We start from the raw sequence: 261,898 nt of genomic DNA on the forward strand, positions 1-261,898 counted from the left end.
ATTAACCGTGACTACCAAATATTAGGGAGTTCACTAGAATAACTCATATGCTGCTTGTGGCCTAATATAACCTAATATAACTTTACAAAAAAGGGTATTTTATTGACCATTATTAAAATCAAATGAACCTTTTATCTTTTCCATCTAACAGTAGTTTAATTTTTAGTATAAAAATATCCATTGCATGAGACAAGATAGTTGATATTAGTTTAAAACTGGTCAAAGATTTTTTTTTTGATTTGAACTACTGGTTGTTGCGTAACATAATCATGGCTTCATCACGTTCTAGTATTTCATATTGAAACAAATTCTCACATTTCCGATACTTATAGGAACTACAGATATTTAAAACATTTTTGGCAAAAAATAATCTTACAGCAGTTATGAGACTAAGAATAAAAGAAACAAATTTATTTATGGTTTTAGGATAACAAATAAATAACATCAAATATTTTAACAATAAAGCAACGAGTTAATCTGGTATACAATATGCTTAAAAAGTTTATAAAGGTGTTGTTATTTTTATCAGGTAATATGTGACTTATGAAGAAAAGTTAAACATGAAAATATATATACCTAACCCTTGCTGTTTTTTTAAGAAATTTCTAATTTAATTTTCTGGCCACCCCATAAGTTCTAAAGAAAAATGTATAAAACAAAAAACTGCGTAAATTAAATTCTATACAACTTAATTTTCGAGATTGAATTTATATAACCAATAGGAACAAAGCTAGAGGGCATCAAAGTCACCAAATTAATTTGTTTGTTAGCATTTTCTTTTTGTAACCTTATCGCCCTGTGACTTTGTTTTTGTTGGTTGGTTATTGTAATTTCTAAAAAATTATCTTGTGTTAATCTTGAAAACCAAATTCCAAATTTCTCAAAAAAGCGGAAATGGATTTTTAAAGTTTTTCATAGACGACTAATAAAGAACAAAGACAGGCATGTATTTTAAAATTGACATAATAACCCAAGTATCAAAGAACAACTAATAATATTCGTAATGCGGGTAAGTCAGGTCTGTATTACGTATCTTATATTCGGCTTATCAAACTAAATTAGACGTACAATATCAGCATTTATCAATAACAATTCTAATTTTCAGAGAAGATTTAAGTTTGGTTTTTTTCTGAAAAATGTTTACATTTTCATTATTATATGGAACTCAACACAGATAATGGTTTCTAAGTTGATAAGCAGATTAATTAAATTATCGAATTCGAATCTCTTTTTAACGACCTTAGACTCATAGTTTTTACCTTCTCTTATTCTTAGCGTATAAAAGTAACGAGAGAGAGAGAACAATTATAATTTTCAATATGAAAATAAATCTCATACGAATTAGTCCTAAATACATAAACTTGTATTTTATACCTTGGAATATTATGTTTGTATCAAATGAATTTTATGTACATAGTACTGTACGTAGCATTGTACTATTTTGATTTACAAATTTATCTGTATTTGGATATTTTGGAGTCCAATACCTAATTAGGAAAATAAGCAATACCTTGTTTATAATCTGTGAGACTCTTTTTAAAATAAAACTATCAATTTTATAAGTAAAATCAATAATATTGGTGACAATATATGTCAATATCAAACTAATAAATGATAAATATATTTGTCTGGATTAAGATAATAATTTTAATAAAATATGTGCAGATAATAAACATATTGCATTATGTTTCTAAAAGAAGCGCACTAAATAAGACTTATAGCATGATAAAACTTAATAAAATTCGTAGAATAAACAATAATGACACACAGAAGCTTCCATAAAAAAACGAAAAATCATTATAAAATTCTCGTAATGGGTAATAAATAGCATTTCCCAAGTAGTAACCTTTCTAAGCTATTCCTATTTAATGTAAGCTCGCTAAATTAAAAACGTCACCTCTTACTGATTTTTTGACCCTTATTTTTAACCTTTTTTTTAAAATCGGACATGGCATTTTATAATTTAAAAATATGATGATCAAACCTCAATTTACTAACAATATAAACACAAATTCCCAAAAATGTTTGCAGGTTTTATTAACATTAGAATAAAATCGTTTGGGATTAAGTTGTCCAGAATATTTTTTGTGTCGTCTGTGAAACAGACTCATCACCACTTACACTCCAGAAGCTTGAGCTACCAATACACAGTATCACCGAGCAAGAAAAATTGAAGTTTGGATAGAAAAACCACTACATGGAAAGCATGTTGAGAGGTTTAAAAAAAGTATGTCGATATAGCCGCGTTGAACTACTGGTTGACTTTGGGACAGCTTCTCTTCGAAACTAAAGGGTTTCTTGTGGCTATCTAAGATCAAGTAATACCAACAAGAAATTATTAAAAGTCTGTCGTTGGTGACCCGCAGTGGGTGATCAGCAGCTAAGGTATTATATTATAACTATAAGCCGGAACCAGTTCTTCAAAATGAGCATCACAAATTCTATTGGGATCGCACTGTACTTACAGACAAAGAGTAAGCAACAATAGGTCTGACTTAATGCTAATTGATAAAATTTCTGGAAAATTAAGCCTTATTAATATAGTTATTCGTAATAATAACAACCTAAGTGCGAAACATAATAAAAAGATTGTTAAGTACAGGCATCTAGAACACCAGGTACGAAGACAATGGGAAATGAAAGATGTGCGAAAAATCCCAATTATTGTGTCAACAACAGGAATAATACCAAAGAGCCTGCTTGAAAACAGGAAACTGCTCAACCTTAAGGAAAGCATCAATAAGCTAATGTAGAAGTCGATGCTATTATCCACATCTCAAATCGCCAGAAAGTTCAGTGGAAACGCAGATAACATCAACTAGTTTAAGAAATATATTATGCAATTTAAGTTTAAGTAAATAAGTATTATTTGTAGATAAAAGTATAAAACAGAGTCCGATAATATGGAAACGACTCCATCAGAGTTTCATCCTTCTGATATCCGAGATATCTGGAATACGTGAATAATCCTTCTCTTCTCCAAATCATAGGTACTAACATTCACTTCATGGAGTATACATTTGCTGAATATTTTGATTCGCATTTAATGTACGGATTAGCAAGATGTAATGCTTTAAAAGCACAAAGATTTTACCCTGACAGATTCTCTAATAAACACCTGCCTAATTGAAAGACCTTCCAACGTATAGGTCAGCGGTTACGAGGAACTGGTAAGAAATTATTATATTTTTACTTTGAGTAGTAAAAACAATGAATTTTTGAGTAATAAGAACGCTTAGATTTTAGGTAGTTTCACTCCAAATATGAGCCGACATAGTAGAGATCTCTGAACTGTACGTACAGCTGAAGTTGAAGAAATTGTTTAAATGTTGTAGTTGAAAATTATATAGTTGAAATTATGAACATAGCTCGAGAATTTCATATTTCCAAATATACAGTAAATCCCATTTTTTAAAATCAACTGCTCCATCCATATCACCTGTAAAATATACACGATTTAAGCGCCAATGATTTCTCTGAAAGAATAGTATAATCTTGTACAAGGCTTTTAAGGAAGCTTAACCACGATCATAAATTTACTTCGTTAATATTATTTTCAGACGGAGTAGGATTCTAAAGAGATGGGCGGATTATCTCGCATAATCCTCACATTTGTGCAGATGAAAATCCTTATGCAATAAGGCAAACTCGGCACCAAGTACAATTTTACATTAATTTATGTGCACTGTTGATTAAACAATATTTAATAGATTAGAGAATTACATTGAGTTATCACCTAGGCTAATAGGCAAAAGTATTTACAATTTCTTATAGAGCAATTGTTTATTCTGCTGAAAGATCTTTCATTCTAAACACGCATGAATCTGCCGCCACCTTATTTTAATTAATTGGTTAGAGACCATCTAGATACAGTTTATCCAGACTAGTGAATAGGCTGATCAGGACCAGTTTCGCAGCCAACTAGGTCATTAGTTTTAAATCCCATGGATTTCTTCTTCTGCGGTGATTTAAAACGATGCGTCTTCGAAAGAAGGAAAAGGAAAGTGAAGGTGATCTTCGACAAAGAATTTTCCATCATTGCCAGGAAATGAAAGATAACATGAAAATGCTTTGGAGAGTGTAGGATTAGTGCGCCGAGCTCGAGAGTGTAACAGGGAAGACAGTATTCACTTTGAGCAATTTTTGTAATTAGTACTTAGTACATGGTTGTTGCACAGACTTATTAAGACTAGGGGCCACTCGAGCAAATCATGAACTGGTGGCGGGCCGACCGCCAGAAGTACAGGTAAATAAAGACAATAAAGAATTAATAATAATTTATTAAAATTGAAAAAGAATTTCTTAATTTGAAGCGTGGCACTGCATAGTGCTTACAATATTTTTTACATTTGGCTCAAATTTACTTGTAGCAACACGTAAAACTGCTTCCAAACTTTCATTTGCAAGGCGGTTCCGATTTTTTGTTTTATTATTATTTAGTATTGAAAAAGTTTGGTCACATATATAGATAAAACCAAATAAGCTGGCATATTTCAGAGCATTTATGTGCAACTCTTTGTACATATTTTTATCAATGCAGCGGTAAAAGTTCAGCGAGTCTTCTTCGTTGAATTTGTTGCGTAAATCTTGGTCGTTTTGAATGTCCATAATTTCTAACTGCATTGATTCTGGCGCATTTTCACTGAAAATGTGAAAGGATTGCTGAATATGTCCAACAGACATTTCACTTTTTTAAACTCCGAAAATATCTAGTTTTTCTACATAACTGAAATTAATCGCAGTTTTGTTGAAGTTTTCAGCCATTTTCTTATAATTTGGAAAATGATTGTAATTTCCAGAATTCAATTGTGATCTAAAAAGTGTCAGCTTGCATGGAAATAATGATACATGAGCGGAGAGCTGTGATATCAGTTGATTTTTACCTTAAAGCCAGTGTGTTCAAAGACATTCAAATAATTTGTAATGTCAACTAAAAAAGCCAAGTCAGAGTACTTTGAGTATATCAACTCCTTTGGTTTGACCTTTCAATGAACACATTCCTAATAACTCTTCAAAGACGTGAGTAATACGTCGTATGAGTATGAGAAGTTGAGCTGTGGAACTAATATCAGTAGATTTTGGAGTGCTTATTAAAAAAATTCAATGATCTTAGTTTTTTCAATTAATTGTTCAGCAAAATTACCTGACAAAGACATAATTCTAATAAAATATAATAAAATAATAATTCTAATCAAATAATATTAGTTTTTGGATGGTCTAGTCTAGTTTGGTACGATTCAGTTGAATTTTCTCAAACTTTTTTGCTGCTTCTGGACACATTTTGTTAGCGGCAGTTTCTAAGCATTCTTTTACAATATCGCCATCATTGAAGGGGCGACTTCGCTTTGCTATCATTCGAGAAATTTCATAACTAACTTCTGCAGCTGTTTATGAATCTTGAATGGGTTTTGTAAACATAGCTTGCTGACCAATAAGTTCCCGTTTTAAAGACAACATTTTTTGCTTTCTTAATTCGCCTGTAAACTTGGTAAAAGAAGGATGCTGCGTTTCATAGTGCCTTTTTACACTATATTCCTTTGTAATCGCAACAGAATTCTTATAAAGTTAACAAGCGACTTTGTTATTCGATTATACAAAGAAGTATTTCTCAGTCCCAATTTCTTGAAACAGCCGATTTTCATCTTTAACGTTTTTTACTAGGTCCTGGCTTGTCCATGTTGCATTCTAATTTTGGGGAGATTAACAGTGTGCACCTAAAAACAAACACAGTACCTACTTAAATTATCCATCCTTTTTTAATTTATTAAAATTAAAAAAGAATGGATCAGATCGGATTTTCAGAAATTTTAATATTTTAATACAGATTTTATATCTGAAATAATGACGCAGTTATTAGAGTTATTATGACAAAGTTAGAAAAATTCTCAAAAAATAGTAATTTATTTGTTTTATTTTAATATTTGGCCAATATTAAAGAGAAACACTTATTAAAAACAGAGTTTTACTTACGATTTTACAATTCAATTATACACGGTACTTGACGGGTTAACACTGCAACAGGAAATCTACGTTGATTGTGGAACAAAATATATAACGCCGTCTAGTCAAGTTAAAATCTACACTAGAACTCTTGCCTCCCCAGAATAATTAAAGTGCTCTCAATCACTTATTACTTCGCTTTGTATATTCGCTTTTTATTGTTTCTCATACTAAAAACCTTTCTCTACCGAGTAAATATTATACTAAAATCCGAAATATTTCCTCAGCAATAATTGTCAACCCATATCTCGCAAACTATCAACTTTTAGACTGAGATATGTATGAGTCAATTCACATATTTCATCTGTAGTATCTCTAGTTTCGAGAATTTTCAACTTGTCGCAGACACCCTGTGTACTTAAAGAACTTAATAATTAATGAGCTTATTCCGTCTTTACGTATAAATTGATAGCGACTTAGCGCAAAGTTAAAAAATAGCTTTACTCTGTTATATTTCAAAGTTATTATATTAGCTCTGTTGTAATGAATCTTAAGGGCAAAAATATGCTCTAATCATTGACCGACTCGAATATATGGACTATATGGCCGGATTTCTATAATTTCGAGGATACTGCGGCGTTCGCAATCCTCAGGTCCTCCTGCAGCTGCTTTGCCGCCATTCGCATTCGGTCGCTGCTGTTGCTGCTGCTGCTGCTACTACTAAACCCAACTCAACTGCCGCTAGTCGAAAACCAATCTCTACTCGTGTCGGTCCTGCATACAGTCACGGTCACCCGTCCGGTTCTTAAATCTACGGTAGAAATGTTTTTGTTCCAGTTTTGTGGCGACGCGCGATAGCTTTATGCGAACCTTTATGCAACTTAAATCAAGGTGGATATAAGTACTTTCACTCTTGTGTGTTATGTCTACTGTTACGTAAATTGATTCTTGCATATGCCGGATGTAAATTTACAACCGTAAACGCAGTAATAACTCACCAGTGCGCGAATTTGGGATTGTCATTACTATAAGTTTTAAAAATAAAAACACATTTCAGTGCCTAATTTTATTAATTTGCTTGGAAGTTACTTTATTAGCTGACAAGGACGACGAAACTTTTAAGGTAAACCAATTTAGAGCGCCAAATCCAAAATGCCGGTTATCTGTGATTACTCTATCGATCTGTCGATGTCATGCCCTGCGAAGGCTAAATAATTATAGAGAGGCGTTGACAGTCTGATACGCTATGCCTAGAAGCAAAATTAGTTTTTTTTCCATCATCCTTTTATTAAATAACAAAAATTATTATTATTTTTAAATAAAAAAAAATAATACTGCAATTATCCAACTGGAAGTAAGGCAAGGTCCTCAGGGTTGCTTCAACAGGCAACAAGGTCATCTATTTATTTTTTTTGTTAATGGAAATATTACCGTTTAAAGAAAATAAAGGTGTGGATAATGGCCTATAATTAAAAATACAAAGTTGTCAACTAGTTTTTTTTTCCATTTTCATGGAATATTGATAAATTGTATTTTTTTAGATGGGATTGACTAACAGCTGTGAGTTTTAACATGATGCCATTATTATTATTATTATGGCTTTGTATTATGGTTTATATAATACCTATGATTATTAATAAATAATCGGGAAAATAATAAATCTATTAAATTTGATATAAAAAATTTGATCATTTAAATAAAATTATTATTTATTAGTTTTTACAGGAACTTATATGTAAGGTAAGTAGAGGGTATAAATAATAATAACTAGGGGTATCCGCACTGATTAGAATTATAATTTTTTTAGAGTGATGATGAATGTAAATTTATAAACCTCGAAAATTTTGATAATATGATTTTATTTAAATTTTACTAGATTTTAGGTAATAGCACATAGATGTACTATTACTTATATATAAAGCAACTTTAAAAAAATTCCAAGGTACCCCTTTTATTAAAATAAAGCATGGTTCTGGATACTACTGATTTATTTAAATTTAGTTCTTTTACTACTTTACATTGCTTTTAACCTTATCTTTTTTAAATAAAAAGATAAAAATTAAAGAAATATAGCGTTTTAATATTTAAGATAATATTATTGTAAGTAAGTAATTTTGTGAAGAAAAGTGTTTGCTTATTTATTATAACTTGTACTCAAATAATTCTAAACGACATTTATTGGTTTCCAGGTATTTTTGTATTAACCTTCCTATATTGCGTACTGTATGGACTCAACCAGGGCGTTTCTTTATAGTAGGGTTAGTAGTACTTTGCTAATACATTTTTCAAGTACATTTACCTATAAACAATACAATTATTTTATAAAAAACGAATTTCATTATTAAAAAGAATTATATTGCCTTTATTTTATTTACACTCATTTTCAAAACAAAACAGGTACCCATTAAAGAAAAGTATCTTATTTGGTACAACTTCACTATGATAGTAAGCTTCTTGCAGTTCTTTCTCGACAAACAAACAACGCTTGCTGTAGTTAAAGGAAAATTAGTTACCTATATTTGTAAAATTAGGGATCATTTAAATTCTTTCTGTTAACTCTAATCATTTAAAAATTCATTTACTTGATAGTATATAGTCAAATAGGTTTATTGTATCATAAGATTTTGGCTGGGTCTATATGATATAAAAATTGTGCAATAAATTATTACATCCGGAAATATTGCCTGTTGTGAATAAAAAACTGGAACCTAAAAAGATTTAAACATTCATAAAATTTTCTGTGTATTTAATGATATATTATAGCACATTATACAAAATACATTATTTATAAGGCTCCCTGAATTTCATGGAGAGTTTGTGCTCTTATGTTTTGGACGTGCCTTGCATTTTAAATAAATCTAAGCCTTTTGAAATGTAAAGGCAAAGGAATAGCTGACCATATTTCAGTTAAAAATACTTCGCAGACCTTAATTACGTAAAATGTATTTCGAGATAAAACTGTGGGTTTGTATTAATATTAACTAAAAGTAGCGTCCCTAGTAAGTAGCGTAGATGGAGTTTGCAGATTTAGAACCAGGAAATCAAAAACTTCCTTTTTTGAAAAGGTGCCGACGTTTTGACATTTATTAACATTTTTTTCAATGTTGTTTACTGTGAAGAAGCTTTTTTGTCGATTGCATATATACTAATGGCAACAGAACAATATGTAATTATACTTTGAACAAACCTAACATAAATCACACATAATAGACAATAATTTTTTTGTACCTCACATCACTAACATATCACTTTTACGATATACATATATATTTACAAAAAAACTAACGCGGTCAAGAGCCACAGATGAATGAGTTGATGTAAGTATTAAAAAAAAAGTTATTGTCTATTATGTGTGATTTATGTTATGTTTGTTTAAAGTATAATTATATATGTACCCATCTACATATATTGTTCTGTTGCCATTAGTATATATGCAAAAACAGCCTTCAGTCGAAACGTCGGCACCTTTTCAAAAAAGGAACTTTTTAATTTCTTGGTCCTAAACCTGCGAACTCTATCTACGTTGGTATTAATGTAGGCTAATATATCTACTACATTTGTTATATGATACTATCATTGCCCAAAGTTATCTGCTTTATTACACAAATTTATCCTATACATGGCAATTCTTCTTGCTAGATGTTATCCGCCTGAAGGCGGTAGAGATCAAATGATGTTTTATAACATATTACACAATAAATATTGTTTGATTATTATCAGATTAACTTATGACACATATTGATTTCTAAAAATTATGACACGCAATTAATTATGTAGACATCAGAAATAGACCAATAAAAATGCGCAGAATCAACAACGTTACTGTAACGTAATTTGGCAATAATATTTGTTGACATAATGACAAAATTTATCCGTTCAAAGTCATGATCAGATATATTCAAAACCGATGATCCGTTTTGATTCGAGATACGGAGATCAGTGTTAGAAGGCCTAATATAGGCCAACAGGTTGGCATTAAAGAAAAAAAGATTTAAATAGCTTGAGATTTAATTGACCTCATATCTAACTTAATCCTTAAAAATAAACACAATTGAACTTGTCGCTAAACTAACATATTAAATATAAATTAAAATTGCAGATGATACTATACTATAATACATCACTTTAATGATTGAGAAACGCTTCTACTAAAAACTGAACGATGCATGTAAGGCGTTAAATCATATTTAAAAATGAAAATGAATCTGAAAAAAAATAAGTTTGATCATCAAGAAAGAAATTCTTATAATAGATAATACCTCCATAGAGCGAATAAAGAAATACAAATATCTGAAAAGCTGCATTACTAGATTGCTACATAATTGCAGAATATTATATAAGATGCTATGTATTTTAATACTTTTCTTTGCTGCGAAGGCCTGAATAAAAGTCGAATTAAATAAACTTGAGGTTTTTAAAAATTATGTCATTACATAATTTTATGTGATGACATATGACTTATGACTTATGTCGACACAATTAAATTTTCAAGAATCAATAAAATCTCCAAGGTTAAGTTATGTCTTAGAATCCGAGAAGAGGAGGAAATAACAAATACTTTTGGGTATCTAGTGAAAGTACCGAAATATATGCTATTCCAAATCATAATAGAGAAAAAAGATATGGAGAAAAATGGAGCTAAGGAATGATCTAAGAACATCTTAGATCAAGAACATAAGAGATTGGATGGTTCCCGTTAGGGACATTAGATGTGAAGAAAAATATTAATCAAATCGAGACATATTTACTTCAAAGACAATATGTTCTAATATTTACTCTTGCTATGATTTTAAGTGTTTATGATCGAAATAATTAAAAAACGTCCCTAAATGACTGAAACCAGAAAGTTCATAATTTCAAAATTATTACGGGAAAAGTGAAATCTCGCAAGAAAAGACCAGCAAAAGTCCTTAATGAAGACATAAAATATGCAAATCGAAGGAAAGTTTACTCTTTTTATTTTAAAAAAGAAATGCCTACCCTAAAAAAATGTTAATAAGGCTTGTGTATGATCACCATCTTTAAAAAGTTAAAGAAAAATGTTTTGAAAGTTTAAGAAAATTATGTTTGAATTTTGCCTGAAAAAAGAATAACCCAACAACGCTTTTACTCAAAAAATAAGGTTAAATATAGGTAATAAAGTGCCTTTAAAGGGAAGAGATAAGAGACTAATAATTGCACAAATTGGAAACGAGGAGAGATTTTTAAAGATGATGGTTTAGTTTGATAGGAGATTACCTTGAGATAAGAATTCGACTGATTTCGAAGACTATTTACGTGCAATGATAACATTTCTTTTGGCTGATCATTCACATAGGACATATTGTCGACTAGTTAACTACAAATGAAATATAGTATAAATCTAAATTGATAAAGAAATAATTACTCGTAAGCAAATTTACACATTTCGAGCAAATAATTTATTTCATTTACCGCCACATTATATTTGTTCATTATCATTTTATTATTACGTTATTATTATTATTTGAACAAATTAAGGAACTAACTCAAGAGAACTGGTGAAAAACAATCCAGTATGCCATTAGGCAGGGGGAGAAAATATCAGACAGCCAACTCTTTAATTATGATATCAAAAGGTAATGACAGTTCTTCAGATGGCGAAGAATATAACTTATTGTAATTTGTTTGTGTTAATGTATAATAATTTTGTGTATGTATATATTATAATAAATGTTTATTTTTCGTTTAAATAAAATTTATTTGGATTTTTATTCTTTTATAACTATCAAAGTCCTAAATTTTCCCAAGACTAAGTGATGCTACTTTTAAAGACAGAATGCCAATTTATAGCTAACTGTGAAAGTGGCATAAATGAATATTGTCTCATCCTGTAGCATACCCAATGAGTTTTTACTGCTCCATATATTTCTTAAATATATTATAAGCCCTTTTACGCTCATTATAAATTTAATAGTGCATTATTTATTACCATAATATTATCATTTAATCTAGGAATTTGTTGTTTGTCCTTCAAAAAAAAGTAATCAGTTCCGCGATATTTCTTCTTTCATTTAGAGTAGCTATCAAATGCAATACATTTTCTCCAAATGTATTTCGTTTTCCCTTATTATATATCTTATGTCGGCAATAATATGATACTTAAGAAAATGTCACCGATAGACAAGTTGTCGGTAAATATTCAAAATTATCATCTTTACAATTTCTATCTAAGACACCTTTTTTTTGTCTTTCTAATATAGTTTTATATATAGCTGGAAAAAAATTACATCTTCATTTTTATGTCTTAAAAAGACTTAAAAAACATGTTTTTACTTAAAAAGTTTTTTTCTGGCACGATGTTTTTTGTCTGATAAAGTAAAATAACATTTGGATTTTTATATATTGTACTTTTTACTTAACATTGATTAAAAACAATTATTGTATAATGTTGTCAGTTATTTAAATAGTTTGTGTTTTTAGATTCAGTGACCTTAATTCATGTTTTGAAGGATGACTCTTAGATGGCGGCATAGGTAGTCATTTTAATGAAACAGTTCTCGGACTGGCTACGGAATAATGGTCATTCAAAAGAAATACGTTCAATAAGTTATAATTTTCGGTACCGCTTTAAGTCGCGTTTTTTTTCTCTACAGGCAATCTGATAAATATAATGAATACAAAACTACTATGTTTACTTTTAGTTTCTTTTTATAAAATTTATGATTAAAACGTTATACTTATTATTAACTCGTTGTTAATCTCTTGAAAACGTTTATTTAGTGTAGAAGGAAACTTTAGTAATTAATTAATTATTAACTTTAAAGACTTCTAAAATTTGGCAAGATTTCATATCAGCCAAAATAAGCCCAGGCAACGAGCGTCCCAGCTTCTATAATCTGACAGTTAAAATCAGGCAGAACGATTAATTTTAACGTATACATTTTAATGAACCATAGAAACTTGTTTGCTGGTTTATCCATGAAAATTCTAAAAAATTAAGAAGGCTCTTTATGAGAAGCTGCGTATATAAAAATTTTGTATATGTACTTGATGCATACGTACCGGAGATGATTTAATTTAAAAACATCAACAATATTAAACAGGTTCTCATTTAGTTATGAAAAAATAAATATTTATGAAAATCTAGGGTCTTCTATAATTATAATGCATTTAAATGCAACCCTGTTAACGAATTTAAAAAAAGCAGTACATGAAAGATTGAAGTTCAAATTAGATACTGCGAGAGTCTAATTGCCCAATTTAACTATTTAATAAATCAACACCAAATTTAATTAGTGCCAGCCATACCGCAATAATATTCTCTTATCTGTTATAGGCGGAAATTACGTCAAGCTCTCTGTGATGTTGCGGAAACATAGAAAGTGCCAGATATTTGCAAACATGTAATATAAATGCAATGGATTTTATATATATATAAAATATGCTCGCTAATGATTCTCGGCAGAAACCGCATCGTTCTAGTATTCGAATAAAAAAATTTATAATGCATAATCATGAAATGAATATGGAAATTAGATAAATACTATTGTTTTTCCATTAGCAGGAAAAAATCACATTTTAACAACACAATTATTTTTTTTTTACTTCGTAATAATCATTTAATTAACACTATAGAATTGATATTCGCGTTTGCTTTTTATTTAAATAATAAAAAGGATTTAAACTTCTAGACTGTTGCATTTAATATTGATATTTACGTTTTACCTTATATTAATTTTTTCAAGCCAAAGCTACTACAATCAATTGATTATTACAATTTAATTACAATAAGTAAGATATATGTATATACTCGGTTCGGCATAAAATTTTTAATATTATTAATTTATTAGTTTTCGTGACTGTTTTTTTCACATCGAAATAACGGTTACATTACGGTCATGTATTTCAAGTTCATTCCAGGGTTCTATAAACTCAAACAGATTGATGGGCAAGTCTAGACTGATCAGCAAATCAAGGTCACTTTCAAAGTCATTAGTCAAGTCGTCCAAAACCGTAAAACTTTTGTGTCCAACATTTCTCTCAAAAGCACTTTTATTTATCTTGAATTAAATGTGGCCACTTCGTATTTTAATACTTACTATGTTTCGATATTTTAACTAATGGGCTATTAATTGCAAGAATAAAACATATTTTCTTTTATGGTTATATTAAGTGTAATTTTATTTCATATCTCATCCCCAATAAAAATTATCAGAGATACCAATAATAGAAACACTTAAATTGTTTAATTAATATTGTAAAATTATGCGTCAACAATATACGTTGAAAAATTTATAAACTTCCAACAAATTCCAAAGATATCCAGTATTTTCCGGAAAAGACTCTGACGGAAAAAGATTTGACGGAATATTGAAGAATCCTTTAATAACCGATCCTAATATAAAATGTGTTTTGGATTTGCCATCCGGCATATCATATGTTGGCCTTCGTCATATGCATATTGCGTTTGAATAAAATATTTTTATTTCTATTTCAGGGATCACTTTATGTATTCTGTATAAAAATGATAACTTATATGTATTTTTTTTACCTTTAAAGCTTATATTAAAAGACATACGAAAACATTCCTTTTATATGCAAATTTAATACATCAATGGCAATGTGCTAAAATTATATTTGTTTAACTAGAAATGTTTGCAACTGGCAACCATATACAAAAATAATATAATATAGAAGGGAAGAATATAGAGGAAAAAGTTATGTAAAGGTAATATTACGTGCCTAAATATAAGATGCTCGTTTAAATTTTGCTCGTTAACGAGATATGATGAAAATAATGAACGTGTCTTTTTACATTTTTTTCAGACATCATGTTAAACAACTGTGCTGATCTTCTCTAGACAACACATTTTTTAAGTGAATTTCATTGCATGTAATATAGAACTATATGACTTGTATTCACGTCACTAATAAATTTAAGATAACTTTTATAACAATTATATGATAATCTAAGCTTAGACCTAAAAATGGAGATGCTATAATATTATGGATTTTCAGTCATTTTGTATGGTGCAGAGAGTTGGATCTTAAACTCATAAATAAAAAAGAAAATATGTGGGAAATCGAGATCTACTGAAAGAAGAAGAATATCTTACCTTAAAAACTTACTGAGCATACTTAAACTAAGCACAAAATTAAGTGAAAGAGTAAATGTTGTATTATTATATCACGTTTATGATATATGAACCGATTTCAAATGAGGTACGGGTGTAACAAGTACTTCTTTACGAACTCTTTGAACGCGTTAATGATAATTTTCTTGTTTTGATGATTAAGATAGCATTTGGGGAGGCTTGGACAATACAAAGATGGTTAGTAAACGTTTCAAAGATCTAGGCTGCACTTATGTAGATAGGGACTCACGGTCAGGGCAATCTTCGACAGCAAAAACTTTGATTATTAGGCTTTGTTAAATCACGAGTACACAAAAAATACAACTACAATACCGTGCAGCAATATTTGACCAAATATGGTATTGTACAGCCTCGTTAATTTCCGTAACCTCCTGGTATAAGAACTTGCGATGCTGATAAGGGATACTGATTTAACGATGTGCCAATGACTAAAACTAAAAATAAAGTATGAAGAGGTTGTTTAATCAAATAGTTGTAACACAAATTTTGAAGGAAATTTTTTACAGTTTATTTTCTTCAGATTTATAAAAAATAAGAAAATAAAATAAACCGAAAATGTTAGCGAAGGCATAGCTCGATTAGAGAACTTTAAAAGGCAATGTCTAAGTTATTTGGGTTCTAAAGTTAATAAAATAAACAGTTATCATTTCAGTATTAATTCTATTTTTGACATCAATAATTTTCAACCCTTATTTCTTAATTTTCAATCCCAATTTCTTAATTGTTCTAAATGCACTAATATCAGAAGTCTTATCCTATCCAATAAGATCCCAGCTCATTTTTATTATATAATAAGTTGAATACTTTTAGGATATAACCTTTAATGAGATAAACCAATTGCGTCCTTATTTAAGAAGTATATATTATATTAAAAAAAAAATTTTATTACTATAAGGTTACAAAAAACTAGTTATTTATGCCCTCGATTCAGACCTCGATTTCCTCGTAAGATAAAAATAATATAAAATAAATAATTGGTATTAATTAATGGAATTTCTTTAAGGAAACAATTTTTATACCTCCTATGTCTCAATTATATCCTAAATAATTTACAAAATATGTTTTTTGTCTTTTAATGTTAATAGTAATTTCAGTTTGTAGTCCTAATTACGCATTTAAGTAAACAGCGACAAAGAAATCATTCTAAAATTAAATCCAGGCCAGTAAGAGAATTTAATAAATTTAATATTCGTCTATATTAATGTGGTTTTGTTTTTTAAAACATTTTATTTTGTGTGAATTTTCTTAAACTAGAAATTATTTGAAAAAAAGACTATAATGCATTTTATATTAAATTATAAAATCTATTAGTGAAGCTCTACCCATTAATAATTAGAACCATAAATGTCTACTACTACGTCTACTACATGACGTGGTTAAAGATATTTTCACATATTTTGAAATTTTGCGGCAGTGCTGTTCTAAATTTTGCTTTTTAAATTTATGCTTAATATCTTTTTCTAAACTTCTAGTAGATATTCAAGAATATCAATATTGTAAAGATACACATATTTATTAGCTTTTCCTTAAGATATTTTTTAACTAAATACGTTTAATCAGTATAATAAATATAAGAATATAAATAATAAATAAAAAGGTTAAAATACAAAATACAAAAAGATATAGTTAAAAGACCTCAACTTAAATTTATTTAATTTATTGTTAAACACCAGACGAACCACTTTCGATCTCTCTGTTTACCTTGAATAAGAAGAACGAAAAAGCCGCGTGCAGTAGACAGTTAATCAGCCGTTATTGAATATTAATTAAATGAATCTGAAAGAAGTTTCCGTAGTATGTAGTCAATACGCTCCACAACGGAAGGAATGTATTAAATATCAAATTAGATTGTTTTCTTTATAGGGTTTTTTTAATAACAATAAATGAAAATGAATTATAAATTTAATTTAACTATCGGTATAATAGTCTGATAATTACTTTAGTAACTACCCTTCCTTAAATCTTTATAATGTGACTTAAAAGACAATGCGGAACTTGTGAAAGAAGGCTACAATAAAAGCATAATAATCGATGTGAGCCACCTTAAATAAAACAGAATTGGAATTTTGCAAACCGATCAACCTTATATTGCGAGGTCGCTTAAAAGGTCGAACTCGAATAAATGTTCTTGACACAGTAAATCGTTTCCTTATTAGAATATTAAAATCTTCTAGATATATAAAATTCAACGCGTATCTAACATAATATTGATTTAAACTCATTGGATCCATTTACATTTTATTTTAAAATCCTTTCAAGAAAATCTTCTCCTTGCACTTAATGTAAATTTTCAAAAAACGTTTCCCTTCGGGGAAAAAAAAGCTCTGCATCCACGTCTTAAACCTTTAAGGTAAAATTTAAGCTTTAGTTTAATTTAAAAAACGGATAATTTTTTTAGTGGGATTTAAAATAAAATTCGTTTAAATACGAGATTTTCAGCAGATTGTTTGCCAAAAATGATTATTTAGATATTCGTTGCAGTTAGACTAAAAGAAACTAAAATTACGTATTATTTGTAAACTTGCGTTATTTACGAGATATGCAGATATTGTATTTGTGTACGGATTCTGTAATGGTAACGCTGCAGAAGAGTACATAAGTTTGCCACAACTTTTAATACATTCCGTGAGAAGGGTAAGTTGCCCTCAACAGATTTTCATGTTAAAAGAGTGTGTGCTAATAACGTGGTTCAGGAAAAAATATTCTAAACCTTGTAAGAGAAGATTCTACCACTAGCACTAGGCAAAGTTCCACTCAATTAGCGATACCACAGTCACGAGAATGGAGAACTATACAAATGAAAATTTATTTCCTTTCCATGTGCACGAGGTATAATAATTTAAAAAACATAACCACTTGCCTAGACTAGCAAATATCATGCAACAGGTGGGTAAAAAATAATGGAAGAAGTACAAGGTCCTTGAGAGTGGCAGGTTTTGATTACATTAAGATTTCAACGCTAATTTAATTTAAATAAACAGTAAAATAATAAAAAGCTAGTTAGGTATATGACATTTTTAATTTTTTTTTAATAATTCCAATTAAATGGCCTCCCCTTCTCTTAATACACTCTTGAAGTCTTTCGTGGAAATTCTCCATAACCCTATGCCACATATCAATGGAAATATTAGTAATATCTTCACTAGTTCTCGTTTTGAGCTCCTGAATGGTCCTTGGTTTAACAATGAATACTTTTTGTTGTAGCTATCTGAGCAAAAGGTAATTGCAAGCCGTTAGATCTGGCGATCTTGCAGGCCAGACGATCTTCTATTTGTCTAGAAATAATGCAAAAAGTTTAAGACTGCTTTTGTGGTATGTGAAGTAAAGCCATCTTGCAGAAATAATGATTGGTTATTCTGTGTTCAATCTGTTTAATTTCTGACTCAAAAAAATGATTATTCATATTGGTATAGTGCTCGGAATTGACTGTAACAGTGTTATCGATCTTTAAAAAAGTGGGGACGGAAGACTTCCGTGGATGATATTGCACACCATACCTTCCGGCTGTATAACAATTGTTTGTGGAGCTCCTGCGAATTTTCTGAACTCCACTAACAGCAATTCTGTTTGTTGGTGTAGCTGGATAAATAGAAGTGCGCCTTGTCAGATATCCACAAATTGTGATATATCGATCTCATTTTCAAGTTTCAGCAAACGGTAGACGATTTGGTTGTCTGTTGGTTTTAGTGCTTCGACTCTTTGAATTTTATATACGTTATCTTTGTGCAATATTCGAAGTAAATAAGGTTTCATAAGTTAGATGCCTGAGCTAATGCGATGGGAGATATCTTCTTTCTGAAATGTACGTAATTTTTAGGAAAAAAGCCAAAAAAACTCAATTTTGATGTATACGACATCTCACAATTAAAAGGCCTCTTTTGTGAACTGGATAAATCCGACCCTGGAGCTTTGCTTCTTTTTAAATGTCAAAAAGTGTAAATACCCAAAAGAAGTTTGTATAGAGAAATTTAAAAAAACGGCTAAGCCGTTTAAGAGCTACAGGATCAACAAGTTTTTGCCAGAATGCGAAAATCACCCTATATGTTGGTAATAAACCACATTTATTAATTTCAATATCCATTTCGTTATCCCTCACCTTACTCCACATAAGTATGTACATGGGAATCACTCTATATTTTTCTCTATTTTGTCAAGATTTAAAAGTAATCGGTAAATATGGAGAGTTCACCGAACCAATACAAACTTCAGAAGAAATTTATTTTTGTGGGTATGTATATATAAGGATAAACAAAAATCTTACGAAAATAAACACATTTGTATATATGACTGCTGGCGGAGCTTCGATTTATCAGAGTGGATAATCGAAAAATGTATGTTTATACTAATGGATACATAAGTATACTAAAATAGATCTCATGCACAGACAAACATTACTTAATATTATTTATGAATTAAAATTAAAGCATCTTAATTTGAGGGCCGATTTCTAATTAAATGCTGGCGTAATAATATATTATAATAATATCAAAAAAGATTCTGCGATATTAGGGAAAAAATTTACTTAATGATTGATTAATTATCATTTTAATTTATTTATTGATTTACGAATTTCATTTACCAACATCAATGATAATTGAGTTCTTCGATTTCAAGTTTAGCTAGCAATAAGAGGGCTGTTACGCATAAAGTTCTCCACTTAGGCACTCTGGTCTAATATATATCCCAGATATTTAAACCTGACGCGCGTGCTTGACACTCCTTGATGATGTATAATCTGGAGTTTCTTAATTCTTTCAACACCAAAGGCACTCCAAGCTATCCGCAATACTTGGGGCATAAAGATGTCGTCTTAAATTCGAGTATCCAGTTAAAAGATCGTTCATTACCTGAATCTTGCATCTTTTGAAGCGTAGTAGTAAAGTGAGGCAAAAGGACCCATCTAGTAGCGCAATGTCTTCGACCGGCTAAGTGTCTTATGCCAGGTACCTCCGTCAATCTCTGGAGGCTCTGTTGATTATAGAGATAGATTTCAGGTACTACCGACTATCGACAGTTTTACGGATCTCAGTCTATCAAGAAAGTCCGTTTCCTTAATAGCAGGATTATCTTCGTGTAGAGGCACCCAGACGAGCTCAATGCTGCAGCATTTCTTCACCAAAGATCTAAAACCTTTATACATCCAAATATAAGCTTGGCGTTCCCTTTTTTAGCCTTACTAGCATTAATGGCAGCTCTGCTGCTTTTAAAATGTTTTTTCCGCATTTTAACATAATTTCATCCTGAAAGACAGTGGCATGTTCCCCAAACGAGTTGGCCCTGCCGGTATATAGAGCCTTGCCACGAAACCCTACAGCAGCATTCTGAAGTAGTCTGTGTGCCAGATGGTTTCTCAGTTTGCAGGCTTATTAGTCCTGCCTACCATATCGGTCATGAAATCCCTATAGTTTGCTATTATATAATTGCTTTTTCATGAAAAGAGAGAACATTATTTTATGATCGGTGACCAAATCCCCGCATGACCAGTCTCGCCAGCCCGTAGTTCTCATAGAACATGTATCTTATACGCAGTCCTCATTGCCTCAAGCTACACCAAAAGATCAATGAAGGTCACAGTCTCAAGACTTCTTGTTAAGAAAACCGTTCACGTAGATCCCGTGATACTTAGACATGCCAGACATTAAACTGTATCTAGTTGCACTCGAATTTTTGTTTCCTTCATGCAGGTTCACCAAACAATAGCCCCATGTGTAAGACGAGGTTTGACGGTAGATGAGAAGAATCAATGAAGGATCTTAGAAAACAAACTATAAGTACTTCCAAAAACTCGTCTTTGATACTGGATATTCACCAATAGATTGTTTGTAGTGCAAACAAGGGCAATGAGAATGGTATAAGAAGTTCAATATAGAAAAGATTGCAGACGTTCATTCTATTCTATAGATTCAAACATTCTATTCTATAGAGTAATGAAACAATTATTTTTTTTAAGCAATTTTTATTTGGTGGAGGAGGTTTTACGTCATACTTTTCGAAACATTGACTCACTGGGATAAGTTTTATATAGTCTGTCACGGAAGTGCCGAAAATCGATCATTAAAAAAGCTCGCATAAAGGTTTGTCAAAATTATTTTTATAGCCAAGTTGTTCTCTTTAACCACACGAAGTTCGAGAGCCATCCATTAATTAGGTCGTGTACAGCACTGAATTTGTTTAATAACCTTAAACGTGTTTTGCGGAATATCAAACAAAGAATATGTCTTAAAATTAATTGCAAATGAAATTTTGAGTGCCGAAGCGCTAAAAAGATTGCGTAAGACTTATGGTATATTGACTTTATCAAAAATACTTGCATATGAGTGGTACAGTGCATTTTAAAGTGGTCAAGATGTAATGAAAGATTTTCTTGCCCCGGTTAGCCATTATGTTCAACTGAACTTAACATTGGTAAAGCAAAGAAATGGTGACTGCTTTTATTACATACCCCGGTCCATTTTTATTTAAACATGCAACCCGTTGTCGCTCGATTAATGTTAAAATATAAACTAGTATTTAATTATAGTTTGAATTGACTATTATCCGCATTAACCAAGTCTATATTCTCTGAAGTATCAAATGCGTCCTCGCTAAAGGCTTGTAATAACGAGCACTGAGGTTTATAGTAAAGTAGGATGGGATATGAAGGTGGATATCTTCAGTTTAATAGTATAATGGAATATGGGAGAAGCTTAAGCCAGTTCCACGATCCTGGGATATTCTAAATTGGGTAGGGAGGATCTTGCCATAGTCTTTTATGTTTCGTCATATTCCTTAATAGGTAGGACTTAATCAGATACAACACAATCAGCACGATAGATTTTAGCTTATATAATTCTAATTTTTAAAATACTATCTATGTAAACTTTAAAAGTTTAAGATTAATTAATGCTGAAATACAAAATAGAAAAAAAAATATATAATTTAAGACGTGCTTCAAGAGAATAGGAAGTCTGGGTGAGGCATTACCATATCTCACAAAAAGGTAGGGAAAAGGTGTTCAAAAAATGTTAAATTAAGGACAAATCATATGGAAAATCTTTATTAAAAAAAATCAATTTAAAATGAAAAATTTTATATCTAGTCCTAAAACAGATTTTTTCGTAATCAATTTAAGACATCAGATCACATCACATTTTTTAGCTGATCATTCAAAAAAAAAGAGAAAGGGTCATTATTCTGGGATCTATTTTAATGAAAATTGCCTTCACGTATTTTATGCGTGATCCATGTATTGTTTTGTTATAAAATATATTACGGGTTGACTAATATGACTGATACAGATCTTCTCAAAAATATCCTAAAAAATATATTTTATTCAGTAATTGAAAAAATATATAAAGAAGATCAGCTATTTTTTTTATTGCTATTTTTAATATTTGTAGCAATTTTTAAACTTTGTTTCTGATATTTATGCATAACTTAAATGGATAAGATTACAATTTTAGTTTCAGTATTTATTTAAAGGCATATTTGGTAAAAATACACCATTTTTATAAATAAATAATAAAAATATAAATAATAAATATAATAAAATATTAAATAAATAATAAAAATGGTGTAATAAAAAATTACATTTTATTTGTAAATTCCTAAGCTATGTTTAAGCTATGGTTATGTTTTTATTGAGATTCTAATTTTTTCAATTCATTTTTTATTCCCTGTCAAAAAATGTATTACATATGTAATGATGCAAGGATTTTTTTTTTATTTTCAATAAAATTCGCAAACCTTGTAAGACTGTTTTGATATTTCCAGCGTACAATGGTTAGTAATAAATATTATTATAAATATTAACGCATAACTTATGTTGACACGATATAAAATTCACTCGACTGTATTAATTTTTGGCTGTTGTTACTGAAAATGATACATTAATAAGAAAAGCACATATTGCCTTTATAGAAGCATCAATTTAAGACTGCTTAGTGCTTTTTCAATAGTATTTTACAGAAGTATTACTTTTATTAAACGTATAAGTAAAATTTTGTTATTTTGCTATTTATTTGAATGTTATCGAGAATATTACTAATATATTAGCATAGCATGCTCAAAAGTAGCTTGGAAAAAGTGCAACTAAATAAAGCATATAAGTCACGTTTCTGCTTGATCGATTTTGGATCTAGACTATTATTATACTTTTTCTATCTAAATATTTGTTTGTCTGAACTTCTTGAGCAAATCTTCCTCTTTACGTAGAAATTTAAAAAATTTAAAAATTTACAATTAGCTTCTTATATGCACTGGAGAGTTATCTTTATACAACCATTGCATTAAGTACCGTTTTTCTATAGAATTTTAAAACTTTAAAATATACCTTTTAATCTATTTTTATCTGATTTTCATATAGCAGCAAAAATCCTATTTTTACACTTAAATTGTTTATTTCTCTTTATTGTTTTTATAAACCGAAGCCGATCGTAAAACAAAATAAAATCATCTATTTTTGTCTTTTATTTATCTTTAAGGCTAGGATTATATGATATGTTTCATATGTACGAGTATATTTTTGTATAGTTCAAAGTTGTTTTTTCAACTTTAAGTTAAACCTATAATGTATCATACTCTGTGTTTCTAATAATTGGTGTTTTATAAATGTGCCGTATAAAACACCAATTATTAGAAAAATGTCATTTAGTATTGTGATTTTAATAGTTTGTAATACTCTAAAATAATTAACAATTTATTTTAGCTAATTAAATTTCACCTAGGGATAGAGTAATGTATGTACACAATAGTAGTTAGTTTAATTTTAATAGATATGAATATATATTTGCTACCAATAATAATTAATAGCAAATTAACAATTATGTTGAAACACACTTTAGTTTTTATAATTTAAAAGTAATTAATACATTAAAATTAATTCAGGAAGTATACACTACAGCATAACACTATAAAACAAATGTTTTTTTTATTCTTTGAATATCTATCCATCTGAGATTTCTTTATACCCGGTGCTTCAAACCTAGAACTTTTAAAAAAGTAATTTTATCCGATAATCCTCTGCCTCAAAAACCTTTACGTAGTATATTTTTGCATAAGCTGTTCTTAAATTCATTACATAAGTAATGCTTTATTTCTATCGTATAAGATAAAAGTTTGGAAGCTATAATAGTATGTGAAGCTAGAACTACATCTACAAGTATGTTTTTTTACTTAGTAGAACAAAATAGAAGCAAATAAAATATAAACCAATAAAAGCTCGAATTTTTTCTCTATTCTACACCACAATTTTGCTCACCTCAGTCCCAGCCCATAACAACCCTAAAAGTTATAAGACTTTCCTTGTTATGGGCATTTCTAATTTCATTATAGATATTTTAATTTATTTACATTTTTAGGCACAACTTAATAAAATTAAGTTTAGCGTGATAACGCTTTATGATTATAAACCTAATTTCTTTAAAATTATATACCGAACTACTTTAGTTACTAAGGCAAAACGTAAATACTGGAAGGAGCTTAATCAACTTAATCGAAAAATTGAAAAGTGCTCATATCTAGCACAAGAAATAAAATGAATATGGAAACAAATAAACATAATTATAGTCTTATTCATAATAACTATTCACAATGATAAAAAATAAATAAATAGCAACAATAATAATAAAATTCACGCAATAATGAAACAAACGGGAACTTCACTTAGCCAGCTTGCAATAAATTGAAGTTCCAGAGTGATTTAAAATATTGTAAGCACTCACTTTAATGCCTTCTATAGCTACTTACAATATTAATTATTAATTCTTGTACACTCATTTTGAATTAAACTCTCTTTGCATGAAAACTCCTTAGGGAGTACTTGCGGTATTATTTTAGGGGGATGCGACTATTCCCACCCTTCTCGTCTTTAGTCTCATGCATTTGTTATAACAGATACGTGTTTCTTCTTTTTTTCTTATTCGTGTTTTTCAAACTTCGCCGTTTTTTCATCATTGTTAAGGTCCTAATAATTTCAGCAAATTACTGGCAATTAAGCTTCACTTTTCAGTACAAGTTTCTTTGCAAAACTAATTTTATATTTTGCAGCTGTCCCATAAATTTTTCATATTTAAGCACTATTGGTTTTGGTTTTTCTTAGTCTGATTTTCCAAAAAAGCTATTACAAATGTTTTGTTCCCTAATCGTTTTAATTTTCTAATATTTTTTAATTTTTTTATTTAGTCTTCATCCCATTCTCCTGTCATTTTAATATACATTTTATGTACTGCAACATAAATACAAATATGTGTGTAACAAAAAAAATCATAACGTCATTTATAGTTAAGTACTTAACTAAGGTATGCTATTTTCCAAACGTGTAAACCGATTTAATCAATAAAATGCTTTTAAGATTTATAAAATTTTGTTTAAAAAAATTTCTATACATGACTGCACAGATTAATATTTCTAACTTTAAAAGTGTTAAGTTGTCGAATAATAATTACCTACTCATATCTTTAAACAACCGACGATCCTCACAACGATTATCCTCATAACACGCATTAGTAATTTAAAATACATTTTTATTATCACCTAACATTATCGAAAAAAGTAAATAATTTGAACCAAAGTTTGTGCCTAACGGTTGTTTGAAAAAACCATTTCAAGCCTAATCTAGAAGTAAATAGAAGCAATTTAAGTCGGGGCAAACAACGCCGAAAACTTCTTAATCGCTTAGGATCACGAACGATTTTATCAAGATAGCCGGATTTCTTTTATTAGTAATAAAATATAGATCCGTTTATTATTTATATTTGCTACCATTATGTATAAAGTATAAAGGTAATCTTGAATTTTTAAAACCAAAAGTTAAATAAAAAATATATATATCTATTACAGTGACAAGCTCATCTATATATTGTTCAAATAATCCATTTTAAGAAGTGATTCTACAGCAACATAATTTTTTTTAGTTGATATATTTTGAAGGCAAACGTCTAATAACCTCAAGACATTTTTTTGAAGTAGAATCAGTAGCCTTTATATATAGTTTTTATTACCTAATTATTTTGAAATAATAAAAAACAAAAACAAAATTATGTAAAACAATGTATTTAGAATCCCTTAATATTATGCACTTTTTTCTTGTAAAACAAATAAATTAATTATTTTTCTATAAGACGTTTTTTTAGCGATAAATCGTTATTTAAAAATAATGGAATATTCAATATGCAGAACACATCATACGTTAGCAAACGCCTGCATGTTTAAAAAATATACTGATCATCTAGACAGATTTAGTAGAAATGTTTCGATTGGAATAATAATGGAAAACAAAAGCCTGGTCGTCTAGACACCTAAATGAGTATTTGGCCATGAATTATTGTATATACAGGATACTTCAGCACACTTCTTGCATAAAGTATCCTTAAATATTTGCCTAAATTGAATACGCGCATGATGACTTACTGGGATATACATTCGATAATACTCGTATGGTCTAGTTATGTGCTCTTCTACATTATCGAACCCTAATTCTTACAACTCAAAATTCAAAAATCCTCCAAAATCGTAAATACATTTCTGTAAGCTCAAAAAAGTGGTCTCAGATAGACTGTATGGATGACAAATATTCTCACCTGAAAAAACCTACTGCAGACAAACCAGGATTTTAAGTAACGTTGTTATTTAAGCTTAATAAGCATAATCTACATTAATGTAATTCGAGTGATACTACAAAACTATTTAATTAATACTTAAGTGCAATCGAATAAAATAGTAAATACCATACGAATAAATCGAAGAATAAGCCATCGAAGTACATACTTGAGTAGTTGGTTTTATTTTATTTTTATTTTCTCTCTTTCGATATATCGCTAACTGACTCTTCAAACATTTAGGAACATGATAAGCTGCTAATTTTGTTATGATTCACACTTTGCTTTTTTAATTAGCGTAGTTTATTAAAGTTTTTTTGCTTTATCTATAAGCCAATAGTTTTACCGACACAGTATACATATATTTTTTCTTTTCTTACAAGTTACGAAAAAATTATTTATTTAAGTTTATATTAAAGTAAGATTTAAGTTCTTCATTTTTCCTCATACATATTTAAAAAAAACATTAATTAGATATTAGCTTTACCAAAACTTCTGTAATACTTGCTACCAAAATAAAAATAATAAATTTTAAGAGATTTTAAGTGCTACATGTTCAACAAATTAAGACATTGGTATGCAAATGAAGTACTTTTGCAGATAAATTTATTCCGAAACATGCCTGCCTCTGCGAATTCGAGCCAGAGTTATTTTAGTGGAATATGAGCGAAACTCCTAAAATATTTTATGTAAGTTATACGTCTGCATGTTATACGATAATATGAAATAAAAATTTAAATTGGGCAATACATATTTAAAATGTTTCTCGAATATCAATTTAAATATGCAAGCACTTATAATCAATATGGGAGCTAGTTAGATATTTTGACAATATTGCAAAATATGATAAACATGCTATTTTTGTTTAGGAATTATATAAGATGCCTCCTACAAACAAAAAAAAATATTAAAAATTTGTCTTTAACAAAAATAAATTTAGAGTGCCAAAATGCGTTGTTTCTTAATTATCATCACAATATAGCGTTCCTCTTCCTATCTTGTTCTTACTAAATATTTGACTATGTATATAAGGCATAAAGGCTAGCATTAGCACTATTCGGGTGATATAACCAAATTAATTAAGCCACTCAAAATTAATCTTTTTTTATGTTCTTTATGTAAAAAAAATGTTTTGCTATCACTTAATCTTTTAAAATATTTCGCGAAAATATATGCACTGACTGCACAAAAGAAAAAGCCAATTGCGAAGTCTTCTCACTGATTTTATCATTGGATTGAATATATGGTTCTAAAAAATATTTTATAATAAGGGCTTATAATCCAGGCTTTTACCCGAAAATAATGATATCTGTAAGAGTTTTACATTTTATTTGTTAACAAACTTTTTGAGTTTGAAGAGATGTTAAGAAAGAACAGAGGCTTTAATGACATTGAGCATTATTTTTTTAGCAGTGGGTGACTCTGTGGTAAACAGCCTTTAGTAAAAAAAAACAAAATTATTTAAATTTATTTAAATATTTTAATATAAAAATTAATTCGCACTGAATCTAAAGAATGAAGCTAAAAGTTCTCATTTTGAGCAACATATTTGAAAATAGCGCGAAAAGCAAATATAAAATTTTGTTCTCAAAATAGACCTTTTTGCATCACAGTTTTTTGTACAAAATTGAAAATACAAAAATTACTTACTTTGCTGTTTGCTTCACATGGTTCTGGCTTTAATGTTAGAACTTGAATTGAAGAGGGTTCTTTGATTTTTTAAGGCTTAGACTTCTTTTTGGTTATGCAATGCAGGCTTTTAAGTCCCATTACACTCTTCAGAGCATATTTTCACCTAAAAGTAAAAGTTCTCTTCAGTAGAAGGCTTTTATAATTTCAGAAAAATTTAAATGTTTCAAAAATTTATTTTATATGTCTATACGTATATGTATCTGATGGAAAAAGAATTAAATTGAGCAATTCCTATATTTATTTGAGATACCTATTCCACTTATAAAAATATCGCGTTCGATATACAGAGTGGTCCAGTTTAAACGTCATTAATTTTAATACGTGATAGAGAATTTAAAAAGAAATAAACTTTCATTATAAAATTTTTCTCAGAAATGTTTAATAACAAAGATACAGGGTGTTAAAGTTAAGAATAATTATTTGTTTATTTATCATAACTTTTAAATAATAAGCTCAATTTTAATTAAATTTTGCATGCAGGTTATCGTAAATAATTGTCAATTACTGATGAAGCCAGTTTTTAAAAAACTTGCCAGTGGTGTAACATATGGGGGTTCTTTTTTGCCCTAAATCTGCGAAGTAATAAAATTTTTTTTAATAAAAAGTCAACTGTTAGATTCTCCATTTAACTTGGAAAAAATAGTTACTCTTGCAAAATTATGATTTAAGGCACTGTTTTTAAAATATCTTAACTTAATTGTTCAGAAATACCTGCGAAAATGTTGCAAACTTTATAAAAAGAAAATCAGGCTTGAATTTGTAAAAAAGTTGAATATAAAAGATGATCAAAAGTTACCTTAAGTCATTATTTCAATTGACAGGTTTAATTTAAGATTCAAGCATAATTTTCTTTTTTTTTCAAAGCTTTTGCAGCATTTTAACTGGCGTTTCTGTACAATTAAACTAAGATATCTTAAAAACAGTGCCTTAAATCAAAATTTTGCAAAAGTAACTTTTTTTTCAAATTAAATGGAGAATCTAACAGTGGACTTAAAAAAAAATTCATCACCTTGCAGATTTGAGGCAAAAAAGGACCAAGTCCCTCCGTATGTTACGCCACTGGCAATTTTTTCAAAAAATTGGCTTTATCATTAACAATTCACTATAATAACCTGCATGCGAAATTTAATTAAAATTGAGCTGGTCGTTTAAAAGTTATGATAAATAAACAAATAATTATTTGTACCTTTAAGACCCTGTATCTTTGTTATTAAACATTTCTGAGAAAAATTTTATAATGAAAGTCTATTTCTTTTCAAATTCTCTATCACGTATTAAAATTAATGACGTTTTAACTGGACCTGGTATATCACAATTGGATGAAATATATCTCTACAATTTTTTTTTATAAAATTTTATATTTTAAAATATATTTTATATTGTAAAAATTTGTGCTAACAAAAATCATTCAAGTTGGTTTTATTTATTTTGTTATTTATATGCTTGGAATAATTATTTGCTTTTATATTCTTTTATTGTGTTTATTTTTTTATGAGTATTTCCGCATTGCAAATAGTTTAATTTTAATGTTTGATTCTCGATTGGTAGCTGCTGTGCGGAATATCTAATTACAAGATATTCGAATCTCTTATACCGAGATTTTAATAGTGACAATTGAAATTTAAACACCCTGTATTAATCAATTAGCCAAGCTTTTTACTTTTCTTGAGATAAACTTTTCTTTTTTGGAAATACAAGTGGCATTTAACATTCTTGTTCTGCAATAATCAATGCCTTATGAACGGTATTCATTTTCCACACATGGTTTTCGCTCTATTAGTATTTAAAATGTCTAATTAAATAGCAAAAATGTATGTTACCATTTTATATAATCACAATTTTTATAGGAGTTATAAGAGTTGGTAATTGATTTTTGGGCTGAATAATACCTACTCAAATAAGATTATTCCGTATGAATTATGTATTTCCATCCAAACATCAATCTAATCTTTTATTTACATAAGTACATATAAAAAAGAGAACAAACATACTTTCCTGTCACTTTTATCAAGGTTTTTTCCCATGTAGACATAAACAAGCTTTATTTTTAGACTTTTAATGAATAATAAAACCATCATCCTAACCTTTATGCCCTAAAGCACTGTTTAGGTTAAATGTCAGTTAGGATGTAATCTAACCCTGTTTATTTTCAAAAAAGGAATTAACTTCTTTTTTAGAACAAAAAAGAACTTTTAACGTATTTGTTAGCAGCAGAAATGTAAATTAAACGTATTTTATGTAGAAACAGTAAAGATTTTAAAAATGTAACATTTTTCATGGAAGTGCTTTTGGTAAAACTTTAAACTGTGGAATATTTTGATACTGACAAAAGCACACGTTTTAGCAATTCTAATTTAATTATTATTCTGCTGGAGAGTAAACAGGTGAATGACCACTGGCGATGGCAATAATTTATATTTGCTATATTTAACTAGCTTTTTATTATGGTATAAAGTCATACAGTAATTTTTCATAAGCATTTTACGATCTGTCTAAGTGAATAATCTCTAATCTGGCTTAAGATTGTGTACTAAACACAATTTGAATAATTTTTAAATTTAATTTAATCAATTATGGGATTCTAGTTACACAGGATGCTAAAGTGTTCAAATTTAAAAAAAATTCACGTAGAGCTTAACAGATCCTATTTTCCTAAATTTATGAAAGTTAGTTGTAATGACTTTAACGCATACACAAAAGTCTGGCAAATACGGGAATCGGGAATTGTTTAAATTTAATTAACATGCATAATTTCCATTAACGTACTTTGTGTAATGGTACTAAACTATTTATTTAACGATACACTTAAATGCAATAAATTTAAATTAAGTAACGAGTAAAATATACAGTGTGGTGACTTTAACTGGAATAAATTCAGTTAAAACTAATCAAAATTTATCTCGCAAAATTCCTGAGATCCGTCGATTTTTGTTTATTTTTTTTCACATTTCAAGATAGTTTTGTATTTTATCACCTACAGGGTGGGTCCAAATTAACCCCAACTTTTTTTTTTCAAATGGAAAGCCACTTTTTTTAAACTCTCATTGAAAAGAGCCCTTTTTCTTGATTAAATTGCCCTATTTACTTTTGTGATTATCAAAGGAGAAATACGAAAAAAAAATAAAAACCATTAAATTATTAAAAGTTGCGTTTAATGTATAAGATGCTCAAAATGAGCACCATTTACTTGTTGGCAAAGCCCAAGACGATAATAAAATTCGTTTCTGACATTTTCTAACACTTGTGTAGATATTTGTCGGATTTCTTGCCTAATACGTTCTATGAGTTCATCTAGGTTTCCTGGTTTGCTCATATAAATTTGACTTTTCAAATGTCCCCACAGAAAAAAATCAAGTGGGGTGAGATCGGGAAAACGTGCCGGCCACTCGATTGCACCCCTTCTACCAATCCATCTGTTTGGAAAATTGTCATCTAAATACTGGCGTACATTACGGGCATAATGTGGGGGAGCACCATCTTGTTGCATCCAGATTCTTTCATCATACAAATCTGGATCGAACTGACTCGGATATAAGGCACGTAAGACTGGAACTAGTTCATGTTTAAGAAATTCTAGATATCTTTCCCCAGTTAAAGTATCATTGAAGAATATGGGCCCTATAACTTGCCTGCCAATTATGCCAGCCCAAACATTAGTTTTCTGGGGATATTGTGTATTAGTTTCCCTTACCCAGTGTGGGTTCTCGTCAGACCAGTACCATATACAGTTCTGCTTATTAACATGGCCATTTAGGGTGAATGTAGCCTCATCAGAAAAAAGGATCCACTCCAAATATATGCGATTTTCGTCAATGGCGTTCATCATTAATTCACAGAACTGAACTCTGCGATCTGGATCGTCTGCCAATAACTGTTGAACGAGTTGCATTTTAAAGGGTCGTTTGTTTGCACTTTTTAAAATTTTTAGCACAGATTTATGATGAATAGAGTTTTCGCGAGCTACTCTTCTGGCTTCAGTTACCGGATTTTCTTCCATCACTAACAATACATTTATTTGGGTGTTTTCATCGATTTTAGAAGACCTTTGTCTTGAAACATCCCTCACGTGCCCAACCTCTCGAAATCTGCTTTCGATTTTACTAACCGTACCTTAGTTAATAGGCGGCAAATCTGGATATTTCTGCCTGAATAAGTGGACAACCTCTAGCTGAGTACGACTTCTATCCCCATAACCAATCATCATTAAGATTTCAATCTTGTGGGATTCTGATAAATAAGGCATTTTTTCAATATAAGTTAACTTATTTAACAACTGGTTGAAATTCACTTTAACAGTGACACTACAACAATGTCAGGAAATGTCTCGATACCAAAAAAAAAAACAAACACCCCAAAAATTTACCAACACAAAATATTTCGAGACTTTTAATAATTTAATGGTTTTTATTTTTTTTTTTTTCGTATTTCTCCTTTAGATAATTACAAAAGTAAGTAGGGCAATTTAATCAGAAAAAAGGCTCTTTTCACTGAGAGTTTAAAAAAAGTGGCTTTCCATTTGAAAAAAAAAGTTTGGGTTAATTTGGACCCCCCTGTATGTGATAAAATACAAAAACTATCTTGAAATGTGAAAAAAATTAAACGATACCAAAAAAAAAACAAACACCCCAAAAATTTACCAACACAAAATATTTTGAGACTTTTAATAATTTAATGGTTTTTTTTTTTTTTCGTATTTCTCCTTTAGATAATCACAAAAGTAAGTAGGGCAATTTAATCAGAAAAAAGGCTCTTTTCACTGAGAGTTTAAAAAAAGTGGCTTTCCATTTGAAAAAAAAAAGTTTGGGTTAATTTGGACCCCCCTGTAGGTGAAAAAATACAAAAACTATCTTGAAATGTGAAAAAAAATAAACAAAAATCGACGGGTCTCAGGAATTTTGCGAGATAAAATTCGATTAGTTTTAACTAAATTTATTCCAGTTAAAGTCACCACATTGTATAAGAGAGAACACGGAATAAGTACCACGAGATAGTGTGTTAAAATATGGGAATATGAGATACTCTGGTACCCAATTATTGTATCAGGTTAGAATAAACTCATTTGGGCCAGAGTAGTATGTGATAATAATTAAAGGTATCTCATGATACTTGACTTTTCGCATTCCTGCGCCAACCAAAGGGCAATTTAGCAGCTAAAAAGAGAAATATAATAATAAACTGATTTGTTTAAATTAAGAACTTCTAAAATGTAAATAGTCTATATTTTAGAAAGCTTGTCTCTTTCACGTTTCAAGTTTGTTAGAATTGTTTATTGTCATTTTTTAATATTTAAGTATTTTTCGAAGAATTAGAGCTTCCTTGGTATTAACTAAACTTTTTCAATAGCATACTCAAGATATAGAGGACTAGGCAACAACCGAACTCACTACAGTGATTGAGGTGAATATCTCAACATTCTTAAACAATTCGTTTATAATTGAAAGATAATTGTATTGAATCTGATGGTCAATATTTAATTTTTTCTTATGAACAATTTTAGGTTTCATTAATTTAACTTGGTCTGTGCGAATTTCCAATAATTAGAAATGTAACTAAAATCTAGAAATCTCACTAACCCCTCTGTAGCTACGAGTAATAGAGCACACCCATTCTTCATCTTCTAATAACTTATGACAGAAAGCTCTTCTTAAAGGAGCTTACTTAGCTCTATTTATTTAACAGTATTATCAGAAGTATAGCTTAGTATATAGGTTTTCGGAAAAAAGACGTTTTTCTTATTTGATTTTTAGTTCTTTAACTTAAAAATAATTTCGAGAATCTGCTCATCACCACTTTTATAATAAAAAAATCCATTGTTGGCACCAGATGTACAGTTAGTTATTTGTCCACTTTATACTTTGTAATCTCCATTAATTCATAATTCCTTCCATTAATTCTTAATTACTTTTGGGTTAGTCGTTTTTTTTCTCTATTATTAAGCAACTAGATATTAAACCCACTATTTCGTAAGGCAAAACCTATTGGGAAAATGTAGTTTTTAATAATAAAATAATTTGGTATTTTCTTCAAAATATACCTTATATATTCCCAATGGTAATTAGTAAAGCAATTTATATATTTTTTTACATAAAAATAGATATTTTGAAGAAATGAGCACGTCAAATAAAACATTAACTTGTTATTTGACTAAAAGAGGCTACATGAGGACTGCGTACAGGCTATACGTCCTCGGCGAACTACGTGCTGGCAAGAACGGTCACGCAAAAATTTGGTCACGGGCCATACAGGAATGTCCTCTCCTTCTGATGGGCAGTGACTGCATGGCTCCAGTAACTTTGGAGTGCGAGGGATTCGTGACGCACATTGCAGGCAGAGAGGAGTGGCAGCATTCCAACAGATCTGCATTACTAAATAGGGGGACCATCTGGTACACAGATGGCTCCAGAATGAATAACAGAGCTGGATCAGGGCTTTGTGGTGGGATCCCACATACCAGTAGGGCAAACTCGCTGGGGGAGCACGCCACTGTCTTCCAGGCCGAAGTATTCGCTATATTAAAATGCGGACAGAAAATCCTAAGCTGCGGACACCGCAATACAGTCGTATCAATATGCTCGGACAGCAGAGCTGCCATTAAGGCTATCACGGCCGCAAAGGTAAGCTCCAAGCTTGTACTAGAGTGCATAAAAGTCCTGAAAAAACTGGTACAGGTTGGCTGCAGGGTCCAGCTCTTCTGAATACCTGGCCACGCAGGCCATGCAGGTAATGAGGAAGCGGACTCTCTTGCCAGACTGGGATCCGCGAATGTGCCGATGGGGCCGGAACCCATAGTTGGTATCGCCAAATGCGTTGCGGTCGCGTCAATGAAGGGTCTGCTGGACAAGTGGACCCACCGAAGATGGACCGAGTCCCCTGGTAAGAGAGAGGCCAGAGCGCACATAGGTGGGCCCTCTGCCTGTCTCACCAAAAATCTACTACGCCTAAAAAGACGCGAAATTCGGCTAGTGACAGGTCTTTTAACCGGTCACTGGCACTTGAAGCCATCTCCATACTATCGGTATTGCGGACAACCCGGAATGCCGATGGTGATGTGAGGAAGATGAAACCGTTGACCATGTAGACGGGGAGTGCCCAGCACTCACGCGCGCCAGGTTCAAATACTTGGGTAACACTTTCAGTGTACCGAGTGACTTTAAGTCCTTCAGAGCAGAGAGCCTTATCGGTTTCTCTAAGGCCGTTGGGCTCTGGTAAACCCCGGTGAAGCATGACGGGTCCATCAGGAGACCTATATACACAACTGCCTTCTCCCAGGCAGCCCACTGTTTCGACAATTCAATTCAAGAGGCTACATTAACTAGAAAGTAATTTTAAAAAATTAATACATTTTTTACTTTTGTTGTGTTTTTACCAAATATTAGTTTTCACAGATTTTTATTCCTGAGTTTAAACCTAAAAATATTGGAATTATTATCTATTTCCTTTTTACAACATAAATTGAGCTTTAAATAATAAACAAACTGAAATAATTATAATAGAATCCAATCAATCTAAAAAGCATTTATATTAATGCCACATTAACATAATTATTAATTTAAACGCAAATGATATGAGAATTATTTACTGGTGATTGTTCGGTTAAATTTTTAATTAAATGTTTACAAGCAAATCCCAAAATTCGAATTAATTGAACTAGTTTTTCTGGCTGTTGAGTAGGATAACTTCATTTTCCCTTTATGTTTGTTTTTTATTATAAATACTCAAAAATGTTTTTTAAACCTTCTGCATCTTTATACAGGCTGTCCCCAAAAAAAAATCGACAGACTTCAAGGGGTGATAGGGAATTCCGGGAATAGCTTCTACGACATCTTATGAATGACCCATTATAACCTTGATAAGTTATCATGTGTTTGTTGTAATATTGTTTTCGTTACTTTGCTTCGCTTTGCTTTCGTTACTTTGGAAGCAAAGTAACGAAAACAATATTACAACAAACAAACTCTTCAGTAACGAAAACAAAATAATAAAACCTTACAATTTCTAACAGAATAAGGCATACCTAACTTTTTATAATTTTATTGTATTAAGGGATTATCTTAGAGTAATTAAAGAAATTCAAATACGTTCAATAGCCATCCTTATCTTCAAGCCTACTGGAGTCAACTTTGAACTCCCTAGGAATTTTCAGAAAATAAAGTTTCAGAAAATCTGTGAAGTGAAACCCAAATAGGTATAGGCCAAAATGAACCATTGAGTTATATATAGTGAAAGGTTTCTTAGCCGAACCATCTACGATAATGTAGCGTTTTTACCGTTCGATATTCTCGGCGTTTCCAATATTAATAAGTAAATATAAGTAAAATTGAAACATTTATATGATTTCTTTGTTTTATTGGTATTTTAAAGCAACTTTTTATCTTCTCATAACAAGTCGATTATAGTGTAAAGTTTTGTCAATTAAAAGAAGTGCTTAAGAAAAGTAAAACTTTCAGATAAAAGTTAAGCAAATAATATTAAAGGAGTGTAACTAGCACCACAGACAATGCGCTTTCTCATTTTTAAAGTTTAAAAATTAAGAAATATCAAGCAAATAAAATCTAGGAGATGAACGCCTATGTTTACACCCCGTCAAAATCTGTTTTAAATCTAAAACTACTGAAATCAATTTCAGTCAAATCTGCTAGGTATTAAAATATATAAAACTCAAGAAACACTCATTTAAAATCTCAACTAATCAATTAACACAAAACAAAAGAAATTAGAAACAACAACGGTATAGTTATATTAAAATTTTATTATCAAGTAGTGTGTCGTTTTCATCTTGAAGAGGGATTGTACTGTATTCCCGGACTTAATTATAATTTTAGAAATACGAGAAAATTGCACACAATCTATCTCGTATTTTTGTATTTATTAAGATGCGGATAGAAAAAGGTTTTCTCTTGAGTGTTCTGATAATAAAATACATTTGATATATCGAAAGATTGGTATTGTGGCGCTTCCATATGTCACCTTTCATAGGAGAAGAAAAAGACGAAATACAAAATGTACAGATTAAAGAGAGTAACAACAATAGGACAAAAATGTATGTCTATATACACATCTCTTTCGTTATCTCTAGCTTTAGTAATGTTAAGATATACTTAAGAGTATTTTGTAACTATTTAAGCGTTTTGTTACAGCTTTTTCTATAAGTCTCATTTTGCAGAGATCCTGCTGGAGCGAATATTGCATCTTCAAGTTAAACAATGTTTCTTTGTAAGAAATGCTTTTCCGATGCTGATGATTTTTTCAGTCTTAATGTTTTTGATAAGATTTTGACCTATTACTATATTGTACAATATAATTATTATAAAACGACCACGATACCATTACCCTCATAGTCACGAAGATCTTTTTCATAAGTAAAACTAAAGCCTTTTCTGGCATATAAACCGAAGCCAAACTGCCAGTTAATATAAAAATTTTCCTAAATCTATCTTTAAATAGGTCACGTGTAACTCACGTGTACCTTTGCGCCTGATAATGGACTGGCACAGAAATATTTTTGTAACTTCGAGGTTTCTTAGTTTCTCCAGTAATCCACACAGGAAGTTTATGGTTACCTGTCACGTTTCTGCATGGCAAAAATGTAATTTTCATTTTAGTTCTTTTATAGCCATGTGCAACTGTTTCACATTTATGCATAAACGATTTATCTGGAAGCAATTTTCAAAAAAAAGCAGACGTGTAGGTGAATAAATATCGGGCAATAGAAGCGCATTATGTGTACCACAACAATTTATTAATTGAATTATGGAACAGTTAGAATAACAAAAGCATTATTTAATTTGTTTATTTTATAAATGATTAATGGGGCATGTTTACTTATTGATATGGTAGTACAAGCTAATGTAACTAAACATTAGAATTAGCAAAAGCATAAATGGGTATACATGCTTTTTACCAATGATTTAAGATTTGTTTACGGAACTTTGATGGTCTCGAGTTTCGAAAGGTTTTTACACTAATCTGATTCCTATTGAAGAGTTTTTAGCAGTACTCAAATATCGGATCAAATTCTGCTACCCATTGTTCATTTAGGCTCTACACAATTTGGTGAAAATGTTTGACACACAACAATGCACGTGCGTATATTGCAAAAGCCGCTATAAAATTTTTGGAGCAATACAATATTCAGGTATGGCCTGCACAATGGCCTGACCTAAATATTCTCGAGCATGTTTGAAATATGTTAAAAAAGCGTGTTTTAAATCAGGGAAAACTATTCCAGACAAGGGAATAGTTGCTGAACGGTATGTAAAAGCTATGGTTACAAATTGAGCAAAACTACTTTGACAATTTAATTAGGAGCAGCCTAAACAGATGTTGACCTGTAATTAACAGGACGGGTCATCATACTATTACTACATAAATAAAGCATACTTTTCTATAAGCCTAATTGTTGAATTTAATTTTCTTTTTAAGTATTTTCTAGATGAAATGCTTTAAGTATTTACTTATATTTAAATTATAAATTAAAATACTCGTATACTACTGTACAAATTTTGAAGTGTTGGCTTAAACCTTGACAGTTTTGATGATATAACTTTTAAAATATGTGTAGGGTGTTGTTTGTTATACATTTATTCAAAAGCATTTTTATTTAAAGAAAATTCTATACTATAAAATTAATTATATTAAATTTATTTTTATGCGTTTTTTTTTATTTTTTTAATAATCTAAAATTTAAAGTCATCACTTCGTAATAATTTAGTAACATAAATATTGTTCAACCGTTTTCTGCCACTCAAACATTTACCTATTTCCATGAATATTTTAATTAAAATAATTGTTTTTGAAAATACTCTGGATAAAAAGTTGTATTTCATATATTTTTATTTGGATGAAAACAGTTTTTCCATAATTAATTAAAAATAAATTCACGAATAAAATATAAAACCTCAACCCACATATTCAATGTATTTTGGTTTAAAAATATTAAAAGCTTTACGATTGAGAGCTATGATCGATTTAGCCATATTTCTTAAATTAATTTTGGTACACCCTGTATAGGATTTTAAACCAATATGTTAAATATATAAGATAATAAAGAGAAGGTTTAAAAGTTTTTGTATTAATATACTTACAGTATATTTCAAATGGTAATATATTGGACGAACACAGACTTTAACTAAGAACAGTGATTCGAAAAAAGTCAATTCGATTAAGGATTTCAATAGTAAAAAGTCCATGACCAAGTGGATGATGGTCACCCAAAGGAAAACGTTGCATTTTGAATTTGACAAATTCATCTCATATAATAAGTAACCAATTTTTTTTCGATTAACATGCGGGATTAAATAAGGGTAGAATTTGTTGCTCAAAGGTATACAAAAAAGCAATAACAATCCAAATTATTCCATATATTTAATATGCAAGCGGCATTTTATTTCAAACTAAAATACAAATAAATTTGTACACAATATATGCTTGGATGAGAGTGAAGCGTGTTCCAAATATGCGGAAAAATGTTTCGAAAGGTGCCATAGAAAGAGAATACATAAAAAATGTTTTAATAGTATTACTATATTACAAATAACTTATATTCTGGATCAGACATTGGGAAATAGTAGAGTATTGGTTAAGACATCATTGTGGCAAAGTTGATAATAAACACATATTCAATTTTTCTTTACTTACATTTTATTTGTTTTCTTTTTTTTATTCATCTTGATCTTTAGTCCTATATATTATTAGTCAAAAAAGTTCCAGTATAAAAGAATGATTTCATCACAACATTTCAATTCTTTAGTAACCATATTAATACAATATCTGAAGGAAAGGACTGACTAAGCTAAGTTAAGTGTGCCTCTTGTTCATAACCTATTTATTTGAAAGTAGCTTACAATGAAAGGCCAGCCCTATCTCCGTTGGAATGTGTGGGCATCCCTTTGTCATGTTCTGTTGGCGCCCGACGGAAGTCCGACACTTATTTCCGGTCTTTCAGGGAACAGCTGCTGGGTAGTTATACACGAAAGTATTTTTTCACTATATGATCATATAGTGCTATTAAAAAAGCATTTTTACTTCATTTCATTATTTATTATTTTTTACATTAGTTAAAAATAACGTTGATTTACATCTTCTTAACATGAAAAGAACCTATACTAATAAATTTCCAAATGAGATATTTAATTAGCAAATAGCTGAGCGCTAATTAAAATCATTAATTAGCCTTAACCAAGCAATGAAAACAACGTAATTAGGCGTTCAACAATAAGTATTAATAAATAATTGATCAATTTGAATTAAATCGGTAAATGTCAAGTTTGTTTAATAATTATGTCATTTCATTTATTAGGTTTTTATATGATACAATATGGGTAAAATGGTGAAAATTCTCCAAATTAACTATTTAAGACGTTGAAAAAATGAAGGTATAAGTAACTTATATACAGGATGAGTCGCGTGGAACGCACCAAACTTTAGGTGAGAATTATACTCACTTGTATTATTGTTCTCATTTTTTTTTAAGTTATAGTTAATTAAAATGTTTTAAATAGTTTACTGCTGCTTATCACAAATGCTGGGAATGTTTGTCTCTCAGTGTTTTGTTTATTTTCGAGTTTTTACGATTAAAGTTGTATAAAATGCCTCACATCTATTCAAATTGGTGCTATTTTTCCATATTACGTTTAAACGAGTGTTTCCAGGACTATGAGTCGGTTGCGGTGATCTTATTAGTTGGCCTCCAACATCTCCAGTCCTTACACCACTGGACTATTATTAGTAGGGGTGTATAAAAAGAAAGTCGATTCTCAGGAGGCCCTAGAATTAGAAATGAGGCAGTGTTTTGTCAAAGAAAGACATGAATTACTTAGAAAAGTAACAAAGTAGAAGTAGTATGAGTTTAGACGTTAATGGGAAAATTGGGTACCAAAATTCTCTAGTAGCTATAAGCGACAATATTATCCATTGTGTCATTCCTAAAATATGAAAATCCTTTAAGTATATAAGTGTCTAATGTACATGCTGCTTAACATACATTTTAAATGGTTTCTAAAGAATTCACTCTTTAAGGTATGAGGTAAGGTATTAAAGAGGTTTGGTACTTAATACATTATCCTGATTTTTGCCCTATTTTTTTTTGATAAGGGAACCTCCATACAATCTCTCTTGATCCTAGTAGTATATCAAAACCTTAAAAACATATAACTGTCTTATATCAAAAATGTTAGCCTCTTTGTAAAGTAGTTCAGTTGGAAACCATTTATTTTTGTTGTAATTATTATTAGAGTAACATCTAAATTAGGCAAATGACAAGGTATATAAAAATGCCGTAAGATATGTTTAAGACAGAACGAAAATGCTTTCTTTTATTTAAGTCAGACTATAGCTAGTAGAGTGAGACTATGAGAAGCACTACGGTTTTCTTTTTAAGCTGTAACTTAGACTTGGTATTACAAGTTAATACATTGATTTCCATATCCATGATCTTCGTTGGCCAGACCAGTATGTATGTATATAGATTCGACATTTTTATGAGCACATATACTCGCTGCCAATAGAGAGAAGTTTCTGAGATCCCTGCAGTAATTTAGGCCGTAAATGTAACGAATAATTTGGTACCTGTTTTTATGCTAACATAGATACAGATTATTGTTAAAAATATATAAATAAGAAATGTTGAACAAAATCATTCTTACACATTTAGTTAATAGCCCAGAGCAGCAATCACAACTCTATGCTACAAAGCAAAAACCTCTCAGGCCTCTGAATATAACAAAATAAGACCGCATATAACGTATTTAAGTAAAGTAAGCAGTTTTTAGCACACACTTACAAACTATACTAGAGATGCTGCAATAAAGGAAAACTAACCCATCCATTTTCCTGAGGAAGCTGCCCCAGTGCGGAGACCCAGATTTGTTCCAAGTTAAATGCAAAGCTTCTCTTTCATCTCTTTTGCCTTTTTATTCTTTATGAGCCTTCTCTATTTACGAGGTTTATAGTACTTATGATGTTGCAGAGATATTGCAATTTTTTCCTTTTGCACTTCCTATAGATTCTCTACATCCTCCATTCTTCTAATTAAAAAATGTAATTCATGGAATATATAATCCACGTAGCGGTTACGTTTATCATATATTCTATGAAATATAATTTTAATATTCTGTGGTTGATTTACACCAAGACATTTCTACTAAAAACATACAGCATGAATGGCATTGATTAGTTCTGTCAATTGCATCTTTAATATTTTGATCAGCAATTGCAGTAGTTGTTTTATCAGTAAAACGCACATAAGTTCTAATACAATTTTTAAATATTTTAATTATATTATAGTAGTAAGGCTTAGCAATTATTGTATGATGTTTAAAAGCAATGCAATTTCTTAAAGAAGTGTAATTTCTTGAAATATTTTATATACTAATGACCTATTTCAAAAGCAAGGCCACCTGTCACAATAAATATTATTAACAATTGCTTTGTAAAGTATTCTTCTTTGGTATCAAATTATTCATTCATTTCAAAAATTTCTGAAAACAAATGGTCTATTTCTATATTCGTTTTCCTTCAAAACCTCGTGTAGATAGGATATTCTATATATCTTGTTTATCCTATATATTCTATGTAGAGTATTCTGAAATAACCACCCTGAAAAAGTGGATAAAACTGAAATAGCTGAAATAACTAAAGCGGCAATCACTGATTATCACGCCTAGGTGGTGTCAAGGCAATAATTTATATTTTGGGTATATAAAATATACAAATAATACAGAATAGATAATAAATTTATTTCACTAAAGTTGACGAATATTTGTTGTGTCTACAGCCATTTGACAATTTCTTTCTCTAATCATGGCCTCTTATTAACTATGATAGATTTAGTTATATCTAATTAAATAACCAAGTTCTAGTAATGTATTACGTTGCTAAAATGGATAAAAAATAAAAGTTTAAGATTCATGTCATTATCAAAAATCCTTACTTATACGTAGGAAGATTAAAAGATTTATGACCCTAACATTTCTTAATAGGATAATTATAATATCAATCATGGACGAGTAAAATATTATCAGTTGTAGGATTAACTAACATTTTTAAATATTTTCCATCGAAGGGAGTTAACAAAATAGCATATACGAACAGCCCATCCTTCAAACCTAGAGAGTCATTAATACTACTTTAGGTAATGGAGCTAAAAGATCTGGGAGACTGCAATCTTATATGGATTTTCTAGGCTTTAAGATATAATGATGCTCACAGAATTTCTCACTTCGCTAGACTTGCTTATAGAGGATCTACCGCGCCCTAATATTAAGCAGTTTGCATTGTACTTTTTTAAAATAAAACATTCTGTATATTCTTAACTCAAATAGGAAAGATTTTTATGCGGAGGTTAAAAAGTATAATAATTTAATTTTATTTATTTAGGATTTCTTTAGGTGTGTCATTTTATATTTTAATTTTAAAGTATCTTTATAGAAAAATATCTAGTGGGTTTCAATTAATTTTTTTAGCCGGCTATCTTGAAGTACTTTGTTTAACTAAGGACTAATCGACTTTGTGGGTTAATTAATTTTATCGTGAGAATTTGATCTTAGTAAAATAATATAAAAGCTTACCTAAGTCATTCTTAATATCATTAGTTTGATATCGATTTCTCATTAAATAAAACCAAAAAATAATTTGTATACTTGGTCATTAATCTACACAACCATGCAATGACATAAAACAAGCATTAAATTTTATTTGTTTCAGATCAGTTGAATGAATACTTTATATGTTTAAAATTTGATAGAAGGATACATTGACAAAAAAGCGAACTAGAAGGAGTGATATGAGTTTTTGATGTAATAAAGCAAATCTGGTAACACCATTACTTACTTTTGTAAAAATAAGATGCCACACACCGGAGAGTTTTTCAAAATCTTGATTGCGTAGCTTGGCGTATAAAATACTGATGTGTTATCATCCAACCATAAAAAGTGTCCATCAGTTGTAGACTTAGTTAGGTCATTTATGTATTTGTAAAAAGTCCATTCTTGAAGTAGAGTGGCTACTGGAACCAAAAAGAAATACCTACATATTATAATCCACATAAGGCCTATCAGAAGATATACCACCATAATGCACAGTTTGCTCTCGACTAGAGAAATATCTTTTAAACCATTTCAGTGCAATATGTTCAACACAAAAAGTTTTTACATTAGTATACTATAACTTACACAATCAAAAGTTTTGAGCAAGTCGCAGAATACCGCTAAAATCACCTCTCTCCTATTAATAGTCTGACAAAAACGCTCTAGCAAAAATATAAACGTAGCATCAGATGTGTTTTTACTTATTAAGAAACTATATAATACCAACATGAAGAACATATTTCCTAAGAAGAAATCTTAAAGCGGTATTTCTTAATCAGCCTTTCCACTTATTTAGATTATGTTAATAAATGGGAAATTAATTATGAAGTAATGACTGGAATTATCATTACTCTTATATAAGGGAATTTAAAAAGAAATCGTTATTGCGCTGAAAAGAGTGGCATTGGAAAGAGGTTTTCCCAGTAAATGAATTTTTAAGACATATGTAGGTGACTTTTTCTTTTTTATATTTTTTTTGGTTTCAATAATCTCTAAACTTTTTGAAACTATTCTTCTAAAAGGATTTAACGGTAATTCTGCCATTAAAATTTAAAAAAATTATGGAGTTATATGAATTCACAGTAACCAAAAACAAACATAATTTCAGAGATGGCTGCAGACATTTTATTTTCGAGAAACATCAAAAAATCTTTTGTTGACGTTTGTCGAACGTTTTGTTTAAAAGAAAATACTTATGATAACTCCTATAGATATACGATAAAATATTTACAAAAAAAACATCTTGAATACAATAATAATTAGTATATTCTAAACATAAATTGTCTCCCGTATAAAATTGATCAAAGTAAAGACTTGGGGGTTAAGGTGTATGTCCACCTTTAAGGGTGTGGCCGCTAACGAACTTCTACCCCAGCCAAACCGTCCCGCGCTAAATATCTTTGGCCAGTAATAATATAAATATTTTATTACTAAATATTATCAGCTATAGTTGATTAATATAAATGTGATATTATATAAACAGAAATAAATTTATTATTTTACTGGCATATATACAGTAATTATAAATTTATAATATTCATTAATAAATACTTAATTTAAATGACTTAGGTTATATATTCTATTTATATTAGCGCTTTAGTAAGTTTTTAATATTTAAATGTAAAAATAAAAGCTTTAATATATAGGAGGTTTTAAAAATGTTAATTGTTATATTATACTGGATTTTTTTTTAATTTTTGGTAGATCGTTAGCCGGTCTATTACGTATAGACAAGTGTTTTATGGTTTAATTTTTATAACGTATTTTTTTAGTATAGATATGAGACTAAACAATTTAAATATTTGTAAATATAAATTATTACAATAACTAGTATGTTCTACAGAAAAATATGCTTTAATTAATATGGTCATTTTTTTGCAGGTACGTTGCAGTAAATTTCGAAGAAGCCTAACCTTAAAACTAATAAGAGACTCATCAATTTGATTTATTTGGTAAGACGAGATGCCTTTTACAGTTTAACAATATATTAAGTGGAATGTATGTACATACATAACATAAAGTTTAAATTTCTAAATATAGTAATACTATTTTTATAAAAATAGACTTATTATAAAAACAGCATTAGACCAATATTTATTTAAGTTTTGAAATCTTGAAGGTATACCATTAAAATTGTTAAAACTACTTAATTTTTTAGCCTTAAAAGATAATAGTCTGAAAATGTTAATATTTTTGCTTCTTGTTTATTTTCATATATTGTGAATGAATTTGGAAGCTATACACCATGTTCAAACCTAAAATCTAATGCACTTAATTACACCTGCGCTAAAGTAATAGCAAATTTTATCTGATTTAAAGACAGTAAGCAGCTCCTAGCCTAGTCGGAGATTTTTGTTAAAAAATAACAAAGTTTGAATTTTTAAAAGTTCCTAGTGGAACCACATATTTAATATCGAAAATTTGCTTGAGTCTTAACAAAATAATCGTAAGAAAATCAAAAAATTCCTATTAACGATTAAACGAAAATACCGTTTATAAAAAAGCATCAGTTCAAGTCGAGTTTTAATGGCCTTTCAGTTATTATTCATTGGGCTTAATGGTATTAAAAGCAGCCCACATGTTGATATGATTCAACAGTTTTTCCTTGAGACTGGAATATATTGATTCAGTTATTAAAAGGACAAAGACTTGTATTATGCCGAGTTTTTAACGAAAAGCTTTTATATTTTGGTCAATACTTATTAATATTTCTCTGTAGACATAAATCAGAATTTAAAAATTAATATGTTTAAGCAAAATAAAGCCAGTTTAAAATAATAATAACAATAAATTACTGATAGGTAAATATATCAGCTAAGTAAACCTATACTCTATTTTATGTCAAAAAATATACAAAACTTTAAAACCTACTATGAAAATTAAATAAGTAAAAACGAACTATGATATTTACAAGACTGGCAAAGTGCCATTTTGGCGTTCAGGAAATTCTACATGTAGCAGAAGTTTAAGACATTCGTGGACAAAAGGTTAAGTTATTAAGTCAATGCATTGAAATTAACTATGAATGTAAATGAAAAATTAACTATGAAATTATACCTATTGATTTTTCATTCATTTATTAGCTTATAAGAATTAATTAAGAATTTAATGTCACTTTATTTGATCTGCCCTAGTGAAGATAGCAAAATGCCGGCTGGTGGGTTTGCGCCACTGGTTTATAAGGGCGGTAAAAACCAGAAACCTATGTTGTCCATAAGGTCAACAAAAGAATATATATCAAATATCCTAATTTTAATCCAGCTGTACTGTTAATTTAAATGAGTTTACAAGAATCTAATATTAAGACTTTTAAAACATTACTAAGTTATTAAATGTTATACATTGCCATATATTTGTATCTTTTTTTTATAAACCGTAATTTATTATTTCAGTAAATTTAGAAAAATGGACAAGGAAGAACAATTAAATACCTAAACGCACCCATTACGTATGATTTCTACCGCAGGTGATTACAATGGGTTTACAAGTGTGAATTCAATATATTTTATATGTTTTAAGAAGTTATCCGTTTTAGGATTGCCAATTAAATTACGTAATTGAGTCAAAAAAAAGAAACGTTATACGCAAAGAAGAAAAATATACATATTGGTAATTTGTGGGTGTATTAGTCAATTGTTAAAGCAAACTATTTGTTCCTTGCCAACGTTTCTTATCAACGAATTATAATTAATTCATCTTCAGGGCTCGGAGTCGAGGTTCTCTCTCGTCAAATTAAAAAAATGGATATAACAGTGATAAAAACGTAGACAACTTTAAAAGGTGGTTACGTAGAAATGGGATTACAAATAAAATGTGATAAAATATATAAAATGAAACAAACCGGTAGACCAGAGAAATTCACTACTCGGTGTGGTTAGAGGATAGAAACCCTTCAGTCGTATAGCGATACTTTGCTGATATGATTTTATGGTACGCAGACCCGAAAAGTAACTCAAATCGAATCGAAATCCACAATCGCTGAAAATTTGGTGTCGTTTAATTTTGTGGCTTAATTTTACCGTACAACACTTATAGGTAGTTAAACAGATCACTTGAATTTTATTGCTATTATAAAATACTTGGTAACTTTTCATGTTAATTGCTTAATTATATTATGATCATTTTAGAATTAGAATCTACATACATCTTAATAATTTATTTATAACATATATAATGTTCATTTAGTAAAACTGAATTTTTTTGAACGTAACAGTATTTGTCATCTCACAGCTCATTATTGAGTAGCAATAAATAAATGTTTACTGCCTAAAAAATCACTGCCATTTTATATCCTGGAAATCGAAAATAGTTTTTATTTATTTTTCGGTAGAACAAATTACCAATCACATGAAGATTTTTCATTAAAAAAATAATATTTTCATTAAACATTATATATTCAGACAAAAGCCAATTTTTGAACCTAGATATAAATAAAATCTATTAAATTTTATTCCGAATTACTGTAAAAACTGGATTTTTAAATGCTTTTGACAGGATTTAAGGGAATTCAGTTGAAATATTACTCAAATAGTTCGTCTTTGCTTTGCATGATTTTTGCTAGAAATTTTATTTGATTGATACAATTTTTCACTATATTAAAACCAGTTAAATGGCTGCGTATCGTCTTGACATAATTTCACAGATTGCAGTAACACTTTGTTTAAGCCTTTAATCCTATGCTGATACGTATCATTAGAGATGTATCATTAGCAAATTTAGTGCAGGTCCTACAATCTAATGAATAACAAAAAATAGAAGTAGTGTCAAAATTAAGCCCTTAGCTACTCCTACACTGATGTTGAATATCTTCTACTAAACTACACCCACCGGTACTGACTAGGATCTTTCGTCCATTTAAAAATTATATTGTCAAAACTAATACGTAGCTATGTATGCCTTTTTAATAAAGCTCATTCAGCATTAACTCTAGGTTTAGAGTATCAAAAGCACGTGACAAGTCAACAAAGCTTCCAGCTACAACTTTACCCAAGCCCAGTTTCTTATAAATAAAGGTTGCTAATGCAACTGCGGGCATTTTCGTTTATCTTCTTCGTTCTAAATCCATGCTAGTTGTTATCCAATATTTTAATTTAATTTTTATAGCATATTTTCAAATATTTTTAAATTTATATACTATAATTAATACTGGCCGGTAATTTTTAATTTTCTGTTTACAAAAATATTTCAATATTCTCATTATAGGCTTTCACCTATTTAAGATACTGGAACTACCTCGACTACTTTTAAATTTAATGAAGATACGGATTCAAGGATATATTTAATAATGTTTTAAGAGGTGTGGAAATTTCGTCCGCAACTGGTTTGAGCACATTTGTGGGAATGTTATCAATATTAACTCATTTTTCATTTTTCAGACAGTTTTTCCATTCCTTCATGTATATAATAACTTAAATGCAAATTTTTTTATCCCGTTACTAGAGAAAAACTGCCCAACTTGATTATCAACAGCACATTGGTCAATATTGGGCGATTTAGGTTTTTGGATGATTTTGGAAGTTTAATGAATTAGAGACCAAATTTAAGTCTTCAATAATTTTAGTTGCGATCCTATAGGTTTGAAATCTTGAGTTTAGTTGTGGGATGGGATCAAAGGAATAAAAACAAACCTCACTTTATGTACTGGCCAACGTTTCGCAATAATTTTATTGCTTCATCAGGGCCATAACAGTGTGATTTTGCTTGTCATAAAAAATCATGTTTACAGGACACACAGGTAACATAGAATATATAAAATATTATTTTTTTAACAAAAACGGTTTAAATTGATGGGTTGTATCACAGACAGTTGCTTTAAAATTGATTCTACGGTGTACAAAAAAAAAATTTTAAAATTGTAAATTGTACACCGTAGAATCAATTTTAAAGCAACTGTCTGTGATACAACCCATCAATTTAAACCGTTTTTGTTAAAAAAATAATATTTTATATATTCTATGTTACCTGTGTGTCCTGTAAACATGATTTTTTATGACAAGCAAAATCACACTGTTATGGCCCTGATGAAGCAATAAAATTATTGCGAAACGTTGGCCAGTACATAAAGTGACGTTTGTTTTTATTCCTTCGATCCCATCCCACAACTAAACTCAAGATACCAAATTTAAGACCATTAATTTTTAAAGGAATTTTAGTTTGGAAAGACTAGTTATTTAACTTTAAAAGAAGCTTGTTTACACGGTATAGTTTAAAGAGTTTAAATAGAATATAATATAAACTACTAATTAATAAGGTTAATATATTCTTTCAGCAAAGAAAAGGCATTGAAATAAGCTTTCTGGGTTTTTTAACAAAAAATATAATTAAACCGATTTAAGTTTATTTACGCACTAATACATCATATTTAAGAGGAGAATGTTTTACAGCAGATTGTAATTAAGGACGACCTTTATTCGAGCCTTGTGCAGAACGACTTCCTCAAAATAAAACAATAATTTCTCCTTGATTCGTGAAGTAATGTTTCTTGATGACCCTATAATAATTGCTGTTGGTTATATTTAATTTTAAATTAAACATTGCTATCATTTTAAACTGAAATTAATATTAAATTAGTTTTACTAGAGTGCGTCAGATTTTAATTTAAGCTAAAGCATAAAAAATAATAAAGACAAAATAAATCTGGAAATAAGCTCCTGTTTTTTTTTAAGCTAAAAATAAAAATTTTTCTTTAACTAAATATTTTTAATCAATATTTCATTAAAAATATTATAACACTTTTCTAATTTTAACCTATCAAAAATAACTTAATAAATTAAAATTTAGAAGTAAAAGACATATGAGTTTGATTAATAAAACCATATTGATTTTCTAATGCATTATGTCACATATGTAATTAGATTTTTATAAAAAAAACGCATGTATCTTATCTGTATTACCTACATTCTTTTTAAAATAATAAATGTTTCACTCAAAATATTCTAAAAATATGTCAAGCCAGAAAGCAACTTTTTCTATTAAATATTCAGACAAAAGGGATTCAGTATTCTTATGCTACCTGCATTTTTAATATAAACGTCCCTATTCAGGACGGAAAACATTGCCGAGTATTTCAAAAAGAAAATTTCTTGTTTTCTTCTAACATTCTTAAAAGAACAAAAAACTTTGGAAGCTATAGATTTTTATTTATTTTTGTAGCCATTAGGGTTAATTTTTCGTAAAATTGCAGTTTTAATAAAAGGAAAGCATTAAAGGACAAACAATAAAGGAAATATCGTAAAGAAATGAGAAGCATTTTAAAGAATACGTGGGTCGTTAAAGAAAAGAAACAAATCTATTTAATAAAAATGAAAATCAGATCGCTCATATGTAAAAGAGATTTAAAACATGTAGCTTATAGAACAGAATTGCACGTAATTTACTATTTTGATTATCCAGGTAAGTCTTAAATTTAGACAAATTGGCACGTGTACTAATTTAAATTGGTTTAATTAATTATTGTTGCACCTTTAGGACTTAGGACTCTACGACTCTATTATAAAATCGTTATCAAGCTATATTTTCTATTAAAGTAGGTCATTAAAGCTAAATTAAAATTAATAAATAAAAAAATATGTGCCTAATAAGGAAAACTGTATGTTGGTAATATTAAAAAAAGACCAAGGCCAATGCCGGTAGTTTTTTAATAAGAAAAACTATTAAGTTTCTGACATCCTAAGTCTACAATTTCACGATAACAGTGATTCTTACGGGTAAAGTCCTTAAAAAAAACTTCATTCTTGGCAAGTGGGGTAAGAATCGAAGCCATTTAAATTATGCACATTTAAAAAAATATTATTTGCTTCAAAATAAAATTATTGACGTTAATAACCATACTAGGTACACTGCTTGCTCTTACAAACCTGACTACATTATAAGGCAATAGTTAGGTTGCATGCTTATGAAAAAGTATCATATTGTAAATTAATAACTCAAATTAATAAATAATTTGTCCTCAAATACTTGTCAGTTTTGCTGCAAGTGCCATCCACTTAGCTAAGATATTCATATAACAATAAATTCATCCTAATAGATAGGTCATAATAGATAAAAATGTAAATCTTCTACTAAAAGAAGAAGAAATGAAAAATGTTTGTCAGGTATACGATTTGTACCAGACAGACTTCCTATGAGGGCTTTGAAAGAATATATATTTAATATGGGCTGACAGGAGTTAGATTCGGCAGTAAGGAAGGTTATGAATTGTGATTCGAAATTGAATATACCGATTTGAATAGGGAGCCTTTTGGGAAAGACGTCTAATTTTCTCCTTTTGTGGGATTTTCCAATAGCCGATATTTTATTAGGGAGCATAAGAGCTATAATAAAATATAGTAGAAAAAACAGTCAATATGAAAATTATACTTTTCAGTAAATTTATGCCTTTATAAGGAAAAATAATAATCGTAACCTACAAGGCACTTATATAATCAACACTCAATATATCAGGGCAAGTTCATACAGAAAACTACCATAAGACATAAAACATAAGACATAATAAAGTTATTAACAATGTGATAATTTTTAAAATAGCTTTTCCAGTTTTAAATTTTTAAATCATTTATTTGTAAGAAAAATTAAGTGACTTTGTAATATTAATATATATTTTAGTTTTGTGCTATTGGACTAACGCTCGTATCCATTTAAATTATGCATTCCTTAAGTTTTTTTTTCTTTTTTAAACTTAACTCCATCATTAGTACTAGTAATACTGAGTATATTGAGGTATGTATATACAGGAGGGCATGTGAAAATTTTAAAAATTAACCAGTTACTTTAATTTTCAGGGGGATATACTTAGAATAACTCCATTTCTTTGTCTGATAAACAAATATTTTTTTACTTCTAACATTTTTTTTTACTAACGAAATTAAAATAAGAGGTCCAATAATATATTTAAAATTCTACTGCATGGTTATTTTAAAGACAATTTAAACCCATTTAGAAAAAAACATCTCAACATATTGTGAAAAAATTAGAGTGTTAGAGTCATAGAGATTGAATTTATGTATAAATTTATCTTCCTAATATTAAAAGTATACAGGCTCCAGGTTATTTTTTTCTCTTTTTACATTTAAATCCGCAAACTAGCCGTATTATTCGTAAACTTTACTGGGCTGTCTTCGATGGAAATGTCTTATTATTAAACAACAATCAGTTTTAATAATTTGCTTATTAAAATGCGCTATATCCAAGACAAAAGATATACACATAATTTCACAAAAATTTAAATTTTATTACCATTACTTTTTTAGATAGGCACTGAGATAAAATGGTTGCATAACAACCGACGAATATCAAGAGATAAAAAATAGACTCTTTACATTAATTTATATAATGATCATTTATACTAGTGTCTTTTTATTAGGTCGTTATTATAATCTGGGTATATTTATTATAGTTATATTTTAAAAAATTTCGGGCATAAATAAGAAGTTTGAAGTAATTCAAATAATATCTAGTAAGAAATATCAAAGTATAATATCTATCAAGCAGTATCAATTAATATCCATCAAAATGTCTAAAAGATATGGCTCTGCAAAAGTTAAGGTTATGTATTAGTGTTTAAGTAGCCTGGAATAAATGGCCGTAAAAGGTTATAATATAAGAATTTTTTTTTAATCGTTGTTTACAAGGTTTCTGCTGATTTTCAAAAATTTTCGAGTTAATCTCTGGATAGGAATCTTGTAAAACTTTAAATATATTCTTTTACTTGCATTAACAAAATCAGAACATGAGACGCTGTTTTCAACTGGTCACATTGTTCACTGGATTTAACACAATGAATATTTTTAATAGGAGTTTTGTTAATTTTGGCTTACTCAATCTATTAGTAATGACAAGGAGTTATGAAGAATCTTTAGGTTAACGAAGGTCATTTTAAAAGATTACAAAAATTTAAGTTCATATCGTTGTTTTAAATAGGTTTCTCTTTGAATTAAGATAATGCAGTCCAAATACTCTCTATAAAACATAATTCTAATGTACTTAGCAATTATGCATGAAACTTATTACAAAAAAAGTGTTAGTCTCGTTTTTGGGCCGGTACATTGTAAAAACAATACTTAGAACTTACTATTTGTTGTAAGCTAGCTAAACACCCTTCAGTGTTCCACTATTACAAAAAAGACTTAGACTCTCTCGTCATACCTGTTAAAATTGTCCTTCTGTGCGATAAGTGTTCAGAATGACCGCTTTTTGGAGGTCAATGTAAATGTTTCTGTACAGTTCTTTTCTTAAATCCGGATTTAAGAGGCTTGCTTAAAGTGATTTCGGTATAAGACCTGTGAATGATAATATAAATATAGCATTCACTTCGACCCTATTTCCATGCTACATCAGTCGAATTTCAAAGCGTAGATCTGCATATCTTACCTTCTCCTAATACTTACTTAATATATTTTGTTATTTGTTATTTCGACCTCTAATAGAAGGACCTAGTTGATTTCCCTATCCACCACCACTATATCAGGTCTGTTATTTGTCACTTTTCTATCGGTGGTAATGAGCATGTCGTAATAGAGTTTAAAATTGTCATCCTCAAGTATCTTGGTGGCACTTTTTGCATATATCCGTGATAATTTTCTTATAGTTGTTAGTATGATTACTTAATCTTGAATTGCTATCACCCCTCTATTTCAGGACAGGGTTTGTCTTTGAGAGAGTCGTTTCTATGAGGTTGAATAAGACAATTATAGTGTCGACCATCTAACTCTTTCTAAGCCTATTCTTCCTTCTTGATAGTGTCGGATTTATCTTCAGACGAGGCGAGATTAAGAGGATATTAGTTTTTGTCTGATGCTGTAAAGACTTAAGGTTCGAGCTTAATTGTAGAAAAACGTCCTCCCTCTCTTTTCACCAATGTCATTGGAAGCATTGATGATTTTGAATCATGAAAGTTATGTTAGGTCAGAAGGATGCGTATGAGATACTTTTTTGCCATATACGGCCAATACGCATATAGTATTTATACATTTTGAATATTTTTGTATGGCATCGAACACTAAAAACTGAAATATAATTATTTAATTTAAAACAACAGAGAATAAGGTTTCTTTAACTAAAAGGCTACACTAAGAAAAACGTTATGCATATTTTAAACTATCGTGAAAATTGAATCCTAATTTAGACATAATTTTTCTAGGCCCTACATTTACTATTAGAGGCTATTATCATGTTAATCATGTGTAACGTAAAATCTAAAACATTGTGAAGAAGATCGCAAGTTTTTATTTTTTGTAGTAATTTATTTAGACCCATTCATCTTTCAAGTCTGTTACGCCTCTGATCAGTGATGGATGAGAAACTAAAGAAAATACGTGCTCCCTGCATTCCTTTCGAGTCTCAGGGCAGCCTCGACGCAGCATCTTAAATTAAATCACAGATGGTACCAGTTTCTAAGAATAAGCCCGTAAAACATGCATTCTATCATGTGGGCGTAGGACGATAGTTCTTTCAGTGGATACATGTTACGTTAGGCTAGACGTGAACTTTTATCCTTCAACTTGACTTTCAGTTTTATAGCGTCTCTAAATAAGACCTTCAAAACTAGTTGAAAATTTACATTTTTTGCCTTATTTATTTAAAATTGAGATTTTCTTTTCTATTTTCCAAGTTCCTGGTAATTTTTTTACTGAAAATATAAGCTTATGGTTTTTAACACACTTTTTCTGGTTTATACCGCTTTTTACCAAAATAAAAAAATTTCAAAAATAAAAATTATAAAACGCACATTAATATGGTTAAAATTTTACATTTTATTTAATAATGTTTGGTTTAATTTTCTTAATTAAAAAATATATATTAATTTAAGATAGTGAATAAAAGAAACTAAAAAGCTAAAGGGTTGACAGATAAAACCTAAGCTTCTATATAATGCAAATTTATATAAGTAAATTTTTGGGCTTAATTAAATAGAATAAGATAGCATTTAAGTATACAATCTTTTAACACGTTAATAAATATTTTTTTCTTATTCCTGCATATTATATAGATTAGATTCTTAAGAAAGTTAAAAGAAATAAAATTCCTCCAATTTAATGTACTCAATCTAATATATTCCGATTTAAGATCAATGGTCAGAAAAGAGTTAAATAGTAAAGCAATTCACTTCCAAAGGGAAAATATTATAAATACGTAATATATGTCTGCATCAATTCATTCTGTCTTTAAATCATTTTGAAAATTGTTTGCTCTTACAAAAAAAAATATAAAATTAAATAATGGACTTTTACAAGCAGTAGCCTCTTGAGCTGTTTTTAAAATATTTTAAAGTATGTTAAGTTTTTGATGAATAGCTTTATGAAGCTTTATGAATTGCTTAAAAATGCAAACCTAAGATAGGGAAGACAAGGTTTTGTAGTTCTTCTTGGATATCTGGAATTGCTTACTAAAAATCTTTTTCTTTTTTTTCAAAAGTCTTTGAAAATGAGTTTCAAAGAGAGTAAATTAAGTCATTTTTCCGATCTAGAGCCAGGCTCTTGGATACTAATTTTGACCGAAAATAGATTGATATAATCAATTCTGTGGATATGGCATTCAAGCTTATCATCTATGAGGATTTTTAGAAATTTACTAGTCTGGCAAGATCCTAGCTAAGATAGCTGTTATTTAAAATGATATTTGGGATATTATACTTAAAAATACTGACTCACTTTTAGTAGTATTTAATGTAAATAACTGCTAAAGACCGAAGAACAATTATAATCCTTTAGTTGGCATGTTTTCCATATGTACAAATAAAATATGTCAAAACCCAAAACCGAACTCTAAAGCACTCTTAATTAAATCAAATCAGCTGGTATCTATTAATAGTGTCAACCATAATCAGAATACAAATAGACAGGTTGACGTTAATCAAGCAATATTAAAAAAAAACCAGTCCAACAAAAGGGGATTTTCATCCTCAAGAATCTTTGTCACCAGAATCTCATGATTGACGCAATCAACAGCTCTTGATATAAATATTTTACTTGCTTAGTCGCTTCTATCGACTTTTTAGAAAATATATCATTACGAGAGCTACGCATCTCTTGGCTTGATAGAACATTGCATTAATAAAATAACAAGAGAATTACTTAAAATGCTCTCTGATTATTGATGTGGAGACCTAGAACTATGGACTATGTGACATTATTCTGCGGGGTCGCCCGAGCTGACATTTAAATGAAAAATAACATCAGTACAGAATAAATAAGAGTATGATAAGAAGAGCTACATATAAAGTGTGTCTTAACTGTCTGTAACTTGGGACCATTTATTTATTTATAGTGATCTTTGACAATCTTGTTATTACTTGACTCTGATTTATCTGATCTTGATCTGCAGTATCTGGTCTATGAAAAATAAAATTCATAAGTTTTATTACGAGTTATTTAGGTATATAGGCATTAGGATAACGCCAGTTCTCACTAATAATTTATAAATAATTTATGAAAGCTTATTTCTAGAGCTTATAATTGTTGGACAAATTACCATTTACCCCAACCATCAATACAACCCATCAACATTATATACCGGTAATAGGTCAAGAAGTTCTGACTCAACTGATTTTCGCAATAAGCTATATTTAAATGAGGATAAGGTATAGTCTCTGATGACGTGAAGGTTTTAAATGTTCACTTTAGCTCAACAATATCCCGAAAGTATCATAAACTACAACTTTGTGCAAAATTTTCAAGATTGTTGTATTTGATTAGTAATTTTTCGATATTTTTTCACGGGATTTTAAATTGTAAATAGAAGAAGTAACGTGGTCACGTACAGAAAATACATCGCTCAGAGTTTTAAAAATAATATGATATAAACGTTTACATGCATTTATATTCTGCAATCAGCAGCTTTCGAGAACATATTAGGAGATATCAATATCGTACTAGGCTAAACGATAAGTTAGTTAAGATTTTTGTAGCAAATCTTACTTTTTATGATTTTTAGTTTCTTAGAAGCTCTTTCATCAGAATCTGTGTTGGATTTTTTTCTTGTGTTTAGGAACTACCTATTTTTGTACCCAATGCTACAGCCAATTAACATTAATAATAGCCCACGTAAAATCGTATAACAAAATAAATTAAAAGCCTTTACGTACCGTACTAAATAGTTCATTTATCAAATATTTTTGCATTTGTATATCCGGAAAAAATAAATTGCAAGCAAAAAGCATTTTTGTTTTAAGTTTGGAAGGTCTATTAAATTTAATAGCAATGTCAATTAAAAAAAATCTGTTTCATTAAACTCAGCAAAACGTGCTCGTTCAGCTATAATCGTAATTTTTACAATTTACTTTTGCCAATAAACAGGTCATGTATTACATGATTTTTGACGAGTTCTACAAGCGTTAAAAAAGAGTTTTTTAATTAAAACGAGTTTGACATTTAATCGTGATATTGCAGCTATATATGAAATGTTCTAAATAATTAATTAGTCCCTGCAAAGTGGAATTTATCAATCTGAATCAAAATAATCCAACGGATGCTAATCTCACGTGCAGTACGATCCGATATAACTAACTGAATTTGCGAGTTAAATGAACATTTATAAAACAATGAGTTCGCGGCTGTCCTTTAACTGAACTATTTTAAATGACATTTTCAATTATTAATATGCAGGCTACGACATGCACAATTGCACGTAGCTTTGTCATATATATTTTTTTGTTAAATTGATTATCAACGGCGCTTCTACAGATTGACTGTTTTTAAAATTTTGTTTGTCATTTATGAAAATCTGTTTTACGATTATGTATACCAAATTTTTTTTTAAATGGCTTTGTGTCGAGCACATTTAGCCACAAATTCCAAGGGGAACAACGGTATTCATGTTATATGATGGCTCTTATCTTACAGCCACTCCAATGTAAAAATACAGAAAGCCCTATAGAAGTTTTTCTATAGTTGCATAATTATAATGGCACGACGCCAACAAAAGGCTGGGCCTATTGTTTTAGTTCTTAAAGTCTTTAAGAACATAGACATGAGAAACCTACTACTAGCTCTGTATCAAGCTTCGGGTTCTTGGATACCACGTGAAGTCAGGACAGATTAATAGATATAAAAAACAAAGTGTGTCTGAGCTATTCATTCTTACTCCCGCTAATTAATAATATTATTGAAGAATTTACAATGAATTGTATTGCTACGTTTAGAACGATTAATTAGTTCCTCCACAGTGGATTTTACGAATCTAAATCAAAATAATACGGCAGATGTTAATCTCGCGTGCACTTCAGCCTGAAATAACTAACTGAATTTGTGAGTTAAATGGACATTTATAAAACAATGAGTTTGTGTCTGTCCTTTAACTGGGCTATTTAAAATTAAATTTTCAATTATTGTCGTGCAGACCATGAGACGCTGAAATGCAAAACTCTTTGCTGTAATTATAAACCGTTAATTTAGATAATTAATTATCAAAGTTGATGTTAAAAAAACTATTTTAAAAATTTTGTTTACAATGATCCAAATCTTTCCCCCCATGACATTTAAAAATCATCAAATTTTACGCCGCATCTATGTTCTACAATATTTTTCGAAAAATCCAAACTTTTGCGTTTTTTCTTTGCAAATAGCTTCGTATTCATTCGAGAACTTATAACAGGAGAATTTTTAAAATTATTTAGGAGAACTTTTAAAATTATTTATATATTAGATCTATGTACATCTAATATATAATATGCATGTCTTAAAAGAAATTATAACCTCTTCAAAAGAGAAACAGCCAAAAAGTGTTAATAGAGTTATTACATATTAATTAACAAGGAAACTTCCTGTAGTTACTTAGTTTCTTAGTATGCGAGCCAAAAGGCCCTGGAGTCACAATTGTTAATTTATATTCATATATATATTGAACACAGCTTATACAAGAAGAACTTTGATAGGTTAAGTTATTTTTATACGATAATTATTTATACGCAGACCTTTTTTTTTGTGTTACAGATTGACTGCGCTTTACACTTTAACTTACTTTGCCCTAAAAATAAGCAAGGAAACTATTTTTTGTGTGTATTTGGTCAACCTGGATTAGAGAAGTCTCACCACCTGACAAATTTTAGAGTTCCGCGTATTGTGTTGAAGAAGAACATGCCCTGGATCTTCTTAGTATCCAATGGTCCTTTCAATGCTGCAGGACTAAAGATTAAAACTAGTATTCTAGATATTTCTAAAGTCTGATCGCTTGTTCTATCAGATTCCCTAATACGGGACCAGATTAATGTAGAATATCCTGCCCAAAGACAAGATGTCTTGTGCCTTGTTTCGAAAGAAAAGGGCATTTCTGGAAACTGATATGAATGATCGATGAAACGAACTGTATTTGAGGGCATTTTCTATAAGGGTCGACATATGGATAGGACTAATTCAAAGATAAGCCCAAGATTTTTTATTTTTCTTAAACGATGAATAGAGCGTGTGTGTAAAAAGGGCTTATGAGATTCGAGACTACACCGGCAGAGGCAATTCACGCTACAAAACTGTTGGTACAAAAACTAAAATCCTCTATATAAAGATCACTACTTGACGTAATAAACTCACACTAAACCTAAAGGGAATGAAGTGACAGAGGAAAATCCAAAGAGACTTTGCAGTTATTACCCACAGTTTACTGAACTCCACGCGAGATTGGATCTTCTAAGGACGATAGAGAATCTTTTAGCCACAATTACCGTCATATTACTGTAGAGTTTTTCCCGTTCGTTAGGTGTGAATTAAATCAATCGAAAATACTCAAATAGTTAACTAATGTATTTACACACTAACACTACGAAAACACGATCACTCACGACTACTAGAAATATTTATTTTTACTGTGTTTATTTACAACTATTTAAATCTCGCGCCAATATTTCGAACTTTACTTCACTGAATTGACAACTGGCTACTTTCGGCGGCCCTTATATACTCGGCAGAACGCTGTTCATGAAGCTTCTCGCTAACCTTTAAGATGTCGTGCGGTGTGACTTGTGTCATTCCGGAATGACGGTTTTGTTATTGTATAAACATAGTAATAATTGTTATAAAGTTGACATATGCATTTGATGTTAAGCCGTAATTATCCCAGAAATAATTTCTGGCAGTGTCGTATAAAATTTAATCTTGGATGTCCATATTACGTTCGTTGTTAGTTTGCAATTTACAAAATCTCGATTTTAAAATAAACTTTAAAGTATATTTTTATTGTATTTGAGAAATATTGGGTTAGCAATAAGGAAAAATAGTTTAATTAAAATATTTCAGTAACCAGTTATATCATTAATAATAGTAATACAAGATTTGTCCAAACATTTGTTGTTAAAACTAAGAGGTAAATAAATATCTGCTAATTTCTATAGAAATTTGAAATTTTAAGGCATGCCATCACAGTAAGTAAAATAAGAAATTTTTCAATAGCATAGTAAATCAACCTTATATATTTGTGGACGAGATTTGACTGGTTCATCAATTTTGATGATCATCAGGTTTCATCAATTTTGGCGTTTAAACCTCTTAAGAACTACATCTTTATTAAGCCAGAGAACAAACATGTTGGGACGTAAAAAACATGTGTAAATTTATATCTAGATATTAAACAAGCTAACCCCTAAATTAGTATTTTCAGTGCAACGTATACCTTAAAAATAAAGCTAATTGACACAATTACAAACATAACCAAGAACAAAGATTAGCAACGTCATAGAAGAAGAAAGGAAGGGAACACCGAACAGGGTCTTAAGGGAAGTAACTTGGAACTTCTTTGTTTAGAAACGCATTAAGTTTCCCACATGTGTGGCGGCCGTTGCGTGAGAATGCCTAGATTAGACGTTAGGCCTTTGTTGATGTGAGTCTGATGTCTATCTCGCGCCACACCGCGCCGCATGAATCAATACAATAACTGGCTGGCTGGGTTGCATGGGGAACCAGTATGTTTACTCATATTCAAAATGGTTGTTTATGATAATTCTGTCAGGTATTACTTGCTTTTAAAATATTATTGTAAGTACTTACATATATAAAAGTAAATATAAATTTGTGGAAAAAATAGTTCTATTTTTTATCTGAAAAATGTACTGTTGCTTATCAAATTGTAAAACTACAGCTATTATAGTTATTTCAGTTTAAAATAATATTAACTATTAGTGGAAACCAAGGCGTTGCCTGGGGGGATAGGGACGAAGGTAAGATAAGGGAAATTTTGGCAATTAAAAAACGGATATCATCAAAGTAGCTAACAACCTGTCAATTAACGATTTAGCTATTACCCTGTTATGTATTGGTCATTTCTTAAAGTAGTTTTTTACATCTTTCACGTCACAGTCTCAATATCTCTTATGTTCCAGACAAATTTTTAATTCATGATCTATGTATCAAGGTCAGAAGTCAAAGTCAAAATAAGCTATACTATTTTAACAAATAATTGTCATTAACGGGCCTAGAGTACATACTTACATATTATACTTTTTAAGACTTAAACATCACAGAAAAAACACAAAATGAAGTTACCTAAAAATATAATGGTACTTACACGCATTTATTTAATTATAAGAAAAATCTTTGGGTGCCATTGGTATAGGTATCCGTATATTCAAGCAAGCTAATTTGAATCAAGTTCAAGATATCCTAAATTCCAGTAGCTAGCACTGGTGGTGAAAATTAGATCAATAATATGAAAGCTATTTAGTTTAAGATATTTAACAAATTGGGTTGAGAGTTAGTTTTTAAAAGATACCAGAAATCTTAAAGACCTGAAAGTCGTTCTTGTGCCCAACTAAATTATAAATTCATCCACACAATATTTGACTTTACTCACGGGTGAGTTTGTTATATCTAAAACTTTACCAGCTTATCTAAATTTATATTAAACGAAGGTTAACTAGGACGTTCAAAATATGATTGAGCGCTACCGAATATTCAGTCAAAAGGCCGAGGGCGATATTCACACATCTCGTGAGAGTACTAAAATACGCATATATAAGGATCAAGATTCAATTTTTTTACAGAGCAATCGTTTCATGTAACATAGTGGCTCACCCAGTATAAGTGCCTCTAATTTATAAAGAAACACCTTTATTAAATTTTACTTCGTTTTACCCCCTTAGTATCGAAGTATAAAAGGATTAAATTTAAAAGTACTACCAGTTGCATACTAGTAGCATTTAAAAATAACGTTTTCTATCATAATTCTTTAAATGTTTTGTATTTATTATATGTGTATAGTCAATGGGTTGTATACATATAAATCCGACAGTTTTACAATTTATATACTTTGAAAATAAAGCTTTTAAAAATGGAATATTCAGAAGAAGAAAAGCTCGAAATTGTTGTTCTCATTTATTCATACAATAACAATATCGCAGAAGCCCGAAGTTAATATTACTAAACTAATTTAGAGCGACAAATGACATCCACTTATGCAATAAGACAAGTGGTTATACGGCAAATTAACGAAACAAAAAAATCTTACTAGAAAAACGAGAACCGTAATTGGAAGAATAATTGATTCTCCAATTAAAAATTAAAATTAATTAACTAAAATTGTTTGATATACTTTTTTACAGATTAAACATAGCAGTAATGGCTGTAATGACAGCAATTATTATATGCTTGTTAAATAATATTTATTATCAATTTTATTTTTATAAAATGTACTCTTTTCCTTCTTCATCCGTTGCTATTCATAGTATGAAAAAATCCAATTTATTACAAAAGCCATTTTATTTAATGCATTTCTCACATTTTTTAAAACAGTTTTAGTTACTTTGCGAAAAATGTTTCTATTTATATTATTTAAGTCATCCCGAACTCTGTCTTTTAATTGTTCCAGAATTGCAGGAGGTTCAAACTCGTATACTTCATTTTTAACATTATGTATATCCAAAGATAAAAATCGAGAGGTGTAATATCTGGAGACTTAGTTGGCCAATTTACAAGTCCGCGTTTGCGATATGACCAGTTAATATATGGTGATAAATAAATGGTCCCATAAGGTGATCTAAAAACAAATTACACCAATTAACTTAAAAATAGTTTTGTGAGACTAAATTTAAATAAATTTTAAAATGGTATGCTCCATTAGAAATGCTATATAATTATTGTAAATGTTATAGGGTTAATAATATATATAAATTATGTTTGTTTTAATATTTATATAGAAAATAAGTAATAAATTTGGATTGGTTAAAAAAAACTGAATATATAACCATGTTTACCGTGTTTGAATCAACATGCGTCTATATGAAACGCAGAATAAAATTTATCAGTGGGTTTGCTGTTTACTCATTACTTTTAACGCCCCGTTTGGTGTTTAAAAAATATAAAAACAATTTATACTAACGTTAAAAACTAGACAAAACTAGGCCACTAAAAAACCCAATTAATTACTTTTAAATATATAAAATCTGCAACAAGCCCGAACGTAGCCGTTGGCAAACGGCCCAATTTTCCGCAACAAACAATGTCAATGTCACCAGTAGTTGCATTGCATACAAAATCTGGCGCTCGACATCACGTCACAGTTTACAAAACAAAATAACTGATGACGAATTTTTTTTTGGTAATTAGTTTTGGTCAAACCCACCAGCAGAAATCAACCTTGATCGAAAAATCTCATTAATACTCAAGAATATTATAAGTGGGTTCAAATTCACTTTCTACCGCTTTATTTTGTTTGGAGTGGTACGAATACAATGGCAATAGATCTGCACTGAATTAGTTACAGCCTTGTCTCCATTTTAAAATGGCAAGCGATACCAAACCTATTGCCACAACTATTTTCTTTAAATTTATTTTCAGGGGAATATTTAGTTATGTAAGAGTAGTGTTCCGTTTAAATTAATTTATAATAAAAATCGAAGAATTTTATGTAATGCGTATATTTATAAAATTAATGAATAAGCGTTTTTGATTAAAACAATAAATTATTTCATTTGTAGTCAACTTATAACCGAAAAAAAAACTATTTGTTAATGCTTACACATTAAGTTGGAAATGGGTTCTATCGCATTCAGTCTTTGTTACAGTGTAAATATCGCGTTAAATAATAATTAATTTATCATTGTTCTATGCTTACAACACATTCATACTATGCGTATAATGTTTTGACCACGTACAATTTTTATTTGATTGTACAAGAGTTAAAGCTTGTATTAATATTTTATGTTTTCTCTTTGTATGTTTTACTGGCTTTATCTACAATTTGTTAACAGTAAAGCAAACTATATATTTATATATTATTTTTCTTCTGATTTGAAATAAAAAATTCTTAACATTTGTAGAATGAAGAAAAAAAGTTACGTCTTTAAATATTTCCAAAAGTGCCATATCGAAAATAATAATACAAAAATATGAGAATTGTAGTGATTGTGGATTTGGTAAATAATAGTAGACTAGTCTTTCATTTCAGATGATAGTAGGCATGCAAACATAAAATAAGATTTATGTACTGAGATAATCAATAATGCATTACAGGGGGTACCAGGAAAAAAAAAATTATTTCATGATAAATTAAGGGACATGGGTCTATTATCTATATCAGTCTTTCTTGTGTATGATCAAATTATTAGAGACTACTAACTATAGAGAAAGGAAATTCTAAAGTCTAATATTCAATCTAATATAAAGCAGGCTATTGTGTGGATTATATAAAAAAACCAATATACATATATATAATCCAATGTATACGATTACTTAAATGGACAAACATTTAGTGACTTCTTTGAATTCAATACTTTAAATTTTAACATGGTAAAAGATAAGAATTGTCTAAAAAACTCAAATAGAAAAGACTGCTTAATAGCAAACTACTAAAAATTCTTAAGACAAAATTTTAAAGATATATTTTCTTTTAGGATAGCTAAGTTGTACCAATATAAAAAGGATCACAAGATCTTGGGACAAGTTTTGGTTATTGAATATTTCTTTTAATTTGTCTGTAAGGTTCTTAAACTGGGGTAGATCACATATGCCTCATGTTCTTATCTCACAAATGCATTTGATTGTCATCATGACAGAGTATGCTTAGGACCTATATCTGTGAAAGAGTAAAATATGTTTTCTGTAATGACATTTGGAAATAGCCAAAATAGGTTGCCCTAAGTGTAGAAATGGATACGGAACTAGCCAAGTTCCCGATAAAAAAAAGTACATAATGATGGCTTAATAGTCATTTCCTCCACATGATATTGCCATGTCAAACCTTTATCCAGAATAACAACTAAGAAATTCACAGACACATCCAAGGCCTGTTGATGAGTACCAGCATCAGTAAGGGAAAAAGATATGTGTTGGCTCTTTGATTCATTCAAACATAATCTATTAGAAACAGCCCAGTTTTTCAGAGAAACAGATATCTCTTGTATGCTAGAAGAGATATTTAAAATTTCTTTATCTAAAATCAGGAAGTAGTATGATCAGTATACAAGTAATAGATGGCATAAGGATGAGAGTTAGACAGGTAATCAATTATTTTAAAAAAATACACCAAAATAAAATAGGGTCAAGAACAGATCCCTCAGGAACCCTATACTGAAGAACGAAAATGTTTAACCTATACTCACTTCAGAGTAAACAAACCGACTTCCATCACCTTTATTACTTAAATAGGACTGCAGTAGTTTAACACTTATATATCAAAGCCAATTTAAGCTTAACGAGTAGAATAGTATGCTCTACACAATCAAATATCCTGGTTATCTCATAAAAAGTAGCATTGGCATGCAGACCCTCTTTAAATGCCTCATCAACCATTCAGTCGTAATGAACGTTGAACTTGCTGTAACCCATGGATCTATTCTAGAGTCCGTTTTCTTAATTGTGTAAACCCACTTTTAAATAGAGCTATAATATATATATATATATAATAGCATCACCGCTTTTACTGATAGAACTTGTAAATAAATTAATATTGATTAAATAGTTAAACCTAAATATAAAAAAATTAAAAACATTATATGATTTGATAGCACTAATAAAGCTAAACAACGCCGGCAATTGTAAATAGAGTATACCAACAACCAATCTAAAAAAAAAACATTTAATTCAATTTTTTGGTATCGTGTTGAATAATGTTTTTTCCTACAAAGAACACTGTTCCTTACTTTTTTCGAAATTAATTAATTGGTGGTACGCTATTGGAGCTTCTGGGCCGATTTTAATAGCATTTCAGTTCTTATAAGCGTATCAGACTTTTTTCCAGTTAATCTTACGGTGCTCAATTATAGGATGTATCAGCGTGCACAGAAAATATTTCTTTATCAAAAGTGAGTAATACGTTGTATAGTAGAGGTACCTTCAACTACCTCTTGCAGGCTCTATTTTCAAAATAGTAAAATCTTGTCCTTGCCATTGATAGTCATTTAGCAATACTGTGATTTTCTATATGAACCATCTTTAATCTTCTGGCTTTGTCATTCTTTATTACCTTAGTGAAGTGAGGAATAAGTTAACTTAACATCATTACCCTACTCGCAGCAGTCATAGTATTAATTCCAGTATGGTCACCTAGAATTAAATTCTATAATATTTTGTCAGTTTATATTAAACAAATAAAGAAAAAAAATTTCATATTAAGAATTATAATCATAAACTAGAAACATTGAATTAAATCGATTTTAAAATACTGCAAATTTTATTTAAGAAGTTGAGTGGCTAAGAATAATCATAAGGGTAAAATCCTAAATAATAAAAAACTTTTTTTTCAATAACTCTACAAATACTTTTTAGTTTTAAAGATAAAAATCAGATGTGCGGCGACGGCTCTGATTTTGGAACCTCAACAGAACTAATGTATCTTTTCTAGTCCTGTCTAAATCGCAAGTAGAAAGAAAGAAAAATATATTATATTAATGTATGTTACTAATTAATAATTACTAAAACAATAAAGTATTTGGTTTGAAAATAAAACTATATTTCTTAATTTCTTAGTAATATTAAATTTCATGTTAACTATATAATTATAGGAGACAATGCGCATAAAAGTAAACCTTAAAGAAAAGATGTTTACATCGTCCTTCAATAGGAATTCTAAAGTGGTCTTAAAGTACCGTTAAATACTTCTTAATAGTCGATAAAAGGTAAAGGATTTTATTATAAAAGGATACTTTCTCCAAGAAGTTGAGGTAAAAATGTTTGTATAGCCATGCCATTTAAATCCTCTGTAAATAAAACTAAATATAGAAAAGGTTCTATTCGACGTTGAGAGTTTCAGTTTGACTACTGAGCTAGTAAATTCGATATAGGTATTTTTAGCAATCATATTTTTTATGTTATTGATTTTTATGCATGCGATAGCAAAGACGCAGATACAGAGAATGTAATTGTTTCATGAAAATTTGGTCAAGGTGAGTCATATTTAGGTGGTTTATAGTATCACCTTTATAAAAAAAACTTTTAAATTAGCTCAAATATATAATTTAAGACAGGTAGCAATTTTTGGTAATAGTTAAACTTATGCAATTATAAGATGACAATGATGACATCAATAATTTTTAAATATTCATCTATTTCTTAAACTGGGCTTTGTGTTTAAAGGTTCACCTAACTGTTATTTTCAAATATAATATTATTAAAGATCCTTTAAGCTTATATTTTTTTGTGATTGATTTAGATGCCGAAGATTCATTAGATACTTATGACATTTCCGAAATACAAAACAGGCAACGTTCGAGAATTGTTATAGATTAGCGAACAGGGTATATAACTGAGTTTTCACCATTGTGTTCATCCACAAGATGGTATCCATAAAGCCCAATGCTTTAGAGAAAGCCTGTAGGTTTTTTATACCTACCTCCTTGAAGAACGCTATAGATCCAGCAGCTCAACCATTGTTGGTGTTGTATTATTAATTCTGAGTAATTAATGAGATAGAGTTTTTTCTTTCTCTTTGATATAGCACTTTCTGCACAAGTTACTATGAGCCTACATTATATGTGCATAACATTTTAAGTTGCTATGTCTTAGACTTTTATTGATGCGTGGCTATTGGTGCATGATCCTACCAACCATGTTCATTTGTATCATATTTCTTAAAAATATTAACTTATAATAACCATTTTGCCTGAAACACTGTATTATATTTCTTTAGGTTCTGGGCCTTGTTTCCACTTTTTCCAGGACTATAGGTTCTGGTGTTTTGGATCTATTAGTATATCTCTATATCATCAGTCTTTCCTAATCCTTCCAATAAGATAACAAATATGATTTTTTTTTAAATACGGAATCTTTTTATAGCTTTTATTGAGTCTAAATAGAAAACATTAATTTACTAGAACTAAGCTTGAGGAAGATATTTAAATCTTATCTATACTTATAAAAGATACTTTATAAGACTTCTGAGAATGTGATAACTTATATAATGAATAAGTATTCGCAAGTCCTCCAAGACCAAGACTTTGATATTCAGTTAAAAATCAAGCATTGAAAAATACATAAATATTATTTTTCAAAACTAAGTTTTGACTCTTATGACAAATTTCTTAACCAGAGAAAATCGGAAAAGTTTTATGTTTACTTCTTAATTTGATATTGGATTATTAAATGTTTAACGGATCCCTTACAGGCTACGAAGCGTTAAATCTTTCTTACACGGGAAGCTTCGTTTTACGGATCTGTGATTTGACAATGTTCAGTTTTCGGCTGAAATGTTTCTCTTCTTTGATACAAATATGAATAGTAAATATTTGCAAAAAGACAAAATCAGTGATTTGGTATAATGTGACAAAAGAATAGAATTATAATAAAACTATTTTTAGTTTCTTTTAAAATTAAGTTTTGTTATTATTTTGTAGCTATAAGACAATAATAAGATCTGGATCCTCCTGTATTTACTCTGTATGATAAAAATGTTATAATAAAAAATTAGTTAAAAATCTATCAAAAGTTAATTCTGGATTTATTGTAAGGGTATCACCACATATCAAACACATTTTCACATTGACAACTACTGAGGCGATGCCGGTGGTGAATAATTCATCCTATTCAGTCTGGTAACTTTTGCTTTTCTTATCAGTTTGTTTTCCTTTCGTATAAGCTACTTTACACCTTTAACTAAAAATTATGATTTTTTATAATAGTAATATGTTATTAAAACTTGTTTGTTAATGTATCCTTGGAATTTTGCTATAACTGATAAAATATATAATCATCTTCTAATGCCCACTAGAGAGCCCATACTGGAAAAATGCATTTTTTTTAATATTAACGCTTGGCAAACTTCTTTCGTGGGTGCTGAAATAACCATGCAATATAATTTTGTTTCTATTTTTTATTGACATAAAAGGACAAGTCCTATGGTACTCGCATATCACGAGTAGCGCCAATGCTACGAAAGTCTCGGTGGATAAGTTCTGCAAGTTGTAATGTTTGGAAAAAACGTGCTTTGAGAGTTAATTTACGTCCTGATCTAGCGAGTAATCTCTGTATATACATAGAGTATATACATAAGAGTCTGTATATACATTCGATATTCATGAGTCGTATTTGCCTGTCATGTCAAGTAGATCTTGCATGTAGGTGGAGTGATACAGGCCACTTGGGAAAAGAATTTACCGCAATGGTATCGATAAAACAGAGTCAGGTCCACCATTTTCCTTCTATGCGCCAAACTGTTTGAGCTTCTAGTTATCTCTGGATCTTCTATAAGACGTATGCTCCCCTTCTGGATGGAGTCAAGCAGCTTTAAAGTGTGTTTAGGTGCAGAGTTTCATATGTGAGAGCAATACTTAAGAGATGGACTCATCTGAGCCTTATAAATCGTTAAAAGCTGTCGCGGTACAGCCTTTTCGTTTTAAAAAGATCAAAATGTAACGAAGTTTTATAAACAAGTCGTTAAGTCAAAGAGAAAATAACAATTCTTTACGGATTTCCCGATTCCCCACTTGCGCTTGCCTTTACGCTTGTAAATTTGATCGGATTGGATCAGTAGAGAAAAAGTTGGAAAGATGTTATCCTTCTCTTTTTAACTTGTAACTTAAATTTATTGCTTTCCGTAATCAAGACCTTTGTTGGCCGGGCGTGTATATATTTAGGACCTTAATAGATAGATGGTGAGAATATTAGACGGTTAATAACTATTTTTTTATAGACGAATGAAATGTTACTAAATAGTTATGTCAGGGATATAGAGGTTACATTTGATTTTACACCTCTACATTTATCAACAGAGAAACTTGCCAGAAAGGCTATATTTATACTATCTACATTAAGCACAAATACATCATGGATTAGGGACTATGGATCACATAATGCAGTGCTTATTGTGCGATTTGGTACATGAAAAGCCCTTCATAGATAACCATTATACATAAATATATGGAAGGAACTTAAGAATAAGATGGAAGCTCCCAGTTTATAGACCTGGAAACTTTTTTCCACGTAAGTAGGCCCATTTCGAAGAGCATTTATGAATGCTAAGTTGTGCTATAAAATTAGGAAACTATGAAGTTTCTGATAGATACATGCTATTATTGAAACCGTTACAGTTATATTAGCCTTTATCGAAGCACTAGTGCTATACCAGGTATTATAATTTATCATATAGGTCTTACCGTAGTAGTTCAATCTTTTCTAATCTAATCTACATCAGGGATGTTCAGCAGTCTTCTACTGAACCAAGAATCAGCATTACACAGCCTTGATAACAAATAGTTTTAGCCTATTAATTGCCCAATCAACACTTTCATCAGTATTCTAGATTGGAAAATTTACAATACTTAAATACGCTAAGAAGTAGTATATGAATAAATAGATGATATAGTTTGGGAGGAATCTAAGGTTAATAGTAAGTATCCTAAATAGAATTAGAGGTGTCCATTTTAATAGAACTTTAATCTTCAGTTGATGGTGGCCTTTCTGATAAATGAACACGAGATCAAAACCATTAACTATTTAAGAATGAAATTTGTCTCAGAAGCACTAATAAAATTACGCAGCTGCCAAAATATTTCTAAAGGTTGCGTAGAATCACGATAATAGGACTGGCAGAAGTGGGTCGTTCTTGGACTGATATACAACCCAGGTTACATTTTAAATAAATTCAATGATTGCTCACTCACTAAGGTTCAAGAGAAATTCATAAAGTTAAGAAAGAAAGTATAAAGAAAATGTTGTATTTGCTGATGTTAATTTTTACTTGAAAATTCAATATTTGCAAATTTGTAGTTTACTGAAATTGTAATGTTTTGCGAAAGCTATGTCTTAGAAGTGTTAGTAATTTTTATGAACCTGCACTGCTAATAAAAATCCTGTGCTAATGAAAGTATAGAGTTTGGGGCTTAATTTGAATATATTATTTATGCGTAGTAGTTTAATAAAATAAACATTATATTTTTCTGTAAACTTAGAATAAATCTTTTTTTTTAATTCAACATTAGCTTAATATAGTTACGAATTTTGAAAGTGAGTCTTTAAGAAAAAAGACGAGGTCAAAAGGCTTTTGAATGACTTAGGGCTAAATAACATAACATTTTGCACAATTAAAGGTGTGTAACTGATTCTATATTTTATCTGTTCTGCCATGTATCATTGATTTCCAATTACTCCTTTGGTTAGTTACCACATTTTTATTAAGTTAAATTATAGGTATTATTGTAATAAATTTATTACAGTATCGTATCACCTATCACCAGCAGTCTCCTTTTATTAAATAAATAATCATGCAATTCCTGTTTATGGATTACCCGCTAAACCAGAAACGTTGTCGAAATGCATGTTTGTTAAACGGTTTGGCAATTTATTAATAACAAAGCTTAAGAATTCCTATCATTGGAACTTTTAGTGTGATAGTTTTACCACTAACCTAAACTCTTTATTAAGCTAGTTTTTAATCTTTGTTACTAGAAACTAGTTTTTAATTTTTTCCCAAAAATGCTAACATCGTTAGTAAAACATGTCGAGGGTAAAATAAAGAGTTTTGGTTAGTGAGAAAACTATTTTGTGACTAAAGCTTAAGAAATATAAAAAAATAAATTCAATAATAAGATGCAATAATAAAACTTTTTGTAATTTTACGGTATTTTTTGGAAATATGACATATATTTTGGAAACTGTTTGGTAAATAAATATATATATTTTTTTTAAATTTTTCGCAAACGTAAGATTTAAAGACCGTTTAGTAAATTCCACTAAATCCGTCAAATTAATTAAAACAATTAACGAATAGTTATATTCTAAGAAGATTAACCTATGTTTAATAAATAATTTATTAAAAAAATATCTTAATACATTAATATATAAAAATCATTTAAGGATATTTTAAAAGTACAGAAATAAACCATTTAATAATATCGGGTTGTTGTTTTTTAGGAACCCATTACGTTTTTCAACTATCTGTGAACTATTTACAAAATTGCTATTGATTATATATTTGAAAAGGAACTAATACGTTAAAGTTATTTTCTTTGTTTTATATGCTTAGTGATTATGTTTTAAATTTCCGGGTTATGTTTTTAAGGTAAAATGAAGAAAGTACCTTAACGTTTTAGTTCCCTTCACTCCTGTCTTGACATACTCAAAAACTTATATATGGTGGTTACAAAGATGCTTAATAAGTAATTGGAATTTATACAAAAACTAAAATAATTTATTTATATAAAAGAGAAAATATGTTAAAATAATATTTTAAACTTAAAGAGATATTGAATAGGTATCTATTTATACCAAATTGATTAAAGAAAAATGTTTTATGTAAATGCCCTGAAGAGATAGTTGAAAATTAAATGATTTTACACATATTCCTGAAGTTTCATTTGTAATTTGAAAAATACTATAAAAATATTTTTTTCCAGGAATGTTTCATAAACATGTCACATTTATAAACAAATCAGGTGACAAGTGGGACATTTTACTTAATGTTTGGGATATATTTAATTTTTTAATATTACAAAAAATCTAAATATTTTTTTAGAAAACCCACGTAAAAGCATTACGACATTTTATTTAAAAATTTTTCAGCGAACAAAATCTAGAAATATATTTACCCAGTTTTTCACTGATCAATAAATCAATTCTAAAATGTGTCGATAGAGCCTAGAAACCTCTGCCAGTAAATGGTTTTCGTTGAATAGACAAGTTTGTTTGCAATTACAACTTAGCAAACCCTACCTACCCTTTTAGTTTGCAACAAATAATTCCTGTTACCAAGAAGAAAGAGACAGTCAAGATATATGTGACCATAAATATTTAATTTCTCAATTTATTCTCAAGATTATGGCGGGCTCTCACGCTCCCTGCCTGACATTCACGTTTCACCAGAGGGTTGAAAGGAACCGGCATAAGACATTTACGAGAAACTACCCTTATTAAAGTAGCCTAATAGAGAATTCTTTATTGATGGAACAGAAAACTGCGGGGTTAAAAACAAGGGTTTTTTGTGCCTTTTAATGTGTCCTGTCGTGAAATTTCATAAGGGGATTTAAAAAAATCGTTAGGTTCTTTAACGATACGACTTCACATTTGTTTATAGAGTTAAACACATAAATAATGTAATATTTAATTTTAAATAAGACGAGAACCTCGTATACTTAAAAATATTGAAGGCAGGTATCTGTTTGAGAAAAGATTTTTATTAATGATCTTGTCTAATGCAGTCAGCATTCCTTCTTAATACACGGTCTATTGAAGTTGAAAATATGAAGAAAGACCAAACCTCGCTCAAATTCCCTCGGCTTATTTGACCTGTAACAATTGAGACAGGCCCACGTTTTCTTAGAAGGCACTACCTGCTTTAGACTATGCACCATGATTCAGCGGTACTTTTCAGATGATACGTGTATTTAATAGGAATTTGTAGTTTTCTTTATAGTTGGGAACTTTAATACTTAAATTTTGACTGCCGGACTCTTTTAAAAAAAATATACAAAGTTTTCTTTATCAAAAAATTTATGCAATAAATAAAAGGCTGAGTATATAAGGCTACGCTTATTTATATTACTAAAAGAAAAGATATACTTAGAGTAAGAATTAAAGTAAGAAAAAATTTAAATAGATATTGCCTATTATATTGAAAAATATAAATAAAATTAAAACAATAAATTTAGAATCTAACAACGATAAATTAGAATCCAAGTTATGTTACATGGAACTTATTTACAGCAGAATAAAAATAGATTTACTAAGATTATAGAATAGCTCAAAAAAAAATTAAATCTATTCAAAGACTATTTGGATATTTAATGATCTGTTTCCTTTTCGTTAAGCATTATTGCCTCAAAAATCCGTAGTAATAAAGTTTTTCTTTTAACACTTTTAAACTTTTAAAGTTTAAAAGTTTTTGGAGAATATAATTTAATTTTTTTTAACCAGAAAATTTATTATGATTACTTTTGAGCAATAAAAATTATTAAAGCAACTGCAGGTTGTATTGATGCATATATGAAAAATTTGATCTTTTTCATTACATGAATATAATATATCAAATAATAATAAATATATAATGTTCCATATATTTTTTATGATAATTATATGATTTTAGGACTTTTAGGTTAATTTATCTATTAATAATTCGCTGGATAATATATGATCAATCAAATCCTATACTTACTTTATTAAATTTCTTGACTTCCTCGTTGGCCTTATCATATATTTGTATTATAAATGTTGCATATAAATGCATATAAAGATTTTTTAATAGGACTACTAAAGAAAATCTTCTTTTAACTTTCATTAGGCCGGTTACTTTGGATAATATCATGAATTTTAAGAGTTCGCGCAAAAATTTTGCACTTTTTTATTCCATTTAGTTTTCAATGGACATTAACATATAGAGAATAACCAAACCAATATTAGTAATAACGTAACAGATCCGAAAAAAGAAAATAATGAAAAAAAACTTCAATGGCGAAATGATAGAACCTCCACTAACTAATTTTTATCTGTGCTTTTCAAAGCATTCAAAGCACTCATTATCAATAAAGGCAATTTCCAATCCCAATATTCTTAATATTGCATGGTGTTATCTAATGCTGTTTTCTGCTCTACGACGTACTTCTGTAAGAGGAAGAATTTTATGCTAATCTAGTTATTAAAAGCAAATCTAGAAGTAATTATTAAAATTACATTAGAATAATTAGTGATGATGTGAAACCGTGTAAATACATTATACATATGAGTAAATACATTAGCCCCAGGATTACAGAACTTATTAAGAAGATCCAAGTTTAAAAATAAACTCAACCTGAAATTCAAAAATGCTTTATTGTCAATATAAACATAGAAGTTGTAGACAAAGCCAATAGACTGTACATTAAAGGAATAAAAACGAGAAACTAATTTAAAATAAAATAAAATTATATAAAACTTTGAAAAATACTTAAATGCTAATCATTAAAAAATTCACCTAATAGTACCATATAGTACGCTTAGTACGCTTTACTACCAAGAAATATTGTCGTCCCTGTACGTAGGCTTTTTTCAGTCCTAAGTTGTCTTATTTCTAGTGGAAGTTTATTAAACAGCTTTCTACCTCCATATATGATAGAGCTACCTACGGACAAGTTCAAAATGAGGAATGGGTAGCCTCAACAAATAATTTTGTCGCGTATTATAGTGGCTTCCTAAGTGGAGTTCCTGTTTATATTTTCTAAAAACTAAGCAAACTGTTTCCAAAATAAAAATACAACACAGGGTTAAAATATTATGACTTACAAAAAGCGGGCGACATGAGTCACGAGGCTTGGCCCCACATAGATATCTAATGGCCCTTTTCTGGAGTACAAACACTGAACTAAAAAGTGAATTTGAGCATGAACCCCAAAAGCAAATTCCATATCGAAGGTGCGACTCGATAATCGCGAAGTATGCAGATCTGGCGATGGAGAAATTAAGACTGGTGGCAATAACCCTTAGGGCGTAGCAGCCTGATGAGACTTTTCTACATACATTCACAATATGGGCTTCAAATTTAAGAAACTTGTCTATGGAAAGACCCAAAAACTTACTGAACGGTGGCATGGTGATGGCTTCATTATTTAAACATATATCATTTATATTACATTTAAAATTAAGGATATTTGTTTTGGAAACATTAAATGTCAAAAAATTTGAATCACACCAGTCTTTTATTTTTAACAAATCTGCACGTATATTGGCCTCCATTTGAGAAACTTCAGAGTCATGCCAGAGGATGGTGGTATCATCGGCAAACAATGTAAATTTGCCAGTTACCTGCAGTTGTGGCAGATCGTTCACATAAATGAGAAAAAGTAAAGGACCAAGTACTGATCCTTGCGGAACACCCACATTTATATTAAGTTCCTTAGAGATGCCACTATTAAATTTGACAGCCTGGACACGATTTGATAAGTAGGAACGAAACCACTCAAGGGCAGTTCCTCTGAAACCATAGAGCTCCAGTTTCATCAGCAGCACTCTGTGACTCACGCAATCAAATGCCTTGGACAAGTCACAAAATACCGCTGCTGCAACTTCACCAACATTCAGTCGGTTGTACAGGTGCTCTAGAAAGCTAAAGATAGCATCATTTGTGCTCACAGACTCACAAAAGCCAAGCTGCTGAAGACTCAATAGGCCAAACCTATTTAAAAATGAAACCATCCTCACCTTAACGAGCCGTTCCACTATCATGGCTAAAGTAGGCAATAACGCTATAGATCTAAAGTTAGAAGGACAGTCGCGATCGCCACCCTTGTAAAGAGGAACAATCATTGCTCTTTTTAAGCACTCTGGGAAAACTCCAGACATAAATGAAAAGTTAATTGACTCGGCCAAGACTTGCAAAGCAACAAGAGGTAAAGCAGAAAATATTTTAAGAGAAAGCTCATCCCAACCTGATGAACTCTTATTCTTAATATTAACCATTAACTGTTTAAGCTCTTCTACACTTGTGGGGGCAAAAAAGAAAGATTCGGCTACTACCATATTGCTGAGATAGCTCTGGGATATTTTTTGTGAGAGATTGTCTGCAAGGTTACTAGCAATATCACAGTAGAAGAAATTGAGGACATTGGAATCTAAGGTAGCTGGAATAACCAAGACATTATTTTTGCCCCTTAGCTCACTTAAAATCTTCCAAGGCTCTTTTGCTCTGTTGGAGGAATTATTTATCCTCCTTTGAAAGTAGGTCCACTTAGCCATTTTGATTGAGTTTCTGTAAATCTTGCGGTATCTGTTATAATAATTTAAAAATGTTGCATTATTCATAGCGTATTTCCTAATGTAAAAAAGGGAGCGCATATTTTTCCCAGATACTCGTAAACCCTTAGTATACCAAGGTTTTCTATTTCGTTTCTTAATATTGACAACAGGAAAAGCAATGTTAAAATTGTTTAATACTATTTGATGAAAGCTATGCAGTGGGTTAACAGTAGTCAATACATCATTCCAACTTGACATATTGCAAAGCAAGAGAATTTGCGGAAATTAGCTCTAGTATAAAGTCTATCGCGTCCAAACTTATTCTCATTAGCTGCACTATTAAGCTTTTTTACTAATCCCACTATTGCCTCATGGTCAGACAAACCGGAATTGATTGTTGTACACTGATTTTCGTGTTGGTTAAAATTCGTACAGAAGTAATCTATCAGTGAGGAAGAAAATGCTGAAATCCGGGTTGGCTGATCCACGTGCATCTTAAAATTAAATGAGTTTAACAGATTAAAAAGCATTCGATTTGATCCATTAGATTTGTCTAAAAAATTTACATTAAGATCGCCAGTCAGAATCAACATCGCATTAACCGAAATTTAACTTAAGAGGATTTCCAACTTTTCTAAAAACAAATCTAAATTACCAGATGGAGATCGATACAATCCTAAAATATACAAATTTAACTTACTGCTAAATACAATAGAATACTTGCACACCTTTTCAATCAATAGATGATCAAATAACCCCGATTGATGTGATTTTTAAGCTTTTATCAAATTGTTTTATTATTAAGTAACGTTCGGTGGTCTCTACTAACAATAAAATCTAGAAATGATCATTGATCAAAAAGGTTGGAAACCACTAGTCTAAATGTTCAAATTGTTGTTGGTTGTATTGTTTAGTCTCCTAGTATATAATCGGTTATTTGCTACTATATTCCTTTTTTACATTAGGTTAAAAGATTGGAGTTGGCTTTATAGACAAAAGTACGATGCTACCGCAACTTGTACAGATTTATTTTAGTACCTCCGAACTGTATTAGAGCTCTTTATCTTTTTTGTTTGATTAGACTCCAAAGGCGTGACACTGATGGTTTCTGCCTGTATGAGCTTTGTTTTCACTTATGTGCCAAAGTCCTAAACCTGATAATACTTCATAGTGACATTATACATGTTCAGAAGTTGCTTCTTTCTCCTGACAGAGTCTGCAAGAATTTTTTACATTAATTTTTAGTGTAATTCTTTCTAATGCTGAAGGTTTAAATTTATGAGTGTGTCACTATTTTATTCCATATACATTTCCATACGCTTTTAGCTCCTATTTGCCTAATAGTAATATTACTCTATGCGGATCTAGACTTCTGGAATTCTCTTCAGATCGTTTTTCTATTAAATTCATTAAGGGTCAGATGTGAACTCTTTTTCACTTCAGGACGAGCTGTTGGCAGAATTGATCTGGTAGATCATTATTGTTTTACTGCTTGTGGATCTAGATAGGAGCCATTTAGATATTACTTTACACTATGAGGTCTTTGTAAATCCTCGTATAGAGCTGGAAGGTAACTCAATTGATTGTATGGATTGCAGATGTATGAGTAAAAGTAATTAGAGGTTCTTATTTGAAAACTTTAACGAGTTTTTATTCTGAATATTATAACTAATCTACGATATATTAAGAAAAATGGTTTTAATTAAATACTTTGATAGTTCGGACATATAGACACTGATGCCTGATGTAGATGTCACTTTCATTATGACAAAAGATTTGCATATGAGAAGTTTAAGAATAATGAAAAAGAGTTTACTAAGTAGTTTACCCTAAAATATTCCTTAACACCATTACTAACAAACTAAAAGTTGATGAATATTAAACGTCACAAGGAATATTGATAAATTACAAATCAATAATAATGAACATGGTGAGAGATCTTATGACTTACTTTTAGCTTATGTAATTACTTATAGGTATAGCTTAATCATATATAAGCTAGATATTACTTATAAAGTTTAATCGCCTTCAGAAAAGAGAATATTTATGATTAATCAATAATTGATTCTTTTTGTAATTTAGTGATGTAATTTAGCCTGGCAATGTGAGAATGCAAATAAAAAGTAATTACCGTCAGCTATAATGTATTCTAACAAAAAAATAAAAATTACATTTATATCTGAAAAAAATATTGTAAACCTACATATCCGCTTCAGGTACAATAAAGGGAAACGTTTTCTCGGCTTTCTGTCCTTTCTTTGTTGTCTGGTATCAAACATTACCATTTTTAGCCTACCGCGTATAATAAAACCCACCAAGCTAGATGCATTGGCGTGGAAAGCAACAAGGGAACGGTCTTTTTTCAACAATTATGATTACTTAACTTTGACTTGGTGAGAGACGCTGAAAAGTAGGGAGCGAGTTACAAAAAGAGTGGCATATGTATACAAATAGGCGTTTTAAATAATGTTTAGTGGTTTATACCTGAAATTTTCAGAAGAGGGTTTATTACGTAAATAAACAGGGTATTCCAGTTGGTATGTAATTATGAATTGCAAGTAGTAAAGTGCTTATTTATACAAAATGAGAAAGATGAATATACTTTTTTACTGTAGGAAAATTTCCAGTTTCTATAACTTTTCTAGATATTCTTCGTTCTCCGTATTTACCAGACATGCCCATTTAATAATTACAAAATTATAACTGATTAATCAGATTAACAAGTGTCTATAATTACCGCCATTAAAATTTACTATGGTACGGTAATTATTTGCTAACGTAAATGCTCAAGATCGACATAAATTAAAACCATAAACAGTCTATCAAATGAAACAATATATTATTAATTGTAGAAACTCTAGGTTCGCCTTATCAAGTGAAGTGGAGTCTATGACATAACTATTAATTAATAACAAATTACGATTTAATTCAAATCAGTTTTATCCAGTTTTGGTTTGTATTGCACCTTACTTCTAAGATTCTTAAGGCAGACCATTTTCTAGCTGTGTGTGATTTATGTTCTCAAATTCTTTTATAAAAATTCTATAAAAATTATTCCACACCTTACAGCAATATGTTAGGTGTGGTAAGTAAGTAGTATAAATTTCTAATAATATTCTGTTATATTGTATAATGTATAAACTTAAAGTAAGTAAAGTTAAATACATCACATGCATTATGCAGGTGATGCATTATGCAATCATTGTTTATGCATTAGTCAATCTTAATAATCGAAATCCGATATTCAAAGATTCGAACTTAAAATAGGTTAAATAGTAAGTAATTTCACTTACTAATTTATAAACATATATTTTGTATGTGAGAAAACTGGTCATATCTTCTGTAAGACAGTTCTTAAAAATAGGTCTAAACTTCTGGTAGTATTTCTAAGTATATTGTAATCATTATCCGGTGGTAAATTATAGTTAAGTTAACTTTGATCATAAGTGGTAAGAAGCTTGTTATTGTGCTTACAGAAGTCAGGAGTTTGAGTATCAAAAGATCTTTCTTATTATAAATGTTCAAGTTGTTGCAATAGGCATAATAAAGTTAATGTCCTAAGTACATAAAACAATATCTGCAATTCACCGTAAACTCCAACACGGCAAGAGCTTGCACTGGGTTTTTCTGCAAAAGAAAAGTTCTAGTAGCCCAAACGGATATCCCCTCAAGAATAGTAATTGCTGTAAAAAAATATAAATACATATATATTTTTTACAATTGATTTGTTTCACTAAAATTAAAATTGAGTGTTTTAAGACTCCTTAAGAAGAAAAATGTTAATTGCATGAATAATTTCACTTTAGTCTCCATAATTCCGTGGACAAAAAAGCACTAGCTGAGACGATCAGTTTTTCAGTTTTTGTAGCTATCATACTCAACTTATTTAATTAAAACACATTTTTATCTCATATCAAGATCATTCATATTGACTTTTAATAAATAAAGGCTCTCTAGAGGTGATTTATTTTTATATAATGAATACGAATTAGATGGGCCCTAGGATAGATTCCTGAGTCACTCCATATCTAACTTTCTGAGGTTCGGACAAACCTTTCCCTTGGCATTAAATTTGTTCTATAGTAGAAAAGTGAAACTACAAAACAGTAGTAGCAAAAGTCTAAGACTATGATAATACAGCTTATACGATTGACTTTTATAATTAATATAATCAAAAACCTTGTCAGTAATTAAAAGTAATACCAAAATTAATATTATTTCATCTGAGGTAAAAAATATGGGAATATATATTTTTATAATGATAAAATCTCATGAATTATTTGTTAATGTCAAGCTTTAATGGTCATTACAACAGTAATCTTTCGAATATTGATTGATGTTGGCAAATGGTCTGCAACTTTCGAATACCTAAATGAAAAAAACTATGCAGATGGTATCCAGGAGATAAATGGCATAACCTCCAAATCATCCACTAAAATATAGGCAAGATTTTTATATATTTTTTTTCTGTGAATTTGTTCTTTTTAATTTAGTATAATATATCACCTAGGATTAAAGTTTTGATGTGATGGTATGTATATAGAAAGTTGCAATGATATTTAATGAATAGAATTTAGGAAGGTTATGCAAGTTTGAGAAATAACAGTTGTAGAAGAATAAAATAACGGTATTTTCAAAATTATGGACAAAAATCAGTTATTTGTATCAAAGTGTTTTAGTTCATCTCTTCTAGATGATCTAGAGGAAGTATTATTATCGATACGACCTTTAGAATATTTATTTAAGGTGGTCTGCAACAACTGGTAACGCTATCTTTATCATGAAGGGAAATTTTGCTTGGTACTGAATTTTTAAATCGCTTAATAGGAAATTTTGAAGATTTAGTAGAGGAGCCAAGAATTTCTAGTCCTTTTTTTTTTTCCAAGAAGAAGCTTGCTTCAGTACTAAGAAAGAAAGTTTAACGTTAGTTTGACGTAATTAGTTGACGAGATGCCGTTGATTAAGAACCATGAAAATGATTCTTTTATGGAGTGAATAGTCAATTTATAATAAGTCAAGTTTTATAATAAAAGAGAAATGATATTGTCCTTAGTTTTTAATTAGTCTTTACTAGTCTTAATTTAAAGATGAATAATCAAGAACCTCTTGAACAAGTTACATATCTTTGTGGAATAGATTTGCTATTTTCTTAATGTTAAACCGAAATACAAGGTGGTTCAGCAAAAAATGCGTATTTCTTAATTCACCTAATAACTTCTGAACAACCTGGTATTTTCTCCTATATTTGGTATACTTATTTATGGTGTCCTACCTGAAACTAGAGACTACCAAGATAAAAAAGATCCTGATTAAATTTTTATGTCGAATGAATACATTGAAAACTCACCGACACGAACTGAATTTAAAACTAAGTTTTCTAATTGTCAATATAAATATTGTTTATTTTTCCACCTAAAACTTTAATAAAACAGTTTTATTTAGGTTTCTGTAATTGATTGTCAGCATTTCCGAAAACCATTTCATAATTCCTTTTTAATTTCGTCTAAAAAGTAGGGCTTGGAGGTAAAATAGCTGTTTTAATGTGCACAATATCTGTCAAACAATTTTATTATTCAACATTATTTATTATTCACAAAATAAAATTAATTTGAAATTTTATAATTTTAAAATACTTAAGTAAAAATGCGAGAACAGTTTCCAATGAGGAGTCTGCCGACATGATTTTTGTGTACGGATTTTGTATTAGTAGTGCTTATACTATGAAAGAAGATTTCCTAACAGGTCACCCATTTTAAAAATATTTTTAAGAATGTTTGGATAACTTAAATAACACACATTTGCCATAGTAAAGTTAATGAACATCAAGAAATAGATATTGAAGCAAATATCTTAGTTACGGTTAATAACAGTCAGCACCAAAGTAGTGCCTTAGATATGCCTTATGTTGCATTGGCACTTTTGCGTATTTGGCGCTTTTACAAAAACATAAGCTCTATCCATACCCCTTCCAACAGGTGCAGGTTAGAAGTTGGTGATGAAATTCGACGAATGAATTTTAGTATATGGGTCATTCAAGAACAAAGAATATTTCGGCGCTACTTGTTTACGGATGAAGGTTAGGCTAGGTTCACAACAACTGGAGTGTACAGTTCAAGAAACATGCGTATTAGGACATTTAAGAGCTTCACGAGAAGCACACTGTCGGACTTCATATTTTGTCAAATAGATTAACTTACTAAACTAAAATTACAAAATAAATTAAATAAATAAACTAAATTAAATGTATTAGAATTTTATTTAAAATATTTAACTAATTTGGCTCTTTAACATAGTCATAAGCATTACAAGAAAATGTTTTTTTTAACATATAGGTGCTCTCCCACGCTTCAGACGAACTATAACTGACTTCTTGAACGACCGGTTTTCAAATAAGGGATAGACAGACGCAGTCCTAATGAAGGGCCTTCTTGATCGCCTGATCTTCATTCCGACAAGTATAAGTTTGTGGCGAAATATTTCTACTGAGTTGTAAAATAATCCAGGCTTATCAAAAGTGGACAAACCAAATTCTTTTGAGAGTCAAAAAAAAGCACACAATAAAATAATGAAAGTTTTGAGCAGTTGTGATTTCTTTTACCTCTTTATTATTTATTATTTTTTCCTTCTATTTTTGTTTTTATTTTAAATAGGTAATTTTAATTTTGATAGCCCTAAGTTTTAGGTAGGCCACCATAAGTAATTACACCAAATATAGAAAAAAAATTACCGGGTTGTTCAGAAATTGTACGTAAATTAAAAAAAAATATATTTCTGCTAAATCAGCCTGTACTTTGGTTATAAAGGGAGTCAAACCCATAAATTATGAGTTTCGTCCAATTTTGTGTCTAACTTTTAATTCTCTATTTGCTTTTAAAATATGCCCTGTTCCCTAAGATAGAATAGACATTTTTCTATTTAAAAGGGCTTTATGACTATGTAGAAATGAATGATAATTTTTCTAGCATTTCCTATTTTTAACAACCCTCTTAAGCATTATTTTAAAAACAAAAATATATGAAATTTTTTAATAAATAACTTTGTAAAGCACTTTTGGTCCTTAGGCCATCGTCAGTACTAATTGAAAGTGAGGAGACGTTTAATTATTATATAAGGTTATCTCATTAAAAAGCTTTTATTCCAAATTAAATTTTATATTTGTTTAACGATGACATAAATTAAAGCTTTATTGCTCATGCAGTTATATTTCGTTGCATGTACCAAAAGTTATATATCAGCGTTTGTAAGTAAAGTATATGGTTATTGTAATAGTAGTAATTGCTTGTGTTCAAACATCACCTTTCAAAATGTTTTTAAGTTTCATGACGAATACTTTTGCTTTTTCTTCTTGTTCCCTCTTTTCTGCTCTTATTCGTTAGGAATTCTCTACTGGTAAGTCCCATTCATAAACGCGATTAGTTTATATTCATATTAACCATAACGAGTTCAAGATTGTCCGCTATTTTCTCCATCCCTATAGCCTAATGGATTCACTAAATTACTTACCAAGTTTAAACTTACACCTCTATTGACTTGGAAGTTCTTGTAGGTAACTTTATTTGAAGTATCTGTCGCTTCTGATATTCAATTTTGTTCAACTAGTTGGGAAATATTTTGATCTTAAATTTCAGACTTGCAATTATTAATGGCAGACGAACATGACGAGCTTGTTTTTTTTTCTTGCGTTAAATAAACAGATAGAAAAGAATTGCTACTACTGGAGACGTTGAGTGCAAGATGCCTTAAAACAAATTTTAACTTTAGGACAGTCTCAATAAAGAAAGTAAAAACGGAAAGTTTAATGAGTATAAAAACTATTTTTGTACCTCAAACTCGAATCTTAAAAAAAGTGAAACTGCGACTTGCCTTTTTTCAGTAATTAAGATATTTTGTGTTTAATATAATAAGCAGAAGTAGAAATATAAATTTCTCAATCATGGAAGCAAACTTATAAGTGCGGTTCTGCTTAAAAGTCAAAGTTTATAATAGAGAAATGAATGAGAACATTTTTCAGTGGTGTTGTAGAAGCCAATTAAATTTTTACAAAGAAAAAATAAAGAGGATACATTACTGGAACATAAAAATGTATGTATTGTGAGAATACCTGTGATACAGTTCGAAAGGAAGTATAGGAGGCCGCAAAAATGTTTAAAAAGTTTGCAATATAGGTATATCAGTTTTCGTTTCCATGCATCTTTATGCGTCTCAGTCACCTTGAACGTCCAATATCTAATTTCGAAATGAGGGTCGTATACGAAATATAATACTTTTTTTTGACTAAATTCCTGGGGTTTCGGGTGTCGTTTTCTATGGTTTCCCGAGTAGCGAAAAAACTAATCAAGTATAGTTCAAGAATATATTAGGATATCGCTGTATTGTTAAATTAAACTGGATTTTGTTAGTTAAAAGCTAGCTAATACTCCCATGTGAGCATTTACTAAATTTAATGTTTTGTATAATATTTTTTCTTTAAAGTTTTTTTGGATTGTATACATATATTAAGATAATGGAAATTTTGTCAGTATGAAGTATAATTTGTTTGCTTGACACTATTATATCCCTTATGTATTGTTTCTTGTTTTTTTTCTGACGTTACAGCTACATCCTCTGATGATACCATTAGGCAGAAGCACGTGATAAATTATTTCACATCAACTATGTAAAATAATATTTTTACGAATGTAGCAAGACAGGGAGCTTTTTATTAAAAACTCTAATTATACAGGAATTTAGAGCGGAGGTTAGGGGTTGGCTGTTTCAACTTTTATATACAAATAAATGGCGGTCTGCTGCCTGCAGGTTTGCTGTTTTAAGTAACGGTACTAAAGCGGGGATGTTTTTGTTCCATGCACTTTCTAATTTTCCCTAAAAAAAATTGATAAAATTTCAGTTGAAAAAAAATCGTTAAAGCAACATGACAAATATTTTTGTATTACAAGAAAAATACGCTCAACATGTAATAAATAATCCCGTACTTCTACTAAAAAAATTAAAGTGAGAATGTGCATTTTAGGCACTCAACAAATTACGTCTCTAGGTATTCAGATTCTCTCAGGTTTTAGATCAGGAAGATTCTAAAAAAGAAAATGAAAAATTAGTATTGATGAAAGTATTTTGAAAATATACTATATACGATATTTTCATTTTCCAAATAAAAAGTTTTGGTTGATTTTACTTCTAAGATTGTTATTTTGATTGTCTATAGTTGAATTATTATTTTTGTTAGAATTTTTATTTTCAGATAGTAGTAAGTTTATTACGAGCTTATAAAGATAAAATTGCTTATTATAAATGGTCATGATGTGGTAAATCTACCAGAACCAGTACCTAGAAGTCTTACTAGTCAATTTGGATTCTCAGGTAACAGTTAATAGAAGACTAATTTAAACCACCTATATTTAATAAATTATCTTATTAATCTTTGCTTAAAGCATCCTTAAACCTTCATAAATTAAAGTGTAAAGGTAATTCAAATTGCTTTAAATAAACATTTTTATGTGAAATCACAGCCAGCATATGAAAGGTGTATCCTTTCTAAATGATATATAAGAGTTTAGTGATGTCCTTAACCATCAGGTAAAGTTGCAATAAGTAAAACAGTTGCAATGAGCAGCATGGGGATGCTGAATAAGATCACCTCAAGTGATAAGAGAGAGATGATTCAGAGATGAACCGATATTATGGTCCAGATCCTGGACGCAGATAAAATACTTTAATTTTAAACGTATCTTTCGTAATTATTAAAAAGAATGAGGAAATGAAAAAATAGGTCTATTTATATCGAAAGTGCAGAGCACAATGAATTTAACAACTATGAAAACATTAAAACTTAAACGGTCTGCAGTTTATTTATATTAGAAACGAGACCAAAAAAACGATCATAAAACCTATATATATTTATGTTAACTGGATCACTTGCGAACGTGTTTATTTTGTTTCTGCGTACTTGCTTACATTAAATTAAGAAACAAGCCACGGTATAAGTAGAGTACTTACTTGAAGTTATTATTACTATAAAACTTAACCAGCTAATTTTTAATATTTTATTTATTATTTTATGTCGGATACTTTTTTCATATTTCTTAACAAATATATGAATTAAGAAATTATATATATTTCAAATTTATTATTTTAGTTATTAGCTTTGTACAAGGTTAAAAAAGATGCAAATACAATATATCCAAGCATTGCTGAATGCCACACATCTCGTTTTAAAGCCTAACATATTATTGTAAAACATACGTTTTATATTAAACAAAATCCCATTAAATAAACTTTATTTTATTATCCTTACAAACATATAATGACAAACGCCAATATTCAAATGGCCATAGCTCTTAAACCAAAGATTCTATCAAGAGATTTTTTAATATTTCATATTTTTCTTAACTATAACTACAACTTTACCGCCATTAAATGCATTAAAACAAATGCTTAAAAGGTTGTAATCAATTTTCGGGTTTTATCGCCTCATAATGGAACATTTCAGTGAATATGCCTGATATGTTGATTAGTATAGGGGTAAGAACTTAATTATCTTTATTAATATTACAAGGGCGACAATTATTTCCCACATATATTTTATTTTATTATCTCGTCTGGATCAAACAATATTAAAGATATGATCACACAAACTAAATTTATCCAATAAGTGGACAATACTAACTAATTAATTAAAAAGTCTACCCCGGTGGTACTAAGTGAAAATTAATGCTATTTTTTGCATCAGCATATTTTATGTTGTTGAAATATTACACAATTCAATTCAAAAGCAACTGTTGTCCAAGAATTGGTATCCAATATATTAGTTATTTAAGTTTACCCTAGTAGTAGAGTTGAGTATATTAAAGTTTAAAATCTTCTCGGCAAAGCATTGAGTTTACCGAGTCGATTGATCGTAAAAGATCTATCCTAAAATGACCTGCACGAAGAAAATAATTAATTAATTAAATATTTTCTTATTTTATTATTATTTTACTTCTTGGAAATCTTAATGGTAAATTTGTCGTTAAGATTAGGGTTATATTCGAGTGTCAGTAAATAAGAAACCGAATAAACTAGCAAGAAGCACATCCTGCTCAATGGCTTAAAATTAGGTTCTGGTTCAATGTAGACGGTACCTATAATAGGAGGAATGAAAGTTGCCGTCATGGAAGTCATAAGGAACCTGAAACAGTAATATTAACTATTTCGTTTCACTCGTAGAGCCGTCTCAACTCCTCTGCTTTTATTTGAATTTTAAATTTTAGTCTTATTTCACTTCTTTTGATTCAGTGACCACAAGTACTTATTCCGAAAGAGAGCACCGATTATAAAATAATGCTATTTATTTAGAAAAAACTTTATTGGAGTCCATATATTTCAAAATAGTGATAAAAATACAATTTCGTATATATGTAAATACTATGCCACAAACATATTTTATATTTCAAGACTAAATATATATCCGAGAAGATTCTAACTTATCCTAAGATACTAAAAAAGATTTAATTTTGGTGAAACTTAATAATGAATTATCCTGTTTGTAAGGGTCGGTTTACCTGTTTAAAAAGGTCAAATTAATTTGTCTCTTAAAACCCCAGGCCCAGACATTTATTTTTAAAGCGTATACCTGATGACCGTCGAATATATCTGATGACAAACAACTTTCCGTTATGGTCTTGTTTCCGTATTTATTACTGTCCACATTCATGGTACCTACAATTTTTTGCCTGCAAATAGGACCTGCTATAAAGAGCATTAAACATTCACTGAAATTGTTTTGAGATAATTTAGTCCAAAAACTCCTACAAAAGTTTAGTTTTCGAGAGAAATCTGGCCAAAGAAGAGTTTTGATTCTTATTGATAACTTATTTATTGAAGCTTTTATCCTTGAACTGATCTCCATGAATATTCAGTTACTAAATTTGCCATAGTCACTGAACAACTGTAGTAACTGAAGCAAAGATTCTCTAGAGATATCTCTCGAAGATTCAGTAGTCGAATATATCTAATAAAAAACAACTTTCCGTTATGGTATTGTTTCCGTATTTATTACTGTCCACGTTTTTGATAACGTCAATTTTTTGCCTGCTAATAGGACCTGCTATATAGGTCATTAAACATTTACTAAAGTATATTAAGATAATTTAGTGGTACAAAAGTTTTCGAAATAAATCTGGTAGAAGGAGAACTGAATGAACATGTTCAATAGTCTGTATGACGAATCTGTTATATTACGATACTATTTAAGAACTTGTTCATACAATCAAAGATTCAGTATGTACTCAACTGAAGAGATACTAACGAATTTATTAATTTAAAATTATATACCTATAATAATCAGGGTAAATTATTGTAATGCATTATTATTAAAAGTTTTTAACTAAAAATTACTCATTGTGACATTTTAAATTAATTGCTGCATATATTAACAATAACGTCAGTTGGAGTTAAGTTGCCACCTGGTTTAAACAGGAAATATCGTTAGACAAAGGCAACGTTTGAAAACCAATTTTTCGATTGTACTACGGGGACGTTTAATTCACCTATTGGCAGATGTGGCGTTAGTGGCAGTTAATGTATAATATCGATTGTAATCGAAATACTATTAAATAAATTTAATTGGCGTAGCTAGAGAGGAGTTATTATCAAGAGATTAATATGTTAGAAGGTCTTACGATCATTGTTACAGACAATTTTACAGGGCGTATATTTAACATCCAAGACATTGCAAAAGTAGGCAGTAAAAATATAAAAATTTACTTATAAAATTATTTTAACTTCTATATATTCTGGGCCTGTACAACTTTGTTTTACTTTTTAATAACTAGGCACTATCGTAAACTTAGATTAAATTAAAATGATAAGAGACAAAATATTTCTCCTAATCAAAAGTAGGGTTATATATAAAGGTATTAAAAAGTTTAAATTCTGTTATGCCTGTAGAGAATTATCGCAGACACCGATAATTTGTGAAAACGTTATACATACATCCAGCACCCCCTGCATGTACCTTTTGTTAATTTTTTAAAAAAATGTATTCTTGCAAAAAAAAATATTTGAGTTACTGCAAAGCATTTTCTTCTCTTTTTTGGGATTCCACAAAATTCCAACACTATGATTTTTTTATTATAGGTGGGGATATTACAGGGATGATATTTTTATGCCATCACATAGCGCTTATACTTGGCCCCTTGGTTTATTTAAGGAAGATCATTTATCATAGTTCAGAAACCGATCTTTGGTAGACTCCAAAGCATAAGAACTTTTCTATTGAAGACACTCTACCAACTGATCTTAAAAAAAAGTGAAAACATTTATTTGAATGGTTTATCTTTATAGTTCTAGATAGTCTAAATATTTTAAGGAGAAAAACTATATGTTTATATTGTAAAAGACGTATATCAAGGCAAGAAAGCGTTGCAATATGAAATTGGACCAAAGCTCTATTATATTTTCACTTCTATTCAAAATTTATACATTATACAAAATTAAGTACAAGCACATTTCCTGAAAGCATTGAGGAAATCTAGAGTTGGTATCACGATAGTCCACTATTATTTGAGGCTATTAATAGAATATGCCCTCCAATAAAAATTTATATTATCAATCGCGACTCACCAATGATTTGAGAACCGGAGAAGAGAAGAATATAATGGTCTATATAAAAAAAATCTAGAGGAATTTTTGGATAATGACAAATTTTTCACAATAAAAATATATAACTTGTATTTCAATCAAATATTCCTTACCAAAGATAAAGATCCTTCATAAAGGTTGATTTGCTATATAGATTTTTTGTAGTTCTAATAAAAGGGTTAACAGAGATTTTGGCGACTTGTGGAATTTCTGAAACTTTCTATTTCTCGCTTAAGCCTTGTCACTAAATTTTTCAAAATGTCCATCGTTTTTTATTCCAATGTCTTTATATTAATTATCTAATAACGGTTCTTGACAAATAAAAAAAGACAACCCTGATACCTTTTTTAGACATTGAAATTTTTTTTTAATATATTAAGAATACTGCGCAAAATAATATAATTAAATTTATCCCTGCACCAAGACCAGAAAATATCTGCATGCGATATACAATTTTAATCTAATTATAACACAGATTATACCGCATTTCGCAATAGCTATGCCGATTTAATCGCGAATTATTCGTGATAACCGCTATTTTACTTCGCGAAAATGTTTAACAGGGTTCCTTTATTGTAGATATAATCATTTACGTTTTTATGAATTACTTGAACTTATAGAAATTTTTGTAAGTATTAAGTAAGTTTGTAAAGTGTGTGTTTACTAGGACATTATGTTTGGAAAGATACTCCATCAAAGTCACTTGTCAAGTTTTTTAAAATTATTTATTTTATATTATATTTTTATACACCATATTTAGTGTTTATTTATTATAAAAAGTGGTAGTAGATTAATGCTTTTGATCAAAAGTCCGGCCAGGATGATAAAGGAAGAGATAAAATGGATAATTTATAAAAAACACCGTCAATATAGAACAAAGATAACTGACGATAAAAACAAGATGGCAAATAATTTAAAAGTGCAATGAAATATAAGAAGTTTGTTCTAATAGAAGCTAAAGGAAGAGAAGACCTAAAAAAATAGAGATCAAGAATAATAATCCAAAAAGCATAAGGGAGGTAATGACGTAAAAATGGAGAAAGAATGGCTTATCTTTCGCACTTATGAGTATGAGACTGTAAGCCGTTTTTTCTGACATGCCACAACTGTGGCACTGCGGACTTTAAATGTAGATGCAGGTGCCGGCTTAGTCTATAGTATCCTGTAACGATTCCAATCATATCCGCTATAACTCTTCTATCCTGAGCTAGCGACCAGGCCGCTGTAGAGGTATTGACAAAATAAGAAGAATTTACGTTAGTATCTACTATATTCGATTCGTGTCTTACTCATTTCGAAAAAGGATTCAGTACGTGTGCATTGAGGAACTAATTCGAATTTTACAAACTTTTTTACCTTCTCTTCCACTGTATCTTCGAATCCATCATATTCAAATTGATTAACTTCTTTTGCCCACCTCTTTGAGCGCATCTCTACTAGCCTGCTAGTTAATACTAGTAGAGTAGTACTAGCTTAAAACTGGTTCTTAGCCCTTAGAAAATCTTTAGGACCGCTTGACTATCATGTTTTAAATGCTTCCTTTTACTTTGTTGACTGTAAATATACCGATAAGCAATTTAATATCTCTTCAGTTACTATTTTTTAAATATAAACATATAATATTTGTTTTTGAGAAAATATATTTCTCCGCACGCCAGCATATTTTAATATCTAATTAACCTTATTTCCAACGTATACGCCGAAGTAATTATTTATTCACATTATGCTAGCTTTCAAACAATTAGTGAGTACTATTAAATACACTTTTGATAAGGGCTACGCCGTACGTAACGTGGTATTGTTCTATTCTCTGTAGCATAACGCATCGCCTCTATATTTCTTTGTATAAAGCAATTCGCAATATCACTTTCCGTCCTTCGTAGTTAATTTAGTTGCAAAATAGCTGAGTTTCCCGATTATCATTTTCGGAAAGCCGCGTAATTACTCTTTGTTCAGGTTAGAAACACATTGTACATGCAGTATATGAAATGATTTGTACAATATGCAGAGCACTGCAATTAATAGAATGAGTATATTTTATTGTTTGGGATGAGATTCCTGAGTATGGATTTTGATGTTATAATACTTATTCATAATTTCTGTGTCAACGCGTTTTTTTTTTTAATATTTATGTACTATAATATATTTTAGAAATCCAAATTTCACGATATACATTAACACTTAATTTGTTAGAATATTGACCAATAAGTTGAATTGATAAATTTCAATTTTTGATGAAGATTTTATATGAAAAATTCATATATTTGGTTTTAAAATTTACAGGATTTTACTAGACTACACGTTTTTCTTTATAATGAAAGGGGATTTCAATCCTAACCCTAGTAGATATGACGCAAGCATTTTGATTTGGCACTTAAACTTTAGTTACCATTATACATTAAACAAAAGGCATAAATTCCAAAGCAGTGCTTAACTGCTTAATCCGATAAGGCTTCTTCATAAAACATACCAAAAGAAATATTTCTTTAAACCCAGAAGTATTTCTTGCATGGTGGAGTTATATGTGACCTTTTGACTTGGAAAAAATAGTAGTGAAACTTACTCACTCTTTTGGGCACAACACCTATGTTGATTGATGTAACAGAATTTTTTTTGCAATGACTTTTGCATTGCCTAAATATTTTAAGCTCGTATACACTACCTTAATAACATTGAACCTATAATCAATTTCACAATAAAGACTGACACTGATTCAATCCTACCTTTTTGGCATTTTCTTAAAAAGGAACATAAGAAAATCGGTCTACAAGTAGCGGATTCATACTAGACAGTAACGCTACTATGACTATATGTAGCTATGAATTCAGTCACACTAAATCTACCACATTAGGCATCATTATCAGGAAGTCTCACCACAAATACTGATCTCATCGGCGAATCAAAAAATTTTAGCAAAAACTTACTTACGCAGGGTTCAGTAGCCTTCAGCCAACTAGATATAAACTTTACACATATTGCCTACTTCTAGAGCGTAAAAGCCTGTACAACAGATCTTGCTTTTAGTTTACACTTGATAACAATGCCGGCAATTAGTCCTTATGAATGACGTAGTGTTTTCTTTGTTCATGCAATCTAGTTTCTAGTGTTTACCTCTTAACAAATATACTTGTCTATATTAATGTCTATGTCGTGTATCTATTTTAATGAATACTTTTCTTTTTTCAGTGTTAATAGAAGCTGTTCATTACCGTTATTATATTCCGCAGAATGAGCAGTTATTCCTTTTTTTAAATTTTAATTTTAATTTTACTTAAACTTAACATCTACGGTTTTTTTCACTATAGTCAGAGCAGTTTTAAAAAACTCATCAGTTTGGGTATCTTGATCTAGTCTCGTCATTCTTTTTATGCTATTTCTTTTCATAATTACTTCTCATCATCATCGTCATCATCATCAATAATCGCCTTTAGTTAATAATTTATTTTTTTCCAGGTAAGAAATCCACTGACCACTATAATGATCATAACATTAGTGATGCAGTCATCCCTGTTGGTAAGATAAAAAAATATTTTTATTCCTTTATTACGCTACGTTATATAGTTTACGTTAATGAAATATTTTGCAATCACCATGGCGTAATATGTAATAAATATTTATAAGTGTTTCATGTCATCCATAGTCAGTCCAGATAAGTTTTCCCAAATACAAACTTAAAGTAAAAAATAAATTATACAAAATGGCTTTGCGGAAAGTATTATCTAGTTTATAATAAAATGTTGAAGAGCAATTTTCCGAGATGAACAGCAGTAAAGCTGAAATATAAAAGATAAGATTCTTAAAGCCCTTAGGCATCCTCTTAACTTAACAGCATTTATCGCCCGCTGTTTGTAAATAAAGAAATATAAAATAGTATGAGTGAAATAAAAAGAAAAACGTGAAAAAAAGACTTTTTATTTATAAATCAAGGCGTGAAGCTTGAGACATAAACGGGGAGAATAAAGATGAGCTATTTAAAATAAACTGAAGAAGTAAGTAGCGATCCGAAATCAGTTACTTGCCAAATGAATAAGCATCTCCATCTAAAGATCCATTCAGATAATCATGCAATTGGAACATGCAAATTTGTATAGATTATTTGACTTTGGGTCTTAGTTTACTCCGCACTGTTTATTAACAGCATCAAGTTATAAATACATTGTTGTTTTTTTTTTAAGATATTTCATCCGTTCATGTCAATTTTTGGCAAAGATAACTTTATGCAAATGCATCTTGCCCAAACTTCATTTTCATTTACATCCAACGATTTACTTAAGCAAAAATAAGTAAACTTGTGCCAGTTTGCTTTAGCGTCGTAAATGAAATAAAAGAGAAAATGCTTATGTAATTTATCTTTAGGTTTCATTATATATTTCCTTGCAAATCTGAATAATCAATTGTTATAATCAGTGCTGGAAGTATTTTTTGTTCCAAATTTTGATGTGGCCAATGGTTTTACAGCAACTCAACAAGAATCAATATAATAAAAAATGTTGTGGTTAAACGAATTTCCTTTTACTAGAGCTGGAGTTGTCACAATACTTTTGATGTTCGGATAGGAATAATAAATGAACACCTATATGAATCTTATTTTCATACCAGATGAGCCCATTGCAATACAGTAAGGATCGAATGTAAACTAATTGGCTTGAATTCATTAAGAATTTGCTATTGTAGTGGAAGAAAAACTAATAGATACAGTTTTCCCACTATGGTTGTTTCTCTACAACGGTTGTTTAGAACAAGATCATTGATCTCCAACATTTCCAGATAAATCACTTTGTTTTTAGTAAAGAAATATTAAACAGCAACAAACCCCAAGTACGAACTCATTTTTCAAAATGTATCCAGCAAAGTCCAAGAAAAATCGATTAAACTAGGTAAGGTGACCTTGACTGCCGGTAACCGTGATGAAAAAAATTTGGCAGCTCTTGTTAAAAAATCGCTCATAAATCTAATGCAACATTATCTTTAACAAAAAATGAAAAACAGCTAATTCGTTGACTTGCCTCAAAATTAAAAAGAAATACACGGTGAACGTTTAATTGACGTCATCAGGATGTCTGGTTGGTATACCGTCTTGGCAACTTCCATTTCTTTGTTTATGTTGTTAATGCGACTAAAGTATTTTCGACATAGGTCAAGAGCTTGCATAAAATTGATTTGTATGCGGTATTCGTTTATTTATATCAACCAACAAAGTTATTTATATGTTTTTGTTAAAATTCACAAATTAAAATTTTCCGAATAATGTTGGAACATTGGATATTAGAGGCACCATAATAAGTAAGTCTGTGTGGCAGTTCCAGTAACTACTTTATGTGCCTTATCTATGGATCTCTAAGAACCAGACAACTTTTCCTTTAGTAGAATGGGACGTCTTGATGTCCTTTATAATCATTGATAAGAAGATGCCGTAGAATAGGCCGCTAAGTCACCAGACCTAAACCCATGGGATTTTTTAATGGGGGTTTCTAAGGTAAAGTATACATGAACAGAACTGTCAATTTCAAAAACAGAAAGAAAGAATAGAAAGAGAAATCTGTCGTATACTAGTAGAAGTAGTGAGAGATGTTGATGATGAAAAGTTGTATAACTAATGCACTTACACATCGCAAATATGCTCAAAAGGAAACTTATAAAAACCTTAACCTAAAATAAAAAGTGCAAAGCCTTCCAACATGTTGTATCATTTGAATAGTACATACACTCAAAAAGGGTAATCTGCAGTTTTTTCAATTTTAATTTTTGTCTAAAACGGGAACAGAGTATGGCAGATGAAAGAAATATTTTTTCCTTAAAATCGGACACCCTATACATCATGTACAGTATTGTATTTTTAATAGAAACACCAACAAAAAGAATTTTCTGGTTACTGTAAAAAAGCTTTTATTAACTCTTATAAATATTTTCTTTTTAACAACGCCAGTGGTAAACTCAACCCTAAATAAACTAATAAAGAAAAACAAACAACATAAATATTTCAACGGTTCATTTTAAATCCAAAGAATCTCTTTCTCCCATTTAACCTCTTGAAAATAAAATAAGGTATCATAAGTCGCATCCGGCAGCTGAAACAGTTGTGTACAATATTGTTGCTTCTATATAATCGAAAAATTTTAAACACTTGTGATGTAATGGTGTAACGACTACATAGTAGTTAATTTAAATTACTAGTACTGGGTATTTGACTCAGGCGGAATGGTTAAGTATGCTGGATTTTAATGGTCTGTGACAAATGATAGAATACAGATGATAGTTTTTTTTTCATATTTTATAATCGTTTTTACGACAATTGGGGTTTTGTTTTATGTAGAAATAAAAGTGAATAAATAAGATATATTTTTTTATCTTTCAATAAAAATTTAAATCTTGCGAAAGTCTTGCAGTATATTATTATTTTGCACACATCCCACGTGGTTTATCATTATATAATGAACCAGGGGATAACTTCTAACCGAATACAAGAACCAGCACTTCTGCAAACCTTTTTATATATATTTTTAAAAATTTCCTCGGTAAACTAAAAAAAGGAAAAAAATATTTCAAAAAAATCCTTGAAGGATAATAACCAACATTTTCAATAATTAATTTTTGAATGATTGATTTGTGTTATATAGCGTGGAAGCAATTTAAAAACCAAACAAGACCAGTTATAAGCAGCCTAAATAATAAAAAATGCTGGGATCCACAGAGTTTTAATTTCAGAAGGGATTTTTAACCAATGTGATTTTTGTTTTAACAAATCTGAAATTTAAAAAAGGATTAAAAAAAACATCTCAGATTTCATTTTACAGGTATAATTACCATGTCTGAAGTAAATTTAGATAAAGAATGAAAGAAGAAATGGAAAATTGGAAATAAATCAGCAATGTATAATGAGTTCCAAATATGAAGGTAATAATGAGTCAGATTCACTAAAGATATTTCAAAATAATACAAATTATTTCTCCGCGAAAAGAAGCTCTTAAAAAGTTTAAATAACTTCGTTTGTTCGGGGGAACAGCAATGTTGAAATTAGTCTTGTACTTCATTTGCTTCAAAACTTCGCACTCCAAAAGAGTTTGAAAATTACTTTATGTCATATTTCACAAATTTTATTTTAAAACTTATTTTAGAAAGGAAATTTATTATAGATAATAAAATTACATAAAACATAGGTTTTTTAGGGATACTCCGTAAATGGGGAGGTAAAGGTCATAAATGCCGATACGCGTTTCTATTTATTACCGTCTTCAGAGCAAGACAACCAACAAAACCAAAAAAAAGCAGAAAATAAGGAATTACAAACAGGATTATTTAACCAATTCGTAAATTCAACTCTAATACCTTTGGTTCTAGAGGCGAAATACACTAAGAAGATTCTATGTCCTTTTCTTTTCCTTTGGTTTGCTCATCTCAAGGCAAAAGTAAAAAAAGTAGATTAACAGCTATTCTACCTGGAAGTTATTGAAAATTTAATGAATCAATCAACAGTTTGTTCTAATACTCACATACCAATCACACCTTGGCTATCTCTTCTAAGCAAAATAGATGATTCTATGAAAAATAGATAAAAAAGTGAGGTCTAAGCATAGCAATATATATAACGTTAATTCTATCAAATTTCAAAGAAGAAAGGTAATTGATTCTCTTAAAATAACCTTAACATGTAATAGCGTTCCCGCCATTCGGGACTTTGTTTTTAAATTACCGAAAACTGGCTTTATTATCATTATAATTATATTGGGGGATCTGGGATCTGATCTAATCAGTGAGTGCGTAAATACTCGTCGATATTGACAACTGAAATTGATTGATTGATTTTAGTGGTCATAAGTATTATTAGGATTGTACCCTCTCGGTTTATAACGGGAAATGAGAGCCAATCGGGGTTATTTTTAATCACTTTAGTTAGATTCTGGACTACTTAGATCGATGTGCTAGGTAAAAAATTACTTACGCTTCTCTTATTCAATTCAACCTTATAAAAAGCACTTGAAATTAGACAAAAACTCTTCTCGAAAGGTATAATGCCTGACTTGTGTCTTTTGAAATTTTACATTCCTCAGAAATAATATCTTTCGCCCGTTGTTATTTAATATATTATTTAATAAAAGATCGAAATAATCAGTTTTTATAGAGAAATAGAATATTCCATTTAATGTAGTTCAATAATTTTTATCAATCCCGTGCAGTTCTCATTAATGACCATTTTAAAATATTGCGGGAGTTTACTTTTCTGACAGGAAAAATCTGGATGTGAAGTACAAATTGAATTACAAAGGATTTTTTGTTTGAAGTTTTCTTTCAATTAAAAGTATAAAGATATATTGCGAAAGTTTTTAACAATCAAGTGGAATTTAGTGCAATTGTTTCCTTCGCGATTTTCCATTTAGCTTTGTTTTATTCATTATTTTTGCATTTAACTCGAAAATAATTATTTTAAACATAATTTCAGTTTTTTGAGTGAAACCAAAATTTTGTTTTATGGTATCAAACATTGTTATTGACTAGTGCTTTCTGACCTGGAATTTTACTATTTATTGAATCAACAATTTTGTAATTTTTACAAAAATTGTCAGATTTGCCTTATCTAACAACAAAAATTTGTAAACGAACACTTTTGAATCATCGAAATCATTGAATTATGTATTTGTATTGTAAAAGTTTTATTTACAAATCAATGACAGCAGTACCTAGGTTACTCAATCCTAAACATTTCATTTTATTCTTATATTAAATTGTTTTAAAATTTGCAAAATATGCTAATATGGGGCAGGGTCTATCCAGTGGCCTAACATATTAATATTTATGAAATGCGTTTGGTAGTTATTAAAAATACCTTTATTGCCACCCTTCGGGATCATCCTTATACCCGAATACACTTCAGCCTAGAAAAACTTATTATATCTACCCGAATATAATTTCATTCACCCTCGTGTCTTTAGGGACATATTGCCTCGAACTAAGTCAAAACCGTTGGAATTTTCCCCGGATTATAACGGAATTCGACCAGAACAAGTGGAATTATAGCACTTTGAAAATTCGAAAAAAAGTCAATTTTCGACCCCGTTTTTGAGCCCAAAAATGGGCCACAAAAATGCGAGATCTCAGCTAATATAAGAGCTACGACCTTGCGGATGGTCTCGTTGAATTCAGAAGGGCGAAACTAAGTCAAAACCGTTGGAATTTCCCCAATAGGGCCCACAGAAGCCGAGATATAGACCTCCAAAATTTGAGATTTTTCATTTTTAGGGTATACCTCCCCGTATCGAATTTTTCACCAAAAATTGATTTTTTTCGAATTTGAACTAACTATTCCATCGGCTTGTTCCCATCACCTACAACACGAAAACACCGGGTTATAATGAGTTTCGAGAAAAACTAAGGGAATTATAGCACTTTGAAAATGCGAAAAATCGATTTTCTTTAAACCCGAAAATAGCTATAGAAACCCCTATCAGCGGCTTATTCCCATCACCTACATTACGAAAACACCGGGTTATACCGGAATTCGACCAGAACAAGTGGAATTATAGCACTTTGAAAATTCGAAAAAAAGTCAATTTTCGACCCCGTTTTTGAGCCCAAATATGGGCCACAAAAATGCGAGATCTCAGCTAATATAAGAGCTACGACCTTGCGGATGGTCTCGTTGGATTCAGAAGGACGAAACTAAGTCAAAACTGTTGGAATTTTCCCGATAGGGCCCATAGAAGCCGAGATATGGACCTCCAAAGTTTGAGATTTTTCATTTTTAGGGTATACCCCCCCGTATCGAATTTTTCACCAAAAATCGATTTTTTTCGAATTTGAACTAACTATCCCAGCGGCTTGTTCCCATCACCTACAACACGAAAACACCGGGTTATAATGAGTTTCGAGAAAAACTAAGGGAATTATAGCACTTTGAAAATGCGAAAAATCGATTTCCTTTAAACCCGAAAATAGCTAAAGAAACCCCTATCAGCGGCTTATTCCCGTCACCTACATTACGAAAACACCGGGTTATACCGGAATTCGACCAGAACAAGTGGAATTATAGCACTTTGAAAATTCGAAAAAAAGTCAATTTTCGACCCCGTTTTTGAGCCCAAATATGGGCCACAAAAATGCGAGATCTCAGCTAATATAAGAGCTACGACCTTGCGGATGGTCTCGTTGGATTCAGAAGGACGAAACTAAGTCAAAACCGTTGGAATTTTCCCGATAGGGCCCATAGAAGCCGAGATATGGACCTCCAAAGTTTGAGATTTTTCATTTTTTGGGTATACCCCCCCGTATCGAATTTTTCACCAAAAATTGATTTTTTTCGAATTTGAACTAACTATTCCATCGGCTTGTTCCCATCACCTACAACACGAAAACACCGGGTTATAATGAGTTTCGAGAAAAACTAAGGGAATTATAGCACTTTGAAAATGCGAAAAATCGATTTTCTTTAAACCCGAAAATAGCTATAGAAACCCCTATCAGCGGCTTATTCCCATCACCTACATTACGAAAACACTGGGTTATACCGGAATTCGACCAGAACAAGTGGAATTATAGCACTTTGAAAATTCGAAAAAAAGTCAATTTTCGACCCCGTTTTTGAGCCCAAAAATGGGCCACAAAAATGCGAGATCTCAGCTAATATGGGAGCTACGACCTTGCGAAAGGTCCCGTTGGATTCAGAAGGACGAAACTAAGTCAAAACCGTTGGAATTTTCCCGATAGGGCCCATAGAAGCCGAGATATGGATCTCCAAAGTTTGAGATTTTTCATTTTTTGGGTATACCCCCCCGTATCGAATTTTTCACCAAAAATTGATTTTTTTCGAATTTGAACTAACTATTCCATCGGCTTGTTCCCATCACCTACAACACGAAAACACCGGGTTATAATGAGTTTCGAGAAAAACTAAGGGAATTATAGCACTTTGAAAATGCGAAAAACCGATTTTCTTTAAACCCGAAAATAGCTATAGAAACCCCTATCAGCGGCTTATTCCCATCACCTACATTACGAAAACACCGGGTTATACCGGAATTCGACCAGAACAAGTGGAATTATAGGACTTTGAAAATTCGAAAAAAAGTCAATTTTCGACCCCGTTTTTGAGCCCAAATATGGGCCACAAAAATGCGAGATCTCAGCTAATATAAGAGCTACGACCTTGCGGATGGTCTCGTTGGATTCAGAAGGACGAAACTAAGTCAAAACCGTTGGAATTTTCCCGATAGGGCCCATAGAAGCCGAGATATGGACCTCCAAAGTTTGAGATTTTTCATTTTTAGGGTATACCCCCCCGTATCGAATTTTTCACCAAAAATTGATTTTTTTCGAATTTGAACTAACTATTCCAGCGGCATGTTCCCATCACCTACAACACGAAAACACCGGGTTATAATGAGTTTCGAGAAAAACTAAGGGAATTATAGCACTTTGAAAATGCGAAAAATCGATTTTCTTTAAACCCGAAAATAGCTATAGAAACCCCTATCAGCGGCTTATTCCCATCACCTACATTACGAAAACACTGGGTTATACCGGAATTCGACCAGAACAAGTGGAAATATAGCACTTTGAAAATTCGAAAAAAAGTCAATTTTCGACCCCCGTTTTTGAGCCCAAAAATGGGCCACAAAAATGCGAGATCTCAGCTAATATGGGAGCTACGACCTTGCGAAAGGTCCCGTTGGATTCAGAAGGACGAAACTAAGTCAAAACCGTTGGAATTTTCCCGATAGGGCCCATAGAAGCCGAGATATGGACCTCCAAAGTTTGAGATTTTTCATTTTTAGGGTATACCCCCCCGTATCGAATTTTTCACCAAAAATTGATTTTTTTCGAATTTGAACTAACTATTCCAGCGGCTTGTTCCCATCACCTACAACACGAAAACACCGGGTTATAATGAGTTTCGAGAAAAACTAAGGGAATTATAGCACTTTGAAAATGCGAAAAATCGATTTTCTTTAAACCCGAAAATAGCTATAGAAACCCCTATCAGCGGCTTATACCCATCACCTACATTACGAAAACACCGGGTTATACCGGAATTCGACCAGAACAAGTGGAATTATAGCACTTTGAAAATTCGAAAAAAAGTCAATTTTCGACCCCATTTTTGAGCCCAAAAATGGGCCACAAAAATGTGAGATCTCAGCTAATATGGGAGCTACGACCTTGCGGATGGTCTTGTTGGATTCAGAAGGACGAAACTAAGTCAAAACCGTTGGAATTTTCCCGATAGGGCCTATAGAAGCCGAGATATGGACCTTCAAAGTTTGAGATTTTTCATTTTTAGGGTATACCCCCCCGTATCGAATTTTTCACCAAGAATTGATTTTTTTCGAATTTGAACTAACTATTCCAGCGGCTTGTTCTCATCACCTACAACACGAAAACACCGGGTTATAATGAGTTTCGAGAAAAACTAAGGGAATTATAGCACTTTGAAAATGCGAAAAATCGATTTTCTTTAAACCCGAAAATAGCTATAGAAACCCCTATCAGCGGCTTATTCCCATCACCTACATTACGAAAACACCGGGTTATACCGGAATTCGACCAGAACAAGTGGAATTATAGCACTTTGAAAATTCGAAAAAAAGTCAATTTTCGACCCCATTTTTGAGCCCAAAAATGGGCCACAAAAATGTGAGATCTCAGCTAATATGGGAGCTACGACCTTGCGAAAGGTCTCGTTGGATTCAGAAGGACGAAACTAAGTCAAAACCGTTGGAATTTTCCCGATAGGGCCCATAGAAGCCGAGATATGGACCTCCAAAGTTTGAGATTTTTCATTTTTAGGGTATACCCCCCCGTATCGAATTTTTCACCAAAAATTGATTTTTTTCGAATTTGAACTAACTATTCCAGCGGCTTGTTCCCATCACCTACAACACGAAAACACCGGGTTATAATGAGTTTCGAGAAAAACTAAGGGAATTATAGCACTTTGAAAATGCGAAAAATCGATTTTCTTTAAACCCGAAAATAGCTATAGAAACCCCTATCAGCGGCTTATACCCATCACCTACATTACGAAAACACCGGGTTATACCGGAATTCGACCAGAACAAGTGGAATTATAGCACTTTGAAAATTCGAAAAAAAGTCAATTTTCGACCCCATTTTTGAGCCCAAAAATGGGCCACAAAAATGTGAGATCTCAGCTAATATGGGAGCTACGACCTTGCGGATGGTCTTGTTGGATTCAGAAGGACGAAACTAAGTCAAAACCGTTGGAATTTTCCCGATAGGGCCTATAGAAGCCGAGATATGGACCTCCAAAGTTTGAGATTTTTCATTTTTAGGGTATACCCCCCCGTATCGAATTTTTCACCAAGAATTGATTTTTTTCGAATTTGAACTAACTATTCCAGCGGCTTGTTCCCATCACCTACAACACGAAAACACCGGGTTATAATGAGTTTCGAGAAAAACTAAGGGAATTATAGCACTTTGAAAATGCGAAAAATCGATTTTCTTTAAACCCGAAAATAGCTATAGAAACCCCTATCAGCGGCTTATTCCCATCACCTACATTACGAAAACACCGGGTTATACCGGAATTCGACCAGAACAAGTGGAATTATAGCACTTTGAAAATTCGAAAAAAAGTCAATTTTCGACCCCGTTTTTGAGCCCAAAAATGGGCCACAAAAATGCGAGATCTCAGCTAATATGGGAGCTACGACCTTGCGAAAGGTCCCGTTGGATTCAGAAGGACGAAACTAAGTCAAAACCGTTGGAATTTTCCCGATAGGGCCCATAGAAGCCGAGATATGGACCTCCAAAGTTTGAGATTTTTCATTTTTAGGGTATACCCCCCCGTATCGAATTTTTCACCAAAAATTGATTTTTTTCGAATTTGAACTAACTATTCCAGCGGCTTGTTCCCATCACCTACAACACGAAAACACCGGGTTATAATGAGTTTCGAGAAAAACTAAGGGAATTATAGCACTTTGAAAATGCGAAAAATCGATTTTCTTTAAACCCGAAAATAGCTATAGAAACCCCTATCAGCGGCTTATACCCATCACCTACATTACGAAAACACCGGGTTATACCGGAATTCGACCAGAACAAGTGGAATTATAGCACTTTGAAAATTCGAAAAAAAGTCAATTTTCGACCCCATTTTTGAGCCCAAAAATGGGCCACAAAAATGTGAGATCTCAGCTAATATGGGAGCTACGACCTTGCGGATGGTCTTGTTGGATTCAGAAGGACGAAACTAAGTCAAAACCGTTGGAATTTTCCCGATAGGGCCTATAGAAGCCGAGATATGGACCTCCAAAGTTTGAGATTTTTCATTTTTAGGGTATACCCCCCCGTATCGAATTTTTCACCAAGAATTGATTTTTTTCGAATTTGAACTAACTATTCCAGCGGCTTGTTCCCATCACCTACAACACGAAAACACCGGGTTATAATGAGTTTCGAGAAAAACTAAGGGAATTATAGCACTTTGAAAATGCGAAAAATCGATTTTCTTTAAACCCGAAAATAGCTATAGAAACCCCTATCAGCGGCTTATTCCCATCACCTACATTACGAAAACACCGGGTTATACCGGAATTCGACCAGAACAAGTGGAATTATAGCACTTTGAAAATTCGAAAAAAAGTCAATTTTCGACCCCATTTTTGAGCCCAAAAATGGGCCACAAAAATGTGAGATCTCAGCTAATATGGGAGCTACGACCTTGCGAAAGGTCTCGTTGGATTCAGAAGGACGAAACTAAGTCAAAACCGTTGGAATTTTCCCGATAGGGCCCATAGAAGCCGAGATATGGACCTCCAAAGTTTGAGATTTTTCATTTTTAGGGTATACCCCCCCGTATCGAATTTTTCACCAAAAATTGATTTTTTTCGAATTTGAACTAACTATTCCAGCGGCTTGTTCCCATCACCTACAACACGAAAACACCGGGTTATAATGAGTTTCGAGAAAAACTAAGGGAATTATAGCACTTTGAAAATGCGAAAAATCGATTTTCTTTAAACCCGAAAATAGCTATAGAAACCCCTATCAGCGGCTTATACCCATCACCTACATTACGAAAACACCGGGTTATACCGGAATTCGACCAGAACAAGTGGAATTATAGCACTTTGAAAATTCGAAAAAAAGTCAATTTTCGACCCCATTTTTGAGCCCAAAAATGGGCCACAAAAATGTGAGATCTCAGCTAATATGGGAGCTACGACCTTGCGGATGGTCTTGTTGGATTCAGAAGGACGAAACTAAGTCAAAACCGTTGGAATTTTCCCGATAGGGCCTATAGAAGCCGAGATATGGACCTCCAAAGTTTGAGATTTTTCATTTTTAGGGTATACCCCCCCCGTATCGAATTTTTCACCAAGAATTGATTTTTTTCGAATTTGAACTAACTATTCCAGCGGCTTGTTCCCATCACCTACAACACGAAAACACCGGGTTATAATGAGTTTCGAGAAAAACTAAGGGAATTATAGCACTTTGAAAATGCGAAAAATCGATTTTCTTTAAACCCGAAAATAGCTATAGAAACCCCTATCAGCGGCTTATTCCCATCACCTACATTACGAAAACACCGGGTTATACCAGAATTCGACCAGAACAAGTGGAATTATAGCACTTTGAAAATTCGAAAAAAAGTCAATTTTCGACCCCATTTTTGAGCCCAAAAATGGGCCACAAAAATGTGAGATCTCAGCTAATATGGAAGCTACGACCTTGCGAAAGGTCTCGTTGGATTCAGAAGGACGAAACTAAGTCAAAACCGTTGGAATTTTCCCGATAGGGCCCATAGAAGCCGAGATATGGACCTCCAAAGTTTGAGATTTTTCATTTTTAGGGTATACCCCCCCGTATCGAATTTTTCACCAAAAATCGATTTTTTTCGAATTTGAACTAACTATCCCAGCGGCTTGTTCCCATCACCTACAACACGAAAACACCGGGTTATAATGAGTTTCGAGAAAAACTAAGGGAATTATAGCACTTTGAAAATGCGAAAAATCGATTTCCTTTAAACCCGAAAATAGCTAAAGAAACCCCTATCAGCGGCTTATTCCCGTCACCTACATTACGAAAACACCGGGTTATACCGGAATTCGACCAGAACAAGTGGAATTATAGCACTTTGAAAATTCGAAAAAAAGTCAATTTTCGACCCCGTTTTTGAGCCCAAAAATGGGCCACAAAAATGCGAGATCTCAGCTAATATGGGAGCTACGACCTTGCGAAAGGTCCCGTTGGATTCAGAAGGACGAAACTAAGTCAAAACCGTTGGAATTTTCCCGATAGGGCCCATAGAAGCCGAGATATGGATCTCCAAAGTTTGAGATTTTTCATTTTTTGGGTATACCCCCCCGTATTCGTAAAATTCCAACGGTTTTGACTTAGTTTCGTCCTTCTGAATCCAACGAGACCTTTCGCAAGGTCGTAGCTCCCATATTAGCTGAGATCTCACATTTTTGTGGCCCATTTTTGGGCTCAAAAATGGGGTCGAAAATTGACTTTTTTTCGAATTTTCAAAGTGCTATAATTCCACTTGTTCTGGTCGAATTCCGGTATTTTTCACCAAAAATTGATTTTTTTCGAATTTGAACTAACTATTCCATCGGCTTGTTCCCATCACCTACAACACGAAAACACCGGGTTATAATGAGTTTCGAGAAAAACTAAGGGAATTATAGCACTTTGAAAATGCGAAAAATCGATTTTCTTTAAACCCGAAAATAGCTATAGAAACCCCTATCAGCGGCTTATTCCCATCACCTACATTACGAAAACACTGGGTTATACCGGAATTCGACCAGAACAAGTGGAATTATAGCACTTTGAAAATTCGAAAAAAAGTCAATTTTCGACCCCGTTTTTGAGCCCAAATATGGGCCACAAAAATGCGAGATCTCAGCTAATATAAGAGCTACGACCTTGCGGATGGTCTCGTTGGATTCAGAAGGACGAAACTAAGTCAAAACTGTTGGAATTTTCCCGATAGGGCCCATAGAAGCCGAGATATGGACCTCCAAAGTTTGAGATTTTTCATTTTTAGGGTATACCCCCCCGTATCGAATTTTTCACCAAAAATCGATTTTTTTCGAATTTGAACTAACTATCCCAGCGGCTTGTTCCCATCACCTACAACACGAAAACACCGGGTTATAATGAGTTTCGAGAAAAACTAAGGGAATTATAGCACTTTGAAAATGCGAAAAATCGATTTCCTTTAAACCCGAAAATAGCTATAGAAACCCCTATCAGCGGCTTATTCCCGTCACCTACATTACGAAAACACTGGGTTATACCGGAATTCTACCAGAACAAGTGGAATTATAGCACTTTGAAAATTCGAAAAAAAGTCAATTTTCGACCCCGTTTTTGAGCCCAAATATGGGCCACAAAAATGCGAGATCTCAGCTAATATAAGAGCTACGACCTTGCGGATGGTCTCGTTGGATTCAGAAGGACGAAACTAAGTCAAAACCGTTGGAATTTTCCCGATAGGGCCTATAGAAGCCGAGATATGGACCTCCAAAGTTTGAGATTTTTCATTTTTAGGGTATACCCCCCCGTATCGAATTTTTCACCAAAAATCGATTTTTTTCGAATTTGAACTAACTATCCCAGCGGCTTGTTCCCATCACCTACAACACGAAAACACCGGGTTATAATGAGTTTCGAGAAAAACTAAGGGAATTATAGCACTTTGAAAATGCGAAAAATCGATTTCCTTTAAACCCGAAAATAGCTAAAGAAACCTCTATCAGCGGCTTATTCCCGTCACGTACATTACGAAAACACCGGGTTATACCGGAATTCGACCAGAACAAGTGGAATTATAGCACTTTGAAAATTCGAAAAAAAGTCAATTTTCGACCCCGTTTTTGAGCCCAAATATGGGCCACAAAAATGCGAGATCTCAGCTAATATAAGAGCTACGACCTTGCGGATGGTCTCGTTGGATTCAGAAGGACGAAACTAAGTCAAAACCGTTGGAATTTTCCCGATAGGGCCCATAGAAGCCGAGATATGGACCTCCAAAGTTTGAGATTTTTCATTTTTAGGGTATACCCCCCCGTATCGAATTTTTCACCAAGAATTGATTTTTTTCGAATTTGAACTAACTATTCCAGCGGCATGTTCCCATCACCTACAACACGAAAACACCGGGTTATAATGAGTTTCGAGAAAAACTAAGGGAATTATAGCACTTTGAAAATGCGAAAAATCGATTTCCTTTAAACCCGAAAATAGCTAAAGAAACCCCTATCAGCGGCTTATTCCCGTCACCTACATTACGAAAACACCGGGTTATACCGGAATTCGACCAGAACACGTGGAATTATAGCACTTTGAAAATTCGAAAAAAAGTCAATTTTCGACCCCGTTTTTGAGCCCAAAAATGGGGCACAAAAATGCGAGATCTCAGCTAATATGGGAGCTACGACCTTGCGAAAGGTCCCGTTGGATTCAGAAGGACGAAACTAAGTCAAAACCGTTGGAATTTTCCCGATAGGGCCCATAGAAGCCGAGATATGGATCTCCAAAGTTTGAGATTTTTCATTTTTTGGGTATACCCCCCCGTATCGAATTTTTCACCAAAAATTGATTTTTTTCGAATTTGAACTAACTATTCCATCGGCTTGTTCCCATCACCTACAACACGAAAACACCGGGTTATAATGAGTTTCGAGAAAAACTAAGGGAATTATAGCACTTTGAAAATGCGAAAAATCGATTTTCTTTAAACCCGAAAATAGCTATAGAAACCCCTATCAGCGGCTTATTCCCATCACCTACATTACGAAAACACTGGGTTATACCGGAATTCGACCAGAACAAGTGGAATTATAGCACTTTGAAAATTCGGAAAAAAGTCAATTTTCGACCCCGTTTTTGAGCCCAAAAATGGGCCACAAAAATGCGAGATCTCAGCTAATATGGGAGCTACGACCTTGCGAAAGGTCCCGTTGGATTCAGAAGGACGAAACTAAGTCAAAACCGTTGGAATTTTCCCGATAGGGCCCATAGAAGCCGAGATATGGATCTCCAAAGTTTGAGATTTTTCATTTTTTGGGTATACCCCCCCGTATCGAATTTTTCACCAAAAATTGATTTTTTTCGAATTTGAACTAACTATTCCATCGGCTTGTTCCCATCACCTACAACACGAAAACACCGGGTTATAATGAGTTTCGAGAAAAACTAAGGGAATTATAGCACTTTGAAAATGCGAAAAATCGATTTTCTTTAAACCCGAAAATAGCTATAGAAACCCCTATCAGCGGCTTATTCCCATCACCTACATTACGAAAACACCGGGTTATACCGGAATTCGACCAGAACAAGTGGAATTATAGCACTTTGAAAATTCGAAAAAAAGTCAATTTTCGACCCCGTTGTTCGATACCCACTGTTGTTGTAAGCCTAGTAGGTACTTCTTCTGAAGTGGTTATCTTGAGGACCCTACATATAGTTTCAGCGCTCAGAGTTCGCGCCTCAAAGTTGGAGCTTCCAAACAACTCATCATGTGCGGTCTGACCAGGTCAAGGGCAAGCTTCTTGAGGTATTCTCTCCTGTGCTTTACAATTTCTTTATTCACTTCATCAGAGCCATGCAAAAGAATCATTGAATTATATCCCAGAATATCGAACAAATTATAGAACAGACATAATGGCCAGCGACGTGTTTTTCTACCAGTAGAATAAGTGTGGCACAACTGGTCTAAAGTATCCACTCCTCCTTTTGTAGAATTATAAAATTGAATAATTTCTGGTAACTTGGTCGTAAATGGCTCATCACCTTTTTCGTGCATTGTCGAAAGCATAATTACTGCTTATTTAGCACTCTTGGGTGGACAGTATGATAACAGTGTCAGATGTCCAATGTAGCAAAACATGGCAGAATTTTGATTCCTTTCTTTGAATTCCAAAAACGACTCAATTTCTTTTTTATTTCTTCTCACAGTAATTTTCCTCTCCAAAAGATGTTTCGCGGTCTCAATAGAAGTAAACCAGTTTTCCATGGTCAAGTTCCTATTTGTTCCTTGGACAGAACTGGTTAGCTTATTACAGTAATACTGAGCTACAGGAACATCAGTTGGTGTGGAACCTTTTCCTATATAAATTTCAGCATCAAGCGCAAAAGCTGTTTTTGGCATCGGAATATTAGAATTCCTGTGACTTTATCAAATAGTTCCTTGGTCAAAACTCCGGCCATTTTCATAACACCGGCATAATAAAATAGCCCGAAAAGTGCTTGTCGTTCAATGCTGTTTTTATCCTTAGTCCAAGAGGGTCTCTTACCTACTGGCGTAATAACAGCTGCAACAGTATTATGGTCATCGTTCTTATTTGAATATTTCAATCGTTGAACTTGGATCTCGTTATTAGTATATTGGGTAATTTTATCGAGATTGTCTTGAGTGAAACATAATTTCCAAGCTTCAGTTCCCGATGTTATATGTTTTGCTTCGTTTTTGTTTCCAGGTAAATGCAAAACCAGATTTCGTTTTGGTATACGATGAATTGCGCCTTTCTTACCTGACCACATAAACCCATTTTTACCCCTTAATTTGGTAGGCACTGGTAAAATTTCCACCATATCTCTGTTAATCGCCTGTATTTCTGCCAATGGTATATTGTCATCTTGCCAATCTGTATCAGATGGAAAGGTATCCTATATGGTAAGAGTCTGTTCTGGTGCAATAAAAGAATTAAGATTGATTTGATTGCCGCGTATTTCATCCTCTTCTGGCTCCTCTCTAAATAAAATCAGGTATAACGGCATCTTCCTCCTCGCTGTCATCCGAAAAACTGTCTGAATCAGATTCATAGAGAATGCGATGAATTTCTCCAACATATTTAGGCTTTGTTAGGTCGAAGAACTTTTTCTGCCCAGCCATTATTCGTGCAGCCTAACAAAGAAAATCAATATTAACTTAAAAATCAAAGAAAAATGTAATAACTTAAAAAAAAAACTAAAATATATTCTACCTCTTAAAACCCTCCAAATTTCATTTGCATATCTGGACCCATTTCAGAGCAATAAATAAATCGTCAATTTTTAAGAAAAACTTAACACCTCGTATCTTGGAAAACGAAGCATTTGCGGACATACGTTTATATAGCAAACTGTCATTATTTTTCCATGCAGAATCACCCCCTGAAATTTGTCGTACTTATCTACTATGATGATAAAAATGATGATTAAAATGATAAAATTATGAGATGTTTTATTAAATGAAATTTAAATTTTCCCGCCTTAATTTGGCCACGCTTTTCTACCATTTTGGTTGGTCCAATTAGGTAAGTCAAACTGTCAAGTTAGTTACAAGAGTTTCCGTTGCCAAGCGAGAGGCCGCTAGCTGATTTGTCAGAGGAATTTCTATCAGTTTGTATGCAACCACCACTTTTCTATATTTTTTTTGTTTTGTGGTCGTTATTATCCCGGATTAGTTAAGGGTTAAGGTGTTCGTTCGTTCAGCTGGCTGCATTTTATACTTTTTATATGAATCTAAATAAGTAATTTCTAAATTTCAGTTTAAAACATTAATATACATACAACTTATACCGAGGTTAAAAAAAATAACCTCTAAAAAAGCCAGAAAGACTATCCCCAATAAAATTCGGTTGAAAGATGAGGGTCGTCGAGAACTAGCTCGGTCTTAGATCATTACCCGTTTGCGCGCCAATGGTAAACATAAAATTCTTTATGAAATGCACTTAATTGCATGTTCAAAAATGCGCGATAACTACCTCTTAAAACCCTCCAAATTTCATTTGCATATCTGGACCGATTTCAAAGCAATAAATAAATCGTCAATTTTTAGGAAAAACTTTAACACCTCGTATCTTGGTAAATGAAGCATTTGCGGACATACGTTTATATAGCAAACTGTGCTTATTTTTCCATGCATAATAACCTCCTGAAGTTTGTCGTACTTATTTATTAACACCCTGTATAATAGGTTTGTGCTAATAAAATTGGGATATTATTAACCTAATTCTGATTCCTTTAGATTTATGATAAGAAAATAGCACAAAAATCTTCACAATCTTTTCTAATCTGTTTGGGTTATCATAGTTCAGTGTTAACAAAATATTTTTAAACATTATTAGAATAAATCTAATTTATATAATGTCTGTTATAATAAATTCTTGTATATTATGTTTATAAATTTAAATAATTATTTTTCAAGAAAATTTAAATAATAAATGTATAGAAAAATATTGTTTTATTTCCATTTTGAAATTGGTGATAATGTAGATTATTTTTAAGTGATTATTGCAGTACATTAACTAATTTAGATATGTAAAATAAAGCTCATGAGTTTTACTTCATCCTGATCAATATCTGATTCTAACCCTTTTGCTTTGGATATTGCGATTAAATGATAAAATTGTGAGATTTTTTATTAAATGAAATTTGAATTTTCCCGCCTTAATTTGGCCACGCTTTTCTACCATTTTGATTGGTCCAATTAGGCACGTCAAACTGTCAAGTTAGTTACAACAGATTCCGCTGCCAAGCGAGAGGACGCTAGCTGATTTGTCAGAGGAATTTCTATCAGTTTGTATGCAACCACCACTTTTCTATATTTTTGTTGTTTTGTGGTCGTTATTATCCCGGATTAGTTAAGGGTTAAAGTGTTCGTTCGTTCAGCTGGCTGCATTTTATACTTTTTATATGAATCTAAATAAGTAATTTCTAAATTTAAGTTTAAAACATTAATATACATACATCTTTTACCGAAGTTAAAAAAAAAATAACCTCTAAAAAAGCCAGAAAGACTATCCCCAATAAAATTCGGTTGAAAGCCGAGGGTCGTCGAGAACTAGCTCGGTCTTTATTTTACTAACAACATCTGCTTGCCGTGCGGGAGCGGGAGGTAAGTAAAATATTCGTTGAATTCGTTTCGTTCGTTGGCCGCCGCCAGCCGCTAGTCGAAAGAATGATCAACGTAGAGAAGGTTATCTCGCGAGCCGGTTAAGAGAGTCTGATTCATTTTCAAGCAAACCCAAAAATAACCGCCTGTTTTTTTACGTGCTTGATGTGTATTGTTGATGCTTTTCGCAACGTGATTGTGTTTTTGCTTTGTGTTTTCCTTTGTTCTAACGTAAGTACGGTAAGCAAACTGGTTGTAGTGTAGATACAATTTAAACTACAACGTGGTAGTGTTTTTGTTGTAACAAAGGTCCCGCCTTTTCTTGGATCTTTCTTCTCTGCTTGGATGGTCATCACTAAACAAAAAGAAGTAAATATAAAATCCTTTTTCTTTTAATTTTATAACCGTTTTGGCGGGCACTTGGGATTTTACCTGCGTCAATACCCGAGTTTTCTTTGTTCTTGGCGGGTTGATGGCGACCTAACCTAAGTCTCACACAAAGGCTAAATATTGTCAGTTTGTTACAAAGGTACCAATTTTATTATTATTAGTACTTGGTTTAACATAAATTACAATATATTAAATATTTAAGGTTCATTGAACAGACTAAAAAAATGACTCATTCATGCCTTGCCCTTCTTCAGCAGTTCTCATTAACTTGTAACTAACATTTGTTTAGGTACTTGAATGTTTTAAAGTTAAATGTTTTATTCTCTATCTTAAAAATGAAAAAGTTAATCCCTTTAGGGAGCTTGATAATTAATGTTTCAATTGCTGTAATGTAATTAAATTTACTTTTGATACTGTTAATAAGTTATTTAATTAGAGTTGTTGTTATTATTATTGTTGTAATATGATAACCATATTATCTTAGATATGGGATTACTTAGCTATAACCCTCATAACAGGTACTAACTTTAGGTTACAGGCATGGTAGGCATGACTTACATCACAATAAAAATCAACTTATAATTTCAATTCAAATCTCATGTCAAATCAATTTTCTTATTTTGAGGTGAAAATGCAAATTTTATAATTGAACATAGGTTTTCTTAATAATTAGAATTCAATTAATGGTCTGATTTTTCCAATGGTTTACTATATACAGGGTGTCCCAATATTTCATTGCAATATTTTAGCAGCCCCATCTTTGTCTAAAAATAGGACAAAAACTTCATATACAGGAATCTTGAAAAGTGAATCATTTTCATGTTAGAGGGTGTTTTATAATTCCTATTGAAGATGGTTTTTTGTTAATATTTTCGAAACGTCTGGTCGTTATTTATCGAAATTTTTATCTTATACTAGTGTTACTGTCACTGATTTTATAACATTTTATGCTAAAATGTATAAAGGGTCATTTAAAATTAGTGATCCGCAAAGATAAAAATGTCGATAACTTTTTTTCCAGTTATTTTAAAATTATTTGGCTAGTAAAATTAAAAAGAGCCAACATTTTTACATAACAAAGGTACTCTTGTCTTATTTTGTTAGAAGCCTGGGGTTTCAAGACAAATAATTATTAAGTTTGAAGTAAATCATAACATATAAAACAAAAAATAGTAGTTGGCAGAGCTTGTTGACAATTTGTTTATTGCTTGAATTCTGTTTGACGCTTTGATTGGCATAAGAAAAAAATAGGTATTTGTGTAAATTCTCTCGAAATACAATTTCTATTTTAAGGGCTACTCACGCAATAAGGTGTAGGGCAAGATTATGTCTCCAACAAAATGGCAACCACTTCGAACGAACATTTGTTGTAATAGGTTTTCTTTTGTTTGTTTGTTTTGTTTGGTATTTTCAGTTTTTTTTTCTTAGCTAATAAGTTAATTGTTTCAATTTTTTGATCAAATATTTACACATTAGTATTGAATTTTGAGATAAAATTTTAAACAATGAAAACAGTTTTTGATCTTAAAATTAAGTATTTCTTATAATTTTATGTCATGTATGTCATTATATCTGATGATTTGTAACATACCTTTTAATTTTATTAAACATAATCAAAAATAATTTATGGGTGTAGATTGCAAAACATTTATGTCTGATTATTTCAAAAACAGAGGCTCCTATCGAAATAAGACAAGAGCACCATTTTTAATTAAAAATATTGACTCCTTTTGATTTTATTACCAAAATTATTAGAAAGTAGCTAGAAAAAAAATTTTGACATTTTTTACCTTGCTGACCACTAATTTTAATCGACACTGTATACATTTAAGCATAAAATGTTATGAAATCGGTTAGTAACAATAACAGTAGTATATGATAAAATTTTCGAAAAATAACGACCAGGCGTTTCTAAAATATTAACAAAAAACCATCTTCCATAGGAATTACAACAGACCCTGTAACATGAAAATGATTCACTTTTTAAGATTCCTGTATCTGAAGTTTTTGTCTTATTTTTAGACAAAGATGCCTATGGTAAAATATTGCGATGTAATTTCGGGACACCCTGTATAGTGTCCTATTTGCTATGTATGACTATTGCTATTTCCAAAATTATAGGGGATACGAGGGCAGTTAAATCAGAAAAAAGTTGCCAATTTTGATGCTTATTCTAAATCCTTTTAGAGCTTTGCAAAATGTTTATTAGTTCATGAATTAAAGGGTGATTTATAAAAAACATCAAATTTTATTTTATTTTTTAATTATTTCCAAAACTATTGGTTTTAGATACTTCATTTTAGTTATAAAGTTTTATAATTTTTTGTGCTCTACAAAACTTCAACTTTTTTTTATGACATTTGGTATCTTGGCAATGACTATCAACTTCTTTTTTTTTAAATGCGGACCTGCATCTTTTATAACTTATTTTGAAAGAATTTTTTGATTCATATCTCATTTATATGTTTCCCAATGTTTTGACATATTAATAACCACCATGAGGAATTTTTCCTTAGTGCGGATCTCACTTTTTTAATTGCTAAAAAATTAAATGCTTTTAAATGTTTATTGTTTTCCTCATAATTTAAAATTTAATTGATTAAAAGCTTAAGGTTATTTGTGTTAAACCCGATGAACCCTAATCTAAATACATTAAAAAATTTAGTTTTAAATTATGATATTTATTGATATTATCCATTTAAGTTAGTTGGCTGTCACAGTAGTTAGTAAGTTTACATTGTCGTGGTTACCCAACAAAAATTATACTTTTGACAGAAATCATCAAGCTTTCACATCAGTTTTTATTCATGTTGATATTATTCAAATTACTAAAATAGTTTATAATTTTTTCTTTTTTGTTTGTTACTTTCTTAAATTATTTCCTTAAAACATCAAGTATATTATAATTTTTTAACAAATCTTCTGCAAGAGCTTTTGGATGATATCCCTCTTGATGTAGGTAATAAGAAACTTTGAATATTTCCAAAATGAGGGTGCACCTGCACCTCGAGAGTGGCATGGTACAAGGTTTCCGAACAATTTTAAAGCACTTCTTTGGATTGCTAATAATGGTTCTATAAATTAGCCCACAAGATCGCCTGATATAACACCCTTGGATTTTTCCATATGGGGTTTTATTAAGGACCAGGTTTATCAAAGTACATCTCAAAACTTGTAGGGAGCGTAAGTTTAAAAATAAAAAAAAATGTGCATTAAGATTTCTCCACAAATGTTAAGGAACATTCAAAGAAAAATTGCAACCAATGCGCGAAAATGCTTACAAAATAATGGTAGATGATTATTGAATAAACAAATTGTAAACTCATTAAAGGTTATTTAAAAAACCAAGTTATTTTGTGTTTTAAATGGACTTATTATGACTATTACCACTTTTATATTATTTTAGCGTTTATAAATATTTTTAAATAACAACCAAAAAAATAAACTTTTTACTGTATTAAAATAATTAATTTACAATTTAAAAAAAATCAGGCTCTGATTAAGGAAAAAATTGTGATGATGGTTATTAATATGTCAAAACATTGCAAAATGTAAGCTTGAATATGTTATAAAAAATGCAGGGCCGTATTTAAAAAAGAGAAGTTGATAGCCATTGCCATGATATTAAACGTCATAAAAAAAAATTAAAGGTGAAGTTTTGTAGAGCACAAAAAATTATAAAACTTTGTAATTAAAAGTAAGTTTCTTAAATCAATAGTTTTGAAAATAATAATTAAAATAAAATTTGCATTTTTTTATACATCACTCTATAATTCACAAACTAATAAACATTTTGCAACGCTCTAAAAGAATTTAGAATAAGCATGAAAGTTGGCAACTCTTTTCTAATTTAACCGCCCTCATTTCTTCTATAGGTAGTTTCAGAAATAGCAATAGTCACACAAGGCAAATAGCACATCCTGTATATTTTAATGTCTTTCAATATGATATATATTTTGCAGATTAAGATCTAGACAAGAGCTTTTTATCAGAATTAAAAAAATAATTTTCTGTAAAAGTATTAAAAAAATATGTCTTAATTGAAAAAATCTGTTTTCAATTAATTAAACATAATTAGCTTGACTTCCTTATATTCTCACTACAGGGGACACATTTATATATCAACTTCAAATGAATGAATGAATTTGTTGGATACCAGACACCCAAGAATATTGATTTTGAAAGAAAGCTATTTTTGGAAAAGTTTAAAAACTTGAAAAAAAACTAATGTAAAATTTTTCATTACAAATTTACCTACAAACAGATTCACCTCTAAATTGCAGAATGAATAGGTATGCATTTAAAACTGTAGGTGTTATTTGTATATTTTCAACTGCACTTTGTGTTGACATTTTGGAATAATGGTGCATATTCATTATCTGCGTTCTTTCTTGATAAAAGATAAAGACAAATTAAAAATATTAAATGTTTAGTACTTATTGATTCTGAAAATATACAAATTTTTAAAAGTAGCCCTATTTATTAGAAATGAGCATCTTAACTTTTTATCCTGTATACTTAGCTCACTGCTTTTGTACTAATTTCTAATAGAGTAGAATAAAAAACACATATATTGCATAAAACAGTAAGTCATAAAAAATTAAAAATGCTAATGAACAATGTACCAAAAAACTATTGGACAAATAGGTTACATACCTAAAAACACATCTCGTGAGAGTAACCTGATTCTACTATGTTGTTGCACTATTTTGAAAAAGTTACTAGTAAATTGCTGAAGTTATGTTTAACCAAACTACGCTACGACATAAAAAATCTAAAGAAATATAAACAAAGATATTTCAGTTTATTCCGACTCATAAACAGGGAGGTATTAACTTGTGTCCATTAAGAAATAATACTGTTGATTGAGTCCAGGTCTAGGGCGATGAGAAAAGATGCAGGAGAAAATATGTAAAAATTAATTTTCATATTGGTATGCAGAAAAATCAATGAATTTATGTATTTATTTTATTAATAAAATAGAATTAACTAAAAGTACACAATACCAAACACACTATATATCAACATTCCACCAATTCAACAATAGCAACTTTATTGTTTAAGGAAAAGTTACTAACTTTTTAATCTTTTTTGAAAATTCTCTAGAGGCAGTACACATATTTCTGGTGGTAATTTGTTTGTCTGTGGTATTCAAGATGTATATTTTTGGCATTTCTAGTCTTGAGGGTGTGTACATTATTGTATGTAAAATTATTTACTACATAATTTAACAATTTTAATAACTTGTTAGCAAATTTCTCAGCAAATTTATTTCTGGATGCATAAATATATTTAGCATATTTTCCGGTTTTTTCTATTTTGAACTTTTATGATTTTTTTTATTATTTTCTATTATATGGTATGCTTTGTAGCCACTTAGGTTTATTAGTCTTGAAATCATTTGCTATTTTCACTATTTCTCTTATTACTGAATGTAATCTTGAATATACAGCTGTAATTACAATTTGATTTACTTACCTTACCTACACTTTTGCAATACTAGTTATGGCCTTGTTCAAGGTTTAGTGGATGGACTGCTGAAAGTTTTTAAATTCTGACCAATGCCAAAATTAAATAAATTTTCAATATTGAATTTAAATGAATAGTTTAAGACTACCTTAATAGTAGTTTGGAAATAATTATTTATATAGCATTATAGATTTTATCCCAAATGGTTTAAGGCAGGCTTTGAGCAGCTGTATGTTTAAAATTTATTGGAAAAAATCGATTTTAAAAAATCTATATAAATACTTTATTTTTAGATATTTTTTAACAGTTAATTACTCCCAGATGTTTAAAATGAAACAGTTCTATTGAAAAAATTGAGAAACAGCTATAGATAGGAGATTGACTATAACTTTTGTTTTTTATATTTAAATTAAGTCTCTTTGAGAATTATGAATGATTTTTTCATATTTTAAGCATGTCAAGTTATAATTTTTTTATAGTTTGCTTTCAGTGTTTTAAGTAATTCACTTTCTTAAATAATAGGTTGATTGTTTTTGAGTGAGTGAGACAATTTTGTAGGATATCAAAGAATATGTTTTTTCTATCTTTGATATCTTCCACTGACACCAATATTGTGAGTTGCGAAGTTGTATTTTATTACTCCAAAAATTAATAAGCATAGTGATTAACCATTTTGTGGGAAACACTACACTAATTTAATGCATAATTTATAATTTTATAAACATACTACTACCATTTTTTAGAGCATGGATATATCACACATATTTGAAAATATAATTGCATTCTATTACATCATATTTTTAGACAACACTTGGTAGGTATGTATTCTAAAACTGAAAACATAGTAAGATACAAGGATTCACAAGGATCTCTGATAAAAGTGTATACAGAAATAAATATGTACTGTGCTTATCAAAATATTCTGTACCTATAATAAATACATAATTCCCAGCCTTACTCCCATAAACTTGCCTTAGAAAAAATAAATACCTTGTAAAAGTAGTATATTTATTTGTGATCTCTAGCCTGAGAAACAAATATTATGGTATGTACATCCGGTGTAAACGTAGCTATTATTTAGAATAACTTAGTGGTAGTCAGTGTAAACGACCGGCAAGGAAACAAAGAACTTGCTTGTTGCCTCTTGGTAAGATATACTGGCGTTCAAGGGTATCCACTGTACGAGGTTTGGCTTCCTTCCAATAAAGTTGAAAGATTTTCATGGTGCATAAAATATTTGATTGTTAAAAAAGTTTTAAATAAATAATTGGAATGTATCATGTTCCTACCAATTTATTATTTATCAGCAAAACAATTAAAATTAACAACACAAAAACGAATAAACGCGACATTAAATGATTCACGATTTTTAAATTAGGGTGCAGGAAGCCATTTCTTGGGGTATATCGCTTTCATGTTTTCCATTTAATTAAGGGCTTTTTTCAGTTCAAATAAAACTACTTTATTATATTTCCTGTCTGCGATGGAAAAATTATATTGTCAATGCAGACAGTTTATGTTTTGGAAAATTACTTACTTAGAAATGTTAAAAAATTATTATGTAACTCATGGTTTATTTTTTCCAATTTCTTATAATGATTAGACAGCCAATATTAAATTAGCAGTAATTAGATTTATTCATGCAGTTTAAATTTTAGTTTTGAAATTTTGAAGTACTAATATACTAATATAATGTTGCTTTGTAAAGTTCCTTCTATATGATTATATATAACCGTTTTTCACTGATATTAAGATATATATAAGAATTATACCCTACACCAATGGTTTGAAATTTTCATAAACCTTAGTGCCGCTAGCCGGTTTTGTTGGTCGGGTGTATACATACATACATACCTGAGCAACCATAGAGCGACCACCGATTCTATCACGTTGTATCCTTTTCCTTTTCACAGTTGACCTTGAAAATGGCTAGTTACCTCGCCAGTTACGGAACGGCCAGTCTTAACGATTACATTTCGATTTTAACGATGTAATATTTTTTTTTTATTCAAGTTCAAGGACACCGGATTGCTTAGATTAGGAATATAATAATTACATTTTTAACGCCCGAGTAAACATCATTGTAATAAATAATATTTCGAGTTGCTCATTCGACCGACAATCAGTAGCAATGAACTGATAAATAAAGTTCCTAATTGTTTAATATGCATGTTTTTCTTTATAGGCGTAAGGACAAATACGCATAATACATTCAAATTGGGTTTACCGAGTATGGTAAATCCTTAAGTTTATCAGTATGTCGTAAAAAAACGTCGGCCTGTTTATGGAGTAACTAACAATAGCCGTGTTAATTGCTAGGCTGAAATTATCTATTATACCGGAAAGAATGTTAACTAACTCATTGTCATGTTTTTATGATTGTCATCTTTTTACATTATCATAATGCCTAAAAAATTCGATATGGCATAAGATTAATGGTTTGTAAGACATGCATTTTTTAAATAAACTCCATTATTATAGTTTTATTGAAGAGCTCTTTATCAAAACCTATAAATATTTAATCAACATTATCAAAAGGAAAATAGGTGGATATGTTGCAAAGCTGTTGTCGTAGATAATGACACATACAATAAGAAAGTAGTATTAATAGCACTTCAATATTAATTTCTTGTAAAAAAAATTACTTTTAAAACTGATTTAGGAACGAACGAACAGAAAATACCAGTATGTATATATAATAGCTATGGTAATTTTTTCACCAAGATCTCCATAATAAAATTGGTTATTTAATAAACATAAATGCGGACTTTTGTTCAGTAATAGACAAACATCTATCTACAATAAATAATTTACAAATTTAGATTACAAAAGTATATGGTGTCAGGGATAATAAGTTGATAGTGCTTTAAACTACTCATCAGATAAAAACACGATTAATATCTCATGATAATGTTGTGCTGAAATCTTTAAAGGAAGGAGGATATTCATATACATTTTTATCAAATACTGAACTTAATAACAAAATTAATTTAAGAATTACTAAAGCTTTAGAGAATTTAATAATTACTAAGCTTCTACAAAATTTGGAATGTCATCTTGTCCAACGGCTTTGTGTTTACATTCGGCATTTGTGAAGTTCTGTATTTTTTCTATAGTTTTTGATTAAAAAACGACTTATTTGAGTGTTTTTATAACGATGGTAAAAATTTGGGCCGTTTGTGCTGCACCATGGGAAACAGGCGATTCAAGCCGATCTTTTTACAAGTACTACGCACAAGTAAATACCGATACTGTCATAACATATCAAGAGAGAACCGTCATCATAAACGTAGAATAGGGGATCATAGAAATAAAACTAGATAAAAACTTATTATTAAGAAACCTACTCGTATAATAGTTATAAAATATTTAATTTCCATAAAAATGATTTTTATTACATAGGTACCTTTACTCCAATGAAGTAGATTTAAAAAAAAAACGCATAAAGAGTTCCTAAACAGTAATATTGTTTATAATTTAAGTATAATCTCTTATTAATAAATATATATCGTATAAATATTTTTTGACGGCGTCACTGGAGAAGGTTCCTTGTGTCGGTGGATTCAACAATGCGATCGAGCGGCGTTGCGATGTTGTTGCCTTTTTCTCTGATATATGTACGTTTTCTCCATTCATTTAACTTTCAATATCGACACCTCATAGGCCAAATGGCATAAATGCGCAAAATTGTCAGGAGCCATATAACGTAACCCACACATGCTCACATGTATATTAGCGTAAGAACTCAAGAAGTGATCTGTGTTTGTTGTTTTGCTGATATTTTTAATTTTTCTAAAAAAGTGTCAGATAATATTCTTAACTTTTTGATAAGCCAAATAATGTAACCCGCATTTTTTTTAATATTGTTAATTTTTTATTTATTAATATTAGTTTTATTAGGATTTGCTTTATAAAACTTTTTCTTAACAAAATTAGCAACAAAAATCTAAAATTTTGCTATTAAAAATAATTATAATCAAAGATTTATTAAGTTTTTTGACCCTCCTGTAAAATATAACTTTTGTGGGTTACGCCATTTGGCCTATGAGGTGTCGATATTATATTATCACTTCTTTATAGGGTATCTTATCTTATTTTATTTTAAAAAAATGGTTCATATTTTATTAAAGAGCAACAGTAGTATTGTTTTAAGTGACAAATTTGTAGGATATTATAAACTGTTTTTTTTGCCACATAAGCATTCGGCATCATTGCATCAGAAATTTTGCAAGCAAACCAGCTGCCCATAGTCCTAATTCTAGCCTTTCAATGTTCTACGTCTTAAACTGATTTATAAGGAAATACTAAACTAATAGTACAAATTATTGGATACAAAATGGTTAGAGAGTATTTAAAGTCATAGAGAGTTGTATTCTTTAATTTATTTTACAAAATAAGAACTTAAACCTCAGATTTGAGGCATTAATAGTTCCACTTTGGCCTACCACGTCAATGTTTAAAAGAAGCTTCTACAGCGTGTACCGCTTGTACAGTGAGATTCCCGACTATTGAAAATCCTAAACAGTAAATAATTTTAAATATGGGATAATTTTTTTTAATCACAATGCTCAATCTAAATTATAATATGGAGATTTTGAGAATGTGTCATACTTACCTGTGTCTGCCAGTTTTTAAGCATTACGATTCAATTGGCCGCCGTCTCCATGTGCTTTCTTCTATGTTTGATGAATAATAAAATTATAACTTGTAAGAAATTTATTACCATAACTGTTACCATTTTTGCCTTGTATGTTGGTTACTTTTGGTACTTTTATGGATATTTTTTAACCTATTGGGTTAGTTATATAAATAAATTCCTGTATTCATAGGAATTATTTTTTCAAAATGTACTGTACATAAGAAGTGTCTTTTTACAAACACAATGACATAAGCAGAGTGGATAAACTCAAGGATTTGGGCGTAATATTTGACAACGATACTTTTGACAGATCTATAGCTGAAAATTAAAAGTCCCAGACGAAAAATATAGGTTTGCAAGAAATTATAAAATCTGTTTGAAAGTTTAACTTAGTATACATCGGTCGATCTTTCGACAATGACTTTTCACAACAATCAAGATTTTTTAATGGAGGCAAGGACCCTGGTTGGTCCTGGTGGTATTGCTGATTCAGGAGTATTTTCTACTTCTCTAGAAACACCGCAGCAAAAACTTCAATCAGGACATTTAATATACTTAGCAATCCAACTCGCTAATGTCACAAATACATTAGGAGCTGGTTATAAGAGGGAAAACATTGCCAATGAAATCATCTTTACATCTTCTAGCAGTCGAGGTCACCAACAGTGTGTCCTGGCATGACCACGTTGCCGAGGTCGCCAGGGCGGCTTCTAAAAAACTTGGAGTGCTTTTCAAAACGAAAAAACTGTATACACCAGAACAGCTGCTGACTCTTTATAAGGCTCAAATACGCCCTTCCCTCGAGTATTGCTCGCATGTCTGGAGCTCTGCACCCAACCATATAGTTTAAACCTGCTGGATTCTATACAGAAGAGAGCTATTCGTCTTATCGACAAACCAGAACTGACAAAGAGTCTGGAGCACAGGAGAAAGGTGGCTGATCTCTGTTTATTCTACCGTTATTATCACGGTAAGTGCTCCTCTGAGCTGGCAGGCCTGATTCCACCCAGGGCTGTTTCGGCAAGAAGGACGCGTCTAGCAGTTGCGGCTCATCAACATCGAGTCTACCTGCCTACCCCAAGGACTTCGCTGTATCGGGACTCATTCATCTGGAGAACATCTTCTTTGTGGAACGGGATTCCAACTCACATATTTCCCGACGCATACAACCTACAGTGTTTCAAGATAAATGCCCACAAATATCTTCGCGCAAGTACCACTCCAAGAGTGACATAGGACTTTCCTCTTGGGCTTGTGTTTACCATAAAAAAAAAAAACAGACCCGGCGGTTGTGTTCTCTGACTCTAGGAAAAATAATATGAAGAGGAATCAAGACTTTCAATAGTGAGGATATAGTTTGGAAAGTTAAGAGCCATCGGCTCAAAAACCCACAAATCGCTCCAGCATGGATTACAGAATCCATGTTACCCAGGAGTGCTCCGTGGAGGCTTGAGAACATGTTTTTTGAATGCTCTCTGCTTTCCGGAGAAGTAGCAAACCTTCTAGAATACTGTTACAGCAAATCCTCTCAATTTCGTATATTCATGCGTGATATAGCTTTTAAATAACTCACTTAAAACTCCCATACTTAAATCGTTATTTTAAGTTTAAGGAAATCATACTTAGATATATGTTTAAACTTTCCTAAAGCAAATCTAACTTTTAAATTAGTTCTGATTGGGCAGAAAAAGAGAAGAAGGAAGAAGAGAAGAACGTATAAGACAAAAAATGCTACTATACGCTCTTTACATACAGAAGAAAGGCAAAAAGCATAAAGTGGTCGGAATAGCCAAATAGACGGAATAGACCAATATATGATTACTAGACCCTGTACGCGAGAAGAAGAAGAAGAAGAAGAATATGCATCTTTTTTTTGTCCAACGTAATTTAATAAATTTTGCTGATAAAAGAAAAACAATGAAGATTTTTGAAATTGCCTTATTTCACAAAATATAGTTAAAGTTATTATACACTTTTATAAAATAATTATTTGCATTATTCTTTTTTGATTTTTGTCCTATTTGCATCCCGCTGCCAACCAACCTTGGGTGTATGTATGTAGGTTCGACGACATTTTTAAATATATTTTCTTTTTTTCAGATCAATTTTATTCTTAAATTTTTAATGAAAGAAACCACGAACTTCAATGCTCCACTTTTGTCTTGCGCATATATGAAAACACTCGAGCAACGTCTAACAAACGAGACACTTTGGATTTGGCCTGAGTGGCTTCTTTGTATAACAAAAGGAGAGTAAATATTTTTTTTAACTTGGCACTAGAATTTGAGCACTTTTCCGAGGCAGTTTTATCCAGCTTTAGCTTCTCGTAGATCGCATTTATTTTCGTGTCGAAAGTCTGCGTTAAGGAGAAAAGAGTTGATTTTTAAGTTTACTTTCATCTGTAAGTGTATCTTATTAGAACGTATAGGGGTTGGATTTTTTATTTTTTTAAACGTTTTTGAAATATTTACTATATACTTAATAAATGTTGTAATGATGTGTCCTCAGTTCTCTATAATTGCTGAACAATTAAGTATCTTTCATAATATTAAAAATAAAATAGTTTTTGGACAAGAACCATTAATTTTTTCTCCTTCAGCGGTTAATACACTTGCCAAGGCAATCAATAATTTCTGTCAAAAGACAAACGTTCCTCTTACTTTAAAACAGGCAGTTGTCGTACCTGGAGAAAAAACAGGTAAAAAACATGCCTCCACAAAACTGAATTTCTGCTGAATTTCTTTGATCGTCATCAGTTGCTTTAATCTTACATACTAATGAAGTAGTTTTAGAAAAGTTATACGTCACTCTGAGTAAAAGCGAATCAGCATTCAGTTTTCTCTGATATATTTAATGCTTTCGATTATGTTGAAGTTGAAATTTTATTGCCTAGGATCTATTTTAATGATCTGCCTCTGCCAATTTCTTAGTCAAATTAACATTATTTGCCAATGAAATCTTCTGGTATCAGAGGGAAGTCAACCCTTCACAATATTTGTTGGGGTCGAGCTGAGAAGTTATATTTGGTCATTGGCTAAACACAAGGTCATATGTAATAAATTTGCCTTGATAAAGAAATCAATTTTCATGGGACCCAAAAATATCTTTAACTATAATACCAGTGGAATATTTTAATCACAATTGTATTAACATATGCTTTTATTGTTCCTTTAATGTCATTAAATATGCTATTTATGCTATATTTGATTGATTGATTTTAATCACAATGGTAAATCTAAAATTACTCATCATTGTTTTCTTTTTTACATGTAAACATACATATCATGTTTATCTGCACCTAGGTATGTTACATATATTAATAATAATACACATTACAAGATATATCAAGAACAAACATAGTTGCAGTTTATAGGTATTACATTTAATTTCTCAGAAAAATAAATAAGACGATCTACTCATATCCCATCATTATATGTTTTAAATTACTTCCTGCCTTTATTTCCTGAACAAGATTATAAGATTATACTTTTGTCAAAAGAATATTCTTTTTTTTACAATATAAAAATGACTCGTAAGTAAACAGACTTAGCCTTAAGATTTAAATAAATATCAGGTTCTATGGCAAAAATAAATGATAACCTTATAACAGTATATAAATGATTTAATTTTTGTTGTATTTACCCTTTTCTATAGGAGTATATAAAGTGAACCTCAAATTTACAAGTTTCCTTTTGTGATTACGAAATCCGCGATCTCCCGAGATTTTCATTATCCTAGTAGTAAATATAACTTTTTCCACATATGGCTTCCTTGTATACTTGCATTTGGTGCTTTGGCATTTTATTTGGAAAAAAAATGGTTTTTGGATCTATATGCCTATGAAATTACTACGTACAAAATAATAAGCATTTAGTATTAAAGGAGCTTTTACAATATAAATAGTAAAGGTGACAATATAATTGGTCGATAACATTTAAAATAGAAAGGAGTATAAAAAATTGTCTATCGGGAACGTCTCGTCTTGAGAGCTTTAGAGATTTTGAGAGCGAATTTTAATTCCAAGCTTATTTTTAGATAAAAGAAACCTCTTGGGTAAAAGCATGTAAGTATTACTTTTCTACTAGTCATGTTCTGTCTATTCAACTTTCTGAAATAAACACAACTTTCGACACGTATTAAGTAGAATTGTTTGTCATTCATCTTGTCAACATTCCCATAGTTTATTCTCGTTGCAAATAATACTTTGCCGAATTTGAACTTTAGTTATTCCGAACCGGCTTATTTGGATTAATGTCCGGAGAATAATAATCATTTTTTGGTCAATATTGAATGAGCAAGATTTAAAAAAGAAAGAGAAAGATGCAATCAAATGCAGCAAAAATGCCTCGTCTTGTGGGATATCAAGCTATTTTTTATAGGGAGCAAATTCCTAATTCCGAAAGGCTTTTTGACTTGATAAAAATGTGACTTTGTTGGAATCGTCCAATTTTCTGGTATTTTCTTTGGTTATCTTGTGAGGCCTCACATAGAATATTTCCATTATAAATAATCTTTTACCAATTTGCTGCAAAGGTGCTCATTTGGCTTTGGAACTCCGGATATAAAGAGACCTCTTCAGTTAATCATAGTTTGGTCGATATCCAATGGGGAACATTAAAGCAAGAAACAGATAAAAGAAATCTGGAGATAAGTCCTTTTAGAGGGAGTTAACGTCCGGTTTTGGGGCTCTCACGTCATTTATACAGAGTAAATACCAATTCCAAGAGACGATTTTTGTATGAAAGCCTCTGATAAACGTATAAAAAGAAGTATAGAGTTCCCTTCACTTGTCCACCTTTAGACATGTTTCGATTTTCTGTCATTTATCTCATAAAGCTTCCCATACATTTTTCTCATTACAATAATTCTATGTTGATTGTGCTCTTCTAGGTATTTCCGAAGGTATTCTATTGGATTTAGCTCGCGAAATAAAAAAGGCTCTTCAATTAATTAATTTTCTAACCTTCACAGCTTTCGGTTCAGTTTTCTTTCACAGCCGATATTTTAAAAAATCCAATACACATGCATCAACCTATTCTTTCTCTGGATCTCCTATTTTTTCTTATTGAAATTTTAATAATATTTAACAGTAATTTTATACTTTTCATCAATTGCAATACACATTTTATAGAGCACCAGTTAGCAGTACTTAACAAATTCACAATTAATAAAACTATTTTAAATTAGATTAAACAACGCCCCACCAAAATTGAACTTTATTATTCAGGCAGAAGTAAACCGTAGCAGAAAATAATAAGCAGAAATTTTGATTAATTTACCACACATCTTAAGGATCGTAATTTTCCAGTAATTATCCAGTTCCGTAATTTTCCAGTTATGTTTATGCGGGGAAACGCTGTTATATTACACTTGCTTAATGCTGAATTGCTAGTTTTATCATTACTTGGATTATTTATTATTTGTGGTTTATTGTATGTATTTCGTGTTATTTTTTTAAATTGGATATAACGGGAAACAATGAATAAGAAGCAATATCATCGGAGTTTTATAATTTTTTCACTGGTTTTGTGACCGATAGAAGTGTTCCATCAGTTCAAGAAATTCATAAAATTGAAATTTGTTATAATTAAATGAAAGAGTTTAAGTCGGAGTCAAATGGTCAACACAAACAAGTATATATTCTAAATATTTAAATATTATAAAAAAACCTTTATTGAAGCATAATTACTAACCCCAATTACCGACAAAAATTATAAATTCAAATGTCGGACTAAATAAAAACAAATAAGGTGTTTTTATTCATAACACAAAATAAATCCTGCATTGTTTACGACCGATTTATTAAAGATGCTAGAGTGATGTCATTTTCTTAATTGCTGCTTAATAGATTATTATTCGGCTTGGTGACAAAAATTTAATTTTTTATACTAGAAATATATCCGATGTAATTTTTCTTACCAGGACAGCTTAATTTCTAAATATTCTTGCACTGATTTCGTAGTTCGTATTAGAATATTACTTGAGAACTTATTTCGGACTAAGTACATGTGGCACCATCTAAAAGTCATGCTTTAAAACATGAATTAAGGTATCTGGAGTCGAAAAAGTAAATTATTCAAAGAAATATAATTAGAAAAAATTGAGTCAAAACATATCATTATGTTTCTTTTTTTAACTTGTTCTTTACAAAGCAGATTAGTATTTGTACTACGAATAAATGGGTCCAATAATTATGCCTTCATTAATGATGATTATAGATCATTATTGTTTTCCCTTTTAAATATTGTCGTGACTAAAGTTACTTAATTTTCAGAGGCTAGGCAGTTTAGGATAATTTTACATTTCTTAGACAAACAACTAAATTGTCAACTTAACGGGTTAAGACTACCTAAAAAATTGCTAACACATACGATGGGTAGCTAACCACTCAGAACAGTTAAAAAAATTAACAAAGTAAAATAAAATACATATTGAAATAATTAACTATGTATTTAGAAACAAATGTCTATTTTCCGCTTTATAATAAAAATGAATTTTTGTACACCGATTAACCTAGAATAATTGGTTCTTCGTGAAACAACCATTACTTTCAATAACAGCCCTACATCTAGGCATGGACTCAACCAGATGTTAACAACATTCCAGGGAATCAACTTGCTCTATATGACCAGAAATTTTTAATTTGCTTTTGTTACTGTGTGCATATGACAACCAATCAATCAACTCCACATGATTATCCTGGAACCTCACCAGAAAAAACCTCTCTATATATCTCGGAAGTTCTGCCGTTGTATCGTGTTTTAAATACTTCATTTGGTCATTTTGTCTGGAGATCGTGGAGGCCATCTAACGGGTCCGTTCGTACCTATCTGTCTTCCAGGAAAGTTCTTATCAAGAAATGCCTTCAAGAGCCTAGAGCTATTACTTGGTGCAACACCTTGCCGAAGCATTATATTTGTCTACCAAACTAATTAATTAAAATTAATAAAAATTATTAACTAAAACATTAAATGCTGATTTTCTGTTTGTGAGTTCCTGATATTTTGACAGTGACAAACATGCCCGCACATGAAAAAATAGCATTCTCTGACCAGATAACAACTCTTCCAATAAATTATTAGCATCTATTTGCTGCAAATACCACTGGGAAAATAGTTCCATACAGTTGCACTATATGAAATTTGTATGGATGATACTTATTGTAACATTTTTTCCGCTCGTTAACAAATTTATTTACACATTACTCACTACGAAAACACGATCACTCACAACTACTAGACAATTATTTTTACTGTATTTATTTACACTTACTTAAATCTCGTGATTATATTCCGAACTTTACTTCACTGTACGGACAACGGGCTTTTATCGGCGATGCGGCTCCTGATATACTCGGCAGAATGCTGCTCCGGAAGATTCTCGCTGACCTTAGAGACGTCGTGCGGTGTGCCGCTTGTATCATTTCTCGGTGTTTCCAATATCATTACATTCTATTTCATGTTTTGGCACACCAATTTTCTTCTGAATTTTTCTACATGATGATAAGAGCGTTGCTTTTATATATCCCTTCTTTCTGTTTTTACAATAATAGCTCGCTTACCTTTGGAAATATAATTCCGAAATGTATCATATTTTTCATTACTTTCATACGTGAAGTTAATTGCCATTGTTCCAAGAACTTTATAAATATCAATTAAATAAAAATACCAAAAGAACAAAAATAAACTGGTTCTGGAAAACAGACCAAAAGTCGATCAAAAAACTGATAAGATACACAAATTTTGGATATTTAATTTATTTGAGGTATAATAGATTTTTTTATATGCCCGGGAGCTGGGGTTTTATATATCGACCTCTGAGCTCGTTTCTTCTTCTCAATATCCTATCTAACTTTGTTTTTTTCTGAAATTAAAAAGAAGGAAAAAACTTATTTATTGAATATGACAACTTAATTTGAACCAACGTTTTGATAGTTAAATATACTATCATTTATCGTCATAAACAATAACCATGTCATTTATTTGCGTGTTTATGATAAAAAAAGACAAACTTTATAGTCTATAAATATACAGGCTGTTGAACAACAACAAGTTTGGTTTATTACTGAAAAAGGAAACCAACATTATCTGCAGTGGTGTATTCTACGGAAAAAAAATCTATAAGAATGTTATTTTACCTTTTCGATAATTTGAACTATAACGGAGATACAAGGGGAGTACTAAAGAGCACTATTTTCAAAAATGCCCTGTATCTTAAAACCGCATCCCGTTAATCCTAAAAATAATGGATATGGGACACCCTGTGCCCTTTGGCATTCTTACCCTTACCCTTAGTACCTTGTTAATTTATTTTTGGTTGATCGGAGCTCAGCAACATTCATTTATCAATGAATGACTGGAAATCATCTGAAATCAAATTTTAATCTTGGCGAAATGTATACGACTGAAACAATCCGAAATTATTGATAATCGTTCAAAGGGTATAGTGTATAACATTTGTTAAAATTGTACACTGGTAGATTTTGCTTATTCCTTATTTATAAAAGAATGTAGTATTCTACAAGTACAGGGAATCTGAATAATCTCGACTGTTACATTACCACTTCTGATCACTTGAGCCGATTCACTCTTTATTTTTAAATTTATATCTGTTTGTTTGTAATGCAAAACTTATTTTTTCAAATCTTACGTTAGTAGATATACCGTCGCCGCTCATATTGCTGCTCAATAAGTGTTCGAATGTTGACAAGTTTTGCCCGTCCGGTGTTGACGGAAGCTGCAACGACACAAGAGTTATTACATCTGATTGATTGGGAAAGTCTGTTCAAACAGTAAACGCCTTTCGCGTCTTGTGGTAACATGACGAAGCCATACGTTAAAAAAAATCAATATAGACTAGAAAAATCAATGGTTAGGAATAATTAGGCAAAAAAAAATTAACCTTTCTTTATGCCAGCGTTTTAAGAGGTTAAGGTCTTGGGCCTAACAAGGACTGGGTTAAGGATAATGTTATAATAACTTTAAATAATATACCATTGCCAAATGTATGAATTTTTTTATCTACAACGAAAAACGTTGTAGATAAAAATAGACTTTTGTCGATCCGAATAAGATGACTCTAATGTTAAGATAACATGATATTTCGACTCCGAGGAACACCACGGAAGTCCGACGTATAATCAGCATGGCGTCCTGGTATAGGGGTTTATGCAATTTTCAAGTGTTATTTCATTTCACCTCTTACTGCTCCTCTTTGTAAACACAAAAGTTGCAATTGGACTCCAGTATGTCAAGATTAAAACATCAAAACTTTGTTACTCTCCGCTCCTGTACGTACTTAGTACTTTAGTACTTAGTTTACTTAGTTAATTACCTGATTTCTTAAAATGAAGCTCATACGTATTAATGGGACTGCCAACTCAAATGTTGAAGCGATGGTACAGGATTAGTACCTATACAAATACGTATTGGTTGTATATGGATACCTTCACTAAATTTTGTTTGTTTTTCCTACTTGGCTCAGCTAAGGCAACCATGGTTTGTCGTCTTATGGAAAAACAAGTTTTTCTTTTCTTTGGTGATCCCTAATTTCATATATGCTATATTGATGCCCAATTCCTAGGTGATTACTGAAGAATTCCGAGTATATATTTCTATATTTTTATTAAATCCTCTGTAAATCGGTTGGTCTTGTCGGAGTGATTTTGAGTTAACATAGTATCCAGGTTAATCCAAATCTTACGTTAGATAGATAACATTCGAAGCATTGTATGTGCACGAACTTCTAACAAGTTCAAGAACTTTACACATTTAAAACTTTAATAATAAAACGTTAATAAAATTACTATTTCGGTACAGTTTATGTTATGTGAAAATGTGAGAGTTACAAATCTTACTCATGCTTTGTTAGTATCAATACCATGCCTTCATTAAAAAAATGCTACATCGCAAACGATCTGGATAAATCTATTTCCGAATTTCCTACCTCTCTTATTAATGAATGTTAAAGGTTGGCAGGAGCAATTAAACCTAAATAATTGATGTGCATGATTAATATTGGTGTTTTGTCTTCCATTGTTCGCAGACGGGCCCATAGCGTCGAGCCGAATCTGCCGAACTGTCAGCTGCGGTGCATTTGCCCCGCATCGCTGGTGTTATAGGCGCAGGAGGGACGGGGGCCAGGGGTTCTCACTCGTTCAATTCAACAGAGAGTTGTTGGAAACCTCTTGTTATTGGTAACATTTGTTGCATACCGGTTCGAAATGCGGCGCCTTATTCACAACATAACTTGCAAGTTGGTCAGCGCTTTATTATTTTGATATTTGTGAAATTGATAACTATTCTGATCCGATGAGAGCCACAAAGACTAAGCAATTTGTTGAAATTATTTAAAAAACTATTAGTTTAGTAATTGGTCGAGGAATAATGAATCAGTATGCAGAAGATAATCTGTCATGGACAACATAATCAGTCAAGTATTGCGTTGTTTTTATTAAAATTATTGAGTTTTACTTAATCTGTGTTTTATGTGCCGCCGATATTCTGGCAGACCTCGTCGATTGCATACAACGACCGCATCATCATGGGAGTAGGCGGTGGTCAGGGTCAGTGAACCAGCATAAAAACAATGCAGTGCATCCTTACTGTCTGATATCACGGTTTACAACTCGCGTTTATACATTTTTTATTGTTGCGAGATCGGTGATATTCAATCATAAAATTGCAACCTTTTGACCAATGTAATCAGCTTTTACTCAGGCATGGAAATTATTTTAAAAAAATAACACAGGCATTTTAGGATGTTTGAAGATTCAAGAGAGTTTTGACTTGGAATATTTAAGAGTAACGCTCGATTTTACTTTCAAAGTTAACAATAAATAATGAATGCATAATCGAACGTTTATGCTTAAAAACACAATAGGATGAAAGTTTTCACTTTATAAATACAATCTCTAGAATTTTTTCGACCTTTACGCTCACAACTAGTGATTACATAACTATGGAAACTATTTTCCATCATCGTTATTAATAGTTGGGAGGAGATTTATCACTCAAAGTCTGTTAAGAAGAGTTGTAGTGCAAAAGCCTTTAAGGATCCCTCTTGTTCGCCATCACCTAATGCGACTCTTCGGGAAATTGTTGAAGACAAAAAAGGTGCAAAACGTCGGTGAAATAAATATCAGACGAGTTTTTAATTTTTCAAATTATTTTTCTTGCTCCTGTACTCTCAACTTCTGGCTTTAAGGTCTGCATGCTTTTGGCCATTACTGTACAAGTATATTTTTCAGGTTGTTGGCATCGCCACTTTCGTTGCGTTGAGCTATTTTCAAATTTACAAATCGTATTTTAAGAATGTAAATAGACCAAAATAAAATCGGTTTATTTTGCCTACGTAATATATGTATTGGACACGTGTGAAAATAAGACCAGTCATTCAGCAGTTTCCCGAATACAATTATATGTTATGTTTATTTGGCTGGCCTGGTCCTTTGACAAATTAATTTTAAACAAAACATGATGATATAATTTTTTTTTTCTATATATAATATTCTAGCTTATAAGTAAAAAAAAATAGTAATTGGGAGGAGTGAGTCCATGAACTCAAGACCTCAAGAGTAGTATTAGTACATTTTGTGCAATAGTAATTTTTATAATCTCGTGTTACGGAACATATCCCAATAATTTAATCGGTCACACTGATTGTTTGCAAGTTACAGTTAAGCTGTTGAGAAATTGAATAGCTTCTGAATGTTATTTATGATTATATGAAGAAACTCACTTGATTTGAAATATTGGTTACACCTAAGGAATCAACGACGTGCTAATGCGTATCTTACGGAACAAGTTGGCGCATTTTACATTTACATCTTTCTAAAATATTTGTCCTTGTAGTACTGAACAAGAGGTACTTCATGATTATTCTACCGCCACAATATTGTCTTCACTGATAGGTATCATTTCTCCTTAAGCTGTGGTTAAGTTAGTAAGTTAACCAACAGCTGAAAATCCATAAGTGTTTGTAAAAAAGCCCTTGCATCCGCAACAAGTATAACTGTGTATGGATTTCTTAGCAATGATCTAAAGAAATACAAGAAAAGGTTATTTTCTTTGAAATATTAGGGAAGAGTTGATCAACCTCGCACCCTTGTATTGCATAATTGGATGAACCAGTAAGATCTGTATGAAATTAAGGCATTCTCAGATCTGTCTATAACGATATTGAAAACGGTTGTAATTTTGTAATGATTTCCGGACTAAACTCATAATAAGCTTTAAAGAAAACAACGTTCCACGAAAAAGAGAAGCGTGAAGGGTGAGGCTCTAGACAAATACTTCATTGCATGACCTAATGTCTTATCTTTTCAATATAAAAACAATAGCTTTCAGTCAGAACATGTTTCTTTTCTTGGAATACGAATAGATCATGGTCTTCATTGGAGGGTGCACATAGACGGTGTGGCATCAAACAACTCAAAATATAGTTATGCCTTAACAGTAATATCTCAGAGTGTAGGAACTACGAGAGTACGATATTTTCTGGGGCAATTTCTTAGAAATGTATAGAATACTTATTTTACAAAAGAGATATATAAGAGGTATCTTTGGAATGAAAGTGCGAGCGTTGTAGAAGCGTATTTAAAGTGAACAGAATTTTTTACCCAAATTTCCATGTATATACTGGATAGCTTTTTGTTTGTTAATAATAATCATCCATACTTAACTAGACCGAAGACTCGCTTTTTACTTTTTCGGAAACACAGCTCTATAACTGGCGATATGTTGGCCTATGTCACGCATATTCGGATCTAAGCAGAAATACGGTGAATCCCGTGCAATACCTCTGGATATTTCAAAGGCGTTTGATAGAGTTTGCTATGAAAACCTCTTAAACAAACTGTATACTTATGGTTTGCCACCAACTCTCGTTGCCTGGCTCGTAAGGTGCCTCGAGAACCAATCTATCCAGGTTGTCGATCATGGATGAACCTCGTAGAGGTTTCAAATTAACCCTGGTGTCCCTGAGGCATGCATCTTGTCCTCTACCCTTTTTTCGGTATATATCAACGACCTTTTCGACAAGACTTCTAATACAATTTACAACTTTGCTGATGTCATAAGATGGTACATTAGTGTCTTCCTTCGAGTTGCCCAACTTCAGCCGACAGCCAGTCCCATAGGCGTCGCCAGGTAACAAGTATTAATGCCGACCCTAACATCATTTTGGAATATGGTGAATGCAATCTGATTAAGTTCAACGCAGTTAAGACTCAGGCTGCTGCCCAAGCCTTAATATGTCCGAGCTTACTCTGGCGCTGTTTTCGTCAGTTCGCCTGTTGGATTTAGACGTTGGAAGCATTATGTCTTAACATGATCAGGTAGCAGGAATAGCTAAAGCGGCTTCTCAAAAACTTGGGACTCTCTTTACAACGAAAAAGTTGTATACACCGCAACAGCTTTTACCGCTTTACAAGGCTCGGATTCGTCCATCACTTGAGTAATGCTCTCACACTTTGAAGCTGCTTGATTCCATCCAGAAGAGAGCCATATGTCTTATAGGAGATCAAAAGATAACTAGAGGCTTGGAGAATTTGGCGCATAGAAGGAAAGTGTCGAACCTTACTCTGTTTTATCGATATTATTAGGGTAAATGCTCTTTCGATGTGGCCCATATCATTCCACCTACAGCTATACAGGCAGTTGCGACTCATGAATATCGAATGCATCTTCAAAGAATGTTGTTAACAAGATTTAAAGAATGCTGTGTTGGTGTGGTCGTCTACAAAAGTTGAAATAAATGGTGAACATAAAGGAAAAAGAAATACACAGACAAATTTCTTTCCGCCTGATCACTACTTACAGATAAAGTTGAAAATGCAATGGAAGAAATTCATTACGACATTACAAGAAGTCTTAAAAAGGATTAATGCCCTTTTTAAAAAACTGGTTTTGGCTAGTTTGGTTGCGAGTTGTTAACCGCTGTATGGCGGGGGTGAGCCAGACGCGACGCGATCAATGTACCAGCAGCCGTCGCGGCGCTAAGGGGGACCACGCCGTTGCCATGGTGACCGGTCGTCGAAGGGTGCCACCCCACCGCCGCGTCTCGCTGCAACAAGGTGGCTGACGGCCATACAGAGCCCCGGAAGCGAGCCGGCTAAACTATACACCCCCTAACCCATCGACCCCCCTTAAACACCAAATTTTATTAATCCCGAAGACATCAAACGGCCCTTTTTTGATCCGGCTTCCCGTATACCTACCAAAATGCTTAGAGGGTGCCGAAAAATACGGCGAGTCACGGTTCGAAGGGAGATGATTGCCTTTTGGTTTCTTTGTTTGTAATTTTACATTTTTATTGGAGGGTTTTTTGGTTAATTTTAAAATGCTTTGCTATTGATAATTAATAACAAGTTTAATGAAGTAAGGAAATCTAAGTCATAATTATATGTATCTGTACAAGGTGTATTCAGAATATAAGAAGAATTTTCGTTTTTCGTATACACTAATGTTATTGCCTTCAAACTAGTCCCCATTAGATATAATGCACTCATGCCAGCGCTTCTTCCAATCCTGGAAACACTTCTCAAACTCGATCTTTTGTATAGCTTTCAGCGATGCGTTTTTAAATGTCAATTATGCTTGTAAAACGACGGCCCTTGAAGGTTCTCTTTATTTTTGGAATTAGAAATTTGGTCAAAAGCATGAACAAGCAATGAAGTGTGAGCAGGTGCAAAATCCATAAATTGTTTTTTCCAAACCCGGGTCTTTTTTTCTGACTGAATCACGTAAACGGCGTTGAACTTGTAGGTAGTACTTCTTATTGACCGCTTGACCTTGTGGCAAGAATTGCTATGCGCTATGCCAATAAAAATCGAAAAACATGTTCCAGAATGTTGATTTGACGTCATATCCATATGTTTCGTCACCTGTTATAAAATATCTCAGTAATTCTGCACTTTCGTCGACTTCATTTTGTGACACCTGAGTAATTTCCGTTCGCCGCTGGTTTTTTTTTCAAAATTCAACAATTTTGGAACACATTTTGCTTCAACGCGTTTCATACCCAAAACATTCGAAAAATTTTCAAGGCGTCATTAGCGACTTCTCTGATTGTGATTCGGCGATCGTTCATAACCATTTCTTCCGTGTTTTCATCGGTTGTTAAGCTAGGGCGTCCGGAGCTTTCATCATCTTCTACGTCTTCACAACCATTTTCGCTTATAACACTCATAAACTCTTGTTTTAGTCATTGCAGACTCGCCTTAGATAACATTTCACACACTTTTTTACGCAAAATTTGATACAAATTCTTTGCTCCATAAACACGTCTAACTTTAGCAGCTGCTACTGACAAAGTAAACAATGAATCCAGCGGAAAACTTTATCATACTTTAGAGTCTTGTGTACCAACATTTCACAAAAAACAATTGGACTCTCCAAACCCACGAAATTCAATAATTCCCGTCATTTTCTGAACATATCTCGTATATTATATGGATCATTATCAACTGCTTATTAGCAACACCTGCGCCGGTATCGACTTTTAGTTGGCGAATCTGTTATAATAATTACATGCAACCAAAATCTGTCCAGCCTTACTGTAATATTGCATGTATGTTGCGTTGCATTTTTTTGCCCATACATGTATACCCACTGTACTGAAGAATAGTTAATGCAGCATTGCTATAGCAAATATCGTGGTTATTAGTGAAAGCCTTGAAGAAGACCTAAATTTATGAAATCAAGAACGTGCAGAGAAGTTAAGCTTGGCTTAAAATACAATATGGTGTATTTTGCATCTCCTCTCTGTTTCTACAGATGACTTTCAAAGTTCGACTTAAAAGAAATGAAGTCAGTATCAATTCTTGTGGTACTGGAACAAAACTCACAGAATTACTGTCCTTCAACACAATATCTTCTGCAGAGAAAAGGCGTTATTTCTCCATCCATAATTTAGTAAATAAAATTAAAAGCCATTTATTAGGGGTGGCCATGTATGTGGGGAAAATTCAGAAGTGATAGTGGAAAATCTCTTTCACAAGCAGTTAGTATGATCATCGGAGATGGTTGTTAACAAATTAGATTTTTATCGTGTCCTTGAATAATTTTAAGTTTTTTTGACACTCGGCAAATACGAAAACTAAGGGAAATAAATTTATGTAAAAACAAAAACTTTTTTCGAGATTATTTTAGAGATTACTACTACTAAAATTGAGGTTTAATATCTTTTATAGTGAAACAAGCTCGACCTCCTGAGGTTTTTAATCCAGAAGCTTATAGGATTTTGGCGGGAAATCGCCATTAAAGTGGCTTTACAATTTCTCTAGCTTCCGGAGTTATTTTGTAGGTTTCAGTATGTAAAATACCTTAAAATTCGTTTACTATGTAAGGATCAGAAGGGAGCAACTGATACTATTCGTAATAAGTAATAATTTTTTTTATCACATTAGATTGGCAAGTTCCTTAATATATTTTTTTTTCGTCTTAAGTGGATGTGAGGGACTGTGGTTCTACGAATGAAAGTAAGAAAGAGTTCTGTAGTAAAAGTTCTTATTTCGTTTTCGGGTTTTTCGTATTTTTTTTCCTTGTACAAGAAATTCGGTCTTGAAGTTTATCGGAATAGTAGAAAAGAATCACACACGTTATATCAGTTCGTTCATGTGTGCCAATATGGAGTTTTATTAGAAATATTATTGACTTTTCCATAAAGGAATAATGCCGTAGTCAATTCGAGAATATTCTTTTGTTGTAAACTTGTTGCTAAATAAATATATGTGGCGCCAGTCATGATTTAAAATATAAATTAAGGTATCTCGCTCCGAAAAGGTAAGTTATTCAAACAAATGAAAGAAAGGAATTGAGATGAAAAATTAAACAAAACTAAATTGATAGTTGTACAAAAAGTAGTGGACAACATGCATGGAATTCAAAATTCTACACTTGTAGACCTATTTCTCTTGCCCTGACTGCTCGAAAATCACATCCCTCTTTTGCTTATCCAGGCTTGTTATAAAATGCACTTTTCTTCTATATTGTACAAGTTTTAATGAAGTCTATCATTAAATCAATCTATGAACATTTTATTATATTATAAGCCTGACTTCAACACCTTGACTTTCAAAAAAATTATGAAGATTGTATATTGTATTTACTTTTATTAAAAGTTATTTTCCCGCCCTTTTTAAAAGTCAACTCCAAGCTGTATACTTTATTTTTCCCCTAAAAGGGTCAAAAAAAAAACCTGAATACCTGGCCATTTTAATTATCGGAACCCTCATTCATCAATTAACGCAAAGGAGACGTGCCATTTACATATTCTTTTTTTTCAAAAGGGTGAAATTTCCAGAATCCCTCTTCTGAAATTAAATTGATCCGTTTAAACGGGAAAGGGTGAAAACATGTTTTTTTTTTCAATGTTTAGATATATGGAGGTTCATTTATCCGTCGTCCATTTTAAAACGGGGTCAGCTGTTCGTTTAGGCAGATGGCGTGAACTCCACGTGTTTGATTATAATATTGGTGTAGTTTACGGTTGAAGTTTAATGTACTATCTAGGTTTCAGGAGGGGTGGGGTATAAAATGAGCAGATGTTTAGTTTTTGAAACCCCAAAAATAATTACCATATTTTGAAGTACGGCATGTGTATTTACGCAATTGGATTTTGAACGTAATAAGTCCACAAAAGAAGTTTTTGTTATTAAAACAATATTTAATCGTCTCTTTTAATGTGAGGAGGATAAGGCCCTATAATAGTTTCAAGCGAATTTTACGCTATTTAGACGTTGCTAAGTTATAATAGATTTATTTATACTGGTTTCCCTTATATGTATATATTTTAATTTTTTTCATTTAAATGATTTCATATTCATACTAATCCATTCTTTGAACAATTTATACAAATCCTCAATCTTGAAAATCTGTTAAGCTCTTAATACATTTCGCATGTTAATGAATACCAATGTACTATTTAATTAGTACATTGGTATTCAATACAATTTAACAAAAAATTAAGATTGAAGATTCTTTGCTCTTTTAGTATTTTCTTGTAACAACATCTCATAAGAATTATTGGAAAAATTGGTAAATCTTTAGGACCGCTGTTCTCTACTGTAGAGTTGCCACATATATCTTGTTTCATTTTGTTAATTATCCCGTTTAGTATGAAAAAAAATTTTTATCAAATAGGCAACGTATCAAATTGACAAAGTTTGGGTTAAAATAATATACAAAAACTCACAACAAACTTTAAAACTCTCATGGAAAAACGTGACAACGTTGCTTCGCTCAGCAAGCAGATGGCAGTGCAGATTGCGTGAACATTAGGACAAAGTTGACAGGATTAATAGAATATGGCATTTGTTTACATTATTTATTAATAGTTAATGGGAATTAGGCTTTCTTTGTTCTTTGAGTAGTCAATAGGAAAGCTTCCAAGCAAATGTGTTACTTTAATTTAAAAAAAATACCTTTAAAGAACCATTAATGATTCATATTGCACAGGATTTTTTCCGAGTTAGCAACGAGGTTTGTGCCTATGCTAAATAAACTCAAAATATTTACTTTTTTTTTAAATCGAAGATCAGAAATATATTTTAAAAATATATGGGCATAATATAGGGGGAAAATAAAAGGAAAGTTTATTACCAAAAAAATGTCGTCCGTTATTGATCAAACAAACGGTATAATCGTGGTTCAAACCTGTTGTGCACATTTTCAAAAAGATTATTTGAATAGCATGGCAGATTTCAGTAATTAACAAGACTCGTGAAAACATTGAGCTTGAGGGTGTCAGCTACAGACTAAATCATCCTCAAGAAAAAAATCTAAGATGCTCAAATCAGGGGTTCTAGCTGGCCGCTCTATCGGTGCTCTTCGCCCTATCTGAAAATTCATTTTCTAAACAGTGTCTAACTGGATGAACATAGAGAACAATACATTCAACTATGAGGAGGAGCCTCACCTCCTCACTATGTTGGAGGAGGAGTCCCTATCGAGTTGATTTTAATCAAATACAGGATGGATAACTTTTTCCAATGTTTTTAGTTAACATGAGTATTTTCAGTACTCCAACACCTGCAATTGTGCTTTTTTGCAAATCCATTTAAATTAAATGTGCATCAAAGCAAATTCCATTCCTAAATTTGTCTTATTAACAATAAATACGTTGCTATGTATATTTGGAATCTTTCCAAAAGTACAGAGCAAGAGGTTACTCCTAGAAAACGAATATGATTTTTTTTTAAATATGGATTTTTTATTGGGATTTCAAAATAACAAAGATATTAAAAAAAAAACCTTTTAAATAACCTATATCATTTGATTCCTATTTCTATTTAAGATTTGTAAGTGATAGCTAAGGTCAGAAGTAAAAAAAAGATGAAACAATTTTTCATCAAAAAGTTGTCTTCCTCGATAATTAATTTTACGTATTTCAGCCATCTTCAGATTTCGACATGGTGGGCACACGACAGTTTTTAAAAGCACAGAATGTAAAGCCTTTCAGCTCTTCTATAATTTATTATTTTGATATTCAATATTTTGCAATTATTACTTGGATTATAAGAATTATTTAGAAATAATTATGGTAGTTATCACGTATGTTGATAGTAAATAAGTTTTCTTGATTTTTAGGATATTATTGGTTTAAAAACTATATATGATAAATTGGTAACACTCTATAAATTTATCCAACATTTCGGTTTTACTAAATAAATTTCCATGCTTTATCGGAGATTTAATTACACGAAAACATTGAGCGTTATACTGTTCATATAATACTTTATATAATAAAAGTTATAAACACATTAATTTTTGCTATGAGTCACAACTAAAATGCCTTGAAAACAACTGTCACTTTATGATTGATTTAAAAATGAGTTATTTTCAAACAATTAACGATTGTTTAATATATTATAGTTATAGTATGATTGCATGTCACATAAAGCAAACAAAACTGATAATTTTCTGTTTAAAACGATTTAATTTCAGGGGTATTTATATATATATTTTAACTCTTTTAGTTGACTATATTAACTAGGGTATTTATCAAATAAAAACCAGTTTTTTATGTGAGCTATGATTTTTTTTAAATTTTATTATAATCGTCGCAAGAGAAAAATCAATTTGGCTAAATAGAAAATCCGTTTCGTCTGATCTTAATATTTTAAGCACAGACTAGTTTTTTACCTTAAGTTTACCGAACTTTTTTCATTTTGCCTTTTTTGAAAATTATGCCAGCAAGATCTCTCTAAGCCACTTCTGTTACCGCCTGCAATAAATTTTAAAACCCTAGCAAGTAGAATTCATTATTTCGCCTTCCAACGCAGTACAATTACCCCAATGATCGCTTGGAGTTTCATCTAAAAAAAAATTAAATTTTCTTAGTCGACTCTCAAATGGAATAAATATTCAAATCATGTTTAAAATAACTTTTAAAACAAACTGAAATAACATTAAGTTTTTTATGGGAGCCGTGAATTTTTAATTTTATTATAATCATCCCAAACGAAAAATAAATTTGGCCAAATAGATATTGAGCTGTGTTGTCTACAATGCATAGAAAGTTTCTAAAGTTTATAAAAACTTTTACTGCAATTGCTTTTTTTTATCAACTTTCAAAATTATAGCCCCAAGATCTCTCTAAGCCATTTCCGTTACCTCCTGCAATAAAATGACTTTTATGTCAAAACAATTTCTAGCCAAGCTAGCAAGTAGAATAGACTAGGTTCTTACCTTAAGTTCACCGAACTGGCGTTTATTTATCTACAATGCATAGAAAGTTTCTAAACTTCATAAAAACTTTTACTACAATTGCTTGGTTTCGTCAGCTTTCAAAATTATAGCACCAAGATCTCTCTAAGCCACTTCTGTTACCACCTGCAATAAAATAACATTTTTTATTTCAAAACCCTAGCAAGTAGAATTCACATATTTTACCTTCCAACGGAGTACAATTACCCCAATGATCGGTTGGCGTCTCGTCTAAACCCGCCGTCTACCTCCTTTTTTCTCTCCTGTGGAAAGAGCGAGGCAAAAGCCAATGCCCTGACCGCCCGGATCGCGCGCGATTCAATCTCAGAACATTTTATTGTCCGATCAGGTTTGCTCTATTCAGTTTTCATCTTCGAGTTTCATTGGCAGAGAAATTATAGGGGTTTCTTGTAATTTTGCCTTTGGTTAATGCTCCAAAGATGCCATTGCTATAAGAAAAAGAAACATATAAACAAGCTTTCAAAGAATTCACTCTGACCGGATTGATTGGGTATTTTATGCATATTAATTATATGACCCTTTGTCTCGAGTGTAGAGACAGAAGCGACCGTGAAAAATGTTGGCCTTGTTCAGTTCTTTAACATAAATGCGGTTTTTAAAAATAGACCAGCCTGATGATCACATGTAGTGCAGTAGGCAGAGAATTCTGAAAATAACTTTTTGTTTGTGTTTTTAAGAGTTTTTTTTAGTATCACTTCTACTTCTGGCTTGGACTGACTTTTCTTCTCGTTATGGCGTTGCATGTTAGGTTTTCATACATATGTTTTTTAAACCCTTGGATATTTTGGTAGGCCTTTTTTATATATGGATCACCCCATGTGTGCATATGAGTTTATTTGTAATAATGATTCCGTTGTTGAATTTGGATACGGTTGATATTTATATGTATGGTAGTATATACAGGATGGCTACTTGTAGTGTAATCATCATTGGCTTAGAAATACATTACTTACATAAAGTTCCAAGAGGCCTACAATTGTGAATAGGAACCGTTTCGATCTTTTGAAATGTGTTATTGAAGCACCTACAAGTACCAAAGAGAAAATGACAGGATCCGCATTTGGAAATAAAATCTATCTGAAAGGTAAAAAGGAGTATTTAAAATATGGTGAATATTGTGAATATAAGTAGGTAAAAAATTAAAACTAGAGTATATTTATTCTTGTTATATTGTACATTTAATATCAAACAGAGGTATCTAACAAAGTATAGATCTAAATAGAAATAATTTATGATAAAACCAAAATAATGGGGATGACTCATTTGTATGACTTATCGCCGAAATGTTGTAGTGGATTAGTTGAAATCATTTTTCGAATTCGCCTGAGTTCTATAAAGAATTGTTCATATTTTGTCATTAATGGTTTCCAATGACTAAGCTGGAAATTGGTCACACGGAGTCACTATTTTCAGCTTGAGTTTCTTTATTCACCGATTATTCATCACACCAGTTGTCAAAATTTTTACATACTCATACATGTACATTTTTTCACACATCAGAATTTGAATTAATTTTTTTACCGTTGGATTATATCGACCAACGCCAATGTATTTTTTATTCTGTCAAATCGGCAATATCGATATTATGAATTGCGAGAAATACGTTCTCAAGTATTCCACGTCAACGGAAGTCAAGCGGGCTACGAAGAAAAATTGCCTGAAAAACGGTATGCAATATTGCCAATATCCCTAGAATTTCTTTCTTAGTTTATGGAATTTAGAGCTGTAATTAACAAATTACTTTATTCAGGTTCTTGATGATGTTTTACTGCTTAGATTTAGATTTTTATGATCATGTAATTTTTAATTGGTAAGCAAACGTCGTTTTCTGGTTGCCATAGCAGACAGTTAAGACGTTTAAAAGGACAAGATATCTTATCTCGTGGAATTTGTTTTTTACCTAATTGCTTCTTCTTACTGACTGTAATAGTCATTATACCGTGACTACTTATGTATATGTATATCTGTTAATAACGAACACAGTGCGTTAATGGACAAGAAAAGGATGCAACCCATAAAAAACCAGTAACAGTAGTTAACCCTTGGATAAAATATACTCGATAATAATATTTCCTCACATTTATAAATTAAACTCCTCTATTTACTTACTTTTATCAATACTAATAATACATCCTAATGGATCCGTAACCCTATATCCGTGAAAAAAGACAAACCGAAAATTCCAAGAACCGTAAAAAGAAAAATAATAGAAAACAATCAGTTTTGACCATTTTCTTTGTCTTTAAAGTGGGAACTACTTTGTACTAAAGTTACTGTCTCGTCTCGAATAAAAGTTACCTTTTCAAAGAAAATACGGAATTTACGAGAAAATCACAAGTTTCGTATGTTTCAATGACCCCTTTTTTTCAATAAAACCGAAATGAAAAGTGAATAAAAGTACCTAAATTGATGGCAAATAATTTTTTTATTGACGTTAAATCAAAAAAACCTTCACAAAAATAAATAAAATAATATAAATCTAAAAGTAGCTATGCAACATTCTTTAATGTTAATTTAATTTTTCTCGTATCACTCACGCCAGACATAAGCTACCAACGAAACAACGGCTCCAGTTTCTTTATTACCCAGTTCGTTTTCATCACACGACTTTTCAAAAATTGCACTTTCAAACATGTTTTCGGTAGAAACTTGGATTTGAGCAACGCCATGTTTAAAAATTTAATTTTTTAAACATTCTCTTAACGAAGAACAAAGTGACATGGATTAATACACACAATTAATGCTCAATCTAGGGATATTTAAAACTTTAAACTATGTAGAGTAGTGTAACACGGTTATAGCAATATTTATTGATGTAATTATACGATTTAAATTCATCTGCAAATATTTTACTTTTATTTTATTTTACAAAAAAAAAACATTTTTTTTAAGGATGTCTATCTAATACACAATATCGATATTGTACAATATTATTAGTTCTTTGTCAAGTCGTCTATTACTGCAAAGGTGTTTTGTTTAAATATGCTTAGGCATCATTTGGCAGATAATATACCGTACCATCTATAGCATCCTCAGAAGCTTGAGAGAAGGTAATTTAGTAAACCAAAGGCTTTGGAGGTGCCAACCCATAAAATCGAAGGAATCACGCCAGGCGATTAGTTTTGGTTCAGGAACATTTCACTTGGAAGCAAAATCAATGCCAAAATATTTTATTTACTGATCAACCTTGCTTTGGTTTGCATCCAGATTCTCGTAGAGAACGTGTATGGAGGGCACTTGGCAGAAGAAATTGAATCCATCATACACAGGAGGTTTACAGTTATAGAGGAGGCACAATTATAATAGGGCCAGGAATTTCTCTCGGGAGTCGAACGCTTCTTATCAGCATACCGTTAGGTTAGAAATGCTCTAAAACCTATTGTTTTCCATACGTCCAAAATATTGGTGCAATATTTATTTTAATGCATGATAATGTCACTCCTAGAATAACACGAAATTTTTGTAAAGCAGCTGAAGATTCGTGTTTTAGACTGGCCAGCTCAATTACCTGATATTAATCCTACAGATGCCTGGTATATGCTTCAGCCAAGATTCTTGAGTGCCAGAATCAGTTTCAAAATCGAGATCAACTGTTTCAAGCTCTTCAACAGTGACGGATAGCAATTCCTCAAGAAGATCTGGATCACTTAACCCTTAGCATGGAAAGACGTTGTAGAGCCACAATTAATGTTGATGTTGATTACAATTTTTTTTTGTTGCATATTTTGTAAATAAATTTCAATTTTACTCACGAAAATCATTATTTTGATATCACGTCATAATTAATTGGTTACTCGGGTATCTCCACTTATAATGGTTACAACAAAAACTATTTAATTTGAAAATTTAAAACCACTTTGTAATTAAAATAATTCAATGTCTCTAGATTTTGGGCATGTGTGTATAAACAAAGGGTACAGCACCAACACATAACCAGTAAAAACAGTTATGTAATACCTGACCCGAAATACCTGTTATATTTATAAATTGAACCCCCCCCAAGTATTTACTTAACTTTATCAGAATTTCAAATAAAGCCAATACTCGTTCAGGTAAATTTCGAAAAGAACGGAAAGACCCGGTATAAAAGGGCATCCTATAGTCTCATAAATTTTAATGTTCGCCCTATCTCGAAAGCTTTTCGTGGAAGGCAAAAATGCCGAGAAGTAGGAAGGTGGTTGGCCCCCAACGCTAGCTCCAACAGACGGAGAGAGAGAGAGATGGATCTGCAACCGGGCCTGCCGCCATAATAGTTCAATGTCAGTGGCTGTTGCTTAAACTCTGCCTCGAGAATTTTGAACTAAGTGACCATAAATAAGCTGCTTGTACTTGAATATTTGCACTAATACACAAACTGATAAATGTAAATATTATTTATTTATTATCTGAAAAATTAGACGAGAAAAAACATGGCATCGGTTATTTACCGCAATGCGGATTTGTCATATAAGATTGATTAATATACAGGTTAATTACGAATGCAAAACTTGACTGCTGCTGTACAGAATCCCTCTTATAACACCCTCATTATCATATCGGTTCACATGATTCAAACGAATCAAAAAAAACGTTAGTAATCCCCACGGAAAATTCCACCCCTCCTGGTGGATTTTCCCATGCGTGGCTCACCCCCCCTTTTCAGTTAAACATTTCAAGAAAGGGTCTGATGCCAACCTACCCTCTTCGTAAACTAAATTCCCCACCGCGTGAGGGTTGTGAACCCCCTACCACCCTCGCGTCTCTGATTCATCGTTCAATTGTTTCCTGTTGGAGAGTCGGAGCGCGTTCGTTCAGTCAGTGACTACCCGGTCGCCGTGTTGATCAGTTCTTTATTCGCGTGGGGTGCTGTGCCGTTGACGCCGATTTTAATTTAACGGAAAACGTAGACAGAGAACAAAGGTTTAAGTTATTGTTGTGCTGTGAAGTTACATTGCTTCTTATGTGTGATGTTATTTGCTTTTAAACGGAATAATATTTAGCGTATACTCACACATCTTGATATCGAGTGATCGAGATAAAATTATGTAAGTTTTTCTTATTATTCGGAGTTTATGCTTTGTGTGCTCCTATAAGTTTATTAAATATGAATGTACTGTGGGTGGTAACTATTCTTAGATTTGTATTGTTCGTTATATTAATGAATAATGCATCACTTTTATGCTCTATAAACTGATAAATGTTATCACATAATTATCGAATTGAGGGATTCTAATTACAATTTTTATTTCTTGTCGAGCTTGAAAAGTCATTACTTAATTAGGCCTTACAAATCTCCAGATAAGAGTAAGCACAAGACGTTCGAACAAAGAAACTATATTGGTTTAAGCCCTTAAGCTCCTATAGTAGTGAATTTTTAAATGGTGTTCAAAGTAAATGTAATTAATGTAAATAAAATAATAGTATTCATTAGAAGTAAACAAAGAATTATCGGAATTATAATCTTTATCAATGTTGACCCTGGATGTGGTGCGACTTTGTTAGTTCTAACCATTAATATCCCATTTGCACTTGCCAGTTCTTTTAGTTGCGGCGACTTTTTGCTTTAATAAGTCTCTATAACGTTTTTGATATACTGGAAAAAATATAAAATTTTACAATAAATTTTTATTTTTTATAGGGCATAATGTTTCACAAACGTTTTGTAAATCAATGTTACATTTACATTGGTAATTAAGATTTTTTTGCACAACTGTTTGTATTTATATTGATGCTTTTCAAATCTCATATGGAATTGCTTTTATTTATGGTATTAGATTATGTTATGGCATGAAAGTCATTCAGCTTTTCGTAAGGTACACCAAAGAACAAAGGAACTTAATACTTTAAGCTGTTTAGCTTCTATAAAACCTAATTTTTGTAATGTGTGTCTGGATGTAGTGTCTTCATTATGTAGTTCTAATAAATAATATCCAATTTGCACTTGCCGGTTCTAAGCCAGTATTTTCGATTTCAATGCACAGTATCCATGTACAGTTGCAGCTTTAACTTACTGTAGATATCAATAATACTATACATTTTTTTTGTGCATATTAATCTTTTTGTGCAATATAGGATTATAAATTCATAAATTATGGGCAATATAAACAATTTCGACCACTTTTTGCATTAATGATTTATTGGTTTTAGCCGAAAAACAAGTTTTTCCATATATGATTTTTTACTTCACTGTTATTATTTTAAATAAGCATTGTATAGTTAAAAGTGATAGACTGGCAGACATAGTTTATGAAATGTTTCCTTTCTAGACTAAAGAGATTTTTTTTAACTTACTGCATATTGTTATGAATTTTAACCTCATTTTAAGTCCTTATAAAACTTGCTTATTACGTTTTTTATAATTTTTAATGTTACATTTACATTATTAATTAAGATTTTTTTTTGCACAAATGTTTGTATTTATAATTGTTATGGCATGAAAGTCATTAAGAGTTATGCGATCTTACATTCTAAATATGCAGAAAATTGGTGTATAGAAATCACGCTGTATTTATTGTAAATTTATGTATTTTTAGATGACAAACAACTCTTTGTTACAAACAACCTAAAAATGCTAATGTTTGATATAGAGTATTGTGCATAAATATAGCAACAAGCGATGTTTTCAAAAATATTATTTGCTCCTTTATTTATTCCATATTATTTCTTTACTTTTAAGTACACGCCTCTGTATTATTTTATATTAAGGAACTTCATGTTTGTTTATTTAGACAATGTGCATAAATATAGCAACATTCTTGTTTCGCATTTATTTTATCAGTTAAATATCGATTAACCTGCTGTAAAGTTGTTATTTTTGAATCTCAGAATTAACTTAAAATGGGTCGCTCAAAAACCGTCTCTGGTGATGTAAGAAAAATTTTTGTGGAACATTACGAAAATGGTGTTAGGCAGAGTGACATTGCAAGAAGCTTACGGCTTCACAGGTCAATCGTATCCAGAGTTTGCAAAAAATTTCGCCTTACTGGAACAGCTGCACCGGCGCGCCCATTCCTGGTAGACCCAGAAAAACAAATTTGAGGATGGATAGGCAGCTGCTATGAATTTCCAAAGAAAATTATTTTTTGTCTTCTTCCCAAATTTTGGCAAAATTAAAAGAGGGTGGAGGAGTAAACCTCAGTTCCAGTACCGTAAGGAGAAGATTACTTGATGCCAACTTACCTGCTCGTCGCCCCGCCAAAAAACCGTTACTCAAAGACCGTCAAGGCTCGTTTTCACTTTGCCCAATCTCTTGTCCACTGGTCTGTAGATGATCAGTAGCTGATTCGAAGAAAGTTTTTTTGCATTTGCCCCACAGTTAAACATGGAGGGGGAAATATTCTTGTATGGGGATGTTCCTCGGCTCGTGGCATGGGACCCATAGTAAGAATAGTGGGCAAAATGGATCGTTTCATGTACAAAGACATTCTGCAAACATATTTAGTGCAATATATGGATGAAATCATGCCAGTAACAGCCATATTTCAGCATGACAACGATCCAAAACATGCTTCTCAATTTGTTGAGAAAACATCCGATGAAAAAATAAATGTAATGGTCTGGCCATCTCAATCGCCAGACCTAAACCCTATAGAGAATTTATGGCATTACATTGACACCAAAATCAGGCACCTAACATGCTCTAATACAAATATTCTCTTTGAAATAGTGGAAAGGGCTTGGAAAGAAGTGAACAATGACTATATTATCAAATTAATTGAGTCCATGCCAGGACGATGTGCAGATGTTATAAAGGAGAAGGGGTACTACACGAAATATTGAATTGATTTTAATTTAGTTGGGTTATATTTTTTTAGAATCAAAACTATTTTTTGTTGCTATATTTTTGAATAATAAATTTGCATAAAACAATTTAAAAAAAGAAAAGATAAGATAGACCAGGAGAACAAAAGAAAAGAAAAACCAGGAGAACAAAGATTTAAATTATTGTTGTTAGTTTTATGCTCTTTATACTGATAAGTTTTATCACATAATGATCGAATTGAGGGATTGTAATTAAAATTTTTATTTCTTGTTGAGCTTGAAAAATCATTACTTTGATTAATTGATTGAAATCTGCAGATAAATCTAAGCACAAGACGTTCGAACAAAGAAACTTATTGCTTTACGCCCTTAAGCTCCTATAAGACCTACTCACTTTTTAGTGTTTAAGGATGTGAATAGAAAAAACCTAAAAAAATCTATTCCATTTTCTTTTGTAATTTTTTTTAATAATAAACATATCATTGGCTTGTCATCAAAACATCATTGTTTAATTGTAACCACATATATAGGTATATAGTTTAGCACAAAATGTTCAAACTCAGGAAAATTTTTTTGAGCTATTTAACCCCATTTTAATTCTTTATAAAACTTTTTACATATATTTTTTATTTTATTTAAATACTTTTTTTTAAATAAAGAAATTATATAATAAATTTTATATAACATTAGTTAAAAAACTGTGTTCATGAAATAAAAGAAAAGTCAACGCATTTACAGGAGTTACAATAAACACAAGAGAATAGGGAAACACAATTATAGTAATCAGGACTGTAGGTTCACAAAATATAAGTAGCATAATGATTTATTGCTGGAGTAAATTTATATTATAATTCTACGAATTTTACTTAAATATTTAGAACAAATATAAACTTTCTAGTTTTTTAAGTTCTATCAATTAACTAAACGTATGCTTCATCACCGAGCCCTTAAGGAATAGTTTATTTAATGTCCTCACTAAGTTTAAAGTCTTAAGGAATTACGAAAACTCACAACTACCGAAATACTTTCTCAAGTAACTTTTGATCCCGCTGATTTAAGGATTTTAATTAATTTTACAATTTTCTCTGTATAATTATGAAACGAATTTACTTTTTAGTCCAGAGAGAATTTCTGGAATTTATCTCTAAAGGCTATCAAGGACAGACAAATATTTGATGTTGTGTATTAGGGGTTTATAATCTTCAATACAAGTTTTAAACTGTTTAGAAATTATTTAGATAAGTGTGGTTTGATAAAGAGTTGGAATTATAACTTGGAATTTAATGTTTTAAAAATATACTACTATTTAAACTATTATAAATAAATTGCTTATCTAAAAGTGATTACTGCAATATGATTTGTTTTGAGAACGTTCTTATAGAGAAACCAATTTTCGTTCGTTACTATATGGACTTACTTTAGTAGCTTACTTATAGTCCCCAAAAAAGTAATAACTTACTAAAGCTTGGAAACTATAGTAAGTTATAAATAATTAACAGCTTACTCTAAAACACAGTCACATACACTATATACACATGAAATAAGAGGTGTCTCAAAAGTTAATACCAAGGTTGACTTTGATTATTGGACCTTGTTGTTGAAGAAAATAGGTCCACTCAGTTCCTCGTACCAATACATTTTGGAATCTACACATTGCTAAGCGTATTTTGGGTATTTATTTTAAAAGACGTACTTATTTTAAAATGCATGTTCAATAGCTTAAGTTGAAGTTAAAAGCATTGCAATGTCCATAGCACACCGAAAAAAGTAAATTTTTCACTAACATGATTTTTACGTCAATTGAAGTCATGTACAGGCTGTATATTTCTCGGAACTTCCGCAATAGGTTTTGGTTTCCAAATAATACGTAGGTGACATTATATTTATAGGGCAGCGATGTTAAAGGCTAACGTAACATTAGACGTTTTATTATATTACGCAGCAGTTTCTCCGTGTAACAATCCTTATTTTTGGTTAAATACGAAATTAGTTCCTAGTCAGTTAACTTCTTAAAATGAACATTCCTGCCAAGATATATATTTTTCTTTGTACATTAAGCAATCTGTTTTTACAATTGCTTTGTGACCTCTAGAGAATAGTCTCAGGTCAACTGAATGAATGACTAGTTTTCTGGCCTGGGAAAAGCGGATGCTAACAAACCGCAGGGATGTTGCAAATAAGCAGGTTTACGTTAATGTAAATCGAAACATAGGCACGTGGTTTTTGCGAAATTAGAAGGAATTGTAATATTATTATATTTAACATGATAACGCTTTCTAAATTATGGGATGCTCGGGTACCTAATTGTAGTGTCGCCGTGACCGAGAAACGAGATACATATCTTGTGTATACTTCTGAGCCTAGTACATCTGATACGTATTAAAATACTTACGTCCCTCTACCTTAAAAACTAAAAGCGATCAATGACCAATATTCTATTTTGCGAACAAATTTTTTTGACAAATTATTGGTGGAGGAAACCATAACTTCCAATTTTAATAATTACCAGTTCTGTACACACTTAGGTAAACAATTAAGTTTTGTCTATATTCAAGGATAAAAGATTAACATTACTCATTGTTTAGTAGCCCATAGTAAATCGTCGAATGTGATTTTCCTTGATGATGATTTACTCTAATGGTAACCTAAAATAAAAATATGATGAAGTATCCTCGAATGTCAAGAGATACCATTTTATGTATAGAAGGAATAAAATCGGGCCAAGCACCGAACCCTGCTAAACACATCAATCTTTTGAATAAACATCAGATAAATTTCATATTGAACGAACAATAATTTTTCTACCTGACGAAAAGGATCTAAACCACTCCGAAGCAATTCTTCTGAATCCATGGTTAACGAATAATACCCAGTGATTAATGCTGGGCAGATAACAGTTTGATTCAACTAAAATTCTTTAGAAAGGCATGATTTGTAAGAAAGTTACCACGCCTTTTTTATAATTTAAGTTCAGTTTTTTATTATGTATCACTGCCTATATGAGTATTGAGTATCTTATCACCTAAACTATATTAGCCATTAGTTGGTCTGCAAATAAATATATGAAATTAGCAATTGATACTTGATTAATTTTATCTGTAATATAGTTCAATATTATAATGTATTATAATCTTATTTTTTCTAATCTTTACCGACTTAATGTCGCCTGTCCCACTAACTCTGACTGTTTTTGTTTATTCAGATTATTTTTCCGGAAAAACCATACTAAATGTTGATAATGCTTGTTATATTTAATGCCATATTATAACAAATTATTATATTAATCTGCCTTATTATCATGCAAACACCAAGTATAATGTAATTTTCCCTTATTAGATTTTTAGAACTACAATTAACGAATATTATTTATTCGATATCTAAAAGTATTTTTGCACTAGAATATTAAAAAACAGATATAAAGGTATTTCGCGGTATCCACATAATTATTTAAAATAAGCTAAATATGAAATCTCATTATTTTTTTTTAACGTATCACTAAGGTAAGGTTACTTTGTAATTTCGATTCGCTTCAGTGTCAATGATCATCTCAGATCATCGCCATTGAAAAAAAACGCTTTTGTAACAAAATTGCGTCAAATCTAGGTTCAACAAATCGCTGTATTCATTAAACTACGTAATGCTCATGTTTTGGTACCGGCTTTTGTAATTAATTCAATGTAATTTGTTCACTATGATTGTTAAAAATATAGTAGGTCGTATAATACTTAATTGCTTTTTTTCACACGTGTCGCCATCGGTTGTTTTTTTTTTTTAATTTGAATGTATGCTACCATATTTTATAAATGTAGTTAATAAAATGAGCCATTTTTAACTAAGCAGATACTTTTGACCTCTCGTCTATCACAAATCACTGTATTTTCAGGGTTAATGCTTCATATTTAATCATTTGAATTATATGTAAAATATGTACGTATTTTAAGTATCCCATCTATTCACCGCACACTCTGTGTTTAAAGAATTTAAAAATAAAACAGCAACTGTGGGAAAAACTCAAATTCATTATAAAAGATTTAAAGGTTATTTAAAGGTTTGCTTTTCTTGGCACGTGTTCGTACGGTGGAAGCGTTCCTCTTTAAAAAATTCATATTTTATTACATTTGTCCATCCTATCCTTTGTTTTGAAAATTGCGTCTCCCAAACATCATTACATAATAAAAAGGAATATTCAAGATCTTAATTCCTTATTCATTATTAATATTTACTTTTTTAATACATATAGCTATACTAACCTTCTTTTTTGTTTGTTTCAGGGATGACGGGTAATTGAAAATGGCATCACCAACACCATCGCTAGAATCCTTACCAGCAAACTCAATAGGATCTTTTGGCGACCCAGTGGATTATTTGTCTTTATCCCCTTTGGAAGATTCTCCCCTTTCAGTAAGTGGATCATCTCCACCAGCGAGCGATTCAGTAGACAGAGATAGCGACCCGACAGAAATACATTGCCAGCAGTGCAGAGAACCGGTTACCGATCCTAAACTACTTTCTTGTTTCCACACGTTCTGTAACCATTGCTTGGATCGTAATAAGTTAGTTTGTCCTCGCTGTAATACCGAATCTATAGAGGGTATACTAAACAATTTGCTGTTTACGGACCAGATCGAATCTTTTCAACCAGCAGCACCTCGTTGTACCGGTTGCAAACACAAAAAATTAGACGCAGTTGCCCGCTGCGTAGATTGTGCCAACTTACTTTGTTCGAACTGTCTAATGGCTCATCAATTTATGCATTGCTTTGAAGGGCACCGTGTGGTCAGCCTCACCGAAATCAAAGATGAACCTAAAAACGGCTGTATTTCAAATACTACCAACCTGTCGAACGGTGCAAACACTGATAAAAGTATGTTCTGCCCCAGACATAAGGCTGAATTGATCAAGTATTACTGTAGGACCTGCTCAGTGCCAATTTGTAAAGAATGTTTAAATATGGATCATCCTATGGGTTTGCATGAGCATGAATTGATTAGTGAGGCTGGTTCCAAACAAATCGAAGCTATCCAACATGCTATCTCAGAAGCTAAGCTGAAAGCTACTGACATCAAAAACATCTTAAAAAACATTGAGCACGGAAACAGCCGTTTACAGGTGCAATATCACAAGGCCCAAAATGAAATTAATGAAACTTTTCAGTTCTATCGGTCAATGCTTGAAGAACGCAAGCAAGAATTGTTAAAGGAATTGGAGAGCGTATTTTCAGCCAAACAAATATCTCTTAACGTCGCTACTCAAAAGGGACAGGAAACGGTTGAACAAATTAGTAAAACCTGTGATTTTGTTGAACGCCTAAATAAATGTGCTAGTGTGGTTGAAATATTGATGTTTAGAAAGCTTCTCGATTCGAAGTTGCAAAGCTTGTTGAGTTACAACATGGATCAAAGCGTACAGTCGGCTTGCGAGCTAGAATTCGTCTCAAATTATCAAGCGATTCAAGTTGGTGTTCGTAATACCTTTGGTTACGTGCGATCCAACTCGGAAGCCATTGTAGGACCTAGCAAGCAGCCACCAATTGCTAGACCTACAGGGGGTAGCAGTTCTAGTGGAAGCAGTGTAAATGGAAGTTCCGGAAGCTTAAATAACGGTCCCATTCATTGTCCTTTCAGTATGGCAAATTCTAGCCAGTCGACTTCTCCCTTCGAGTCCAATATTCTCAGCAAAAGATTTAGCAGTGCCAATAGCCTAGGACCATTTTCAACTACTATTGGAGATTTAAATCTCAATGGCATTAACCCTTATGAAAAATGGTCAAATGGAGGAACCAATGAGAGTATATTTCAGAATGGTATTGACCCTTACGCTTTAAGTGGATCTACACATAATGATCACATGTTGGACTTGACATCAAAGCTATCAGCAGCTATATTTCCCCCAAAGAGTCAAATTAAGAGGCAAAAGATGATTTACCACTGCAAGTTTGGAGAATTTGGGGTTATGGAAGGACAATTCACTGAGCCCAGCGGTGTTGCAGTCAACGCCCAAAATGATATAATCGTAGCCGATACAAATAATCACAGAATTCAAATTTTCGACAAAGAAGGAAGGTTTAAGTTCCAGTTCGGAGAATGCGGTAAACGCGACGGGCAGCTGTTATACCCCAATAGAGTTGCTGTCGTGCGTACTTCCGGAGATATTATCGTTACCGAGCGTTCACCAACACACCAGATTCAAATCTATAACCAATATGGACAATTTGTTCGCAAATTCGGAGCAAATATTTTACAACATCCGCGCGGAGTCACGGTGGACAATAAAGGACGTATTGTTGTTGTCGAGTGCAAAGTTATGCGCGTTATTATATTCGATCAAACCGGCGCAGTTCTTCAAAAATTCGGCTGCTCTAAACATCTCGAGTTTCCAAACGGTGTTGTAGTGAACGATAAACAAGAAATCTTTATCAGTGACAACAGAGCTCATTGTGTCAAAGTATTTAGCTACGAAGGCGTATATCTGCGCCAGATTGGTGGGGAAGGAATCACCAATTACCCTATTGGAGTTGGTATCAATGCCAATGGGGAGATTCTAATTGCTGACAACCATAATAACTTCAACTTAACGATTTTCACGCAAGACGGCCAGCTTGTTTCTGCACTGGAAAGTAAAGTAAAGCATGCGCAATGCTTCGACGTGGCCCTTATGGACGATGGATCTGTGGTATTGGCAAGCAAGGACTATCGCCTGTACATCTACCGCTACGTACAGGTACCCCCTATCGGCCTATAGGCGACTACATTTGTTCCAGCTACAACCATTCCCTTCACTTTTTATTGATGCATTTTTGAACAAGGAGTGGTCTTAAAAGCTGGTCTGTTAACGTTTATTATTTAGTTGTCGAAATTATAACAATACTTAAAATTGTAATAGTTTTGTATTCGATGTTGATATTTTTATATTTTACCGTTTGAAACGATTGATGATAAGTCGAAGCAGACGTGGGTTTTGCTTGATACAACCCTACACCAATGTTGATTGACCAAATTATCAATTTTTAAAACAGGGATATTATTGAAATTAGACATGTTAAGCCAAGCATCGAGGTGCCTGGGCCGTTGTTGTAATAATTGAGCATCATCGTATGATATGATAATGATCTATTTTAATATGCGTGTATGTTGTGAATGTCTTTAGAAATAGAGCATTGTTATTTGCGGAAAGCCGCGTTGTTAGCGACCCTAGTCACCCCACAAACTATGTTTTAGGTCTTTTAGCTCTTATATAAATGATCTTTTGCCTTACCTTACCATTAGTTGGGTTTCATTTCTATTCGTAAAATAATATGAAACACGGTTTTTTTTACATTTGAGCTGTTTACGAAAAGTTATCATGAAGTTTCCGTTAACCTGTACAAGTTTCCAGAATAAAATACCCTTGAGTAATTTGTTTTTGTAAACTATTTATTTTGGTTTTGTATAGGTTTAAAAACGATTTTCGGTCAGGCTCTGGATCATTTACCAGTAGGAGCTAGTTATTGTTCCATTTTTGTAGTCCTCATTCGTGAATCTGGATATATATTAACGAGTATCTATTTTGCGAATATGACCATGCCATCTGTACGAGACATCGTGTGCCGTGCCCTAATGTAAGCTTTTTCATATGCCGGCGTTTTGTTTGTTTTATTTTTTTTTTATTTAAGTGAAGATACTGCAAGTGTACATATGGTGCATGCAATACTTTTCCACCATTATTTTTTATTATTTTTTTAGTTAGTAGTAGTTTTTTTTATATATTTTGTTTGTTGATGCTGCCAAGTTTAAGATAATGAACGCCCATTTCATGTTGGTGCAGGAAGTATTTTTGGCTTTAGTTAGATTGCCAAGTTTAGTAGTCGACCATTTGTTTTTAATAACAAATTTAGGAAATATGTAAAGGAATAATTATGTATTTCTTACTTTTTTTGCTATTAAAAATTGTTTTTCTGTTTGATATTCGATCACTATCGACGTCTTCTTGTGCCTCTAAATATTTTTAACAAAAAAAAAATGAAGAAATGGAATTCCAGTAAATAATTAGTTTGTTCTGTTCTTGTATTATTCATAACTACTTTTAAATTACAAAAACCTCACCAAAAAAATCTAGGGGCGTTTTTTGTGTTTCGGCACCCCAAGACTATTACTTAGTAGCTAGTGTTTTTTTAAGTTTTTTTTAGTTAATGCTACCAGGGCTTGCATAGGGTCCCATTACTGCATACTCCAATATTTTTCTGTTTCTCTATGTTGTTTATTATATCTATTATTGTTTTGTTATTTTATAGTTAATCTAGGCAATTAGTTAAGATCCGAATGAAAATTACAATGTAGTTCTGTTGTTTATTCATTTATAGTTAAAAATTTACTTTTATTGCGAATTTAAACAAATCTCTCTAGCTAGGTTAGAACAAGTTTTGGTGATATGGGTTGAATTTAGGTAAAGACTGAGTATACAAAATGTAAATTCTGGCGCGTTTTTTGTTGTTTGTTGTTTTGAGAGTTCTTTTCAATATTGCCAGCAGGGACTAAAAGTAGGGAACTAAGGTTGGTACACAAGCCATTTTTTAATCAGTATTATCTTAGGATTATTGCTATACGTTTTCAGCTCTAAATAGATTTTTCAAAGCTACCTCAGTCAATAGAACTGCCAATAGTGACAACATTACATAATACATTTTTTTTAATCTGAGGGAATAAGCATTTGAAGTAGCCATCAAGAACAAAACGTTTTTTCTGTTAGTTAAGCAAAAAGTCTCCTTTTTTATAAAGGATTTATTGTTTGACAGGCCTGGTAGTCTCAGCTAAACAGGTGTATCACAATAAGGTCAAAATAAGCATTAATGCAAAGTGTTTATTTTTACTGCAAAATCATACAGTTTACTATATTTAACTGGAAAAAAAAGCTCTTCACCTCAAGAAGTTCTACTAAACATAAATAAGATCCCTTCACAACCCAAAAGAAAAAAAATTATGAATGTTTTCCAGTTAAATATTCCATTCTGCAATGTATATTTTGGCTGGGTAGTTACTAGCTGCAATGTTTGAAATGACTTGAGACCAAAGTACTTAATGTCAGGTTTCCGTGCATTAATGGGACCAGACAGCTCATTCGGTGCCTTGTCTGACTATAATTTATGCATTATTTATATTTTTTTACTTGTTGTTATTTATGAAAAAAAAAAGGCATAAAAACCGTGAAGCTGAGAGATCTCAATCCTACCTTAGTTTCACTAGTGGCTTGATTTTAAGCTAATTCTAGGCCAGTTACAAAAAAAAAAGATAAATATATTTTTTATGACTATTTTGATATTTTTGCATAAAATGTTATTTTTGCTTCTGTTTCCGTGAATTCCTTTTTCAACTGAAACTGAAGATTATTTGCTGGTTAGGATAAAGAATATTTTATATTTTTATAAATATGTTAAGGATATTACAAAAAAAAAACCTCTGGCTCTCAGTAGTTTGGGTTTTGGTTCACATTTGTGTGTATTATTGATTCGGTTAGGTCGAGTTGGATTTTGCGACGAAAAATTAATCGAAAACAATTAAATCGTTACGAATTAGTTCTAATTTATTGCAATTTGTTAGATTAAATTTTTAATTTTTTCGATTTTTTTTTCTTTAATTTTGATCATTATTTTAATTAAAACATGCATACATTTTCAAGTGTGACCCAAAACCTTTTTCGCTTAAAATCAAGCCATACGCAGTACCAGTTTTTACATTTTAGACATATTGTTATACTATTATTAACGGTAAACTTGTTCTTAATATCAATTTTGTACATTGTTTTGTTTTTTTCTTTGATTTTTTGTTGTAAATGCTTTTTTACTTAATAATACCATTAATTGCAGTTTACCACTAGTTTTTTTTAGTAACTTTTCCCATCCATATTTTTTTATCCATCAGTGTTTTTTTTTGGTTTTGAGTTTTTAGCTTTGGTAGTGTTGATTTAGTCGGTCATTTTTTTAAGTGTGTGGTAGATAGACTCTTTTGTTTTAATTTGAAAAGTAAAAATAGTGGATGAATAATTTTTTTAAAGAAAAATACTTAAACCACTAAGCACTGAAATCCATGATAAAGCTGCTATCAGGATCACAAAAAGATTAAAATACCATGCAAGCCGCAATTTTATGCTTTGTATGATCAATTCAACCGGAGATATCCAGAAAAACCGTCAAATTCTATTATATCATTAATGTTTACAGCATAAACGACAATTAGTATCTTATAAATTTTGAAAGTGATTTTCAAAATGTTTGGTAAGAGAGTTATAGCAAATTCGGAACTTCACATCGTAGCAGCAATAGTTAAGAGGAAAATGCGAGATCAGCATAAAAATTGTATAGAATTATTAAAAATATGTGTATAAGTAAGCAACCTTGATACTCTGCTTATTGTTTATCTACAATTTAAGCCCAATTTTATTATTATTTTTTAACCGTTTATTTCTTTCTTTGATTGTCCTTAAAGACTCTTATGCCTTCTACATAATTCAAGACATTTTCTTGAAAATGTTTTGAATTAAAAATTAATATTTTAGAAGGATGAGAGTGCCATTTATTTGGAACACTTTAATTACAAAAACGACAGAATTATTCAATTTTTTTTGGATATCTGGAGGGTTTTGTTAAAAATAAAATTGGGTCATTTTTCTCAAAATTATGAGACACTCTTTTAATATACCCTTAACGATCTGACATTAATATATTTTATAACATGTGGAAAGTTGGTTTAAGGAAAGCCCCTTTTACCTTAAGTATATTAATTTGGTACCCGGATTCTTGAGATACTCCACAATTTATCAAATTAATTATTAGTCCTTTTTTTATAATTTCGCTCACAAGTCTATAAGTGCTCTATTCTTTAGTGGTATTAGTTTTACCACAAATTACTTTAAATCAGAAACTCCGAAAGTGCTCTTAGACAAGTATTTTGGCGCGGAAAAAGCGGCTGAAGACATTAGTGGAGGCTAAGTAATAAAATAGTGCATAATATTCAAAGACAGAATAATAAAAAATTCTTCCAGTTATATGAGAATGCATTCTAAAATTTGGGATGCTCTGGTACCCAACAATAATGGGGTGCCAATGGAAAATCAAAATACATATCGGATAGGAGTTTTCACATCTGGGGTAAATGAATTTGTGGTCTTACGACTAAATAATCGAGCAGATAATTATTTTGGACGATACAGATTATCTACAGCAAAATCTCATCTACGGATCAATTATTTTATCAGCAGCTCGTTCCGGTCATCTTAATTTCAAATTTAACAAACATCTTTGAAGATTTAATGGAAATATTTGGTAACAAGGTAAGTAAAGTGTAAAAAACTTTTATACGAAGCTAGTCTTATCTGCCGGAATTCCTAAGAATGGTTGTGAAACTAGATACCAATATTAGTTAATCTTTTTGTTTAGTTAAATATGCCTTAGAAGACTTTATGTTTGTAGATTTTGTCTTTTACGTTTTACTGTATTTTTTTACATAAATTGAGTAATCAATTATTTAAGAAGTTTCATAAATAACAGTAAGTCAGCGTCTCTCGTTTTGAGTGAGTAACTCCACAGTTTCAATGGAGAAGTATGAAAAATATTGGGTACAAGGACAGCAATAAGAACAGGTTCTTGTTTGATTTGCAACCTTTTGATCGTTCTATTGAATCTACATGATCAAACAAGTAAATAATTTATTGATTCTATACTTTCCTTGCTTCTCTCTGATGTAAGGCAAGGACTGTACCATGGGGAAATCAAGTTTTTGTTTGCATGACAATAATTTATTTATTATTTTCGTAGGAAAAACGCAATTGAGCACGGCACACTTTACATGTACAGTCCTCTATCTCTATTTTCTCATACTTTTATATGTAGATCATAAGTGACACTAATATTTTTTGTGACATAAGCTTTTGTGTAATAAGTAAGTTAATCTTTAAAGAAAAATATTCGAACAATCTTCCTGGGCCCAACTAACAAATCCTATATAGTATAGAATATATAGGCATGTGTGATTTTTTCCTTATCATAATAATATATAGTCATTAGGTTAGTAAGTTAGAAGTTAAACAAAGAAGTTGTCTAACAATTTAATGTAGGCTGGGGCAAGTATTTAGGTGAAACAATAGTTTATATTTCAATAATATGTTACAAAATACCTTCAGGTATATAATTGGTGAACCAATAAGTACTAGAACTTAAAAAAAGTATATTTCGCAAGTAACTCTACTTGCCCTGGCCTGCATAGTTGTATTGATTTCGAAATTAATGTTTAGCGTTGTTTATATTTATTATTGCTATTATAATATACGGGTGAGTTTTCGATAATACTATTAGCAGATGATGTTTAGCTTAGTCTTTAGACAATATTACATAGATTTGTTCTTTTAGGCGTTTGTTACAAAGCTTTTTGAATATTATCTTTTTTAGTATTATGAACGACAAACCCCTATTAGAATAATATAAGGAGGTTGAAGCTGCTCAAAACAATAATATGGGCGTAACTTTTTAAACGCATTTGTAAATTTGCTTTGGCAACTAAAAACCTGAGAAATGAAGACTAGACAAAAAGTGGCTTTATCCGATATAAAGTATTGTCTGTTTAGCAGGCTTTTTACTGCTAAAGCAAAATTAATATAAGTGCTCCTCTGTCTAGTCAAAACGCCTATAAATTGAAAAAGCAGCTTTGAACCTCAGAAACTCTTTAAAACTTGTTTTAAGACTATTTTGTACTCTCTGTCTATAGACCCATAATATATAATGCATTTCTGAGTTACGAGGAAAACTTTTCGGTAAGACTGATTTAACAACACATTTCTTTTAGTAACTACTATAGTGATACCGCTGCGGTAAGTCACGTTGAACGAACGCACAAGTTGATATATATTTATTTAGAAAATCACTTCGGGTGTATATTTTTTGATCCCCAAGCTTTTATGAAATTTTTGTAAGGAGTTTGCTTCTGTTGAATTATACCCAAATTAAAATAAAATATCGTTTTTTACTGATTCCGTTGCTAACGCCATTTTCTAAATTTATGAAACTGGTTGCCTTTTAAAGAAGCTGTCCTTGCATTTGCAAATTACTGTTACAAAGGTTTTGTTAGGATTTGTAAAAATGTTGTATTTATTACAAGTCAATTAATTGTACTTGTTTTATTGAATAAAGTGTAGTTTCTATAAATATAGGCAGATTCTTTTTCTTTTAAGCGTTTTTCAGTTTACTGATTTAAAAATGCTACTTTAGGTTAAGCCTAGAATCCAAGCTTAACTTCTAACAAATTTGTATTCGATTAGGTTTTAGCTCAGTATGCAGCAAAATTTATGGAAAAATATGGCTGAAATTATTTTAAAAGAGCTTGATAATTGTTCGACTAGTCATACTTTCCAACCTTTTTTCAATGTATTTTTTAAAATAAGTATCAGAATGACTTATAAAGGATGTCGCAGAATGAACGCACATTTTAATTAGCAAATAAATCTGCAGCGTGTAATTTTATCACTGCATCAGATTTCTATTTTCAGGACTGTAATTGTAGCTGATCGGGTGTTACAGAACACGAATCGCATAAAAAAGTACTGAGTGTCGGATTTTGAACGCTATTTCGAGATATGCCTACAATTTATAATTTATTAACAAGGGTTTGTGAAGAATTAGGTTTTCATTAATAATCCTTATCTTTCATGAATTTTCGGACTTTGAGAAATCGATGGGCAAATTCACTGCCCAAACCATGATAACATAACTTAATTCTTGGGTTAATAGAACTATACGTATTATTTGCATATCATGATTAATCACCCAATTATCTTGTAATTTTAAAGAAAGAATTGTAAATCCTGCCAATATGTTTAAATTCCATGGATATTCAACATAGCGATATCAATGCTTGGTTAAGAACTCATAATATTTCCACGAATGACCCAAGGGTTATCTTTTAGAAATTGCTCCTTTCTGTTACTGCTATATCGATTTAATTAAATATGTGCAGGATTTTTCTCGAAATTCGCCGTTTAATTTCCAATTTGGGCATGAAAAATTATATGATGCAACCGATGGTTTACTGGCTTAAACTCTTATTCTGTGTTAATAGAATTGTTTGAATTTTTTACTTGCTCACTTTTATTAGACAATTCTGTTAGAAAATTATTATAATGTTTAAACGAACAATCATGTCATTGATGACGCAACTATGTTCGAAATCGGCAATGGAATATAATAAATTCTATGCTGGGATGAGTAATGATCATACTCAATGTGTTGGTTTCACGAAAGACTACGAGGTCATCTTCACAAATTCGACCTTTCTGTTCATTACTATTTCCATTCAACAAAAATGTGCAGGCATAACTTCTCGGTTAATAGAATCATATAATTCTTTTCTTGCTAGTAGATTAGTTACGATAACGTTCTTGGACGAAATTACTATGTATTATTATGTTCATTTTCAATGAAAATTGAGTATAGTAACATCAATACTGGGTTGAGTATTTGATGCTGAGTATATTATGATGATCTTCAATTGTTGATTTCGCCCCCCTTATATAGGCCCTATAAGAGTTATCTTATACAAATACGTTATCATCATTAAATTGAGAAATTAACGATGCAACCGATGATCGGTTTATTTCGACTCTTGTGATAATATAATTGATCATTTGTTACTATGTTTCATATTACACTTGTTGCTCAGTGATACTCTTATCCTGAATTTTCAAGACCGAATTGACACATTTTTCTGCGCAATGCAGGCTTTAATTATGTAAATTGAAATATGTAAGCATCTAATGAGTTTTTTTGTTTACTTACAATAAGTTTCTACAAAAACCTGTTATTAATATATATATTACAACTGTCTAAGACTACTAATGGCAATATATCTCTATAGCACCTGACAAATTCCAGTTCGCCTCTATCAGTTCGTCTTAAAATCCTTTAATCTTTCGATACTTTTTCGTTAAAAACCAATCAGATACTGCACTAAAGCAAATAGTATCGTTCGAATTGAAAGTAGAGTAAATAGAATTAACTTTTCAAGGACCACGTCAAGAAGTTAAACTTGACAGCGCCTCAAATGTAAATATATCCGGTTGTTTATTGGAAACAAACTCGACTTATATTTTGTACTTGCACTCCTTAATTCGACTTCACACGAAATTGGAAATGTGCGTTTATTTTCAAAAAGACCCTTAATAGTAAAAATAAAATAATAAAAGCAGGATGATAAACACCTGAAAATATACAAGTTTTGCCGCTGAATATAATTAATTTTTAGGGGGGTATTGGGTATTTGAGCAATTTCACATTCATCTTATACAGATTTTTAAATTGATATGTGATTTACACCCATCTCTTATTTAGATAATACCGATGCGTTTAATATTGTTAAGGAAAGTTTGGAATAAGGAAAATCTTTATTTAATCAACATAGTTCTGAAATGAGCCCAAATAATATGATGAGAAAATGAAACCATTAATTTATTTAATTGTTTTCATCTGAAAAACAGTTTAAAAGAAAAAGATGATCAAGAAAAACATTCTTTTTGCACCAGAAATCTGGTAACTACTGTCCGCTAAATTAAGATAATTTTAAAAAGTTGTCATCTCACACTTGACAGATAACGTATTACTTACCTGTCCACATTTACTTTTAAAATAAGAATGATGAAAGGTTGTGTGTTAAAAAATACTCATATGGCTACCGCAAAAGAAGAAGTTAATGAGCATCCGCATGTAAAAGATGATATACAGGAGTGACACTAATGACAACTAATTTACATGCGCGTCTACAGGTAATATTTTCTTTTAAAATTTCCAAAGTCAAGTACGGACGAAAGTTAAACTTTTACCATATAGACCGAATGTTATTAAGCATTTGTCTATTCAGCAGGGCAAATAGTAATTTTCTGGACACCTGATGAACTTACGGATTTCTTGGTGATTTGTTTCTTCGATCCAGAATATTTCTGTTTGACTTCAAAGAACATTTTTTTGTCGTAATTTGGTGATAGAGGCCTAAATTTCAATAGGATACCACTTTCTTTAAAGAGAGTATTTTTAATACATACTTGTCAATAATTAAATAATATTAAAAAAACACAATCAATAATAATTAAAACCTAAGAACATGTATTGGACATCAAGTGCCGTTCTTCGAATAACATTATGCACATTTTTAGAATATACTGAGAAATATTTATCAGATGAATATTAATACGTAATGAGTCATTATTGTATGCTTCCCAGCCAACCACATTTGTTTAAGTGACGTTAGTCATACCAAAAACGTCTTTTTGGCAAACTTAAGAAATTCAAATGACGCACTCAAGTTACAGGCAAATTACGCTGGTAGTTTTTATGATTTTGAAAATATTTCTCAGATATAACGTACAATTTATATAATCACGAAGTTTAAACGTAAGTCGTAATAACACTATTAAGCGTGTTTTGCAAAGTTAGCGTCTTCAAGGGAACGTTAAAACTCTTCATTCCCTAAGGATGTCACAGTTTCTTAAATTTAATAGCAAACGTGTTTCGATGAATTTAGAGCATCATCGGTCCTCAATAATTCATTCACACTTTCCATGCTCAATATTAATAAACCTATTGAGCATGTTTATTAATATTGATCATGCAAAGAGTACGCTATTATATTAGTAAAATTTTGCCTTAGTGCTTATGGTCACTGTAATATTATTAAAATTTGTGTTTTTTGTCTCTATGGGAATGTAATAAAAAGTTACAAGAAACTTAGAAAACTAAAAAATAATGAAAAATCAGACTTCTTACAAAATAAAAGCGAGAGAATCAAGAACAAAAAATGAAATTATTTGTGGTTTCTCAATATGTTAATAAAAAACAAAATCAAAAGAGCAATTTTCAAAAATCAGCGTGACTTACCGCTAACTAAAACATTAAAAAATGTTACGTTAACTTTCATGTCAATTACTCTAGGGAACAGAACTCTTCAAGGTGAAGTGTATGTATATATAAGTAGTGTTTCCGAGTTTCTCCAATTCGCGTGTTTATACACTGATGGAAAAATTCTTTTGCAAAAGGTGTGGAGCACTGAATTAACAAGTGGAACAACTATTTTCGAATGAGTGGTAAATAAATATTTAAGTCCATTTACAAGAAAATTTAAAAAAAAACCTTAACCCTTCAGCTTATGTGATAAATTGTGGCATTTTTTATTTGATATTTTACTAATTTAAAAAATATATATAATTTTATACTGCGATTATTTTTGGTCCATTCATTAATTTAGTGCTACAAACAAGATAAGTCAAAATATCTTAAATTTACTAAGTGTTCCCATATATAAAAAGTGTGAGATTGAAAAATATTTTTATAGTTTTAAATACAGTCCTGTAGCATCATAATTCTTAATCAGCCAATCGTCTTATTATGTTCCTGTAAAGGTGCCATAGTAAAGGCAAGACCAAGCGCAGTTCTGTATCGAGCACAGCGCTTATGTATTTTTTAAAAGCGAACAGAACCGTAGTGGGACTCTTGTTTTGATAAAATTTATAAAAGGTTTTTTGTTTATTTTTTGACGGTAAGGGTGTTGGAAATCAGAAAATGTAAAATTGCTAAAACATAAAATGCCACTTAAAGCTTATTTTTTTAGTAATTTTCGTGACTTATTTTTATATCTTTGAACACTTAGTATATTTGTACTGATAGGACTTAGCTTGGTACCAAACAAAAAAAACAATTAAAAACATATTTTGATATATTTCTTTAGACTAGAGAAGCAAAAAAACCCTCCCCTTTTAATCAGTATTATAAAATATGCTTATTATTATTATTGTTGATTTTATTTTGTGTTTTAAATTTATGCTGCATGATTAAATAGGTATATATTTTTTTATATTTATAAAAAAAGTTGGCTCATGTTGGTATTTTGTAGATTTGCTGTTTTTTTTTTAATTTTGCCTGTATTGATATACCTTTGAGCAGTTTGCTACTTGAATTTACGAATAAAAACGTTAAAAATCTGAAGTGAAGTTAATTCAGTAAAATTGTTTTCTTTTTGATCATTTATTAACTAAGATGTTGCATAATAAGTATAGGACAATTAATAAGATTACCGAAGAAGAAAAGAATATTGCGCTACTTCAGCAAATGAATATGTATTAGTCATAAATATGAATTTTAGATTAAAAACGTACTTTAGTCATCAGTAGAAACAACAGTCATTGTAGGGCCATCAGTTTATGTTATAGTCAAAAATATTCGTAACTAGATGACTATACCGAGTGTCAATAATTAGTTTAAAACGTTGCTTAAAATATGTAATGAAGCTACGACCAACAGCTTTTGAGATGTGAGGACAACGTTCTGGTAAAACTTTTATGTGTATTTTACGTTATATTAATGTATATTTAACACAATCAACTACAGGCCTTAATTTTTACCCTTGTATTATTTAACTCGCACCATCATCATCATACATCATCAATTGACTGATTATATCTGCAGCAGGGTAAGGCAACTGAATTTGCAATTGCAATAAGACATACAAAATTAAGAAAGTTTGTGATTTTCGCTAAAACCCACCTCCTGGGTAATATCATCGTAGGATTTCTTCAGTAAGCTAGTGTAGATCACTTGAAACTTTTCTAAGGAGCTGATTCGTCGTCTTCTTTGCGAACACGTTTTTTCATGGTAGGTATATACCCATCTTGAATAAGTTTCTCAATATATAATACCTGATTAGCACTATTCTGATTTATTTCCTACTGATTTTTAGTATATCCCAGGTCAATTATATCAAGGAACAATATCTGCTTGCTCCAATGCATTCATAGCATCGATATTAGCTCTCAGTGGCATCTTTGACGGTTCGCTTTTTTGTTACCCACACATCGAGTAATTTGATGTACTAAGGATACAGGTTTAGAGTCTATGAACTGCCACACTCACATCTTGGTAACAAGACAAGACTTCATTTGGCCAGCATCCATACGAATTTTGAAGTAGTTTTAAGTCTTGTCTCCCCTTGTAGACATTATCTTTAGAATATAAAGTCTGATTCGATCTTTAACAGACTTGATAATTTGTCTTCGATCATTTGATAATTCGTCTTTTTGTCGTAATTTCTTCATACATACAATTCATTCAATTTTCCTTATATCTGTATTTTTCACTATTTTCACAAACTTGTAATATATAATTATTTCCTGAATAGTTTGTCTTGATGATTTTGCACCTTTTCTCTGTTCAGAGTTTGTGTTAATACGTTTATCTTTACTAGTATTGAATATATGCACTTGGCAGTACTTGGAACTTCTTTGAATTGTTTAATCAGAACCTCTGAACACTATTGTGACTATAAAAAAATTTGACTTGCTTGAAAATGTACACGCTCAATTATATATTTTTGCCAAAATAAACACTGGCCTAACAAATTTCGCTGGTTAACCCACTCAAGCTAATCCTTTCACGCTTTATCACTCAATTGTTCTTTTTTTTAGTTTTTTGTTTTTTTTTCATATCCACTTTAAGAAAACTAAAAAAAATCCAATAACTCAGATATCTTGCGTCTGTAATGTCAATCATTCAGCGATTTCGAAACTTCAAATTGTAAAAACAACTATTTTGAAACGTTATAGCATTGACATCGTAAAAGTTATGAAAAGAGGAGCTCATGTGGGTATGATTCAAAACTCCTACTTCTACTCTTAACCCTCTCTCGAAAGTCCAGCTGGTTAATAAGATGTTAGTTAAAATAAATTCAAATTTTCTTTCACTGATTGAAGTGCATAAGGTAGGTTGGGTTTCCTTATTCTTTTACTATCATAAGAAAAATGCCCAAAATATAAAACGATAAAAAAAAATGATGAGGCAGGAATAAAGGTCATTTCAGTCTGAAGTTCTGAAGTAGGATATTGACAAAAAGCAAAATTTCTTACTTTTCTTTAAAATAATACATTCAGTCATTAGTTCTTATCCTCATTTCTCATATATCAGCATAAGCCTTATAGTAAAATTCATTTTCTTCATATATATCTGATGTAGTGAAATTCAGTAAGGATTTTTTTCAACACTGTTTGAATCTGTTAGAATTTGTTTAACCCTACAAGATTTACCCTTTCACATTTCTCTAAAATTCTCTGACAATGTACATACAACAGTAGAAGAGAACTGCCAAGAATAAGAAAATATTTGATAATTTTCAGTACTTTTTAATTTGGCAAAACGGTATTTTTATACCAAATTAAATTATTAGATAAGAAATACTCTAATATGCATATTCATTGTAAAAAAATATAGCACTAGATAAATACCCAGCTTATGCAACCCTAACACACTAGCATTATTGACACTTGGTATAGAAAAAAAGCATATACATGGCTATAAAACGCAAAAGATTAATATAATATCAATACTTAAAACTACATACTTCTCGAACTTTTTATTAAGAAGAATATTATCCTTTCCTAAGTGCTTTAATCAGTCAGGTGATAACAGTTATGCTATTCCCGTCAACATATGGCAACACAGCTCTTGTACGCATGCGTATTTTTAAACTATAGAGCATAGGTTATATGATGACAACATGAATCGTGGCTGACCGCAATAGCATGTTTGCCAGATGGTGCGAGAAGTATTAGCGCTTCTGAAGTAATAACCTGTTCTTTACGACCATAGTTTCACGACTTCAATTAGTGTCTATAAAAGGAACATACTAAAAAGTTAAATTAACATCGAAGTAAAATAACTTCATATAATTTAAATGTTTCAGTGAAAACATAATTGAAATATCTTTTAAAATTAAGCAATTATCCATGTAAGAAAATAAATGGGTAATTAATTATGCTCTTAAAAGCAGTTCGGACTAAGCGAATTTAATGGCTACGCATTTTTATGTGTGCGAGCATCTGAAAGGAATATGCAGCAATCTAATTTAATCACTTAGCAGCTCCAATATCAACTTCGGATATATTCTTCTTAATTTTTATACTATACCGTAATAAGACGAAAATTATAAAAGCAAAAAATGCCAGTTTTAATATAATAAAAAGAAACCAATTTTTTTTTAAACTATCAGGCACAACTTTTACAATACCATCTTGAAAATGGCTTACACAACATCGGTTTTTACCTCTTTTTTTCTATTGTTAATGCGTTTCCTCGTTTTTACAGGCTCTTACATTATTGGGATCGCGGTAACTAGGAAACATACACAAAGGTGGTCAAATTGGGGAAAGTCACGTTCTGTCCCCAACAAAAGGTCATTAAAAAGTTTCGAACTTATAAACTGAAAAAAAATCAGAAATATGATTCGATGATGCCTCTCGGACAATATCCGTTTTCAGCGTTAAAATAAATTTTTAAAGAGTCTACTCTCAATACAAAAGGTGACTACAATAGTTGATACCAAATAAAGTTCGAGGCGCGTCATTTCCTTAAACCAAAATATTATGCAAGTGGAAAATACATTAACATGTGTCAATACTATTATACTTTAATACATATTTACTTTAAAAATTTTTAGAAAAAAACAATTTTTGATAGTAAGTTGAAAAATTTCAAGCCTAAAAAAGTGCAAAATTCACTTAAACAATGAAACAAATCAAACACAAAATCTTGAACGTTTATTTGGTATAAATGACTTTTATACTACAAATTTCTTAAAAAGCAACTATAGTCACATTGCTTCAGCACGCTCTAACAATTCTGATATTGAAAGAACCTAAGAGCTATAATATCCAATTTTGATATTGTGTTGTAACCTACATTGCGTTGCTTAATTTCAAATGGTCTTAAAAATTATATGCTTCTTCATAACTCACCTATAAAAATGGAAATTCGTAAATTTTTTAATAGTAAGATTTTGAAACGGTAATTATATATTTTAACGCAAGCTTAATATGCAATCACGTAAATAACAATAACTTTTAAGTTTCTATTGCTTTTTATATCAGTAACTGAAGCATCACTTTAAAATCCCAAATATGGTTCTAGTATATTATTTTCATTAATTATTGTAGTTGAAATTTCATTTACATTTTTTATTTAAGTATTCGTACAAGCAGGAAATCTTATAAAGCATAAGTTGCAAGGACAGTAGGTATATAATTATCACTACCTTTCCGCTTTTTTTTAGATTGTCTTCTTGAATTACTAAGTATAGTTGTAGGGAATTTAGTAGCTATGGATACTGTCGAAGTTCATTTCATGGTCCTTGTTATACACAGACCAATATATGTAGATCTAGTACATGTTTCTGGGTTTAAAACTTAGGTCTTGCTATAATAACATATCTTTCAAAGCGATTAGTCTAAATTTTGTTTTCTGCTTTATTTTCGAGTGTTATACGCAAAGATTTAACTTTACATTCTTTTGCGTACTGCCCTGCAGCGTTAAAGATCCCACAATTTCTAATATCCGCCTATTAGTAAATGACATAAATGTGCATTTGAGGGAACTGACTTTTTTATATCTAAAAAGGCTTCCAGAGTGTTTTTTACTTTAGCCACAAGCCTAAGGTAATGCTGCCTCCTATAAATTTTCTGGAAATGTATTCCTTCAGCTACTGTATTAGAAATTATTTCAATTGGGGTAGCTGATCTGTAGGGTTCAAATAAGCCTTAGTTATTTGATGTTGTCAAAAATTACAACCTTATTTATTCAAAATTTTCCTTATATAAACGGTACCATACATGCAGGGTGATATTCACGTTGAGTCATTTTTCTTAAGGCAGTTAAAAGTTTCTTTCAAAAAAATTGAACTAAACTAAACCCAATACAGTTGTCTCGTTTCTCTTTACAGAAGTTTAAAATTATTACCGTTGAAGTTGTCTAAAATTTAATAAAAGCGGCGCGCGCCTTATTTCACTCGCCAACGCAACCAACCGACTGATTTGCTGTGAATTATGAGGCAACAGGACCGTCTTTAAGATTTTTAAATCTTGAGTTCTCTTTAGTAAATTAAATATTTTTTTCAGTTCACTAGGCAAAAAGTTTGATAGCTTTGAATTTGTTGAACAATTTTGTGTGTTAACGTTCTTATACTCTTCTAAATATTATGGGATTACACAGGATGCATATCTATTAAATTGTAGTTATTTCTAAGTAGAAGTATTTTACTAATGAGAATCAAACTAGGGATTTGGTGAATAGATCAGTTTTTGAGGTGTTCTAAGATACTAAATACTGTGGATAGATATAGCTATAAAAAGCAATAGAGCTTTAAAGTATATGAATTGATTCATATACTTTACTTTATTCGATATACTTTAACTCGAACGAATACTTACTACTGCTTGCTAAAATTTGAAATAAACTTGCAGTAGCGGTAGTTTAAATCTAAATATAAAGCTGAAAAAATACTTAGATTCTAATAATAATTTTAAAAAAATACCGGTTTTTTAATTAAAAGAATATAACTTGCAATACTTCGGTAAAATATCCTTTTCAAAAATAAATCCTCACCTAGTGAAGAACAAAAAGTAATGCTCAAGATTGCATGTAATGTGGCACTTAAGCCTAGGGTGGCCAACTTGTAGTATAGGCATTCTTTATTTCGTTTTGTATTTTGTGAGTATAATATTTTTCTATGCTCTGTCAGGTAGAAAACTGAAAATTTTATCATGTAGGGCAGTACAAAAGTTCTTATTTTATTCTTTAAATCAGAAAGTATAATTTAATACACTATAAATCTTAAAGATTTCTTCAAGGGATGATTCCTACAATCGATTTCGGTCGGTAGATAAGTCATATATAGAAATTTATATATATAAATAGAAATTCATTAGTGGTACACTCGGTAATTCTCCAGTTTCTTAGAAAGAAGACCCAAATACCATTTCTGCCCTAATCTATACCAAAACCTATACGATTATACGTTATATTACGAAAAATTACCTTTTGAAAAGCTCCTTTCTGTGTTGTAATACTATCGACACATGTATTTTGCATTTTAAAAATGGTATGACATTACATCACTATGTACTAAGCCAAACCCAATAAACAGTATATTATAAAATATTCTATTTTCTATTTTGCGGTATGAGGAACAAGTATAGGATTCACATCCTTAGAAAACGGAATCTTTTATGTCAATTTTGATGTACTGCACACGTGATGTATTGTGATGAAAGGATTCTTATTTTCGATAAAGATTTTGTCGGAATAAAAAAATCATTTATTAACATTTATTCTTTGATAAATTATCGACAGAAATCAGCTAAAAAACCAAAAAAATCTTTATATGTAGGGTGTAAGAAACCAGCAGTTTGTAACCACGTATTCTTTGTATTAAAAACGATATTATTCGGCACTTTTCTTATGAGAAACCTAATATTAACAGTTATAGTAAACCAATATGCGAAGAAGTATCCAAAAAAAAAACGAAATTATTTTTAAAAGGTTTCTTTAAATTTCTGTACTAATAGATCATACCTTGTTGTTTTTTCTTGAGTTTAAGGTATACCTTTGATGCCTAACAATGAGAAAAATTCGGGTTTTCTTTCAAACTATTGTGCACAACGCAAGACATGTTTTAAGTCGATGCTCTTTTTAATTGGTAGTCATTGCTCGAGGAACAAACTTGGCAGCAACCTCCTAATTCCCATATCTTTTGTTAAAATTAGCTAAAGCTCCTCCAAACTAACCCATTACTCTCTAATCAATTGACTGTAAGTCTATGAGCACAAGCTCCCAAATTTCAGGATTTTTCCCAAAAAAAAAAAAAAATTACAACTATACGTTGTTCACTTAAAGTTGCCATCATAAGAAACGAAAAAAAAATAGAACAATCTAGGTCGCCACTACTGGCGATGAACTGTCGTATGTCTATTAATGCGAAGAGTATGATCTTCAATAAAGATCCCGTTTCTAAAAGCATGTTTAAAAATCTATGTGATAATCTCTGAAGGCACTCTAAATTTAATTAAAAATATGGTGACCAGGCCACAAATAAATATTCCAAGCATAATCCCTATCGGAGTCTTGCTATCTTCACAGCAATCCTGACCTTATAGACTGCAGGTCTGAATATTGAACATTGCTACAATCAAACCATTTTACCTATAATCATAAGTTTTTTAGCCAGGACACCCGGCGTCTGCCAACGCTCCGCTTTTCACCAATCTTACTCTGGACTACCAATACACAATAAACCAATTTCGTTGCCTTTATAGAAAAATGTTTACAGTTCCGAGTAAAAAATCCAAGCAGTTTCAGGAATTTTCTTGAATTTGACTTACATCAAAAACGAATCCCTGTTAGAAGATAGATACTTAAGTGTTTCATGATAAACTTGTTATTTTTCCAAATGTTTGGGTTCGGAAAAAGGCAATAAAAGAATATTTCTTTTCATTTAACAATGTACTAAAAGACTTATTTAAACTTTATGAACTCATCGGCAAACTTCAAATATCTGCTCGCTGTCATCATATCTGTTTAAAAAAAAGCGTCCCAAAAAGTCTGCAACCACTTAATCTGCTGGTTATGAACTGGAAACAATCAACGCGCTCAAAAGCCCTTATTGCTCTCTATATAAAGAGTTCACTTGCCTTCTGCATTCCATCTTGAGCATTTTGATACGTTACTAAATTTGTGACGGTTGATTTATTTTTTATATATTTAATTTCAGAAAAACTATGCTATTCATCGGGCCTTAGATCTTTACCTTACCTGACTAGCTGGTTACTAACTAGTCTGCTAGTTAAGAAATTGCTGACTGCAGAGAGATACTCTTCTATCATTTTCCATTAACTGGTAAAATATAGCTTTCCTTCTTTCTACCAAAGACTCCAAAGATTCATTCAGTGGCGATATTAGAATATAAAAGCGTTTATATATACAACAATACTGGATTATTTGTTCAGGTATAAGCGAAAAATCAAAGGTCTATTTAAATTGAATGTATTATATATTATGTTGTCGATCACATTCAGAGGTTTTTTATGTTGCTACCCAGAAAATATAAAAAGCAATGATAGATCAAGGTTATCCTCCACTGTGCTCATTCAACGTTGTAGCCTCAAGCTGAAAGAAAATTTCACGACCAGAAAGTTTGTATTAAATTTTAATCGGAAAACCCTCTGGATATGATTGAAGGAAATAAAAAATGACTTTTGGACAATTGCCATATTGCTTATACGAAATTTTGCTAAAAATATTAGCCCCTGAAAATTCTTATTTTTTCCATTATTATGACATGAATATTAAAGATATGTGGATAATATAAAAACCACTATATTATGTTGATTTGATGGAATCGTCATCTTGTCAATTTGGTACCAAAATTTGATCAAAATTTTTACATATAACAGTTAAATAAAAAATGATAAATGTGATTTAAAATATACCATCAGTTTGAACTTTGTATTCGGGGGTTATAAAATTCCCATTAGGAAAATCAGTTTACACCAATTTACTTTTAAAAAAATTGAAGAGAGCATTATAAATATACAGGGTGTCTAAACTTGAGTCAGCACTATTACTGGTAGCTTCTTTAATCTTAAAAATACAGGGATGGTTAAATGAGTGAAGTTCATAGTAGACATTTTTCTGCTGATTAACATAGTAATAAACAGAAAAATAATGAAATATTATTAAGATATTTTAAAATGGCTCTTTTGTTTAAATGTGATCCTCGATATATCTGAACATTATTTAATCATCTCAAGTAGAAAATTATCGAGCAATGAACAATTTTTTACTTTAGATCAAATTGGCATTAAAATTGGACAAAAAAGTATATAAATAGATATACTTGCTCGATGGGTAAACCCTTTATTACGGTATATTTTTGTAAAACTTATCATTGCTATAATAAAAGGAAAAAAACGTGTGGTGGTCCGTGGCCAGATGCTTCTGAATAGTGAAATTTTTTTGCATTTGAGAGCCAACATTATTATATTAGTAAAAAAGTTTCATAATGGCAATTGCTTTTTTAATCATACTCGTTTCTTTAAGAATAAGCAGTCAATATTAATAAAAAAATGCTTTCTCAATAGATTTATTTAAAAAAAGGCTTAAAGATAACGACTCAAAAAAACCTCAAAACGTGGCTTGAAGTCCGTCAAAAACCGGAGTCTTAAAATATGCAATAACCAGCTTTTTTTTCTTTCGCTCCCTTTTTTGCTCAATTTATTAAATTGGAACGCTGAAGTTAGCAAGTGCTTATTTGCGTTTTTTTTAATTAAACAGAATTAGTTAAATTGTCTAAAATATTGCAACTTTCTGTTTCATTTTATCCTATATAAAATAGGATCACTTGATAACAGAGAGTGTGAAGAATGCCTACAATATTTTGCAATTTGGATACAATAATAATATATACAAAAATTGGATACTACAGAAACGGTCACAAAGTAGTACATGCTTATTTATGGTAAAAAAATACCAAATTTAACTTAGGTAATTTTTTAAATTTTATAGTTTTTTCATAATATCCTATAAAAACCAGCATATTATGACTATAAGACTAAATACCAATTTAGTATGCTGTACTGTGCTTCACTTTACTGTTGGCTACTTTTGTTGTACTTCGGGTTAATAAAAAAAAATCATCAACATTATTCCCATTCAGAATTCAATACTAATATCAAATTTTTCAATCAAAATTTTTATTGCCCTAAATTATTGCACACAAACTTTGCAAGTCTGCAACTGTTGGAAATTAAATACACTGCTCTGGGTATAGAGTAGGCTCCCTACAAGAAAAGTCATTACTTTTTAGTTTGTGTTGTTCTTAAGAATCATTTTCAAACAGCCGGTGACGGAGTTAAGTTTCAGTTAAGCTAATCAACGCTTTGAAGCCAATGAAACCAAAATTTTGATCTAAAACTGTTTAAGCATTAGTAACTCATAAATCTAGTAAAAACTACAAGACCTAATATAGTTAAATCATCCTAAAATAAAATTCCCTCAAATAAATAAGTCTTAAACTCAAAGATTTCAAAATTTGTTAACTTTTATATCCGTCCTAAATAGTTTATTTCTTAACAACTCTTCAATATAAACATTTTTTTTAGGATAGTTTCTCTATATTAAAACCAGAAAAGTATCAGTAAGGAGAATATGGCGCATTTACTTATTTGCCCCTTCACACAGATAACATTAACAATTAATATAAAAAAAAATAATTTAGCATTAAAAATGTCCTCTTCCCCACTTCGATATTTAACGAAACACCAAATAAAATGTAACTTGTGCTGTAAAATGTTATTGTATTAGTATATTTACTGTTACGATTTAAATAATGTTTCTCATATTTTTGCTTTTTTTTTGTTTTAGAATTAATGGATTTGGGTCTTTTGGCGAACGTTCTATTAGAATGAAATGGTTGCTGTAAATCATCGAAACTTTACAACAGATCCGAAACTCGGTAAACTTAGGTAAGGAAAAAGGATCGTTATATGGAGTGTGTCTTGGTGGATGGCCTATTAAGAGTATACGGAGAAAGGCAATACCGAGTCTTTTGAATCTTTCTAAAATATTTTCATTGATCCTGTGTTATCATTTTTATGTGTAACCAGGAATGATTTTATGCATTTAAACACCTTTTTTAGTTTTTTTTTAAAATTTGTCGGTAACATCATCTTATCTCTACACTGGACTCTTGATTATTTGTTGTTACTTGTCCATTTACTTAATACTTTTATGAAACAATATTTTATGACTGACGGAAAAATATATTTAAATTCCTAGCTCGAAACTGAGTATGTATAGCTTTAAACTTTTTACAAATATTAATTGAACTTATTGCAGGAAACAAATAAATTCCTTGCAGTTTAACCTACTGACTACAGGTGAAAAACGCTCTACCGCATGTATAAATCGTAAATTTTCGCTGTTTTATTCAAATTTTGAGCATTGTGGGCACAATTCTTGATCCATAAATTGGTCAATACACAATATTTAAACTTCCGTTAAGTCAATCTGATTATCCAGTCGGAATATCGTTCAAACTAAGACTTTCTTGAGAATTGACTTCTCTGACTGGTGTTTTCCGATACCTCCCTACGTAAGTTTTTACTATAAAACTTTTTCTCAGAGCCCTTTGTATCATCAGGCTTCATTTTGCCATTTTATGCTCCTTTAATTTACTGGAATGAAACTAGCGGCTTATGTTCACTTGTTTCTCTTTATGTTTTAATGGTCTTAGATTTGTACCAAACACTTTTTTAGAGACATTGGGCTCCATGCATTGCAATTCCTAATGAGTTACTTATTTTATTGGGTATTACGTCACTTATACCAAAAATCAATTAAATAATTTAGCTATAGAAAATGCAACAAAAGACTTACCAAAGGATCAACAAGATGAATTTAGAATTAGGACAAAGATAGAAATTGAAATTAAAGAAAATTTAAACTCTTTAGAATTAAAAGGTTTAAAGATACTTAAATCCGATAACACTATTAAAATACTTCCAGCCGATAAAGGTAATGCTACTGTTCTTTTAAATATTACACTTATGAAAATAAATTAAATTTAATAATTAATGACGGTAATTATCTAAAGATCCTACAGAAAAAATTGAAAGACAAATTTATTATTTACTTAAAAAACATAAAAACCAAGTTTCTGATACTGATAGTTTTAATTTAAATCCACATAATAGTAAATCACCACATTTTTATGGTTTACCAAGAATAAATGTTCCTTTAAGACCTATAGTTAGTAGCATAAATTCACCTACTCATCCTCTTGCAAAATATCTTTTAAATATCTTAACTCCATTCTGATTCTTTAGAAAAACTTTCTACAATTTCTTTTAAGCCTCATGATCTATTGGTAAGTTTTGATGTTGTAAGTCTTTTACTAATGTTCCTGTTGACAAAACTTTAAATATTGTTAAAAATAAATTGGAGAATGATAATAATTTATCAGAACGTACAACACTAAGCGTTAGTACAATTTTAGAACTTTTAACCTATTGTGCAAAAACTAACTTATTTCCAATACAATAATGAATTTTATCAACAAAACTTTTAACCAATTTTAAGTAATATATTTTCTTCTTCTTTTCAATTTTTTGAGCATGTGAGATAGTAATTTCTAAATTGATTTTTGCTGTAAGGGACGTAATACCCATTAAAATAAGTAACTCATTATGACTTCGTCATAACAATACATATTTTACTTGCAATTCCTAGCCAAAGTCAATCCAAATATATTTCTTTAACTTTTGAATACTCGTCTTAAAATTTTATTAGAAGCCCTTGTTGGATGTCATGTCCTCTAAGGGAGCATGTATTTTATACTGCCTCAGTTTTCTCCGAATAAAAATAGCGTCGTTTGCTAAATTTTGTATTGCTAGTTTTGGTAGTATCCTAGTTTTCCTCAATTTGAAACGAAAATTCTTAATTGTTTTCTGATTCTTCGGAATTTCGTCAATCTCTGTGCTGGAAAATGAGCTGATACCAAGCTGATACAAGTCCTTTAATTAAAGTCTATAATATCTTGCAAATAGTTGAAGCTCTATTTTTAAAACTCCTTGAAGCGTAGCTGAATATGTTTATTATCTTTGCGTATTGGTAGTAATAATGGCTGTTTCAGGATTATTACTATAAAATTGGTATAAGTAGCATATACCTTTCTACAAATACTGATGTTGCAGCACTCACTGTGGAAAACAAATAATTTCAAGTTTAAAAATCAATTTTATTTGCCATTCAGGTAAAAACTTAAATTTTCTTGAAAATCGGCTTCGCACGAGAGGTTTTGCGTATAATCAGAGAGGCCCAAATGTGTTAGTTTTATTATTAATCATTCTCTCTATATAGAAAATATCGCTAAAAATTACTGGTCTGTCCAATCACGATAAATGGCATTTACCTTTCTACAAGTGCTAATGTTCTCTATATAATAGGAGGTTTAAGGAATGACTTTTCTAAAAATTAAAATTAGTTTGTACTGATCCAGACACTTGGATTAACTGGAGGTCTATGTCAAGCATTTCATTTAAATACTTATTTCAAACCCTGAAGTTAGTGCGGAGTATAGTCTAGGATTACTACCAACTATTCTAGAGTCTTTTGATTATTGCAAATCCAGGCTAGAGGCACCTGTATGACTTTTAAGTTTACAGCGAAAAAATCTGATTCTTTAAACAGATTAAACCTATATGATGAGCTTTATTAATTAATGTATTACTAGCCTTGGTTACAAATTAAATAATGTGTAAGAATCTTCTAATACATGTAAAAAAAAATAATTTAAAAGCTCTAAGAAATAATCCATTTATTCTCAAAGAGACCAGCTTAAATTAAATAGTAACAAATTTCAAGTCCCAAATATATTAAAATATAAGGTCAGAGGATTACACGTATTTCGCCTGTCCTAGGCATTATCAGATCCACTTATGTATTTATTAGTAATCAAGTAAAAACCAAAAAAGAACAACACTACATGATACAAGTCAAGGTTTAAAATCAAAAGCTAAATTGATAAAATAGAACGGAGACTAGTTACCACATATTAAAAATATAAACGAATAATTTGTTACTATTTAATAATATACAGCCTGGAAAAAAGTGATTTTCCATTGAGCCACATTCAAAGTTTAGAGTAAAATAAAGATCAGGCATTAACTTGATGATAGGTGTTGCAATTTTCCATATACTTCTGATATACCATCCAGGTTAGAACTCCGTATATTTCGAACGTTTCCATCAGGTTACTAATGGAAAGGGTGACACCATATGAATTCTGCTAAAGCAACAATTTAATTCTAAAAACTTTCCAAAAAAGGACCCTTTTACCATATTAACTGCTTAAATCGTATCTAGTCGTTTTATATAATAAATATTTAATATTAATATAATATATACATAATGTATTTTTATGTGCTTAGTGCGTCCTTAGCTCGTTTAAAGTTGAATTTTAATCCGACAGCCCGAGAATAAGAATCATGCTGGCGTATGCTCGATTACCCTTGAGTGTTAATATAATTAGTATTAGACATAAGTATATAGTGATGCCTTCGATAAAACACCAATATGCTTGGGTAGTTGTAGATGTGAGATTAATTTCAATAATTGTGTGTTAGTATTGGCAAAAAATGTGGTGGAGTTACATGATTGCCCTGAATTAAGCAATTATTGTAAAATAAACATTTACAATAAGAGATTTTATAGGGTGTTAGATCCTCCACTACATTTCACAAACAATATTTCTTTACTAAGTCTTTACAAAATAAAACATTTTATACAATGTTGTTACTTCCACTTTTCTATAGTTTGTTTCGTTACATTTTGTTGGCTTTCTAAACTAAATTAAAAATTAAAAAAAAAAACTAAATGAATGTTAAAAGTATTTTTTTAATACATACCGCGTGGCTTATGAAATGTTAATAATATAGCAATACGAATTTAGAATATACAGGGACGGACTAACTTTTCTCATTTAGGAATGTTTGTTTTAACCAGTCTATTCCTGTATACGAGCAAGTGCCAAAACGTTAATGTTGTTTTTTATTGATGTTGGCCCAACTTTTATAATTCGTCATACGTCAGTATCAACATTTTTTGCACATTAGGACTAAAAAGTGTCTCTACCACTGTATCAATGTACAAAAAAATGTGACCATATCTCTTACTTATATGTCATCTTTACTGGGAGTTCTGATTCAAAATCAAACTTTTGAGGTAGTACTATTAGATTAGTACTAATGGGGTCTTAAAATAAAAAAAGTTCTCGGGTTGTCATACTTGTACAGCTATTAGAGGAAAAGATTATCTCCTCTCTTTATTAAATAATAGCATTAGATACTTGTTTAGGACTGATAATACGATTATAAGTAAATGTTTTATTGTTGTGAAACTGCACATTCCATCCAGGGTGAAAATTACGAGATATACTGGGTTTCCTCATTATATCAAAGCACTTTGATTTAATTAAGTTAATGTAACCAAAAACGGTGCAAATGAATATTTTAGCCAAAAGGATTTGACAAACTAAAATTTTTTTTATTGAACCAAAAAAAAATTGATCTTGTATTTTTTACCTTGGATAATAACAAGGGGTCGTCATTGGTTTGGTTTTTAAAATTTATAGACAATTTTCTTTCTTGCAGCAATTACAACACCCTAAAAATATATCTAGTCAAAACGTGCTATAACTAAACTGTTCACTTAAGTATAAAATTGAATTTTTTTCCACGTACAAAAGTAGTTATACACAGATGCGGTTTTTGGTGTTAAAATCAGTGACGTACTTACATTTCCCCAGCTACTGCAGCGCGGGGGGTCCGACTGAAACCATAGGCCTACCGAACTAAAAAAAGATATAACTATATATAGTTATCCAAGGACGGGCAATTATATATAGTATTTATAAGGTTTAGCTCATATTTTCTCTTAAGATTTATTAAAGTTTAGAATCACAGTCTTCTGTTGAAATAACATGTCATCCTGGCTAGTTTAAATGATTCCAGATTAGATATATAGTACTAGACAAAAGTATGTAGACCATTTTCACGCTCTTTATTTTGCTTTTATTTTTATGCTTACGATTCCTATTTCTAAGGAGGAAATTGACTTCTGTTTTTTCTAACATTTAGCACTCTAATATTGAAAGGAAGGAGGGTTAATATTTCATAGAATATCACAGGAAGGTATTTTATTGTAAAGGCCTAATAAACGACGTAGAAGGTAAAGATTGTTGTTAGTCTTAGTTCTGTTCTTATGTAAATTGAAGCATTTTTCAAAAGCCTCCTGTGCTTCCAAGAAACTTAATAGAGAAGCCTCAGTACACTCGATGTGATCGAGATGCGAAAAGAGTGTAGTTAGAAAGAGGCAGCTTTTATGTAAATTAGAAAATGTAGGGCCAAGAATGCAACCCTGTGGTACGCCAATTTTCACTTGTTGATGAGCATTTTATTTCACCCTCTGGTACCCATATCTGTTAGATTACTAAGTCGAATACTGTAAGTTTCCTCCATTCCTTGATCGATCCAGTTGAAAGCCTTGCCATGAACACAATCAAAGACTTTTGTAGCACTGCTTGTTGACAGCATTTAGGATATATGCTATCATACTCTTATGTTTCCTGAATCCTAGTTAGGATTAATTTAACAAGACATATCCTTCAAGTAATGCATTTTTGATCTGTTATGCAATTTTTGAAGTTTATAGGAGCATTTTTGCATCTTCAAAAAATCACGGGAAAACTGGAAATTAAATATTCCTATGATAATGTATCACAATGACATCCGACTGTGTGATTAATTATTCATTGTCAATGCTTTTACAACACATTTGAGGGTGGTCCCAGAAGTACCCAACCCATGAAAGAAAACACGAAAATTTTGGAAAAAAATTATTATTTTTTTAACATAATCTCTTTTTAGCTCTATACACTTTTCCCAGCGATGTTTTGTAAGTTCAATACCATTTTTATAATAAGAACTTCTTGCGCTTCGAAATAGCCATTAACTGCAGACATCACTTCTTCATCGTTGGAAAATCTTTGACCACTGAGCCAGTTTTTTAAGTTTGAAAACAGAAAATAATCTAAGGGGGCTAAATCTGGCGAATAGGGTGCATGAGGTAGCAATTCAAACTTTAATTCGTTAATTTTGGCCATTGCAATAACGGATTTGTGAGCTGGTGCATTGTCTTGATGAAACAACACTTTCTTCTTAACCAAATGCGACACTGTTTTTGCTCGAGTGTGAGCAAACGCGGCACCTATCTTGCACACAGCTTTCTCATGTCAAAATTTTCAGTTAATATGCGATGTACCGCACGTTTTGAAATGCCTACTATGTCCGCTAGCTCGCACACTTTCAGTCGACGATCATCCAGTACCACTTTGTGAATTTTCTTTAAAATTTCTGGAGTCGTGTCAGCTCATTTGGTAGACCAACGGCCTCGTTTAAACTCTGCTACCCAATATTTTACTGTTGTTAACGAAGGAGCAGACTCACCCAGAATAGAATCCAGTTCAGCTTTTATATTGGTTGGGCTGAGGCCTTTCAAATAAAAGTATTGTATCACATAACGATGACCAATTTTCTCCATTTTCACAAATTCACTGAAAACGTTTACTATTTATGGCTACCAAACAAATACTAAACAACGTGGCATCTTCAAACTTGAAACATATGCTTTATAGATTGTATACTTTCTAATACACTGATGTTTTTCAAACTAGTACCGACATCTCTAGGTCAGGCCGGGTACTTCTGGGACCACCCTCGTATTTATATAAGGTATTCATATTAACTGCTGTAAACGAAATATCTAACATACCCTATATTAAAAATTCTTGTATTTTTAGGTTCAACAAACGTAAGAAAATTGTAAATGCATAAGAATAATTTCGAAATAAATTAGATTAGAGGAAATATAGCAATTAAATATTCCTATGATAATGTATCACAATGACATCCGACTGTATGATTCTATCGATGGTCAATGCTTTACAGCACATTTTCGTGTAAGTCATTCATATTAACTGTTGTAAATTAAATGTGTAGTAATCCCTATATTAATTTTTAAAATTTACTGCGGGACAGTTTAACAAACGAAGGAAGATTGGATGTGCATAAGGTTAATCTCGAAATAAGTTAGATCCCTTTCACTTCTATTATGTAGGTTTTTCCAGAAATTCACTTTTTATCCTGCTGGGAAATCTACTTTCATTAAATCCTTAAAACTGAGAATAGGTCTGATGTAGTGGCAAACTACTGGAAAATCTTTCTTCTAACTTTCTAAAAGTATTTATTCCATCACAACTTTTCAGTTATTTCATTAGAGAAGGGTTGTCAAATTGACTCTATTTACGCAGAGCTCTAAAAGGCATTTGATAGCGTATGAGATACCGTCGTGTCAAAAAATCTATCTGTGATCCCATTGGAGGTTCTTTTTAAAGCTAGATTGAATGTCAATCATTAGTGGTGTAGTTCTGAATAAGTGAAAACTCGTTCCTAGCATCCACAAGAATCACATATTGGTCCTAAACTCTTCTTAAAGTATATCAGTGATAAAATTTCCTGTCCTAAAGACAGTTTCAGTATATTATATGTTAATGATGTGAAAATCTAATGCAGTTAGCACTGACTCAAAGACCATTTTACCCCCTGGTGTGAGATAAATTGGCTTTAACTAAATCTTTATATATGCAACTGTATTAACTTGCGCATGATTTTGAAAATGTAATTGTTTCTTTTTAGTAATATATTTTTTACACATTTCATCGGAATTATTGAAAATTTTATCACCTATACGCAGATGAATTTAGTTTACCCCACTATTTTTATTTTTGTAAATTTTGGTAAATTTTTTAGTTTTCACAATGTTGAAGGTTCAATACTATTGCCATATCAATTATACAAATTAGGAGCAAAATCCTAATATTGAACTTCTTGGAACATCATAAAATAGACGCTCCTGAAGAGATTCCATCTGGAATATAGAATTGTATTGATTAGTGCAATCAAACGCTTTAGCTAAATCACGAAATACCTCTGAAACTTTTAACCCCTTTTAAATAGAGCATTAATCGACTATTTACCAATTTCTTAATAATTTAAATAAGAAGATTGGATGGAAGGCCATAGCTTTATAGCTCCATAGAAATACTGGATCTTCTCTTTGAATAAATATAACTTTGGTCATTTTAGGGTATCCAGGAAAAATGTTTGTATAGGAATGATCAAAACAGTTCCAGTTAAACTAATATCAGGTAAATTAGAATAGTTATTTTATGTTAGCCAGAAGTATCATTTTTCATTATCTGCCCAAACTCCATAATGCTAACAGCCAAACAGAAAAAATGTTCCTTTATTAAACCCGTTTTACAAAATATTTCAAAACGTAGACTCTATTTTAAACTATGTAAAAGCAATACAAAAAGCATTGTTAAATTCTAATTCTAGCATAAACGTCTCTATCGATACCAAAAACTGCATATGTGTATTTCCTTTTGAACCCAAAAAAAAATAACTTTATAGAAGCCATTTAAAAATACAATCTGTCTTTATTTAGTAACAACTTTTTTTTTTCTAAAAGTAGAATCATATTTATTTTTTGAAATGAACAATGAAAACCCAACCAATATGAACGACACCCTACACACGCCAATTTTGATAGCATATAGCTGCTTTGTCCGTAATGTTCCTGCCATAGAAGTCACGCATTTTAGAAATAGCAATACTTATTGCATAATTCGTGCAAGTAGATTTACATAGTCCTCCCACATTTTTTGAAAACGTTCACACACATATCCCGGCCAGTAAACTTGGCTAATGATAATGTGCTTCTTTTATATTATTCTTATAGAGCTAATATATTGCTGTTTTGAGGTGGCTTTGTATGCGAATTTAGGTATATCCAATTTATTAATAACAGTAAACAGAGACGTAGATGCCAAAAATTCTTTAATATATACCATCTCATTACATCAGTCTTATATGTATATACTTCAGCTTATAGGCCTTATTTTTCTATAAATATGTTTTTAGCGTGGATTTCTGAAGTAAGTGCATATTGATGATTGATATTTGTAAACTCTGTACAGACTGAAAACCATTTTGTAATTTAGGGACCAAAAGTTAGTACCCCGTAGGTCCCCCAGCCGAGAAATTGTTTTATTTATCTGTTCTTCGGAAATCCATAATAGCGCGCTTATTTAGCTAATAAAGCGAGATAAACTTAAGTAAAACAACGCACAAAAAATATCAAAAACATTTACTCAAATTCAAAATTTACTTACTTAGGTTTATCAAGGGTTTATGACAACAGTAAATATTGCTGGTACAAATCAAGAGGTTGCCAAACCAAATTATTTACTATTTGAAAAAAGTGTGTTTTTTATTTGCGGTACCATTTATACTCAGTCTAAAATGATAATAACTGCACTGCCATAGTAAATCCAGTTAAAAAAAATATATATTTAAGTTTACAAAAGCTTAATAAGTAATTCATGTAAAGTTTTATCCTAATGAACTTCTTCCCAGAGTTACAAAGTATTTTGAGTATACTACACTATTATTGACTTTTTTACTACATTTATCAGCAATTTTAATTTTCTTGTTCTCTCAGTTGCATGTCCTTAATTGAAAGATGATGACAGATTTGCGAAAGAATTTTATAATTTATGCCTATGGAATTAAATGAGCACCAATTTAATACCTTAGAGGACAATACAATAAAACTGGTATTTGATTTTTTTTATAAATCTCTCATAAAGTTACATTAAATGAACTTAATTTACACTGACTGCGTAAAAGCTTTTGACAAAGTAGACCATAGTATTTTGACACAGAAACTTGAAATCATTAGGTTACATGATGTTTAAACCCTCGATCTTATTTGTCTTTTTCAGTCAGTATGCTGCTACATCTAATGTGCTCCAGGGAAAATTGCACTTTTAAAATTAAATTATACATCAATATTTCAAATAAGCTAAAATATTCTAATTGTATTCTGAGAAATAACATAAAACTTAGGGTTAATAACAAAAATCAATTAGACTATTGATCTCTATTGATCTGATGTCTTTTGGGTAAAGAATAAAAGTCCTTTACCACTTGTTTCAAGATTTTTGAGATTAAGCATAACTGAAATACTGCAACACTTCCCAAATGCTTTTATAGTTACGTGTTTATATCCATTTTCTCTTTGTTCATTGTTTTTATATTTTTATTTAATTGTAAGTTACTTTGATAATTTCTTTTGCTTTTGTTAGTTTTTTGTGTGGCTCATTCTATCAATTTCTCACTTATGAACATTTGGAAATGAAACGTTCTTTTAAAGAGCTTACTATCACTATTTACAAGAATTTAGCGGAGTCATGAATAAAGAGCAATCATTGAACAGTTTAAAAGTACCAACTTTTTTGAAATAAAGAAAATAATATGAAAACTAGAAAGGGTTAGGTAAACTTACTGTATAGATGTGCCTCAAAATACGCTCTTTACCTTTTTACAGGATAGATTCATAAGAATTACATGGAGTAATGAACTTACTAGTGGTACCAACTACTTTTAAATAGAGCATAGGTTCTGTTATATATGCGGCTACCGTATTATAGAATAAGAGATCTAGAGAGGGTTAAACTTACTGTAAATATAGCTCAAAATATCGTGCATATCTCCTGAAGATATGGATTTATAAGAATTATGTGAGTAATGATTAAAAGACAATTTAATGAACTTTTACAGTAGTACCAAATATTTTGTAGCCAATAAAATCCACTAAATAAAGCCAATAATAAGGGGCTAAACTAAAGGTACAAAAACATAGTGACAAAATTCTATTAACAGTTTCTCTTTCTAAACACTTTCAGGTATACAATTTCAGTTAAATTTTCATAAATATCGAAAAACATAACTCCTAGTTGTTTTATTCTTTGTGGGTTAATATGACTATTTTGTTGATTTAAATGAAGGTAAACTGAGTTGAATTTCCCGATTTCACGAATAAAGTAAACATTGCATTTTAAAACTGTTTGAATGAATGTCAGGTATAAATCAAGTCCCTAAATCTGTCATCAATTCCTAATACCAGTCTTTAAAACAATCAGAAAATGCATTTTCTCTAATGCAAGACACATTAAACAAAATACAAATTTGCAAACTAGTTTATATGGTTTTCTTGCCACAGACAATTATTATAATTTTATTATCATGCACTCAAGAAAACATAATTAATATTAATCTTTCTAGAAAACGTTATTATCATTTTAGATGTCTGTATGTAACCTTTTAAAGATTTACCTTTGCTTATTAGAACGTAGGCAAAAAATAGTAACGCAAATAAGTTTTTTACTCCTAATTACATACTTATACTATATAATTCTTCTACAACTCTTAAGACTGACACGTTGTTTTCTAACTTTTTAGCAAAAGAAAAATTAAAATAAAGGCAATATACCTATTGTAATATATTTTTGTGCTAAACGTTTGTTACATACATTGATTGATCGTGAAATTTTAAACAATGTTTCGTAGTGTGGCCTAGAATGTTAAGGCTGCTTGGCCTATGTTGTATTTTTGCATGCTCTTTATGTCCCCATGTTGCCCTTCCTAAATTAAAAAAAAAAAAAAAATTTTTTCCAGATTGAACACTAAAAGGTAATTTAAACACCATGATATTTCGATTATTTAGCGTTTTATATCGCATTCATTATCGTAAAATTTAAATTAGGCTATTAATTATATACTTGAGAAGGAGACTACAACGTTAAAGTGTTTCCTTTGTTTTATATGTTCAACGAACTAAAAATTAAAATGCACTCAGAAAATGTTATGGGACGAAATTCCGGACAAATTTGTCGAAATCAAAAAAAGTAGGCTAATTTGAGACGTTAGATTTAAATTAATTTTTATCGTACCGACATGCTGTTAATTTCGTTTTAACGAGAAAACGTCAGATTTTTCTTATGAATGGTGGATAGATTGCACATAACCTCAGAAATAGTTCTGCAGTGTTATTGTTTTAAATTCCATTAAATAGATAAAACAAAGGAAACAATACTCAATTTTCTTTTGCCTCATTTTTTATAATATAATCAATAGCCTAAACAAAAAATCAAATGAGTTACATGATTAATTTAATAAAAATAAAACGAAAAAATCATTGATTTAAAAAAAAGAAGGTTTAAAAAAACATTGCAATAAAATTATTTTAATAAAAAATAGCAGCAATGTGGACAATAAAATAAAATGTGTTAAAATTTCTACTTGTTGGCACTTGGGAAGAACCAAACTTGTTGAATATCGAATAAAAATGTTATTCTGTGTACAAACGCTTTCACAAAATAGCCGAAATACTTGAAAAAAGCTTTTTCAAGGGCACTTTTTTCCGTAGAATGTTCTTTTAAAGCTTACTGTTTGGGCACCCATATAATTTAGCTCCTTAGGATATCCGACACTTTTCCTAAATGAGGTGTTACAAAAAAGTTACAAACTCTTAATTTTCCACTTTAAGCGCCTTTCGGAAAAAGCTTTTCCAGGTGATTAGTATTTCGGCTCTTGGTTAATGACGTTTTCGTTTACTTTAGAATGTTGAATTTGTATAAAAAGTTAAAGTAAAAGTGTAAAAATAATAAAAAGTACATTCAGCAGAACGTGGGTAAATTGGTACTTTTAATACGCTCCAATATTTACAAAATAATTCTTTCTTCACTAAAAAAATATAAACAAATTAAATCCAATTTACTTAAGTAATGTTGATGTATTATTACTACATTTTTAGTATTTCGTGACAATCAAAAGCTGTTTTGATCATATAAGCAAAATCATTATACAAATTCAGCATGCTATGACTAAAAAAGTTTATTTTGTAATACATTGTTAAAAATTCAATGTTACTCGACTAATGAAGCACATTATCTGATTTCCATGTTGGTCCTGTTAAACTAATCTCAATAATTTATATATTGTAAGGATATATTATAGTAATTTAAAAATCGTAGTCGATTTTAAACAAAAGTTTTAGTATAGATGATGGCAGCCATCTATGTTTTCTCTTATTCAACTTCTCAATAATGTAACGAAAATTATTTTAGATTAAGGGATGAACCTTAACTACTTTCCACTTATATCTCTGTGGAATGACAAAAAGTTTCCTTATGGCTGCAAAAATCTATACTATACATATGTTTTTATATTTTCTCGATATTGGAAGTTTCTATTTTTCATAAGACGATTTTCTTGTTATTATTATATGAAATAAGTATGACTAGAAAGTAGTTCCAGTCAATTTTTGGGGTTGTGTCCTTTCACTATGTAGACCAAGTGTATTCCTATAATTTTTAAGACGTATACATTCCAGTATTGGTCTGTAAAGGGCACACGTCTATTTAAGGAAAAAGCTCGAATAAAATATGTGTGTGTTAAGAAATATTTATTAATTAAATTCAGGCTTTTTCCAAACACAATTGACTTTGTTCGTTAATATTATATTTTATACCTATTTATTATTATTTAAGGAGTTTGAATAAGTCCATATTTTAAGTATGTTTGATAAGTCATATCAGTTATCAGTTTGTTAAAAGCGTGTATTTATTGCAGTGGTGTAATTAATAAAGCATTTCATTTTGCTTGAAAGTAATTTTGTTTTTTTAATCCTTTTCATAGCTTCCACTTGTTATTAATAAAATCTGACAACCAGGCTGCCAGAAACAGTTATAGACCTCCTTATTGGAACTAAAAAACCGTAAGACTTATTTGTGTACTGGAAGACAGACAGTTTACCAGGACATAAGAAAGTAAATAATATGATCAGAAGAGTTTAAAGCCCTTTATTGGGTTCAAGATTAAGTGTCGGGAATAAGCACGTGCAGAGAACTACGAACCTGGTTAAGAGCAAACATGAAACGTACTGAACAGAAAGGCGACGCAGTTGAACGGAGAAAACATGTTTATAAATTTATCAATAAACGTAATATAAACAAACCAGAATTTCCGATTTATAACCTGCACTTGAGGGGCTCTTTGTTGCAGAAAGCAACAGATGGGTTTCATTGGGCTTTAATTCGTCTATGTATCAGATCAGATCGCCACGAATCCAATCTATTACAGTCGTTCCATTTTTCCCTCCTTAAGTATTCAACCTCTAAAGGTAGATGAAAGTTATACCTGGGAATCACATGATATTACATCATTAATGGAGAAAAGGGATATAGCAGGGTTGGGTGAGATTTTTCCCAAGAGAAATGCCAATATTTTAGTCTTTATTAAGGCCATCTTCAGGATCAGAAACGGCAGGTTACAGATTACAATTTGACAATCAAATAAATAAATTAATTAAAGAATAAACATTATAAAAATAGATAGCTGGTTGCGCGTTAGAAAATGTAGCTCTTCTCGAACCGGATGATAATACAGGACATAAATACAAAATGGAGAATATTGTGTATATCTTAAAATATGCGATAAGCCAATCCAATAAGAGCTTTTAAAACAGACAGCAAAGTTCAACAATTTTAGAATTTTATTAAGTTTAATATAAAAATCACAAGATCCGGAGTTTAAACAAGTGAACTCAAGAACTCATACAAAAACAGTTTTTCTACTTCACCAAACACTTTACTTAACTCTCGTGTTAGGCTAAACTCAGATTTAGTAGATTATTTAAATCAATCAAAAAGATCCCTTTCATGCATCTCTAAACGTCTGGCAGAACAGTCATTAATGTTGACATAGGTACAATTCCCTTGTCGGGCACTTGTGGTCCGAAAAACTTATTATTCGTTTTAGGACATACTATTAAATTTAGCAGTCAAACATTTTAGTTTTTTTTCTATATCTTTCTGAGTCTAATTTTATATATTCAGAATATTCTAAAACTTTATATCAGACTCAGTATAATTTGAAACGTTCTGAGTCCGCGTTTCTCATACACACATAAAAGTAAATTAGGAACATATATCTATTAACCCTGTCGATCATTATCTCAGCAGGGTGTGTTTAATTTTAACAATATAGTATCTGAAGTTGACAGGGGATTTCTGAGTTTGCTAATTTTATGTGTAAAATACATGAAGCTTATACCGCATTTGTTTCCTTAAGACTTACGAAGTTTTATCCAATAAAGGTTTAACATATTGATTCCCAGAGAAGTTAAGGCTGATGAAGAGTAAATTACACTTTTAGATGAGCATAGCAAACAACATAACCAAATATAACCGTAATAGCTTGATTTAAATACTTTACGAAAAACAAGTATCGAATTGCAATCAATGACAACAGTTTTCGTCAAGTACCTTAAGAATTATTATAATTACCAGATATATGCTTTTTGCCCAATATTAGGATAAATAAGAGATTCTATTTCTTTTTGGTTATCTTGAATCGAGTAAAATATATAAATACTCTTAAAAACAAAAAAAAGCAAAGGCGTATTCTACAACCTATATCATTATAACCATATTATTCGTTGAATGAGTTATTTCTGGAGCACAAATATACCTTTAAAAAACCTGAAATTATAAATCCGTCCTGTTGTCTTTCTTGTCCATATATACCGTGTGTTGAAAAAGTCCCGGATCCCCTCAATAATTCGTTAACGGGTGCTCCGTATCAAAGAGTGTCCCAAGTAAAAATTAAAGCTTTTACATTAGGAGGATAACTTCAAAGTTCAATAAACAGGAGGCATCACAAGAGTAGTTGCCTTTTTTTAAACAGAATGGTATATTTTTTTAGCATTTTCCGATTCTACGCAATATTTTAGTACAACTTTATGTAACATATGCTCTTCCTAACTTCATCAGATTACAAGATACAATGGTTTAAAAAATCCCCCTGAAAAGTAGTCTAGGGGTGTAAGATCAGGGCTTCTTGCTGGCCATTAAATTTCACCCCTTCTCAAATCCAACGATTTGGAAAAGTCGTATCTAAAAATCTTCTTATACATTAATTGCAAAATGAGGAGATCGTGTTGAAACCATATTTGATGAAAATTTTGTTTTAATTATAAATAATCTAAAACTACCAACCACCTACCAACAATCTCCGTAAGTAACTAAGTTTATCTTCTTGAGTTTAATGCTTCCCGTATGAAAGGTATAAGAGTCAAATTTTTCTATCAAGAGCTCATAAGAATTACTATCGAAAGCTTTGCTAAGATCGTCAAATAATACATAAATTATTGGATTTAATGCAGTCTATCATGTGAGATGCAAAATTTCGTAGTTGTGATGAACTAATTATTATTGTTGTTAATTTTATTTTTTTTTTAATTGATTTGCCAAACATGAGTCACATACTTGAAACTGCCTATAACCAGACAAAGTAAAATATACAGTTGATCTTAACAATGTCGAGACTATTTTTATGCAGCAGATTGTCGCTCTTTATTTTGGGTTAAAGGGGACCCGCATCTCACGTTCCATCTGGTGTAGTAAGATAAGAGGTCTTTCCGCCACTTAAACCCGATATATTAAATGCAACGAAAGACGACATATTATGTACCATCATGAACGATGTTAATAAAACTATATACAGGCCCCTACAGGATGTCATGGTCAGAGAGTAATGTGAGCACTGGCTAGACTCAAATTCGCACATACGTACATTAATAATATTAATAGCCTCTTATTTAATTTATAAATTTTATTTTTGAGACCAAGTATAAAGAGATGGCGAGATCTAGCCTATAGTTATCGATATTAATCAATCAATCAAAATTAAAATATAAAAAACTTATTAGAGTGCAGTATTCGACAAAAAATGGTAGAATATTATGCTATATCTATGACTAGGTATATCAAATCGTTTAAGCTTACTCACTTTAATTATTGCATGTTATATAGTTTATATATTCTATTTAAAAATGTTTAATCTGTACCAAAATAAAATAGTTCTGACGATAAGGCTAGGAGCATTAAGATACGGTTTGTGAGCCACTTAATTTTTTTGTTTAATTTTGTGATATTTTGTTATTATTTGGTAAAAATTTACTACCTATACAAAAAGTTATTAGGATAAAATGAAAAACATATAGTCTTCCTCCACGCGTTTATTCCATATATAAAAAAAATTTTATTAGTTAAAAATTATATAAAAATTTGCAAGACACATATTAACTTTAAACAATGTTTTCTTGTTTACACAGGTGATTATTACGGCGATGATTTAAGTATAAGACTATTATTTTAAAAATCGCTCATCCAGAGATATTCAGCTCGATCTATCTTAATTTGCATAATTACATATACGAATAGTATAATTTTATTATCTGGGGTATCTTAAACCTCAGTCTAAGATAGGGATTATGTATGGGCATTGTATGTTTAAAGTTTGGTCTTCTCTATATTTACAGGTCTTGCCTATTTTTTTTTAGATTCGGACACACGGAGATTGTTCTAAAGGTAATTTTATTTTTGTGCATAATTTAATTGTGCGCAAAGAACAATTTGCTTGATAAAATATGGTATTTGAAAAAAAAATTGTTAAAAACTAATTTACATAAAACGGTCTAGGAGACAAAGTTAATTAATGACAATTAAATAAAATTTTGGAAAATATTTAAATTAAACACATCTGAAGTAAATTTGGAAACACTTTTAGAAGTGTTGAAAGAAATGAACTAACGTTTAGACGTTAGTTCATCAAAAACACAAAAATTCATCGTAGTATATTAGGGGGTTAACAATGTAACAATTAATACCAATTGACTATAAAAGACCGAAATATTGAAAATGTAAAATATTAAGATTTAAAGAAAAGTTAATAGAAAATAAAATGTCCTTGTTAGTATAGTTTTGAATATCTCGACATTCTTGTTGTTAAGAATATCTCGACATCTGTTTGGCACACTCCTAATTAATTGTCAATGTCGTTTTGCTCAATTCGTAGTGATTAGTATTGCCTACAGTTCAGCAACTCTTCTTTTGTCTGGAACACTATTCCTCGTATTTAAACACGTCTGTTCAACATATCCCACGGTCCAAATCTACCCCAAGAGGATTTAAGTCAGGGGATTGTGCAGGCCATGATAATACCTAAATAATGTGATCCTTCAAAAAGTTTTTAGCAGATCTTGCAATATGCGGAGGTGCATTGTCGTGCATGCGTATACAATTTTCATCAAATTCTGTATCGAGTGTATGAACAAAATAAATCTAAATCAGAGAGATTTCCCACATTTTCCGGGACACCCTGCATATAACAACAAATTGTGTTGCCAACGTTTTTCGGAGCCCAAAGAAAACGTTAATGCATTCAAATACCATGTTTTGGAAGTACCTTAATTGGAATACAAAGTGTTCCGAGGAAAATGGTTCGAGTGCATGCAATGTACTGGACATTATGGAGAATAATTTGAAAAACAAGAAAGTTAGTTTTCGTAACAAATTACTCTCTTTTTCGTATTAGGCTTAAAATAAAAATAGAAAAAATTCTCCTAGTTGTCAATTAGCCGATCGAAGATGATAACCGAGGTATAATCGGTTATCCTATTTAATCGATAATTAATCAAAATTCAGACTTTTGATTATTGCAGTAATAACTTGTGGTGTGTGTCTTAAACTCATCAGAAATAAATAAACCTTTGTATTTATAAGTATATATGCTTATATTTATACTAATAGAAAAGTAGTTCGATTATAAAGAAATTATAAACTTTATAGGTATGAAATAAATAGAACTAAAAAACTTATAGTTATACGTTTTTTCTTATGTATTACACAGATCAAACATTTCTAAAAAATCTAACAAATAAAGCGCCTGCATGATATATTGGCTGTAATCTTGGCGTGTCAACTTAAAATGATAAATATATGAAATATTCGCACTGTCTCAATACCTTTTTATTAAAAATTACAAGAATAATTTAAGCCTAAATGTTTATTATATTCCATTTATCTATAACTATGACAATACAGTAATCCTTTAAAGTACACTAGGAATACTTAAATAATAAATTTTTGATGCCTAAGTACTAAATTACAATGTATGAACCTAAAACTAAAACTTTTAATTCTCAGTTGCGGGGCTACTTTTCTTCTTTTTCTTTGTCGCTCCCGCTGGTTTCTTTTTTCTTCCCTAAATAAAAAATAATAATTATTAAAATGTTTATTAAAAAAAATATTAAATTATTATATATTTAATATTTATATATATAACTTCCTTGCTTTTTGAGCAAAGCAAATTAAATTTGGTACATAGATATGTTACATAAATGTAAATTTTTTGACATATTCCTTTCTTTTCTGTCACTTATGTGTGAAAAATCACAAGGAGGTTATCATGGTTTTTAAAATACCATTTTCTATAATACGAAATATGTTATAATATACTGTGTCCCATTTTCTAAAATTAGAAATTTAACGTTATTCCCTGGAAGTGACAGAGAACAGTTCAATTCGTCAAAAACGTATGAGTTTACGTAATTTACCAACTTTATTTCTTTTGCTTAAAAAACAAAGGAGCTATAGTGTTCCCTTTATCCTGGGCCACCCAGTATACGTATTTTTATTAGCATCTGCAGTAATAAAATTTTATACCAATGATACGCGGCGTGGTAATGTCTATTATCTTTTTACAGGTAACGCGCTATCGATCGTAAAATAATGTATTTATTAATACATAAAGTGCATTATAAAATATTTAATATCTATAATAGAAATTTTAGATTCAGTTAATAGTCAATAAGTCACCATCATTGATCGACTGGTGCCTCTCAGGCATGTTCAATTATTAATGTAGATCCTAGATAATCCGCATTTGAATATTTTGCATTTCAAAGGACAAATTTATAAAGTGATAATCCGAACTCTACCCCAGTGAACCGAATTGTTAGTTCAGAAGGGAAAAATGTGTTGGCACTGTTTTTATTTTGGATAATGCCCATCGAATTATCTAGTATAACAGCATTGCTGTTGTTTTCGTTCCCCAATGTTATTCTAGCCCTTAAATCAACATGCGATAGAGGCTCTGAAATTGTTTTTTTTTGCTTAAAAAACATGTTAACAATAATTCCGATATGAAGCCAACATAACACTCTATAGGACTTGTTCTGGCCTTAGGTAAAATTTGTATTATGTTTAATTTAAAATCATAATTTAAACGACATTCTGTGACCCAATATGGAAAATTGCTAGATTTTGGGAACTGATAAATTGACGTGAAGTACTGCAAAAACCAATCGAATTGTTTGAGTTTTTAAGTTTTAAAATAGTTATTATAAATAATGTATTGAACATATTTTAATTTAGCAATAGTCCATTTAATTCATTTATGTATTAAGGGAGTTAAAGGAGTATAAAGACATTTTAAAAGAGGGAAGTGGCTGAGTAGGAAATAATCAAACAAGATGTATCTAAAGCAAATTGTTTGTATTATCTTAAGAAAGCGCTTTCGGCGTATGAGCCATTATCAGTGCTAATTGTCAGTTACGCAGTAAGTAGCTTTTTTGAACTTTTTGAAAATTAATGTTCATTTCAAGAAAATTTAAGTCCTCGACAAATTCTCAAACCATAAATGAATTCTTAAAAAATACTTATTCTAATTTAATTTTAATTTGAATAGTTATTGATCGGAAAATCCATACAAATCAGAAAAAGTTTGTTCAAAGTTCAATCAAAAACTACAGAAATCAGCCATTGTTTAAGCCGACTTTTCGATCGTTTTTGATCCTACTGACACTAAAATTTAAGAAACTTTTCTTTTAGTAACAACACGTACCATTTTAGCAGTAATATCAGGGTATTAGGGTTACTTTTAAAATAGAACTTTGCAGTTTTCGCGAACCTGCGTCATTTTTTTGTGAATCTAATAGAGCTACAAGTAGCCTCAGTCATAATTTCAAAGGTCTATTTATACATATCAGTCAATAATTTTTCTCTAATTTCAAATCTAAATAACAATAAAAAAGACCAAATTAACAAAAAATAAAGGACATAATACCAAGAAACCAAAAAAAAAATAGAAATCCTACTAATGGTAACCTGCTACATAAACATTACAAATACTACTAATTAAATTATTGATAATAACACATATGTATATGTATATACTCTCAATCAATACGGCAAAAAATTAATACGACAAAAAGGTAACTTAACCGATTTAAAGACATTAAATACATCGAGACTAAAATTATTTATTAGGGTCAAATTCCTGTTGATAGGTTTTTTACACCAGGCAATGTTCTATGAAAGAGAATATAGAATAGTGGCTGGTGTTTTAGCTGTTGGTACGGTATATTAAAACCAATTAAATTTACAAGAATAGGACAGTCCAACAAACATAAATAGTATACCAAATCTCTCTCTGCGAGTACTAAGTGGAGGCAAGTTTAACTGTTATTCCTTCACACTGTAATCATGGTTCTTTATTCTAATTCCGTCCTTAAAAGCACATATTTACTCTCAGAAAGTTATGTTGAACCCGTTCTAACGAAAGTGTGTGATTTAGAAATTAAGGTGACCACACAACTGATCAGTATTCCAAGATAGACCTTACTAACGCACAGTAAAAAAATCTGCTAACCCTCACAGAAAAATACTGGCAATTTCTTAGAACAAACCGAAGTACCTTTCAGCTTTTTACAGACTTGGAACTGATCAACAAAGGTTGACCTGCTATCTGAAAGGACACTCATATCCTTAATAGTAGTGAAACACTGAATGGATCTACCATTGATAGGATAGGAAGATAGAAACTTCCTTTTGAATAGAAACACTTTGCGCGTAAAACTAATAAATACGCACTTCTTTATGTTAAGATTCAGCTGATTTTTCGTACAATAAACACAAAATCTATGAAGATCTTGTTGCAGAAGTTTCTGGTCTAATGGATTCATAGTAGATCTCCAAAGTTTCAAATCATCAGCAACTTTTAGACATTGACTGTTCTCAAAACAATAAGTATACACAAATATATTCAAGAATAGAGGCGAACAATGTCCGTTTTGAGGCACACCTGAATTGACGTATATGATATCAGATAAGAAGCCACCAATTTTAACATGCTGCACACGACCAAACAATAAACTGGAAAACTATAACATTAACCCGATTGAATGCCTTGGAAAAGTCAGTATAGTTAGCCTACCTGTTTAAGCCTCTTTGATGAATGTCTGGTTGGTAGGTAATCAAATTCGTAAATATAGATTTGTTTTGACAAAAAGTTATGTTGATTCTCAGATATTACATTTTTGCTTAGCCCGCAAAGCTGTTGGGCAACTAGAGAATGAAACAGCTTAGGAATAGCTAACTGGATACAGACACTGCGGTAATTTTCAATATTATTTATAGCTCCACTCTTGAAAATTGTAAAAAATAAGAAAACTGCAAAAATCCTTAAAAATAACAGAGGCACTCTGCAATTACAACCAAAATAAGATTCGATGGTGATCGGCTAATAAAAAACGGTAAAAATAAAATTAGTAGATCGAATTAGAGGAGAATATATTTAAAAAGCAAATCCACCTCAAAACTGGCCTATATTTCGGACAATTAGTTCGTATTATTTTAGTTTTTTAGCCAATCTGCAAAGCATTCTTTACCTATAAAGAAATATATTTATAACTGCTTAAAATTAATTTGATTAACTTTAGCATAGCATCATTAAAGTTTCTTTTAAGGCACACTCATTCACATGCTAGTTAGTATTAAGCTACCCTAACACAAACTGTAAAGAGATATTTTGGGACTATTATTTTAGCTCTAAGTAAAAATAATTCTTAATCAATTAGACAATTTAAACTTCAAATAAATTTCCAAAAGTTTTAAAATATCTCTTAACGGATAAAAAATAAATGGCTTATTCTAATGCCTTATTTTTAATTTTATTTTTTATCCGTACAACACTAAAACACACCGATTAGTAAAAAAAACCTGTTTACCAACCTTACCTTGGTCCTCGCTCTTACCGGACCCCTGAGAGGAATCCGGTCCGGGATACGGGCCGGGTTGCGTTCCCTGCGGAGATCCTCCTGCTGGATCGGGAGATCCCTCATGTGAGGAAGGGGTGTAGGGATTGGCACGACCCTGTAAGTTTGTTTATTTTATAAAAAATATGATTGAATAGACGTTTTTAAATCATTTAATAAAGTCCATAAAATGTGAAAATATTCCAATGACTTAAAATGCGGCCCAACCCACTTTAAACCAAAAAAATCAATAAAAAGCAGGTCCCATATTTCCCCGATTAGGTGCTTGAACGTGAATACATGCATCCCGCTCTTTCACAAGGAAGAAGATAACGTCGTTATAATAGGTAAACCTGTCCACTTTATTCCTCACAGTACTCTTGGAAATTTGCTGGTGTCTCTTAACAAGCCTGTGTCGTTGCACTTGGAAAATATTTATAACATATTTTAGGTTCTAAAAGTGCCGATTATTATGACGACGTAAATCATGAAAATTTCATGATATAGGTGAAAACCAGATTCAGTCTTAGTTTTACAATGCATCATACCATAATGTACAAGTAAAAAAGAATATTACCTCAGGAAGTAAGAAACAACTCATAATTGATTGGCTTAAGGAGCATAATTTAGAATATGACGAGAAAGTGACAAAAATGGAACTTTATGAAATAATTCTTCAAAATAAAAAATTTTATCCAATAAAGTGCAAACCTGACGAACTAATGGAAAGTCACGGACATTCAAGAATTAAGCCGCGTTGAAAAAATCTTGGCCACTTTTAAGAACTGGGCTAGTAGAAATACAACTTTTAAGTTGGCAGATGTTGAGGCAAAAATGTGCAGATCTGTCGGTGAGTAGAGAAGCATTTATGAGCATATCGATAAAATTAAGGAAAAATATATAAAAGATCATAATCTTTTCGATAAAACTTTATATTTCCTAGAATTTACTGTAAATACTAGTTTAATAGATGAAGATCTGAAAACGAGTTCCGAAGAATCTAATCCGTAAAATTTAATAATATATGTATTATATATCATATTATGTAGGATTTTATGAGCAATAAAATTTATGAACCCTTATTCGGAATTTTATTTTTAATATAAACAATTATTGCTTTTGTTTAATATCTTTAATAGCTGAAGAAAGAAAAGAAACAGATGTTTTAAAACATATTTTAAAAATTTATTTTAGTTTTAAACATTTTTATAACAAGATTTCAACAGATTTAAAAAAAAACTTAGAGGATATATTATTAAATAATGATTAGATTAAAGAATATCAAATAATGTTTGCATCATAATGAGTATAAAACAAAAACATACTTTTTAATACGTAATGAAAACGTTATTTTATGGATCTAAAGAAATATCTGTACGTAACGCTAACACTTATATCCACATAGGCATAAATAAAGCAAAGAAAAGTATAAATTTATTTAAAGCTATTTTAAATTCAATTTTTTAAATAATAATTTAACACAATGCACCCTCCGACACTGATTGTGTCGGAGTATTTTATGGACTCTATAATATCGCATCTTGTAAGCACTATTATATGGGAGATTTCTGCAAGGTAAGGGGTAAACTTTCACTACGTTTTCTTTAAATAAATTCGAGAAGAAAATGTCCCATAAACATGGGTCCGCAAATGCTTCTTCATCAAGATATATTTTTTTAATTTTAAAATCTTTTCTGGCCCCCCTCGTTCATCGGATTTAAAGCCTTTGGACTATTAATTGTGGGAGCGATGAAGAGTGAAGCATGGCGATAAATTACATACCAGGGCTAAACTGCTTCCTAAAATTACTAATCGTAAAATTCATAAATTAACTGGATAAGGAATTTTCAACTAAATTGATACTACGAGAATAAAAGCAAAGTGCTAAATAATTAACTTTTTTTTGATGAATTTTGGGATTTGCTAACTGCAAACACATTTTTTCAACACATTTAGACCTGGTTCTCGTGTCTTCTTCACTGCCATAATATAGTAGACATATGGTCAGTGTTTACATTTTAAACCTTGGCAAACCTTTCGGTGTGGTTCTTAATTGATCCTTAAATATATTTGATCTTATTTTAATAAAAACCCATCAGAATCCAAGAAATTAGGAGCCCTGAGATACCAGGCCTTCCATACTGCATTATTTATACTTTACGGTACTATATATACTATATACCTAATAGCTAGCCTTAATCAAAAACCCTGTATAATATACAGATTATTCCATAATTTTTTTTTGGATAATGCGATGCTCGTGTATTTTTTTAAAGCAAACAATAAATATAAGTATACACATATAAACAGATATACTTATTCTTTCTCAGATTCATCATGGGCAAAATATTAATTTACAGATAAAGAACTTGTATTTAATCTAACTATATTTTAAAAAAATTATAATATCCATAATATAAGACTAAATCCACAGGATAAGAAATACGAGTTATTGAAAACAGGGGTACAAGGGTTACCCAAAAATAAAAAGCATGGGCGGAGTTTGTGTCGTACATGTTTTTGCCACTAGATAATAAATAAATTTTGATTTCTACTCGGTTAAAATGCTGCTAAAACTGTTTCAATATTGAAAACCTGCTTACAAAGATAATACAAATAATGCTATAGGAAAGACTCAAGTATATGAGTGGCTTTCTCGGTTTACGAATATAATTAATGTTTAAAAATATGATTGATGACCAACTTCGTTCTGGACGTCCATCGACCTCCCGAATCGATGAAATTATTGAAACAATTCGAGATCTTGTGCTCACAGATCATCGACAGACTATAAAATTGATCAATTATTAAAGAGGAATGGGTTGGGTTGGAGCTCGATTCAGCGAAGTTTAACGCATTATTTGAAAATGAAGGGGACTGCAAATCAAAAAGAGTATGAAGTTACAACATACATGTTATGTTTTAAAACAACATCTTGAAATTGATCCAGATGTTTTATTTCCATACATGAAGAGGGGCATCAAAAGACACTGATTAGACAACATTGAAACAGAACGAGGGAGGAGCTGTCAGCAATTTCCAAAAATGACTACAAAAAATGTTTTAGTAGAAGAACTACAAAAGAGCGAGACAAACGTAACAGAGAGAAAAAAGGCGACAAGACTGTATTGTTAGATTTTAAAAAACATTCCCTTTTTTTGGTACCCCTTATAATTTTGTCGCAACCTAAAAGTTTACTAATGCGTTGCTAGTTTTAATTTAAAGAGAAATTTTTTCGGTACCCAGGGATCACAGGACTACGTGTTTAAAACCTTAATTATTCTTTATTGATATATATTATGTAACTAACCTCTCGAATATTAATATATCTAGATATTACATAATCTTCACAAATCACCAGAATTCATTCAGAAATAATTTTTAAAGGATTTGCATACGGGCTGATGGAAGGTAACCTTCTCACTTATATTCGAATACTCATGTCCAGAAAAAATGTACAACAAAAAATAAAGAGCGGCTATTAAAAAAGGATTCTAAGTAAATATACGTAAATAATATGTCCTTACTTTACATTACATATGAAAATTATTTTACCTGCGGTGGATATTGAGGATATCCTTGGGGAGGATAATGGCCGTAACCAGGATACTGGCCTGGTTGAGGCGGATAACCTGGTTGGTGAGGAGCATATCCTGCCGGTTGTTGTCCAGGAGGATAACCATAACCTTGATGTGGTGGTGGTCTAGCTGGTAAAGGTACCCCTTGTTGGTGTGGTGTTGGAGACCCTACATATTTTATTACTAATAGATAATGCGTATTTTTATATTTAAATTAAAGGGTCGTTCTCCAGAAAGCATATTATTAGATACAAAGAAACGTAGTAGCATTCACTTACATTTTAAGATATAATTGTTAAATTAAAAATTATTCTAGAGTGGTAAGACCAATATTAAGAACAAGATATGACATGGAAGAAAAGACTCTGGCTGTGTTGATTTGTATTTAATTTAAGGAATGCATCATCTATATAGAATAGGCTTTGTTAAATACATAGGAGGACTTGTCACAAATAGGAATTGTTTGGCAAAAATATGTTCTTTATAAGGTGGAGCTTCAGGAATAATTTTTTAGAGCCAAGATCTCAGTGATGTTGATTTCTTGAATTTTAAGCATGATTTAGTTTTTTTTGCAATCTATTATAGGTATCTACTATAGAGCTTGAAGACATACAAGTTTTAACAGTAAACAGTAAGTTTATGTAGAACAAAAATTTACGTTGGGCTGGAATTACTAGTACATTACAAAAATGTGCACTGTATACATGAGTTTCCAAGTTAAATGTTATTAATTTGACGGTAAAAAATATATATGTGACGATTGCGATAAGAAAGACCTTAATGATGACCTTATTTCATCCCAGGTTGCTACCTTTTTATGCAAATTGCAAACTAAGGATAATGACCGGAATTACCGGAAATACTTGCAGATAGATAAGAAATTGTGAATATAGAAAAACTAATTTAAGATTATATTAATTATATAGGAGTTAAACCAGTAATGTGAAGTATTTAAAAGTATTTTAAGTGTTTAGACAAGTCGTACTTAAAAGGTTTCTTTTGACGACTACCTTGCTCAATTATTTAACTTAAATATTTTACAGCATAACTAATTTTTCTTTTTTGAAACAAGTAAAAAATTATTGTACAAAATTAAATATAAATTTACTTTAATAGTTTAATACTACTTTAAAAAAAATTAATATAACCAAAATAAGCAACGTCTTATCTTGCTTGCTTATTCCAAATAGTTTATTTTGATCGCACCTCTTCAATTTCATTGTGTGACAGTCTATATCTACATCTATAAACTCCTAAGATTATAAATTTTAAGAAAATCCTTGTCAACAATAACTAAATAAATAGATATGACATGAAAACCAACAGATTACTCAAGCCCAGTAAAGTGAAGCCCTCTGTTGCTACATTTTAAACCTTTTTGAACCAATTACTTGTTTTCATTTTTACGGATTAATTATTATTTAATTATTATTTTATTTTTTTTTCTATCGATGCAAACGATAGTATTTTTAAGTAAATTATTCACTAAATGTAAATAATACCCATGAACTTTAAATAAACATATGCTTATATCCGGAGCCTCTTTAACCCCAAAATTATTTAGGAAAGAGGTAAAGAAATTGTTAATTGAAAAGTATTGAAGAATAGAGAGTTTTAAGGTTTGTTGTCCTTTAATTTATACTCTTTAGGCAGTTTGCGGTTATTTGTTGTTTTTTATCCAAACAGTGGAAACCTTAAAATAAGCACTTTTAAGGTTGCAGAAAATATCCTTTGTAATTGTGCAAAGGAGTGGAAGATGCTTGGTAGGTTGATAATATTAATTCCATGCCTATACATTGTGCCATAACTTAATACCCATGGCTACTGGACTAAACATTAACAATGTATTTTGTAAAATATTTAGTTTAAAAATTTCTGAACCAATTATAAAAGTTCATAAATTTTCTCGCGTTGATGATTTTATAATAGGTTTTGTTTCAATAAACTTAATTAATAATAGACTTTTTTTTTTACTTGAAAAATCTCACCTTGATGAGGGTATTGCTGCGGGTAAGGTTGCGATGGCGGTATCATGGGTCCTGGATGTGATGGAACTGGACCTTGTGTTGGGGGTGGATGTCCCGGGTGAGCTGAAGATCCAGTTGGTCCACTGTGTGGTGACGGCACACCTGGTGAACCGCTCGAACCTTGGGGTGGAGCTGGGTGTCCCTATAAGACAGAAATACATTTCATACTAGGTTACAAATGTATGTAATTATCATGCTACAACTGCTTGTATGTGTTTAGCACTAGTAAAAAAGAGAGCCCCAAAATCCGATAAAGAAGTACTTTTTTGGGTTTCAGACAGGGTATTTTTCTTTAGGATTTAAACCAGCAACAGTAATTCTACTCCACAAAGGTAAAGTTAGATTCATAAACATTAAACGAAACTTCTGAAAAGGAAGGTCTTTATGCCAACCTAAATGGTAGTAGAGAAGTCGGCTACCACCGCTTTCTGTGATTTATCAGTATAATTTATTCGATTAATCACTAAATTCAACAATTTGGAAAAAAGTTTGGTATACTATACTGTGTGACACTTTCTTAGTTTCATCATACTTATCTAATCAAAAAATGCTTCGGATGCCTCTAAAAGGCCGGCACCAAAGCTTACTTAGGTTTGTCAATCTTATATATCTTGATGACATTATTATCAAATAATTTTCATTACCTGAACTATGAAATGTAGATATTAGTGGATAAGCCACCATTCAGGTTATTCCGGTACAGTTTTATCATTGTTTTTTTATTACGAATTTTAGAGTGTTTAAAAATTACTGTTCTGTGACGTTAAACATTGTTCTGAACCATTAAACATATTCCTTATTATACCATTAAATATATTCCATATGTAACTGTTTATGTACCTATCCTAATATTATTATTACAATGTTTCTAAGAAAAAAACTAAATAAGCGCAAACTTATTACAAAAAAACAAAGGCTATGACCTTCACTTTAATCCAGCATTTCGATTGTAGCAGTGAAGATTATAAAAGACGGGCGTGTAGTAATAGTTATATAGAGAAAGTACAACGTGTAAAATATCTGGACCTTTTTGGTGACTGATGAAAATTTAAATTAATAAAATCACGTTCAAATTCAAATCTTTGAACTTAGCATTTTAAGTAATAGCCTCTTAAAATGCTAAAAATAATATATTATTCATTAATAAAATCTATCATGAAATATGGTTATCTGGGGTAATGCATCAAAAATTACGGAAAATACTTTATATGGTGCTTCGGGAGGAAAGGGAAATATTTTTGGAACATAAGGTCAAAATAACATAAATTAACCCATATGTTTTAATCCGATTCTCAACCATTTCAGAAATAATCGGTTCTAAATTTTTTTTGTAAGATTTTTTATTTTAAAAGCAACACAAACAGACACTATTAAAAAAATAAAACTCCACTAATTTAAAATGTTTTCGAAAATACCCCCACCAACTCCAAGGCAAGCTGCAGCACGTTTGTTAAGCGCTCGTGTTGCACGTTTAATTGCTTGGTGATTGTTTTTAATAATATTTGAAGCATTCAAAATTTGATTATGGAGTCCTTCTACATTCCAGAGGCAATAATCCAGTGGATTTAAGTCTGGTGACCTCGGTGGCCAAACATGAGGTCCTCCTCTGCCAATCCAACGATCAGGAAAACGATCGTCTAAGAAATTACGCACTCGGCGACTAAAATGAGGCGGGGCTCCATCGTGTTGAAAATACATTCGGTGTAGAACAATTAGCATTTAATTTAATAAATTTAATTATCAATCAAACTAACAACCATGCTTGTCAAAACTACCAGTCAATTAAAATAGGTATTAACAAACAATGATGAAATACCTGCAACGTGAATTAGAAATACAGAGAACGTAATTATTCAAAAATTTACAAAAAAAAAATTTAGTAGAGCTGATTATTTCAGAAATGGTTAAGAATCAGATTAAAATATATGGGTTAATTTATCTTATTTTGACCTTTAGAATATGTTTCCAAAATAATTCCCTTTCCTCTAGAAAAAGCAAGAGAAAGGATAGAAACAGACATTGAAAATTTACTAAGCTAATAAATAAATGCTTTTTACCAGAACTAAAGGCTTACATGGTGATTAAGAGGTAAACCTCCTCCATGTGGTGGTGCTCCATGTGGACCAGGTAGCGCTCCATATGGCGAATGTGGAAGTTGAGGTGCTGGAGGACCCTGCATAGGTTGAGGGCCAGGAGAGGCACGTGGCGGTTGTTGAGGAGATTGAGCCCTCGGGCCAGCTTCTAATTTTTCTGGAGGCTCTTTGGGTGACACACTAGACGCTTGTGGGGATCCAGCGGAACCCGCTGGTGAAGTGTCCATGGGTTCAGGCTCCGCTTGTCCGTTTTGCTGTGCATAAGCATTGGCGGATGCGGAAAGTTCAGCGGTTCCATTAAGGACCGGTTTTTTAGGTTCCTCGTGGGTTCCTTTGGTGCGTTCTTTTTTAAGTAAGTCATACTGCTTTTCTACCATTTTTATGAAAGTGTCTTCGTCAACTGCAGGTTTGGAGTGCTGTAAATTGAAAAAATAGAAACCCTTAGCAAACCAAGGTTAGCTGGCCCATTACTTTTCACAGGACTGTGGAAAATAATTCCATTTAATAGCCATGTTTATTTGATCAGCTCTAAAATGATCAATTTCTTTACTTTATAAACATCCAGTTTCTTATTATCCAAAAAGAAATTTTTGAGCGAAAGAAATTTTAGAATTGAAGTGACCTGAAAAAACTTACTGGCAGCTTAGCTGATAAAAGTACCTAGCTGATAAAAGAAGTTGAACACATCGATTTTATGTTTTACTGCAGTAGTAGTATCTTTTATTTATTAAATGCGAAAATTACTGATGTAATGACCTGAGAAAATAATTCTTTATATTTCGCAGCAGGATTAGGAACTTAAAAATTATTTCTAGCAATTTGTTTTAACCACTTTTATTAAACGACTTTTTCCCAAAACTCCTATATTATTAGAGGCCCAAGTATGGTACCTCGCCACATTTGATAAAACTGTATAATAAGAAACCGTAAAAAAACACAGAATTAAGAAATTATAAAATATTACGCAAAAATAATGAGTGATATAAAATTAATGCTAATATAGTTCCGGTCTCAAAAATATAATTGAGAAACTTTTTTATGGCGTTTTTCAACTTTGTTTCACCTATAATAAAGGCTTCTTTGATTAATATGAACGACTTTTTTCAACTTGCTCGAACTGTTCCTTAAAAGTTATGCAATTAAAGAGAGCGGCTATAATTCTTCAAGTTCGTTAAATTCGTAAGTTAAAAATTTATATAGTCTTGAAATATGCGCATTAAAAAGTAGAAGTTACCATTGCCAAGTGGAACATTAGCATGACAAATTGTTTTAAGTTAATATCGTAAAATGTGAAGACATGGTTTAGAATACCATTAAAATTGTACATATTTCGGGCTTTATTTACTTAAGTTGGATGAGGGTTTAAGTAAAATACAAGCCGCTTAAATCTTTTTTTCTTTATTGCTAACGTTTCGGGCTATATTAGCCTTAGCCCCTCTTCAGGCCGAACAGAAAAAATGTTTACAGTATAATAGAACATTGGTGGATCATTTCCATTATTACAAGATTAATGTTGTTGCTTACACATGAATACTTTGGTATATATCCTCAAATTCTAGACACTTAATGGAATCATCAAAAGATACACCAATGTTATACTATCAAACAGAAGCCTTGATTTTTTCTGTTTGCTCTGAAGAAGGCCTAATATAGGCCGAAACATTGGCAATAAAGAGAAAAAGGTTTAAATGCCTTGGATTTTACTTGATCCCACGTCCAACTTAGCTCTTAAATCTCAAAACAACTAAGCTGGGTCACTAAAATAACATATTAATATAATTTCGATAACAATTGTGCAGTTTACCCAGGCAGATCTAAACTTAATTGTTATTCTAACTTTACATAATTATTTGAAACACTTTAGGGAAATAAGTTTTTAATTTCTTGAAAGATTAAGAAAGTTAAACGTCTCCTTGGTTCTTTAAATTATTAACTAAATTATCTATTTCGCTGTTTCTGTTTCTTTTATAGTTTCCAAGATCAAATATATGCTCCTTCAAAATGACCCCATAATCAAATTAAAACCTTTCAAATTAGATTCCTACTAAAAGTATGTTTTTACCTTGTTGAACTTAAATATAAATTAAAGAACTACACTAAATACCAACAAAAATGTGTTCATATACTACCCATGTCGTTTCATTACCTTTACCTTTTTCAGTTCCTCCTGGAACTGCTCGCTACTCTCAACGAATTTTCTCTTTTTGGCCTCGAATTTCTCTTCGATCTGTTGCAACTCGGCTTCAAGCTTCTTTTGGTGCATTGTAAGTGACTGTACTTGTCTCTACAAGAACAATTATTTTTTTCAATATTAAATTCGAACGAACTTTTAACAGTTAATTTATGGGTTATTTTCAGAAAATAATTCAATCAAAATACTCTTTATTATTTGAATACAGATTATAAGTATGAAGATTTAACAAAAGACTATTGACTAATTGTCCCTATAACATCTTCACCCTTTTGTAACATGTCATATTACAAAAGGGTGTTTCTGCAAGGACGTCCGATTTGAATTTGCCGCCATTTTGTTTGTGCAAGTAGAATAACTTGCTTATAAAGTAATATTAAAATGACCACTATTTAATTATTGTGAAAACTTACTAAGGGGGAAAACTCAAGTGGGGATAATTATGCAGAAACAGTTCACAAATTACGTAAGTTGTTTGGTGACAATATCGCGCCTAGCGAGGCAGTTCGCCGTTCAATTTAAAAAAAATGAGGTAAAATTCGCATTTCTGAAGCTGTAACGCCCTTATGGAGAAATCATAGCAGAGGTTTAAAGAAATTTAATGGAGCTATCAGGCTGGTTAGGCACTTATCCGGATTTGATCATTTGGTGGAGAAGGATCTATATGAGCTCCAGTTAATAAAAGACGTAATTAGTAGAGCAACACAGGGATCAAAGGTGTTTACCTCGATTCATTTCAAAGAAGGGTTTCTACCATTTTTATAAAGGTATTATCATACAGAGAAAGCGGAAGCACACAGGTGTAAAACAGCATTTGAGTATGATGGTAGAGTCTATGAACGGAACAGCATGGTTATGAGATTTAAGAATTCCCCGCACATAATGGAGAGAGGGATGCATAATATTTTAGGCGAGTTGAGACGGAATGTAGTAGAAGTATACATGGATGATATGGTTATACAAGCAAAGGACGAGAAAAGTCATGACGAGGTATTAGAGAAAGTTGTAAAGAGGTTTAAAAAGCGTGGTTTGAAGATAAGTCCGACTAAGATTTGATTTGCAACAAATGTTGATCGAATTGATTTGAAAAGATCTGTGTTTGCACGCATACAAGGTTCAGTTGACCAAGAAATCAATGGCAATAAACCATGTTCAGCACAGTGGATTGTTTAATTGAGCGCTGGAACACCACAAAAATAGATAACGATTACTTAAAGATAATATATGCTCGCATTTTTAACTGAACCATGACAAAAAAGGAAGAATAAACAGAATTCCTCGAGTAATACTAGAAGATTCATCCCCCGCGAGTTACCGTTTGGTGCGCCTATTAGACAGGGACAGCGAAATGTGGAGTGGGGTAACGCGAAATGGAAACAGAGTTTCAGTTGCTTCAGTTGGACCCAATTTAAATTGATATGGATCCGCCACATCAAATCAAAACAAAATAGTTGAACGCTTTAAAGAAAAGATAGGGCGCATTATTCGCGATTTCGTTTTGCGAAAATATTATCCAGAATTTTAAGAAAAAGATGACGATGTCCAAGAGATTTGGTGGCTACCTCACTAAAAATTGTGGTTTTGTTGAAAATTGAATCTTGCGCTCTTTTTGAGACACATCAACTATATTGGTCACAACTCCTTAGTATAAAAAATTATTGAGAAACGTATTTAAGTTACATAGAAACTAAACTCAAACATTAAAATTCCAAGCGTCATGCTTGAGGAGGTCATTTGGTCATTCGCCGTTAATTTTTTCACTTTTTTTCTTAAATTGCGTCTCCATATTAATTGGGATTGAAAAATATTAAATATATCTCTTTTCAGATAACAATTAAAATGCCGTTTCAAAATAAATCAATAAAGTTCATGATTTGTTTTTAAATAAAAGACTGTATGCAGATTTTGCCTATGGGGTAAAAGGAGAAAGTGGGATTTGTTACATACACTTAGCAAATTATAATCTTTTTCCGTGGTGGAGTGATTTTTGTCAAACCTATTTTCTTTATTATTGTGGATAAGTACATATTTAATGCGTAAGTATTATTATTATTAACACTATTTTCACATATTCCGGACAGCAGAATTATGGAGTTTGAAAGACACATATTTAGAGTGCATACATCATTGGAAAAGAGTTGCGGTGGAAACGACGTTGTAAGGGATTATCCTTTGAAATTGGAAACTTTTCGAATAATCAATACTATAACGCAAAAGATCCATTATACTTGCATTTTTGACTTTTTTAAGTATTTAGCCCTAATGTAACTAAAAAAACAATTGAAACTAATTTTAGTTAAATTTGGATTACCTACATGTTAATCTTTAATTAAGAGCATGTTTGATTGTTTTAATCTTCTAAGTAATAAGTACCTTTAAAACTTGCATTCTCCCAGTAGTCACTACTGATCGTACGTCGGGAACGACAGAATCCGAAAAAATCTCGTTAATTAGCCTGTGGTTTCTGAGATATCTGGCATAGGCAAGATGTTTTACCGAGTATCCATCATCTTGGTCTAAATAAAATCACAAAAATAAAAAAAAAATACAAAGTAAACAAACAAATACCGAACCTTCTTCATCCTCAGCAGGTTGAATTTCAATTCTTCTGTCTGCAGATTGCTTCGATGAACTTGACACTCTTTCGTGAGTGTCTCCATCAGTTCCTTGGGCTGCTTAAATATCAAAAAGAGACTATAGCTACGACCCCAACAGTAAGTTACTAGATTACTAATAAACTACTTTTTTCAAATGTATATTTTTAAATGATACATTTAAGGATTAACTACCAATAAGTTTTTTAATGGTTGAAAGGGTGAAATGCTCTATAAGGATAAGCATGTCGAATTTACCCCTAAACGAGATCGGGTTAGTTATCATGAAAAGGAATTATCAAATCAAATTTCCCCCAATTTTGAATCCCTATCCTTACCCTTATAACTGTGTAAAAATGTGTTTTTGTCAGTTCTGTTGTCTATTTTTTTCTCACGAATGGTTCAAAGAAAAACGTTTAAATTTTAGTCCGTCGTACAAAATTCAAAAAATAAAACCAAATAGGAATTAAGAATGAGATATTCTATACAAAGTGTGGAATAAGCAAAATTCTACACAAGTAGAGATGTATGTTGCCCCAGGTGTTCGGCGAGAGGACCGGGTCTACGAGTGGAGAGTTTTTAATTAATTGCATATTTTTTGATAATTCATATTTGTTTGTAAAGGGCCACTGGTCGGAACACGACGTAACAAATCTATCTATCCCTCCTTCCCCTAATTACGTAACATAAAGTTTTTTTTGATATTTAAGTGTTTTTGTACAGCATGACGTGATAAGTTGTCATTTAATTATTATTTCTTTGCACTAGAGACCTTTTTCATTTGAGCAAACCAGCAACTCGAGATGATTTCGGCCAAATTAGGTAAACGCGTTCCGAGATTGGTGTTGGAATAGCTTATAGATGAGACAAACAAAATCATGCATCACGGTCTTCTCCACTGGATTCGTTCGTTTCACGGCGTAATTCGCCGAAAATGAATGTGAGTCATCCAAAGCAACAAAATCGAATTCGTTTGAACTGGAGCTCATCTCATCTTCCTCTGTATTTAAGGACTCAAACACTTTTTATTTATTACCAAGACGTTTCAAGCGAATGCTAGGCTGATACTGACTAAAGAGAGCGATGATTTGACTGTAATGTCAGCAGAGCCTAGTCCACAAGAGTAATTCCAAGAAAAATGTCCTATCACACTCAAATCGGCAGGGCGCTGTATCTGCGCCAGTATAACTTTGGTACTAGTCACTTTGTCATACCAAAAAAACAGTATCCAATATTTTAAGCATAATATTGTTTCTTTGAATTATAATTATTTTTCAAGATCAGACCTGATGAAAATCCAAGTTCCACCTTAAGAAAAATGGGTTTAACAGAAAAAATATTATAACCAATATGAACACAGCTGATTAGAACTGACCCTGCGGATAAGTACATAATGTAAACGTAGTCTACAATGTATTGCAAACATGACGCTAGCCATTCCCAGGCAGTCAACGTGTTTGCGTACTTGTTAAACGTTAAGCTATACAGTTTTTAACAAATCGCCTTAATCCCCTCCTCCCTTCACGTTACGTGCCCGTGAACGGCCCTTAATGGCTATGAGAGGGAGGAGATTGTTGGGGAAAGGTTAGGAATGGCTAGTTTAACATGTTAAGCTATGCAAAATCGATTTTCCTTTCGTGCCTTCCTAAATTTATAAAATGATTTAAAAATCAAAGAAAAAATCCTTAATGTGTGGCACATGAAGAAAGTTCTTTGCAGTTTTTCTCAAACTTTTTTTAATAATGCATTATCTACAAAAAAATTATTTGTGTGTCTTTCATATTTTTTCTCTTTTTTCTATGGGTCTAAATCGAAATAACATTAATTAGGTTTGCTGATATATTTTCTATATGCATACAAAAAAAACTTTTAGCCATCTTCGATAAAATCAACCAACTAACCAGACCAACAATTTTAAAGTTTAGCTCCCTAGTTGTGCTATATTTACTTTTTCGTTATGAACTCAATAAATCTGCAAAACTATGTAATTTCTTTTGAAAGCAGAATAAAACTTGTATCATTAGAGATGCAATTATTCAGGATCACTAAATAATCAATCGTTAGTTGAAAAACATATGGTATTACCGATTTCCTAAATGTTTTGATCACAAAATCTATACTTACCAGATTTTCCCTTATTTTTGGCTTGAATATAAGCCTGATATGCTGGCGAGTTATGGTATGTTTTCAGACTTTTCTCGTACTCTAACTGTAACACGAAATATAAGCTTTATTACTTTCATACCAAAAATTTTTTTTATTACCTTTTCAATTTCATACTCTTCAATAAACTCCTGTTTCTGATCCTCTGGGAGATCCCTCCACATTGAACCAATGATTTTGCCGATCTCCCATAGCTTTAAGTCCGAGTTTTGAGCTTTAACGGTATCCCATACTTTACGACTGTATCTCATATAGGGCATAAGAGGTTTTTCGGGTGCTTTAGGTGCTTTTAGCAACTTAGTCTCCGTTTTCTACGAAATAAACACGTGTTTTCTTTAATACAGGGGAACGCAAGTAAAATAGGGACAATAAACTTACCCCCTTGCCAGTGCCCACTTTCTGTGGAATAAAACCTGTGTTTCCCGTTGATGGTGTAGAAATAAAGGGATTTGTTTCTTTCTAAAATGAAAAAACACACATGCGATGATTTGATCGTTGCTATCGTCGCATTGATTTTTTGCAAATAAAAGGATCATATCATGTATTCGCTCCTTTTATTAATTTCCAATAAAGTACCAAATAACAAGAACTACTATATTATTAAAAGTACACTACGTAGTGGCGAAAAGTATGGAAATTTATTAAAGCGGCAAGTTTATTTGTGTCAGCAACTTATTGCGACACACACATAATTAGAATTGAAGTTAGAGCGATATTTATTTATTTTTTAAGGAAATTTATTTATTTTGTTGAGGTAAATTGCACTCATTTTTGTATTTTGTATAATACTGGCATGTTCTAGGCATAGAGCTTTTCTGGAAAAATGTGCAACCTTGCACCCTGGATCAATGATACTCAATAGTTATTTTTACGAAGATCTAAGGCGTCCCAAAGATGTTCAATGGAATACATCTGGGGATTAGGATGTACAGCTATATTTTAATATCTCGCTTATTTCTATTTTATTAACTTGACAACATGTTTTCGACTGTGTTATACTAAGATAGTAGGTATTTGGTGCTTTGTTCTAAAATTAACCGCTGGAAAATTAAATACAGTTCCATTTTTCTTGAGACCAAGGAAGACCATTCCATCTCTGATTTGAATTTAAATGAATTTCCAAAAAAATAATGAAATATTATATTGTTATACAACACAAGCACCTATGTGACCTAACATGTATGTCACTACATAAAATTTAATTTTTGACAAAATTCTAACCATTTTTCTCTTAAAAAAAACTCACATTTATAAATGAAAAAAGAAAATCCCTTACAAGACACATTAATGCTTATCCAATTATAACTATTATTTTATAAGTTATAAATTAATTTGGCCTGTAATGGTTGGTAATAATATGTTGCCATGTACATTAATCCCAGTTCTCCGATAATGAAATGTTATTTTCTTTGAAATATTAATTTTATGTACAAAAGAAAATATATATTGTATGAAAAGGCGATATATTTAGACTATGTTATCATTGTATATAAATAAGTGGAATTCAATCTATTTTTTTAATTAATAACTTAGGGGTGTAATTTTGTACTACCCTTATTGGCCCAAGATGTGATTGATAAGCCCTATCGCATGCTATTATACAATTAGTTAGAAAAAATTCGAGAAAAGATTTATAGAAAAACAAGTCGGCATTATTGATTACCAAAGACTGTGAAAGATAATTAACTTCTTGTGTATATGTACTCACGTGAGAAGATGATCCGGATCCCCCTGAAGCTTTGAGTCTCTCTACAAGAATTACGAAAATTTAATAATTAATATTATATTATAATATTTATACCTAAATATTGACAAAAAAACATAAGACTATACTATGGCATGCCCTAAAATTATTAAATAACAGTACACCTACCTGATTTAGGTTAAATTATTTGCGAAAAAAGCGATCTAAGTACCAACATTTTAATAATTAATTATTGAAACTACAGGAAATATATTTGCGTGGATTAATAATAAATGTTGGTTTCAAGCAATTTTCACCTGTGAGTGGTTAACCATAAACTTTATTTTATTGAGAGTAAATGTTTTAACATTGGGGTAACTTTTAAAATACAAAATTATTATTTTAAAAGACTTTTGTGGGCTGGCGGTTAACGTGAATAATGTTTTTGGGTATTTTTCTGCAAGTTTGTGACTAAATATTAAATTTGTGTGAATTTTGTAAAAGATAAGGCCTATTTATAATGTTAGAGCAATGTTCTTAAAATTTCTTGTAGTAAAATTAGTACACATCTCAACACTTGCTACCGTTTTATAATGCAATTAAAATAATAGAAATTATAATAAATAAAATTCTATTTTAGCTATAACCTACAATTTAAAGTAAAGTTATCAAAATTAATATCCATTAGGTTTGGTTATTTTAATATATTCAACTTTTGAGTTATTTAACCCTGAAAACATACACAAATGGAGAAAGTTTATATTTGGTCTACTGTCCCTGCTGCTTATTCAATTGGATGCAATTTATCTAACTCTTAATAAAGCTTAAAGAAAATTAAAATACAAAACAATGATAAATATTTTGTACTTAAATTCGGATTTGCCAGAATATAAGCTGCTTAAACACTATTTTGCATTGTCTTAATATGCAAGCTAAAATTTCCCAAAATATGAACGAAAATAAAGTTCAGGGTTAACCAATTTACCTTTAAGTGAAAGCAAAGCAAATACCTTAAAAACCTATAAAGTCAATATCAATTAAAAAAATATTGAAAGCGTTACGAAAAATATATAATAAAATGCTAAACATGTATAAAATAGAATTTAGAGCAGTTACCTTTCAGAATGTTGAAAGTCACGGGAGCGCCAGCCGACATCAAATCTGAACAACAAACACAAACAAAGCATTTCATCAGCACTAAATCTACTTAAAACTTTTATTGGTAGTTTGAACTATTACCCGATTAATTAAAAATTGGTAACGTTACAAATAAACTAATGACATTCATTTAATCATATAGATTCACAATATAATCACACTTCACGTTCTGGCCTTAAATTTACCACACCTATCTGAACTTCCGAGTTTTAGAAAAAGATTTTTAACAGTATAGAACACAGAGGAGAAAGGTCCAATTCTAAACATACAATCAAAACTTTCACATTTTAATACAAACACGTCCCACTTAAAAAATGTCAGTCTACAAAATACCCAGTGACTTTAAAACTACCATTATAATACAATATCTTTTAAAGAAATACGATCCCATAATTTCTTTAGGAGGTATTGTATAATTACTAAATCTAAAAACCAAAAGACCAAATTATTGAAACAATTGTCTGCAATCAACCACAGGATTATCTTGAAATAAACTAAAATAACAAGAGAGTTATTTGAGGACCAATTGGTATGTTGAAATCTAAATTTTGGTGAATTAGCAATCCACTTGGTCTGCACAATTGAGGGAAAAAATAAATGCGGGTGAAATGGTTATTGGTATGTTCCTAGATCTAAAGTATTCAAGAACATAGATTGTAAAATTATTATTTTTTTTAAATTTGGTCTCTATCATATTAATGATTGTGGATAAGATGGATTGATAATTATCCTGAATTTTATTATTACCTGCACCTGTATCTATTTTATTTTAGTTCTTAAAATTTTTATTAAATGTCTATCTGTAGGTTCATAGTACAAAAACATAATTTAAGTAAATTTTGGCAAATTGTATGCCTAATAAATGAGTTCTGTATTTTTTTTGTAAAATGTTGAAAAAAAAAATTATTTGTAACATCACACAAATAGAATAGAAAAATTCCATCTAATCTATCAAAATTAAGAAAAAAGTCTTGGAAATGCTGTAAATTAATAATCTTTTATTGACACCTTGAAGTTATTTAAAAGAAATACTTACAACAAATTACTTTGGTATTTTCTTAGTTTGACTGCCATTCGGATTTTAAATGTAATAAACTATTAATTACTTAAAGTCATTAAAGTTGGATACCTAATTTTATTGTCATTGACTAATATTATTGCCTAAGTGATTAAATCTCAAGGCTTGTTTAACCACAGTTAAATGTTTATTCTGCTTGATTTTATTTTTGTAGTTTTTTGCCCCTTTTATAATTCTTAATAACAATAAATAAAAAAAACTTGAAGTTATTTATTTGCATGACTGATTCTTATAAGTAAGGTATATTTTTTTTTATATTTCCTATATTTAATAGTTAAACAAAAAATTATTATCAGTACTAAAAATATTTGTGGCCTATTAAACCTATCTGCCCAATTTTTATTAATAGTCATAAAAGTACTTGTACTAAACTACTTTTTAAAATTTTGACATTATATATTGGTAAAGATGATGAGAATGGGCACAGTAATTGGAAGTCAAGCTTCTATGTATTTTTTGTAATTCAAAATGACACGTATTCAGGTTTTTTCCAGTTTCAACACATGGCCTGTTTTGCAGGAAATATTAAGTTCAAACATTTCTAATACAGAAATGGACAAATTGATTTAAACTCACAATACCTAATATACCTATAGGTATACTTTCAATTAGAAAAACTAGCTTAAATGAAAATTTATCATTCAATTTAAACTTCACAACTAAATTAGTTTAATAAGCATTGATATTATTACAAATTTTGAACATTTCAGCATGCAAAAAATGCATGTTTTCAAAATTTAGTATCATAAAATTAAATCACTATAGCAGAGATGAGAACTTTCACCTTTATGGTTAAACATATGGCGAAGTTCAAATTTAAGTAAATTTCTTTGCCTTTTTCTAGATATTTAATAATTCACTCTGTTTAAGTACAAATAGTAATTCTATTATAACCATACAAAAGAGATTACATTATTTATTGTGGTAGTAAATAACGAACAGAGATAGACTAGAAAGTGTATAAAAACTGAATACATTTAATTATCAGTGTATAAAATCTGGTAACAGTACAAACTACTAACTAATCAAGCTTAAAAATTAAAAGGAATATTAAAATTAAGTATTTCTAGGTCTCTAAGAATCATGCTTTTAAATATTATGAAAAATAAATTTTATCTATAATCAAATCAGGTTTAGGATAATATTCCAATACTCATGCGATCTCAAGCAGATCTAAATCTGAAATCTGTTCAATAATTTAATACTTATAAATATCAAGGAGAATAGAGTTGAGAGCTACTAAAAAGTTAAATTAACTTTAAAGTTAAATTCTTACGATTTGAAGCTTGTGGGGTGGCCATCTGAATAGCTGCTTGTTTATAGTTTGCTGGAAGCGCCATTAGAGTCACTGTTGTTCCTGAAAATACACATTAATTCAAAATATTAACAAATTCTTAAAAAAAAAAATAGGGCAAAGAATACAATTTAATTACTATTTGTGACCTAAATTCATTATAAATGGCACCTAGCACATGAAGAGCATTAGAAATAGTATATAAGTACATGATCTGTTAAAGCAATTTAGTAAGGTTTTCTCAATCAAAAGCAGTGTAAAACAAATAGGGATCTCAGTAATCAAAAATCACAGATTAGAGAAAAATATAAAAACCCCATTTCCTTAATGTTCAAATATATAGAAGGAAAAAAGGTATGACTAATAGTGGAAAAAAAGCTGAAAATAGCCAGAAAAAGAGTATATTGTATTCAAGGTAACAGTAAAGTAACTACAAAATATTTAAAATCAAATAGTATTTTTTTTTGTTACTATTGGTAAATAATTTGAAATTTTAATATAATATTTAATTTTAAATAATTTCAAGACACATTATTACGTTTAATGAAATTAAATTTGAAAAAATAAAACTATAAACAAATTAAATGAATTTGCCAATGTTTTTTTGTATGGATGGCTTTGCTGTAGCAATTTCCCATTTTGTATTTGTTACTAATATTAATATTATTATTATTTAAAAAAAAAAGTAAAAATTATTTAAGACTCTCTCATACTCACATTAAATAGACATTAGATTGTGCTCTTTTGTAAGACAAAAACACTATTAAATAAGTAATGTGTCCATGCTCCCCAGAAACATAAACTGTACCTTAAATAGGATTTAATTAAAGAAAAATAAACATTTCTCCCAATTTCAAAATCAACCTCTCCTGCTACCACCTTAAGAGCATAACAATTTGGTAATATTTTTTAACTGTGTTATATGTTATATGACCTGTTATATGACCAGGTTATAATATGCCTTAGCCAATAAAAGCGTCTTTAGTTATATTTTAAATTTCTTAACATCCGATATATGTCTAACACATAGAGGAACATGATTGTAAATTTTTTTACTTATGTAAACTAATGAGCTTTTGGTAAGGGAAGACGTAGGAATAGGTAGGGGAACATCATTTACACGACGAGTCAAATAACCAGTGTCAGAGGGTAGTTTGAGAATTTTGTGAATAAGAGCAGCTGTTTCTAAGATAAAGAGTGAAAAAAGAGTTATGATTTTTTCAGAAATGAAGAGGGGTTTGCAAAAATCTCTTAACTTAGCAGAACACAGGTATCTAACTGCTTTTTTTTGAATAACAAAGACAATGTTAAGTAGCCCCTTATTGGTTAAACCCCAAAAAGGCAAGCCATACCGAATATGAGATTCAATAAGTGAAAAGTACACTGAACGTGCAACTACCCCTCCCAGCTCTTGTTTTGCCATTCTTATTGCAAAACATCCAGAAGATAATTTCCCCGCTAAATGTAAAATATGATCTTCAAACCGAAGGCGACTATCAATGGTAATTCCTAGGAACTTGCACTCTTTATTCTGCAAGAGGGAATTTCCGTCAATCATCAGACCCTGAACATCGCACTTAAACCCCATAATAGACGTCTTTCTTACATTAAACACGAGCCTGTTGGAAGCACACCACCCTGATAAAATCTGAAGGTCTTCAAAGATACAAGTCTTAATATAATCAGAATTTTTATGGCTCCATAGTATGGTGGTATCATCAGCAAACTGAACCACCTTGCCCTGCAGTTTCAATGAACTCAAGTCATCCACATACAGTAAAAATAACAGTGGTCCCAACACTGAACCCTGGGGAATGCCGCATTTTAGAGATCTAGAAGCAGACAAACACCCAGACACTGTAACCTTCTGAGTACGATTTGATAGATAGGACTCAAGCCATCGCAACGCGACGCCCCTAAAACCATATTTATCAAGCTTAGATAACAGTATTCCATGATCCACACAGTCAAATGCTTTGGATAGATCACAAAACACTGCCGCCGATGACTCTTCAGAATTCAAGGACAAATAGACACTCTCCAAAAAGCTAAAAAGAGCATCATGAGTCCCTTTACCGGGTTTTTAGGTAAGTATGCTCGAACTCTGAGTCTAGATCTGGACAAAATCTGTTTTGGGAAGTGTACGAAGAATTTGCCAGAGAAGGGATGAGCTCCACAACAACAAAAACCATTCCAACAACACTCTGTCGACTTGTGACACAAAATCATCTTCTAGAGCATACATTTGTGAAGAAGTGAATGCTGAAATTGCAGAATATAAAAAACATCCTCTTCTTGAAAGAAAAGCGAATCCTATTTCTTGGTGGCAAGAAAAACGAGAAGCTCTACCATTATTATATAATCAAGCTATTATATATTTATCTGCACCAGTTGGCAGTGTTGCAAGTGAGCAAATGTTTTCAGAAGCTAGAACCGTAAATTCGGCGAAAAGGAATCGGCTGAATCCAGAAACAACCGAGACACTAATATTTTTACATGATAATTTGCCTAAACTCCCTAAACTACATTATTCATATTAAATGCCTCTATTTCATATTATATGTACCATAATTTCTTAAGATTAAGTTGTTTGAATTATACTTTAAATTTAAAAATAAAAAAATAAAATGTTTTAAACTGCTATGGTTGTTTTTTTACACATCGGCCGATATAGCCGATATGTTTATATCTATAGGCCGATACCGATAATCGGCTCTAAGCCGATATATCGGTATACACTATCGGACAAAAGTAGAGAAACTTCTAAAAATTCTTTGACTTACAGAAACCATGTATTTAAATTAAATATTTACTACAAATATTGTAGTTCTCAACAACTGCGTTTTTTTACCGCATTTTACATGCCTCTTATCAGTTGTTTATTTACAATAAAAGAATTCAAATATTTTCGGATGGACATAAGTAGAGAAACCTAAATATCAATCGTCCAAATTTAGTATTTAGTTCGCTTTACGTGAGTTCTGTTGATAGTTTTGCATAGTTTTTTTAATCAACATGCCTCGCGGAAGATATTTGTCTGAAGACCTTCGTAGAAAAATAGTTGATGCACACAAGAGTGGTATACGACAAGTGGACATTAGTAAAACGCTTAATTTGCATAAGTCTGTTGTCAGCAAGACAATTTCTAATTTTAAAACACGAAATTCAACAAAAAGCATTAAAAAAAGTGGCCGCCCAAGAAAAACAACCAAACACATGGAAATGATGATAAAATGAATTGCCCAGTCTGATCCTCACAAATCAGCAAATAAAATTTTAAGTGAATTACCTGGTGTTAATGTTAGTTCTAAGACCATACAAAGACGACTGAGGGAAGGAGGATTATTTAGTAGAAGAGCCGCTAAAAAGCCGTTTATTAGCAAGAAGAATCAGAAGGCCCGACTCAACTTTGCACAAAAATATTTGCATTGGACAACCAACGACTGGAAAAAAGTTCTTTTTACTGATGAAAGTAAGTTCAATTTGTTTGGGTCCGATGGAATCTCATGGGTACATCGACCACAAGGCAAAAGATTCGATCCAAGATATACACAGCCTACGGTAAAGCATGGTGGTGGCTCCTGCATGGTATGGGGTTGCTTCTCTGGGTTCGGTACAGGACCATTACACATCATTGAGGGTATCATGGATCGATTTGTGTATTTAGACATCCTACAAAATGTAATGCTACCCTTTGCTGAGGATAATTTACCTTTGACTTGGATATTCCTACAAGATAACGACCCCAAACATAAATCAAAGGTTGTCAAAGATTGGTTTTTATCGGAAAATATTAGGGTTATGGACTTTCCTGCGCAAAGTCCCGATCTTAACCCGATTGAAAACCTCTGGGAGGAACTAGACCGGCGTGTAAGGCAACATCAGATCAGTAATAAAAATGATCTTATAAAAGTTTTACAAGATTCCTGGAATTCTATATATTATTCTTCTATTCTATTATGTGTAGAACTGCATTAGTTTTGAAGTATTCAAATAAAACGCAAATTTAAAAAGTTTCTCTACTTTTGTCCGATAGTGTAGGTCGATCACTATGCACTAGTGCCTTAAAAGTGAAACTTTATAAACCTTGGGAAGTGTGTAAGTTTTTTTAAATACTAGTGTGTAAAGTAATTTTATATTTTTCATTTTTTTTTGTTTTCTTCAGTAGTAGAAAAATTTTATATGTTACATGTGTCTAAAATCCCCTTTTTTTATTTATGGGAAATGTCTTATTCTCCTATGGCTAATATCACAAATTCCCCTATTTATAAAAAACAGTATCTTTTTACATGCTTGTTACATAAATAATTATTTTGTCCACTAGTGCATAAAAAGTGAACTTTATAAGCCCTGGCAAGTGTGTAAAGGATCAATTTTGGGTGCAATGAAATGTCGAGATATATTTTTGTTTTTTTTTTTGGAAAAAAAAATGTTCACATGGAAATTTGCTCTTCCTGCAATGGGAATATTATTTCTAGTTCTATTATTTCTAAAATTACAGGCATTTTTAATTAGACCCTTACTGTAAAACAATTTAAGGCAATGTTTAGTATCATTGCTGCAATTATGAGTTTAAAGAAGTGTCCTATCAATTCAAAGATTAGTAATTTTTACATAGTTAAAAACCTGAAAGCTTTTTTATTACAGGCTAGTATTAAGTTTTGATTTAGTCTCCAAGTACAGTGCCAAGTATAAAATATTGGAAAATCTCTAATACTCCACACATACATTTAAATTGTAGATAAAAGGTAAATGCCAAACCTTCAGTTTTAGGGTAGGATTAAACAATCTTTACGGGATCTTACGTCCAAGATAATACTTCCTAAATTTTCAATTAAAGCAGTACTAATGTGTGAGCCAAATCACCAACCAATAACACAAACACAACAAAACTCCAAAAAATGATAGTCCAAACACTTGAATGGAAAATCAAAATCCTAAAACTTCAAAGAAAACCCTAAATAGGAACCTCAAAGATATTTGCCAATTATGACATTTTAAGACAGCTGTCATTTTGGCGTGTTGCTAGCGCTGAGCATTAAGGGCGCTTTTCAGAATTCACCGGTGAATACACCGGGTTGCACCGGCAGTAACCGAGGCGTTTCAGAATTAACCCGGTACAAAAAACATTACGTTTCAAAATTAACCGGTGAAATCAGCTAGTTGCGACCGACGACGTATCGGATTAACCGGGATTTTAAGATGGAATGTCGGTCAAATAGATTCTTACTAGGATTCCTAACCTAGTTTTGTATTTTTTGCGTTAGTTTTAGTTTTAGTGTAAATTTGTTGTTGCTCAATATCCATGTTGATTTTTGTGGATATTTTAAGTTTATTTTGATAGTCGAGTGAGAATAGTAGGAGGATAACAAAAAACATTAATACAATTTTTTTTTTAATTTTGTTTGTTTACAGGTACCGACGACAAAAGCCGCAAACTGTTGCAACAAAAACTAAGACACTTACAATGAAACCGGGCCGTTTTGTTTGGTTTTAAGTTTCTTAAACATCAAAACAGTGGCAACCTGAGATCTACCGAATTGTTTTTTTGATTAACCGCTTAATTCAACCGGTGAATTAATGGTGAATTCTGAAAAGTGCCCTATAATTCACTGGAAGGGTTGTGGCGAAGAATTGCTCACAAAATGAGTCGGTTACCATTAGTAAAAGATAAAACCAAAATTTAAATTTTTTGTGTGACTGACGTATCTTATAGATTTTTTTTTACTTGCTGTAAATAATTTAATGATGGTTTTGTGACCTACCTTACTTACTAAGTTCCATAAGTAACTAAAGTAAGCGTCTATATTATACCAGATGTTTTCAAAGTTAAGTTATTTATTGCAACTGCTGATAGGACTCATCAAAAGAATACCAAAATACCAAAATACCAAATACAAAAAATCAATTATATAAAAAATTGCATAATATAAGTGATAGTAAAACATGAACAATTTTAAAAAATTAGAATGTTAATTTTTACCATTTTTGTTTACCGCTTTTACTATTTATCGAAATGCGTGTTATTGTATGGTTTTCAGTAAAAATCATTGGTTCGATTAGTTGTATCAGTGTTTTAATAGTGCGGGTTTTATTTGTCTGATTATATTGTGCAGAAAAATGGCACATGTTTACGAAAAAAATAAACTAGTAGACATAATACTTACATATGGAGAATGCCAATAAAATGTAGCTGCAGTATGCAGGTTATGTGCGGTGTTGTTCCGTACATCAAGAAGACATCATGCCTATGTTTGTAAATTTAAAATTGAAAGTAATCGTCCATTTTTTTAAAGAGACTGCTTCTTTACAAAACAAAAAACTATATAAGTTTGCGGTCAAAGTCTTGCACTTATATTAGGAATAATAATTAATTGGTAACACGTGTTTTGTCCCTAAAGGCATCGTCAGACCTGATCAACAGTTTTTAAAGTTTACATTTTTAAAGACAACAAACTTAAGACGTGCTTAAGTGTCTTAAGCTCTACATATTTATATTTTCCGATAATTTTCCAATAAATAATCAACTTTATCATAGTAGATATCTGGGTTTGCACTTTTTGATACCATTTGAAACATCTAGTAGGACATTGTTAACCTACTTTTGAAGTTTTTGCTTTTTTTCTGGTATCACATTTTGGTTTCTCGATTCTCTTGGCTAATGGTAGAATATTTGAGAACTTTCATCTACCATGAGCAAGAGCACATCAGAAAAGCCATTTTGGTGGATATTAACAATTATTTCCTCGTGATTACTTTCTTAATGAGGATTGATGATCTGAGAATCTGTTCTTAGACCACTATGTCACTAATATTTCCTCTTTCGTCTAAAAATTTCTCAATGATAGGGGACAGATAGATGTAATATACGCCGATCGGGTTATTAAAATCCTACCCTAAAAGGAGTCAGCAGTTTGTTGAGATTGTTAATTATTATCTTCATAAATGATCTTCTTGCTTTACTGGGATGTAAAGTGCATGCCTATGCGGAAGATATCAAGTTTTTCTGCGTATTACCACTCTAACAAACTGGGCCGCCCTTTAGGCCTGTGTTAATGCAATTGGCAATGCTGTATAATAAATGGCCTTAACATTAATGGTTCAAAGTGTAACGTTGTTTCTTATAGTTGACTAAAAAATACAATTCTTTTTAACTACTGTATCAATGGTACTTAATTAAATAGGCTTCTTGAGGTGGTATATGATGACAAGTTCTCTTTTATTCCATATTTTGATTATATGGTGGAAAGTACGTCTAGATCATTGAGTTTCATATTACTAAATTGTAAATTTTTTTGTCAGATATCTAAGCCGAGGCTGTTATACTATGCGTATGTCAGAGGTTAGTTAGATTACGGTTCCATTATATGCTCGCCTGCCACGAGCAGTCGATGGAATCTATGAAAAAGTAGATTTTGAAAAAAATTGATCTTTAGAAAGATTTACTACAGTTCCTTTAACTTTTCTTCAGTACTCTCAGTCCGTAACGTTTCTATACAAACTTCAATTAATAAGCTAAATTTTTCTCCTTGTTTGATGCAATAAATATATTTCCACGTTCTCCGTCTATGCACCAGAGATCAACCTACCTTTTCTCTCACTCGTGAGGGATCAAATGTCCTTACTCAAAATCGCATTCACAAAATGTTCTACAATTTCAATAAAATTTTCGTACTTTGTGATATCAGTTGTGATAGTCTCCCAACCATCATTACGCATCTAAATGAGGCGTAAGATTATCCTTAAAAAATATTAGTAAATTTTAAATTGTATTCGTTTTAGCGTGAATGTATAAATTGCCTTGTAAATAGGTAGCTGCCTGTAGGAAATGTATCGTTAAATAAATAAAATACATAAATAAAATAACAATAAAAATCTAGATCGCTGAATTATCGAAAAAATAAGTACAGCGCATTTGGCATATGTCCAGACTCAAAATTTATAAATCTCTTGTGAAAGGCTGTAAGGGAGAGTGCCCACCAAAGCAGCGATATGCTTGAAGTGAAGTGTTGGTGAAGCGTACCTGAAACGCAAGTCAAGTGTACAAAACGCATGCACATTGAAGATTTGAAGAATTGAGAAAGTCCTTTTTTTTATTCAAAAAAAGGATACGAACTACAGGCAAAGTGTATCTACAGAAGAGCGTCTGCTCATTACTTTGAGGTCAGTATAAATATGTTTTATAATATTTTAAAGCATAATATAATTTTCTTACAAGTAATAATAGAAATAGGCGGTTATTTAATTTAAAGTTAGCAAAGTAAAGAAATCTGCTGTCAAACATTTCTTTAATTGTCTGATAAATAACACTGGCTTATTAGAATTGTGAAATTTCCATTATTTCCGTTAAAACAAAATTCAGCTTGTTCTTCCTGCTGAGAGTTGTTCCAAAGTAGTGTAGTATCTTGATGGGATGCTGTTTAAAGTACTGTAAACTAAGCAACACTACTATTTTGAGATTGTTCTGAGCACTGAGTTGGGGGCGAGGGAGAAGGTACTTCAATAACATTTTTCCCTTGTAAAATATCCGAAGCTAATGAGGTTATACCAATCTTGAATCTTCTCTTTTGTTTTGGATTCATTGCTTCCATGTCCGAAACCATACTTAATAAAAATAAAACTTCAGGATCTTGCGTTACACCTTCTTCAAATGCAGGGTTCCTTTGGATTCACGTCTTGATTCAAAATAATTAAGAGCCGAACGATTGACATCTTCGAGAGTAGTGCTTGTTTTGCATCTTTTCGATGAAAAATTCTTACTACTTCCATTCTGATTCACACTTTTTTGCTGAGACTGAATTGGTTCCTGCTGTACCTGATTTAAATCAGTTTACGAACTTTTTTCGCTTTGCCTTTGAATTCGGTCAGTGAGAACGTTTGAAGCAATATTGGTAAAATCTTGCTGCTGCAATTAAAGATCTTCTTCTAGGTTATTTTCGGGTTGATTGGCAACCTGTGTAGCACCATTTGATTTATCTAGGCTCACCATACTCGTATCTTCAGTTCTGTCTTTACGTTCTATTGTACCTATACTGGAATGGATCGTTGGGAATTATCCAGAAGCTCAGAATGTGAAAAGTCAACATCTTCTTCAGAATCCTCTGTTCTCTGTAAATTGCTTTTGCTTTTTCGAGAAGTAATGAAAGAATCCAAAAAAATCATATATTCTGCTAAGTAAACTGCTTATATTTTACACATCTAGATCCTGAAGGCACATATTTCTTCTTTTGTCTAACATAACGGCCATGCAGGTTTCTCCATCGTAGCTTACACTCAGAAGCTGGAACCGAATAAAAATTATAATACGTATATTTATTATTATAATTATTATTATACTAGTTTTATTAAGCATAAAAGATATTAAAAATATTTTTACTTAGTTAATAGTACAAAGAACTTGAGGTACTAAAGACTAATCAATGATACTCTATCATGCTACTTTTTAAACGGGCATACCACTTGGAGAATGATTATTACAGATACGTCAGTTGGCATATAGAATGCTTTGCAACAAAAGTATATGCCTAGCCCTACACTAGAAATTTGGACTGATACTGCAAAGCATTATTCGGAACTCTAGAACCTACCAAACTGCATTGGAAGTATAGACGGAAAACACATCAGATTAAAATGCCTTTCAAATACTGGGTCGGCACATTTTACTTTACATTACAAAGGATATTTTTCTGTGGCACTATTGGCAGTGTGTGATGCCGATAGTATGTTTTTAACAATAGATGATGAATAGTGATAGGAGAGCTTTGAAAGAGAGTGCATTTGGTAAAACTTTGTCATGGGTAGTATTAGGAATACCGGACCCTAAACCACAGTTTGTTATTCTAAGAGAAATAACAAATTTCCGATATTTTTTCGCAGCTGAGGCTTTTCCGCTGACATAAAACATTTTAAAACTCTATCCCAAGTCAAATCTAACAAATAACAAGCGCATATTTAATGCAAGGCCGAAAATCAGTTGAATGTGCTTTTGGCATGTTAACATCCAAGTTTAGAATTCTAGAAACACCAATCAATTGCAACGTCAAGCAAGTAGATGACATCATCCAGGCGGTATGTGTTTTACATAACTTTATCAGGAAACGCGAAGGAGTTTTTTCAGTGCCAACAGTGGACCAGCAAATTTCAACTCTTCATAACAACGAGCATCTTCGGCTCAGAAACCAAAATCAAGCATCAAATACAGCTCTAGCCTTTAGGGACCAACTCGCTGATTTTTTTATGACACCTACAGGATCAATACTATGGCAAAATAAATATCTTGTGCAAGAATAATATTATAAGAAAACACTGTCTGTCAAGTTTTAACTTTTTTTTGGCTTCACAGCTCTAAAAGTTTAAAACAATGGCATAATGCGTATTATTATGCGCATAGAGTGTTGGTCGATTATTAATGATTTTAGACATTGCCATAGAAAAGTATCTATACCGGAGTTAAGACCTGACATTTTAAACGACTATTATTGTGATATACCTAATATCTTGCTCAAGGGCATTCGTAGTAACATTGATCCCTTACACTATCTTCAAGAAGTGTCGGTTGAGTATTCATTTTTCTTTCATCCTGTCGATCTTACCGAAGTAAAAAATGAAATCAAACGCCTAAAAAGCCATAAATCATCTGGAGCTGATGGGATATCTTCGAGGTTGTTACTCTTTTTGCCTGATTCAGCCTTAAATGCTTTAGTTTCTGCCATAAACAATTCTTTACATATTGGCATTTTTCCTTCATGTTTAAAAGAGGCAGTGGTTATCCCTCTTCATAAGGGTGAATATTTGGATCAACCTTGTAATTTCCGTCCCATTTCTATTTTGTCTACCCTCTCTAAGATTAAAAAACTTGTAAAAAGCAGAATTTTGTCCTTTTTACATCATAATGGCATTTTGTCTGCAAATCAGTTTGGATTTCAAGCCGGTAAAGGGACTCATGATGCTGTTTTTAGCTTTTTGGAGAGCGTCTATGTGTCCTTGAATTCTGGAGACTCATCGGCGGCAGTGTTTTGTGATCTATCCAAAGCATTTGACTGTGTGGATCATGGAATACTGTTATCTAAGCTCGATAAATATGGTTTTAGGGGCGTAGCGTTGCGATGGCTTGAGTCCTATCAAATCGTACTCAGAAGGTTACAGTGTCTGGGCGTTTGTCTGCTTCTAGATCCCTAAAATGCGGCGTTCCCCAGGGTTCAGTGTTGGGACCACTTTAATTTTTACTGTATGTGGATGACTTGAGTTCATTGAAACTGCAGGGCAAGGTGGTTCAGTTTGCTGATGATACCACCATACTATGGAGCCATAAAAATTCAGATTATATTAAGACTTGTATCCTTGAAGACCTTCAGATTTGATCAGGGTGGTGTGCTTACAACAGGCTCGTGTTTAATGTAAGAAAGACGTCTATTATGGGGTTTAAGTGCGATGTTCAGGGTCTGATGTTTGACGAAAATTCCCTCTTGCAGAATAAAGAGTGCTGCAAGTTCCTAGGAATTCCCATTGATGGTCGCCTTTGGTTTGAAGATCATATTTTACATTTAGCTGGGAAATTATCTTCTGTATGTTTTGCAGTAAGAATGGCAAAACAAGAGCTGGGAGGGGTGGTTGCACGTTCAGTGTACTTTTCACTTATTGAATCTCATATTCGGTATGGCTTGCCTTTTTGGGGTTTAACCATTAAGGGGCTACTTAACATTGTCTTTGTTATTCAAAAAAAAGCAGTTAGATACCTGTGTTCTGCTAAGTTAAGAGATTCTTGCAAACCCCTCTTCATTCCTGAAAAAATCTTAACTCTTTTTTCACTCTTTATCTTAGAAACAGCTGCTCTTATTCACAAAATTAAACTACCTTCTGACACTGGCCATTTGACTCGTCGTGTAAATGCTGTTCCCCTACCTATTCCCACGTCTTCCCTTACCAAAAACTCATTAATTTACATGAGTAAAAAAATTTACAATCATATTCCTCTATGTGTTAGACATATATCGGATGTTAAGAAATTTAAAAGAGAATTAAAGTCGCTTTTATTGGCTAAGGCATATTATAACCTGGATGACTTTTTTAATGATAGGTTTATTAGTAATTGATTGTTTTATTTAGTTATCTTTAATTCAAGTATGTTCAAAAAGTTTTGTTTTCTTGTGCTTAATTTTGTTCATTGTTTTGTCAATTTTTGAAATTGTATTTTTGTTTTGTTTTTTTTTAGCTTGTAGGATGCTTGTACACAAGATTATTCTTACGTAATATAGCACATTTTCTTTCTTTCTTTCTTTCTATATATTCGTACTTAATATTGGAAAAATGAATGTAACAAAAACATAATAAACAATTTTAAAACTTAAAAAAATAATTTGTTTTGCTTACCTGATGCATTAAATTGTTTTGCTATAGCTTACCAAGCTTTCTCCTGCACATTCATTCGATAATCTTTGCTAGTAATATCGTACAGACATAGGTGAGATTCTATTAACTGTACGAATTAAATACGAACGAAATAACTGTACGAACTAACATTAAATTCTTGAGCATCACGCATATTTTTAATAAATGTATAAACAAAAATATTCAAACTCAATTTTATACATAACTTAACATAATATTAGCACCTTGGTACGCATCAGTCGAAAATAGAACGTGTCCTACGTTTCAGCACGCATGCAGTGAGACACTGCATCGAGAAGCTTTAAAATCTTTTCAGCAGCTGTTGTGCAGTTTCGATGAGCGTCGTTCCATATAAAAGCAAATGCAACAAAACCTCATGTGCACATCATTCCTTTTCTCTTTAAGCGCACATCTTTGGTGGGCGCTCTCCCTAAGTGTGCCGAATTTACACTTGAAGTCGCAATGGCCCGCGGATTGTTTATGAATGCACCTTAATGATGAGCAGCAACAGTCAGAATGTCAGATCTGACATCCTGTCATGTCATTTTCAATTCCATTTTATTTTCCTTTAGAAATTTGGAATATTAAAGTTTTCAACGAAAAAATATGTCTAGAGTAAATTTTTTTTGTAAATCAGGATTCTTAAAAAAATTCTTTCTACATAATTAACACTTTGGACATAAGTTTCAATAATAAATAACTAATAATTAGAATTTTATATGTTTTTAAGATCGAACGCGAAGGGTTATATAATTTATCAAACACATAATTAAATAATGGCATCACAGAGGCACTATCTGAACTCGCTGACGTAAAAATTGTATTTACGCTAGTCTTCTAACAGTTTACCAGCTGTCAAAATGTGCAATAATGGGGCAGGATTGCTCGATTGTTTATTTATTATTTCTATTCAAATGGCCCACTTTTAAACCAGAGGGTATGGATTAATTAATATAATATGGTAAGTTTTATTCATTTGTTTAAGAAAAATGTGGTAATGAGATTGTGTAAGACCGCCACTTTGGGGGATACTTACTACTCACCTTAGAACTCAAACTTTACTGATGTTTATATTTAGTTAGATCTTAGTAAATTAATTTGAATTAAAAGCCTACCTTAATCTACCATGTGACTTTTAAAGCATCTACATTTTATGAAATAAGATGATGTGTTTCAATCTTTCCTTAGTAGGTATTTTTATATAAATATTTTGTATAAGTACTTACATGCCATAGGGTCTAATGGGGTTAGAGAATAACAATATTATTATTATTAAAGTCCCAGTATTAATACTGAAAAAAATTAGTAATAATATTAACAGTAGAAAGTAGAAAATGAACTGAGTCACAGACCTTCAACCTTTGGTTAAAAAACTAAATATAACATTAATAACATCTCAGTATTTACTTAGGTAAGGTAATCTAAAGAAAACGAATGAGCTGTATACTTAAAAATCATTAGATATAAAAACCTAGTTCTCTCTCTAAGATCAACCAGTTTTATTGACCTGAAATCAAGTCCTATAGTAGCATGTCTTGAGTAAAGAAAGAGAGTACCTAACTAATTAATAAATACCATGACAAACAAATTTAAAAGTCAGTTATATATCATTGACATTTTGTATTAATTATGTGATTTGTTATTATTTTAGGGTGCAAACATATCCCAACTAGAGAGAGATATTGGGTCAGAGCAGTTTCCTTGCAATGAACATTATTTTGGATTAGTTAATGTAAGTACAATTGTTTGTAGTGTTCAAATTCCTTCTAGGTATAGCTAAACATATGACAAAAACTTTATGATTTTAATAAGACATGGATTTGTGTATGGAGAAATAATATAGGATCTCAAGAGCTCAAACTCAAATTTGATTGAGCCTTATCAGTGAAATTATATCCCGGCTTGAATTTATTTAAATGTTGATTTATACAAAGTTGAAATATGTAAATTTTATGAATTGAAGTGCATAAATAGTAATAGTAAATAGTAATAGATCATTTTAAATTTGTCAGTCTGTAAATTTATAAATTTGTTGTAAAAATTATTTTTAAAGAGAGCTCTTGCGATATCTAAATTATTTCTGAAATAATCTTTATAAACTCTAGACAGGATACTTAAATCAAATGAGTATCATTGTGGCTGTCAATAGGCTTGGATAATTTGTAAAATTTTGCATTGGTTTTATAAGTTCAGGTCAGTTGCCTACCAGAGTCATTTAAGGGTATGACCTCACAACCATGGAATTGTTCCACCTTGAAATCTTCTGCAAAACACCTTGTTTCAGTAATGTTTTTTTCCTTGTTTCAACGATTGTTAGGGGTTGACTAAAAAAAATAGAAAACTGTGACCACTATCAAACTAACCAAATAGTCACTGTAAGAAATTTAAGACTGCAAGAAATGGGATACCTTTGTCTTATTCAAAAAAGTCATACATAAAAATAACCTACCATTTGTATGCATTTAGTTTCCTGTTTTTATGAACATGTTTTAAAACCAATGGTTTTAAATATTTCACTTATAAAATTGTTCACAAAAATAGATACTGAAGACGATTGTGAATTCCTTCAGGTAAATCTTAACAAAGTAGAGAATTGGTGCAATGTCAATAGACTATATTTAAATGTTAATAAATGCTCTATTCTCTCATTTTCTAGAAAACTGTTGCCAATCAATTTTGACTATAGAGCAAATAATGTTGTGTTGGCCAGAGTGGATGAGGTGATTGATCTGGGAACTACTTATGATGCAAAAGTTTCGCTAAGCATGTGGCAAAAATAGTTTCTGACTCTGCCAAATTGTTGGGTTTTGTCTATCGAAACTGTCGGCACTTTGAAAATATTAATACTTTATAACTACTTTTTTTCACTTACATACTCTCAAAAATAGAATACGGATCTCTAATTTGGTACCCAATTTATAGCTGATAGATGATATTGAGCGCATTCAGCGCAAGGTTATGACGTATCTCTGGTTTAGAGAGGAAGGTGTCTTTCCAGCCAGAGGTTTGGATAGTCAATTATACTTAAATAAATTAAATATTATACCCTTAGCAAAAAGAAGAGAAATTCTTTCTATAAAATTCTTATATAACCTTATTCATAACAAGATTGACTGTCCCACCCTTTTGGCTGGATTAAATTTTCGGGGTACCAAGAATAAACTCTAGGCATTTTAGATTATTTTATGTAAATCCCGCTAGGACTAATATTTTGTTTAAATCCCCTATTAATATAATGTGTCAGAATTATATTAATAATAATTTACACGAACGGTTCGATATTTTTGTTGACAGTTTAATGTCCATTATAGAAGACAAAACAAAGTCCCCGTCTCATCAAGTCTGACATTTTAATGTGATCTGTGTAGGTCTAGGCCTGATGATGCTCCGATAGGAGCGAACTACGTGTAGCGTAAAAAAAAAAAAAATTATATGGATTTGATGAGACCAGGATGTTGTGTTTTTTTTGTGTTTTTACCTTTGTTTTGTTTTCGTTTGGTCTCTTAGAGAAAAAATGGATGATATGTTTCTATCCATTATAGAAGGTATTAAGTAAATAGGTGATGCAGAGTCTTTCTAGTATGTATATAGATAGTCTGTTTAAGTGCATAGAATGTTAAGCATTTTGATTTTTCATTTTTATACTTATTTTGGTAAATATTTATTTTTTATTTTTTTTTCTCCTTTTATTCTTTCCTGTAATTGGGTAACAAACCTGTTGGAAATAAATGCCTCTTTTTTTTTTTTCACTTCTGAATTATGACCAGTATTTAAAACATGATCAGCGGCTTTACCTCTGTATCATCTCTCAGATTAGAGATACAACATATTAAGTAACTATTTCCAAATTCACACTTTGGTGTATATTTAGGGTTTTAGGGTGCCTTGTCCCTATCCAGTGGCAATTTTCATTCATACCATAGTATTTCTCTGTAAGGAAAACGGGAGAAGAATTTGATTGTTGACTGGATTATTTAGAAAAAAGTTACATATTCAGTTATACAGGTCCACTAGCATATTATTTTATATTTGCATCACTCACATGATTCAGCATGGCATTAAAAGTGGAATTAACCTTTTTCAATCCTTTGCCAATGCTTTGTTTTATTTTGTGGTAAATAAGGAATTAAGATTCAAGAGATGAGTTTTTACTTTTCAAGTAGCTGTAACTCATGAGTAAAGATGAAGTTGGCATTTCAGGAGAGATCTAATGTTTAAATAGATCCTCCCTAGATAGATATTCCCTAAAATACCATTGATAATTAGAACTTATATTGAATAAACAGCAGTTTAAAAATTATTAATAGAAAACATATAACATTGTATAATTTTTGCAGTTTGGGAATACTTGCTATAGTAACTCTGTGCTTCAAGCTTTATATTTCTGCAAACCCTTTAGGGACAAGGTGTTAGAGTATAAAGCAAAAAACAAGAGAACAAAAGAAACCCTGCTTACATGCTTAGCAGATCTGTTTCATAGTATAGCTACTCAGAAGAAGAAAGTTGGGTCGATAGCACCTAAAAAGTTTATTGCTAGATTAAGAAAGGAAAAAGGTAAATCATCATAATGAAGAAGTATAGTGCACTATAATATTCATGACATTTGAGCAAAATAACAAGTTAAAGTCTTTAATAATATTTTAGAAGAATTTGATAACTACATGCAGCAGGATGCCCATGAATTCTTAAATTTCCTAATAAACCATATTAGTGAAATAATTTTAGGTAAGTTAGAAAATACTTGTCAGTTCTGGTTTAATAGTATAATTTTCTAGCTGAAAGACAACAGTATTCAACAAACAATTCAACAAATAGTACTACAAACAATGTTAACAAAAATAAGGGTGTGGGAGAAAATGGAACTTCCACTACTGCCCAAAATCTACCAGAATCTACATGGGTTCAGGATATATTTCAGGTTAGCTTCTTCTAATTAGTTTAATTTTAACACATTTGAACAGGTAATATGTTTTTTTTAAACCACATGCAAATAATCCCTAAACTGAATATTGAGACACATAAATTTTAAATGAATAATGAAAATAATATAACACAATATGCAAGTTAAAATAATAAAATGTACAATATAAAATAATTTCTTCACAGATTGTTAATAAGGAATTCATCAAGTCTCCTCATCAATGCCTCTTCTCTTTTCTAAACTTCTTGTATGAATTTAAAGCACTTAGGCTTCATGGTAGAAAAGTAAATCGCTTTTTTGCAAAGTAAATAAGAATTCCAGAGTGCTTTTGGGTAGTGGAAGAGGAATATTATCCACTTGCATTGTGGAATAGAGCATTAGTTGCAAAAGTCACATTCTACTTAATAGGTGTGATAATTGCTAGGTATTACCTATGTGGTATTGATATATCTTGGTATAGTAAACTTTTTCCAAGGGGTGTATGTATGTAATATTTGCAGTATATGTATTGAATGAGATTTTACATCAATTTTAATTCAAATTTACCATTTCAGGGTATCCTAACTAGTGAAACGAAGTGCCTGAACTGTGAAAATGTCAGCAGTAAGGACGAGGATTTTTTTGACCTGCAGGTTGATATTGAACAAAACACCTCGATCACCCACTGTTTAAGGTGTTTCAGCAATACAGAAACACTTTGTAGTGATAATAAGTTTAAGTGTGATAATTGCTGTAGTTATCAGGTGCGTCTTATTTAGAATACTTTTAGGTCTATTATTTAGGATATTTAGATAAACATGCCCACATACAGTAAGAGACAAAAGCAACAAAATTGATAAGAATAAACAATATTTAATTCTAATAATAATACGTCAGCCTGTTTTAGCTTAAACTATTAAAAAGAATTGCAGTGATGGATAAAATTATTTTTTAAATATTTTTTAGTGCATGAAAATTAAAGCAACTCATATAACATTAATCTTTTTTTTATTTATGAAGACAAAACCAAAAAACTATTATTATAAATTGTGATAAAATGTTGCATAAAAATTATTAGAATTTAACTGGCGGAAATTAATTCATTAGCAGCATACTCTTCTAAACCTCATTTGTTTTAAAAATTAAAGACTGTTTGCTTGGAAATGTGTTGTTCAAACTTTTCATGGAGCCTAGATCTGGTGATTGCGCCTGCCGCTGAAAAAAAAAAGTTTTTCCTGTTTGTTAGGTGTCAATTAAAACGATAAAAAGTCAAGTAAGCCTAATATAAGCCTAAGACTAATTTATGATATACACGCTTATACTACAGAAACACGATCACTTACTACAACTCAAAATATTTATTTTCACTGTACTTACTTACAACTATTTATATGTATGATTTAAATCTCGCGCCAATATTCCAAACGTTTCTTCACTGCACTGACAACTGACTACCAACGGCGATGCGGCTTCTTGTATACTCAGCAGAACACTGTTCGAGAAGATACCCGCTAACCTTCGAGACGTCGTGCTGTGTACACCTCCGGAATAACGGAGAATCAGCTGGTTTCTCGGTGTTTACAATATCGTTACAATATCTTGCAAATTATAGCTGATAATGCTGCATGGCGATTTCTTCCGAAAGTCAACGGCTTTTTAGCTGGACGCGTATTGTAAAGCTTTCCTTCAAATTTTGTACAAGTAACAAACGTTTTACAAATCGATCAATTATTTCTAGTTCAGGAATTTCTGAAATTATTTTTGTTTCTCGGCACCACGGAACTGTATGACAAATTTTCCAGTATGTCATTCTTCTGTCCCATTTCATTGTATCGCAAAATTATCTAAGAGACTGTATTTTGGTATGGTTTGGAAATATCAGTAATACGGTTTTTTCCCAAAAAAGCATCTAGAGCCATTTTTTCAGCTGCACACAAATGTTTGGGCATATTGACTAAAAATACTGAAAACAAGTCAATATAAATTTTAATAATCACTTTTTTGTCGCATTTATAAATAAATTCTGGACAACTAAAATACTGGCAATACGTTTTGCTTGGCACTAAGAACAATCTTAGAACGCCCAAAATATTCGCCTAATTTTAAATAATAATACACACCCCACAAAAATTATCGCATCACTAGTATTTTAAGATATTTTTAATATTTTTTGGGACAATCTGTATATGTATCAACTAAAAAGATATTTCTGGTTTCTTATCATGGACAAAAAATGATCGGAATTTCTTACATATTTTTTTGAAGCAAAAATGCTCGCGTAGATATAGGATCGCTATTCCTGTGTTGGCGAATGCATTGAGATCGAAAACGTTCTAAGCAAATAGTGTTATTCTAAAGTAAAAATGTAAATTTATTGTTAATAATGGATGTGCCTGAACGTTTAACAAGACATGTGACTAATGAAGAAGCCGCTAGAATCATTGCGCTCATAGAAGATGGCCGCAGTCAAAGATACGTCGCTCGGATAATGGGAGTTCAACAAAGCACCATATCCAGAGTTGTTAATCGCTACCAAGAAACAAGACAACTATCCAGACGACCCGGACAAGGCCGCAGAAGGGTAACTTCGGCAGTAGATGATCGTTACTTAAGGTTAACGGCTTTAAGAATTAGGCATACCACCTCTAGAAGACTGCAAACAGATCTGTTGGTTGCTCGTAATGTCCGAATAAGCCTACAGACAGTTCGAAATAGGCTGAGAGAAGTAGGTTTACGAGCCAGAGTGCCAGCTAGAGGTCCACGTCTTACCAGAGAACATCGAGTAGCAAAATTGCAATTTGCTAGAGGACACGCAAATTGGAATATTCAAGATAAATCAAGATTTTGTCTATATTCATCAGATAGGCGTGTACCAGTATATAGGCGACGTGGTGAATGGCACGATCAGGTTAATTTTTGTCAAACTGAAAGCTTTAGTGGTGGCTCTTGAATCATGGTTTGGGGAGGAATTTCTTTTGAGAGTCGCACGGAGCTAGTACCAGTGAATGATGGAAGACTAAATGCTGACAGGTACATAACCAATATCCTAGAACCCCCCTGTAGTGCTCTATATGCCATATATCGGTGATAATTCTGTGCTAATGCATGATAATGCTCGTCCACACGCTGCTAGAGTTGTTCGGCAATACTTAGAAGAGGTCGAGATACCCACCCTAAATTGGCCTGCACGTAGCCCGGACCTTAATCCGATAGAACATGTCCGGGACCATCTAGGATGGCAAATTCAGCAACATCCAGCACCAATAAGAACACTAGATCAGTCTTCAAAATGTTCTTTTTGACTTCTGGGCAAACGTGCCGCAAGAATACCTCCAGAACCTGTTTAGAAGCCTTCGAAGACGAATGGAAGCTGTAATTAGAGCCAGGGGCGGTAACACACGCTATTAGAAATTCATTGGCTTAAATAAAGTTAATTTTTTTTGTATACATGTTTTGTACAATTTTTTTAAATTTTTGTATGTTTTGGTAAATCAAAATGTTTGTCCTCTGTAGATTGAACTGATTTAAAATAAATGTTGCAAAAGTGCTATTATTTGGTGATTTAATTATCAATATCAATAAAATTTTAAAAAACAGGCAAAAAATTTAAAATATTTAAGAAATAATAAGTGATGCGATAATTTTTGTGGGGTGTGTATTTCTAAGACGGCCTATGGGACGTTTTTTTCGGCATAAAATATTGAGCATGTAGTAAAAGTTACCAACTACTTAATTTGTTCTTAAAAGTTGCTTTTTTAACATTACAGGAAGCCCAGAAAAGGATGAGGGTGAAAAAGCTGCCCACCATCCTAGCCCTCCACCTGAAACGATTTAAATATGTAGAACAGTATAATAGGCATATAAAAGTTTCACATAGAGTTGTTTTTCCTCTCGAACTTAGGCTATTTAATACCGTAAGTTATCTTTAGTTTCAAATTACATTAATTGTAGTAAAAATATATTATTTTAGTCGGATGACGCAGTCAATCCGGATAGGTTGTATGACCTAGTAGCAGTTGTGATACATTGTGGCAGTGGCCCAAATAGGGGCCACTACATTAGCATAGTGAAAAGCCATGGGTTTTGGTTACTATTTGATGATGATCAAGTTGATGTAAGTCTTTAAAACGTTATATTTAAATTATAGTTATATTTAAAACATTATTATTTTTGTATTTTCTATTATTATTATTAATCAAAATTTGATTTTTTGAGAAATATAGCGTGAATGGCTAACTTTACACAGAAACAAGAGTTGGCTCTTTTTATCCGCAGAAGTTCTTACTTATTAATGTTTCAGAAAATTGAGTCGTCGGCAATAGAAGAATTCTACGGTCTGACCTCGGACACGCAGAAATCATCCGAGACAGGCTATATTTTATTCTATCAAAGTCGCGAGAGCTTATGAGTGACCATCGATGCCTTAGTACGTGTATCCAAACGCAGCAGCAGGTCCCAACCGGACTTTAAAAATTACGCCAGGTGGGCTTACTCTTGTTTCTAGCAAAAACAAATGGATTTTTATTTGTTTTGACGGTAGCCTTAGAAAGTAGGCTGCTTTCGACCATCAATTTTCATAAATGGGTAGCCGATTGTTACCAGTGAAAGTACCTTTCCTTAAGTATTTTGATGTGAAAAGTAAGGCAATGAAAATCTCTAAAACTTAAATTAAATTAAAAATGTGGAGATAAATATTGGAGCAAGCAACTTTTTTATCACAATCAATTATTTCGCAAACCCAACAGCTAAGAAATAGCAGATATAGCCATAAAGAATATTTTGTCCTGGTCCGATACTTAGGAAAAAACACAGAATCCAAATTAATATACATCTAAATGCATTTGAATTTCAAATATACTTATTTATAAATTACTTATGTATATACCAGAAAATGTATGCATATTATTTATCCCAGTTATCGGCCAAATTACGCCACATATAAAACTTACACGAATAAATTTATTTAAATAAAATACCTTTCCCTAAAAACATTCAAAAAATAATTAACACAACACAATAATGAATACGGCTTTTAAAAAATCCTTAAAATAATTCTCTAATATTAGTTCACGAATAACTAATTCAACATTATCTAGTAATTGCGATTTGTTAGGAAAATAAACATATTATCGTTGTCTTATCCGACTTTTCTAAGGCCATAATGTTTTGTAAAATAGATTTCATATAAAGTATCAAAGTTAAAATACAGTTATACAAATAGAAAAAATTTAAATTATTAAATTCGGATCAGCCTTTTGTTCGGATAGGTGTGATTTTATATACTTCCTGTGAGAGTTTTCTTTTTGATATTAAAGCAAAGCCTTAACTATTAAAATCCATTCTCTAAACTATTGGAAAGCTTTTGTATGTGGGAGGAATTGTAGAATTTGATAAAGGACGTAGAGTTCTTGCTTTACGCATCAGCAGGGACATTTTATGTATACGTGACATAAAAACAAGTAACTTGTACCCTAATTCTTTTTTAATTTACCTTTATTATAAAATTGCTCTTTTATCAATTTAATATACTTAATTCTATTATGTTATATATAAATTATTTTTTGATGTATTGGATATAGTTTCAGTCAAGGCTTAAAACTTCTCCAAATTCCTTGATTCTTCTAGGTTTTCATAATAATCTGTTTCTTTTAAATTAATATTGTCCCTCCACTTTTTACCGTTTCATGATGATGTTATGGACGCAAATTCGTAAGATGCAGAGAGCATTGTATACTTTAATGATCAAAAATTGAAAATCTCTTAAAAATAGTGGTTAAATATCTAAGAACTCATAATTTGTGTTAGTATTGTGTAGTTAGCTGAAATAATTTTAAGCAGATGTAGGATAATGTCAATATTATGTCGGTTTTACCTTTTTTTACACCTATTTTTAACGTCAATTCTTAAATATCGTAAAAAGTGTCCGTTAATTGAGAGTCGTATTTACCTTAAATTGTGCTTAAATGTCAACTCTTAAAGATTTGTTCTTGTAGTAAAGAGGTCAATGGAATCAATCTTAATCTCTATGAAGATGTTGATGGGATGACTCATCAACAAAATGGGATGTTCTTGTTTTTGTTTGCTTTTGCTCCCAGAAATACCAGTACAATCAGGACTGTACGATATTATCAGTAAATAATAATTCAGAGGTGTTTATCCATTTATTAACGCTGATGGTCGAAAAGCGTGACGTCTTATGACTACCTACGATTAGTAGTTTAAGGTACATCAAAAGGACTGAGCCGATATTTTGTAGGTTTGTTTACCAAGTTGTTTTTTACTTACTACTATTTTTTAGCTGAAATATACTTGCCGTATACATTACGATAAGATAGACTGTTAAAGCTGAATAATAAGCATAAGAGTTTTTCTATAAGTTATTTTTGGAATTGTCATACTTTTTTTACTAGTACATAGTGATGCATTTTTCTAGTCATTATTCCCAGTACCATATAAATTCATTTTATGCACTATGACAAATGTTTTATTATTCAGTCAATCTGTTTGTTTTTGTTAGAGATGTCCTATATAGTTTCCCTAGGAAGATCCAGATTTGGCTCTTTTTCGTGGTACCATTGAATATACAAAAAAACATTTATTTTAGTGTCTGGGTAAAATTTTGATATATGCTTGAGCCGAAACTGTATAATAACAATGTAGAAGACTTTCTAAATAGAAAAGAAAAGTGTTTTGGTTAAAGTTTTTAAACTTTATATTATGTGATAGTACATAGTATGTTAGTCTTAATATTTTATATATTACGACTTCTAAAATTTCCTATTTTAGTTAAAAGTTTTTTCTTGAAGGAACTAAGATGTGTCAATGAAAGTTAAAAAAAAATATTTTTTAATATAACTTCTACTCATTATAAGTAAAGTAAGATCAATGCTAAAATGTGTTATGTAATTTTGTTATATACAACATTCTTGACATTCAAGTATAATAATTTATGTGTAAGAATGGCTACAGAATATTTATAGATTTATAAAGCATGTGGGCTAGTAAACAAATTTGGCCTAAAAACAATCCTAGTTTTCCCAAAGAATTATACTAGGTGCTTAATTTTATAAAAAAATTATATATTATCAAGCTTGAGCATTAATGTTCTTTTTAAATCATTATGCAAATATTTGGTCACGCAAATAAACAGTGTTTCTTCTTTCTTTACTAAAAGTGCTATATATTTTGTTTAGTCAAATGGTATATTTTACATTTTATTAAACTTTTAGACTGAATAAAAACGGTGTTCGTGTGTGGTGCTTTGTATAACGATTGAACACTTTTGTACATAGTACAACAACGACTGGACAGTTTTTTTTTTGTAGAATGTTTCATGCACCCTTTAAATACTTTAATTTATGGAAGAAAAAACAGATCGAGCTCAACCGAACTTGAACTGATTAAATTTGAAATATATTGTTTCTTACGAATATCATATATACAATATTGGACAAAATAACACGTTATTTGAAGAGTGAAATATGCAAAAGGATCCAAGTGCCATTTCACAAATTTTACAGTAGCGACAAAAACGTTTTGAAACAACATAAATTAAAACCAACCCTTTTGTATTAACCATTTTTATTATGTTCAGGACAGGCAAAATCAAAGGGTCAAATACAAAATGTACAAATTTTACAAAAAAAGTTTTATTTTTCAAATTTAATGTCAAAACGGCCCAAGTGCCAATATTATTTCAAACTCAAAGTAACTTCTAAACTCTTTTTAAAACTAAACTATTTTAAATAATAACATCTTCGAACGTTAGTTTGCGTGTTCACTCATCTTTTGTATAAGCTCTTCATAAAAAACTTGGTTCTTCGGCTTTAGATAACGTAACATATTCTTAATTTCTTTGATTTTTGCAGCAGGCCATGCTTTTTTAGGATTTGAATCAGAAAATTTTACAGCTAGGTCTTTAAAATACTCTATGGTAGTATGCGCCTTAAAAATATTCACTTTGCGGTATAGTGCTAAATCAGAGTAGTTAGTTTTTACTTCAACAGAACCCTCTTGTAACAGATTTGCATCTATTTTAATCATTACAACCTGCGATATTCCAAGATTATCAGTTTGTAGAGTCTCTTTTGCCAATGACATCCAGGCAAAGAAATTTCCCGTGTGCTTGACTGTAAAGGGATTGTTTTGTCTGGCGCTCGTAATTATTTTGATTAAATCACGTGGAACTTCGGGTTTCTTCTTTCTTCTTACTTTTTCGATTAGTCCGAAGTCCCTATCACAAGACAGGAACGTATGTCCTGTTTGTCGGAATTTGTGCAGAATTTCATCAAAAACTCCTTTGGCAACAAGAGTAATATAGACTGCTAAGATTCCTTGATTTTTATTTTGACCTCCTCAGTTGCCAAACCATACAACTAATGACGTTTTGGAAGTCTTTAGTTGATTTGTCAGAAAGTCAAAAATACAAGAACCTATTTCGTTGCAACCACGTTTTCCAGTGTTTCATCCCAAAGGTAAAAGAGTCCCGTTCCCTTCATGGTGTATACCAAAGTTCACACAAGCTAATTGGCGACTGTAATACATCTGAGTGTGTGTCAACGAAGGTATATAGAACTGTTTTTGTAAATCAAAAGAAATGATGCAAGCAGACTCTTCCAATTTTGCAATCTTGCAATCATTGCTCATCATTTTTTGTGCAGCTTCTGCTTTCTTATGATGTAATTTTTTTTTTCAATTCCACGTCCTTTTTTTGTACGGGGTTGGCAGCTTTTCTCAAATCCACTTTATATAGGTCGCACTTGCGACAGGTATCGACCCTTGGAGGGCTAAAGGAAAGATTGAACTGATGTTTGAAGATGTTATTAAACCATTGCCTCGATACATGTGGTGCAGTATTATTTTCGGTATATTTTAAAAGAAAAGCTGCATGAAGTTTCCGGATACTAAGATCTTCAGACAAATAATTTTTGGAACTTTTCTCTCTTCCATAATGACTTTCTCGTGTTGGGATTGAGGATATAAACTCAATGATTTTTGATTTCCACGAATAATCTCTTCTGCTACGTTTTCCTCCTCGTTTTTCACGCAATATAATGTCACTGCATTTAGCAAGCTTTTGACATAATAAGTTTCACTCTTTTTACTCCAATCGAAAAAGTATCACAAAATGTCTTTCTACAAACCTCCAACTTAGAGTTTCCAGGAAGAAGTAAATAATATCTATAGGTACGTTGCCTCCTTCTAGCTTCCGGGGTCTCATAAGTGCCATGTCTTCTGCGCCTTATGTTTTCACATTCTATTAAATGCATCAAAAAATTCTGTTGTTCTGGGACCATGGGCAATATCATGGTCCCAGAACTTTTGAAAAACTTGGAAATTAAGATAAGATGAGACACAATAAGCTAAAATATTGAAAATTGGCATACCTCAGAAGGGCCCTTTTTCCCTGGAATGAAGGATTCTTTCTTTTTGAAAGGCAGTCCACTGTTTCTTTTAACTTGGCTATTTTTACGAACGTCACCGGTTTTGCTCCTTTTTTTCCTTTGAATGTCTATTGGTATGTTATCCATGCTTGTAGATGGAGCACTTTCAATATTTTCACTTATTATTTGCAATTTCTTACTCATTTTTAGACACAAAAAATAATAGCAGCGACGAAAAAGCAATTGTTTACAATCTAAAACAAAAAGTAAGGTTAAAATGAACATGTGCATGATGTGCAATATTAAGGGCACTTGGGCCTGTTTGTAAAAGATTCTTAATAATATCATCAAGATGGCAGCACAGAAACATAAATTATTTAGTGCAAGTTTCTAGTGGCGCATAGACCCCAAAACTTCATTAAAACGCATTTTGAGAAAAATGACACTTGGACCCTTTTGCATATTTCACTCTTCATTCTTACTTTAAACTGGACAAATTAATGCAAATTAAAAAAAAATGAATTATCTGCTTCAATGATTACATTACAAAAATTATATTTTTCTATGACTACTTAATATATGTCACTTTCAATTACATTTAGTTAAAAATCGGTTTAGTGCCTTAAATCAATATGCAGGATGTAGGTTTGAATATTTTCTAATATAATCATAATTTGGAAAAAGCAATTTGGTAACATAATGTTATACAAGAAGGGAATCTACGTGAACTTCTTGTTTATTATATCAGGTTCTATCTATCCCATGAAAGGTTTTATCAATATCAAATGAGTTGTCTACTTCTTCAAACATGAGAGATCAGATCACATTAAGTTTGGGTTTTTCAGATATCAAGAATTTGTTTACAGTAGTTTAAAAAGTTCCTACAATTTGATATATAGTTTCTTCCTCTGAATTGTAACTATTAACAAAATAAGTGTATACGTCTGTTAAGACTAAAATCTTCTGCCAAATTTCAATTAGTTTCCTAATTTTTTGTCGTTTTTTTGCCATAGCAATCGCTTTGTTTCTGGACCTTTCATAATAATCTGATCACATTCTTATGCCTATAATTCCAAACCTATTACTAATTACAAAACTTAATTTGACATACACTCCTGGATAAAATAATAGCACTCTGTGTAACATAAATATTAAAGTGCGCAGATGCCTGTTAAGACTAAAATATATTGTCAAAATTTAAAGTGATTTCTTGATGTTCTGTCGGTTTTTTGTTGTATCAATCGCTTTGTTTTTGGACCTCTCATAATCTGATTTCATTTCTTTGCATATAATTGCAAAACTTAATTTGACATACACTCGTGGACGAAATAATATCAGTATGTGCAACATAACAATTAAGTAAAGCGAAGGAAACTTTTATATAACAAAAGGCCTAATAAAATGAACACAAAATAATGAGTATGTATCTTTTTTTTTGTAGTATTTGAGTACAAAAAAAAGGCATTGTCCACAATATCAAAATAATAGCAGTTTTTCAAAAAATGCTTTAACAAGAAATAAAGTCGTGGCATACATTTTAGAAGATCTTGACACTATGCCATGCATTTTGAGTAATTATCTATTCTTCTTAACCATACTTATAATGAAGGAGAAAAATTGATTTTGGTTTGCAGCTCACAATAAATCTTATTTGGGTACAGTTTTACGAAGAAGAAGGCACTTATTTTGTACTTATTCTGTAGAACGTCACTTATTCTTTACTTTTTCTTGAGTACAGTGTTTTTTCTCTTTATTAAATAAAAACACTTTAAAGTTGGTGATATTGTTAAAATAAAAAAACCATCTAGACGAGACCTGCAATAGAAAATGCTATTATTTTGATCACCTTAAATTCACGCCTTTGTTTAATTCAAGGTAAGACTAAATAAAATAGCTTTCTTAGTGTCTTTTAAAACCAGGTTACTTTTTGGTATTTGCTGATTGTTGTTTAGAAGAAATATTTTATTTTATTTTGTTTTTTTTAACTTTAACAGTGTTAAGTTTTTTTAAAGCTTAACAGTCTTAAAAGTGTTAAGTTACTGCTATTATATTACATATTGACCACAAATCTACAGAAGACGTATTTAGAATGTTTGAGGCGAGTTACCTGTAATAAATAATCTACTGTTGCCTATAGATTCAAGAATACTAATTTAAATATCCCCTAATAATGCGACCTTTGTTGAGATTTCCATGCTTTCTATATACATATAGCGTTTCTTTATGTAATCGATATTCACCATTACTTTTGTATGCCACCGTCATTCTCTTTGGCAGGTAAAACATGTTTGGCTAGTAACATGCTTGGCCACTCCATATATCTTGCAAAGATTGGTGCTTGGTATTGATTTTTCATATACACGACGTCAAAGTCTTTGCGCCCTTCTGATAACATATATATTTAATCGTGCTAAAATTTGAGGTAATTAGCAAAAAAGTCATAAAAAAACATAAGAAAATTATACGTTTTTTTTTCATATTTGGACAATACTATAGTAGTTTCCTCTATTGTCATTTCTGGTCCAATATTGTATATATAATAGTATATCAAAGCGGGTTTTAACACAAATTACTTTAACGCAGATTCGAATGTTTCGATCCGCTCTGTATTTTGATTCTCCGTCCCGTCTACACTACACTTAGGTACCAGAGTTTCCTATAGGCTTAGTTTAGATTGATTGCGTTTAAGGGTATAGTTATTTAAATGGTTTTGTACAATAACACGATTTCCATTCATGTAGGTTATGCTTTTTCAATGTAAATAAAAAGAATACTGGGGGTTTGTCTGCAGCCATTTTTTCCAGGGCAAAATACTCGTCATCCATGCGGTTTGTCTGAGACTACATATATCACAGAAATTGATTTGCTTTTTTGTTGGACTTTCGCCTCTCTGTTAGAGTAATTTGTGCTTTTAATATAATTAATTGATGGAATTTTATTAAATTTTCACAAGGCTATAATAACGCTATAAAAATTTGTATAGGGTTCATATAAAGGTCAAGTTTTTGGACTTTTTTGATTTGACTAGTTTCAAGAACAAAAACTTTCTGTACAAAGTGTGTCAGGTGACAGTGGCCAAAACCAATATTTTTATTTAAAATGCAACATATATTAGTCGATTTTCGGATTCTTCAGATTATTCGAACATGTTTCATATAGAATATCCTATACCTGTCATAAAACTGTATGAAAATATTACATAATTTCAGATTTATTGCAAAAAATTAAGGCATGACCAATCTAATCGCAATCGTTATCAAAAAAAACTAAGTCAAGGGGCTTCGTTTGTTAAAAAATTATTTTAATGTAATAATCCATAAGAAGTCTAATATTGACATCATTAGACATCAGGGGATCCACCTTTCTATCGGTATTTAACCCCCTGCCCACTAATTTAAAAATATTCGGTTAAGGTACTGTCGGACATTGATAATGGGGAGGTGCCTACTCTTTGCCGGCATATTAACTAAAATTTTTGAATAAGTTGTCAAATTTGACACTACTTTATTTTGGAGCTTTGCTGAATTATTTTCTTTTTTATACATTGTACATCACTCCAATTCTCCAGTTCATTCCCTCGCAAATTCCTTCCCAGATATTTATATTTCTATAGGGTATTGAATATCTTCGTCTCTTATCTAGTGAAGATTTTACGTAGACCAGACTAAAAGCAACCAAGTGTAAAAGTTAAGAAAGATAAGGGTAGAACACCCAACATTTCTAAAATTAACTAGTGTTCTAATTTGCTAACTAAATCAAAATATTTTTTAATTTTTTTTTTTAGTGAAAAGAAAAGCTTACATGGTTTTTTTTCTTACTTCCTCATTATCAATACTTAAATGGAAAATAAGTACTGAATGTTTTGCTTATTTCTAATATAGATTGAACTTTAGGTAAATAGCAAACTCTTAATATACTCCCGAGACGATTGAAGTACATGGTACTTGATATTTATCTAGAATATTTTGAAGAATCCAAATATTCTCTTCTAATGAACCCATCTCCCATTTATTTGATATGAAATTTATGCCATTTGGTTTATACATACTTTATAATTTTAACTAAAGTCTCGACATCATAAATGTTCAGTTTTTGACAAATGTCTCAAAGATATTTACACTGTGTTGTGTTTCATTTTGTTTGTTAATTCTTGTTTCATATAAAAATTTAGTCTCATAGAATATCTATTGTAAGTCATTTAAAAATACCAACATTCACTATTAAAAAAAAACTTCTCAAACTTGTTTAGCAGATTAAATCAAATATAAAGGACCTCTACAAAATCATCCTGAAAAAAACTTTTTACAAACAGTTTATTGCAAGTATAGTTTAAACCCTTTAACCATTATATCAGGGTACGAATAGGCTTTCTAGTATTTATTTATTTTTGTGATTTTAGGTAAGTAGTGTTTAATTATTGGAAGAAAAAATAAGTATCAGATTTAAGAGGATTTGTTTCTTACAAGCTTTCCGTACTAAGTAGATGTATTTTTCTTTTGTAAAATTAGATAATAAGTATTATATTTTATGTTTTTTGTTGCTTCATATTTTTCCTTTTTTTGGTTATATGGTTTTTCTTGACCTAAGGAAGTATTTATAAAAGGAAAACAAGCCAAAGATATATTTTATTAGATCATCATCCGAAAATCTTGTGTTGTAATGTACTTTTCAGATGCCTCTTTTCACTTAGTATCCTAGTTTATTTTAAATATGCACGGATAAAATTTACACGAACTTTCTATAATATTGCGTATGTATGCAACAATTTCAAAAAACACTGTGTTATTAAAATCGAAATTGACCGTACTCACAAACAAAAATTAGTTATCCTGATGAATGTTCGCTTGGATTTTTTTAAAATATTAAGTAAACGTTCTTATACAGATTCTATCTTATACAAGATTTGTCAACCGAGAAAAAATCACAAACAAATACAAAATTAGTTCTAAGAATAATATTATTTAAATGTAATGATGTTTTGATAGATTGTAGTATGCTATGGGTAAAGTTAGAACAACGGTTAAAATTGGATTATGTCACAAATATTATCGGAATTGTACATGTTTCAGACCTTAGCCAAGTAAAACCTATTTAAGTAAAATCTATCCTCAAGGGTTAATGTTGAAAAAAATCAAGGGCATAAATGTTTGAAAAACGGATTTTACAAATCAGAGGTTACACTAGAACGGTACCTAACAAAAAAAAAGTTACGATAATCTATTTGTTCGACGAACAAGACAAGCTGCTGTGAGATTTTGAGTTACAAAGATTTCCAATAACTACATTTACATTTATTAGTCATGTGTTTATGTACAGTTGCATCATGTTTTGACTTTAACGGTCTGTATCTCCATGAAGAGAATTATGAATAAAATTAGGCTTTGATTTTTTTTGGATGATTTTCTAGATATCTCTTTGCATCTAGTCTACTTGTCTGTAAAGTTTCTTTGGATAAAGTTTACTTACTTACTATCTTATGTTCCCTAATGTACTTCGTTTATCACACTCTTTACATTAATTCAAATTTTCTTTATAAATGAGTACATATACAGTTTTTCTGATAGGTACATCTAAATTTATTCGTTTTTCGAATTTTACCCGTAACATACACAATACAAAAAGAAAGATATCGTTTTGAAATTCCGATTTTTATGCTTTGGAAAAAATTCTGGGAAGTCGTTTAGTATTGTCAATTATGCCTCCTTTTGTTATATAAAAGTGGTGACTCCAGTAAGTTAATATTATTGTTTAATTTTCAATGTGCTTCTTATATGGACATGCTGTACAAAAAATCTAGCAGAAAAACGATAAGTGACAATAATAATCGATGTGAGGATTTTTCAAAAACATAAAAATAGAAGTCAAATGAATCGAATTTGTCCGTTCGTCAAATCGTGTTTTTCTTATTTTATCTAGGAAACAAGTATTCCGCTAATAGAATATCTAACTATATTTTAATGACCTATACGTTTGTTTGTATGATTCATTCTCGATTATAATTGAAAATAATAAAACTAAAAACCGTATGTAAGGAACTTTTTAGTTCTTTACTAAAGGAAAAAGCCTTTTTTCTATTTTGAAAACCATATGTACGAGGCACTTTTTAACTTTACATACACAGATTTAAGTGACAAAATGCAATTGCTTCATTTAAACTTAAGCGATATTTTTTTAACCGCTACTACAGAGGAAAAAGTTTTAAATAATTTTGCCAAGGATCTTGTTATCCTGTATTTCAGCGACTATAATCGGCTATAAAATATAATAAAAAAATAATAAAAAAGAAGACGGATATTGGAATGAAGAATGCAAACCTCCATATTCTTTAATAGAACTAGAAAGAGTGCCCTCTTTTGCGTTTTATGTATACCCAGGTAAAGTTCAGTCTGGTATTTTGGATGACCAATCAATCTATTGCAATAAATTTTTTTTCTGTAGTAGCTGGTTAAACCTTTTACTTTTTGTTCAATTGTATTTAGCAATAAAAAATAATTCAATCAAAAAAACTATGTAAAATATATATTAAATGTATTACTGGGCTAATGTATGTATTTATAAAATCTACTAACTGAGGTTAGGCCTTTGTTAACTTCTTTAACGAAAAGCATATTTGTACATTTGTTAAAAAATTTCCAGTCTTATAAGATTATCGAATATAGGAATGCGTAAGCTCTGCTTAGCAGATGACTATTATGTACTTTATTTTGTAAATATAATAAATTATGAAATATTATCTTTTTTATATGTGTTTTATTCAATTAATTAAAGTGACATCCCCTAACACCAAATAGGTGTGTAAATCTATGAAACAAAATTGACCCTTAGCATGTATTACAAGTGATATTTAAAATTTTTTGGAAAAAATTAAATTTGCCGCAGTAGGCTGTGATAAACTGACAAGACAATTATTAAACTGTCATAAATATGGTTTCAGTATTTGTACGCTTTTTTAGTATTGTAGTACAAAATGACAGATATTGTACTAATAATTTAAGCAATTATGGTTTTTACGAATGAAGAAAAGCGAGATATGATTAAAATTCATCATAAATACGGTAGAGATGCCATTAGAACATCAGAAGTTTATTTCTTGATATATCTCGAGCTGCGCCATAACTTTTTACTTATTTAAAACTTTGGATAAAAATCTTGGTATGTTTGCCTTTTGTAATCTGGTGATGCTGAAAGACGTATGCTTTTTTATAAATTACTTACTCCAATTATCTTAAGAATGTGATATGGACCGATGAAAGTACATTTACAAACTGTGGCATTTTTAACAAAAATAATAAACGCATTTGGAGGCAAAATAATCCCCAACAATTTCAGAAAATTCGATCACAACTGTGATTTAGCCTAAATGTTTGGGAAGGTATTTCTAAAAATCGAATTTTGGGTCCTTATTTTATTAATGGATCTCTTAACAGTTCTTCGTCGCAGATTCTTATTAAAAATTTCAAAATATTGAGAAAGTGCAATTAACTATTATTAGGGCGGCTAACAGAAGTAATTAGACGAGAAATAAATCGCGCGGTGCTCAATATTCGTAAGAGAGGACAATTGTATCTGTACACAAAATTTGAGCGCTTAATATCACTTTATTTTAAGATAAATGTTCTTTGATTGTTAAATTTATTTATCAGCGCATGTTTAACCCAATATAAAATAAAATTATTAACAGTTTTCCCACTTTTTTTTAAGCGAATAGGTTAATTTAGTCCCTTTTCAAATATTTACAGGTTTTTCGAAAATAGTAAGGGTATAACCCTGAAGTAATGTGCACTACTACTTGTATTTATATGCAAAAATCCAATATGGCGCCCATAAGAAAAAAACATAGTTGATGGTTGGCAAAAGACGAAACGTCGTATTAAAAATCTAAGAACACTAGCATGTAGCACGAAAAAGGTGGCAATGCAATAGTGTAAATTATTTTAAAATCGGATAAAAAATAAGTTCAGAAAAAATAAAATCGATTTTTTAAATAGCTTATTGTTGAGCACAAAAATTCTCAATTTTGTCTCAATTTAACCATCTTTGTATATCGTAAATTCCAAGATCCCCATGTTGAAGATTCAATTTGAGTGATCTTAAACGTATTAGACCGAAATTTGACCTGTTTAGATAATTAATCGGCATTTATGTAACCACCGGTACATAAATGGGTAAAATACTTTTAGTGGTATTGGTGACACCGATCGAACAGCGAACGTTGCCTTTTTAAGTGCTAATAAGATATATAAACTTTGCTGCTACATACCGTTTACACTTAATACGATTTGTATCACATACGATTTTTATAAATATCGTCTATTTAGGTATATCTACATATATCTGCAAATACTCTTCTTTTATTAAAATACTATATTAAAAAACTATTAAAAGTTAATTTAGTAGGTATATTGTCGTTTTTTTTGCTTTATTGTCTTCTAGAAGAACGCCCATTTTAACACATTTGTTTAGGACTGGTCGGCAAACTTATTAGCCAAAGAGCCAAATATTAACATTGCAAGAATTAAAAAAAAAATTGCGAGCCAAATCTGCTTGTTGGGTAACCTTTATTAGGTACACTAAATAAGCAGTATACTAAATAAAATAAAATTTCATACATACTGATACTAATCAATATTTATTAATGCAAGCAATGTGCTTACATCTCCTTAAAAGGTTTGAGTAAGTCAGGTGTGTATGTTTTTTTAAATTTTAGGCATGTTTCTAAGTTCTCATTAATAAGACGACTTCTCAGTTTTACTCTTGATAATGTTCAAGCTTGAAAAAGATTTTTCGAATACATATGTAGAACCGAAAAGGGAAAAACAGCAAACGCGAGCTTTTTGTAAAAAATGATCGTGCCTTCCTTCTCCAGGTCAATTAGAGCAGACCATTTGTGTTGTTAATCACATTTTTTCTTCTCCAATATTTCAAAAAAATGGACAATTTGTTTTTCAATGTTTTACTTCTAACATCGAAAAAATTAGATAAGTTTCCTTTCTCCTGTAGCTTACGATTAAATTGAGTTAAATGAGACATAACATCTACCATAAAATAAAAGTTTTGGATCCACTGATCATCTGTTAGTTATCGATAGTGAACGCCCTTCTAAAGGAGAACCGCCTTAATTTCCGGAAAAAAAAGACGCGAAACTTTCCCTCTTAATAACCACCGTACCTTGAACGAAGCAAACTCTTACCTTAAAACAAAACTTGCCATATATAAAACAAAAATGCCATAATATTGCTGGAAGATTATATCCAGTTATTTATACTTCTGAAGTTCCTCAACTCCTTTCTTCCTTGCAGCACGTGTAGGATATTTAGTGCTAAATGATGCGTGTTTTCTTGTAAAAGTGTCTGTCTAAATTTGATTTGTTGTTATGAGCAAATGGGTCCTTACAAATAAGACATGTCGGAAGTGCATTCAAGGTTTCGAGCAAACGCAAAATGACCAAAACAAACATTGTCCAAACTAACATTTGGACAAATAGAAGTTATCGAAAAATCGATTACAAATTTGAGCGAAATTTTAAAAGTAGCTCTTATCCCATGAAAATATTTGGCATATTTGTTTATAATAATAATAAACAGTTTTTAACGAAAATACATTTTCCTTATTATTTATTTCATTGGCGACGCAATATATATTTTTTACAAAAGAAAATAAAAACCATTTTTTTTATAATTAAAAAATAAATAAATACATTTTAATTCAATTTTAAGTCATTGTCATCTCAAAAATTAATCAATTGCTTATATGGGCTTTTTATCTTAAAATCTGATTTTCTATAACCTATTAAAGATAAATCTTTTAAATCCACTAGACACCCTATATACGCAAATCATGAAGCTGAAAATTCTCCAGAACCAAAACTGGATGCAAACTAATTCTTATTTTAAGTCACTATATTAATAAAACGATTGCTAAATCTAAACTCACTATCTGGCTGTGAATATACTCAAATAATAATATTTCAAAAATAAATATAAATTAATATTCATTTGCAAACAAAATCGCATCATAAAAATACATCTTTTTTTTATTTATCATTAAGCACAAAATGCTCACCATTTGCAAACAACAGTCTCTTATAACGGCAAACAAGACGCCATTCCTATCCTAGTAGTTTGTATGTGCATAGTTTGTGTTTACGTTTACTAATGCTAATAAAACTAAACTCGATGTTACGTATTTTTACAACAACATACTCGTATATATTGGCGCAAGATTAAGTAATTGTAAATAAATACAGTAAAAATAAATAACTAGTCATAAGTGATTATGTTTTTGTAGTGAATTGTGTAAATAAATTAGTTGATCGTTTTCGATTGTGTTAATTCACACCTAATGAACGGAAAAAACGCTACAATATGTCGTCAGCAGCTTACTTCGCTGATTGAATTATTTCTCTTTTAAACTTGTTAGTCGAACAAAAAAAAAAAAACGAAACCAAAGACTGACAATTTTTGAAAAGTACAACTATCAAGGATATTAGGTCAAAAGTAAACCGACTTACTGTTAACTTCATTTCTCGTGAAGTGGCTAGTATGATGGTTCCTATGGTACGCTATGATAACATGTAATGCGCAAATAATAAGCAACTCTCTAATAAATACAGAAAACCTTTGATTAATACTTTGTTTTCTTATACAGTGCTTTCATTTTAAAACGAACCAAAAAACTGGAGAGTGGTGTAAC

The 261,898-nt window shown here is 31.0% G+C and overlaps 3 protein-coding genes and 1 long non-coding RNA gene across 15 annotated transcripts; 2 read left to right on the forward strand and 2 right to left on the reverse strand.

Moving 5' to 3' along the window:
* The first annotated feature begins 6,688 nt into the window (after positions 1-6,688).
* Positions 6,689-163,235, forward strand: LOC126741702 (brain tumor protein). Of its 7 annotated transcripts, none has more exons than XM_050448230.1 (2): positions 6,689-7,063; positions 157,665-163,235. In XM_050448230.1, the coding sequence occupies exon 2, from the start codon at positions 157,684-157,686 to the stop codon at positions 160,132-160,134; it is 2,451 nt and encodes an 816-aa protein (XP_050304187.1). In that variant the 5' UTR covers positions 6,689-7,063; positions 157,665-157,683; the 3' UTR covers positions 160,135-163,235. The 7 variants fall into 7 exon arrangements, with proteins under 7 accessions (XP_050304187.1, XP_050304191.1, XP_050304194.1 ...); XM_050448234.1 differs by lacking the exon at positions 6,689-7,063 and adding an exon at positions 114,166-114,429; XM_050448237.1 differs by lacking the exon at positions 6,689-7,063 and adding an exon at positions 114,474-114,666.
* LOC126741704 (uncharacterized) lies at positions 100,257-107,868 on the reverse strand. The gene is made up of 3 exons (XR_007662292.1): positions 107,612-107,868; positions 101,190-102,043; positions 100,257-100,683 (listed from the first exon to the last, which is right to left on the reverse strand). It is a non-coding gene; the product is annotated as an uncharacterized LOC126741704 (long non-coding RNA).
* A 37,358-nt stretch (positions 163,236-200,593) lies between the features above and the next one.
* LOC126741220 (pre-mRNA 3' end processing protein WDR33-like) lies at positions 200,594-229,520 on the reverse strand. Of its 6 annotated transcripts, none has more exons than XM_050447587.1 (15): positions 229,298-229,520; positions 224,519-224,599; positions 222,123-222,167; positions 221,031-221,071; positions 219,701-219,781; positions 219,424-219,633; positions 219,284-219,368; positions 217,139-217,237; positions 216,939-217,081; positions 214,521-214,658; positions 212,356-212,790; positions 210,243-210,423; positions 208,232-208,422; positions 204,654-204,794; positions 200,594-200,844 (listed from the first exon to the last, which is right to left on the reverse strand). In XM_050447587.1, exons 2-15 carry the CDS (start codon positions 224,580-224,582, stop codon positions 200,776-200,778), a joined length of 1,923 nt encoding a protein of 640 aa, XP_050303544.1. In that variant the 5' UTR covers positions 224,583-224,599; positions 229,298-229,520; the 3' UTR covers positions 200,594-200,775. The 6 variants fall into 6 exon arrangements, with proteins under 6 accessions (XP_050303544.1, XP_050303543.1, XP_050303545.1 ...); XM_050447586.1 differs by having other exon boundaries at positions 217,139-217,240; XM_050447588.1 differs by having other exon boundaries at positions 214,527-214,658; positions 217,139-217,240; positions 229,298-229,519.
* Positions 229,521-237,367: 7,847 nt separating this feature from the next.
* On the forward strand, positions 237,368-257,946 carry LOC126741049 (ubiquitin carboxyl-terminal hydrolase 46). Its single transcript, XM_050447326.1, has 9 exons — positions 237,368-237,884; positions 238,575-238,655; positions 241,261-241,477; positions 241,568-241,648; positions 241,699-241,841; positions 242,399-242,587; positions 245,591-245,737; positions 245,794-245,937; positions 246,124-257,946. The coding sequence occupies exons 1-9, from the start codon at positions 237,882-237,884 to the stop codon at positions 246,229-246,231; spliced, it is 1,113 nt and encodes a 370-aa protein (XP_050303283.1). The 5' UTR covers positions 237,368-237,881; the 3' UTR covers positions 246,232-257,946.
* The last annotated feature ends 3,952 nt before the right edge of the window (positions 257,947-261,898 follow it).

This window comes from Anthonomus grandis, chromosome 10 (genome assembly GCF_022605725.1).
Source record: "Anthonomus grandis grandis chromosome 10, icAntGran1.3, whole genome shotgun sequence".
Lineage (NCBI taxonomy): Eukaryota > Metazoa > Arthropoda > Insecta > Coleoptera > Curculionidae > Anthonomus > Anthonomus grandis.

What these genes read in the sequence shown, in the direction of transcription:
- LOC126741702 (XM_050448230.1), top strand. Translation starts at nt 157,684, where the DNA reads ATGGCATCACCAACACCATCGCTAGAATCCTTACCAGCAAACTCAATA.
- LOC126741220 (XM_050447586.1), bottom strand. Translation starts at nt 224,582, where the DNA reads ATGGCGCTTCCAGCAAACTATAAACAAGCAGCTATTCAGATGGCCACC. An exon ending in CACCCCACAAGCTTCAAATC is followed by an intron (nt 222,168 to 224,518) that starts GTAAGAATTTAA and finishes TTTGTTGTTCAG; the next exon opens with ATTTGATGTCGGCTGGCGCT. An exon ending in GGAGAATGCAAGTTTTAAAG is followed by an intron (nt 214,659 to 216,938) that starts GTACTTATTACT and finishes TTGTTCTTGTAG; the next exon opens with AGACAAGTACAGTCACTTAC.
- LOC126741049 (XM_050447326.1), top strand. An exon ending in ATAATTGCTGTAGTTATCAG is followed by an intron (nt 242,588 to 245,590) that starts GTGCGTCTTATT and finishes TTAACATTACAG; the next exon opens with GAAGCCCAGAAAAGGATGAG. An exon ending in AACTTAGGCTATTTAATACC is followed by an intron (nt 245,738 to 245,793) that starts GTAAGTTATCTT and finishes ATATTATTTTAG; the next exon opens with TCGGATGACGCAGTCAATCC.